The sequence below is a fragment of the Sabethes cyaneus genome, chromosome 2 (genome assembly GCF_943734655.1).
Source record: "Sabethes cyaneus chromosome 2, idSabCyanKW18_F2, whole genome shotgun sequence".
Classification (NCBI taxonomy): Eukaryota; Metazoa; Arthropoda; class Insecta; order Diptera; family Culicidae; genus Sabethes; species Sabethes cyaneus.
The window spans coordinates 241,479,869-241,768,226 of NC_071354.1; the positions used below are offsets into that span (position 1 = coordinate 241,479,869).

A 288,358-nucleotide genomic window follows, 5' to 3' on the forward strand; every position below is an offset into this window, starting at 1 on the left:
GTTCTCGAACTATGAGGAAATTTGTATTTCATTTGTGTAGAAGCACCCCCTCTTAAAGTTGGGAGGAGTCCTAATTCACCATAGAAAATATTTTTGCCTCCAGAAACCTCCACATGCCAAATTTGGTTCTATTTGCTTGATTAGTTCTCGAGTTATGAGGAAATTTGAGTTTCATTTGTATAGGAGCCCCCCCTCCTAAAGTGGGTAGGGGTCCCAATTCATCATAGAAAAAATTTTTGTCTCCAAACACACCCACGTGCCAAATTTGGTTCCATTTGCTTGATTAGTTCTCGAGTTATGAGGAAGTTTGTATTTCGTTTGTATAGGAGCCCCCCCTCTTAAAGTGGGGAGGGGTTCTAATTCACCATAGAAAATATTCATGCCCTAGAAAACTTTCACATGCCAAATTTGGTCCCATTTGCTTGATTAATTCTCGAGTTATGAGGAAATTTGCATTTCATTTGTATAGAAGCCCCCCTTCCTAAAGTGGGGAGGGGTCCCAATTCATCATAGAAAAAATTTTTGTCTCCAAAAACACCCCCATGCCAAATTTTGTTCCATTTGCTTGATTAGTTCTCGAGTTATGAGGAAATTTGTATTTCGTTTGTATAGGAGCCCCCCCCTCTTAAAGTGGGGAGGGATCCTTATTCACCATAGAAAATATTCTTGCCCTAGAAAACTTTCACATGCCAAATTTTGTTCCATTTGCTTGATTAGTTCTTCAGTTATGAGGAAATTTGTATTTCATGTGTATAGGATCCCCCCCTCCTAAAACGGGGAGGGGTCCCAATTCATCATAGAAAAAATTTTTGTTTCCAAAAACACCCACATGCTAAATGTGGTTCCATTTGCTTAATTACTTCTCGAGTTATGAGGAAAATTGTGTTTCTTTGGTACAGGAGCCCCCCCTCTTAAAGTGGGGAGGGGTCCCAATTTACTATAGAAAATATTCTTGCCCTCTAAAACCTTCACATGCCAAATTTGGTTCCATTTGCTTGATTAGTTCTCGAGTTATGAGGAAATTTGTATGGAAGCCCCCCCTTTTAAAGAGGAGAGGAGTTATAATTCCCCTTATAAAGAGGGGAGGGGTCTCAATTTACCATAGAATAAATTCTTGTCACCGAAAGCACCCACATGCCAAATTTTGTTCTATTTGCTTGATTAGTTGTCGAGTTATACAGAAATTTGTGTTTCATTTGTATGGGAGCCCCCCCTCTTAGTGGGGGGAGGGGTTTCTAACCATCACTAAAACCTTTCCTGGCCCCAAAAAACCTCTACATGCATATTTTCATGCCGATTGGTTCAGTAGTTTTCGATTCTATAAGGAACATACGGACAGACAGACAGAAAGCCTTCTTTATAGGTATGGAATCTATCTTGCATTTTAAACAGCGGTTTTTATAACACGCAACTTAGTACCCTTGAATATATGATTGAGATATAACTTAATATTGTAATCAAGTATACTGCTTTATAACACAGAGAATTTATAACTCACAGTCATGAGTTGTATATGAGGACACGTCAAGAACACGCACGACTGCAAAGCAATTTATTGTTCACTTTTGTTCCAATGTAAAATTGACATGCTGCATACGATTTAATGTGAACTTTCTATTACGATGTTATGTTATCTGGGTACCGGCGCGCCATACGAACCATTATTAAAGAGCTAGATCGAAAAAACTGTTTTGAAAAGTGTCCCTAACGGTACCGCCAGAGGAAACGCGACGTTTAAATACGCAGCACTTTTTCGCCGGAAGCAGGACTACGTATTTAAACGAATGTGAGCGAAGTCGTGTCGCGTCGCTGTCGCGTTTACTCTGTACGGGGCCTTAAGGTTTCGATGCTATTACTTATGTCTCACTATTTTTGAAACCGTCCCACTGTGCGGCGGGCACGGCGGCGGGTTTGTTGGTCTTCAGCATTTCGATTTCTCGTTTGACTTCTTGGAGATTACATGCTGGGACATTACTATTTTCCATGATGGGCACTCCTGTTAACTTGATTTCCATCTCCTTCTACAACTTTACCAACGAGGTGTTCGTCGCTCACGTTTGTGATCGTCATATTTCTTCCTGGGTGCCTCACGTAAGGAAGAGAATAATAAAAATGATTCTCCTTGATGGGCTTGGCTTGATGGCGCTCAGCTCGAATGATCCGCTCAATATTTTGTTCATGTCGGGCAGTCAAACATGTTCCTGCGAGTACGCCAGACTTTTCTTTGAGTATTTATATCGGCGATCGAAACATCGAAAATCGTTCTCGTTGTTTGTTTTATCGATTTATCGATGTGTCATCAACGTCGGCATTGTTTATAAACAAAAATTAAGTTTTTTGGCTGCGTCGAGCAGAGCATTTACCACAAAAGTTGCAAAGGTTTATGAATTCTGCTTAAAAATTATAATCGAATACGATGAGTAATATCTATATCCAGGAGCCTCCGACATCCGGAAAGGTATTAGATGGAATGTTAAAACTTTAAACCATCGAAAGTATTCAACTTATGTGTTTTTTTTTTCAGGTTCTTCTGAGGACCACCGTCGGCGATATCGACATTGAACTGTGGTCGCGCGAATGTCCATTAGCTTGCCGGAATTTCGTGCAGCTCTGCATGGAGGGTTACTACAATGGAACGCTATTCCACCGTATGGTGCGTGGTTTTATAGTGCAAGGTGGTGATCCTAATGGCGATGGTACTGGTGGAGAGTCCGTATACGGACATCCGTTCAAAGATGAATTCCATTCGCGCTTGCGGTTCGTGCGTCGTGGCCTGGTGGCAATGGCCAATTCCGGAAAAAACGATAATGGTTCGCAGTTCTTTTTCACACTTGGAGCCACGCCGGAATTGCAGAATATGCATACGTTGTTTGGAAAGGTGGGTGGGGATACAATCTACAATATGCTGAAACTTGAGGACGGGGAAGTATACGAAAATGAGCGACCGCATTTTCCGCATAAGATCCTGAAGACCGAAATTCTGCTTAATCCATTTCCGGATATCGTTCCGAGAGTGCTGAAAGAAAAGAAATCCGAACAAAAGGTAGAGAAGCGAAAGAAAGAAAAGGGTGTTAAGAATTATGGACTGCTTTCGTTCGGTGATGAGGCCGAAGAGGAGGAGCAGGAAACTAACGATTTTGTTCAGAAAAATATGGCTGGAAAAGGAAAAAGCTCTCACGACGTTTTGGACGATTCCACTCTAAGCAAGCAGGCTGCCTCCGATGAGCAGTTGAAAAGTAGTAAAACCAGCCGACGGGATTCAGGCGACTCTGCTTCTGATTCCGCTTCGGAAAAAGACCGTAAATCTGCAAGCGTTCGTGACCAAAACCGGGTAGAAGATGAAGCCAAAAATGTTAGGGAAAAATTAAAGCAAAGTTGGTTACAAATTTTCAGTTTAAGGCAGTCAAAATATTTTGTTCATTATTTTCAGAAAAGCGAGAAGTAGCAAAAGATTCATCCTCAGATTCGGATTCCGATTTTGGGTTGGAAAGCGAGCGTAAAAAAGCCAAAATGCAGGAAGCTGCAAAAATTCGAGAAGAAATTAGCAAGCTTAAGAAAGACTACCAATCGGACAAACGAAAGGATCGTGACAAGGCCCAGAAGGAAGAAACCAGCAAGAAGAAAAAGGAAGCAACTAGCGAAGTTATGAAAGAATTCCTCTCTGTTCAAGAGCAGTATTCGGAGAAAAAGCAACAACTGCCGAAGAAGGGTGCCTCGAGGGAGAACTTTACCCTTCAACTTTTGGCAAAGTTCAAGAATAAGTTGCAAAATGTGCAAGAGCAAACCGGCGATGATGAGTCGGCGGCTGGAGGAAGCCGCGAGGAGCCTGATGAAGAGGAAGACATTCGGACTGATAACTGGCTTGCGCATCGGTTACAGTTCGAAAAGACAGATCCAATATTGGCCAAGGACGCGGTCACCAAGGATGACGATTGGTACGACGTGTATGATCCAAGAAATCCTCTAAACAAACGTAAACGTGGCGAAAAGGTGCAGACGAAGGACAAACCGCGAAAATAAGGTACGCTTTATGTTTGGTTTGGGACAGGAAATTTTATTGTGAGTTTAATGTAAGTTTATGTGTAAATTTCTTCCTCTGTCATTAAAAGAAACATCATCACCTTCCAGTGAAGTTGGCTAAAGCTAACCTAATCTTAGTTTATCTGCAAGCAATAGTTTGTACAACTAAAAGCACTATCAATTCTTAATTTACATATTAAAATGGTCGCTAGTTTTCGACTGGAATATATTTAAAGACCAGTGATATGGAAACAAGTATCTAGGTATTAAAATTATCGTTAAATTGCGCGCTTTAGAATGTTGAAAACGATTAAAACCTTAATTTCCTCTATCTGTACTGCATTCTACACTCAAACGGATAGCTTCTGCAGCGTCGAAAGCAACGAATTCACATCGCCATCGATCTCACTCTTTAGGTTTAAATTCTCCACCTGATCTACAATGGCATCGAAATCGATCGGTTTGTTCCGAATCTTATCCAAGACTCCACTAAACTCCTCCAGCATTTCCTCCAGTTCACGTTGCTGCCTATGACCGGCCTCGCTCGGATCCAGATAGAGAAGGCTCCCGTTGCGGACTTGCGATTTGAAAACTCGGAAAATCATCTCGCAAACCCGTACCACGTTGCTCCTGTGGTTGTGGATGTCGCTCTTGGTGAGTCGTTGCATTTTCGAGATGATGCGATCGGACAGCCGCAGCTTGCCAATTGCTATTTCGAGCGCAATTAGCCCATTGGAGTCGCGAGCCGTTACGTCCGTTCCATATTTAAGCAGCAGATCGATTATGGCAATGTTTTCCGTGCAGGCCGCCAGGTGAAGTGGGGTATTTCGATTGAGATCTCTAATGTTAGGGTTTGCCCCATTTTCCAAAAGTAACCGGACGGCGTCAGTGAAACCTCGACTGCATGCGATGTGCAGGGCGGATCTGTTGAACGTAAATTCTCGATTGTTGGGGTTGAATCCTTTGTTGATCATGTTCTGCATGTGTTCCGTATTATTGACCATCGTCGCATTCAGGAACATGGTAGTGTGAACTGCTTGTAGGCGTGATTTACAGTATGGAGCATAGGATCTTCGTGCATCTCGACGGGATCTCACCCTCAGGCTTCTCTCAAACTCTGGGTGACGGAGTGTTTCTTCTACCCTCTGGCCTACGCAAATTGCTGCTTTCCATAGTTCCCCTTCGGGTGATGGTGGAGAAGGACTCGCCTCGGGCACCGGTTCGGTACTCGCTTCGGTCTGAACCAGTACAGCAGCTTCCTGTTCTTGCATTATCGAAGAAGACAAATTCGAAGAAAAAACCTTACAAACATCTAAAGCCACAATTTAACTAGTGAAAAAACAAATTTTGTTAGCTCTTTGTTTACGCAACGAAAAAGCGAAAGCGAATGACAATCGAGCAGAGATGCCAGAAACTTCAAAGTCTTAGTTGCTGAATATAATTTATTATTTATCAGTCTACAGGTAAAGGTTGGTTTACACTATTCACTGATTTGTGCTTGTATCAAGCTAGGCGAAAAAATCGAGAAAACCTTTTCAGCAGATAAAATATTAGGGTTGCCGACAATTGCAAAAAAAAAGTCGTTAGCCAAGAAACGAACCAAGCTGAAAGCGACATCTGTTAGCAGCTATACCTAAGTAAATAGGTTAAACGAGAAAAAACCGGTTCAAAAAGAAAATGAACGTAAGTTTAAACAATACGATGCTGCCAAAATTACTTAATTTATTTGTTTTATTTGTTACCAGAGAAAGAGTTTGTATATAAAGGTAAACCTGGGTAAACCAAGCATAGGTACTCTGTAACAGAATAACGTATACTGTAAAAACAATGAATCATGTTTCTTTCATACCTCATTTCGTGCGCAATAAAATAATAATGTTTTGACATACAACGCTTTAAATCTAAATTTTATTACTGCTACCCCTGGCTAAGACAACCAACATGTGCAGTGCCGCCTTCAACGAAAGGGGAGGGAAGCCGAGTTAATTAACTTTTTCCGAGAAAATTGTTAGCCGATCCGTATACTTGAAAAAGTTATCTGAAAATTTTTATATGAAACATGAAAAAACACATTAATGGGACCCTGCCGGATTTGTTGCATATACCCTGGGCCTCCACCATGTGCAATGCCGCCTTCAACGAAAGGGGAGGAGCCGAGTTAATTAACTTTTTCCGAGAAAATTGTTAGCCGATCCGTATACTTGAAAAAGTTATCTGAAAATTTTTATATAAAACATGAAAAAACACATTAATGGGACCTTGCCGGATTCGTTGCATATACCCTGGGCCTCCACCATGTGCAATGCCGCTTTCAACGAAAGGGGAGGAGCCGAGTTAATTAACTTTTTCCGAGAAAATTGTTAGCCGATCCGTATACTTGAAAAAGTTATCTGAAAATTTTTATATGAAACATGAAAAAACACATTAATGGGACCCTGCCGGATTTGTTGCATATACCCTGGGCCTCCACCATGTGCAATGCCGTGTTTACGTTTTTTGCACTATTTATAATTGTTTGAGCTATTAAAATTGTAAAAAACTTTTAGGATTATTTTGAAATATTGAACATCTTTATGGTGCCGCTTTTGGAATGGAAAATTAGCTCTGGTGTCGTTACCAACTATGTCAAAGGAATTTGTCTTATATCGAGGGAAAAATTGTCTTATATCGAATTGTCTAATATCGAGGTTGTTTAATAACGAGGTTGCCTTATATCGAGATATCCCTGTAATCTATAATGGTCAACGAGAATCTTCAACTAGGTATCGACCGTAACAGTGATGTCCAATCAACCAATTAAACCTGTAGTATAGGCCTACGATTCTGTTCAACGTAGATTTGCTACCGAGTGCGTAGATTATCGATTAAAACGTACTGTTAACCAAAATGCAAGTTATATAAAAGCATATTTTAAGTTGAAAAATCAATCTTTTTCGGTCCAATATAGTTCTATTTAGTGCAAGACGTTGTCTAACGGTGCTGATGTCCCTGAACCCACCCAACAAAATAACTCATCGAAGCGAAGAAAAAGTTGTCGCGCTCCGGTGCCAGTCGATCGGTTGGAACGTTGATGGAACACCAGCTTAGTAGTCATTGTCTCAATGGATATTCACCCTGGAAGTAATACTGAGCAATTCTGTATTGGTGTGACCAATTCATATGATGTAAAAAAGCCTCAACTTTTTAGCAGAATTACACATGTAAAAAGAACCAAATGTGAAAAAATGTAACTTAATATCATTTAGCAAAATCACACAACAGATCTCAAGCAAATCAATCAATAGAAAAATCTGAAACTTAGGGATTTAGGAATTATCTTAGACTCCAAACTTTCATCTATTATCTATTATTAATCTTATTCAACTATTATTAGTACAATGCAATGCACAACCAAACAACACGCTGGGTTTTACTAAACGCTTTAGCTTTTAAGACCTGGTGTATAGGCCTAAGACATTATATTATCGTCAGCACAAAACTTGACTTCCGAAAAAACGGCAAACGATTTTTCTTCCGTACCGTACATTAAACCTAGTGTCGGAAGTAGTTTGCTGTATAGCAAATGCCGTCTTTTCGAAAGTCCAATTTTTTGCTGGAAGCTGGATACACAATATATTGCCTATATATGAACTGACAAACAAGATATTTTTAATCGCGCGAGAAATATTCGAATAGCAGCACTTACCTTAAAAAATTACACGTTCTTTTCAAGCACAAAAATTATAATTTTTCAAAAAAATTTACTGCGCAATAACGAAAAACGTCCATCCGAGATCGTGTTTAGGGAAATACCCTACCGGATCTAGCAATCAGTGTTGCTAGGTGTACGGTAAGGTGAATATAGAGACTATACTATACTACATCTTGGTACAAGGGGTTTCCAACAACAATGATTACTACGAAGCTTTGAAAAAAGTTACTTTTGATTACTTTAAATATTGCCCGTTTCATTGGTAACAAAACGCGCTGCTCACTTTTTTGATAGCTTGAAATCGTCGCAGAAAGAATCTGCTTGACTGTATGTAAGTTATAAGTACATATTACGCTTGTCTAGCACGTAAGCTATTGACACAGAGAACAGACTACCAGGTAATTGACAAAAAGTGTGTAAAAGGTTTTTATGTAATCTACGAGTAATCCTTCAATAGAGCACCCCTCGAGCAGTAAATGGCAAACTAAATTTTGATGTCGCTGCCATCGCTGCCATGTATCCTCAGTTGCAACTTGCAAGGAAAATTGTACCATCCAAAGTGCGATATCGCTCATAGTGCTATTTTGCATTAAATCGTTTCGGTATCTTCGGCGCTCTTTTTCGTTATCTTCCAAGCAATAGGTGCGCCGAAGATACTGAAACGATTTAATGCAAAATAGCACTTTTATGAGCGATATCGCACTTTGGATGGTACAATTTTCCTTGCAATTGACAATAACTCCACCACAAAGAAATATTGGTAAAGGTATTGCCCGTTTCTTTGGTAACAAAACGCGCTGCTCACTTCTTTGATAGATTGAAATCGTCGCAGAAAGAATCTGCTTGGCTGTATATAAGTTATAAGCATATATTATGCTTGGCTATCACGTAAGCTATTGATTTACTTGACAAAATAAACGATATTTGCCCCCGCGACGATTCTGGCGACGGTTATAATTCATCGCGTACGAAAGGGTGGGAAATTGATAATATTGCAGATTGCAGGAAAAATCCTAACATTGCGGTTATCTTGTCAGCTGAACCAAACCACCAAAAGATAACCGCATGATTTATTATAGTAATTTAATATATGAAAATTGACCAAATCAATTATGTTCCACCACAAACACGCTACAAAACTGATATTTTGTCGAACCACAAACCAGAAAAACTAAATTGTAATTTTGCGGTTGTATCGCGGACATCTCCTGTCATTATCTCCTGAGCGCGTTACCACCGCCGCAGCAGGAGGATTTATTATAAGCGCCGCAATACATGGATATTTTTTCATGCGTTTGGCAAACTATTTCTGGAGGGCGCTAACGACAGATTTTACACACAGAAAATCGATTACTTCCTTCGATCCTGTTAATCTGTTCTCTGTGGTTTGGCACCATAAACAATTTTACCAAACGGTCGGCTGTTGAGATTACGGCAAAATTTTGCCGAGCTCGGTGCTTTTATTTAAGTGTGTAAGTTCTGAGTCAGACTAAGATTTTTTTTTCCTGTATGGACTCATCACTGCGGCCAGTATCGTTGATTTACTATGATTTACGCCCGGGTGTTTGCTGTATAACATGCACACTTAAAAAAAGTACCGAATTCGGTAAAATTTTGCCGAAATTTCAACAGTCGAGCGTTCGGCAAAAATGTCGATGACGCCAATCGACGTTTACGAATCTTTAGTAACGTTTGGTACGTTGTGGGACGTCCCGTACGTTATGGGACCTGAAAAAACCGTTCGCGTCTGGTCTGTATAGTTTGTGGAACAACGGAATCGAAAGTGGTAGTCTGCTGATCCGGAATCCCTTTCACTGGACACGACACTCGTGAGTCGAGCAGTACCATTAGATCGATAAATCATTGAATTTGTCCAGTTTTGCTACGCGATTTGATGATTCAGTTTGTCAAACCAACAGAGAGGTCCGTACAGATGACGTCTGTCTGAGAGGGGTCAACAAAGCAATCCATCACGTAGGAGGAGAGTGTTAGTAGATTAGTAGATGTTGACGTTGATATAATTAAAAGAGAACGCATAAATCGGCTCGAACTACGAAATTTTCGTAATAAATTTGCAATGAGAACACAAAATAAATCGACAAGCTGCTGCGTTACGTAATGGTTCACTGTGCCCTGTATTTACCCGTAAACACGTGACCATTCATTGTACGTCGATTGATACTGAACTTGCAGATGTCGCTTGCACGTTGATTTTTTTTAACTAAGAGTTATACCGAACAAACTTAACCGTTTCGGTTTAGCATAATTTGGCAAAAGTCTCATAGATGTCGCCACAAAACTGGTAGGTTTCTTAGCTAACGAACTGACAGAAAACTGCAATGTTTAAAAGTGAATCAATTTTTGGAGGCTGGAAGAAGCCTTTTCTTAACCGAAGCCATTTAACAGGTGTGTCGGGTAACAATTTTCTCGGAAACAAAAAATCAGAGGGGTTGTGTACAAGACACGACCGCATATATAGGTGACGCAGGACTACGTAAGTCTCTTTGTAGTGATAGTAGTATGTATTCATGCTTGTAATCATTCGATTCTTCATGTATACATGCTTTATGCAACATATATACATGCTACATGCGTTGTATGAGTAGAATCAATATATATAGAAAGCCAGTGTCGCTGCAGTGCTCGTGGTAAACATCACACATTTGAAAATTATGTATTTACATTGTATGCGCATATGTGTGAGTGATCGATTCGAAACGGGAATCTGATTGTCAAACTAAAAAGGCAACCCAATAAAAAATCTTTCTGCTTTTTCGTAAATCACGTAGGATAAATCACCCGATTTGGTCGTTTTAAGGTATTTCGTCGGCAGGAAAATTTTCTATTGGGCAATTTGACAATGTAGTTCCCGTATCCAAGACACGAACCAGCAACATGTTTGCCACCAAAATATCCATGAAACACCAGCGACACTGGCATTCTATATATATTGATTATACTGTTGTATGTAACATTTATCAAAGTAGTAACATTGCATACGTTCAATTCTCAAAGGATTGTGCATTTGAAAACAATTTAACAAAATCAAGAACAGAAACTATTACTTCCCTGCTACCTTACTGAAATCAAAGATTGTTTTTATTATCCATGGTTTCCCACGTTCAAAGGATTTTACCAATTCAATCCTATTTTATCAACAGCACATCTTTTCACTACACTTCTAATGAAACGGCAAGCATGCGTATTCATACAGAGCCGTATTATAACCGAACACAACAGCTGTAGCACATTTTTCCAACACAGATATCAAATTCGCCGAGGTTTAATCGTCACGCAGTAAAGAATTTGCGATCTGTTGGGACAACGAACTAGTGTCATTTTTTCTGGCACACTGCCCTAACACAGACATCAGATTGGACTAGATTTAATCGCGTTCGTAAGAAATCTGTTGGCACGAGGGGGCTTTGTCACTCTCTCTGGCGTACTTCCCAAGCAAAGACATCAAAATGGTCTAGGTTGAACCGCGGTGTTAAGAAATCTTGTTGAAATGAAACTTTGTCACTTGTTTTGGCTTACTTCCCAAGCACAGATATCAAATTGGTATAGGTTTAGATCATCGTAAAGAATCTTCCAACCAATCACGAAGCGAGAATTCTGGTAAAACATAGCTTCATTATTTTCAATTTTTCAATAGTTCAACATCAAGAATCCATACTTTTCTTCATTTGGGTCAATTCTTAGAAGATTTTCTGATCGATTGGTGTAAGAATATTGAAAATCGATCGGAAAACCGCTGAGCTATTAGCGCTCAAAACCTTTCATTTTTCGTGACGTTCGCATTTTTCGATTTTTTGGAACGACACCCTATCTCAAAACTTGCCGTAAGACGTAGTCCTACGTCAAAAGTTAATTACCTCGGCTCCTCCCCTTTCGTTGAAGGCGGCATTGCACATGGTGGAGGCCCAGGGTATATGCAACGAATCCGGCAGGGTCCCATTAATGTGTTTTTTCATGTTTCATATAAAAATTTTCAGATAACTTTTTCAAGTATGTATATCGGCTAACAATTTTCTCGGAAAAAGTTAATTAACTCGGCTCCTCCCCTTTCGTTGAAGGCGGCATTGCACATGGTGGAGGCCCAGGGTATATTCAACAAATCCGGCAGGGTCCCATTAATGTGTTTTTTCATGTTTCATACAAAAATTTTCAGATAACTTTTTCAAGTATACGGATCGGCTAACAATTTTCTCGGAAAAAGTTAATTACCTCGGCTCCTCCCCTTTCGTTGAAGGCGGCATTGCACATGGTGGAGGCCCAGGGTATATGCAACGAATCCGGCAGGGTCCATCATTAATGTGTTTTTTCATGTTTCATATAAAAATTTTCAGATAACTTTTTCAAGTATGTGCATTTCTTCGAAGAAGCAATGGCTGGCAAATTTTATTTAATAAGGTGCTTACAGATGTCACTTTAGCACTGATATATTTTCCGGTTGTGATTTTTAAACAAACATCTTTTCAGTGTTTTCTAGGTGAATCGATGCTGAGCTTACAGGTGTCGCTTTCGTGTTGGTTCGTATCTTGCCTAATGGATTGCTCATAAGGGAATATCCAACGTCTGACGTAACGATCTGTTGTATAGTTGAAGATAGAACTAACAAAAGGGCGAATGTCGCAAGCGTAAGCAAACCGAGTGAGAGTTGATTTTCCTATGCTGGCCCAGCAGAAACTAACTCTCACTCGTTTTGTTTACATTTGCGACTTCGCCCTTTTGTTAATTCTATCTAGAGTTGTGCGCTGCTTTACGTAGTTTGTTCATGGTTCCCAAGAATCTTTGTCGTTTCGGCAGTACAACTTGACGCTAGTTTTATAGATGTCGCTTTCAGGTTTGTAACTTTCTCGCTAAGGTATTGCTGGCAGACGGCAATAAAACCGAACCGGTTTTTTAAATATTCGAAAAGGCTTTCGGAACTGAGATTCTCACAGGTGGCGCTTTCTAGTTGGTAAATTTACTTGCTAGTGATTTTTCGGCAACCCTATACATTTTTCTGCTGATAGGCTTTTTCGCCTAGCTTGACGCCGGTCTGATTTGTTGGGTTTGATCTAAAGCCCTATAAAGGTCAAGTTTGATTGTTTTTAGAGTTTTTGGATGACAGAAGGGTTCCATAAAATACGCCACCTCACGGGTTCAGGGTGAGGAACATTTTACCATTTTACTACTATTTTACCTGGGGTGACATTGCGATTTTCGTTTCGAGTGATTTTGGTTCGAGACGCCTATTTGTTTAACGTGGTTGAAACGAACCAAAATCACTCGAAACGAGATGCGCAATGTCACTTCCACTTATGATTTTTTTCCTGCGTGTACTTTACTAACTTCGAAGTACACTTGTTTAGTGATGTCCGATTTTTTCAGTTAATCGATTAGTTAATAATCAATTAATTTTTAGGCGGCCAATAATCGACATCGATTAATCGGCGCTGCATAATCGATTGGTTATAACCTTTACGTCCTGTAACGGGCCGGGATGGGCTTTGGGGCAGGGAGCAGTGACAACCTTCACTTAAGCGCCAGGCAAGGATTAACTTGCCGTGAAGGAGCGTGTTTAGCGATACAATCCCGGTCCGGTTAGAATACCTCAGGGCAGGTTCATCAAACGCTCAACTATAAACTTACGAACGAAATGCCGACAAACTTAACATCGGTTGAATCCGTTCGGCCGACTCAACAGGGGTACAACAGCAACCATCGGCTAGTGCAGTGTCCCCTAGGCGTCCTACACTAACCTACCAGGGGCTAACTCGCGAACCGATTTGGGGGGGGGGGGGGGGGGGGTGAGAACATTCGGGGACTCACACTTTCCGAGGACACATATCGTAGCAAACACCATTTCAAGGGTTAACAGATCTTCATTTACACGTTTGGCTTAATCTAGTGGTTAGTTTTCTTCAGTTTTTCTTACGGCCTGTTGCTTCTTGTCGACGAAGGGTCTCTAATGTTCCGATGAACAAGTGACTGTGCTCGACTAGCGGTTTCGTAGACCGCTTACAGATAGTCCGTACCAGATACGGGGTGGGTGGCAAATAGTAAATCGAATATTTTAGTTCGACCGGGTCCGACATCCGGTAGCCGGTACAAACGGTGGTGAATCCACGGACAGTAACGATTGCTTATGTGGTGGGTATAGCATACGGTTGGCTTTTTGGCGAATCGGTTCCTACGATCGATGGTGTATAGGGCCACGGATGGTAGCAACTGCCTGCTCACTCGGTGTGTGTTGCTCGGAGAATCGGATCACGCACTCATGGTCGACACGTGTTGAGGCCGACTGACGACGGTCGTGCTCACAAGCCATAAGGGAAGACCTCCGTTTGATGGAGGGTGCTGGTGGTCTTTTCCTTCCTTCCACTACTGTGTTACCTGACTCACTACGCATAGCGTTGTATTCGCGGTATCGTGTTGGTTCGAAAGGTTTCGAAAAATATCGCCCTTGTATCGAAAATATCGTTGATTTTGATCTCTAAAAATAACGTACTTAAACATTATATTGCAAGTGCTAGTAGTACGCAATAATTGTATTGTGAAACTGAATTGTTATTTATGCAGCTTTTTACAAGTTAAATGCAATAACAAAAGCACAACTTATAAAAAATCGGTTGTTATCGATATTAGCTGCATATGCGTTATAAACGAATAAAACGCATGGTGACGTTTTATTTCAATAACACGCATATTCGCAGTGAGTCAGGTAAAACAGTAGGTAATCTAACCTCGCTTTAGCGCCTATGTTTTCTACGCGTGTTTTTTACTTTACTTCTACTTATTGTATCTTTTCCGAATAGACTAGTTTACTTCACTTTTCGTCTTCTCATGTATCACTTTGCGTCTTTTAACTTCTAGCTCTTTCCAATCTTGCGTGTCATCTCTTAGGTGGTTGCGGGCATTAGCAGGGTTTGTTTACTGTCGCGGTACCCTAACCTTTTTTCGGGGATAACGGCAGGTAACGCGAACAGGCTGACAAAAAACAAAACAAAACAAACAAAAAATAGCTTTGCGTCTTGTAGTACTGTCCACGAGTGTTTTGGAATGTGCAGTCAGACTTAGGCTAGTTACATAGAAATCGAGGAGACCGCGTTTTGTATAGAAAAAGACGAAGGGTATTACCCAGTTTTCTAAAAATTCCTTAGAAAATTCCGTGGCTAACAGACTGACAAATTTCGAATTATCTTTTGACGGTGGCACGGTTAATATCTAGATTAAACTTAGTTTGGTTTTTAGGCTTCAGCGTGGTATTTAAATCGGCCTACTGCGTGCAAACTGGATGATTAAAAGCAAAGCCTTGGGGTTAAACATCCTTTCTAAGATGTGACCCATTTTTATCGACAGACTTCACAGTCAGCTATTAGAGTACAAGACAGTTACGAGGCTATTGCAACAATCCTACAGACTCTATCTAGGAGCACCGCCTAGCTGAGATTTGAACATACGACTACTGGTTTCTTAGGTCAGCATCGTACCTTGAAACCAATAAACTGACTGATTGCGTGTGGTTAATTTAGAAGGTAAGCGTCTGCCACTGTAACAATTAAATTTGTTAGAAATTGTCAAACAATAAAATTTTAAATAATCCGGCATAATCGATTGGCCAGTTAATCGATTATCTAATAATCGGAACATTAAGTAATCGATTAAAAATTAATAGATTATTTTAGCGGATAATCGATTTGTTCGATTAATCGACAAGTAATCGGACATCACTACACTACTTGTTCACGCCTGTTTCAAATCTGATCTCAGTTCCAGCTTTTCTAGCATTTTTGCATTGTTGTCGTTGATGGCCTCAGGCCTAAGATAGAAACAGAGATTCAGAAACATAAGTGAAGGAGGATCTGACATATTTTGAAAAGAGCGAACGAAATCGGGAGGAAGACACTCAAAAGCAGAACAGACGAAGCATATCTAGAGGCTACGGACGGCGTGGTCTTGCCAGAACCTGTATTCAGATTACTATTGGAACCTCTCCTGGCGACAGGTAAATCCCATCATGACACATGACCATCGACAGTTGAGAAATCAGATTTCATCCCTTCGTTCTGCCGAACCACAACTCAAAGGACATGGATACATCAGTAATTAAGTTATCTGCAAGGAGACAAAAACGGGGAATACTACAATATTCAACATATTGGACGCAGTGGTCAACAAGCCAACTGGAAGGCTGTACCCTCACCACAATTATGAAAAATCTGAAACAGAGAGCGTCATACACTCCCAGTTGCACACGGTTTCAAGTTCGTCTTTGCAGGTGGTGGAAATTCCTGGTACGAAGATTTCGTTCATTATTTTTAATTCATTTGTCTCAGAATGGCAGGGTCAACATGTCTCTCAGATTCTAACAAGGAATACAACTTGAACATCTGCACGTAAATTCGCAAATTCCCGATTTATTACAATGTTTACCGAATTCCCGACTTTTTCCCGAATTTCCCGAGTCTGTGGCCACCCTGCTACTCCACCACCAGAATTATGAATACTATCAAACCTATGAACTATGTAGTTTGGGGTCATATTTTAGTTTGATACCAGGCTTTGAAAAGGTTTCGGTAATAACTGCATAACTTTATTAACCGTTAAAAAATTGTGAAACTCGTCTTCGCTCGCTCTTAATGAGCGTGCGTTCCAATTTAGAAATTTAATTGAATTATTTAAAATCATTGTTGAACTTTAACTTCATTACAATTTAGTATGTATAATTAGCTCCAATTTGAATAGCTTCGGTCATAGAACTTGCTTGCAACAAAGCAGTCATTAGAGTAGACATTGCTTGTTGCTCCACAAATCGATAATTTGTGCTAGAACCTTGATTGAACGCAAAATGGACCATCATACTTTTCGTTCTCTCCGTAGTTGCAAAAGATTTTTACCTACTTGTCCGTCAGAATTCAGCAGCGGCACTTGCAATTCATCCGAATCGAACAGAAATGTCCATTGAATCGGCTTTGATTTTCAAATCGAAATTAAAATTATTATTGGGATATATTGGGCAATTTTCTTTGAAAATGTGTAAATAGTTTCTTTCTAAAGGTACATGGGTACCAGTGAGCCACATGCCCTGGCGGGTGTTGCGGGTTCGAATCAAATTATAATCTCAGATTATAGCTTGGTTCGATCCATGCACCTTCCAGCATTGGACAAAAGGTAGGAGTCAAAACGGCTACGTGTTAAGTGTAGCTACCAACCAACCGGCACTAAATTTGCGACTTTTACTTTCTGACCTAAAACGAACAATCTGACAAATATTGGTTCAAATCCGAGAGGATCCGATAACACGATTTTCGAACGCTTCGTGTGGAAAGGCGCATGTAAAAGAATATAGTTGTAGTTAAAGCTGCGTATTATAAGACCGCTACATTTTTTGTGTAAACGCGACATCATTTATGGAATCAATCTTATTTTATTTTATTTTGGGCGCTTATCACCTGTTGAGTAGAGATAAGAAATGATAACTCAACAGAAGCAGCTGATGTTTTGAAATAATAATCGTAGTCCTACAGTGATCTTGAAGCAATGAAGAAATTTCTATTCAAGGGTTTTATGGTACCAGTTTTTACGCCGTATCGTGATGATAAGTAAGTGTTAAATCGAGTTGCAAAATTCAAATTTCTCAATGAAGAATTATCGTTCTTTTAGAGACAAAACCATCAACTATGAGATCATTCCTGTTTACGCAAAATATTTAAAGACGAAAGGGATAGATGCTGTTTTGGTGAATGGAACCTCAGGCGAAGGAACGTTGCTGACGGTAGAAGAACGAATAAAGGTAACCGATGTTTGGAGGAAAACCTGTACTGAGAACGACATGATTATAATGGTACAAATCGGGGGCGCTCCATTCCCCGATGTTGTTACACTAGCTAGACATGCTGAACAAGCAGCGGTTGATGCGGTGTTGTGCTTGCCTGAATTGTACTTCAAGCCAAAATCACCGGAAAAATTAACTGAATACCTTAGAAACATTGCACTACACTGTCCGGCGACCCCGTTCTTCTATTATCACATTCCAATGTTTACAGACGTGAACGGTAAGCCGCTCTCTAGTGATAAAAAAGTTATATTCACCAAACAAACTAGATAACGTTATTTGAGTTACAGTTCACATGCCAACGTTCTTAAATCTGGCTCAAAAGGCTATTCCCAATTTTGGTGGCATCAAATATACCAGTGCCGAGTTGGATCAAGGCTCCAGTTGTCTGAAACCAGGGAGAACAATTTTCCTAGGCGCAGATTCCATACTTTGCCCTGCAGTGGCAGCTGGTTTCGATTCTTTCATTATGACTACCTTAAATATATTCCCTGAGCTTTCGATGCAAATCATCGATTGTATGCGAAACAACAACATGGAGGAAGCTCGGCAGGTGCAGCAGGAATTGAATGAGAAGATTTCGGAAATTTTGCAACATGGTTGAAAAAACTAAGCGTTTCATTAATTAGATAATTGGTTTAAACATTCGATTATTGCAGGTGACTGGGTGACTTCTATGAAGAATGCTTTCAATGAAAGATGCAATCTGAATCTCGGCAAGACTCGCGCTCCACTAAGTTATAACTAAACTGTGTTTGTGCGTATTTAATTTCTTACATTTATGGTAGAGAAACTATATTACTCGAAATAGGACGAGAACGGAGGAGAAATAATAATTAAAATAAAAGCGGCGGCAAACCTTATTGTATCATCACGGTATCGATCCCAGATGCTTGATATAAGCAGCAGGCAATCATACTTATAGCTACAGTTCATGAAATCGCCCAAATAAACTCGAAAAAATATTGTTAGAAATTTTTCGAACATATGATAATCAAAATAAATTTATATTTACGATATCTTATTTTTAAAGACAGTGTACCCTCGCTGGAATGACCTTCCTTAATCTGAACATTTTTAATTTGAACCCCGTTGGTATGAATGCATTCAGATTAAAAACTGATCAAGCGTTATACACAATTGACGGTTAAGTTGACCGGGAAAATTGAAAAAACTACAAGGTATACAGCCCTAAGGGTTGTACGAAAGGGTGACGTAGGACTGTGTCATATAATACTCATTACATTGATAACATGTTTTAATCGATGAAGTATAACCACAGACTAACAGACGTAACACTGAAGTCTCATTCCATCGTCAATAAAAACGATCATTTCAAATTTTCGCCTAAGCCAAGACTCAAACAACAGTCGCTGCGCGAGAACGCCGCACGCCTGCACTGGCGCTGTTGTCAGATAATATGCAAGTAAAATTATAGCATTGCTACATTTATTGCAACTTACTCTGCGTAGCGCGAAGACTGCACCAGATGATGCTAGTGTTTTTTCCAAGTTTTAGGGGCGTCATTGAAACGTTGTTTTTTTTAGAAAATTTGTTCGAGGTGTTACGTCTGTTAGTCTGTGGTATAACTTTATGTCTGATCATTAGATCAAAGACTAATGCAAACTGCATTTATGGCATATGCATATTTGAGTATCTGTGAGTATCATTGTTCGAGTGTTTATTTGTAAAATAAGAGCGCAATATTCTGATTTAATTCTTCATTGAATTAATGGTGGTTTTGAAAAAAAACCGTTTGAAATTGTTTGGTGGCCCTGAAAAGAACGATGTTTGAGCTGATAGCACTTCTTAAAAATCAGTACTATAATTACACACTTAATTCCAAAATAAAGTCTCGGTAAAGTAAAATACCGAACTACACAAAAATAGGTCTGTTTTCCCGTGATATCGGTAAACATTTCTCGTTTTACCGTAACTTGGAATATTATTTTTCTGAGATATCGGAAATGAAGCTTATTTACCGAGATATTGCAATCTTCTTTGCCGAGAAGATCAGTAAAACAGTAAATCCCCGAGCTCAGTAAAATAAAGTGCCGAATCTAGGTACTTCAATATCGTTTTAACGAAATTTCGTTAAATGCTACTGAAAGAAGCCACAAACTGTTTTACCGCGATTTCAGAAAGCAATGTCAAAAATTAACTGTGCGCGATCGATAGCAGTTTCATTACCGGTGAAGTTGAAATTGTGAAAATTCAAAACGCGTATCGGCATCTCTTCAAAGAAATTTCGGATGGTAAATGGAATGTTTATAAATGTGTGAATGTTTTAACTTAACGCATAAATTCTTGCAGATTTTTTTCGATCCCTAACTATCATTCGGTTTAAGTAAGCGCACGCGTGGTGCAGCCGCAATACAGGAAAATCCTTTGAACGGGTTGGTGCAATGGATTGGAGTAAGCTTTTTTAATTACTGTACTGAATTTTAGAAGATAAAATATGAAAAACATTTCTCTAGGTTGACGATTCCCTCCCAACCCATAACGTGAATACAGTGCTCATAATTCGGGGTGAGATGTTGTAGTGTGGAAGCCAATGCGTCATCTCATGGAAAGAATACAACATTCCCGTTGGCTGCCATGCAGTAGTAGGCTTTCTTAGACTATGCGAATGCTCCGATGTATTTGCCACCAACTGCATGCCCAACGACAAGCAATTCGTTGTGTTTATCAGAGCAACAATTTTTTCAGTAGGTAAATCAACCACTACAGGTGAAAAATTTGCTCGTTCTATCTATTAACTTTGCCATTATATTTCAATAGTTTATACTATTAACTATACTATTACACTGTTAAACTGTTAAACAATAATTCTTTAAAATAAAAAAAATGCGCATATTGGTTAATTATGATAGTTTTATGGTTTTATTCAAAATTTTATTGATTTTCATAAACTTATTAAAAATACCGAGTTTTCAGCATATTAATACCGTAGTTCGGCATTTTCGACTAGTGTTTTACAGAAAATCTCGTTAAAATTTGACAGTTTGGGTCGCTTACGCTTTACGAATATTCGGCAATTTTAGCCGAGTTTCAGCATTGATTACCGGATATCTTGGAAAAATAATACCGAGATTGTCGGTAAAGTTTGACAGTTGTTTGATGTTTTGGATTTCCAAGATCTCGGTGTTTCAATGTTTTACCGAGATTTTCACCGAGATCTCAGCTGTTGGGATCTCGGCAATTTATTTTACCGTGCTCGGTGAAAAAATCTAAGTGTGTACTGTTGCCAATATATAGATGGATGTCGCTATTCCTTTAGACTCTAGGATGATGGTTGGCCGCTAATACAGGAGTGATAGGAAATACCAAATCACTGTAAAGTAGAAATGGATTAGTTTTATCAAAATACTGACCGTCCGTCAGTGCGATCGTGCGATAAATGAGCAGACGGCGAACCAAGTGTGCTATTTTATAGTCACTGGCACTGCCGCTGCTACTTGCAAGCTAGTGTAGGAGAAACCAGATCGGCTGCTGCTGCTATTCAAATAATTATCCGAATGGAACGTTAACTATTTAGAAAGTGTAGAAAAATCTTTCCATTATTCAATTACTATAGCTCTTATAAGAACTGTTTAAGACCACAACGGCCTGCTGCTGAATTTACTGGCAGTCAGTCGTTCCGTTTTCGTTTGCCATCAGTGTCGGTTTACGATAATTGCGATCGAAGTTGCCGCCAAAATGCCATCGGTTTTGCCTCCAATTGCCATTAATGTTACCACTAACAGCCGGTGTTGCTGCGAAATGTCCTTGGTCTTGCCACCAATTGCCATCCCGAGCCGTTGGTTTGTTTCCAATTGCCGGTGTTTCCGCCGAAATTCCATTGTTTTTGCCTCCATTTGCCATCGGCGTTGCCGCCAATTACTGGTGTTGCCCCACCAATAGCCGTCGACGGTAAATACTGACCGTCCGTCAGTGCAATCGTGCGATAAATGAGCAGACGGCGAACCAAGTGTGCTATTTTATAATCACTGGCACTGCCGCTTCTACTTGTAAGCTAGTGTAGGTGTTGGGGGAAACCAGATCGACTGCTGCTGCTGCTCAAATGATTATCCGACGCTGATTGAGCAAGCACTTCCCATGTTTACCATGGTACAACGCAAAATGGAACGTTAACCATTTAGATAGTGTAGAAAAATCTTTCCATTCTTCAATTACTATAGTTCTTATAAGAACTGTTTAAGACCACAATGGCCTGCTGCTGAATTTGCTGCCCGTCAGTCGATCCGTTTCCATTTGCCTTCAGTGTTGGTTTGCGATAATTGCCATTGAAACTGCCGCCAAAATGCCATCGGGTATGCCTCGAATTGCCGCAAAAGTCCTTGAATTTGCATCCAATAGCCGGTGTTGCCGCCAAAATGCAATCGTTTTTACCTCCAATTGGTGTCGGTGTTGCCAATTGGATTGGAAAAGGGGTGTGGCTTACAAAGTCGTCTCAAAGGTTATCATTTGGATCCAAATCCTTTGGTGTATCTAATTGTCGTCCGTGCCTGTGAAGCTAGGCGATCACAAGGGAAATGTATGGAAAAATTCGACCTTAAAACTTTACACACATTTTCACTATTTAGCGTATAAAAAATTATTAATATGTTACTATAAGATTGCTGGACATTTTATCTATCCAACGACATATTAACTGTTATGTTTCGTTCAGTAGTATAGTAGCTATTAGCGTTTGAAATATTTCATTCAAACGTTACACTTCTATTTTTCGTTTTTACAAAGTGCTACCCAGTCCCAGTATAGTAAACAAAGACGTAGTCCTACGTCAAAAAGCAAAAAATTTAATACGTTTCCTCTTGCTCAGCAGCTCTGGCAATATAGCTCACATGCGACTTATTTCTCTCCAGCACTCAAAATAGACTATTTTAGTTGATACTGTCGAGTCAATTTCCTCTTCTACAATCTGGATGTTCAGAATTCGAGCATATTCGACATGTTTTCAAAACGTTTGTTTTCGTCAAATCAAAACAACAAGGTCATAGGGTGCGCGCCTTGTGCTTGTGCGTATGTGAAAGTGAATAGAGTTACCAAATATTCAGATTAAAAATGAATTCGCCTGATCTGAACGAGGTGTTTCTCATATTAGCGTTGGTTGAGTGTATTGTGCTTTGCAGCTGTACCTGGATTAATCCAGATTATTTTCTCTAATGCCAATGTATATGACAAAACAAAACAGCAACATTGCAGTTTTCTCTCTCTCTCTCACTCACAGCATTCGCATTGTCGCACTTTTTGTGCCAGTCGCACTTTTAGACTGCGGTGTCCAGTAAGGTGCAAAATGCGGGATATATCATGGATAATGTGATCGTCTTCAATTTGTTTTTGACGTAGGACTAGGTCTTACGGCAAGTTTTGAGATAGGGTGTCATTCCAAAAAATCGAAAAATGCGAGCATCACGAAAAATGATTTCAATATTCGATTTTCAATATTCTTACACCAATCGATCGGAAAATCTTCTAAGAATTGACCCAAATGAAGACAAGTATGGATTATTGATGTTGAACTATTGAGAAATTGAAAATAATGAGCCTATGTTTTACCAGAATTCTCGCATCGTGATTGGTTATTGGAAATGACGTCATCAAAGTAGAAACGCATTTTCACGCTTCGGCTTATAATATAGTCAATTTTCAATAGATTTCCAAGATATTTACACCAATTGATCGGAAAATCGATTTGAAAAATATTGAAAATACAGAAAACTATTGATTTTCAATGCGCGTCATTGAAAAATTGAATTATTTTCATATTTTTACCTTCCCTCGTTAGTGCTTCCCTAGCACGGATGACAGAAATAAATATGATATAAGCTATAGGTTAAGCTTCCTTATGATTGTATTCAATTTACGCCCTATAGAATCCGATCGAAAATTGTTGAGCAGATGCTGAGCGTGTGTTAGAGCTGGAGCACTCGTTTCGCTGCCGTGAAGGAATATATGGCTGCTGAAGTTCCGGAAGGAATTGGCAGGAAATATGCTGCTCGCGACAACGAAACGATCAGAATGCTCGTCACTTGCAGCTGGCCATCCGCAACAACGAAGAGTTGAACAAATTGCTGTCCGGTGTCACGGTGTTCCGGAAGGAATTGGCAGGAAATATGCTGCTCGCGACAACGAAACGATCAGAATGATCGGCACTTGCAGCTGGCCATCCGCAACAACGAAGAGTTGAACAAATTGCTGTCCGGTGTCACCACTGCTCAGAGAAGTGTCTTTCCGAACATCCAAGCTGTTTTGTTGCTGCCCAAAAAGATGGAAAAGAAGGCTTGGATTTCCAACATATCACGTCGATAAAATGTTCTTTTAAGGACAAAACATAATGTTCATGAAGATTTGAGGAATTTTCGCTCACTGATTTTAATTCTATTTAATTTAGACTGATTCTAATTTTCGCTTCTTATCAAATAATTTTAACCGATCACCTCTCGCGCTTCTGTTCGCTTGTTGCTGCTGGTTGTGTTGGCCGTCTCGGAAGGTAAGAAGCAGCCAACAAATATACCAGCTCAATGTATTCGGTCAAGCGTCAAAATGCATAAAACTATGGGTTTAATAAAATGAAAGTTTTAGTAACATCTTTTGCATCTTTATATAAGAATTTGTTAGTTCTTCAAAGAACGGTTTTCGGTAATTGATGAAACCTAGGAAAGTTGGAACTTAGGGCTTTTCACTCGGTTTTCTTTAGCAACACAAATTTATCCATCACCAATGCTATACCACAGACAATTGGGTATTTTAATTTCCCCAAAAAGGTGAGTTTTTTCACCTCATTTGATAGCCCGTCGTTCCCTGAATCTAAAGGTTCTTTTTTATTTCAATTAAGTCAATATTTAATGAAAAAATTAATAAAAATCAAAAATAGAATGATTTGCTGTTTGACAGATATCAACCAAGCTGATTGATTGAAATGATGTCAGAAGTTCTCTCCCTCTCTTCTATCTTTCTGATAGAGGTCTTCATTTTGACCGAGCTTTTGACAGCTCCTATATGAAACCTGTATCGTCCGATGACCATAGTTTATCTATTCACTGTGTTGTCTGAGGTGAGCTGAGAAGAAAAGTGGTTTACTTTTAAGCTATCGTCTTATCCCAAAAAATTCTTTAAATTAAAAAAATGCTTTTTTTATTACTTTCACTCGTCATATTTGAAAAAGTCTACATGTGACGATACAGTGACATCATATGTTACCAAAATATATAAAAATGTATAGGGTAGTTGATCCAATAGTTGTGGTAGTACCAATAGTTACGCTACTATTCATTATTAATGCATATTTTCGTCGCCGTAGCATTTTAGATAAAACAATTGAATTCATTATATAAAACAGGTTTTTAGAAGTATTGGTAGTTAGACTACACCATTTAAAATTAAAGCATTATTTGCTAAAATGCCAATTTTCCAAAATCTAACGCGCAGTTGGAGCGCACAACTATAGGCGCTCATCTATAGTTTTGCTACGATGTTTTTTCACTTAGCAACCTAGCAATGTATATGGAATAACACAATTAAAGGACCACCAAACTTAATTAAGAAAACATTAGCGCAACTGTTGGTACAATATAATTGAATCGGGAAATTCATTTTTTCTTTATAAAGCTTCTCGTACAACGAAAGCAATTGTCTTGCCTTGTGACAAATACCTTGTATTTGATAAATTTATATCCCACAAGCATTAATTGAAGCATATACCTCAATAAACAAGTAAAATGAAGTAATATTGTGCTTAGTGGCGCAACTAATGGATCATCTACCCTATACCGCTAAAATACCCAATTCCCAATTCATTCATTCTCATTCTCAATATGACATTATTTGCTAATGCGGACAATGCACATAAACACGATTTGTTTGTACTGATCTAGCGTGTTTAATCTGTTTCACATTGCGTTTCCCAACGGTTATGGTAGACATCCGATCGGAAAATGAAATATTCGCTGCTTGCAACTGCCACCTGAATCAAACCACCAAAACAATAACAAAGAGCAGGGCAGCCAGTTCACACAAACTTCAGCATATTTAGGGTTACTAGTTGTTCAAATTAAAAACTAACCCCGTTAGTTTGCATGAGGAATCGTTCAAACGAACGGGGGTTCACTTTATACACAAGAAATTAATAAATATTTGTACGTCAAAGATAGGTTATAACTAGGTAAAAGATAGGTAGGTTAAAAATCAAGTTCGCTAAAGGTACATTAGAGTCTAGGTACTCTATTGCTTAGGTTAGGTACTCTATTGGATACATAACGGCACTTCAGAATACTTTTTCACAATCGTGCGCATTGAACATTCGAAACATTACACATTAATGCAAACATTAACTTCATGTTGGTCGAGCCGTTGTTAAGTTTGCTCTCGAACAGCGTCTCGACTTGATAAGAAACTTTCCGTTGCGTATTTGGATATTCTCCCTGAAATTTGCGAAAACTGCAAAGCCACAATCCATAAAACTTATCCGTTCAATTATGTTCCTCTTTAGCTGATCTGCAAAATTGAACAACTGCAAAATTGAACAATGTTTACATTTTTACATTCGAACAACAAACAATCATGAATGTATCCATAGTAACTTCGTCAGGGCGAACTCGACGCTCCTCCAATGCATGTCAAAAGATTGTGCCCACTTGTGCTCAATATCCGCCATTATCGCTCGTGGAAAGCTGGATAGGCCTAGGTATCCAGCTTTCCACGAGCGACAATGTAAACAACAGAGTTTACCTTATTGGAACCTAGGACAGGACGTGCCAACTGGCTTCTTACTCTTCTTCTTATTATTACCGCCATCCCGATTGAATATTCTTTGTTACACTCTGCACCACTGTTGCCTGCACATATTATTTTAAGAATAACTTCGTTTGCCGAACAACAGCTCCCGAATACGCCACAGTTTATGCTACCAAAATCATGTTTTGCATTTCATTTTGAAAATTAAAATTCGTGTACAAACAAAACTAATGTAGAACCAAGCATAGAACTACAGAATACAAAAGAAATCAAAATTTGGAAAAAATAATTTATTGTCGTATTCCCACTTATGAGTTTTAGCAACACTGAAAGCGATACCGCGTTATATTTTCCAGTCAACGGTTGCTCGTCGCTTTCAGCCAATCAGAAATTGGGGCAATTTTGGGTCAACGCCGCGGTTGACACTTGACACGTCCTGTCTTAGATTGGAACTGGTAACGCAAACAAACGGTACGTTCCTCCACACCTCTATACTGCTTCACATTGGTTCGTAACGCAAACAAACGGTACGTTCCTCCACACCTCTATACTGCTTCACATTGGTTCGGATCGCTTGCTCGCAGAACATTACAATTGCGTTGCTCTTTCGGTTACCATCGTTACCATCCAAGAAGGTTAAAAGAAAAACCTGGCATCCCTGAATTTGTGTTTGATGCTTCGTTTGTTTACCTATTGCTTAGAGTGACTGTATACAGAGTGGCGACAATGTCAAAATTGGAATGATAATTATCTGTCAGTGTCATTCCAATCGAGCAGACGACCTATCCAACGCGTATGCAGGAAAGAGAAAGAAAAACCTTGGAAAAACCGCATTGCATACATTTGGGATGACTTGTCGCCACTCTGTATATAGTCACTCTACTATTGCTGTGAAAGCAATTGTCAAAATAGGTAAACAATAATTCTTGAGTGGTCGATCCTGCTATTAGTCACGCTGTTTCTAAGTTAAATTCAAAATACTTTTGCGTTCTCAACAAAACAGACGTTTTTGAAGCAATTTTCCATAATTCGTAAGTGTCGATTGAAAGTGCTAAAGATGACGGAGGAAACCGACGGGCTACGTACGGAGTACAAATTAGAGACGGATTCGGAACTGCGTTTCGAGATAGAAAACAAGAACGATGTGACCGTTCAGTTAATTAGCGGCTACGCTGAACTTTTCGGCACGGAAATGGTAATGAAGAAACCGTACGCGTTCGGAGTGGGTGCGAAGGTCGCAATATTCACCTATCACGGCTGCACGCTGGAGTTGCGCGGTAAACCCGATGTTGCCTATGTTGCACGCGAAACACCGATGGTTCAGTACCTAAATTGTAATTGTGCTCTGGAACAGCTTCGAGTCAAAGCCGAACAGGATGACGTTCAGGGACCGGTGGCAATGGTAGTTGGTCCGATGGACGTGGGAAAGACGACGTTGTGCAGAATATTTTTGAACTACGCAGTTCGGCTGGGACGAAGACCAGTTTACGTTGATTTAGATGTAGGTCAGGGTGCTATTGCGATCCCTGGAACAATCGGAGCATTGTTGGTGGAGCGACCGGCGCCGGTAGCAGAAGGCTTTGCTCAGCAGGCACCGTTGGTTTACCATTTCGGACATATGTCGCCATCGGACAATGATGTTTTTTACAACGTGCTGATTTCAAAGCTGGCAGAAACGACGTTGGAACGTCTAGAAGCCAACAAGAAGGCCAAATATTCTGGAATGATCATCAACACTTGCGGTTGGGTTAAGGGCGGTGGCTATAAGAATATCCTGCACGCAGTGAAAGAATTTGAAGTAAACGCAGTGTTTGTGTTGGATCAGGAGCGATTGTATAACGAGCTGTTGCGTGATGTGGATCGAACTGTACAGGTAGTTTTTCTGCCCAAAAGCGGCGGTGTTGTGGAACGTCCTCGTTCGCAGCGGACCGAGTCTCGCGATAACCGCGTGCGAGAGTATTTTTACGGTTCCAAGATGCCCCTATACCCGCACTCGTTCGACGTTAAATTTAGCGACGTGAAACTGTTCAAAGTCGGTTCGCCAGCTTTGCCCGATTCCTGCCTGCCGCTGGGCATGAAGAAGGAGGATAATTTCACCAAGCTGGTTCCGGTGCAGCCGGGACCGCACCTGCTGCATCACGTGTTAGCTGTCAGCTTTGCCGAAAGCACCGAGGAGAACGTAATTCAAACCAATATGGCTGGCTTTATCTGCGTTACCAATGTGAACATGGAAAAGGAAGTGCTTACGATTTTGTCACCGCAGCCAAGACCTCTGCCTCAGACGATTTTGCTAGTTTCGGATCTACAATTTATGGATAGTCATTAAGCGAAAGAGCTGTTTACAATAAAATTTTAACTGATAAAATGAATATTAGTTGTTTTTTTTTCCAATAGGGAAACTCAAGTTTTTCGGAAACATATTTTAACTTTGTATTTTCAATATTCAGGAAAAAATAAAAGGACAGTATTATACTATAATAGTTGAATGAAAAAGTTTACTCTATTTTTTAAAAGTGAATAAATGCTGTGATTATTGAATTACCCGATTATTGGCGGCCTCCGACACCACACGCACAGTTGAGCCCTGACCTTAGACTTGAAATTGGAATTAAACATTCATTAGAAATTTCAATTTTATTTGGACTTCAATTGGGCCTAAAATTGGATTTGGAATTTGACTTGTAGGCACGCTAGCCTAGACATAGACAAATGGTGGAGCATCCGACCTTTCGGAAGAATGTTTTGGACTGGAAAACGGAGTAATCGTATGGTAGCAAATCTATTATAATGAATTTATTATATATAATATCACAAAAACACAGGCTGATTTGGTTAAAAGCGCTGGACTTTCGGGCGTAATTGGATTTAAAATGAAGGATTAACTGGACTAAGAATTAACCTGACATATGATATTAAATTGTACTTGAATAGAGGTTTTCCGTCAGATCATACCCCTCCTTTTCTTATTTTTTCTCAAAAGTACTCCCAATACGAGTGACAATGGTGCAAAAATATATTTTTTTCGTTGACTCTAGAATTTACTACGATTTTTTAAACAATGCAAATTGCAAGAATGTTGAGTTTCTTTTCACCAAATCACGAATGTTGAGTTTTAAAAAATTCGTTTCGGCTGCACTGTTTATCAAAATTTTCAGATTTTCTGGCAGCATTGCATAATAGTTTTTGACATATGTGTATCAGCGGTAGAGTGAAAAGGATAAAACGAATGAAAAGCTAATGATTACCTTCTTTTTCATTTCGTTTGTTGCTTGCCACAAGAGTAAAGAGTGGCACAAATGGTTTCGAAGTGGTGAAAATAGAGGACACTGGTACAAAAAGGCATGTAAGACATCCGAGAAGTGACCGGTTGAAATATACGTATTTTAGTTTTTCATTTTTACAGTAGTTAGAGGCTTTAATAAAGAAAGTTTTATATGGGTATCATTTCTAAGAGTCAAAACCGAACATTTAGTGAAAAAAGAATTTTTGACGGAAAACCTCTATTTGGAGTAATTTGAACTTGAAGTTTTACTTTAAACCAGACATATGGTTACGAAATTGAAAATAAAATTGAGATTTTTATTCGCGTTTTTTCACTTTTTGTTTCGTTTTTTTCTCATTTTCTGGACCGTATTTTCTGTTTCATTTTCCTGTCCTATTTTTTATTATCGCTGTCCTGTTTTTAGTACGCGTTATGGTTAATTTCTTTCACATTTCTTGTCTTCTCTTTTTCCTTTTATTATTGCTAAATTTATTAACATTTTTTAATATCCTTTCCTACCTGTTTTCCGTCTTTCTCTATTCGATTGTTTTTGATGCTCCGTTTTTCCGTCTTTTATGTCACGTTTATTCTGTTTTTGTCTCTCTTTCCCCTTTCCTCTCCGGTTTTCCTTTTACGTATTGCAGTATCCCAGTTTTTTTGTTTTTCCTTTCCGGTTTTTCCTTTTCTATTTCGTTTAACCTCTTTTTACCGTTTCCTCGTTACTTCTATCGACATTCTTTTTTCTCTATTTTTCTTCTCCGTTTTGATTTCTCTTGTTTTGTGTTTCGTGTTCTCCTTCTTTTTTCCTTTTTCTGCCTGACGTTTCCTCTCTGTTCCTTTTTTAAAATATTTTCTGAAGTACACTGAAGTCGCTTTTTACGCGGTTTTTTTACGCGACTATTTTTACGCGGTTTTCGGAATTTACGCGGTTTGTTTTTACGCGGTTTTCGAAACTTACGCGGATGTGCTCAAAACGTTATTTTTTCGCGTAGTGTTGAATTTGGTTGAATTTTGGTTTTTTTACGCGGTTTTCGGAATTTACGCGGTTTTGATTTACGCGGGACGTATCCTGCGCGTAAAAAGTGACTTGAGTGTATTTGGATTGAAATATTGTTTGTTCCATTTTTCGCCCTTTTCCTTCGTTTCCTTCGTTTTCCCCTTCGTTTTTTGTCATATTCTGTCTGGTTTTCGTCTTTTTTCGCTTTAACTCCTTTTCTGTTCTGTTTCTCGTTTTCACCGGTTCCGTTCTTCCTCTTGTTATTGCTTATTCCTTTTCTGTCACGTTATGTTTTGTCCTATTTGTCTTCTTTTTGTATTTTTGCCTTTCATTTTTTTCCTGCTCCTGTATTTCTGTATTCTATCTATCTATCTATCTATCTATCTATCTATCTATCTATCTATCTATCTATCTATCTATCTATCTATCTATCTATCTATCTATCTATCTATCTATCTATCTATCTATCTATCTATCTATCTATCTATCTATCTATCTATCTATCTATCTATCTATCTATCTATCTATCTATCTATCTATCTATCTATCTATCTATCTATCTATCTATCTATCTATCTATCTATCTATCTATCTATCTATCTATCTATCTATCTATCTATCTATCTATCTATCTATCTATCTATCTATCTATCTATCTATCTATCTATCTATCTATCTATCTATCTATCTATCTATCTATCTATCTATCTATCTATCTATCTATCTATCTATCTATCTATCTATCTATCTATCTATCTATCTATCTATCTATCTATCTATCTATCTATCTATCTATCTATCTATCTATCTATCTATCTATCTATCTATCTATCTATCTATCTATCTATCTATCTATCTATCTATCTATCTATCTATCTATCTATCTATCTATCTATCTATCTATCTATCTATCTATCTATCTATCTATCTATCTATCTATCTATCTATCTATCTATCTATCTATCTATCTATCTATCTATCTATCTATCTATCTATCTATCTATCTATCTATCTATCTATCTATCTATCTATCTATCTATCTATCTATCTATCTATCTATCTATCTATCTATCTATCTATCTATCTATCTATCTATCTATCTATCTATCTATCTATCTATCTATCTATCTATCTATCTATCTATCTATCTATCTATCTATCTATCTATCTATCTATCTATCTATCTATCTATCTATCTATCTATCTATCTATCTATCTATCTATCTATCTATCTATCTATCTATCTATCTATCTATCTATCTATCTATCTATCTATCTATCTATCTATCTATCTATCTATCTATCTATCTATCTATCTATCTATCTATCTATCTATCTATCTATCTATCTATCTATCTATCTATCTATCTATCTATCTATCTATCTATCTATCTATCTATCTATCTATCTATCTATCTATCTATCTATCTATCTATCTATCTATCTATCTATCTATCTATCTATCTATCTATCTATCTATCTATCTATCTATCTATCTATCTATCTATCTATCTATCTATCTATCTATCTATCTATCTATCTATCTATCTATCTATCTATCTATCTATCTATCTATCTATCTATCTATCTATCTATCTATCTATCTATCTATCTATCTATCTATCTATCTATCTATCTATCTATCTATCTATCTATCTATCTATCTATCTATCTATCTATCTATCTATCTATCTATCTATCTATCTATCTATCTATCTATCTATCTATCTATCTATCTATCTATCTATCTATCTATCTATCTATCTATCTATCTATCTATCTATCTATCTATCTATCTATCTATCTATCTATCTATCTATCTATCTATCTATCTATCTATCTATCTATCTATCTATCTATCTATCTATCTATCTATCTATCTATCTATCTATCTATCTATCTATCTATCTATCTATCTATCTATCTATCTATCTATCTATCTATCTATCTATCTATCTATCTATCTATCTATCTATCTATCTATCTATCTATCTATCTATCTATCTATCTATCTATATTTCGAACAAATTCTTTCACTTGTATTGTGTGTCATTTAGTACCCTTCCTTCAATGCTTTTCTCTACTTTACCCACCTCATTCCACATGACAGCGCTGTCCCCAATTATAGCCATGTCTGGCGCAGATAACCAGTGCATTTATTTAACTATAAGGGTCTCATTTTTGCACTGTCAATAGGCAATGTCGGGATAACATAGAATTCAGCATGAAGCAAGGGTGGTGAGGGCCTGACTTTGCCATTGAATGGCCTAATTATACTAAGATACGAATCTATGACCATTCGCTTGTCAAAGCAGACTCGGTAATTTTGCGGCTACAGAGCCCACCCCCCGTTAGGCACTTACTGTTGTGTATCTCCGAATTCTTATCCGTCACAAAATACTGGTTTACACATTAATGCCAAAAGAACAGATCCCTTGCCAAATCATGCCTTTTTCTCACGAATTTATCTCCAAAACCAATTTCGAATCTGTTGCGAACCTTACTGCGAGCCAGAGCATTTAAAATTTAACCCCTGAGTTTGGTTGAAATCGGTTTTCTCTGAAACTTATTCATCATCGAGTCAGACAAATGCATCGCATTTCGTCAACACTCGACCGTACAGCTTACGAGACCGGATTCTAGCCATTGTTTGTTGTTGGGCTCCCTACTTGCTCGATAACGCTTGTAACCATTCCGAGAATGATTCAACGTATACGGTATTGAGTTTTTTCGCTAAGCATAATCCGTGATATTGAGATTAGCTTTGACTTCCCGAATGACCTTCGACCGCAGTTGACGATCAAGAGTTCAAATCCAACGTTTGATTTGCGCTTTGTGGGCAACCTTGAGAGTTTCTTTGCACTTTTTAATCACTCACACCACAGCTCTTTCAGCATATAATCTGTCAGTTTTTCCAGCTTTTTATTTTTCCTCCTATATGATGAATATCTCGAAACCTCATTACCTTTAAACTGTGAAAAAAATATATTTACCGAGCAAAATTGCTTACAAATAACATAACGCTATTGAAAGTTTGTATTCACGCCCACTGGTAGCGCTACTATCGCCAAAATGAAGTGTCCCATTTCTAAGATTTAGCAAATAAGCCATTTAATATGCCCCGCAATCATAAAAAAATCAGCCCCTTTAGTAACTTGAAATTGGACTTAAAATTGGTTTCGAATTCAATTTGAAATTAATTGGAATTAAACTGTACTTGAAATTGAACTTAAAGTGGACTTGTTGTTAAACTTGAAATCGGATTTAGGTCGGAATTAATTTGGTCTTGAAGCTTTAATTCAAATTAAACTGAAAATTGAACTTAACCTTGAAAGTGACGTTGCGTTGGGCTTGAATTTGGAACTTGAAGTTTTACTTGAACTTGAATTGTTATTTGAAATTAGACTTGAAATTATGCATGAAATGGAACTTGAGACTGACTGTATTTTTAAGCTTTTTAAGCATTTTCAATTTTTAAGCAGATTAATTATTTTGTTAATTTAATTGACTGTCTGTACTGAGCCACAGCCCGGGCTGTCGTCCGCTTCGCACTCGTCACTCCGAAATTCCGAGCACTCTCATCAGGTCCTCTTTAAACATTGTCGACGTTTCACCAGTGGAGGACAACTTAGCTAAAGAGCATTGACCGCAATTGCTTGTGGAGTTCGAATCGGAAACTTTTCCAAAGGGCCAATCTGCAAAATTTATACAAACGGAGTGGGTTTTTTTGCTGGACTAGCATGTAGAGAAAGAAAGTTGTCGAATTTAAATTGAAGAATGGAATTCGTGTTAATATGATTTGTCACAATTACCGCGGAATCCATTTGGCGACCTTTTCCGAGTATATTTCAAGTATTGATTAGCTTGTTTTACTGGGCTTTAATGATAGGGCAGTAAATAGGGCTCTGGTAAATCTATAATGTTTAAATGTGGCAGATCTTTTCAGTGTATGTTATATTTATAAAGGCTGATTAATATTTATTCACCTTGTGCAAGATATCTTGGCGTGTCATTCACCATCACGACTATCTGACAGTCGCGTCCGCGCTGTCACCTTTTCACAGTGTAAAATTTGCGACTGTATGCGACACTCACTCTCGCGTTTTGGAAGCGCCTCGCTGCAGATATACGGTGTATGTGTTGCATTTAGCAACTTTCATGCCCATTCGCAGTTTGACGCCCTTGCGAGTAGGACGTGTGGTGTTGTGTTCGGTGTCTCTTCAGTGTCGTACGTGGTGGTGGTACGCCCCGGATTTTCTGGTGGTCACCAGTTCCGAACGCATTCGCGGTAACCACTTTGTGCGGTCCGGAGTTCCGCTTCCAGGTGTGCTATAGTTGGAACTACCTAACTCGTGGTAGCTAGCAATGAAACATTGTTTTAATTTGGGCAGTAGTGATTCCTGGAAGAAAATCGTGAAAAATCAATAATTTCTCGCATTTTTTTTCCTGTACACTCACGCAAACAGTGACGGTTGCCTGACAGAGAAAAGAGAGAACCAAACCCAAAATTGAACGTACTGTCAAAACAAGAGAAAAGTTTCGTTAATAAATTGCATGTGTGTGTGCTTGTGGTCGGTGGGGTGAGAGTCAGTGCTGCCAGCAGTGGAACTGTCAAACCCATGCAAGAGGTGTTGGGTTGGGAATGTTTTTCTTGTTTTTCTGGAACGCGCCTTCGTGTGTATTGCTGCTGCTATGAATGAAAGTTAACTGTACGCAAGTCCATTGTGTGGCCGTGTGTAGAGACGAGAGATTGCGAGAGATCACAGCCGTCGTCTCCTGTATCATCGAGCGTATACTACACACAGTGCTGCATAACGACGTCGCGTGAAGATATCGATTTTCACACACTCTATTCACTTCATCCAGTCGCTACTAGAGAGTCGCTCAAGGAAAAGAACTGGGAATCATTTATTTTTAATTCCCTAGTTTAGATTCGATCGTACTGTTGCAGTTCGGAAAGTGATCTGGCCAGTTTATTAATGGTCTGTATCGAAGACCGATTGCCTAAAACAGGAAGCAGCTGGAAGTCGGCCGGAACAGTGCGAGTGTCGGTGATAATTTTTTCCTGTTTTTGACAGATGAAAAAGTGGAGCCTTTAGAACGATCAATTCTTAGTGGAAGTTATCTTTAGAGGAAACAGAAGCAGAACTCCGCGCTTTTACTGCAGACCAAGTGTTTTCTGCCAGTCAAAAAATAATTACTTGTCGAGAGTGCTAATTGGATATCGTTAACGAGCCAATCTAGTTAGATGGGAAGCTTGGATTGAATGGGTCACTGGATTTCGATAACGCAGGAAAGTGAGCCCGGTTCCTGAGAGGCAGTGTAGCTGCCTGCCGCGAAACTGCTGGCAGTGTCGAGGTGCAACCGAGTGCCGGAAGTGTACAAAGTGTTTGTAATAATCCAGCCCGAGGAAAGCTAGTGCTAGTCCAGCCCTCCGGTCTGTAATTCGGCTTTCTCCGTTCGTTTTCCGCAAGGGCAGCTCGCTCGTTCGGGAGGAGCAGGAGTAGAAAAAAAAGAAGAAAACGAAGAAAAGAAACAAAAATTCAAATTGTGTGATCTGTCCGCTGCCGCTGGAGTAGTAGTGCCCCCCGGGAGACCGAGCCAACTATAAGCCTCCAAGATGACGAAGGATAGATTAGCAGCCTTACAGGCGGTACGTATCATCCAGACATGCACTCGGTCCAGGAAATGAGATTTCCTGGCCGCCGAGAGTGCTGATTTAATTTCTTGTTTTTTGGTTTCGTACTGATATCATTAGTGTCCAATACTTTCCTTCTCCCAGCGCGACCGTTTCCGTTTCATGTTTTCGGTTTGTTCGTTGTTTGGTGTTTTCCCCCTTTGCTCAGTGTGATATTATTTTTTTCGGTTTCTGTTTTAGTTTGATACCATGTTACTTGTGATACTGGCTGGGTAATTGAATGTCAAATCGTACTTCAGACGATACATTTTTACTGGTACGGATTTCTAAATTAGATCTCATGTCTTAGTATAATTGGATTATCAATGGGTAGTTTGACGTTTTTTTTGCAAAATATTAGTTAAAAATACTGATAAGCCAACGAAGAGCATGTTCTGGAGAAATCAGGAACGAATATGTACAAAGATCGTTTATATTACCCCTTGTTTTAGATGTCTTACAGTTACAGAAAACCAGACGGATTTGTTCGAAATTTTCACAAAGTAATTGGTTTGTTTCACTTCACAATATATTTTAAATCTGCTTGTGCAACAAATTCGGGTTCTGCAACTTAACTCCTTCTTACTGTGGTTTACAAACTTATCAGGTCTTCCTCAGGGTAGTAACAAGGAATCTCTTCTATTCGTGAAAGCACGAAAATCGTATCGGAGATATAAGTGTAATCCTGGATACAAAGTAAACATTCAGACAGCATATCTACATCCTACATCATCAACAAATCTTTCAAAATCTTGGGATTCAGCGTCAGGTTTGCCAAAACATTCACGCATGTCTACTGCTTATAAGCTTTAAACTACTCTTTGGTCCGATCGACTCCGGAGTACTGTTCTGCGGTCTGAAATCCAAACTACCACAACGGCTGTGACAGCTTCAGTTGCCATTTGAAGCCCGCACCCAGCTATTTGGGCAAATTCCTTACCACTTATCGAGCTACGAGAAACCGTTGTCAGCTGATCCACCTGGATACTCTTTCCACAAGGAGGGATACATCTAAAGCACTATCAGTCGCCGAAAATCGGCCGGAAAAATGGGCTGCCCGCAAATTTTTAAGCGAATGCTGCCCAGATCTACGGAAAAAGGAGCTCAAGTTAATGCCTTGTATATGCCTAGATATGAAATGCGCGCTTATGAACAACAATGTTTCAAAAACTTCTGGGGAATATCACAAAGGAGTAATCTGGGATTCAAATGTTGTTTACCCATACGTACAGAACGCAACAAACAATCATTGCTCGCCATGAATCGCCTTTTGCCTAGATAACACGCTACAAACGCTTTTGGAAGTCGTTACATGCGGTACGCACTACTTCTATCGAAATGTCATCCCATATCTTGTTGATAACTAACTTAAATGCATCCAAATTATGATATTTATAATCTTTGAGCTTCTGCCGCATGTACTCCCATAAACAAAAATCCAGAGGTTCAAATCAGGAGAACCTGGAGGCCATTCCTTAGTCGATATGAAATCCGTCAGATTGGCTTTGCACCACGCCTGCACAAGATTTGCAAGCGGTGTTTGAAGAACAAAGATCTTCTCATCAGAAAAGATCACTTCGGAATCACCGTGCTGACGGAGCAGCATCTGCATTTGCATCTTTCCTGCCGTTTTTGTTTTGTTGCTTCTGTTATACGATTTTTGAAGGCTTTCACATCCAGATCCATTTTCAAAATTCGACGAAGAGATTCCCTGTTGATATTCAGCTCAACTGCCATTTTCCGTGCGGACCGGTCGTATCTCTGACGAATTCGCACTCGAAAAACCTTTGTGACCTCTGGCGTTCTAACGCTTCGTTTTCCTCTGGATTTTTTACGGTTTTCAACAAATCTTTTTTTTTTTCTCGACAAATCTTTTTACTGTATAGTATGCAAATCCTCTTTTTATGCCGAGTTGTTTGAGGTCACGAAAAATAGTGCTGCATGCAGCACCGCTTCAGAATTTATTTATTATCAACGACCGTAACTCGAACATTGATACGTGTACACTGAACGAGACACAATACGAAAATGAAACTTCGCCAAGTAAGACTTAAGTCATGATGACACACACACATGGTATTAGTTTGATTATATTAATTGTATATGCCGTTGCAAGCATAAAATGATTTTTGTTCGAATATATACGTGTCACACTGTATGTGTACTTCTGAATGATCAAATGTCCTTCAGAACAGGAATCACTATTCCTAAGACGTTGCAAGGGTGTATAAATATTGCGGGTTTATTATAAGGCTTGCAAAAGCATTCACTGATCCATGCTGTTTGCGAGCATTTTTTTTGTATGCCAGAAGGGCATTGGGTTAAACGGTCATTGCGACAGTCCTAATGATCGTCTTTTGTGGCAGGCCCCGATTGCTGTACACAGTTTACGGACCGCTCATGCCCATTGGTGGAGTTGAGCGGAATAGTTGTAATCCTGTGCCCCAATTCGGTACTAGATGGTTTATAAAGCCAATGACCGTTTTGAGAGGCTCCATACCTAATATGAATTAAAAAGGAAACTTCCTAAAAAGTTGTGCCTTGATAATGCAAGAGCTCCGCAACAGCAGAGCAGTTGCACTGAACTTTCAGGTTCAGAGTTACAAAAGCGGCAGGTGTCGGATGATACCTTGCCGATATTCTTTAAATGATAAAGAGCGGGGCTGTGCCCTGTTAGGAGTCCCGTGATTGTGCGTAGTTCACTATGAGTTGAATGGAGTAGTTTTTTAGCTACTGCAGGGTTTGGGTAGATAAACTGTTTGGCTTGTCTACAACCCTGTGTTTGATTCCAACGGGATGCTATTTCTTGCTTTTCCCATGTCATCAGTTCGCCTTTCACGGCGGATGTAGAGGTGCCCAGAAACGGTTCAGGACCAATAAATTGCTGAGCTGATCCTTGTCTTGCTAGGTTGTCAGCAAATTCATTGCCCCCGATTCCGCAGTGACCGGGCAGCCAAAGTAATAAAATTTTGTTTTGACGGGAGAGCTCCTCAATGCTGTGCTGCATCCCAAACTAATTTGGACACGCATTTGGCGGACTTGAGTGCCAGTAGTGCTGCTTGGCTGTCCGTGAAGATACCGATTTTCGCATGCCTGTACTTTCGTTTCAAGCATATTGTTGCACAGATGTATATTCCATATACTTCTGCTTGAAAAACGGTGGGCTGCTTTCCTAATGAAATAGTTTCCCTGATGCCGGGTCCGTAGACTCCGGAGCCTGTGCAGGCCCCCATTTTTGAACTATCTGTAAAAAAGCAGATAGTTCCAGATGGAAGATCGGGTCCTCCATTATTCCACATTGAGGGATCTGTTTGAATCACCTCATATGGAACGTCCATATTGGGCCTGGCTTCCATGCAGTCAGAGACTGAAGTTACTTTGGGTGCCAGATTGAACTCCCGAAGTATGCGAAGATGGCCGATTTGGTAACCTTCGAGAATAGTTTTACTCTTTTGCAACCGTAGTGCGCCGAGCTCTGCTCCCTTCTTCACATGGAGATGCAAAGGCAGTAAGCATAGCATTGCCTCCATGGTTGCAGTAGGTGTTGTACGCATGGCACTGGTAACTGTAAGACAGGCCAGGCGCTGAACTTTGTTTAGTTTGGCTTGGGATGTCACCTCATTCACCTTTGGCCACCATACGACTGCAGCATAGGTTATCCTAGGCCGTGCAATAGTAGTATATGACCAAAAGGCTAGTTGAGGTTTCAATCCTCAGGTTTTGCCAAACAGTGACCTGCATGCCCAGATAGCCGAAGTTGCTTTCTTAACAGCATAATCTAGGTGGGCAGCCCAGTTCAGTTTTTTATCGAGAATTATTCCGAGGTGTTTGACTTCATTACTGAAGTCCAGTCTGACACCATTCAGTATAGGGGGAGTAATGGTATGTTTCCTTCGCCTAGTGAATGGTATAACGACTGTTTTGGTGGGGATAACATTAAGTCCCTCTTGTGAGCACCGTAACATGGTGGTGTTTAGAGCTCCTTGCAAGCGACTTGACAATACTGCGTCAAACTTTCCTCTGACGATAAGTACAACGTCGTCGGCGTAAGCAATGGTCTCATAACCAAACTGTGACAGCTTGTGAAGGAGTGCGTCAGCCACCAGTGACCAGAGCAGGGGAGAGAGAACTCCTCCCTGTGGACATCCTTTGATCACCGAAATCGTATCTCCCAATGATGCTGTAATTTGTCTGCTCGAGAGCATTGCTGGAATCCAGTTCATTGTAGTGTGGTCGATTCTCTTTTGACAGAGAGCCGTATTAATTGACGCGAAGGACGTGTTATCGAAAGCGCCTTCAATATCAAGAAAAGTACAAAGTGCTGTCTCTTGATATTTGAGCGATTTCTCAATTAACGTCGCGTAGATTTACCGTGTTGGTATGCATGTTGATTTACATGTAACGGAGAGTTTTTTAAAACTCATTGCGGATATAGTTATCCGTGATTTTCTCCATCAGCTTAAGAAGCGTTGAAGTCAGACTTATCAGTCTGAAAGCCTTAGGCATGGTTTTGTCTTTTTTGCTAGCCTTAGGTATGAACACCACCCTTACTTTCCGTAATTCTCCGGGATATACCCCATAGTGAAACTGGCTCGAAAGAGGTTGATGAGCTCGGACATTATAACGCCGTAGAATACCATCCGGACCTGGAGATTTCATTGCTTCAAAAGAGCTGAGTGCCCAATTGATCGAAGCCTCCGTAAACAATCGGCGTGCAAATAGAACTGAATCATTTGGCACATTGTGTGATGGCCCATTCCACTGTTGCCCGCCCATGTTTTGTCCAGTGGTCACTGTCGAACCAGGGAAGTGCGGGAAATTAGTAAAACTAGAATTCACAGGAACTGAAATAATTGGTGGGTCCCAAATTTTTGCATGCTCAGATGTCTGGAAGGTTGACATCGCTGGCTGGACGGTACCGCTAGGTTGAATCAAAAGTATCGTTGCACTAGCCCCGTAATTGTCCCGTACTTTAACAATCGGCTGCGCAGTCTGTGCGAGCGGTAAAAAGGGTCAAGTCGTAAAAAGACGGATTCTTTCTTGGGCGATCCGTGGTAACAAATTTGGTAAATTTTGCGTGAAAAGTACAAGCGCCAAAGCTCAAGTTGATATAGTTTATACTGACTTGAATACCGCCATCGACACCGACCTGCTTTTCTTTTGAGCAAGCTGGAGAAACTTAAGTCTTATGTTGTAAATTTTGTAGATGATACCTTAAGGACAGACAAATTTTGCGTACGTCTTGATAACTACCGGTCTGCGGCGTCTGCAAATAGTCCTGGTGTACCACAGGGTAGCAATTTGGGGCCACTACTAATCGGTATCTACCTAACTCCGCCAGTGACGGACCTTCGCTGATGAACCGCTACGTGTGGCTCCCAAAAAAGAGTGAACAAGTGATGGGGAAATTGGATCGGGACCCGAGCTGTCTGTCGCAAGCCAGGATACAGGAGGACTGTTAAGATTTGTCGCTCGGCGTGCAGCACCGGATGGCTCTATGGTAAATTTATGGTGGATCCATCCGAAACTGCACATCGAGTCTCTTCCGCGGCAAATCTCGTAAAAATCTTTTGCTCTCAATGTAGCAAGTAGTCAAGGAGCATCTCGACAGCATGTCGCTGGAAGGAGGACTCTCGGCTTCATCCCTGATTGTGAATTCACCAACAGGAAAAGCGGAGAGCGACGCGGATAACCTTCACGATCCGGCGACGCTACCTGAAGTCAAGCGGCAACCTGAGACTTCCAGAGTTGTGGCCAAGCGTCTCTCCAACGCGCAACGGCGACGGCAGAAATGGTATCGTAGCAAGGGCTACTCAAAGGAGGAAGCGGAGGAACTTGCCCTTCTGCCGGCCGGCCAGCCTAGCCAGCGGGACTTGGTCGTTACCAAAAGGCAACAATCCGCTGATACGGCGTCGCCGAACATTAGCAACAAAGGTCCCATTAAAAAGAGACCACGCAGTCGAGCCTGCGCGGGTTCTTCGGCACCAAAACCACCCTCGGGATGCACTTACAGGGAAATGGTGGATACTTTCAGCGTAGGCATAACTACGGCTGATTATCCCGTTTCCCTGCTCACTACGGATCAGCTCCAGACTGTCCGCGCCGTTCTTCTGGATCATATAGCTGACCAGGAGACTCCAGACATTAGACCCAAGTTCAGGAGCTGCCAGTTCAAGAACGGCTACTTGATACTGGCTTGCTCTGACCAGAACACGGTCAAATGGCTGGAGCAAACGGCATCTACACGTCCCGTGGGAAGGAGTACAACTACGGGCCTACGACACGAAAGATCTGCCGAAGGCTCACACCTTCATAGGGTACTTCCAGGACAGTGTCGGCACCATGGACGAGAAAATCTTGAGATTCCTCCAGAATCAAAACGACGGCTTTCCTTTCCGCGTAGCAGTGATACATTTCTCAGCACCCGAAGAAGCCTTAGCGTAGTTGATGGACTTAGTCGAAGGAAGACCGTTTTCTTTCATCTTGGTGTTAATAAAGCTCCAGAACTCATTCGGATTCCGGATGTTTCCGGAGTGCGACGAATAGTTAGTTTCACACACAGGGCGGAATGCAATGGAGCCGGAACAACGGTAGTTTTCGGTGCTTCAGAAACTTGGCAAGTAGAGCAGCAATCCTCATTCTTAAACAAACAAGATCCTTGGCAGCGCAACTGATGATTGTAAATAGCGTTTATAATGCCAAAAACGTAGAAATAAACGACGATTTAACTGAGTCAGTAACACTCGCGTGGACGTTTTCCGTGCTGGGCCACGGAAATCGCCTAAACCTAATCAAGTATCGCTCATTCTCATTGTGGTGGCAGAAGCAGACTCGAACACATTGAATTGATCCTGTATGACGCTGTCATCGAAACGTTTTTCAGGTGGGTCATAATAATCCGCAAGCAATATATTGTTGGTTCCTGCAACTATTTTGACCAGAATCGTTTCGAGTTCTATCGGAACTAAAGCGACGATTTGTTAACTCGCAAAAGACGTCGAAGGTATGCTATTCCTTGAGTTCAGATCGTTGCGAAAGACGATGTACTCATCGCCGAATAGTTGCAGCCAATTAAAAAGACTAAAAAGACGTCAACACGTGTATATCGTAGCCGTTTTCCAAAACACCCATAAAAGACATTTTATCCCGGAGTCCTCGCGTTCTGATAGAAAACTGGAAGCTTACCCAGCTAGCACCAACTCGTATATCAATTTACGAAAACTATCGTAAATATCTCCTAACAAACTCGAAATCGTAACTAAAGCTGGATAAAGTGGGATCAAGTTGATTTTTTGTCGAATATTATGATAATGATTGGCATTCATACGATTTTCAGCACAGAATCGTAGAGTAGTACTGAGCGACTCGCGCTTAATCGGATATTATCGTATATAAATACTTATATAGTCGTAACGCTCAAAATTATTCGTAATCACGTATATCGCCTCCAAAACAATAGAGATATGCCAATTTTGCGCATGAAATACGATTTATTTATATCTGTAGCATGTATATCTGTACGTAATGCTGAATTTTACCTTTTTTATACATACGAAAATGCTAGCTGGGTATTTTATCTGCAAAAAGCAAAGTCGTTCAGACGTTTACGAGCATCAACGGCACATAGAAGATCTAAGGAAAGTGTCAGCAGAATACTATTACGTCCGCGTCGCCAGAAAATGACTTATTGGAACTCGTCGTATACACCAGTCGAAGTAAGCACCTTAAAAGTAGTGTATAGGATCAACAAAGGACCCTATCGAGAAACTCGGAGATACCTGTAATCATTTGCTCACACTGTAAAAACTGTACATCGACCGGACAAGTGCTGCCTAAGATACGACACTGGTCTAACAGTGCTGGCCCGTTCGAATTTCAGTTCAGAAAAGACTGTTAGAGTCAATCGGGTCGTTGCACTAGCCTTGCAATTGTCCTGTACACGAACAGCTGACTGTGAAATCTGTCGAACAAAAATGCCGGATGCTCCCATTGATTTGGGAAACCATCACAAAAAAACTTTTTCGTCGTCGATCTTTCATTAATTTTTTCCGGCCGTTCCATTCGTCACATCACTCGCGAAACTTAACTTGAGGCACAGAAACCTTTAATTTACCACCCGAACAGTTATTTAGTAAGATATTATAATGATTTTGCCCAAACTGTTCACTTGAATTGATGGGATAAACTTCACTTCGTTTCGATTGCAATTGATTCCGAATCCGCGACCGTCGTAGATGTACGTTGCCAAGGGAACGGACGTTTATATGGAGTGATGCCAACCTAAACATAAGAACATGAAATTGACCAATTATTTTCGCTATTAAATGAAAGGTCGTAGAGTGTCGATAATATACTTATAAAATTCACTGATAATAAAATTTACCGTAAGCAACATTTTATGTGATAGAATTACTGTCCGATCTAGTTCAACAGCAAAAATAGATACGCGATGCTACGTTCATTAATTGTTCCTATTACTTACTACTAGCAACTCTATTCTCAAATAAACGTTAGTGGCAACAAGTACTGAAATCCGTAAAAAAGCAGCTGGACTCTGACGACCTTCACCACTTTCACTAGTAAGAATAAGGTTTATCGAATACAAAACTTCTTCAAAATGGTTGTGAAACACTCTGAGTTATGAATTCCCTAAGTAATTAAATTTTTCGATCAGGTTAAAAAAAAATCTGACGGTCGTTTCTTAGTCCATAGGTATTGAGATTTGAAACTTTAATATTCTCTAATTTTATGGATTAGTTAACTGTTTTACAATTATCGCAACCAATTCAGAAAATTCGTTTTCATTCCGAAGCGAAAACATTCAACTGGACTGGCACCCGAAAAAACGAGCAGTTTTACACCGTTCCGCACCGAAAAGCCGCTAATCAAATGCACAACCTTGGAAAATAGAGCTCTCGGAACTGACCCCGCCCGAACTTATTTTCATGCGAATATTCAACCGTACTGTACTGCCGTCGTTGTCGTCGTCGTCGTCGTCGTACCGTTCGTTTTCCATTGAAGGTTATCAATTTCATCTAGTTGGGATTTGATGATAAACCCCTTCGGACGGGCAGACGACTGTCGGGGTGTCGGATCATGTAGCAAAAGTGATTGCTTTTCTTGCTGTAGTCTGATGGCTATCGAGTTTTTTTTTCGTTCTTTCTGGCGATGTCACGCGGCCACACCGTATCCTGGAATAGAAACAGGAAAAACTTCAATTTCACTATCTAAAAATGCACGGAAAAAGGAAAACCAACTGATCCTGCCTGCCGGATGGTTGTATGTGTGAGGCACACGGTCCTTCTGCGGTCACACTCACCAACACCGGGAACCGTGCTGAAAGCACTCTCTCTTCTGCTCTCGCAGGCACCCATCACGCTACTACTGGGTGGGAAATGAGCTTGAGCTACCCGCCTGGCTGCTGCTGTGCCATGCTGGGAGGCTGGGAACTTTCATTTCGGGAAAAACTCGTGACGCAATGGCGTGTTTCATGTTTCGTCGGTACTTCACACTCCGAACAGGGATTCCACTCGGAACTTCGAAGCGGGAAAGGGATCTCATCATCATCATCATCGTCGTCGTATCGTTGCTGGGTGGTGTGCTCTCTGCCAGTTGTGCTTGCTTTGCTGACCAACCATGTCTATGCAGTAGTGTTTTTCATGAATGAAAAATGGCCTCGCCTTCAGGTCGGTCCGAAGGCGGTTGGCAATGCGTGTTCGATCATGACTCCGATTGGGTTTGGGGTGCGTTCGGGTCCATCAGTGTGCTGCGCTTTGTTGCTGTTGTTGTTAATCAATGTTCAATTGCTGTATTTTTATTGGTTATTGGAATATGTAACCGCAGTCGTTCAATGCCGATCGATTTCCGATGTTGATGCGTGAATGCATTTTTAAAGGGTGTGAGTATGACAGTTCGAATGCTGTGCATACAGTACGGCGACAACAGAATAGACATTTCGAATTTCGTATACACAAACGTGCAGGAAGTTTAAGAAAGAGAATGTTAACATCGACTGAGTCGAAGCTAGGACTAGGGAAAATTGACTGGAGTCAGTGGAACTAGGAAAGCGATCAAACCTAGACAGAAATGAGCTTTGCATTGCACAGTGGTTCGCAAGGACGGAAAGTTGAACATTTTTCCTAGCGTCTTGTTCGTATAAATACCCCCGATAATCTGAGATTATCTGAGTTTTTTGTGTTAGTAAAGACAGTTACAGTTAGTAAAGTAAAGACATGATTTCTTTAGCAAAGTTGTAGAAAATGTAAAAACAAGTATATTTGATGAAGAAAAAATATTTCTATTTCTATCCAGTGCAGAATTATCGAGCATTTTCTTAAAATATTCTTTAAATATTAGTTTTTTATACTTAACTTTTGTTGGTTGAACCGTATATGCTATACGCATTAAGCGATGTTTTAGAATTTACAATGACACATGACAAAGACCAGACTTTTCCCAAAAACATGACCAACCAACATTCCACAGATGGTACGAACCACAATTCCCACGAACATAACTCATACCAAACCCACTCTAAATCCTTACAAGAAACCCATATCAGATTCATAGAATAACCCGACACCTTACAACGAAACCAGAACCAAAACACCGTTAAAACAAGATTCCTTAGAAAACATCAAGTACAAATCTCATAAACAACCTACAAGACAAAGCTCAGCCTCAAACCACCCATATACAATCACACCTCATCAAAATACACGAAACAGACACGATATTTTTCCTCTATACAAATAACAAGCTCAAGTGCATCGTGCGATCTTGAACTACTTTACACACGTCATGCACCCAAGAGAACTCACGCTATATTCACCACCGACGCGCTATCACAAACTCTCTCTCTCGACACTCATTCAATTCTCCCGCTCAACACTCATTCAAACTCGCTCATTCTAACTTACGTTCTATCTCACGTATCCGACTTAACACGACATTCTCGACCAATCATATTGACGCAACTTAGACTTTGCATCATGGTTGAATAGATTAAGCCACACCTCCAACAATACCCTGTAAACTTACTAACACTAGGAAATAAGTTAATTAGATAAAACTAACCTGTTGGAGCAGCAATAAAGTCAGTTTTATGATGTTCAGGAAAAGCAACGGATTTGTTTCAACCAAGAAAAGAAAACCTTTTTAGCCTAATAGGAAATGGCGACCGTAGACTTCGAGCGCGCAATGCTCGGATGCGAACAAAAATAGTAAAAGCACAGTGCAGTGTCTAAACGTTGGTAGTTGTCTGAAGTGCAAAAATTGTGTCTTGTGTGAACCAGAAAAATGATTAGTTCTTAAACCGAATGAAGTAACCCCAAAGTGTGAACCCGAAAAATGATTAGTTCTTAAACCGAATGAAGTAACTCCAAAGTGCGAACCCGAAAAATGATTAGTTCTTAAACCGAATGAAGGAACTCCAAAGTGTGAACCCGAAAAAAGATTAGTTCTTAAACCGAATGAAGTAACTCCCAAGTGTGAACCCGAAAAAAGATTAGTTCTTTAAACCGAAGGAAGTAAACCAAATGATGGACTGAAGTCAAAAAAAAAAAAAAAAAAAAAACTATGGGAAACCGAAGTGCACGTATAAATGGAAATAACGACGTGACGGTAGTACAAACCCAAACCGTACATACGTCGATACTAGAAGAAAATAACATCAAATTAAACATCATTCTGGTGTTAACAGTGATCCAACTAACTGTAACACTGGCGAAACTAGTAACGAGCCACCTAAGGCGACAAGCCCTAAAGGCAGCAAAAACGCTAGCAGCATTAAGCCCAGCGTAAAACGGACAAAGAACGACGAGAAGCAAGGGAAATTAGAATACAGCGATCTACAGCGGAAGCAGCAGCGGAAAATTGAATAAATCGACCAGCATCGAACGACGACGGCAGCAAAGCGGAAGCAGCAGCGGAAATTTGAATAAATCGACCGGCATCGAACGACGACGGCAGCAAAGGCAAGTGAAAAAAAAAAAAAAAAAAAAAAAAAAAAAAACATTTTAATTTTACCTTTATAAATTTATAAGTCAAAAAAAAAAAAGAAGAGATGAAAATATTTATAACGATAGAAGACATACCACCAGAAATGTGGATAGAAAGAGACGAAATTATTAAAAATAAATAGACATTTGTAATTTAAATTTGAAATTCTTGTGCTTTGTGCGAATTTTAACCCTTCCGTAACACCAACCATGTCCGAATGGACAGACTACAAATAATTGAAACGTTCATAAGACGAGAACACTTGAACCTTGAAAAAAGTAAACTTCGAACACGAACTTTACAAGGGACAGAAACCAAGAAACTTCAGTTACAAGATAGCTTCTCTGAATACAAAACAATTATAAGGTCTTACGAATACAGGTTGTCCACCTCGAACTGGAATAAAGCGGTCGAATCTTATAACGCACTAAAAACAATTTACGAAAAGTGCATTAAAATATTAAATAATACCGTTATATCCCAAAGAGCATACGACAGCGATCCCGAGACCACGCAACATAGACCCAAACCGCAAACTTTAAGACGAAGACTTCTAACCGAAGACTCCCTACTGAGAGCTGATAGTTCCATCAACCTCAGACAAAGGAAGTTAAAATTGAAAACTATTACAAAAATCATTATCTGGTGTCAAAGAAAAAGCAATATGGCCCTAAACATAAAAACAGCTTCCGAGTTAGCAGGTTTATTACCGGCTTACAACGGAAATAGTGAAAACTTAAATTCATTTACGGATGCATTGGTGTTAGTAAAAACAATAATACCAGCCGAGAACAAAGTTTCCGCAATCCAACTGATAATGACTAAGCTAAGTGGGAAAGCCAGAAACCTTTTCGCAGGCCCCCCACAGGAAATCGATGATATAATAAACAAACTCAAACTACATTGTGCAGACAAATGCACCTCAGACCTGGCGCTGACCAGTCTGAAGGGAATTAAATGCAAAACAGCTGACGATTTCAAACAAATAGAAATCCTCACAGAAAAACTTCAACAAACTTACGTTCGAGAACAAATCCCGAACGAAGTAGCCCAAAAGATGGCAAGAAAAGCAGCCATCTCTGCAATGATCGACAATACCAGCAACAGTACCACCGAGATGATGCTTAGAATTGGAAAATTTGAGACTATAGAAGAAGCCATCAACGTAGCGATGGAAAACGAACAGAAAAAACGCGAAAGCCACTCATCATCAGTTTTACAAATTAACAGACGATATAACAACCAGCAAGTCTCAGGACAAGGACAAGGAAGAGGATATTATCATCAACAAACAAATTTCAGACGTCCCTTCGAAATGAATAACAGGAATTTCAGAGGTCAAGAACCTCGACGATTCCAAAACAACAATTACCAAAATCAAAGATCTAATTACCAACAACGCGGACGCGGATATCAACACAGTAACGCACGCGGATACCAAAATAACGGACAACGATTTACACAACCACAAAATAATGGACAAAGATTCGCTCGAGCGTACTTAGCAAACCAACAGCAAGTAACGCAAGTTGAACCAAATGTACAACAACCAACACTTAATCAAGGCGTAGACATGCTACCCTTCAATCAACAAGTGGAACAAATCCACCGACCATCATTATCACCACCTGACCAAAACTATTTTTTCGCCCAACAGTAACAATTGATCAGAGAAGTCGACACTCTGGTTACTTGTTACCGACAGGCACACCCATATTAACAATAAATTTAAATACATCAAATTTTATTCGAGTCAAGGTGCACATGACTGGAAATAAGATTTGCAATTTAATTATCGATACAGGAGCAGATATTTCACTATTTAAAGCACAAAATATACGCCCTGACCAATCTGTAAATAAAGCAAATAAAATTAAATTAACCGGAATAACGGAGAATACAATAGAAACTTTAGGAATAGTTAATACAATACTATGCTTTAATGATAGTTTAACATTAAATCACCAATTTCATTTAGTTACACCTAATTTACCAATTAAAGCAGACGGCATTTTAGGTCGCGATTTTTTAGCAAATTACAAATGCGTAATAGATTACGAATATTGGCTACTTACATTTAATATACAAAATGTACAGATAGCAATACCAATAGAAGACAATTTGCAAGAAGGCTTCATGTTACCAAGCCGAAGCGAAGTTATCAGAAGAATACCTTACTTGGGCATCTCAGAGGATATGGTAGTCCATTCCGAAGAGATCTACCCAGGAATTTTTTGTGGAAATACCATAGTTTCCCCACAAAAACCTTATGTAAAATTTGTAAATACGAACGACAACCCATCATTTATAGCATATACGCAATTTAAGCCGACATTAAGTAAATTAAAAGATTATATTATACCAATAAAAAATAAGACAAATGAGAATAGCAGATACGAGCAAATTCTCAAAAATATAAATACTGAACAAATTCCAAAATATGCTGTAGAGAAATTCAAAAACTTAATCAGTCAATATCAAGACATATTTTGTCTTCCAGAAGAGGAAGTCAGCCAAAACAACTTCTATACGCAAAATATAACGGCTAGTGACAACGTCCCAGTATATATTCCTAACTACAAAACGATTCATTCACAATATGACGAAATTGACCGTCAAGTAAACAAAATGCTAGAAGGAAACATAATTGAACCTTCAGTATCCCCTTATAACTCACCAATCCTACTAGTACCGAAAAAATCACTTGATAATACAAAAAAATGGCGTTTAGTTGTGGACTTCCGACAACTAAACAAAAGGATACTAGCAGACCGATTTCCACTACCCCGGATAGATGATATACTTGACCAATTAGGAAGAGCCAAATTCTTCACCACATTAGATTTGATGTCTGGATTCCACCAAATCCCACTTGATATGGAATCCAGAAAATTTACAACATTTTCAACCAAAAACGGTCATTATCAATTTACTCGATTACCGTTTGGATTAAACATCAGCCCAAACAGTTTTCAACGAATGATGACTATAGCAATGGCAGGTTTAACGCCAGAATTAGCCTTCATTTACATTGACGACATCGTAGTAATAGGATGCTCAGTCAATCACCACTTATCAAATCTAACACAAGTGTTTGAACGTTTGAGATTTTATAACCTAAAACTCAACGCCCAAAAGTGCAAATTCTTCAGCACACAAGTGACTTATCTCGGTCATAAAATTACCGACCAAGGTATGTTACCCGATGATTCAAAATTTAATGCAATTTTAAAATACCCAATTCCAACAAACGCTGACGAAGTCAGACGATTTGTAGCATTTTGCAACTATTATAGAAAATTTGTACCAAATTTCGCAATAATAGCACACCCCCTAAATCAATTACTAAAGAAAAACACAAATTTCATTTGGACAGCTAACTGTCAAAGAGCTTTCGATACCTTAAGAAATGCTCTAATTTCCCCGAAACTACTCCAATACCCAGATTTTGCAAAAGACTTCATAGTTACAACTGATGCATCAGATATTGGATGTGGAGCAGTTCTGTCTCAAGAGACCCAAAATGGAAACTTACCAATCGCATTCGCAAGCAAGTCATTTACACCAGGTGAGAAAAACAAACCTACAATTTTGAAAGAGTTAACGGCAATCCATTGGGCCATTAACTACTTTAAACCATATCTGTATGGAAGAAAATTTGTTGTTAAAACAGATCACAGACCTTTAGTGTATCTGTTCGGCATGAAAAACCCCACTTCAAAACTAACGAGAATACGGTTAGATTTGGAAGAATACGATTTTACAGTAGAATTTATACCAGGCAAAGGAAACGTAGGAGCTGACGCATTGTCACGAATAATTACAACGTCAGACGAACTAAAACAATTAAATATTTTAAGAGTAAATACAAGGTCCATGACCAGAAATTTGCAGAATAACGTGAAGGAAACTACAAACAAAATTCAGAATAGTGTACCTAGAGAAATTGATCACCTCTCGACGTACATGACTAACAACCCTTCTGAAACAAACAAATTACTAAAACTCGAGACAAAAATTTATAAAGGAAACGAATTGAAGTTTATCATAAAGAAGAATAACAAAATTGTTGCACAAGTGCATCAAAATATAAATGGAAGTCAAGCTTTAGAGTCTGCTCTTCTAAAATTAGAGGAAGAAGCAAGAAAAATTTATCAAAGCAAATTAGCATTGTCAATAAAAGACGAATTATTCAACATGATATCACTCGAGAACTTTAAAGCAATCGCAAATGCACAAGTGCATTCAATACAAATTATTATATACAAACCACCAACAACGGTGACGCAAAAGGAAATTATACAGAAAATATTACACGATTTCCACAACACACCAACAGGAGGACATGTTGGACAACATAGACTATACCTACAAATTAGAGAATTATACAATTGGAACAACATGAAACGATCAATAGCAGAATATATCCAAGCATGTGAATCTTGTAAGCGAAACAAGGTCATAAAACACACAAAGGAAAAACAAATAGTAACTACAACACCATCATACCCATTTGAAATTATATCCATAGACACTATCGGACCATTACCGAAAAGCAATAATAACAATCGATACGCAGTCAGTATTCAATGCGATTTAACAAAATATATCGTATTGATACCAGTACCCACAAAAGAGGCCAACGTCATTGCTAAAGCATTAGTCAATGATTTTCTTCTCACATACGGTTCATTTTTAATTTTACGTTCAGACCAAGGAACAGAATACAACAATGAAATCTTCGAACAAATATGCAAAACCCTACAAGTAAAACAGAAATTTAGCACCGCCTATCATCCACAGACAATTGGCTCATTGGAGAGAAATCACAGATGCCTAAACGAGTATCTGAGATCTTTCGTCAATGAACATCAATCTGACTGGGATGATTGGTTAAAATTTTATGCATTCAATTACAACACAACACCACACTCAGACCACGGATTTACACCACATGAATTAGTTTTCGGAACCAAAGCAAAGTTACCCCAGGAAATTTTCGAACACGGAACAGAACCAATTTATAATTTTGACCAATACAGCAAAGAATTAAAATTTAAATTACAAAAATCAAACGAGATAGCTAGAAATAGACTAATCACGCAAAAAATCAAAAGAACAGAGTCAGCAGAAAACGATATTAATCCTATACAACTCAATATCAACGAAACAGTTTATTTAAAAATAGAAAATAGACGAAAATTAGACCCATGGTATGAAGGACCATATGTAGTCGAAGAATTACTAGATCCAAATTGTAAAATCAAATGTATTAGAACCAACAAATCGACAATAGTACACAAAAATAGATTGATAAAAACGCAACAAAACAACAATCACATATTATGTAACAGTTTACAATTACCATTACAATAAGTATCCAACACCCAACGGCTAATCAACAACCTTTTTCAAATTTATCAAAAAAAAAACTTATATGACAACAATATATGTTACGAAAAAACCCCGTCCTTTTTTTTTTTACTACCCCGTACCTTACTCTTCAAAGGGAAGGTATGCTATACGCATTAAGCGATGTTTTAGAATTTACAATGACACATGACAAAGACCAGACTTTTCCCAAAAACATGACCAACCAACATTCCACAGATGGTACGAACCACAATTCCCACGAACATAACTCATACCAAACCCACTCTAAATCCTTACAAGAAACCCATATCAGATTCATAGAATAACCCGACACCTTACAACGAAACCAGAACCAAAACACCGTTAAAACAAGATTCCTTAGAAAACATCAAGTACAAATCTCATAAACAACCTACAAGACAAAGCTCAGCCTCAAACCACCCATATACAATCACACCTCATCAAAATACACGAAACAGACACGATATTTTTCCTCTATACAAATAACAAGCTCAAGTGCATCGTGCGATCTTGAACTACTTTACACACGTCATGCACCCAAGAGAACTCACGCTATATTCACCACCGACGCGCTATCACAAACTCTCTCTCTCGACACTCATTCAATTCTCCCGCTCAACACTCATTCAAACTCGCTCATTCTAACTTACGTTCTATCTCACGTATCCGACTTAACACGACATTCTCGACCAATCATATTGACGCAACTTAGACTTTGCATCATGGTTGAATAGATTAAGCCACACCTCCAACAATACCCTGTAAACTTACTAACACTAGGAAATAAGTTAATTAGATAAAACTAACCTGTTGGAGCAGCAATAAAGTCAGTTTTATGATGTTCAGGAAAAGCAACGGATTTGTTTCAACCAAGAAAAGAAAACCTTTTTAGCCTAATAGGAAACGTACAAGATCACATTGTTTTAGACAATTATTGAAGCACCCGAAACACACGTTTTTGCAGAAGACCGCAAATTTCTATGACTTTTCCTTACAGTTGTTGCTTATTTAAGCTTTATTTTTCCTTACCATAGATTACCAAAATTCCACATAAGAGTTAATGATTCAACTACAGATGATCCTCTAGTGGTAGCTAAAACACTGGCTGACTATTACATGAGTCTTTCCAGTACAACTTCCACCAATTTAGAAGAATCAATCTCAGAGAATAGCACCTGTCAGATAGAAAACGAAGTACAATCGACCGACCCTACTGAGTACAACAAAGATGTCGCCTCTCGTGAGTTGGTTTGGGCGCTAGGAAAATGCATTAATAAAGGAACGGGTTTGGACGGAATTGGTTATCCGATTCTCAAAAATTTGCCTTTGTATATTTTGCGGAATTAGAACAATTTTCCCGATGAACCTTTGAAGGAAGGGAAGCATTGCGAAATGCTTTCGTTAGACATTTCCAGAGCGTATTCTCTTGGTTGCTCATGGAACCTACAGGAAGTGTTTACGGGCTAAAATCCAACATGCTGCAGAGGGCGCATTAGAATGGTTGTCGTCAGTCGATTTTAAAGTTTCCGTTCCGAAATGCCAATTACTTGTATTTAACAATCGCCGTCACCGGGGAGCCATTCCAACTATTAAATTAGATAATTCAACCATTCCTATAGTGAAACAAATGAAATTACTGGGAGTATACTTGAATCACAGGTTAACATTTCCGAAGCATGCTGGAGTCAGAAAATCCGCGGCGTCCGGAACTTTAAACGTAGAGCGTACTAAAAATGATAGCTGGAAAAGTTCGAGGTTCTCGAGAGATACTAATCAGACTAGTACACAGTTTAATTGTACCTCGTCTGTTGTATGGATTTACAATAGCCTATGTGTGAAGCCGGCCAACTTTCCCTCGAACACCTTGCTAGTCTATTTGAAGTTAAAACGAAGCGTTTTATGGAAATGAGTAGAATTTCTTCAGAACTTGCTTTTATAAAGAGGGTGAACCGATCATTTTACGCTGTGACCGATTCGGAACTCCCAAAACTTACTTATCTTTGGCATATCGGACCTCAACGATGGAATAATCAAGCTGTTAAGGGTCGATTGTTCTATTCAACATATGGTTAAAGCAGGTGACAGCTCAGCCAAAGCATTGGGATGTGCCCAGTGGAACTTAGTTTTTTTGAAGGGGATCTCTAGTGATTAAAAAGTACAATTTAACGATACTAAGAAATTTGGGTGTATATTTACTTTTTTTTGTTGATGTTAGAATTTATATTAAAAGCTCGCTGACGAATGATTTGTAATGTTGGTTTAGCCTGGTTTTGAAAAGTGATCGATTGTTTGAGATTTTCAAACGTTCAGGAAGTGCATTATATACAGACGGACCATAAAAGGTGATGCGAAGTTGACCCAGATTTGTTGAAGCTCTAGACCGCAGAAGTTGCCGTTGACAGGAGAACCGAAAAACGTTGGGGAATGCTAGCCACATGCTTGACTGTTCGGGCAGCACATATTGAAGTGGTCTACTCATTGACCACTAGTTCTTGTATCATCGCAATTCGAAGCTTTATAGCTCGTCGTGGACAACCTCGACAGTTTTATAGTGATCGGAGAACTAAATTTATCGGAGCGCAGCAGGAGTTGAAGAGACTTGAAGACGTAATCGATTATGACGAGATCATGAAGGAGTTTACCAGCGAAGAGACCGAATGGGTATTTAATCCTCCACAAGCCCCACACATGGGAGGAAGCTGGGAACGGCTAGTTTGCACAGTGAAGAGAAACCTGATGGCCGTCTGCACAACAAAGAAACCGTCCGATGAAGTGCTCCGCAATACTCTAATTGAGATAGAAAGCGTGGTGAACTCTCGGCCACTCACGTTCGTGCCAACAGATGCCGACTCTGCCCCGGCTCTCACCCCAAATCATTTCCTCCTTGGGTCGTCTTACGACGTAAAGCCGCTTGTCATAAGCTGCGATAGCGGACTCGCTCTCAAGCAAAACTGGTGTACCTCTCAGATTCTCACCAATATATTCTGGAAACGGTGGACTATCTACCGGAAATCATTCGTCGGTCGAAATGATTTCATCCTGCGAACCCAATCGTTGTTGGAGACGTCGTGATCATCGTGGACCACAAGGCACCGCGCAACTGCTGGCCGAAGGGACGGGTCATTGGGTCATTAATCGGGATAACCAAGTCCGCGTTGCAACCATACGGACGAATTTTGGAGTTTACCAACGGCCAGTCACACAGCTGGCGATTATGGATGTTCAGCGCTTTGAACCGTAAGTCAGCAGGAGGTTGCCGTACTCTAGGGGGAGTGTTGGCCTACTACATTTGGCCGACTCGCTAGCTTACCTTACCATAGCTGTCCGATTGCTCGTAGCCCTGCGCCGACAGAAAAGACGTCAAGGAATGATAGATTGAGAAAACAAATGTTTGGTAAAGATCAATAGATGTCTAGTTCGATTCCTGATAAAACGCAAAACTTAAAGCTGAAGAAAACTTTACTTAAAAACTTATCTAGTGCTAATATCTAAATTAAATTAATACTTATTATCTATACTTATCTAGTGAACAATCTGTATCAAAGTAAGGATACTGTTTTAGTTTCCAGGCCATGCAGGGATCCCTAGTAATGAAGCAGCCGACTCATTAGCAAACGATGGTATACTCTCAGACCAGGTGTACGAAAAAATGCATAGATTTGATGCTATCAGATATAATAAATTTTGACTGTAAGGAATTTGAAAAACCTAGGAAAATACTACAAAGATAAACTACTTATTCAAATTCTCAAAAATGACAAAAAAGAGGAAGACAGATTAATGAAATTTATAAAAAAGATAGGATTAATCAATATTCTGTAATTAATGTAAAATGCGTAGGTTAACGCGTCTCTTAAAAAAACAAAAGAAATTGTAAAATGTTCTCTAACAGTGTTGCCAGCTTTTCAGTTCAAATTTTGGAATTTGGCAACACTGTTAAGAAATTTTTTACCATATACTGTGTACTTGCTTTCACAATAGTGCAAAGTATTTTTACATTGAATAGACTCACTGCTTCATGAAAAAGTAATTTTGCTCTTGGTTTTACATGAGAAATTGGGGATTACTTACTTCAAAACGCTATATCTCTGGATCGGCAAGGAATACCTCGTGACGTGAAGTGATTCTTATGTACAAACATCTGGGGAATACGATAGAGTTGGAATTTTTGATATCAAATTGTCTTCATTGAGAGAAAAATAAAAATTTAGTTTTCAAATCAAATTTAAAAATATTTGGCAGCACTGCTGTTAAAAATTACTATTTTTTCGAATTCCTTGAGCAATTTTCTTTGAAAATGTGAAAATAGTGTCTTTCTAGACTTAATATTTCCGGAGATATAAGCAAAAGAAAATATGCGGATTTGACGAAAACAAGGCTTTTGCCTGTAATAGTCCAATCGGCACCAAACTTGGCATATTTGCTTTTTGACCCAAAACGTACAATATGATCGAATTTGGTAAAAATCCGAAAAGGTCGATTACAAGTTTGTACTTTTACTCGGTCACTTGGCTCGGACCATGGAATGGGAATGACCCATAAAGTTATCTATAATTTAATAAACAAAGCTATAGAAAACCGGGGCAAAACTGGAGGAATCTACTTTAACGACAAACTAGAATTTGCCCTCAAGGGCGAGTTTTATCTCCCATGCTTTGGGCTCTCGTAGTTGACGATCCTGTAAATAATTTGGCTGACAAAGGCTATGAAATCTGCCCTGAGCTACACACTTAAATGGCCAGTTTTAATCCCATTTACGAAAAACAAGAAGCCTAAGGGGAGCCCAATTGGAGCTACCCAAGCATACTAAATATTTGGATATTATGCTTAACCACAAGTAATTAATTAGAACGATCATCTGGAGATGAAATTTTATTGCAAACAATGCTCTTTGGGCCTATTTGAGAAATTCTTTTGGTTAAAAGTTGGGATTTAAGCCGAGAATGATTCGCTGGATCTATTGGGCAATGATGAGATCCAGATTAACAGCGAATTAATAGCGAACCGTAGCTAGCGTGCTAAATATTTTAAGATCGAAATCTCAATGGACACCAACGAATCTTCCGAGATTTTCAACTGAACACTATGGTAATCATGAATGAAGACGGGATGGAAACTAGGACAAACTTCGCTGTACCTTTTAAAGTAATCGAAACCGATCACTGTTGTTTTACACTGATGGTTCTAAAATTAGCGAATCTGCAGGAGCTGGGACTACTGGACCAGGAAACGGCACATCATATTCAAAAGGACAGTGGCCCGCCGGCTTCCCGGCAGAAATATATGCAATACAATGTTATAACAGCTCTGCATGAAGACGAATATAAAACGAATTCAGCATCTACAGTTTTTCCCGTGGTAGTATTCTTTTATTGGTCAGCTCATGGATATAACTACTGAATTGCTGACAGTGTTTGTCTTTGACTAACAACCGCCGCACCGTGGGATGAAACCCAAATCTAGGCTGACAAAAGTAATTACGCTAAAACCGTTAGTCTTAGGTATATAATATGTTCGGAGTAAATTTGTTACTTCCGCATTTTTTGGTGTATGTGACTTTAGGGTGACCATCATAGTAAACGAGTGCAAAACATAAACTTTTTTATGGCTTAAGTAAACTGAATAAAATGTTCAGCAAAGTTAAAGAACATTGAATTTTAAGTAACTTTGCCAAGGAAATTAAAACTCTATCTCTTATGGCTGATGGGCTGGAGCTATTTAAAGGTTTTTGGTCGGAGCGACCTAAAAAATCCGTTTTTTCTTTATATCTTCCTTCGTGTTTATTTCTCACGAATCATGCCTTTTGAGCACTTTCACAAGCATGGAAAACGCACATTTTGTTTGAAGGAATCAAATTGCTATCTCCTTTGGTTCCGAAGCTATTGGCATTTTTTCTAAAAAAATATGGTTTTTTCAAATGTCAATTACGTAAAAACTGCTCAAAAACAGCAAATCAAATTTTGTATAAATGTTTAGTAATATATTGGCCTCCGAAATTGAGATTACATCGGTCAAAGTCGGCACTTTTTTGCTAGAGCGTATTGAATAATGAAGTAAAAATTACCGTTTACCAACATCACACTTTTTACGTAAAAAGAATGAATTAAAAAACGAAAATGCGCCGTCAGCAAAATGGTTGGTTTTGCAACGGGCGAGGCATGAAAGCAAACAATGCTGAACTGCCATATGAAACTACACACAATATGTTATATAAGACCATATACCGTGGACCCCCGTTCGTTTGACCGTTTTTAATCTGAACACTTTTTAATTTGAACCCCGTTGGTTTGCACGACGTGCAAATTAAAAATAGTTCAAACGTCATACTCAATATGACATCATTTACATCATGTAGACAATGCACATAAACACGATTTGTTTATGCTGATCTAGCGTGTTTAATCTGTTTCACATTGCGTTTTCCCAACGATTATGGTAGAAATCCGATCGGTGAATGAATATTCGCTGCTTGCAACTGCCAACTGAATCAAACCACCAAAACAATAACAAAGAGCAGGGCAGCCTGTTCACACAAGTTCCAGCATATTTAGGGTTACCAGTTGCTCAAATTAAAAACTAACCCCGTTAGTTTGGTTGGTATCTGAATAATCGAAAAATTCCTTTTAAGGCAACTAATAACGAAAACTAATATCAAAATTTACCTATTTTTTAAAATGTTATATAACGGTACTACATAAACAATCCCACTCTGTTAATTTATACCGGAAAATATAATTTCTCTAATATACACACGTAAAATTCAAGGCGGCTCGGAAACTATGTGATTAGCTCGAGTATATTACACTGAAACATAAAAATCAGGCACAACGAAACGGAAGCTTCTGATTTGATTAGCATTTCCTCTTACCAACGCTAATATGCAGATATATAGTACCCCACAGGCTTTCCGCTTTTATTGCAACTTTAAATGGCGAAAAATAAACTTGATATCAGAGACAAAACTTACTATGATGAAGGAATTCTTCAAACAATTAGCGATCCATACAGGAAATGGGAAACCACAACCCGTAGCCGCCATTATGAAACGTATGGATAAAATAAAACGATAAATTGCATCTCCGTTATCGGAGGTGCATGGACCTTTGTTATTTAATCCCTGCACTTCCACGCACAAAGGGTGTCCCGAAAATTCGCGAGCCTTGGAGTCCGATGAAGAAAATTGTTTCGGCATAATGTTTCAGGAAAGAGTTTCAAGCTTTGCTAAGGAAATTTTTTAGTTAGTCAGTTAACGAAGAAATCCAAATCTAAATTTTATGAAAAAGACGAAAGGGTGCCCATGGGAAGTCCCTTTTACTGATACTTTTACTGGAAAATAACATTCAAAATCTAATCTTAATTCTAATCTAATCCATGTCCATAAATTCTCCATGAAAAAAAAAAATAGTGCTTATTCTTTGAAAACTCACGGATTTTATTTTACAATTTTTCCAAAACCCGCATTCATATTCGTGGAGACTTTTTCGAAATTCGAATTATCGAAATTACTGTATGTTTGGATTTTTAATTTGTATACACCTTTTCTGAGATTCCAACTAATTTTTAAATAATCAATTTTTAACCGGTTTCGAAAATAACAGATTCGAAAAGTTTGCCATTTGCCCTGGCACTTCTCATACGTGTGAAGTGATACATAGAAAAATTTGTTCAAAGATGGGTCGCATTAGCTCTGATTGACCTCATAACATTTTTTGTTATCGGTCTTTCTTTTATCCGCCTCCAGTTGGGATTTAAACCAAGCGGGGAAGAATATGGTACAGTGAGCTACAGAGGTTGCCATCGAGAGGACGTGAAATGACTTCCAACGAAGGATAGATACGGACTACGTGCGGAAACTGTTGCATCAGGCATAAAAATGGTTGTCCTTGCGCGTACTGGGCTCGACGCCGGGGGGCTGCTCCCTACTATATACAGAGCCGTCATTGCCAGCGTTCATCGTTTTAACTGCTTTCTTCCTGCGTGGGTTCGTAATATTGTGCGGTTTCCCGTTGCTTCTACGTGGCAACAATAATCAGTGGTGTGCTCTTTTCCGGTTCGGCCAGTTTGTGGGATGTTAGCCGTATTATTCACTCGTTGAATGTTCCGTGTAGGTGGCAGGCAGGACATTCCCGCTTAGGACGTCATCATAAACACACAGACAGGAACAATTGATCGGTTGCTTGGTGGTAGGCAGGGCAGGCGGCGGTATATGCCCCGTGTGGGTGGGCGGCAGTTTGGCTGGGAAGAAGCCTAGCGTGATTTGCAAACCAGTCGCCATACGCAGGCCTTCATCCGCAGCAGGAGATGCTGACTCTGGTGGTGGAGCATCTGCGCGGTTCGTTCGCGGTCGGCCATCGTACGCACATCATCGTTATAATGCAACTTCATGCTGAATAAGCTTCCATGATTTATGATTCGGGTCGAATGTATTTTTGGCCATGACAAAGGATAATGCGTAAGCAGGGCTGTTATCTTCTGGACTGTTGTTGTGGGAGCAAAGGAAAGATGAAGGGGGGGGGGGGGGGACTTTTGTGGGCATCGTATGCTATTTTGGGTTTCGTTTCAATATCGGAACGATAATAGAAGTGATAGGAAGTCACGTTAGAGACGGTTGCAAATTTTACACGTTAACAGAATATTGTCGTTGTATTCTAATATTATCCCCCCGTTCTTATTTGAACGAAATAGCAAAGAATTCCTTTAGTTATCTAACAACTACGTACTTAAAATTAATTTATTTCAACTCCTATCGGTTCTGCTGACTTTTATTACCGAAAGCCGAGCACGTGACTCGATGAATGTGTGAACTGTAGAAAATGCCGACTGACTCGCTACTGAGGCCACTTTGTGTTGAAATCGCACTTATAAAAACAAACAATCTCGCACAAGTGGTTAATCCGATATAAATCCTGCTCGTGATGATGTGTACCATACATCTCTTTGCGTTGTGAACAATTCAGTTTACAGCCTCGTTCCATAACACAGTTCCATAGCAGCGCTAACAGTAATTGGTGATACCCTGGAGCAGTTTGTGCACTGTTTGCTACTCGTAATAAGACCGAATCTGAAAGTTGACACTTGTTGAGCTGGTCAACTACTCTAGTAACGGTTGCGGAAATTAACCAGTGCAATTGTACTCTCGATTATTGCTGCAAGGGAAAACAATCTAATGTTATTAAATCATTAGCGATAGATGTTGAAGGATAATCGGATTCGTAAATTCCAAATCATCCTATGTAACAATGAGCACTCATCTGCTGTTATAGCTATAGCTATAGGTAGATTTAATGGAACCGAGCGAAGCGGATGAATAGCCTGAATGCGTTGAGTTTCGTTCTGGTAATAAAGAGACCAGCCGATGGATGCATATTCTAGGACAGGTCGCACAGCCGAGCAATATAGAGTTTTCAAACAGTAGACAACTTTAAACTTCTTTGCAAAGCGAAATGAAAAGCCAAGTTGCAAAGAGGCTTTCAACACGTAAAGTGCGAAGTGGTCCTTGAAGGTTAATTTACCCAGATAGCAATTTGAGTTTTATTGTGCTCTTATTATGGATTTTATGACCAATTTTGGTCACCAGAACCGCCATAAATACGTAATAAAACCAGCATAGTTACTTGGGTTAGTGTCGATTAGAATCCCTAAATCCTTGACTACCGGTTCACGCTTTAACTGTTTTGAAAAAATCAGATTATCGAGCATTTAGGGACATACCATAAAACAGAAAGCTAAACAACACGACGATCAGAAATGTGTCACTTTTGATTTCGTTTTTGTTTTGGAAAATTTTCGCATAGAAAGAAATAAGTGCAATACGGTCAGATCGTTCGCTTCCTTTCGGTGATATGTGCTGTTTGATGGATTCTATTTTCCACTTCTGCCCTGTGACAGCAAGAATAAAAATAACCCAAGCTGGCTACCTCGTGGAACGCCAAACCAAACTGAAAATGAAGACGAAATATGATCACCTATTTTAATAGACAATTTTCACCTATTTTACACACACCAATTTTAACAAGCAATTGTTTATTCATGCCTAGTTTATTAAATTTAGCTATCGCACTTTAAGCAGCTGATTTAAGCATGCCAACGGAGACAACATTGCCAGCGAGGCAGGTGTCAATTAGGGATAACTTAGTTCATAAAACTATTTACCCTAATAGGCGATCCAAACCAGATCTTCCGAGATTCTGAAGTCTACGTCCTTTTAGTTCTCCACAATTTTAAAGCAAATGTTTCGAGATTTCACTTCATTTTTTTACGAAGTAAACACCTTATTTTACCAGCTGTCCTGTATTTGAATCTCTCCGAGCAGCGACTGTTTCGGCATGCGACACTATTGTGGTGTCTGTGGGGTTTGAATTTCCAGCAGGCCCAACGCGCCTATTATGGTACAAACCATAACAGTTATATTTCAAGCAATCCCGCGAATACCTCAATGGGTAGTACTGCACTGAATGGTGGAATTGAATAAAAATTGATTTATATTTTCATATTAAAGGCGGTTTTTTTTGTTCGGCGGATTTACTGATTGAGTTCTTCAGTGATAACGGGATAAATTTTCAAGGTCTCGCAAGAGACCATCGAGATTTTCGGTTTTTACAAGTTCATGGAATTCAATATCCCACTGTAGCAAACAGGTTATACTACTAAAACGCCAGCGGGCTTTTCGTCGTCACACTCTGGGCCATGATCGCGCGAAGCTAATATTACTATCGGCCTTAGAACTCCTCCTTCCGCACGTATACGTATTGATTGATTATTATTACATCCACTAAAAATACCAAATCTTCTTTCTTAATATCCTTCACATTTTCGAACCATTTCGACCACCGTGAAATCAACTGGAGGTATTCCTTCAAACATTTCTATCTCTATCGAGTGCAGAGCTGTAGAGCCTTTTCTTTGGAAATTCTTTAAAATAGGTTTTTCATATTTAGCGTGTATTTTGAGTCCTTCAGTAATCGCCTAGAACCACAAATTTCTGTAAAATGCAACCAACATAAGCTAAGTATGAAAAACTAGTTTTTAAGATATTAACAAGAAAAATGCTCTATAGCTCTGCACTCGATAGGAATAGAAATGTAATTTCTTTAACAAAGTTGTTTACCTATATATTTGCTATAACTTTGCCGAAGAAATCATGTGTCTATCTAACACATCTAACACAAAAAATGGGCGTGAATCGAGCCTTTCGCGAACGCGAAACCCATAAAACGTATGCTTGCCGTACGCTCATTTGGGTGGTTGGGAACAAGCGGAACCCATACAAGTTTATAGTAGTCAACTTAAGCTTTAAGACTCCGCTGCTGTCGCACTGTAAACATTACTTGAGTGACGACCAACATGGATTCATCGCAGGTAGATCAACCACTACAAACCTCCTTTGTCTTACAACATATGTTGCCGAAAGTCTAGCGGATCGTGCTCAAACGGATGTCATTTATGCTGATTTGTCTGCGGCGTTTGACAAAATCAATCATGCTATTGCGATTGCTAAATTGGAAAGACTCGGTATCAGCGGCAGTATGAAAAATGCGTTTCTGGTCTCATCTGGAATCCCACAAGGTAGTCATTTGGGACCGTTAATATTCCTATTGTACTTCAATGATGTCAACTATGTACTCAGAGGCAGAGGTCCTCGTTTATCCTTCGCCGACGATTTGAAGATGTACTTGAAGATACGTTCCAAGGACGATGCAACTTGTCTTCAACAAGGGCTTGAGACTTTTACGAATTGGTGCAATCTGAACTGTATGCTCGTCAATCCTGAGTCAATTATGGACAAGGCATCCAGAACATTAGGATTCGTCTTGCGCATCGTTAAGAGCTTCACTGACGTCTATTGCCTCAAGGCATTATACTGTGCACTCGTTCGTTCAACTCTTGAGTACGGTTCCGCTGTCTGGCATCCATATTATCAAAACGGGATGCAAAGGATTGAATCAGTTCAACGCCGCTTCTTACGCTTTGCTCTCCGTCGTCTACCATGGCGAAATCCGTTCCAGTTGCCGAGTTATGAAAGTCGATGCCGATTAATACACTTGGAGACACTACAGACACGAAGGAACATCGCAAGAGTTCTGTTTGCTGTCGACACGTTGCAGGGAAGAATTGATTGTCCTGCGGCACTGCGGAACAATTCAATGCTGAGGGTACCTTTTCAACGCACCAACTACGGACGAAACAGCTCATTGACTGGTATACAGTTAGTTTTCAATCGGGCTTTTCTATGTTTTTTTTCAACAAATTGTTAGTGTTTGTAATTGTAATTTCTTGACTGTGATTGTTATTAGATTAAGCTACTTATCCATCATTGGGACTATAGTCTGTTGATGTCGACTTAATAAATAAATAAAGATGAAGCGCTGATTTCATAAATCCGCTTGCCCCATTTTACCCCGTGGGCTCGTGAAGCTATGGATATTTAAAGCTTGAATATGCGATAACTCAGCAAGTAAAGGCCCAAAAGATTTGCGGTCTTCTGCAAAAACGTGTATTTTGAGAGCTTCGATAATTGCCTAGAACATTGTATGCTTGTAAAATGCAACTAACAAAAGCTAAGTATGAAAAACCAATTTTTAAATAAGTTTTAAAGAATATGGCCTACAGTTCAGCACACGATAAAAATAGAAATTTTATTTCTTCAGCAAAGTTGCTTGTTTTTACAATGTTCACAACTTTGCCGAAGAAACTATGTCTATATTTTCTAACACAAAAAAGTATTTTTTTTTATTTTCATTATAGTAAGCGATGACTAACTTTTGACAGTTTTAGCTTAAGGGGGATATTTATACGAACAAAAGTGCTTTGCTTTGCTTTGCATCTAAATGCTTTCTAAAAAGTGCTCAAAAAAGTCAATTTTTGATTTCATTAAGTCATTTTCTGAGCAGGAAAAAAATAGTAAAAATCTGATTTGTTCCAGGTCGAGCGAAAATTCGATTCGTATGGTTTCTTTAAGAGATGGATTTTTTTGGGGTGATTCAACATTAACTTATACTTTTATAAGCAAGCTGAAGAGTGATGGCATTCATAGCCAGATCGATGGCGACACTAATGATGGTTCTAATGATGATGCCGCTGACGATGGTGGGTGACGTTGATGGCACGCGGTGACGCGGAGTTTTTTTTCTCTATCATAACGCTTACGTCCTTCACAGGATGGTTCATTATCTGACTGGTAGGGAGGGTTGTGCTGGGGGTCAGGCAAGTAGAGCGCTCGATAGTGTTGACTTTGGTGCCCCGCTGTCCTCCCCTCACACCCCCGGCACACTTGGTGGGTCGTTATCGAATTTCCCATCGTATATCGAGATGGTTGATATTGACTCCTAGGCGACTACAAAATGATTGGTTGATGCTGCGACAAGAGCAAGCAGTTTTTATTTTGGAGGTCATTCTCTGAGGGCATGTGAAGTTGTTTACAATTCGGTGGCCTAAAATGGGCACTGAAATGGTTGACTAATTGCGCAGGAGTTATAAAAAAAATATGAATACTAAAATCTGTACGAAACGAAACGGAAAATTGCACATAAACGTTAGTCGTTCGCAATTCTAGGCTCGAGCATTCTAGGCGATGTTTTCACATGCAATGCAAATTAATGCTAATTCACTGTTGCATCACATGTTTTTCCTGAGCACTATCACTTGTTATCGCCGACGGAGGCATTCCCGCTGGATCGTGTAGCTTCCCGTTCTTCCGAGTTCCCTTCCTCCGGTGCCACTCAACTCTGACAAGGCAATATTACGTTGTCAGTATGCTGCTCCTCCGGTTGTCTACCGTCGTCGTCGTCGTTGTCGTCGTCGTAACTGTACCTGACATTTCGTCGAGTCGAACAGTGTTTTGTGCTCACGTCCCAGTGAGGTTTTGCTAATGGTTAGTGTACTGTGACGAAACTGAAACTGCACTAATCCGCTGTGTGTTTGCAAAGATTCGACTGGAAAGTATGAGTCGAGCTCGGTTTGGTTGTGACAGGTAGCTTTTTTGTGCTGTCTGTTGCACATTTGCAGAGACGTCATTTAGGAACGGTTATCTCTAGGAAGTAGCGAATCTAGGGTACAGCGGAAAAGTTGATTGTCGGAATGCTCATTCGGAGTTTATACGATATACCAGGCATATGGGAATGGAGGGGCGGAATGAGACGGTGAGAAATATTCATACTCCATTGTAACGATTGTACTTGCATTATTCGATGTTGTTATAAGTTTGATGTAAAACCGTGTATCTGGTTGTGACCCTTGAGTACCATGTTTGTGTCTTCTCTGTCATTGCAGTGTATTTAAATAAAAAACTTTTCCGTTAAGTTTTTTGGTGTTTCCTCAGTTCATATTTCATGTATTTGTTGGTATTATAATTGATGGTCGTTGTGTAATGTTTTGTGTCGTTTGCTTGTAATAAGTATTTAAAACTTATCAATTGTTTCATAATTTTATGTTTAAAATTAATATCCTTACCTGTTATACCAAAAGCCTTGTGATCTGATATATTGCTAAAAGGTTCCGCCAAGTGAATTTTATGTATTACTAAAGTTATCAGTCAAACCGCATGTTCGAGTTTGGAGCTAGAGTTTCGGCAAATTTTCAAGGACACGCCAACTTCCTTTTCCCAAGGACCGAATCCGATGTTAAATCAGTCCAGACTAAGGAGGGACGTTGTCTCTCTCCCTCTCGCTTGGTCTAGGTCTGTGCATGTCGTACCGAATTTAGGCCCGTGTCATTTTATATTTATTGAACCTATTCCAACGGAAAATCGTTTATTGCATTCACACTTCCTCAGGCCTGGCGGGCGTTTCGCCCGTTTCTCTTTGGGAGCAGGAGCACTCGTGTGACTTTGCCTTATTGAAGTTGTCTTTCGGCGCACGAAATTTTCAAATATCATGTCTCGGAAGCGGAATTCCGCGTGAAGCGGTTGCTGTGAAGTAGTATGAGTGTGTGGGTGTGTGCGTCTGTGACTCGCACAGACCTATCGATCCCTGACGACACTTCGTGAGAAAAACTTCTGGAGAAAAGATGAACCCGAAAACCGCGCTGCGGGCGGCACGCGGAATGAAAAGCAAGCAGAACCCGATATTTTCCCGTTTGGTGCGCGCCCTTTGCCGAAAATGCCAGTAGCATCGATCCGGCAAAAGATTTCGCCTGGCTGTGTGAGCTTGAATGCTTGTTGACTGCTTGCCATTGCGCTACCCAGTCTGCCCCGTGTTATGCTGTTGAGGCGTTTTCATATTCAGGTTTGCTTCCGTTGTGGAATGGGTGGGTGGGAGGTTCGTCGTTTCTCAACTGCTTTTCTCGTGTCCGTGAGCCCATCATTTTCCAGAGGAGAAAAAAAAAGACGACTGTGTAGGTTGTGGCGGCCGATTGTGTGTGCGGTGTGTGTGCAAGGACACCTTTCGCTCTTATCACGCATCCTCCTTGTTGACACACTTGCCTTTTTTCTTTCAGTTTGTCTCACTAAGTACGGTGGAGCCGCACGATCATTTCGATGCTTGGCAGCATGAGAGGAGGAGAAAACGGTAACACAATGACATCTCACTCCTCTTGGGTGTTTAGAGCGTAATGTGCTGGGCGGCTGCTTGCGGATTCCGTTTCATCTGCGTATGAAATGTGGCTTTCCAGTTCCGTAGCGGCTACGATGTTGGCCGATATGATGGCTGGCTGTGATGATTTATTGGAGGTTGTTAAATAAATCTGGAACGACAAAAAGTGGCTAAGCTTCTTCACGAGACGGGGGCAGGTCTATTGCTGGAGGCAATCTTTGTCCTGGTCATGGCAGAAAGGTTATTGTTCATTTATTTGTGAGAGAACCAACGAGATTGGATGCTCTGCTGAAGCGATGTCCTTGACGGGTTTTCACCAGCGACTGTTGACAATTTACATTGAAACTATTTCGGTTGACGTCATTCCGATTTTCTGACCTGAATAACGAAAATGTCACTGTGGTACAGGCTATCGGTCATTAGTTCTGTTTATTCCTCATAACGATAGCGCGGCGGTAAAAAAAGAAGTTTCTGAAAGTTTCTGATGATGAGAAATTCTTTACATCATTTATATACATCTGTATTTCCTAGACTAGTTACGCTCATGTTAGTGTATGAATTCTATTAGGACGACAGGGTGTATGTAAAATTTTCGCTGCTTAGATAAATGCCTCTGCAAAAAGTAACTAAACTGAATACCATTTAGTGGGTATCACTACAAGATTATTCCAGAAATTTTTTTATATGCGTTTGAAAAATCTGCACGGAAAGAAATCCGATCACACTATCATGAACAAAATCAAGAAATCATAAAGTTTGAATTGCTGTCAAATCATGACTGAACTTCCATATCAGGCAGCACAAAATCATGAATAATGGTTCATGATTTTGCGTTGTGTTGTACTGCAAGAAGTTCGTGATATCAGGATTATTATTCATGGTGTATTTTCATAAAACATAAGCTGGAAACCTGAAATCATGAGTCGTTTTGCGCATTTTGGAGATTAAATTTCTGCCCGTGCGCAATGGATGTCAAGTGTTTTAAGAACTTGTTCATTTCCTGTATTTATTTACTTTTTTTGGAAAGTTTCGGAGCTTTTGCAGGAAATAATTTCAAGATAGAATGTGCTTGTTTCTTAGCAATGTACAAAAACGCTACAAATTTCGACGAAAAACATGGTTAAATTTTAACACAACGTCACATTTTGAGGTTTTATGAATGTTTGGGCCATTGTTGTTTAGATTATTGTGGTGGCTGTGTAGTTTGAATTTCCAGCAGGCCCAACGCGATTATTATGGTACAAACCATAACAGTTATATTTCAAGCAATCCCGCGAATACCTCAATGGGTGGTACTGCACTGAATGGTGAAACTGAATAAAAATTGATTTATATTTTGATATCAAAGGCGGATTTTTTTATTCCTCCTTGATAAAAAGAAGTAGAATCACTTTACTGGTTGAGTTCTTATGTGATAAGCGGACAAATGAAGGTTGAAGGTTTATATAAGTTCATGAAATTCAATATCCCACTGTAGCAAACATGTTATACTACCAGAACGTCAGTGGGCTTTTTGTCGTCACACTCTGGACCACGATCCACTGCAATTTCGTTGCCTTAGATCACCATTTTTCATAATGTCGCACGAAGCCAATATAACTCTCGTCCTTAGAACAGCCTGTTCCAAAGAATTGTATGTTCAATGGTTCAAGCTGTTCACAGCTTCAGCCTGGATGTTCAACGTATCCAGTGTATTATCGTCCGATTCACGTAGTGTCTCGACAATCGTCCCGATCGACACTTTAACAGAGCCTACTATCCGCTCCCATAGACCGCCCGTATGGCGAGCCCTGGATGGATTGAATGTCCACCCGTTATTGGCATTAGTAAACACTGATTCATTTCGATAATTTGCCGCTACAAAATCTTACTGGCAGCATAGAAATTTAAAAAAAAACTGGATTTGTTAGCATAAAATTAATAGTGTAAACTATAAATAGCGATGAATTTCGCTAGTGTAAAATTGAATTGAAAATTCCTAGCATAGTTGCAACATAGCTAATAAAAATATTACCTGTAACGCAGAACCAAGTGGCTTAGAATCGACGTGGCAAGTGCTGTATCAAGTACTTAACTCCATTGTACTTGATCCTGGGGTACTCGTCGCGTCACCAATTCGTTGATCGTCTCGACACTCGTGAGTTTTAGATGCTGGTAGGATTTCTCAACAGAGCATATTTCGTTGCATGGTCGTCCGGCAGTCCACGTGAAGGCCGGTAGTCGTCTGATTAGCGATTTGTACATCGGCAGCTTTGTGAAGAGGGCGTATGTTAAATATTTAAGCGAAACATCTTGCAGGGAGTCCAGACATCCAGCATGAATGAGTCGTTGAATCTCCTTACTCGTGTTATTACGGTTGCCATAGATCCCAAATATATGAACTCGACATCCATTTCTAGTTCATCGCCGTCAATAATCTCCGTTCATGGGAGGCAAACGCTGCTTTCTCTATAGCCTCTTCCTATCATATTTGGTTTTCGTCGCACTGATTTTTAGCCTAATCCTGCTAGCCTCCGTTTTTGCTCCGTAGCTTGGATTGTGTCCGCTGTCCCAAAGTTTCTAATAATGGTGTCACATTCACACATTCAATGGCGATGTTAAATAACGTACATCATCGCCTTGCCGCAACCCTCTGCGCGATTCGAAGGGCCTCGAGAGTGTCTCCGAAATCAGCAAGTAGCACTTTACTCGCTCCAGGATAACTTTGATCAGGCGCGTCACTCGGTCCGGAAAACCGTTCTCGACCAGCATCTGCCATACTTATTCGCGCTCAACTGTATCGTATGCTGCTTTGAAATCCACAACAATATGATGCATGGACACGTTGTACTCCCGACACTCCTGGAGGATTTGTCGGAGAGTAAAAATTTGGTCCGCAGTATCATGAATTCTCTTGCTATTGGGGACAGACGACGCAAGAAAATCTGGGAGAGCACCTTGTAGGCGGCGTTGCCCAGCGTAATGCCGCGGTAGTTACAGCAATCTAGCCGATCGCCCTTTTTGTAGATGGGGCAGAATACACCTTCCAGCCACTGCTGCGGTAGTTTCTCCTCTTCTCAAATCCTTGAATTTATCCAGTGAAGTGCTATTGCTTGCGGTTCTTGGCCATTTTCTCGCCGGATCTCTTCGAGACGGGGAGTCAGCACGCTGTTGTCGTTTGTAGGCACTCCTAGGTTAAGTTGCGTTGCGTCTCCTGTTACAGCGCCGTTGAGATGCTCATCGAAGATGAACTGCTTCCACCTGTCGATCACCTCGCGCTCATTTGTGATTAGATCATCTCCCTCGTCCCTACACATGTCGGGTTAAGGTATGTAGCCCTTACGTGTTTGATGGTTCATCTTCTCGTAAAACTTGCGCGTAGCATTAGCCCGGAATAGTTTATCCAGCTCCCCGCAATCTCTATCCTTCTGGCGCTTTTTCCTTCTCAGAATCGTGGTCAACTCATTCCGCGCTCGTCGATACTTGGGCAAATTCTCTCTCGTGGATATTGGACTTAAAATGGGACATTAAATTGGATAGACCCAACTAGCCTTGAGATCGGAGGAGAAAACGGTATTAAATTAGTCTCCAAATTGAACTCAAAATGGGGCATTAAATTGGATATGAAGTCAGACCTAGATAGCAGCGTTCTAAGACTAGAAGCGTTCTACGCTAGGCTGAAGGCAACGTACGACAGCTGCTCGTCAGCAGTTCTTCGATGTTGCACAGCAATTCTTCGATGAACACCTCAATGACGAAGTCGCAGAAGGAGGCGGAACGGAAATTAACCTAGGAGCGCCCGTGGAAGATAGTAATGTCCTAGCACCTGATCTCCAAAAAGTCAAACAACAAATCGGGCTGCTAAAGACCAATAAAGCTGCTGGGAAGGACTACCTACCGGCAGAGTTTTATAAACGTGGCAGAGAAACGCTAGCAAAGGCTCACTGGGTTATTTCGAGGATTTGGGAGGAGAAAAAGCTACCGGAGAAATGGATGGAAGGAGTGGTTTGTCCCATCTACAAAAAGGGTGATCGGCTAGACTGCTGCAACTATCGTGGTATTACGCTGGTAAACGCCACCTACAAGGTACTCTCCCAGATCCTGTTGCGCCGGTTGTCACCGATAGCACAAGGTTTCGTAGAGAATTATCAGGCGGGTTTCATGGGGGCTCGCGCAACTACGGACCAAATTTTTACTATCCGACAGATCTTGCAGAAATGTCGGGAGTACAACGTGCCCACGCATCACATTTCTTTTGATTTCAAAGCAGCATACGATACAGTCGATCGAGACAAGTTATGGCAGATAATGCGCGAACACGGTTTTCCGGACAAGCTGACGCGACTGATCAGAGCTACATTGGATCGAGTGATGTGTTTCGTACGCATCTCTGGGACACTCTCGAGTCTCTTCGAGACGCGACGAGGGTTGAGACAAGGTGATGGTTTATCCTGCATGCTGTTCAACATCGCTCTTGAGGGGGTGATCCGACGAGCGGGCATCGAAACGAGAGGCACGATTTTTACCAAGGGTAGCCAACTTCTAAGCTTTGCAGATGACTTCGGTATCATAGCCAGGAACTTTGCGACGGCGGAGCCAATCTACGCCAGATTGAAAGCGGAGTCTAGGAGAATTGGGCTAAAAATAAATGCGTCGAAGATCAAATACATGAAAGGAAGAGGCTCAAAGGAAACAAACGCACGAACAGTAACCGCTGACGGCGACGAACTAGAAGTGGTAGAGGAGTTCGTGTATTTCGGATCGCTGGTGACCGCGGACAACAACACTAGTAAGGAACGGCGCATCCAAGCGGCAAATCGGGCCTACTTTACCATTCGTAAAACTAACTAACAATGTACAAAACCCTTATTAGACCGGTAGTTCTTTATGGACTTGAAGCCGTGACGATGCTCACGGAGGACTTACGCGCTCTTACCCTGTTCGAGCGGAAAGTGCTGCGGACGATATTTGGTGGAGTACAAACTGAAAGCGGAGAGTGGCGGAGGCGTATGAATCACGAGCTACAGGCACTGCTTGGGGAGACTCCCATCGTACATCTAGCGAAAGTTAGCAGACTACGGTGGGCCGAACACGTCGTAAGGATGCCGGACGACAGTGCGACGAAAATAGTCCTCTTCAACAACCCCACCGGCACCAGCAATAGGGGGACCCAACGTGCACGATGGATCGATCAGGTCGAAAGCGATTTGCGACTTCTGAGACCGAGTTTAATGGAGACGAGTGCTTGAAACAGCATGAGCCACCCCGGCTCTATGCTAAAGAAGAAGAAGAATTAGACTAGAAATTGGCTTTAAGATGAGACATTGAAATTTAGCCTTTAAATTAATTTTGTGATTAGACTTCAAAATTGACTTGAATTTAAACTCCAAACTGCACTAGAAAAATTTACTTAAACTGGACTCGAGATTAATATTATTTTAACGCAATTAATTTCCTTATCACTTATTATTCAATACCGGTCTATTAAATAGACATAAAAGGGGGGGGGGGGGGTGCAAGTGCCCCAGTGCACCCTAGCCTGGGCGCGCCAGAGTCCAATTGAAGTATATCTTACTTAGCAAAGCAAAGCAAAGCAAATGGGATAAAAGTGGTCAAACTTGAGGACCAGGATATCGCCCAGGTGTTTTTCTATATTCCGCACTACATTCTTTTTGAATTTACTGATGAATGCAGAATTCAGTAGGAAGGAATATTAAATCCTTAACATTTTTATTGGCAATGTCTAAAAAAATATTTAGGGGGAATTTTCAAGAGTTGACAAGTTTATGTATGACGTCTGGTAGAAATTAATGTGCATTGGCTTATACGATAAGTACCGGCTAATTACAAGCTTCAGGCTTGAGCAAAAGATTTGACATTTGATTCCACCTGCGGTCAAGTGATTTAGTTTTCTCATATATTCCCAAGGATACAACAACGCGCACTTCGTTGCTGTGTTCGTCTGCGATTCATTTCGTTCCCATGTTTTTTCATTTCCTGGTAAATCGCCACATCTCGCAATTGACGGAATACAAAGCAAGTCAAGTTGATACTATACGATTGTACACAGAAAAAAACTAATCATTTATTTTATAATTTCATTTTTTTTTCAAATGTCTACAAAACACTTAAAACCTCAGAAGATTTGATTGAGAAATCCAAAAAAAGTACTGATGTTTTATTTCGCCTTAATGATTTTTTACCGTGTACGGGCCCCAACCCCTTATTAGCGCAAATATGTTTCCACTCATAAATATTTACATTCTGAATAGTCTACCGACTTGTTCTCGTCTTGTGTTTCTCATTGCATTTCCTTCGGCGTTAAACGTTACTGCTGTTTCGCTGTAAACACCGAAGCACAGAACCTGCGCGAAATGTGTATACAATTTAGCAGTAAACCCATTATTATCGTTCCCACTCCCGTTTCGGTTCCCCCTTCCCCAAACAGCTGAGCATAAAACAGTATCGTTTCATTAACAAATATGTCGTTACTAAATATTACTTGTATAACTGTTGTAAATAAATGTAAAATATATGTTTTTTGATTTTCTATTTTCATAACTGTCTCTGTCTACTGTACTACTACTGTAACTACTACTACTGTACCACCATCACCACTTCTGCTACTACTACTGTTAAAAAAAACTACTACTACTGTACTACCACCAACCATCATCTCCTGCTACCAAAATAACAAATGTCTACCGCATCATCTGAATGTGTAAAACGTGTTTGGTTTTGGATGTGTTTTTTACGTTGTGCAATGTAAAACTGTGAATACTCGCCCAAACATACAAATGAACGCAGGATATAGCGGTTAGTATATCACTCTTCTATTGTTACCCTATTTTACTCGAACCAAGAGAATAGCCTAAAGTTTTGCTTCTGTTGTAACCAACTAGCCAATGTTGTTTTTTATGTCGTAGATTTTCCTGTTTTTTTTTTCGTTTCGTTACCTCATTTTTTTGTCGCTTTTTACTCGTAGCCACTAAAGCCCGCACCCGCAGCTCCAACAACTGCTACCAGCTTTAGTCGTCTATTTAGGAAAAACGAAAAAGAAAATCTGAAACTAGCCAAACGTACATTCGTTCTGTGACAGGCTCGCTCATTTGCGCGCGGTCGTCCATCCCGTCCACGGAACAACATTATGCTAAACGTTTTCTGCTTTGCTTTCGTTTGATGCTCCTTTTTATAGGTACCTACTTATCGCTGAAGCTGAAGATAGTATCAGTTCTTTTTATCTTCGCTGTTAGCTTTGACTTTTTTTTGCTTTTTAAGTTATGCCCCCTCTCTGTGCTCCCCTAAGCTAGGTAGTAGTACCTAGCAAGTATTATCTGTTTCTATCAGATAATGCCCATTTCTTGGTTTTTTTTTGGTTTTCCGCGAGAGAGTGAAAGTTTCTGCTGTCGCTTTTCTTTGGTGCTTTTCATATGTATAAACTTTGCAGCCATAGCGCTAGTTGCTCGGCTTACGGGTGAGTTCAGTTGGTCTTTGTTCGTTTCAGCAGCTTTAATTTATTTGCTTTTTTTATTCGTTTAAAACTTTTCTCTTATACGAACATACCGTTTAAATGATTGGGTTCAAATTGAAAAACTAAGTTTTATAGCAGAAAGTCGGGATTTGAACAATCGTTGATATGTTTATAATGCAGAGATATCACAAGAACGTCGAATAAAATTACTTCAATAAGACATCGGATGCTGCAAATAAATAACAATCCCCTTTGACTGCAGTAGTAGGTCAAGAGATGCCAACATTATAGTTTTTCTAGGTTATTTTTTTGAGAGTAACAACATCATTATAGTGATATGAAAGAAACTGCAAAAAAAAAAAGAAGTTTCGACTAACGCGGTCTGGCAATCGTTCAGAATAGTGTACAGAAAAAAATCGATTCGAACAATTTTTATCATTGCAGTAAATGCAGCTCGTGTGCTTTTCATGGTGACCCAACCGAGACCGGTCGGTGATATCTATCATATATAATTGCAGTTAATATTTTCTTTGAAAACAAAGACCAGTGTTCAGCAGCAAGCAGCATTGTAATGTAATTCTTAACCACCTCTGAGAGAGAGAGCGCCTGCTTCTCGTCACGCGCCAATCGCACGCCTCTCGTTGAAACGTGCGGAATCATGATTCGTCACACGACGGTTGACATCAATTCCGTGAGGGGTCAATTACGTCGTCATGTGCCCCCGCGACGGTATACCCCTGTGTCCCCCCACATTACGTAACCGAACAATAATGGGTTATGACGACCGACGGAGTCGGTCTTTCCCAGCTGTTTAGTTTTATGCTAAATTGTAGTAATACTAATAATTATCGGTCTATCCATTAGAAGTATACCAAAATTCATTACCATTCGAGCTCTTACCGCCTGGTTCTAGTTGGGACCGTTTTCCGCCGCTGTGCGGTGATGGTGACCCTGCCGACGAAACGTTGTGGAAGGGAAAATTGATTGTAATTTTATTCTACCTAAAGTGAGCTCGTCTAGGAAAGCATTTTCTTTTTGTTTTTTTTTGTGATCCAGTTCAGTCTAATTTTAGTTTTTCCGTGACCCGCTCGTCGACTCAGACTCGTAACTCGGAGGCCCACGTTTTGCGGATGGCACAAAGACTCTCGAATGAACCGCGTTTTGAGGTTAACTGGAGACGGACGACCGGCGATTGTAGCAATAATTTTTGTCGACTTTATTTATTTCCCGTCGCTGCTTTTTTTTTTAATACTCGTTCCCGAGAGCTTGTCGAGTAACGTCGAGCAAATGTTGATTATTACATGTTTGCATTGCTTTTCTGTTGGAAGAAGCGCCAAGCCAAGGTCCAATAAGGACGGTTGGATCAATCTTTTCAATAGCTTTGAACAATACCTGCACCTCTCTAACACCAGTGCCAACCTAGATAGTCACCTAGATAGAGAACAGAAATGATATATGGGTTCACTCGGAAGCGCTGGAGCACCGATTCCGCTGATTCACAGTGTGCGCTGCAGCAACCAGAACCGGTTTCAAAGAGATGAACAAATTCATTAACGGAACTGACGATTGCGATGACATCATTACCGTTAGCTGTCGGCTTGATTGTTATAGCCAAGAGCGGGTGTTCCATGTATGTAAGTCCGTCTATATGACTAGGCGCCGCCAAGAAGTGCAAAAATGGAATCACCGCAGTTCGAGCGAATATGACTCTGACTGACTGACTGCCGCTGACACACTGCAGATGATCTTTTGCAGAGTCAAGTGATGGGGTGCAATTTGTTCGTCTGTCATCATACCCTACAATGTTGAATTGCTCGAAAGAATTGATGAACGGTTTACATTGTTTTCGTTCGAAGATAGACTAAGCAGAATTGTTCGAAAAAGTTCACGAACGAGTTGGTGAAAACGTTACAAGGTAATACAATCGGTCGTGAAAAATACTATTTGTTAGCGGTGACCACTATTCTAAGAATGTGGCAAACTATTTTTTCACAATCATAGAACCATTGTCAGAACTACTGAGCAATTCTCGCTGAAACGAGGACACTACTGACACGAGGTCTTCGAATATTGGAACTTTTTTTTCTCAGCTTTTCGATAGTGGTTAGGGATGCTATACCGGTTTTACCGAAACCGGTTTTACCGGTATTACCGGGCTATTTTCCAATACCGAATTACCGGTTTTTCCACGATCAAAAACCGGTATTTTCGGTATTTTTTTGCACTCCATGGGCTACTCGTCGCCAATTTCCCATTTGTCTCAGAAGTCATGAATTTGATCGAGCCATCTTGCACGTTGAGCCCCTCTGTTCCTGGTGCCGATGAGGTCGTTGAAGAGAACTGTCTTCCGGCGTCTTCGACGTGACCACCCCACCGTAGCCTACCGATTTTCGTCAGCTGTACGATGAATCTCCCCGAGCAATGCCTTTAGTTCGTGATTTATACGCCTCTGCCACTCTCTGCTTCCAGTTTGTACTCCACCAAATATCATCCGCAGCATCTTTCGGTCAAACACGACAAGGGCGCGTATTTCCACCGTGAGCGATGTCACAGCTTCAAGTCCGTAAAGAACTACCGGTTAAATAAGGGTTTGGTACATTGTCTGCTTGGTACGGCGGCGTATGCTTCTTGATCGTAGCGTTTTGCGAAGAGCAAAGTAGGTCCGATTTCTTGCTTGTATACGCCAAATAATTAAGAATATGGCGAAATAGAAGAAATATCAGTGAAGCTGTTCAGAAAATCTTCAGTTAACAGAGTACTGTTAACTCTAGAGAAATGTCAGAACACAACAGGGAAAATAAATTCTTTCGGATGCTAGAACAAACTGGAGTAGAAATAACTTTATGTTTAGTAAGAATAACCTATTGGCAGGGCTGAGACAATTCTGCGGGCTTCAATCATCGCTTCGATCGTTTCAGTCCGATCTGAGAAGCAACGATACGCTTTACTTAAGCGATGAGGAATTCGTGAAGAAAGAAGATTTTGTCGCAGTGCTAGAACCAGCCTGCTGCTGTCGAATTGCTGTACCGGAAAAATTGCAAACTTTACGAACTACGAACTCTAAAACTACTCTCGGAACACCTTTCAGGTACCGCACAACTGCTGTTCGGGTTACTGTATCGGTAGAATTTCAGAGAGAGCTCGTAGATTTAAATTTATTCGTTTTATAATTAACCGCACTATTTGTGATGACTTTATAATATTTTTCAAGGCTTCAAGGATATTTTGATAACAAAATATTGCAAGGTTTTATTATTTTAAAAGTCAATGGAATAAATTCAGAGGCAGAGGAACCAAAACAACTGAACTTTCAGTTATAATTTATCATAAATGTCAGTATTCAGTAAACTCTTGAACAAGGGTTTTCCTAGCCACATTTCTAATTCACCACTAGGAATTGTTCTTTCTTTCTCTGTGGACACCGAATGAAGATTCTCTGCCTCTGGAAGATTTTCATTAAAATTTGTTCTCGTTTAAAAGATGACACGGTAAATTTTCTTCGCATTGTTAAATATTATTATTTTGATGAACTAGTTCAATTAGTTATGCCAAAAAGAATTGACTACCATTGACTATGGAAAGATTCTCTTCAAATCATATAATTTTTAAATGCAGTTTTCAAATGTTAACTTTTACCGGTTTTTTACCGGTTTTACCGGTATTGCATTTATCAATACCGAAAAACCGGTTTTCAAAATACCCCCCGGTATTGGCATCTCTAATAGTGGTCTTGAAATTAAAATCGGTTGGGGTGATAATGGCGAAAACGGCGATTTTTTGATAAAATCCAACATGGCGGCCAAATCCAAGATGGCCGGCAATTTTTTTCACTTTGTTCATAAGCCCTATCTCTTCTCTTAACATAATCGTGTCGTTTGTAGTTTGTTTAATAGCAAATTTTGGAAATATCACAATAATTATATGATAATTGTGAACCTTGCTACAAATAACTGGTTGTTTCATTCAGTTAATGCCACTGGACACCTAATTTTATGACTGTTTCTTGTAGCATTTTTCCTCAGCTTTCCAATGGTGGTCTTAAAATTAAAATCGGTTGGGGGGCTCACGGTGAAAACGGCGATTGTTTAATAAAATCTAATATGGCGACCAAATCCAAGATGGCCGCCAACAAATTTTTACTCCATTTGAAAGCCCTGTTCTTCTTCTTTACAGAACCGGGCCATTTGTTAGTTGTTTCCGAGGGGTAAGACACTTCATAATATTATAATATTAATATATTAGCCCCTGTTAAAGCCCTTCAAATGTATACCTTTATAGGGCTTTAGGTTATATTACGGTGGGAACGGTAAATATATTAAGGTTGAAAAAATATTTCCATAGGGAAACGTAATATATTTTCAACAGTCTTACCCCTTGGTTGTTTCATGGCAATTTTAAGAAACATCACATGATATAGAGTTATGGACATTAGCGGCACCAACATCAACAACACGTGGGCTCTTCCCTGTTTCAACATGGAACAGCCGACAAAGACGCCAACACACGCTTAGCAGCGAATATTGCCGACTTCAACATCAGACATCCGGCACCAATATCGATTGACATCAGCGTGCTGGAGTTCGCCCAGAACTTTCGCACGCCCGGATTCCTGACACAGCAGAATGCTGCCTTCGATGCAGCCTGGATACACCTGGAGCATGTTCGGACACGAAAATCCTGACAACGCAGAATGTGCCAACAGCTTAGGTTCAGAAGTAGACTTTAGCGGTAGCAGTAGTCAGTTCTTGTTAGACCTCAAGGTAGTGAAAACGTGTAAACTCTGTATTAGATTAAGTGATGGTGAATAAAAGTTTATTTTTTTTATCAGAATAAATGAACCCCTAACGTAACTATAGATCTCAAGGTTTACTAAAAATTAAACTTTTTTGAACCTGTTAGACCCCTTGGCGCACGCGGGGTCCACTATTTCGAGGTTTCAAGAGTGTAATTCTTATTTTTTAACCATTTTCAAAAGTTCCAATATTTGAAGACCTCGTGTCAGTAGTGGCCCCGTTTCAGCGAGAATTACTCACTACTAAACTGCTTGATGTTATTTGCTGGCTTTTTATGCAAACTTTTTCTTCAAAGACTTCAGTCGATCGCATTTTACAAGAACTTGTCATCTACAAAAATGTAGTTTTTTTAGCTGACCTATTTTAAATTGTTCAATATTGCATTCGAATTCTACCGGTCTGATAGCACCGATAGTCTAAGTATAAGTCATCAATATGACGTGTTAAACTACAGTAGTGTGAGATGAAACTATCGTCATTGTCATAGTACGTGCAATATATGACTCACAAAGAGGGCAGGTTTGTCACGGCGTAGAATTGTTAGGACGAAAATTGTCTGAGCTTCAATGCATTTTAATCATATTATTTAGAATCATAGCTTCAATGCATTTTAATCATATTATTTAGAATCACTGAACTGAATGAGCTGATTCAGGACAATGATATTTTTATGGCAGCTCTTGGTATCACTTACTTTTTCGATGTGTTATCTTGGCAACAAAGAAAGAATGCTGGCGCATCGTCGTACTGAGGAAAAAATGCAAAGGAAAAGCATCACAATTAGAGTGCTGGGTGCATTTGTTTACGTTCCCGTGATGCAGACGAAAGAACAGTATTAGAACCAACTGTGATTCGAATTGCATTCAAACTGATGCTATTAAGGAGCATCAATATTATTATAAAAATTCTTCGACACCCTGCCAGGTGACTTTACAGCGGTTCGCCGGAACCTTCGCTATGGCCGATTAAAACAAAGAGGTCAGCATATTATTCAACTCTTTCGTGGCTTTGACGAGCAGCTCCTTCTCCGTTTTGGCCAAAAGATTATTGAAGTAAATGCTTCGTTTAAGCTTCCCCCAAAAATTTTCTATTAGTCGTAGTTGGGCCACAGTTTTTACCGATCGTCAGTCACAGAAGGATCTTTTTCGGAACTTGGCGCGGAAGGCTTGACGTCATCGCTTACCTGGAGCTGGCAATACGAACAAAGCATCGAGCGTAGTTGTTTGACTATTTTCGCCATGGCTGCTGCACGCAAATCGACTGATAACATGGCGAAATCGCTAAAATCAGTTCAATTTTTTTAATGCATATATTTTCGCTAATGCTTTATGGGAATGCAGGCCCTTTTCGTGTGCCAAAAGCTAGCACCTTTAGCGTGGGCCAGTCTGGCTAAACGTACGCTACGGCGCTGAAAATGACAACGGGCCAAGCTTTCTACCGTGGGGAACTCTAGTCTCATTGACGAAAGTATTAGACGGTGATGATCCGATTTTAACTTGTAGCTTCCGGTTCTTGAAATATGACTCCAACCAGCGATAAAAGCGTTGAGCAAATTTGTATCTATTAATCTTCTTGATGTGCTCATGCTGGCCAGGAGAAATACAGCATAGGGTGAGCCAGTCGTTGTAGGTTCGAATCTCGGCTAGCCGGTACTGCTAGGTAGAGTCAGTAGGATTGTGATGTGGTGTAATTGTCCTGTACTCTAACAGTCGGTTGCGAAGTCTGTCGGTAAAGAACGGTCAAGTTGTAGAAACACGTTTAAGCCCAAGGCTCTGCTTTTTTATATCCATAACATTTGTCTTAAATTAGTCCAATTAAAATCTTTCTCCCTGTGCTTTAAATATCAGTCGCAATCGTTGAAAAGCGTTACAGCTGGCACGCGCGATATGCTGACGCATTTCATTCCAAATCTTCTCCAAACGTTACTTGCATGTATCCACAGTCAATCCTAAGGTGGTCCATAGTATGCTTAGCTTGTAGTTCCATGCATAAAAGTCAAGAGAAATGAAGTCAGGCAAAGGGGCAGGCCAACCTTTCTAAGATGTAAAATCCAGAAAATTGTCCTCACATCAAGTCTGTGTTGCTTTCGCCTGGTGAGACGGTGCAGACTCTTGTTGGAAGCAATATGGTGCATACTTGAGGTATTTTTTGATGATGAGGAGTAAATGGTTCTTCCAAACGTTATCGATGTAACAACAATGAAACCTTCAAATTTTCGGAGAAACATTCCCATACCATTACCATTTGGTAACATTCTGGAATCTTCCAAACAGCCTGTTTGTCCCGAGGAATATCAGAAAGAGGGGCAGCATATATCCGATCGTTTTGTTGGTTATGGTGATCCTGTAGCAGTAACATTTTTTTGTCCGGAAACAGTATTTGCCGTACACTGTCCTTACAGTGTGTTTACGGCCTGGTGTGGGGAGTATTATTCAAGAACCGGTTTCCTTGTATCGCTTGATGGTACGAAAGATCGTTTACTTCGAATGACTTCAGCTTCTTTAAAATATCACGTAGTCGAAAATTTTCCGAAAACAGCAAATCGCAAGTTCCCTTTTTGCGTCCATGTTTACCATAACTCTAAAACGAATGAAATTTCAAAACAAACTTGCAAGTTGTGCTGACATGTGAATCTATATATATAAAAATGAAATGCTGTTCGTGTGTCCGGTATAGACTCGCAAACCGCTCGACGGATTTTGTTGAAACTTGGCATACGCATTACGTCTGATGTGAGGAATGTTGTTAGCATGGCTTGAGACCCCTCCCCCTCTAGAAGGAGGGGCTCCCATACAAATGAAACATAAATTTCTGCATATCTCGGGAACTAATCAAGTAAATGGCCAAATTGGGTCTTCACATGTTTTTGGAGGCAGAAATTTTTTCTATGGTAGATTGAGACCCCTCTGTCCTTTAAGAGGGGGGCTCCCATACAAATGAAACACAAATTTCTGCATAACTCGACTGTTAATCAAGCAAACGGCACTAAATTTGGCATGTGCGGGTTTCTATAGACAGGATTTCTTTCTATGGTGGTTTGAGACCCCTCCCCTTTTAGAAGGGGGGCTCCCATAAAAATTAAAGAAAAATTTCCTTATAACTCGACTGTTAATCAAGCAAATGGCACCAGATTTAACATGTGAGGGTTTCTAGAGACAGTATTTTTTTCTAAGGCGGATTAAAACCCCTCTCCCCCTGGAAGGGGGGGCTCATACAAATGAAACACAAATTTCTGCATAACTCGACTGTTAATCAAGCAAATGGAACCGTATGTGGCATGAACTGCACTGATATTTATTGCGAATTTGACAACATCACTATTTTAAGGGTTAGTAATAAAACCCAAATTACTACGAGGTCTTAGAAATTTGCGGTATGATTTAGGAATATCTTGGTTTGTCAAAAGGTAAGCTGTTGGTTGCAAGATTACAATGACCTTTTAAGAAATTTGCAGATAGCAAACCGTCTAAAATACTAAATATGTGGGTAATCATTACGCATCGTTGTTAAAAACTGAGAAACTTAAAAATACTAATCCAAACACGCTATCTGTGAAGAGTTCTGTGAAGTTGAAGTAATGAAATGTTCGCCTGAACTTTTCTCGTTGATAGTTTTGTTTTGTTCTGAAGAAGATGCCTCATTTCGGCGGCCTCTGGGAAGCAGTCATTCACTTTATTTACATTGGTGTTAACTTTATTGGTGACGGTCCGTCATCGATCCTGCGCCGAACAAATTATGGTCCCTTCTTGCAGTACTGTCGGCCCTCGACTGCAGCCTACCGCACTGCCTGCTACTTAATACAGATCGTGGTCCGTGCACCTGCGCCACACTCTGTTTTCCATTTTTCCACCAAGTATTGATCGCAAAAATCTCAAGCAATCGTTGGTCAGCTTCCTTTAGCGTCCGTGATTCATGTCCGTACATGACACTAGAGGATTAGTGTTCTGTAGAACGAACGCCTGTTTTGTACGAATTCGCAAACTACGCTTCACTACGGCTCCAGCTGCCTCTGGCTACGTAATCCGTAGAAAGCCCGATTCGCAGCTGCAATTCGTCGTTTTACTTCGCGGTTTACTTCGTCGTTACGTGTCTCGAGCGTTTCAATCGTTTGTAATCCTTCACTACTTTATATCGTTCTCCATCCAGCTCCACCTCGGCACCAAAACCGTTTGGACTTCCACAATCACTGACCTCTTTCGCTGCTCTTCGTTTGGTAGCTTCGAAAGCCTTTTTTCCACGTTTGCTCGTCGTATTGCACCTTTCAAGGCAATATTGAATAGTAGGTTAGAGAGTGTATCCCTTTGCTCCAATCCGTTTAACATAACGAAAGCGGCTGAGGTCTCACCCGTTTTTCTTACCCATCCAGTCTCACACAAATCAGCGTAATTAGTTTCGTCGGAAAACCATGCTCTAGCATTATCTGCCACAGCTCATCTCGTTTGACTGAATCGTACGCCGTCTTAATGTCCACAAACAGATGATGAGTCTGCAAGTTGTATTACCGGAACTGATTTAGGGTAGCTCGTCGACGACCGGACACTGCTAACGGTCCCAGTCTGCAAAACAGGGTACGGGAGAGCACCTGATAGGCAGAATTAAGCTTTTCGCTGTCCTCAGTGTCACACTGAGAAAGGTTATAAATACTAAGCGAAATTCGCGTATTCGTGAAGATCGCTTCACTCTGCAGCAGGATGAAATGAAATTTTCTTCAAACTTTACTCGTTGATTGCTTCCGTTTGTTCTAGGGAGGACAGCTCATTTCGGCGGCCTCTGGGAAGCAGTCGTTAAAGTAGCCAAAAAACGTTGAGAATATGTGTACCATTTTAACACAAATCGAGGCAATTGTTAGCCATGTCTTGGACGAATTTCATGAAATTTTGTACACCAGTATAGTAAAGGGACTCATATCAGTTTTAATTCTCGGACCATGACAAAGATGATAAGAATTAGCAAAAGTCAATGGATGGCAAACCAAACCGGCATTCCTCTACCCTTTTAGAACTAATATGAATACGAATAGTTCAAATAACTATATTTACTTCAAAGATAAGACCATTATTAAAACGCAATTTGAAAAATAAAACAACGCCCTCAAATGGTGAGTTCAAAGTCATTTCAGAAACGAACTTACCCGGAACGGGCTGTTGCTGTTGTCTGCTTAAATCAACAACCTTGAACTTATTTTTTTCGCTCATTTTTTTATGCGTAAACTCGTTCGAGCAATAAATATATGCCTCGCTATCTGTTATGCGCACTGCAAATTTGTTAGCCATATAAGTAATCTGATCTCCCCCCCCCCCTCCCAAAAACCCAACCACGGAACGCAGCGGAAGGCCGTTCGTTGCTGTCTGTGTATTAACGAACGAACTCATCGAGTAGAATTGTTCACCCGCGTTCAACCGATTTTCATAAACCTTCAGCTTGATAGACAATGCGGTTCCCTTAAAGAGTCACACACTTGAGGGTGTTTTGGCAACGATATCACAGGCAGGTGAGTCAAATCGTGAGGATGGAAGATCATATCAGGTGGTACTTCGGCTATAAAAACGCGCCCTGCTATCTACGATAAACGATTGTGTGTTATTCAACTTGCTTATCTACAAGTTCATGAATGCGAGGTGGTGGTGTTGTTGATAGGGCGATGTTCATTTTTTCGTTGGGAGTTATCGAAATCGGCTGCCACCTTTTGTTTTTTTTTTGCGGTGTACGAATGTCGACGACGAAAGTGGTTGGCATTCATTCGAATGTCTTCTGGTGTCGAATGTTGCCCGCGTTTGGGGAACCCGCGACCGACCGCGTAATTGACGTGAGTCATCCTACCCACGGTCGTGCACTTGCTGCAATGAACAAGAAAAAAATACACCGATTGTATAGGTACAATTGAAAAGACTTTGCGCTGGTATTGGATGAGTGATTCATTTACCATGTATCAGCGAAATATTTCAGTGGGGAGTTTGGCATTTTTGTCCTACTATCTGAAGATAAGATTACTGTTGACTTTAAGATATTTTTAACTAACGGCCTTACAACGGTTGAGTAGACTAGAACTTGGTGAGACGAAAACATTTTCATGATCCGCCTAATGATGCTTCATTCTAAGAAATATCCTTGCGTGCTACTGCGAAAGCACTGCTTGAAATTTGACCACCGGGCTTTCATTTGCTTCCACGGAAAAACACCCAGTTCTCCAGCTGCATGTATCGCATGAAGAGTGTCGGAATAAAGCCAAAGGCGGCACTGGCACCGATGCCATATTAGGAAAATTATTTTTAGCTTTCCCATCCACAAACACGCTGCCTGCCTGCCTGCCTGCCTGCCCGCCCTGTGGGTGACGACCGCCGCTAGAACAAAGACTGCGCGCCGGAAGGGGGAGTGTATGCGTCGTGAGACGGATGGGTGGGTCCCGCTCGTTTTAATCCGCACCACCCATCCCGTGGGTGGGTGGGTGAACGGTGGGATGGCGTATTGGCGGATACGGCGAAGGTCGACACGATGATGCGACGCATCAGGTATCCAAATAATCCTTTCCGCACACCAATATAGACCGTCGTAAGGCCTGTCATGTTTCTTGGCTTCTTTCGTTCCGAAAAGGACCTACCGTGTATCTATTCGTCTTTCACCTACCGCAGAGGCAGACAATTTTTTGAAAATTTGTCTGCATCTTTGGCAGGGCTCATGCGCACTCGGAATCTACCTCATCGTTTCGCATGATGCTATTGCTGCTGAAATCCGTTAGTCAGACTGTAGAGGATTGTGGCACACTCTTATCACCACCAGCGTAACTTTTTCCTTTCCTTTCCCCGGTTCCTTAATTCCTTACTTCGATTTTCAACCAACAGCCAACTTCCGGGTGGGTAACGGAGGGTGTTGGGTTGGGTTGGATACTGGTTGGGTGGGCAGTACTCATCTGTCAGAAAGAACTCAAATCGCACGCAATCGTACGATTCTCTGCCAGCGATAAAACCGCTTCAGGTATTGTTTTTATTGCTTGCTTACAATGTGCGAGAGAGCAAGGTTCGCACGTCACATGTGGCCTTCACTGTATGGGTGCCGCATACCGATACTGAACTCATATTGCACGCCAGTCATCTGTGGACGCGCTATCAATGGAATCAGCACCATCAAAGAGGTGAGAAAGGAAGAGAGAGCGAGAGAAAGAGAGCGGCTCTCAACATCGCCGCTCTGATATGCAACAGCATTCGTTCTCTTGCCCTCTGACTGTGAAGCCTAATATGCGGCGGAACTGGTTGGCGGAAAAACGGCAAGAATTTGCGATTACTCATAAAAAGCCTCGAAAATTATTAAATCGTGGAAATTTAATTAAACGCAAGAAAATCGCTTCCCCCGTTTTGTCTCGACGCGCAGAGTCTAGTAGTAGAAGGATATGGACAAAACTCTCCAGCTGCAGCAATAGTCAACGTCCTTATACGGTAGACGTTTTCGTCGTCGCCGCAATTTTCTTTTGTTTCCGTTTCGCCCAGCACCAGCACCAGCCTGGTCTGCCTGGTGGGTGTGACGAGGTAGTCTCCTAACCCTCCCCGGCTAGTATCAGTGAAAGAAAATAGATTCTTGCAATGTATTTGCCTAATCGAAGGAAAAGAAAATCGATTTAATTAAACCAAAATCGGTTCCGACTAGATGTCGTTTATCCAGCCTAATATTATTCCGGTTTATCGCAGACCATTGGGTTTTGGTTCGCTTCGTTTTTGCTGCCATATTCTACTGCATGAAAGGAAAGCTGTGTTGTATGGAGAAAAAAATCGATGTCGGACAGTTATTCTATAAAACTAGAGCTTTGAGAATGGTATTCTTTTATTGTCGTCAACATCAAGTTGGATTTGCAAATAAACCTGATCCGATTAAATCGGCCAGAAATTTGATGATTTTTAAGCCCTCTTTATTGATTATTCGGTTTTAAGATTTCATTCAAAAGTAGAGCAAATCGGTAAAAAATGTTACGCTTTCCCGTTTGCAGGCGCAATCCGTTTGCTACTGTGCTCAGTTACATCTAGAACGGCTATGGGTAAATCGTCACAACACAATCGATTTACGTTTTTCTTCGAGCTCTTTCATTATTGCAGAGACAACTGCCAAAAAATGTCAAAGTCTTTTTCGCACAACGATTTAAAGCTGTATGCAATACTAAACGTTACGGTCCTTGCCCTCCATTTGCTGCCAAAATCAGTAAATTTCAACTGATCAACATGACTTTTTTCTGGCCACTCGTTCAGCATAAATCTAGTGGATTGCAGATAATTTTGTCTACAACATGTGGAAGATAGAGCACAAGTAGCGTTCCACTGCGATGACCACATTATACTGCTAGCCAAATTAGAGCATCTAGGTGTTGTTTTTGTCCAGTAGTGTCCTATCCTGAAAACCGCTGTCTGTCTGTGAAACCGGGGAACACTGAGTTTTGCGACTTCCGGAGAACCTCCGGCGTTTCTCAGGGTAGCAACGTCGGACCTTTGCTATTCTCGTTGTATACTTTCTCCAGAATGGTACACTGATGACCTTAAAATCTATCTTGTAGTTCTTTCAGTTGCTGATTGTATCGAAATTGAAAAGCGCATTAGTGTGTCTAAGACCGACTCAGCATCAGCGTTGCGATGTGCTCCGTCCATCAGTTACAGCCGAAGGAATGCCCCAATTCACAGTCGCAGTTTGCTCCCTTCACGCTATATCGTATCGTTATCTGTAAAGTTTATCTGCGAGATCTACATATATAACTGGATATTAACTGTGTGTTTGCTCCCAGTTTCACAGTGAGCAAACCACCACCAGCAACAACAAATCGCGTGTGCGCAAGGGGTCTCCTGTAATGTACCAGCATATGATCTGCAAAAGTCAAACGAGAAATTAGGTTACCTACAAAGCCGCTAGTTAGAACTGTCCACCAGCAGAACTCTATAAACGTGGTCGAGAAACGCTAGCAACGGCTCTATACTGAGTTATTTCCAATATTTAGAAGGATGATAAACTACCGGAGGAATGAATAGAAGAAGTCATTTGTTCCATCTACCGTAAAAGGTGACCGGCTCGGTTGCTGCAACTACGTTGCCTTCAGGTTCGCTGTCCCGTTCTGTTACGTGACCTCGCTCGAGTTACGCTGGGTGTCACCGATAGGAAATTATCCGGAGGGCTTTGTTGTGGCCCGCGCAGTTTCGGACCAAATCTTTACCATCCGACATCTTGCAGAAATGTCGGCAGTACAATGTGCATCACAACTTTATTAACTTTAAAGCAGCATACGATACAGTCGATCGAGACCACGGTTTCCCGGACAAACTAACTCGACGGATGTGAACTACCTTGGATCGAGTGATCTGTTTCGTGCGAATCTCGGGGACACCTTCTCGGGGAGTGCCTTTGAGGCGCTTGAGAGGGTTGAGGTTTCCAGCAATACTTTCGGAATAATTCTGATTGGGTCGTCCTATAGTCTCCACAATTCTTTCAACTCCACTTCACTGCGCAGTGGGGATTTTTTCGAAAAAAGGCCTTTATCTCTATATCTCACAATGCCGCTGAACTAGGATTGATCTTTTGATGTCACAAGAAAGACATTTTATAAGGATTCCAATGGTGTGATGCTTGTTTACGGCACGCATCTATTATTCTATCAGTTTATCAAAAGAAGGGCATTTTATTCTACCTTTTTCGGGGAACTCTGAAGAGATGTAAAAGTCCATATCTCCTGATTCCGCTGCGATAAAATTAATCCTTTTTCGCCATAAATAAGCTATCTTCAAGAGGAATCCGACGACATGGTATTTGTTCATGGCACATGGTTGTTTCATGGTTGTCAGTGAACGATATTTAACAATTTTGTCGCCGTATGTTAACTCCAAGTTACGGCTCAGCAGAATGGCGACATCAATAATGCTTGCTATTCCTCTAATAATGTCCGGTCGGTTAGGATGAATGTAAAGGTCCGTCAGAATGAGGCGAGGCTTCCCAGTATAACTCGAAATTGCCATTTTGAAAGACGGGATCTGGTTTGTAGCTGTAATTTGGTACATATTTCACAACGCCTGGTGCAATACATTTGCAATGCACCGTTGTTGTGGCGTTCTGTGATGAGCTGCATTTGCTTGTACTAAGTCAAGGGTTTCTTGACTCTGACTTCTCCAGTTTTCTCACCGTCCTGTGTCATGAATATGAATATGAATATATGGTACTACCACCTGCCCTAGCAGAACATCCGTTCATAGCAATGAGCCTATCATGTCAAAAAGAGTTGAACATATTCAACGATTGGTCATGCTTCCCAACACTTGTATGAAGGGCCAAAAGCGAATTGGTCGATAAGCAACATCACTTACACGTACCAGGGATTTAGAGAATCTCCGTCCAAGGGCTAAGTCACCTGAATCAATCGTTGAATAAACCGTCTTAATGCAGAACGACTCCAGCAGGTGGGGAGAAGAGTCAAAATTAACCCTAGAAAGTTGACTGTTTCACTCTCCCTAGGTCCACCGCTTCGAACAAGTGCTCTGATGGTCCCTCCCTCTTCCCGATTCTAGTGTATTTATGAAATGTGGTATATATGGGTGAAAATAGAACAATCTCACCAGCAGTCCTTCGAATGGAATAGAGTTGCGTCCTTTTAGTTTCCATAAGTGCTTCTAATAATTAATTTAATTTTTTCTTCTGGTATCCAATATCCATGATACTGCCAAAGTATTGGTCAAAGTTTTCACTATATAGCAGGAAATGCTTCATAAGCTAAAACGAAAAAAATAATTACTTATTAGGCTTACCTATTAGCTAGGCCTTGTGGCTCCGTCGTCTGCCCAAAACCGCGGTTTTGAGACCAGGCAGCCGGGAACCACCCAGCATCGCACCTCCTAGCTTGGCTACTCATTAGAGGATTACCGGGTATGGCCACGTGGAGGCACTAGGTAGAGGCTTGTGATAGCTAGAGCTATATTGGACGCTCCTCATTTGCCTTCCCCATTTCATACCCATCCACCGTCCTGTGTCATGCTACAGAAACCTCATGACTACAGGATTCATTTCGTACATCTTCAACACCTTGATCGTGTGAGGTATAAAGTTGTATTAAGGGTGGGGGTATGGGGACCTTGGGAATCTCATCCTATACTAAGGCGCTACCGGTTTATCCTTCTGGAAAATTATAACTAATCTCGACACTTCCTGGCTCTAGAGAGTGAGATTGGTTGAAAAGTAATAAAGAACGAGGAGAAAATGGGTGAAAAACACCGACACTCAATAAGCAGTTCACTCAATTCATAGTGATACTGCACAAAAAAACGAAGTGCGGAATACAGAAAAATACACCTGAATGGTATCGTCATCGTAGATCAACATGTACTGGTCGTAGTGTAATAGCGTTAGCTGATGAACTCCCAGTTGATGAACCTAAGTGTAGACTGCACGATCGCAGCTACATGGCGGCACAATCTGGCATCTCACCTCTGGGGGTTGTGTGCAATCCTAAACTACTGACAGCCAGCGGATCTGCACAAATTGCTATCAATTGCAAATTTTCTAGGTACTGGGCAGCAGCTAAATGCAATGCGAACAAGTTTCTAAAGCTTTCTAAGCTTTGATATCTTTACGCACTGTTTACTTTACTGCAGCGCTCCTAGTGGTCTAGTCTGAAATATTTTGACTATAGTTTGTTTTGAAACATTTCAGTACTGAAAAGTTCGGTAACCCCAAAGCTATAACTGCCGGATTATAATCAGGGCTTGAAAAGGGATCGCAAGTTGAATGTGACTGCCGTGAATGCGAACTTTCCGCATTCAAACTCCGCTTTTTGAACGATCATTTGACTGTTTTTTCAATCCAGTCAATCTCCCGCTTGCGCTGCTGCCGTCTTACAATTCATGCGGCATCTCTGTAGAAGCAGACAGTCAATCTCCCGTTTTGCTTTGCGCTTTGAGAATATAAACTGCAAACTGACTGGAAGCATACGGTGACGTATTTTTTCGTTTCTCTTTTTGTCTCCAAATCGGCTGCTCACATTAATAGTTTGTCACCCGGACGTCGGTCCGACGCAAGCAAAATATTCGTTTGTATTGGACGGAGTCCGACCGACTTCTTCCATGCACATGTAGTGGTTGTTTTTTTGTAGTATTGAATCATACGATTGTGCGGTTGCTTTTCGTTAGCGTGGTGATTGCCAATCATTTGACTGTTTTGCAGTCATTCGCTGCTCCAAACGGTAAAGGCAACTTGATCGAAACAAAAATGTCAACAAATTTTAGAGCGCGTTCGTTCTGCTGCTTGAGATCGGCGTTTGACTGAGCAAACTGCCAGTTGTGTTATGCATTGCGTTCGTATACCACCTCTAAACGGACGGTGTGAACTTGAATGCGCGTTGGTGTGACTGCGGTAGAAAAAAAGGATCGGTCGAAGTCCTGATTATAATACCGCCAAGAAGTTCAATCGAAATTTTCGGGACAGGACATTGAAGCAGAATCTAGTGGCCTAAAGGGGTGCGCAGAAGTTGTACAATAAGGTTGTTCTTATGGAATACGAAGGATGCATTCTCATGGACGACGAAACGTACGTGAAGATAGCTTAGGGGCAGCTTCCTGAACAAAAGTTCTATAATGTTACTGGTTGCAGCGATGTCTCTAAGAAATTCAAACCAATGTAGTCGATAAATTCGCAAGATTTTTTTTTATAACGCTAGTTTTTTACAACCGACACGGTAGGGGACGGTAGAAGAAAATAATGAAACAAAGCTGTTGATAGTATCCAAGGATGGAAGAAGTCATTCACTCAAGTGAGCAGCTGATTTACGATCATAAGTTATCCAAGGCAAAAAGATTATTACCGCTAACGCTCAGTAGTGATCCAGAACTGTACTGGTTCGCTCTCGCTGTTAGTTGTGCACGAACCAGTCTCGAAAGAGAAATGATTCAAAAGGGATATGAAAAAATAGTGATTGGATTAGAACCAACACAATAACAAGACGAACGTAAGCGATGGCAATCGGTTTGAACTTGGTTCACTTACGCTTACTGATCGTTTAGTTTTAACCAGTGGTTGGAGAATTCGCGAAAAAGTGATCGTTGAACATCCCTCATGAACACATACTATTCGCCTGCCTCGCCGATAATGCACGCATCAGCTTTGAATTTTATCACGAACAGAACCTCAATGTGAACATCAGAATTCGTTCAAAAATTGAATATTGAACATTGAGTGTGTTCGATTTATCGGATATAGAATGCCCGGGGACGCCGGAAAGTATTCAAAATAATATTACCATGAAAAGGGAATAGTTTAAAGTAGTGTTAGTGGCTTTACAAGCAGCAGAAAGCAGTAATTTGCACTTTTGCAGTGCTCACGATATTCGTATATTCAGCGATGCTATGAAGCGTGAGTGTATGTTGCTCATTGTTATAGGCGAATTGAACCACTCGCGTAGCTGTTTTATCATGATAAAAACCATTTGCCGATGCTCGTCGTATCTATTGATTTTGCGAGTTTTCCAATCTCTGGTTTTAACTCAACCATATTCAATTTGGTTCGTTGCAACAAATGATGCAAACTGCTATGAGAGCACGCTTGGTTTGTCTGAGTGAGCATATAAAAGGTGATGGCTGTGTGAGTTGAATCGGTGATTGAGTATCGATGACAACATTTTGATGCGATTTTTGACCATGCCTGATAGTATCCAAACAGAACGGGACAAGGCGTGAAGAGAAAAGAGCGGAAAATTAGGTAAGGGTTGGTCATTGAAGCAACACTTAAGAAGATTCGGAGCCAATTATACCCGGATTCAGACCCACTGGACTACTGTTCTCCAATTCCCTCGTACACCAGCTGAACGCACATCGTCCTCGACTTTTCGTCGGGCATTCTGACCACGTGCCCAGCCTACCGCAGCAGCCTGCCCCATTGACCGTTAATCAAATAAGACAAAATTCACTTGACTGGTTCTCGTGTTGAGAATCCAACAGAGTTTGCAATGCTCTGACAAAATGACAAATGACTTTGGTTATGTAGCTCTAGGGCTAGGCATTTAATACAATAATAATTCACAATGAAACTTAAAAAATTAAGATACCTTAATGCAGTAGGTTTCTTGTGGATTTTCGGGTGGAAATTTACGTTTGCGACTATTAGCTTACTGTTAACTGACAATACTGTTTACTGTTATCTGACAATGTTAATTGCAGTTTTTCACCATTGACTTCACTATGTTTAAGGCACAATTGCACTTTTTTTAAAATTATTTTGGTCAGATTCACTAAACGTTAATTTTACATTCTTAATCAAATTGAATACTCAAGTAGGCTCAAGTTCTGCATTTTACAATCTTCACTGTGACTATTTACCCAGAACAATGAAGGCAATTAACAAATTCCACGGGAAAATAGTTCAACTAAACGGCTAGCTGTTGTGGCTCATCGTTCGCTCGAAGTTTCGAATTACTTAGTTGCTGTACAACTGGCAAGCATATCGCCGAACGTCGGAAAATATATCGGGCGGTTAATGTGAGGCCGTATCGTACACACGTTACAATCCTCGAACGTATAGCCAGCCAGCTGGCTGGCTAGATGGATGGATGGATGGATGGATGGGAATGCATAATCGATCGTATCATTGCGGCTAATGCTGCTGTTACCACGCTGCCACTGCCACTGCCATTACCAGGCCGCTTCAATCTACTGCATGCAATCCGTCAACGTCCTGGAACAAGCGATCGAATCAGAATCTAAATGATTCAATCAGCGCCGTTTAGTACTTCTAGCACTGCTCCGGTTCCCATCGGCTTCCCGGCGGTGGCGCGCTGGCGCTGCGGTGCTCCGCCAACAACGGCTCTCAAATACAAATTTGATTTACACTGCGACACAGAAGAAGATGCGCACGGTTTTGGTTTCCACCAGTAGTCGGTTGGCAGCGGCAGTTGTTTAAAGTAGTATATCAAATTAACTCAAAACCTTCCGTTTCAATCAGGCAGCGCGAGTTTTGTTTTAAATTGATTACGTTTGTTCAAGCTGCTGCTGGTCGTGCAGTTTTCGAGAGCGCTCAAGTATATTTGAATGAATTTGATTGACCCATCAGAGAGAACGAGCAGGAGGTCTGTATTTCCCCGTTGACCAACTGCAGATTGCGATGAGTTGGCACAACCAGAAAATCATTTCAAATACAAGTCGACACTTTTACGATGAATCATGAAAATTTTATGTTGTTGCCTAAACCTATTACTCATCAGTTATTCAGTATTCTACGACTACTGGTCCAATGCTGCAAAGGTAACATTCGTGTTTTATCGTCTTTGTCTTAGTATGGAATGCAGGCCTAGCAGTAGTATCTAGGTATATTACGATGATGGCGCCACTACTGACGGACGCTTGTTGCAACAATGTGTACCGGATAGGATAGGAAGGAAAACTCAGAACTCGGCCACCCGTCCGCCCACATAGTGATGGCGAAAAAATACTACCGGCCGATTAAATTTTAACTGCATAGACAAGGAAAACTGATAAGTACACTCTCTTCACTACACGCGACAACGTTCGTGTCCGAGTGAAATTGAACAGCAAAAAAAAGCGAAAATTCTGATTCTCCATTGGATCAAACAGACCAACGTTCAGCCGCACTGTGCACCAACATCGGCACGTTCTTCGGCACTACATGTTCAATATCGATTAGCTAATATAATACGGCGGGGAAAAGCCCGAAGCAAAATTTTCCTTGCGAAGAAGGCCCACAGCTGGTTAACCAGTTTGAATGAGGATAAATAGCCTCCCAAGTAGATGGGGGGGACACGCATGTTGCACCCTCGAGACCGCAAATCCTAACAGCTAATGTAAAAGTCTGGTTTTCGTCTACCGCTGTTTGTGAAACATTACATCAGCGCCGCTGCCTTCAACAACGTTCGGACGAGATTATATCCCCGGTCATATAGTTACAGTACATAAAATCCATATCTTGCCGCAGTGTTAAGCATGTCCTTTACGGCAGGCAGGCAGTACCTCGTGATGTCGAAGGATGATGCCATTTCTTTTCTTCCACCGCGCGCCGTATCGTCCTTCTCGGGAGGATGCTTTCTCACGGTCGACACGGTTTGGAGCAAAAATAAAAAAAAATCTAGAATACCTACAAGCAAGCAACGTCTTCTTATTCGATGCCATGCCATAGTTCCTTCATTGTCGGAACAACATCTCAGAAAACTGGTACTGATTCAGCTGATTGCATGATTCAGTCAAACAATGTACCGCCACTGTCAATTGTTTAAGATATTTCCTCAGCCAGATGAAGCTAAAATTGGATTTTCCTATTTATTTGCACACATATAATTTGGACGTAAGTCTATTTCGAAAGCAAAAAGCATGCCACATTCATTTAATATTCCGCTCGAGAAGATAAACTGTCAGATCGCTGCCGGAGGACCATGGACGGACGGGGTAGTATGCATACTACCGTCTCAATATCATTGAAGCCCTCGATTTTTTTTCTAATGACGTCAGCTCGCAAAATGATGCAATCTCACTTGAACCATTATCTGTGTTGTGTAGCATCCTCGGCCGGCGACCGGCTGGCATTTCAGCTGTTGTACATGGATATATGTGCTGTTTCCAACCAACCAGATGAGGCGTGCCGAACGAACGAGCGAGCGAGGGAATCACCACAGGACTCGACTGGTTACGACGTACGCCTCGTGCTTCCATAGTTCTAGTGAATTGACGGACTTGGATGGCTATCGATAAGCTGCCTAACAACAATGGTTATGCAGATGACTTTCGGTACGGAACGGAATGGAAATATTTTTCGTACCAAGCGGAGCAGCTGATTACGGTGGGGGTTTTACATTGGTAGTTTTATGTTCACAATGAAATAAATAAAATTGGAAGTAACAAATGATAAATGGGAGCAATGCAAGAAAATTTCGTCATACTTGGTTATACTTGTTATTTGTGTCAAACTCAAGCGTGCCCAACCGGGACCTCATTGGACTACGTGTTCTATTTTCTGTTTAATATTTATTTCGAAATAAAAAAAAACCTCAAAGGGCAACCCGAAAAATCGAGAAATTCATTTCATTCGTCCCGTATTTTTGCGGTTAGTAAAAAAATATTTCCGTAAAAATAGGTTCAGCTTGAAGTCCAATTCTAGATTCAATTACATATTCAACTTCAAGTGAAATTTCAAGATTATTTTTAGGCTTATTTTAAACTCCAATTGTAAGTCCACTTTCGAGTTGGGCCCAGTTTAAAGACTTTTAAGCCCAATTCAGAGTAAAATTTCAAGTAAAATTTAATCTTTTTTAACGTTTAATTTCATATCTAATTTCAAGTGAATTTGCGTGTTTAAATTCATGCCCTATTCCAAGTCTGTTTACATGTATAATCTACTACCATAAGTGCCTTATTTCGTCTGTAATTAAAACCAGGCCCCTGACAGGACGCCATAATTTCGTGATAAGAATCGCATTAAATGAAGGCTCAAACCGATGATTGCAATCAAGACAAGCATCAGTAATGTAGTTGCATCTCATTGAGTGTTATAGCGTTAGAGTTACATTTAGGCGTTTTTGTCATACATTCCGGTTACTTCCGTTATAGTGAAGCAAAAAAGTGTTTGACCTTTAAGCCTATCTATATCCAGATCCACTTTCATGTCGGATATCAAGTTCAATTTTAAATACACCTCGAAGTTCAATTTCATTTTTTCATAACGGTAGTTTTTCCTAATCGACGAAAGGGACGGTAGAAGAAAGTAATGAAACAAAGAGATTGATAGTGTTCCAAAAAGAACGGGAACAAGGCGTGAAGTGGAAAGAGCGGAAAATTAGGAAACAGAGAGTTACTGAAGGAACACTTAAGAAGTTATTTATTCTTCCTTTTTCGAAGTAGACCCTGAGAACCGCTCCGCAGATGGATAAGATTGTACCTGAAACCGGTTAGCGAGAAAGGTATTTTTAATTTTTAGTAAGGGCTATAGGCGTTGTGTCTTGTTTTTCCGTGTTAAACATTCTTACGTAAACCAAAAGAAATCAATTTATAAGTTGATATGAAGGATTTATTGGGATTTAACATGCCCTAGTCCGCCGAGGGGTGGCAATAGGCACCATGGGTTTAAGGGAACATTCGTTAATGATTTTTAACACCCCCGCACACATACGTGACGTTATTTTCTACAGCGGGTCTCCTTCGTGTAACACATCGATAGATACTACTGCTCTTCCCAAGCGTGCTACGTAATTTATGAATGGATCGAATTTATCATCTGCATTCACAAACGAATCTGGTGTACCGCAGGGTAGCATTCTTGGCCCACTTCTTTTTATTATATTTTTCATGCCATAGACAATGGATGTCGACTTGTTTGTTTACGGCGATGACTTCAAAATCTACTTGACGATTCGTTGTTATCGACGATTGATATCATCTGCAGCTTTTATTAGATAAATTTACGACGTAGTCTAAACTGAATTCCTTGCTTATAGGCACTGCTAAATGTGATGTAATTACTTTTCACCGAACTCAAACGCCGTTTCTCCTCGAGTATGCTATTATTGGGCAAGTGCTAAAGAGAGTGGATCACGTTAATGACCTTGGCATTATTTTTGGCAGAAAACTGAGATTCGACAGGCACCGCACGGCGATCGTGTCTAAAGCGAGTAAACAATTGGTGTTCATTGCCAGAATAGGGCGGGACTTCAAGGATCCTCATTGCCTGAAAGCCTTGTACTGCAAATTACAACAGGACTCGTGGCGAAAATGCTTAACGGTGCAATAGACTCCCCAAAACTGTCTGTCTATGATATATCTATCTGTCTGTCTATGATATGTCTATCCTCGATGCTTGTAAACCAGTTTAACCGGACGAACTTCGGTTATTTTGAACCAACAGCGTTTTGTATGAGAATTTTTAAAAGCGTCTCTTCGAATTTGACGAACCCAGAAAATAGATTAGCTAGAAGTAATTCATTTTAGTCGCTTCATTAAGACTTTTATGTCAAATGATGTACAATAAATAAACAAATAAACAAATAATGGATGATAGGCATAATGGACGGTAGGTATAATATACAAAACTGTTTTCCTAAGAATTTAAGCCAATCATTGCTTCGTTACAATACAATGAGAACCGTGGCCGCCCATTTAGCATTAAGTTATTTGGCATAAGGCTGTTTGGCATAACGGTGTTTTGTCGTAAAACCATTGGCATTAATACATTTAGCATAACGGCCATTTGGCATAAAACATTTTATGACCTCTCATAGGCGATTTAGGGCCTGCCCAGTTATCTTAGAGGTACGTCGTATGTTCGACTAAGCGGCGCTGCTAGAGTCAGCAGGATCGACGCACTAGCTCCGTAATTGTTATGTACTTCAGTATCCCCCGCAAAGAAGATTCCCCGTCACTACCGGTGATCCATAGAGCCAGGGAGCGCGAGTGGGTTCGAATCCGGTTTTAATTGGCTGCAATCATAGCTTGATTCGATCCACAGATCCCCCAGCTTGGATAAAAAGAAGCGGTACACAATTTCTTATGCATTTTCATGCACCTATCATGATAATATCTACGATAAAATTTAGTGCGCATAAGCCGCACAACTACGGGGGAGACTGCTGAAATTTTATTAGTTATTCTATGGGATATTTTGGATGTATTTCGGATCACAGATGTATTTTAAAGTTAACGAAGCTGGCTAAATGATTTAGTTTTTTATCAGAGTAAGCTGTACGCTTTGTAGCTTTGTAGTAAAAAGCTCTATTAAATTATGGCGGCAGCTGTCAAGCAGCATAATAATTATTGCTGCTTTCTGTAGAGTTTGATGAGACTACTTGAGTTTATAACCTGATACTTAAAGAGGTTATAAAAATCTGCTGAAGTTTGGACCCTTTGGCCGGAGTGCAGTTTTATAGCGGTCGTCACGAAGTTCTGGTGGAGCTCATAGTTTTATTAGCGGTTTCTTGAAATTGGTCATGAAAACCACTAGAAAAATGTAATAAAACTTAAAACTGTTACTTAAGACCTGTCTAGTAGAGATGGTCGGGTATGAAAATTTGAATACCCGAACCCTACCCGTACCCGATTAAGAAAAAAATTAAAAACCCGTACCCGACCCGAACCCGCAAGTTTATTATTTTTGATACCCGAACCCGACCGCAACCAGTCGGGTACGGGACGGGCCCGGGTACCCGACCATCTTTAGTGTTAAATGTGGTCAATAGAGATACCCGACCCGACCCGTACCCGCTTTCAAAAACAAAAATTAAGAACCCGTACCCGACCCGAACCCGCAAATTATTTTTTTCCAATACCCGAACCCGATCCGAACCCGGCGGGTACGGGTCGGGTGCGGGTTTCGGGCAAATTTTCCGCTACCCGACCATCTCTACTGTCTAGGTTTATTCCTTTTCCTAGGTCTTCCGATCCTAATTAGTTTTCCCTAGCTTTCGCATCGACTGGCCTGGTACCGAATGGCCGAAACACAAGTGGGCGAATAACAAATAGCTGATATCCAAATGCGCGAATTTCAACAATCGACGGAGAATTCTAAAATTGTACTTGGTCGAACCCTTACTTGAATCCAAAATCTATTTTCACTACTAATTTTGATGAAATATTTTAGTTATCATTGAAAAGTAAAGTCAAAACAATTTAAAGATGTTTATATGTAATTTTTAAATAATTGCAAATTGTTTTTAAAGTTTTAAAGTGCCATTGCAAATTGTTTTTAAAGTTTTTGTCAAAATTGGCCTGAAAAATCGGGGGACAAAAAAATAATTTGTATGATATACAACAAATTTTTTTTATAAAATCAATTGCCGGTGGGCTCTGCTGCCTAAAAAACTCGCAAAATGAGTGTACGAGTAGTGCTAACGCTTCTAACACGAAACAGAAATGGAAATTCGAACAACGGAATTTCCGAAAATCGGCAGAAATTTTTTTCTATCATTTTTGTCTTTCTTTTCGAAGGATTTTGCATGGAAAATAATACCGTGTATGTGAAAATAAAGAATTGATTTGGTTTTCACGTTTAAACTTTTAGTAAAAATGCGTAAAACGCATATTTTTTTGCTAGTTTATTTTTCGCCCCTCCCCCCCTCATTGGTCCAATACTGGAAGGACCAAAACTTTATAAAGCATTCGTAATGGCCTAATTAAAAGATATCAAATAATGACGGAACCTAGCTAGCACCAAATCGTACATCAAAAACCAAAAATTATCGTAAATACAAATTTGAAATCGTTACTAAAGCTGAATAAAGTCCGTCCAAGTTGATTTTCAGTCGTATATAATCATAATAGCTGACATACATACGATATTCAACACAGAATCGTACAGCAGTACGGAGCGGGTCGGGCTTAATCGGATATTGTGGTATATAATTACTTATATCGATGGAACGCGTATGTTTATTCCTCATCACGTATATCGCCTCCAAAATACCGCGGATATGCCAATTTTGCGCATCAAATACGATTTATTAGCATGTATATACAGGCCGATCAGGAGGCCATAACAAGATTATATCTGTTTTATAACACATTTTGAAATTTTTAACATATGTTACAAATCGAAAATAAACTAATTAGGAGGCAAATTCAAGTTTGTAACAGATTCAGATACAAGACGCACATTGAGTTATGAATGAGCTATACAGATTCTACTACTAAGAATGACATATTTTACTTTAATAACAAAATATGTTACTTGCAAATTACTTTTATAACAAAATATGTTACTTGCAAAATTTATTTTAATTACCATCATCATTTTAAAAGTATATTAAATACGTCACTTCACAGTTACTAATACTTGCTGATATATCCTTATTAGCTGTAGTATCTTTGGAATATCTTGAAAATGTTGACAATTAACCTTTAACACAATGTGTTACAATTAAGATAAAATCATTACATGGTGTGTTATGATTCAGGTATTATTTAGAGGCCGTTTAGTTATAATTTTTGATATTTTAACCACTTACAGAGGCTAATTTATACCAACGGTTGTTATAATATGGTCAAATATATAATATTAATAACAACTGTTGTTAGAAAATTTGATAACAAAATAACAAGATCTGTTATAATTTTGCTAGGTCCTCCTGATCGGATAGGGTATGGGAGGGTATTTTCAGCAGGTTTCCAAATGCAGCCTATTTGCCTTTTCTTTCGCCAATAAATATTCTTTACCGACATTCAATTTTAATATGTTATAACCATTTTCTCAAGACTGTAAGTAATCTACTATTTTTTATTCAAAGAACGTCAAAACTACCTGTTCTTTCACTAGAACTAGGCTATAGGCCGGAAAAATAGATGCCATCGCTCAATGGGCTGAAAATACCCTTCCGTACCCTATGTACGTAATGATTGATTTTTAACTTTTATAAACACATAAAAATGCTAGCTGGGAATGACTTTAACCCTAAATTGACTGACTGAAAATTCGACAAAATTCGAGCAGCCGGAGCGTCTAGTTGTAAGCGGTTATTGGCGGCAGCCCCTCTGCAGAAATCACCTGCTGGTGCATGCATTTTCGTAGGTTTAGTTATTAGCAGAATTTATCTCTCAGTTGAGTTCAAACGAGCGGCAACGCGTAAAGACGGTATATATCCAACATTTGTGTGTTTCGGCCATTTGTGATTCGGCCATCAGATTTATTATGCCATTTGTTATTTCGGCTATTTGCGTTTCGGCCATAATTCGTAGGTATCCCGACTCACCCTATTCGCAATGCTTTTTTCTTAGTTTTCTAAAAACAATTTAATTTGCGCGGGAAATATGGTGGGATTAGTCACTAGAGGGTTAAAATAAGTCGATCGAAGCTCTGGAAAGCTAATGGCAGCTTACCTAAGACCCATTATGTCTGCCGTAGAGATTGTCAACGTAAACGAAATGGTGTTCATTGCATCCGACGTACATTTTTATTGTTCTGTAAACATGATTAAGACGAATTTTTTAAACAACTATAACTTTTGAGGATACAATCGGATACAGACAATTGACACTTAATTTTACAGATTTTTTGTTGTACTTTTAAACAGGAGTTGTTTGATCTGCCACCATTTGCCACCTTGGGAAATATTGAAACTCAAAGAAGTACTATTTTTCACCAAAAAAGGTCAAAATCTCTGAAACTTCAGAAAATAACATATAATAATGTTTTACAAAAATGTTGGTTTTAGCAAAATAAACAACTTTCTAGAACACTATGAACACGTAAAAATTGGCCAGAATCAGTCAGGGTTTAAAAACTGTTTTAAAGGGTTTTTCCACGTATAACACTTTATAGACAGTTTCCATGTAGAGATACAAGTATGGTGTCTTTGACAAAGTTGTTTGTATTGAAATTTACTACAACTTAGCTGAAAGCACCAAACCTCCATCTCGAACACACGAGAAAATAAATTTCGTATCTCACTTTTAAGGAAATTAATTACCCAAAGATTTCTCTCACAAGAAGGAGCTTATTATGCCAAGAAATGTTCCTAAAGACACTGCATGCGAAAAACTTTACGTTTCGGCGCAATATCACACGATCACGCGATCACGTATTTCGCTGTTTGGACCACTGTGCAGTGATGTGACTAAGTTTTAAGTTCTAATCATGTGACTAAGACAGTGAAATTATTGCCAATTGGTTGGAATAAGCATTGAACTGCAATAAATTAAATTGTTACATTCTACCAGCCTCTTTCATCCGTGACTAATTCTTTTCCTACTAAAACTAATGCGGGACAGAAGGAACGCTACTCAAGAATAGTGCACATTATTTTTCCACGATTTCGTACGATTTCATTACCGGTAGCTCTTCACATAAAACAAAGATCAATAAATCCCGGTCATACACTGGTTCGTAAATATTACAGCAAATTTCTTACCACTGTGTGTATAACTCATTTACCCATCACACACTCTCCGTTGGCTGCTCGCCTGCAACCACCACTTCAGTGAGTCTCAGCCGGAGCGCGGTTTCAACGCCCGCCAGGGCTCGGCTCGATCATCATTAATCTTCCACCGAACAAGGGGCTATCGGATGCGCGTAATTCCGACTGCTAATGGGTACTCGCATTATGCTCGGTTTGTCCTGCAGCGGGTAACTCAATTAGCGAGGGTGGCAAACAAACTTTGGAACAGATTTCCCTGGCGGGTCCACACCGTTCGGTGGTGAGTACGTCAGGTGGGCCCGCGTATGAATATACAACATTACAAGGCACTTAGGCAGGCCAGGCAGGAGGCTCTTATTGATTGGTGAGCAATTTCCATTTCAAAATCAGCCGGCCCCGAAGGAAGGCGCCACGGCACATGGTCATTAACACAATCCGGCCGTTTTGAGCGGTGGCGGCATGCATGCAATTGTTGAAAGAGAAACCGGCAATTCGTTTTGCATGCATATTTTTTTCGTATTCAATTTTCACTACTTAAAGCTCGTGCGCTGTTGCATATGGATGTAGCCGGCTTACCGAAGTGTCAATGGTAATGTTTCTTTCTGCCTCATGACTGTTACACAAACGAACAAATCATTAGCTAATGAACTCGACAGCAAAACTGGTTCTGGTTTGCGCTAGAATAAAAAATGAAAATGAACGAGACAAAAAAGGCAAAAAAAGTGGCAATCTGCAAATTGTTTATTTCGCTTCACCACAGCACTACTTTACGTGCACAGTTATATGAACGTAAATTCGCACCAAAACCGACCAAATCAATTATATCACTCTGGCACCGGCAGTGTTTGTTGATTTACGCATTTTTATTAACTCAGATCGATAACCACACCACGTTTGATTTGTAGACTGGAAAAAATGATAGCTCGCCGGAGCACGTAGGTTTTGAGCAGCCGGTTCCGGCGCGTTCGATTCGATCCACTCGTTTCTGATAACCCAGCTGGATGGTTCAGCATTGATTACGTACTTACTACCTACTACCGTTAATATAAGTCTAATTGCCTGTTCGACAGTCTGCTTCCTGTAGGTATTTACCACCGACCGGCAGGCAGGCAGGTGTGGGAGGTTCGATAATACGTGACAATATGGCAACTCCGAACTGCGAGACGTACGTACTTCGCACACTTCACCGATCGGGTGCGGGTGCGGTTACGGTTATTAGCCCCTGCACCGAACGAACGAAGGGGAAGGTCGCTGCAATCGCACCATGAAAGCTAATTATACGCTGATTCACTTGGATGTTGTAATGCACTGCTCTGAGTTGCTACCTTTCAGTCGCTTTTTTTTCGGCCAAACTGCTCACCCATCGCCGTTTGATGCTAGGTTAGGCGTGGTAGTTTGGAACGATGGTAGTGAACTGTGAAATGTCAAAACCGAAGTGCACTGGTGGTCGATGCAACTTCTCCGGCCGGCCTAATGGGATTTGTATTTCCATTAGTGTGCCACTGCTAAGCTAAGTACCGTTTAATTGGACAGTAGTTGGGTTTTCCTGTGTATCAACAAATCAGTACCCCAACGCGGGCGTAATCAGCAGGCTATCCACGTAGGAAAGCAATAATTGGATAAGAAGCTTCGCTGGCTTTTTGGCTCGGCTAACCGCGGAGAGTCGGTGGAGAGTGACTTTTTTCACATAATTTTTGAATAGTAAGTGTGTATCAATAGATGCAATAGAAACTCTGGAATCTGATCTAAAAGCATGCACAAGTGAGGCACACATTTTGTAGCACACGATGATGCTAATTGATCGCTATACCCATACTAATCGATATGCTAATGAGTAGATTTGTTGATATCACGTACCCGTGAGTGGTTGAGGCTCAAATGTAGCGCATAAACAGGTTAACTGTAATTGCGGCTAAGTTTGTTAGCTTGCTTGCCCATGGTAATGCAATCGAGAATGAATTCCATTCAAGTCTAGGGCCTAGGACCGAGGTTGAAGTTTGCATGTTATCATGATGTACAACGGGCCCGTAGATCGGAATTTGATTCGATAAGTAGTTACAGTAATGTTTCGATTTTGTCAGCCCCATGTTGAATTTTGGACTGACAAAATCGGGATTTTTTTTTTAAATTCAAGACTTAAGACCTTGCAATATCGAAGACTTTTATTAAAAATTAAATTTTAACCCTCAATTGGTCAACCGAAAGTTCAATGAACCGGGCACAGCACACTGGCTCAGAACCTTTTTTGATGCGCATTTGCTTTGAGCGGGAAAACTTGGTTTTAGGTTGATCGAACCTTTAAAAGCTGTATCGTCCAGCGGAACTCAAGTTTTGTTTAATCCCCCTAAAAGTGAAATAAAAAATTTATTTTTCTTCAGTTTCAATATAACACATTGATGTGTTCTGCACTGTTTTACAGCATATTATTACAAGAAATTTTACTGAAGACTGTAACCTTCTATCTCTTCACCAAGATAGAAAAATCCTATTTCTCTTAAATGAAATCTCGTCAAAATCGGTTTTTCTATTTTATCTGTTTTTGTAGTTGTTGTATGACTTTTTCCTGTTTTACAAAATTATACAAATAGTAAAAATACACAACATTGCTGAATATAGTATACCTCTATCTTTGCTTGTTTAGGAACTATAGAACTTTTACTATAAAAATGCCCTAATTTTGACCCCGAATTACTCGCAAGAAGGCATCATTTTATTCAAAAACTCTCCCCAGAGAATCAGAATAGTTTCTAGCAGGTTGAAAAGTTTTATAAATTATGTTTAAAAGCACAAAAGTTAAACAAAATTTATAGGCTGACAAAATCGGGATAAAAAGCTGATAAAATCGGGGGTAGACAAAATCGGAACATTACTGCATTAAGTTGTAAGTGACGTAGAGGTTGTATGGAATTTGAAATTCCTTCAATCTTCAAACCTTTCCAATCGTAGCTTAGATTTGGCCACTTTGTCGTAATTTTAACTTGAATCTCCCAACATAGCTGTTGGAATCATAATTTATATAGCTTCAGGCTACTATCACTCTTAGAAGTAGAAGCAGTAGAATCAAGTCCGGTTTGAGGCTGTCATTATTAACAAATTAGATGAACTAAATCCGATTTATTGATTTATTGCTGTCTTCAGATAATTCAGACAACAAATCAGATGGTATGAATTAGTCTCGACCAAGAGTCTTGCAGCTAATGAATACGTATCAAACTAAACAAGTAACACAGGAAAAATCAACAAGTCGCCACAGGTTTTTTTTGTTATTACTAACTCCGGGTTTACCCTGCACTTTTTGGTGCCTTATCTTGCGATTTTTTCAAACAAATAAACTTATAAAATGTAATCTTTAACGTGATAAAAAACACATCAGCCGGTTATCAGTCTATTTATTGCGGATTAGACGTTGATTAGTGCCTAAAATGATGCATTATAGAACTGATTTGAAAGCCAATGATGTCAATGAAGTTGCTGCTGGCTTTAAAATTATGAGCAGGATTGCCAGCAGACACAATAAACTTTAGGCCATATTATGGAAAACCTATAATCTTCCCATGATTTCTACTTTGAAATTTCTTTCAGTGACCGCTGAGAAGATACTTGATGTTACCTTAACATAGGTTGAAGTAATTTGTTGCCCTGTTATTACGAAAATATATACAAAACGTTCAAAATATGTAAACAGATTCTAATGATCATAAAGTTTCTAACAAAATAAAAATCCGAAATCTAACAAAATAAAAAACAAAATAAGTATCCATGCATATGTAATCATTCGATTTTTCATGTATACATACTATCTGCAGCATATATACGTGCTACATTCGTTGTATGTAACATTTATTAAAGTAGTAATATTGTACACGTCCGATCTTCAATCTGTTCTAGTGTTATTTCTATGTGCATTTGAAAACAATTTAACAAAATCAAGAACACAAACTATTCCTTTCCTGCTACCTTACAGAAATTAAAGATTGTTTATATTTCCAATCATTCCACCACGTTGAAGGGATTTTACCAGTTCAATCCCATGTTATCAACAGCACATCTTTTCACTACACTTCCAATGCAACGCAAACTTGCGCATCCATACAGAATTAAATTGTATCCGAACACTACAGCTGTAGCGCACTTTTCCAACACAGATATCAAATTCGCCAAGAGTTAAACGTCTCGCCGTAAAGAATTTGCAATCTGTTGAGACTTTAGTCATTTTTTCTGGCTCACTTCCCTAACACATCCTAGACATCCAATTGGACTAGATATGATCGCGTTCGAAAGAAATTTGTTGGCACGAGGGGGCTTTGTCACTCTTTCTGGTGTATTTCTCAAGCAAGGACATCAAAATGGTCTATGTTTAATCGCGGTATTAAGGGGACATAAACGACTAAAACTTTCGAAAATAGCTTCATTTTTTTATTTCGGATTTTGTTTCTGCAGTATTTTTCGCTTATTTTGATACTAAGTTTGTAATAATCCGACCACGGGAAGTGGCCGAAACACGATCATACGCATAAGAGTTCCAGTGCGGCGTGGAACAACCTCGACGGAATAAAACGCCTCTCCTGAAAACCCACGATTTTCAAACTTTATGTACCTTTTTCTCAGAAACTACACAACGTATTAAAACAAACTTTTTTTTTGTTTTGTTGACAGTAGCTTGACAAAGAAAGAAAAAGAAGACAAAATTTGATTTTTCCAGTCATCTTTTCTTCTTCTTTTTTGTTTTTCTCAAGCTGTATTTCGTTTACAAAGCTCAAAAGTTATAAAAATCTTTGCCAAGCTACTACTAACAAAACAAAACAAACAAAAGTTTGTTCCAATACGTGGTGTAGTTTCTGAGAAAAAGGTACATAAAGTTTGAAAATCGTGGTTTTCCAGGAGCGGCGTTTTATTCCGCCGAAGTTGTTCCACGCCGTACTGGAATGCTTATGTGTATGATCGTTTTTCGGCCACTTTCTGTGGTCGGATCATTACCAATTTAGTATCAAAATAAGCGAAAAAGACTGCAGAATCAAAATCTGAAATAAAAAAATAATGATTTTTTCAAAATTTTTAGTCGTTTATGTCCCCTTAAGCATACTTTTGGAAGTGAAATATCTTGTGTTGCCAAACACGAATACTTTTGTTGCGAAAATCGAGCCATGCCAAAATCGAACCATGCCAAATTCGAAATCCAACTGTATTTCTAATTGATGTAATTAAAAATTTACGGGAAATAACTTTTACAACTTACTTATGCACATTGTTTCTCATACCTACACAATTGTGTAGGTTCGGCCTTATTGTATACCTACTTCAACCTTTACGTTCCCGCCGGGACTTCAAGGATTAGTGTACTTGTCGTCACACTCATGGCTCTACCTTTACTATTTTTTGCTCGATTTTTATACAACTTGTCTTCAAAGAACCACCTTAGATTGACCTTCAATGAAAAAATGTATTAGCAAATTCTGGATCCATTTCCCGGAGATATTCCAGATCGCAGTGGGATTATTTTTTCACGTCATAAGTAACAGGTGAAATAACGAAATCTGCTGCTGCCATCTCATTTTGGGTCAGTAAGAATGAATACATTATACTGTAGAGCACTCGTTCATGCTTCACACTACGGAACGTTTAGAGTACTACCGGAGCCTAAAACTGGTCATTTATAAATTGTACAATAATAAAGAAGTGTGGCAAATGATGTATTCAACTACGGAATTTTCTAAGACAAAATCTTGGATCAACATTTGAATGAAGCCAATCTGGACATTCCGGTATATCTGTTGTTTTAAGGTTGTAATAACTTAACTTGCAAGAAGTTGCGTGTATTTCCATAGCTACGTAACGACCGTTCCGCTGCTTCAGAAACTGAAGTCTATGAGCCTCGAAGCGATGATCTCGCTCTAAACTGAACGGGGTCAATCCTATTCAATTTTGTGGACTTCTTTACATAAAATAATTAGGTTTTCATGTTTTGTTTTTTTCAAAGCTTGGCTTGGTATAGTCCAAAAAGGGTAAAAAATGTTGAAAATAGGCAAAATGGGCCACGTTCCGATGACAAAAAGGAAAGCGGTGGGCACCATGCGATTCTCCGGAAGATTTTACATAAGTTCACCTACATTTTATCAGCCATATCTTAAGTGCGTCCGTTTTTTCGGCTCGTTTTTGCCCATAGTGCAATGCTATAAGATAAGGCCGAACCTACACAATTGTGTAGGTTGCTAAATTTAGCAAACATTTATTGCAATGTGTAGAATACACTGGTTTTGGTATTTATATTGACACAAAAACAAAAAATATCGTAACTAAAAGCCTCAGTGCTTAAAGGGTTAAACGTCTCGCCGTAAAGAATTTGCAATCTGTTGAGACAATGGACTTTAGTCAATTTTTCTGGCTCACTTCCCTAACACAGACATCCAATTGGACTAGATATGATCGCATTCGAAAGAAATTTGTTGGCACGAGGGGGCTTTGTCACTCTTTCTGGCGTATTTCCCAAGCAAGGACATCAAAATGGTCCAGGGTTAATCGCGCTGTTAAGAAATCTTGTCGAGATAAGGCAACTTTGTCACTTGTTTTGGCTTAGTTCCCAAGCACAGATATCAAATCGGTATAGGTTTAGATCATCGTAAAGGATCTTCCAAGCAGTTACGAAGCGAGGATTTCCAGTTGGACAATGCTTCATTATTTTAAATGTTTCAATAGTACGTGCTTTAGAATGAATAGGTTTAACTACTGGTGTGGATGCGTAGAAGATTTTCCGATCGATTGGCGTAATAATATTTAAAATCGATATGGAAACCGCTAAACTGTTAGCGCTCAAAATCTGTCATTTTTCGTGACGCTCGCCTTTTTCGATTTTTTGGAATGACACCCTATGCTAAACCTTGCCGTAAGAAGTAGTCCTATGTCAAAAAAAAGAAACAATTTACTTTCATATAGAGCAGTTCGCTAAGATGAAGAAAAAGGTCGGCTTTGATTATCCGCAGTCTTCACTCTTTTTTACTGTTTTCACAGTCAGACCGTATACAGTTAGTTTACCCTTCATCAAACGCACGTTTGCCTACAGCTGCCCTGACTATGATCAAATCGAAAAACATCTCGGCCTTTTGATGAAAAAAAGACATGAGCTCCCAAGTAACAATTTTAAAGTCACTTGGTTTTATTTGAATTTTATAAAGGTTTTATTGGGGTATTATTCGTTACTTGCACGATAAACTTTTATGCGCATGTGCTCCACAACTACGGAAACTGCTGAAATTTTATTATTTATTCCATCGGATGGAAACCAAATCGATCAGGATGTTCTGGCGTTAAACCTCAACTTTTCTTCTCACGGCAATATATTTTCAAGTTAACGAGCCTGACTGGCTGATTTAGTTTCTTTGCCAAGCAACAAGCCTTTAACTATAACTTTATTGAATAAAGCGAAAAGCTTCATTTGCTTCAGCGAAAAGCCTAATCGGTTGTATGGCTGCTTTCAGCAGAGTGTGATGAGACTACTTGTGCTTATAAACTGATTCTTAAAGAGGTGTTGGTCGGAAGGTAGTTTTATCGCGGCATCAGAAAGTTCTGGTGGAGCTCATAGTTTTATTAGCGGTTTTATGAAATTAGTCATGAAAATCACTAGTGGGATGTAATAAAGCTTAAATTATATATTATATTATTAGGGATAAAACTTAGTAATTTTTCAACAACATAAAAAAAAACTTAGATAAAATAATACTTAGTAATTGTTAATAAAACTTAAGTAATTGTTGCAACAACATTGAAAGTCGATTACGAAATCGTTGAGTTACTAGCGCCCAAAATCTAACCTTTTTTTTTCGACGCGCCAGTTTTAAAAATATTTTTGATCTACCCAGATTGTGGCGGCCGAATCACAAGCAACAGGCTACAGGTACGGTTAAAGTAGCGCTTAGTAACCTGCGTGCAGATCTCGCCAAGATCAGCTTCAATCGGCCGAGATCCTTGGAACCTAGCCAGCTGGTCGGCGTCTGAAAACATAATCAGCGATCTGTCCATGTTGCGAATCAATTGATCAACGACGGTGTCAACATCATGAGAAAATAGCAAGGATTGCCAGTCGACCTGCGCAATTCCTGCTCCCAAGCCATTAACCCTCTAACGGGCAACATCGTAAAAACGATGCTGCGATCAAGATAATGACTGTTTTATCATGAGAGTACGCTCAAAAAGAGGAGCGTCAGGTTAGAAAAAGTCCAATTTCTCTTTTTCGTTTTTCATGTCTAACGCTCTACTCAGATATTTTTTCAATTCAAATACATTACAAAATCGATATAAAGCATGAAATTTACTCATAGAAAAATTTTAAGGTCAATCATTTTCTTCTAGATGTGCTTTTTCAAAAGTAAAAAAAAGGAAATATTCGCGCATTAATTATTTTCGAAATTTTTCGGAATTTTTGTTTTTGAAAAATGATAACTTTCGAATGCATAGTCAGAATGTTGTGATATTAATATCAAAATGTCAAGAAATCTGTTCTGAAGACATTTTGCATATTGTCAACTCAAAACAAATTTCGTATGCGGCTCTGGTGCTCCAAAAGCGAAGGCCGTCTACAGACGGCCTTACCCGTTAGAGGGTTAAACCCCACCGGCACCAGGAATAGAGGGGTCCAACGTGCTAGATGGCTCGACCAGGTTGAAACCGACTTGCGTATGTCGATACGCGCAACGATTTGACGACGAGTAGCCCAGGACCGAGTACAATGGAGAGGAAATCAGAGTCATCCCGGATTTCGGCTGCTAAAAGGTAAAAGGAAATCTAATCAGCAAGTATCAGATTTGGTAATCGGTTTTTTTCTGCTTAAAACTGGACATTTTGTACCTGGTTGTAAAAGCAGCAACCGTTTAAAAGCGCGGTACGAGCCGCGGTGAGCACTGCTGGACGATGCTAGGCCAGCCGTTTACAGAAACATTCCAAATTATACTATGTAGGTTACAGGCTTAATAAACATATTATACAAGGGAAATTGGCTGCATTGAATTATGTTTTATAGTTTTTTATTATCGTCATCCAAACTAAAAGTTACTAAAAATTACTAAAAGTCAATGGCACCAGCTGGAGAAAAAATTAAGGAATTTTTGCTGTTCAATGGCAGTCCGTCAAATGTCGAACGACAAGATTTTAGATTGTAATCGGTAAAGCTGAGTGTACAGCTAGGCGAGATAATGGAGCACACTTCATTGAACAATAAGTAAAGTAAAGCAGCGGTCCCAGGTTACTCCCATGTGGAACATCAAAAAAAAAAGTAACGAAACCGCGCTTACTGACTAATTATTGCGTAATACGACACAGAGTAAGCAATTTACGAAATGAGGCAGGATTGTAGTCACTCAATTTTTAGAAACAATCTGTAGGGTGTATAGGTCAGTAAATTATACAATAAACTGTTGTGAATCTACCAACATACACTGGAATGACCTTGAACTGACGGTATCCGTGCTGACGTGTTTAGGCAAGGCTTCAAAAGCCTAATATCCCCCCATCTACGTTGTTGGGTTATAAAATGTCGATAAATGAAAAATGCAAAATCGTTAAAATATTGTATGTTTAACTATTGTTCTCGACGTTCCAGTCAACTTAGACCCGGTTTAGAAACAGCTAACTCAGCTGCAGTAAAACACACTTTAACGTTAGTCGAAAAAATCATAACAAATCCTAGCTAAACTAACCCAGAAACAAATTTCTGCCAGTATACAGAGGCACATCACATGCTCTCGTTGCTGCTGGATTATCGATCTCGTCGACTCGGTCGACGGGGCAGTGTACCGGATAAACTACCATCCGTCCCCGCCAGTGCCAGCGGCAGAGTGAGTTCGCTAGGGGTGCGTTCGTTCAATATTAAAATCTCTAGCCAACATAAAACAACTGCTGACGCAGGAATTCTCTTTGCTAACAGCCTGCCTGCCTGCCTGACTGCCTGCGCTGCTTTCATTGAGGGTTTTCGCTTCGCCGTTTTCCTCCCGACCGCCGACCACCGTCCGGCTCGACTGAAACGCCCGTAGAGAGGGCGTTGGTCCGAGTACGAGGTTTTCCATTCAAATATTTATCAGGCAAACAGCGTCCGCGGTGCCTGCAAAACGGATAGTGGAACAGGATGAAAGGATGGTTCGGACGACGGGCTATACACGGGGTTGCTTTTCGCTTCTTCACTGATACTTCTTCGGTTTGAATGGTTCAATTTCTTTACATTTTTAATTTCAAATATTTGCGAAAAAATACCTACCTATGCCGGGTAATGGAGTGCAACATAAAATTGCGTTTTTTTAATGGAAAATACAGCTTATAATCTCGAAGTTGGTTGGGGGTTTTGCTTTTACCTTGTGCATAATCGACATACTCTGGCGCAGCAATGAATATTGTACCATTCTTCAGCGATTGTAGACGACGTGTCCACGTCGGGAAGAAGGATAAAAAATTTAATTCGTCTTCGTTCCACCTGTTCTATGCACTTGTCCGTATTGTACTCTTCTTCGCACAAGTGCTAGAGCTGCTGCACAATTTACGACGTTTCACTAGAAGTGATACATTTCTTGTCACCTTGCTGCTAATCGATTCGTACAACAGCACTGCAGGCGGACGGAAATGTTCGGGCAAGATTGCTGCATTTGTATTCGTTTGATTTAGTGATCAGATTGTTTTCAGTACGTGATTCCCGGAACATCCAACCAATGTAAACTTTTGATTTCTACAGGTTGTGTTTTCTGGCAGAATATTGTTGAACGTTGTCTTCATTCTAATATTATAGGTTTTTTCTTCTTCTGTAATCTCTTCTAGTTCAGCCGAGTTATTCGATCCACTTTATGTCGTATTGCTTCATACGTTGCTGAACTTAATAAAATGCCTTTCCACTGTCGTCTTGTTGGTAGTCTCGTAGTTGGGTGCATGCATCATGTTTTACCGTCGTTAGTGTTATGTATTGTATGTACCTATGCAATTGTATTGCATTGGATAACCAACTTGGATAGGTCAGAATAAAATAGATGACTTGGCACCTTGTGCAACGAAGAGCATCGTTTACGATGCTTAAATCCGCTGACGCTTGTCGTGTGAGTCACGCCCGCAATGCATTCCAAGTGTCAATTAAATTGTGTTATAGCCAATACATCACCATTCAAGCAGTATCCTTGTAGAAGATCCATTCGAAATGGGGAGTTAGCAGAGCACCTCATAAGGGGCAAAATTCGTAATTTTTAGTATTTATTTCAAAGGCTTTAAATTATTATATAGATGTAGTTCTTGTTCATGTTAGGAAGTTAGTCCTAAAGCATGTGATGCACAGTAATCCGTTTATGTCTAAAGAATAACTCACGAAAGGCTCTGCCGGCGGCGGCGGCAGCAGTATGTCGCAATACAAAACGACTCAGACGTGCAGTAGTGTCAAAAACAATAACCGTACATGCTGGGCGGGACTACACACTACCCGCAGCTAGACATCTGCCGCAGCAGTGCAGTGGTTTTGTTTCGAGAGGAAAGGGGCGAGCAATGAAATAGAAGCTATTTTCCTGACAGTGGCGGTACTGTCCCGTTAACGTCTAGTGCAATCATTGCACGCTGAGGCGGATTTAGCGTCGATTCGGTCGAGGCAATAGTGCATGGGCGAAGATTCGATTGTGGATGACGTAAAAAAACAAAATTGATCGTGGGTTTGAAACTTTTCCGGTTAACGCCATTCTTCAAGCGATTCTGAAGTTTATAGACTACAATCGTAGGTGATTGGCATAGTAAATGACAAGTAGGTATGGACGGTAAATACTCTTTAAACATCTGATAATAAAAACTAAACAATTGAAACTACAATCCGCGATTGTTACTTTTGACCTCTCTTCATGGCAGCACAATGCCGAATGCAGGAAGCAATTTTCATGTTTTCTAATTGTTTCCGAGCAGTACGAAACTGAGCTCCTAAAATTCCAAAGAATAGGCAAATGCGACTACTCCTATAGCAATTCTTCCGAGGACGCAGTCCCCGTGTCCAGCTTTGTGCCGCACCCGCGGCTGAAATCCTCTAATCCTCCGTTGATTTACTGTCAGAACGTGCGTGGACTTTAAACCAAAATCGTTGAATTTTATTGCTTTAACCGAGTCGTTAAAATAGTTTTAACGAAAACTTAGGAAGGTTCACTAGCAACAGGTATTCGAAGGAGCTTTTTCCGTCTTTAGACGAGATCGTAAACAACAGAATATCGGTGGCAGAGTTGCTCGATCGAACCATCCTCGATTTATGAAAATCGTAGTGGCCAATCGTTCTCTGAACATCGATAAATACCTTTACCCCTCCGTGGAAGTATCATCGAACAGATCGACTCAACTGGAAATGCCTATTCTTATCTAGAATCGAAAGATTTAGCGCCGCTGTCCAGTGATTACAACCACTTTGGCTTTGGTCGATACCGAAATCATGGAAATTAAAAATGTCTCCTTTATCAATGTACAGAACGAAATACACATATTCATATGGTGTAGAAAAGCTTATTAAAACTTAATGCACAACATTACCCCGATGAAGCCTCTTAACAGTGCGAAAGTCACTCTTATAGTTAAGTGTCCTGGTCGGATTATGATATCGCCTAGAAATTCAATACTAATTAAAGCATCGTCAGAAGGATTTGTCTGCGAGAAAAATTTCGATACTTTCGGGTCAGTAGGCAACCAAACAGGCCACTGAAACGGAATCTAGTGGTTAAAAGACGTTCTCGGATTTCGTACAATACGGTTTTCGTTCTTACAAAGTACTATGGATAAACCCTCATGGACCACAAATCGTGCGTGAAAATTATAGGCAGCTTTCCAAAAACAAACGATTAGAAACAATGACCGTGCATCAAATGCGTTCTGGTGCAAAATGTGCTACGAATGTGTTCTAGTACCAAATACAAATCATTTGTAATAACATCATTTGCGGTAGAAAACAAGCGTACGAATGTTTTTAAATGGCATGAAAGTTTTTATCAGCTCCGAATACAGTTTTACGAATATTTTTTCTAAAAAAAAATAAGAAATTATGTTCTCATTGCATAAAAGTACTGGTCGAGGTGATATTCTTCGTTTTTGACGATTAATTCGCAAAAAAGCCCAATATTTGAAAAGCGAATATGTTGCGGCTTCGACTGTTGACCATAGCCTAAGATGCCCAACAGCTATTCGCCAGGAAGGTAGTGGTAGACCAGCCAAAATTATGGACTAAATCAAGATTTTGTTGCTAACACGTAAATAGTCTAAAATCAACGACTACTGAGTAAACAATTTATTCCACCTAATTTGGCTTTCTGGACCACAGTACACTGGCCAGGAGCATACAGGACGGGATTTTTCTATGGTCTTCGTATGAAATACAATACACTTGAAACAGTTTTAACATTCATCTTGATAATAGCTCTTTATGAATCATTTCTTAAGAACAAGTTCACTGCGTCTGCAAAACGTTTTTGTAAGGTTTGTTTACCAAATTCAGTACGCGTGTTCGTCGTGAGTTCGAATCTTAGTAGAATCAGGCCATTCGATGTCAAATGCTTTTAGCATGGGTTTATTCTTAGGCCCCTCATTACCCCTTTTTTCATGCTGAATTCTATATTCCGCGATAAAGCCTCTTGCTGCATTGCAAAAGTCACTATTATAGTTTATGTGTACTGGTCAAAGGGATGCAATGAGTCCTCGATCCAGGGACAGCTATAATGTGGGATATTATTGGCAGTGGGTAAAGTGGAGAAAGCTTTGAAGGAAGGGTAAATCTAACACATACAAGCACGCATAAAATTATCGCTCACTCAATAACGACTTATAGCAAAAAGAAATGCAATATAGGTTATAGGCCCTATTATGTAAGTCATGTCGAGCCACACGACTCGACTCAATCACTGTCGAGTGTCGAGTGCGGAGAGAACTGACAGCAAAGCGACTCAATATTCAACCAAACAAGGCAAGTTCAGCCGTTATTTTCTGACAGTTGAGTCACTACCCGTTTAGCGGTCGACTCAGCTGAGGTAGTCGACAAAATCGTTTCACGTGTCACGACTTACATAGTGCCAAGAATTGGACCAGTCGAGCAAAGTGATACTTCTAGGAAAATCTTCACAATTGTCAGGAAAAAAGGCTGTCCCACCGCTCTCCATTCCTCTAAGTACAACATTAAAAAAATCAATCTATGGGAAACAATTTCCGACACACTATACCATCCGGGACAAGTCATCTAAATCCGGGAGGAAAGCATGGCTGGAATGGCTGGTCAGCTTAATCTAGGTGTATTACTGGACTGACTGAAATTGTGACAGCGCATATATTACATTATCGAATTATAAAAAATTACTACATGGAATATAGCAGGTAGTAAGCCAGTCGTCGTATGTTTGAATCTCGACTGGGAGAGGCTGTTAGAGTCAATTAGGTCGTAGCAACTGCTCCTGCAATTGTCCTGTGCTCTCACAACTGTAGCACCTAGGCTTCGCTTTGCTTTGCTGTTTTCGCAGGTAGTAAAACCATGGCAGAAGTGGTAAATCACTAGAATTGCCGCAGCGACTGTCGGCAACGCACTGCCTGTTTCTACCACGCTGACCGAGTTGATAACAGTGTATCTTCTCTGCGGCAGAAACAAAGAGCAGTCACACAAAAACAATATCGTCGCTAACTAAGCGTGTGATGCTTGTGTGAAATGGTAAAATTGGAAGAGTGAAACAAAACTAGGTGTTGACTACCTAGCCAAAAAGGGATTAAAACCAAACCAAGAGATCATAAGTATTCACATAGCAGTACAGAGAGGACGTCATTTGCTAATTAAATGGACGATCATAGAGTAAATTCACACGCACACAGGATAACAAAACGTACAGCCTCTGTAGGTTAAAAAGAGAAAAACGAATTAGATTACAATATATTTTAGTTGCCTTCAAGAAGATGAAATCAAGTCACCGAAACGTCGAGTTTAGAGGCAAAAAATCGTTTTTGGTTGCCAACTACAGAGCCTGCAGAGCGGAAAAACTATTCCCAAACATAATCGAAAAAATTTGTTAAAGTTTTTTTTTCACTAAGCAGTTCACCCACTGTGCGTGTTGGCACACTCGTTACGTTAGTTGCCGAAAACCTGAAAACACGAACCACACGCGTTTGCTTGCACCACACGGAATGAAAGACACCGGCAGCATCAGCAGATGATGCTTCCCATCCGGTTGTCGGGTCCTGTTTGAACCTTTCTGGTTTGGGCCCAAACCCATACGTTATCAATAGGGATATATAAGAGACGGTGTACGCGGTACATAGCCAGCTTCCGATTCACCTGCTGTTGCTGCTGCTGCTGCTGCGGTAGCAGGGGAAGAAGCGCCAGTGGAAGTGGAACGCAGCAGCAGCAGATTTTTCCTTTCTTTTCTTAAAATTTTCATTAGCTTTCCCGAGCGAGTAGAAAGAAAAAAAATGAAGAGGAAACTGCTTTTCCGGTTCCCATACTAGCAGTAGAAGGGAGTACGTGATGAAGTCCTTTACCGACATTCAGGTCGAACCGGTTTCTTTTTCTCGCTCTCTCTCTATCTACTTTGGTGATGGGTTTTCCGGGTTGTGTATTATGGTGATGGGTAGGATGGTAGAATACGGTTAGGAACGTCGAAAGGAAACTGAAACTGGGATCACGTCCATAAAAGCTGGGTCTTTCGGAATATTGTATTGATCGTTTCCGGCTTTCCTGGCATCTAGAGTGGTGTTTTCGGCGACAGTGCTTTTGCTCCACATTTTTATAGGTTGTCGAATAGTTTTTGTGGTGGTGGCTTTCGGGGTGTTGAAAACCGAAAAATAATTACTATTCCAAGTTCCCGAAGTCTTTTCATCAATTTATTTTAAACTTTATCACTAAACCAGGAGAAGTATAATCATAACTTCTAAAACAACTAATGAAGCCGTTACCGTATGTATTTGCATCTGGCCGTAAAATTCAATGTATTACATTGCACCCTGACAAAATATTCCGATTCTTTGGCATGAATAATTCGGTCGAACCGTAACATAAATATTTGAACAAACAGGTCGTAAATTCCAGACGAAAAAAAAACCAACCGACAAAAGTTATGCTGGAAAATCTGTTCTGGTGAATTCAATTTGGTTTTCTATCCCTTGTATAGCCTGAACGATAAGCAGCCGCAGTGGGATGTAGCGGGCTTACGAAGGCTGCTTTATTCCTCCTGGCTTAAAGCAAAGAAAAAAAAACGGTTCTGGAAAAAGAACAGGCAGCAGACTAGCAGATTGCGTGTTGTTTCCGTTGTTTCTTTTCCCCGAAGTGTAAACTATAAAATATATCGTGCGATGATAGTAGCGAATTTATTGATTTTATTTTTAGCGATTGAATCAAAGGGAACCAAACCCCTCTGACAATAGTTGTTGTTGCTATTTTATAGTGCTGCTTTAACATATATGTTCGGGAAAATAAGTGGCGTTTAATTGCTTCACAAAGGATACGCCTGGTAGTTTGTAATGATCCGTTTCTCTTATTTTCCGAGCATCACTACGTGACTTGTTTGGCTAGTTTTCAAATTGCTTTCCTCTTGAATTTATTTTTCTTTGTCCAAACCCCAAATTGGCTTTTGTTCTCTTTCGGCACATTAATTTTTTGTTTTCAAATTATTCCTGCATGTGTTCCGCTTTTTATGAAGTGACCTCATCTGACGAAAATAAACTAACAATCTTTATATTCTCTTTTTCTTTCGTCGCACCCCCGTTTTCCGCCTGACTCCTGTAGGCACAAAGCGACGATGAGGACATGCCGGAAGATGTGGCCGTGCCGGTGGAGGGACCCGGCGGCTTCATGGAGGATTTCTTCAACGAGGTGGAGGAAATCCGGGAGATGATTGACAAAATCCAGGCGAACGTGGAGGAGGTGAAGAAGAAGCACAGTGCCATCCTGTCGGCCCCACAGTCAGATGAGAGTAAGTGTTCGTGCGTTCAATGTATTATAGAGTTTCCTGCTTTGACCCTGTTTTTTCCCTGATCGTTCGCTTTCACAGAAACCAAACAAGAACTCGAAGACCTAATGGCCGATATTAAAAAAACTGCCAACAGAGTAAGAGGGAAACTTAAGGTGAGTTCCGATTATATTAATTGTGGAAAGACAAAAGGTTAACTAATCGACACCCCCTTCCAGGGTATCGAGCAAAACATTGAGCAGGAGGAGCAGACGAACAAGTCCAATGCCGATCTTAGGATACGGAAGACACAGCACTCGGCGCTGTCCCGCAAATTCGTCGAGGTGATGACCGAGTACAATCGGACCCAGACTGACTACCGAGAGCGGTGCAAAGGAAGAATACAACGACAATTGGAAATTAGTAAGTTTCGCCGACGCACGAAAGACTGACCTGAACGAGGATGATCGGTACTAACATTTCGCTTTTTTTTTCATCAACACCAACAGCGGGTAGAGCGACTACAAACGAAGAGCTGGAGGAGATGCTGGAGCAAGGCAATTCCGCTGTATTCACGCAAGGGGTAATTACGGCGGTTCCTCGTAGAAACGTCTTTCAATGATGACAGTTCGTAACTAATTTGAGCAACATTTTAACTGTTCTTCTCTCCCTGTCACTTCAGATCATTATGGAAACCCAACAAGCTAAACAAACGCTTGCCGATATCGAGGCACGGCATGCAGATATTATAAAATTGGAGAATTCAATTAGGGAACTACATGACATGTTCATGGACATGGCAATGCTCGTCGAGAGTCAGGTAACGTGGAATTTAATTATTGCTTTCCAATTTCTACCAGCCGTTCTCTGCTGATGGTGTGAACGGTACGGCCACACCGAACCTAGAGATGGTCTGACGACCAAACCAAACGGGTTACCAATTACTATAACCACAAACTATTTACAACAAAATGACAGACCAGGAGACATTTCAAGCAGCCAATCGGCAATGTGTGTCGATTACGTCCCTTCCTAGCCGCACAAATGTGAGTTTGTGCTAAATGTAGCACCCAGCCGAGTGTAAATGAACCTCCCAAATGACTGGATTATGTTTGGTTTGCTTTCCCCCCTACCTACCCAGTTCTATCGATTTCCTGACCTTTACCTTGGGATAAAAGTAATTGTTTCGGGATAAATATAGCCCTTGGTTACTTGTCGTGTGGGGAAAGGGATTTTTTAGCATAAAATCTGCATGATTTCGTTGCTTCGCATGTGCAGAACTCAGTCCCAGCATTCATAATTTATTTTTCCGTTTTAACTCGGTTCGGTTGTCGATGTTTTGATTCGCGTGACATAAACGGTGAATTATGTACGCGATTGCTCTTCCGGGACGTCAATAACGAGCAATTAGCGGACACGCGGCGAAATTAGTCATCCCACACTGTGGGATGGACCTCCGTAAGTTATTAGGGACAAAGTTTTCATCTTTGTTTCCGCGACCAAAAATTTTTGCTTTTGACGTGTTCGACGATACGATGAGACCACGTTCGGTACATTTAATTTGTGCGTTTCTGTTGGCGATTCGTTTTCCCCGCGAAACCATCATTCGTATCCCAGTTTAATTTAATTTACTCGTTATTTATCATTGCCGCCCGTTTGCCGCCTGCGGCGGCGTTCTCCTCTAGCGACCGTTTAGTTTCGCCAAATATAACCAAATACCTACCACCCGTTGCATTCGGTTTTCCCCTTTTCATTTCTCATTTCCACGTTATTGTGGACCTGGCTGAAATATGATATGACGTTTGTTTTTTCATCGAATCAGCTACGTGAACAATTATAATAGCTTTTTTTCATATAGCCTCCTTGCTTCGCATTTTTAAACATAAATTCGTCGATTTGAATTGTTCAATAATGGGAGAAACGGGAATTAAATGCTACTCATAAATTTGCCTGAATAATTTCAATATAAAATGAAAGTTTCAATTTGTTTTTTTCTCTTACTTAGATTTACTCTAGCTATTCCATCCTTCGCTATCCTATAATTTCCACGCAACAGTCCTGTTTTAAGCTTTAAAACTTTTCGAATTTCTAGTGTTTCTAGTTTTTCCCCCTTTTAGACAATTAGCTTAGCTGTTTGTAATCCAATCGAATAAAGAAGGCTGTTCCAATACCATCGAGTCAGCTAATCCCTCCCTCGATGGTGTTGTTCGATACAGCTAGCCTCTCTACCCCTGAAGTCCTGGTTTGTTGTTTGCATAATGAAAAAAAAAACAGGGTAGACAGGTACCAAAACGAGGCATTCCAAACCCGTGGAGTGCAGCACTGCAATGCAAGACGCGACGCGCACAGGCCGACCTGCTCGAGCCTGCTGCCGTCCAGGACTTTGCGTTGATCCTCAAGCGCTACTTTGGAGGCTTTGAAACGACGACGATGTAAAACGGAATTCGGACACAGCCGGAGCCGGAGGTCCGCCGACACAAAGCTAACGCCCGAGCAGAATCGACGTAATGTTCTCGATCTGTGTCTTTTAAAACTATGTGTACTGTAAAAACCGACGATCGAATTATGCGTCCTTCCATCGATATTTTTTTTTGGAAAGAGTTAAACAATCAAACAAAGTAGAATTCGTATTCCATTATTGTCTTCTCCTGTTGTGTAACCACCGTTTATCTTTGTCTCTGTCTTCCTTTCTAATTGTGCCCTATCAATTCTAAGCAAATACTACAGTATCAGTATCCTCCTATCCGATTCTATCATATCTCTATCAACTACTTGATGTTGGAAGTGTTTAAGTGTATGTTGTAGGATCCTTCGGAAATCCTTGGGAATCCTGTAAAATTTCAGTGTTGGAAGTGTGATGGCCATAGTCAATGTGGTGTTTTGTGAAGCTTTATTTTTACAAATTTTTCTCCTACGATTTTAACACAACGTTTCACTTAATTTGTGCAAGTTTGCCTTAACTAAAACATTGCTGATGCGTTTCGGATTAGTTTTCGGATTAGATTTGATTTTCATAGCATAACAAAATTATAATTTGTCTGGATAATTGGGGGAGAATGTTGTGTCCTGTCTGCTTTCTTATTTCCGAACTGGAACCTTTGAGGCACGAAAATTAATTCTTAGTAGTCTATCCACATATGCATATGCAATCCCTGTTTCGGAAGTTCAGAAATAACTCTAAACGCAGTTTCAAGTAATTCTCGAAAAAGAATTTCAAGGAAAGCTTTTGAAGAAAATTTAAGTAATTCTTCCAAACCAAGCTCATCATCCTGATGCTATCCAATACAGTTCCGTCCGGTTTTCACCTGTTACCTCCAGTCTGGAATTGTAACTGCAACTGCGACCATCAAGACCACCGGAAATGAGTGCCTTTTTGAGTTCTACTTCACGTACGACTGCAAGTCGCCCGTCGTTGTTCGTTGTAATCCTGTTGTATCGCGCCTCCGTACTTGTTTGCTGACCTTGTATTGTATTGTATTCCATGAAGGTTGTTCAACTGAAACTAGTCCATATAATGCATGTGTCATCAGTGTTTGGGAAGTTGAGAAATCGTAGAGAAATTATGTGGAGAATTTACAGCTTCTCACTTAACACAAATTTGCACAATTGAACCATTGAAATACAGATGATAGAGAAATTTTTCAAAAAATACGTTAAAACGAAACAAAAATCATACAAGAAGGATGCGAATGATACACGACAATAAAGTGATACAAAGATGGCAAAAGCAATGGCAGAAAATGCCATAAAAATAAGGCAAAGATAATACAAAAAGGGCATAAAAATAACACAAAAATGATAAATATAATGACACAAAAACGACTCAAAAAGCTTCCTAACTTAACTGGTATTCGAGATTCTGCTAAGACGCTCAACTTAATAACTTTTTATTAGTTAACACAAAAATGTTACACAATACAATACAATACAATACAAAACAACACAACAAAAAAACAATACAAAACTAATACAGTAATGCAATAAAAACGGCACAATATTAACACCACAATTGTATAAATATGATACAAAAGTTACAACAATGATACAAATTATGACACAAAATGTACACAAAACTGATACAAAGATGATACAAAAAAGGTGAAAAAGTGGCGTCAAAGTCTTACAGAAATGGTACGATGACTGTGTAATGAATGATAGAAAATTAGAACAAGAGAGATGTCAAAAATGACCCAAACAATATACAAAAATGTTACAAATAATTTTGAGTTTTACAAAAAAATGCAAATGATACATGACACCAAAACGATATAAAGATGACAAAAAGAATAATAGTAAAATGACCCAAAACTAGTACAAATTATTATACAACAATGGCACAAAAATTTACAAAAACGCCGCAAAAATAACCCGAAAATTATACAAGCAATGATACAAAGACTTCACAAAAATGATTCAAAAATAAAATAAAAACTATGCAATAAATAATAGAAAATTAAAATAAAAGTATCACAAAAATGAACAACAAAAGATACTAAATTAACATTTAAACTTATAAAAATACCGGCACAAAAATGACATGAAATTTAACTCAAAAATGGTACAAAAACGATTTAAAAATGGCTTACAAATAAAACACAAAAATAATATAAATAATGACCCAAAGCTGATATAAAAATGGTTCAAAACTATCACAAAAATAACATAAAAATGATACAATAATATAAAACTGACACAGAAATGTTGTAAAAAAAGCGCAAAACTACCTGAATAAACAAACATCAATTGATACAAATGAAAAAAAACGGCACAAAAATGATTAAAAAACAGAAAGCTGAGCAAAAACGAGATGCACAAAGAGATGCAAATGATGCATGGCACCAAATCACTTTGCAAAGGTAAATATGATGCTTTGCAAATATGACACAAACAATGATAGTAAAATGACTCAAATATGGCATAAAAATGATACGAAAAAAAGAACAAAAAATAAAAAAATTCTAGAATTAGTGATACGAAAATAAAGCAGACATGACTCAAAAATTTTACAAACAATTAATAAACATGACAAAAAATTATTCAAATAATGATACAAAAATTTACGAAAATGATGCAAAAATGATATAAATGTAGTACAAAAGTTAAACAAAAAGCAATATTAAATAAAATCCACAATAGTGAAACTAAAATATACAAAATTTCTGCAAAATGGCGCTAAAGATATACCAAAACTATGCAATACATTTTAGAAAAATACAACAAAAGACAAGAATGATACAAATAATATACAAATGTTTTGTTATATAGTATAACATAACAAAGGTAAAAACGGTATAGAGATGCGTATAATACATGACCCAAAAATGTAACGAGGATGACACAAATGATGATATAAAATGACTCAAAAAGAGCAGAAAAAAGATACAAAAAATGGTACACAAATAGCACAAAAACCACAAAAATAACAAGACAAAATTAGGACTTGAAACTGATATACAAATGATTCAAAACTGATGCACATATGATGTAAAACGACACAAAACTTTCACAAAAAAGATGAAAAAAACAAAGGATACAAATACACAAACGGCACAAAAATATACAAAAGTGGCCCAAAAATAATACAAAATTGGCACACGACTGATGCAAAACGTTACGAAAATTATGCAAACACTAATACAACAATGAGATAAATAATGAACAAAAATGATACAAAAGTGTTACGAAAATTATGCAATAAATATTAGAAAATTAAAACAGAACCGTTACAAAAGTGATACAAATCTTATATATAAAAATGGATTTCTGTCTGTCTGTCTGTCGGGATGTTCCTTATAGAATCAAAAACTACTGAACCAATCGGCGTGAAAATTTGCATGTAGTGGTTTTTGGGGCCACTGAAAGGTTTTAGTGATGGTTAGAGACCCCTCCCCCACTAAGAGGGGGGGGGGGGGGCTCCCATACAAATGAAACACAAACTTCCTCATAACTCGAGAACTAAACAAGCAAATGGAACAAAATTTGGCATGTGGGTGTTTTTGGAGACAAACATTTTTTCTATGATGAATTGGGACCCCTCCCCACTTTAGGAGGGGGGGATTCTGTACAAATGAAATACAAATTTCCTCATAACTCGAGAACTAATCAAGCAAATGGAACAAAATTAGGCATGTGGAAGTTTTCGAGGGCAAGAATATTTTGTATGGTGAATTGGGACCCCTCCCCACTTTAAGGGGGGGTGCTCCTATACAAACAAGATGCAAATTTCCTCATAACTCGAGAACTTATCATGCAAATGGAACCAAATTTGGCATATAGGTGTTATTAGAGGCAAGAATTTTTTCTATTATGAATTAGGACCCCTCCACATTTTAGGAGTGGGGGGGCTCCTATACAAATGAAATACAAATTTCCTCATTTGAGACTCTTCCATAAAATATTAGTCAATAATAAGACCACAAAAACTATCTATAGTAACACTAGATCATTCAAAACGAGACGGCCGCGAGTGTTGCCGGTGACCCGCCGTCGGAAGCATCGCCCACTGGGGGGCTTGCAAAACTCGAGATTGTGACAAAGATCATCCGAGATTCATGATTTATGTACAACACAAGTTAATTTGTGGCAATACGAAGTTTGTCGGGTCACGTAGTAATATATAAACATGACTTAAAAATAATACAAATAATTACACTAAAATTTACCATGACCCCAAAATGCTACAAAGATGACACAAACAATGATAGAAATGACTCGGAAAGGGTAGAAAAAATTTACAAAAATAACACGAAAACCAAATATGAAGACACAATACTAAAACGATACAAAAATATACAAACGTAACTCAAAATAATACAAAATTGGCACACAACTGATGCAAAACACTACGCGTATTATGTAATAAACGATAGAAAAATGAGAAAGTGTTTCAAAAATGATATAAATAATGTACAAAACTTACTTATGATATAAATAAACTCAAACTTACAAACTTACACAAAAAAGAATGAGAAAAAAAAACAAAACACTGCTTATCACAACTGACTTACGAAAATGAGACAAATAGATGCAAATCTGATTAAAAAATGATACGAAAATGGTGTATTTGTACCAACGACAAATAAAAGTATAAAATAAGGATTCGAATATAAGACAAAAATGATGCAAACAATTTGTATGTTAGCAAATTTTCGTTAAAAGAATAGAAATAGGTCACGAAATAACGCAAAAATAAAAAGTTTGAATCACTGAAAAGTGACATAAATTACAGAAATGACACGAAAATCACGTTCAAATGACACAAGAATATAAAATTGACACTAAATTAAAAGAAAAATTGCTCAGAATAACGCAAAAGCGATAATGACAAAAGGTGACACAGAAGACAAACAAATGTTAAATGGATATAAAAATAATTCATAGAGAATATGAAAGTTACTACAAAATGACTGATATGAAATTAAGACAAAAACTACGAAAGTACTGCTGAAATAATAACAAAAGGACACCAAAACGAGTTATTAATGGTCTAAAACCAATACAGTTTTCCGGCCGTAATGCTATTGTGAAAATGACAAAAGAGAAAAAAATCTTTTAAAAATATTCCAAGAATTGGAACACAATTTTTCCGATTTTTCCTTAGAGCAAATTTTTTTTGACCGGCGTTACTAATTTTGGTTTTAATGATGGTTCGTTTCTTTAGAGTTTTTAACCACCAACTAGGGAAAATTTTGTAGTAAACTTTTTTTCGGGTATTATTTTTTATGGAATAATAAATAATTTTATAGAATTTTTTGAAATAATCGATGCCCGGTAAATTCGGAAAACTTACCTTAGAGTTTTTTGTGTAGTGAACAGTGTACAAAATTTTATAGATTCTTCGGTTGAAACTTGTACGACAGTCCAAAGTTTAAAATTACTATCCTCTAACCATGATTCCCCAGTTTTGCAGCCATAAAAATGTGTGCTTCTTATATGCACTTTCAGCTACAATTTGGATCATTATTCCTGGCAACCTCCTGGTTTCCAGGCAAAGTGTTATATTGGGACAGCCTTATAAACATGAATCAAATTTGGTGGCAAAATTCAAATAAAATTTAGAGAAAAAAATGCAGTGACTGCCAACAAATAAAGGATCTTTGCACTGATAACCATGCGTCTCCACCGTTTTGATTCTAGTCGTAATGCAGAGTATTTGAAGCTTAACAAAACACCACATTGACACTTCTTGCCTTACGAGCTAATTGAACAATATTCCGTTAATCTCCACGTGTTTTTATGTACTCCAAAATAACCTTCAACCAGCAAATTTCTGTAAATATATCGTGCTGCATAAGTGTTTTGTAAACTATCTCTCTCCTCCCCTGGTGTTGTGAAGACAACTTCGTTGTTCGATGTTTCGTAGCTGTGCTGGGCTGGGAAAGCCCAATTCGATGCAACCATAAATCAACCGCCTGCTGCCGGTCCGTCCCGTATTCTCGTACTGTCTGTCCTTTTCGGCCAAACTCCGTACCGAAGGAAAGGTTCCATCGCATCGAACAAAATTCGGCAAAACCGAACGTGTTGCGCATTCCAAAACGCATTTTCACACCGGACAAACGACTGACGACGACCACAATTAGACGATGGGAAGTCATGGGTCACAACGAAAAAAAAACATTAAAATAAATCTACCCCCCAAAAAAAAAATTAAGAACCATTCAATAGCAAAACAGCCTTCTTCTCTACGTTGCTTCTTCCTCTTCCTCTCTCGCACACAGGGCGAAATGATTGATCGTATAGAATATCATGTTGAACACGCAATGGATTATGTCCAAACAGCGACACAAGACACAAAGAAAGCGCTTAAATATCAAAGCAAAGCCCGCCGGGTGAGTAAACATGACGACTTCTTAACTAATGTGTGTTTTTTTTCTTTCTCTTTTTTCGTTTCATTATCCGTTTTTTGTTTTGGATCCGATTTTTCCCCCCAAACAACAACAACGTTGATTATTATCCTGTGAACTGTGTGTACCGATCCGGAAACTATCCTTGCTCCACATTTCCCCCCCTTCTGCCCTTTTTTCCCCCGACCGACCGTAATCGCTCGCTTTCGCGATTTCGTGTTTTTTTCCTCCCTTCATGGTGTTTTGTTTGTGTGAAAATTTTGCGTTCTCTTTTCTAAATGGCTTATGAATATTGATTACTATTGTATGTTATTTATGTACTACAAATGTTACTGCATGATGATTGGAATGGCTAATGTTGAACTATAAACCATCGCACGTGTGTTTTATTCGATGTAATTTGCATGCTTGCTTGCTACAATTATTATTGCTTTTACTCTTGCTGCTGTGACCATTATGAATGTGTGATTGATTATGTGACGGAATGTTTTATACGCTAACAATAATAATAAAAAATGGCTACCCGTGACAAATCTGGTGCTCGGTAAAAATAATCCACGGTATATGCGTGATTTTTCACGACGCTTTTAACTGGGTTTCATTTTTACATGCGACTAAATATACTAATTTTATGTCGGGTTACGGTAATTAACAATTTTACACCTATCAACGGTAATTAAAAATCGGATGTACGCGTGTTCTACCGTGCGTAATACTGTAATAAACAAACACGTGTTAATTTTCGCTCCGTGCACTAAACTAAATCCTCTGACTAACTGGATGCTGCACAAAAAATAAATGGTGTTTGAATCGTACCAAACGAACCTCTGCTACAACTTTCTTTCTGTATCTATTTCTCCTACGGGTCCTTGCGAGTATTTCTTCCCCTGAAAACCGGCATTGTCACGTGACGCCCTCTGGTTCGGCTGTCGGTGTTTCGGCTGCTTCTCGCTGCTGTAAATATCCTTCGCCCGTTGCTACGAATCGAGCTGGCGTTCACGCTATCCGTTCGCTCCAAAAACAACAACAACAACAACAACCCTCCCACCACTTCCGCTCCCTGGAAACTCTGACCGGGCATCCGTACCCGTCCTCCTCACAATCCTCCTCACAAACCCCCGAAATTCGGCTTCGTAAAATGAACCTCATCGCTGCTGCCGGGGACGGCGGTGCTGCTGCGGATTATTGGCGAAAATCCCGCTCGACGTCGAATCTGCCATCCGACATCAACGCGTGTCCTCCTGTGCCGTTGCCGCAATCCCGTACGAAAACATCCCACGAAAGGGCGAACTGGTGGACCGAATTGAGTACCACGTTGAGCAAAGTAGGGACTATGTGGCACAAGGTCAACAGGAACTGGTTCAGGCGAACAAGTACATGTCCAAAGCAAGAAAGGTATTTATGAGTTTTTCGCGTATGACTAAAACAAACACACAACCAGAGAGCCAGGGACGACCCGTCGCGCCAGTATGCTGCTGGATCCTTCCGATCCGATATGGCGTGGCGTGGCGTGGTTCTAAGCTGGTTGTTTACTCATTCCTTTCTGTCTCTCTCCTATTGGTGCGAGAATCTTCTACCAACTAGTAGTGCTGTGTTAACCAGAACTAACATTATAACCTTGAGTGCCTGCTTCTTCTGGTGTGCGGAGCCATAACATTTGCTGAAAGTTGAATCGTTCGTTTTATTTTCTTTTTATGGATTTGATTTTTGCAACGTTTGGATGTCTGGTTTCAAGACGGTCGTTAAACATGAAAGTGCACAAGTGCACGATTAGAAGTTTTATTCAATTTTTGCCATGAGGTAAAAACAATTTTCTTAAAGCTGTTTTTTTTTCTTTTTAAACAATTTATGCTTTTTTGTGGTTCACAGTTATTGCAATGAAAATGTTTGTGGAAGAGATTTTATTCTTTGAGCAAAATGTATTTTTATCGATAATATTTTACCTTAAGGGTGTTTTCTAAATATTAGATATTTTCCAGAGTAGTTATGTTTATCTCAGCTCTACTTTACTTCAAATTTATTACAACACGGTAAGAACTGTCTATGTAACAGAATCTGTTGCTGGTTTTTCAGTCCGACATTGGATGGATAATTTTCGGTGGGAAGTTATCGAACTTCGGTTGGATAATTTACTGGGGTATTTCATGCGAAAAAACTAGTTTTTCGAGCATTTCGGTAGGTGTATCACCAATGACCCATGTCATATTGTCTTCCAAAGCTTCAATCAGTTGCTAGTTTATCCATATAGACAACAGAATTTAAGCAACCTTACTAAAAGTAGTAGTCTAGGGGTCGGACTAGGCAGCCAATTTACTGATCCGAAATGAGAGATTCAATTAACTCAGATTTAATTAACTGGAGTGGAGACCATTGCTTTGCGTGCCGTGCAGCATGTTGCGCCGTCTTGTTGAGATTACATATCGGCTAGATTCAATACTTACGTTTGAAGTAACTATAATAGTGGACACCACTGACATGCCACTACTGTATGTTTTGAATTAGCAATAAACTTCGTCGCTGAATGCATTTTTGTGTAAATCTATCCCACAAATATTCTTTAAAGTGATCTAACTTGATCCAAGGAAAGTAAAATTTATTGCGAAATTTGTTCGTTGTGGTTCGAATGGTTCGCTCAGTAGGCTTATTGGTGTGAAATGGTCTATTCAAGAAATAAATTCAAGAAATTACGAAGGTTTCTCGAGTTTAGTTCTTTCCATAACGAAATCAAAATACAAAGGCACACTCAAGGTCCTTATACATCTTTGCGTAGCCTTTAATTTATCTGAAACCCAAGCTTGTCAAGCCGAGGAGCTTGCCTAGGATGTGGCAAAATCGGACAGTGAAACCTGTCGAATTTCTGTCGGAAATACACCGGTTTCCGGAAGCTGCTTCGTTAAAGCGTGTAGTACCGCTTTAAGCACAGTCCACCTCCCTCCTTCATACTGAATTCTGCATATACTAACAATGATGCCTCTTACCAGGACATGTTTGTAAGAATGGTACTGGCTCGAAGTGCATAATTAAACCTCTTGTCCATGAGCAAATCATAATTAGTCTCCGAACTTTCTAGCTCTAGAGTGAGAAGATTGGTTGAAATGTAATAAAAACGTGGAGAAGAATAAGGGTGGAAAACACGAGTACTGAAGTACCGATAATTAGCAGTTCGCTCTTTCCATAGCGATACCTGAAAAAAAAACGAAGTGCGGAATACAGAAAAATACATCTGGACGATGTCACAATAGATCCTGGTCGCAGTGATAATGTCCATACAAAACTAAGCGTGCATGAAAAAGAGAGCTGAAAAAATTCATGCTCCGTTGTAGACAGAGCAAAGCAGTAAAGCAAAACAATGCTCTTCGCTTACCGGAGAGGATAACCCCAGAGACAGCAAGAGCAAATCGACTTGTGCACTTTGCAGTAAAATAGTTGGAAAATTGTTGGAGTTGGAGAATTTTGGTAGGAGTATGGATGAAGTCTTCTTAATATAATTTCCTTCGACAAGTCGCTCATCATTCGATCAACATGAGTTTATTCGAATGAGTCATTATGTCGAATGAACAATCGCGCGATCAATGGGACAACCTCTATTTTTAGAAAAAAAAAAAAATTACAACTAACTGTGCAAAGCCTGAATTACAGCCACAAAGAATTGCTCTAGTTTTGCGTTAACCAACTGCAGACGATCGGCTGTGATCAGCAGTTAGGACGTTGAACGTATTCGCAACCTAGACGATACCGATGATTACCGACACGATAACGCAATTTCCTACGAACGAGGGGAAGGGGGGGCTAAAAATTTTAAAAATAGTTTGCAATGAATAAACGAAGCAAATTTTTCAGAAATCTCCTTCGATTCTATTACTTAATGTGACCTTCACAGATACCTGTATTTCGGTTACGACTTATATCTTTCATCCATTTGCAATGGCCACTCATTGAAAGAAATCAAATTTATTTGTGAAAATCGAAAAAAATTACAGAATTTTAATAATAAAGATAATATTTTTTGGACTCGTTAGACAACTTTGTTGAAAAATGTAGAAAATGTTTCTGGACCGATCAATAATTCCGGAATATGTACAATCAAAACATAAAAGGAAGAATTGTTAAAAAGAGGCTAGTCCTATTAATCGAGGAGAGGTTTAGTCGGCAAAACAGCCGTGATATTAGAATTGAAAGCGGCCTTTGGCCGTGTTGCCATACAATTTTAGGCCAAGTGATTGAGTACAACGCTAAACTTTGTGAAGACTAGGCAATACACATTCGAACCAATTGTGTAATTGATCTGATATTCCAGAAGGGAGCAATCGTGGACCATTTCTTTTTTCGTTATTCTTTCTCATTGCCAAGTCCACTGAAAACTGCCAAGAGCTCTAAAGTCTGCTTAATTTCCGGGTAAACGGGTGCTGAAAGAACGAGCGTACACATGCTCAGTCATCTCATTCAACCACAAAATTTTATGGAACTACAATATGGATAAAGTTCATCCTTCATCCTTATTCAAAGATTTCAACGTACGTCTACTTTTTCACGTACCGTTACCATAAGGTCATCGGCAAAGCTTACAACTTTTTTGGCCTCTTAGCTACTGATAAAATCATCAATCACAAAATCATCCAGTGACCAAGATAGAGCACTGTTAGTACCCGTCCTTGTGAGCAACCTTTAGTGGTCTTTGTGACCACTGACGACTTTCCCAACTTCGAGGTTATTCACCTTTCTCTGAGCATAACGTGCATTCATTCAACTACGGTCTCTAAGGCGAATTTGCCTATTTGAAACAAGCGGGTTTGCGAGTTGATTGTAAACTCGCCTAGTGTCATCACGTGAAGGTAGCACTCTAGGACTTTTACTGTTCTCATTATATTTACACTAAAATGTACATGATCATTCGTCATTAGTCACGAAATGGACTGTTTGGGTCTGCAACAGCTGATCAATGTTACGGTATTTCGCAAATTACCGTGGAGAAATTTTAAAAACTTAGCTTCTTGTGAGAATTCGTGTACATTAATCGGTGTTACTTCGATCGAACAATGATGGAAGCACAATAAAGCGCCTAGGGCCCATTATAAGTAAAAATATTGAAATAAGTGTTTCTTAATGTTGCAAGTTAATTTTAAACGTATCGTGTGGGGGGTTGAATTAGTGCCTGAAATCTGCACGAATTCTGCACCACGCATAGCACACTAGATCACCGCATGCGACGGACACGGTCTGACGCGTATGAAAAACAACTATGACTACCCAGCTGTTCTAACTGCAAAAATATTATCCATTTCGATCTCAGCGGCACCAACAGCTCTTACAACTATGTCTTACATTAACCGACCCGGCATTTGGCTGTCCTACACAATCGACGATATGACTCTGTGATTCCGAGCCACTTGGTGTTGTTTTTATTTGAATTTCGTGCAGTGCGTGCGTTGTATTGTAATAAAAATCATTGCAAAAAAGAGCAAGTCATAACTTGTTTGAAAACCCCAATAACACCTATTAATTACTGCGTAATTGTTTGGTGGTGATTACTGCATGGTGGTGATCTCATAAAGCCATTTAAAATTTTATGTTTTCGTGAAGAATAACTGCTGAATACCGCACCAACCAAGTAGATAACTATCTAGCTTCTGTTCAGCACAAACAAGAGCAGCCACACACAAAAAAAACTGTGGCCGAGTAAGTGTGTGAAGAATGGTAATTGGAAGAGCGCAACAAAACTAGTTGTTAGGCTATTGAAACACTTTTTTTTGTACGGACATTATCACTGCGACCGCTCTGCTCGTGTGGAGTATCGCTGTTGAGTAAGTGAGCTGCTCTTATTATCCGTGTTAATTTACCTTTGAACAGGGTCCGAAACGGTACATTTTTTTATACATTTGCAATACACAGTGCTATGTCAGAATCTCAACCCATGTTCGCTCCGTATTGTTTCTGTATCGAGAGTGCCTATCTCTTTTGTATGCGTCGAAACTAACTCAAATACGTACATGATAATAAGCAAACATTCTCTTCTGTACGATGATCAGTCACGCAAAATGTCACAGTGTAGAAATGACAGACAGTCGCCGCTTTTTGCTTACAGTTCTAGTTGGAATAGGATGGACAAGTGATAGAGAATTAGGTACAATTATTGATGCGGTTTTCACCTAACATTTATGTAATGAAAATTGTTACATTTTTGCACGATTTTGTGGTTGATCACTACTTATAGGATCTGGTAAAAAGCAGATGCAGTAGAGTTTTAATTTTGGGAAAGTTCTTGTTTGAAAGCGCATTTTTTGGGAAAAAGCTGTAGGCTTACGAATGCAGCAGCAAACGAGAATATCAAAAACCACTGCATCCTTTGTCATGCATGGTGTTAGAATGTTGAAGCGTGTCTATACCGCAAGCGATGTTATCGTTATTTTGGCATTTCTTCTCGGTACGTGTGTACTAGAAATCTGCCCCATGATCAAGTATCTTCAGACTTTTGTCACCAACCAGTACATTTTACGTCCCTGCCCTTGAACAAGCGGTTTCATTACGCTCATCGAGCCAGTACCATTCGTATAACTAACCCTGAGTTTAAGAGCAGTGCTTAGCACAGCGTTTTTTTCTTCTGCATTTCGCAAAAAAGTTTAATACGCTTGTAACTTGTCCTGGAAAGAGGCTTTATTGTTGGTGCTTAATGCAGAATTTAGTACGAAGGAAGGACGTAGAGACACCTGAGAATAAACCTATGCTTTCTATTATTTCACTTTTATCACGGTAGATTCGGTAATCTTGTGTTCACAGAGCCCCCTTTGTTGGGCTTTATCGTTGATCGCTTTCCGGATAAATTGAATATACTGGGGTCCTTTTACGCGTGGATATGTTCCGAAGCTAAGCTCTGGCATTTTGTGGACTCCACGGCAAAAGAAAATTTCCTGTTTAGAAGCAAACCATTCATCCTTCAAGCCATTTGCTTACATATCGTAAGAACCGAAGCGCTCACCAGCAAGGGCGCGTCTCGTCAATCAGGTCTGGTAAGAACTTCCGAACTAAATGATTTAATACCTTTTTTGACCTGATTTTGCAGTATGTGACGGAGCATTTTCATGCAACAAAATCATTTTGTGTTGTCTTTGTGGAATTCTAGCCGTTTTTACCAAATCTCGGCTTAAATTGAACATTTGTTGTTGGTAGCCTTTGTATTAACGGTTTTGCCAGATTTGAGTAGCTGATAGTATTGTCCTTTTGTCCTTTCGTCCATAGCGATTGGGCCGTGCAGTAAAGTTTGTTATGTTTTGAGTTGAAATCCTTTACTAGATGTCAAAGCTACGATGAAGATTTCATTGACAATTAGAGGCATCTGTTGGCAAATTCTGTTATCATATTAATATACCGTTTTATTTACGAGGTTTTATTTCGCGTTCTCACTAAAATTTTTCATCGACCAAAGTCGTTCGATGTTCGGCAAAGGTGTGGCATTAAAGCCATTGTAAAGTTTTGCTTGAGTACCTAGTTTCAATCGCAAAAATCTTAAATACGATACTCATAAATTTTTAATGAGCTCGCTTCTCGAACTTGACCGATAAAACTTGTTGTTCTGGAAGATAGGGCGTACGATACGAGAAGTGTATCGATAGCGGTGTTAAAGTTTTAATTTTGCTTTTGAGGTGACAGAAAATAAATTGGTTGAGCCATAAAATTATTCGCGACTTTGATGTTGATGATAGATGACAAAAATATGAAGATATAAAAATATGTGGAAGTAAATTATTGCGTTGTGGTTGGGTTTGAAGCTCAACTATTAAGAATGTAATTATATTGACAAATTTAAATTGGTTGAGTTTATTGTACAGCAACCATCCTGGCACGACTTTAAACTGAGGTGGTACTAAGACGAATCAATTTCAGCCAATAAAACATCTTAAAATTCTGTAATCTTAATTAATTAACCCAAACGAAAGAGAACAAATAGCACTGGTTTATTATTAGGCTTTTCCACAAACTTCCTTTAACTTAAGTTGCACTCAGCTTTGATGACGATGAAACTTCTTGCCAAAGCTAGTTATAAGAATTGTATTGAGACTGCTCAATCCTGCTTGTCCAAGGGCAAACTATAACTATAATTCCACATTTCCTGGTTCCAAGAGCGAGGTAGTTAATCAATAGCGATACTGTGAAAAATGAAGTGCGGAATACTTAAAAATACCCGGACGTTAATTCTGCAACTCGCAAAACAGTGATGTTTCATTTCAATTTGCCGCAAATTTTTCAAAAGTGAAACCACAGCTCGAAACACTTTCGTGTACCCGAAAATCATTTAATCGACGAAATCGTAATTTTTAATAATCCTGTTAGCTAAATATCTTCCAATGAAAGGAGCAAAAGTTTACCGTTTTCATTACTGCTGCAGCAGCTTTGGCGGTTTACTGGTTAACCTTTTGAAAACCCCGGCCAGCCTTCTGCCTCCAGTCCAAAACAGTTGCAACAGGCTGTGCGGAGCTTTCATCTCAAATCCGTGCGAAAAAGCTGTATACATTACACAAATCCGGTCGGGCCGGGCCGGGCCCTTCCAGGAACGAGAAAGAACCTCGGAAAAGTAGAGCCTCAGTGAAAATAATTACCACCCAGAGGGTCGTTTTTACTGCCAACGCCACATTTTCATTGCACTCGCTTGTTGTCACACCGCACCGAACCGGAGCGTTGCTACCTGTGCCATGTGTATGATGGAGAAGGAAAAACGTGTAGCGAAGCGATGTGTGGCTCGACGATGTTCGTTCTGCAGAGAATTTATTTCCAATTTTCGAAGTGAACAGGAAGGACACAACCGGAAGGACCTGCCGGGGATGTAACCTCAAGGTTGCGGTGAAGATAAAAAAATAACATTTATCCGAGATAAACCTTCATATTCGACGTCGAACTAGTCATACCTGTATTGATCCTGGTTTGAAATCACAAAATCTGCCTTAAATACCTATATATGGTTATGATTGAGAAACCCACCGGGATCGAGAGTTCCATCTGGTTTAGTGAAACATGAACCTAATTGGTGTAGGTACATTTACGTTGCTCCATATTCAAGCCCAATGCCTAAAGAAATGAGCAGCACGTGGATCATATTAGTACTCCCACGGCTGGTTGGCTGGGCGGCGCATGCCGGAACCGCAAAATTCTGTAGCAGGAGAGATGCAACCGTTCGCAGTTCAGCACAGCCAGTGACCGCCCACATCATATGCGGCCAGACTGCCAACAACGGGTGTCGGTCCTGGCGTGGTCGTATATATGAAAAGGTCAAAGTTCCACCAATTACTTGTTTGACAGAAAAGGCGAAAGCAGTCATCTGCAACGCTGTTGAATTTAATGAAAAACTTAAATCGTATTCTAAATACTTCAGATCGGTCGGTTTTGCGGTCGGCTTTAGACGCTTCGTTTTTATCTGCATTTAATCAAGAGCACTAAATAAAAGTGGATGATGATATTGGAGGAGCAACACAAAAAAAAAAAGTCCCGGAAATGAGATTCCCGATTCCCGGTTGTATCAAACGATTCGACTCCGTTTGGGGGCAGACGCTTCGAATTCGAACCAGCCGAGTATGAAAGATCCCTATTATTATCAACATCAGCTGCCAATGAAAAGACGGGAAACTTTAGTCGGCTCTCGGAAGAAAGCAACGTCGAAAAGCGGCCCGGTTAGCAAAGTAAACCCTTCGGGCACTGACACCGATGATGATATCATGTTGCTCCTCTTCGTTCGTTCTTCCGAAGCTTGGGTTCACGGGAGAAAAAAGGTGAGATAAAGCCGTATAGAGCAAGGGAAATGATGTGAATAAGTGTGATTATACTCTCTAGAAGGACGCAATCCTTTCAGGTTCGAAGGTTGCCGTACTAAGTTACACCCCGATCGATCATCCTAGGAAGTAAAATCTCTCGAAGCCGTCGTCGTCGTCGTCGTCATCGTTCGATGGTTCATATAAAGCACCCCGTTAAGCACTTGTAGTAGAGGCTCGTTCCATTCCACAGGTCCATCGATTTTCGAATCAATGCAAAAGAGGCAAACTGCAACGATGTGGCTGACCTATTTCAAGGCACTGTAAAACGAAAAATTCTTGTGTGCCAAACTAGTTAGATTTTTACTTGCAACATTGCCTTAATAATGTTTTACATTGTCATTTTGTGTTAACCAGGTAGAGAAGAGTAACCATTAAAATAAAAAGAATCCAAGTCGATTAAGTTAAGCAATTATCACTTGATGGTTGGTTTTATCAAATGCAGCCTGAATGTCCGTGTAAAGGAAGGAAGCCATCAAACCGAACACGCTGCTGTTGCATTGTTCGACGAATCCCGGCTAGGTGCAGTTAAAAAATACTGCACAGATTCAACGGTAATTACAGCAGTTAATTTTATTTCCTGTTTTATATGCCAAACATCCCGTGGTGGTTATACGGCAAATAGCGTATAATTATTTTTCATAGAAGAAAAAGTTGCTAGAAAAAGATTCTTGCTGTGATTTTTCAAAATTTGCCGATGGAATGTCGAGCAATGGTGTGAATGCAATGCTTAGAAGCTCTTTCTAAAGCAGCTTTAGTTTAGCTGCTTGATCGTTTAATTATCGGTGAATCAATTTGTTTAGCCCTGGCTTGTTTGGTTCCTTGAGTTTGGACTCAGATAAGAACTAATTTTGACGAGTCTGGCCGTCATTTTATCCAAAAAAAAAAAGGTGGCACATTCGAAGACATGTTTTACAAAACCTAACGCAAACAAAAGTAAAAACAGTTCGAAAACCGGTTGAAAATTTATCCTAAAATGGTACTTTTACAAAGTCAACTTTAGCATGATCTTGTATGCAGATCATGCATGATCTTGTACAAACACTGATTCGCAAAAGCCAAATTTGAATTTGGTGTATTTGTTCCTTTCCGATAAATTTTAGACCCATATTTCTTTATTTGGAAGGCCACAATAATTGTCATGTTTTTCGACATTTCTTTCTTCAATAATTCATACCTTTTACCACTAAACCGATTGTAATGATTTTGGTTTTATGCGTTAGGTTGATGAAAATTGTGTTCAAATGTGTCAATTTTTTTTGTGAGAGTTTAAACTCAGAGAAATTTGGTTTTGGTTCCGTTGGACTCATCAAAATAATATAAAAAGAAGTCCGAAGAAAAATTAAAAATTGAAAAATTGGTTTTAAAAACCGAGCATAAAACTGGTTATTCTACAAAAATACGACAAAGCATCCGATTTTGAAGTCGCTTTCAGGATGAGCTGCGTCTAAAGATAATATTACTGATGGCGTTTTGAGAATTCTTTTCTATTCAAATAATCATTAGACAAACGTGTCTATGGGAAAACCCTTTTCACGTTCCTATCGTCCATTATGTCTAATGTCCGGATCGTGTCGACCGGATCGGACCGGATGTAGAAGTCGTGCCAACCTTTTGAACTACTGAACCTAGGCAAATGATTTTGAAAGCAAATAAATGGATTTCGTAGTGCAATGGAGACGCATGGTGCACTGTCACTAAACTGTAAGGCTCAAAGCTGATGATTTTTGAAACCGGTTTAACTCAGGAGAAGGCTCCTTAATAAGCACCAAATTAAAAAAACTGCTGGGTTGAAATTTTTAGAAAAGGAACACCATTTGAGCAAAGTTTATCTTGCGCGAGGCATGTTCTGATGCTGGATATTCAACCACCACATCTCTCCTCTTCTCACAATGATTAAAAAAACTACTTAATATAAAAGCATAGAGAAGTGTCTTACACGCTTCAAAACAATTTGCCACCAATTGCCATTTATTATATTTATTAGGCGAACGAAATCCTGAAACTCTTCCAACGAAACTGAGACAGAGTTTGTGGCGGTGGTTGATCCCTTAGAGCCGATCGACCAGAAGGTACAGCAGTCTGGCGCAATTACCAGCACGTACGTACCGAAACGTTTCATTTGTCTAAGGTCGAACAATTCTATGTCATAGAGAATCATTTTATCCACCAATGGTCGTACCGAACCGTTTCATACACCTATGGTCGTACCGAACCATATACTTCACTAAAAAATGTTCGTACCGAACCATTTTGATTAAATGCCATGTTAGAGTCATTTTACTCACCAATGGTCGTACCAAACCATTTCATCCGTCTATGGTCGTACCGAACCATATACTTAATTGAATAATGATCATTCCGTGAACATCGATCGCCGTTCGGATCGTCCAAATTCGAGCACGGAGTATCTTATCCATACTTGGAAAATAAAACATGGATAAAATAATTTTCCTATAATGTACCGAACAAATAACCCTTCGAAACAAGTAATAATATTTTATTGTATAAGCGACTAATATTTTTAGTAAAATTTACGGATCGTAGATGAAAATATTCCGCTTACGGAGTTTATTTAGTTTCAATCCACTAAAAAATCTATTAGTCAAATTTTGTTTCGTTTCTCCCACATGTATGGCTTGAACGGACAATTTTGTTATAAAGGAAACAAATGTGATATCTCACTATATTTATAAAGCAGTATGTACGTTCAGCACCGTAGCGTGCCATTGGCCACACTGGCCCTTGCCAAGCGTGCTAACTCTAAGGGGCGTCACTCTCGAGTGTTGCGAAGTACTGGACACAGGAAGTTTTACGAACCATGTATTACGGTTTAATTCCAAAAAAAAAAATTCGAGGAAACATTCATTTAAGGCGGGACCTTACTCTGGAAGACCGAAAAATAATAGATTTTCGTAATTTTTAGAAAATAGTTCCTTGCTGGCGGTACGTGCCGCGAACCAACAGAGTATCGTAGAACGGATTTCAAGGATGATTTTGAAGCTTTATGTTAATATCTAAATTGTTACGTAGCGGTTTTTGAAAATTCGAAAAATTACCAAAATGGCGGCAATTTTTCTGTTTTTTCATCAAAAATCGCCAATTAAAAGCTTATAAAATATTGAAAAATTGCGATATCAAAAAACGGCTACGTAATAATTTAGATAATTCATTTTTACATGCTGAAAAAAAATTTCAGCCAAATCGGTCCCCTAGATTCTGAGATACACGTACCGCCAGCTAAAGCAACATGGTTTTGGGGAAAACGCGTTCAAAGTTTCGTACATCAATGGACTTCGCTTGAGGTGACTCCACAATATTTGCCGTAAATTTTCAACGAGATCAGATATTAAAAAATCCATTTGGCATGACATTTCTGAAGGTGTGCGTATCGAAAATGCTAAAAACAAAATTCGATTTTTTCGACTTTCCAGAGTAGGGTCCCCCTTAAGAAATGAGGGTGGAGCGAGGCGGGTCTTTGCCTAGGCCGTCACAAAGTTACGCTGCGATGCTGTGGAACCAGGTCTAGAAGCTGATCCAAAACCTGATAAAAAATGTGGTCCATAATCTGTTCCAAATTCTGTAGGTCCAAAATATGGTTCAGAATCTGGTTTAACATCCGATTCAAAATCTGGTTGCTGGTTTAAAATCTGATCAAAAGTGTGGTGCAAAATCTGGTTAATAATCTGGTCCACAATTTGACCCAAAAGCTGATAAAAAATGTGCTTCAGAATCTGGTCCAGGTTCAAATCTGGTCTTGGTTTAAAATATGGTCCCATATTTGATCCAAAATCTGATCGACAATGTGGTCCTGGTCCTGGTCCAAATGTATTAAAACGTATTCCAAAATCTAGTCCAAAGTCCGATGAAGGTCAATTATCTGGTTCAGGTCCAGAATCTGGTACAAGATATGGCCAACATCGAATTACAAAAATAGTCCAAAATCTAGCTCAAATCTGTTCCGAAATTTTTTACAAAATCTGGAACAAAAATGGATAAAACTTAGGGTAAAAACGTGATTCGCAATCTAGTCCAGGTCCAAAATACGGTCCAGCTCCGGAATCTGGTTCAAAACCTGATCCAAAAGCTGGTTGTTGGTTTAAAATCTGATCATAACTGTGGCCCAAAATCTGGTTTATATTGGTTTATATTAATTTGAACCCAAATTTGATGCAAAATGAGATAAAAAAAAGAAGTCCAGAATTCAGGCAAGGTCCACAATCTGATCCAGCTCTAGAAACTAGTTCAAAATTTGATAAGAAATGTGGTCTCAAATATTATTTAAAATGTGGTTCAAAATCTGATCTAGAATCTGATGCAGCTCCAAGATCTTGTTCAGGTTCAGAATCTGATCAAAAGGGAGGTCCAAAATATGATCAAAAATGTGGTTCAAAATCTTGTTTAAAATCTAGTCCAAATCTGGTTGCTGGTTTGAAATCTGATCAAAAATGTGGTCCAAAATCTAGCTCATAATCTGACCCAGAATCTGGTCCACAATTTGAACCAATATCTGATAAAAAATATGCTTCAGAATCTGGTCCAAAGTCTGATGTAGATCCAATATCTGGTTCAGGTCCAGAATCTGGTCTAAAATATGGCTAAAATCTAATTAAAAATGTAGTCCAAAATCTAGTTCAAATCTGTTTCAAAATTTGTTGCAAAATCTGGAACAAAAATTGATAATAAAAAAAGTTATCCATAGTCCAGGTCCAATATACGACCCAGGTCCAGAGTCTGGTTCAAAATCTGATCCAAAAGCTGGTTGGTGCTTTAAAATCTGATCATAAATGCGGCCTAAAATCTGGTTATTATTCCGGTTCAGTTCCAGAATTTAGACCCAAATTTGATGCAAAATCTGGTACACAATCTGATAACAAATGTGGTCCAGAGTCGGGGCAAGGTCCAAAATCTGGTCCAGGTCTAGAAACTGGTCCAAAATTTGATAAAAATTGTGGTCCGAAATATTATCCTGAATCTAGCCCTAGTTCGATAGAAATGTGGTCCAAAATCTGATCTAGAATCTGATGCTACTCCAAGATCTTGTTCAGGTCCAGAATCTGATCAAAAGGGAGGTCCAAATGGTGATCAAAAATGTGGTTAAAATCTTGTTTTAAATCTGGTCTAAATCTGACGCAGACCTAGCCCGGTCTTGAATCTGGGTCTAAAATTTTATCCAAAGTCTGATTCAAAATCTGGTCAAAAGTATGGTACAAAATCATGTGGTCCAGAATCTTGTCCAAATCTGTTCCAAAATCTAAAACCAAAATTGATAAAAAATGTGTCAACATCTAAAATATGGTCCAGGTCTGTAATCTGGTTCAAAAGCTGGTGGCTGCTGTGGCTCAAAATCTGCTCTGCTCCAGTTCCAAAATCTGGCCAAAAATCTGATAAAAGATATGGTTCAGAATCTAGTCCAAACCTGTTCCATAATTTGTTACAAAATTTGGAACAAAATCTGATAAAAAATGTGGTTCAGCATTTAACGCTGGTCCAGAATCTGGTTGGTGGTTTAAAATCTAAACAAACATAATAAATTTAGAAGGAGCAAACGAGCCTTCGGCCTTCGCCAAGGACGCCACAATGTCCCGTTACGGTTCTATGTAAGTTTGTTTTGGACAAAATATTTTGGTTATTTGCGCTCGTCAGCTCGTATACCTATAGACGTATAGACAGATAAAACGACACACTCTATTCAATGGCGATGGTCACGCTGACGAAGGTCAGTGACCGATTTCCGTTTTTCTTCAATTTTTATTTCATTGTGGTTTTAACCAGTCGGTCATTAACTACGCTCGATTTCCATTGTTCTAACTAAAAAGGATCTTCTTATCAAAGTAACACCTTTTCACCCGCGGTTTTCTTGGGCAATTCTTTCACATAACCAGAAACAACGAACCTGATTAATTCTGGTAAAACAGACTAAACTATCCTGTCACGACCACCATTTGTGTGAAGTCTATTTTACAGCCATTTAGAATCACCCAAGTCTTACTAGTTAACCAACTGCAAACGACTGACTGTGGTCAGCAGTCAGACCGATGAATGCGGTCGCATTCTAGACGATACCAAAAGAAAAGTTTATTTTTGAAGCTATTTACGTTGAGATCAAAAAAAGTTATTACGCAAATGTGTAGGAAAGCGTTTAGGGAAACAATTTGGATCAAATCCGTTGTTGTTTGCTGGAAAAAAAATCAAAAGATTGTAGAATTAGTGTATTGTTGTAATAAGGCGCGCAGAATGAGGCCACAGAATATCTGTGGAATAAAAAATAATAAAATTAGAAGGATTTTTTTACACTACATGCACCGCAAGTCCAGGTCACTAGTACCTAGAGTTAGTTATTATCTACAATATTGCTGAAGTAAGCAGACTTTTATCTTAAAAGCGTTCTTTTTGCTACCTACGAGATAGCGCCTCGTATCAAGGTTAATACAAAAGCAGTAGCCATGCTTTCTTCAACAATGTTGTAAATAATAACTAAGTCTTCAAGATTTCCTATACATCAGTTTTTGAAATTCTGCTTGGCTGAGTCGGTATCGTCAACTCAATTGAGCAGTATCGAAGCTAAAAGAGCGTGCTAAGCCCCAGTTTCAAATGTTTTAATAATTCATAAACATGATTTAAGAAGGATAAACTATCAACATTTTGGGGAAAAATGCAGATTTTTCAGAGCTTTTCATTTCAAATATAAAGTTCTTTTGTTAAGCATCTTAAGAGTTGGAGTTGAAGCGGAAAAGCTCTACTTTTCTCTGATTTCAAATCTATTTTAACCAAACGAGCAAAAGTTTTCATTAAAATGTTCAACACATTTGCATCAGCATTGTAAATAGTTTTCAAAATAACACGTAAATGAAGTTACGACCTAGTTTTTTCTGAATGCAGTACAAACTACCATGCGTTCCCTTTTTCAATAAAATTTCCGGAGTCCGGTGGAGATGCACTGTATCGTACAATTTAACAACAGTGATTGTCCCAATCGAAAAGCTATAAATCTATCAGTCGCTCATCTTAATCGCTTTAATAAAAAGGGGTAAATGGGTTCGACGCTCTTGTTTTCATGAAATCAATTAAAAACCTGCCAAAATACTTGCTCGCAAAATAACCATTACTTGCTTTCTTGCTCACCTGTAATAATGTAAGGTAGAAGTATATTTCCATGTTTGCCATCAACCTGGACAATGTTTCGCTTCCTGGTGAATGATAAAAATAATAAATTATGCTTGACCTTTTTTTTCCTATCTATTAAACGCAAATCATACGGAAGAATACGGGCGACAAAAAGAAATCGCCTACAATGCAATTCGAATGAATCCGATAGGATATGGTAGGACGAGTTGCTTCTGCAAGGCGGGGGTTTGCTGGCTAGCTGGCGCTATTCAAACAGGCTTGGGTGGCTGTTTCTGTTTGCTGAAATGAAAGGAATCGGGGAATCGCGAAATAGACAGGCGACGGCGGCTTGAATTCATTCTCTCTTTGCGTGGTGTGGAAATGACTCGCGATAAGCGGAGTTTTTTTTTCGCCCGATATCGTGCGACTGTGTAAATCAAGTCCTTCCTTTCTGTTCTATCCCCTTCTGTGTCTCTGTTTCCCTGTCCACCCTCTGTCTCTGTGTGTGTGTATCTGTGTATGCACGTGTCTGTGTGCTCATTTATGTGTGCTCGTTCTCGCATCCCTTCTTGGTTGGTGTGCACAAATTGTTCTTTTTTCCCACCGGTCGGTGGTACTCTATTTCTGTGCGGCTAATAACTTTCACGCCAAACCCGCCCTGCCACTCTGGAGTAAATAGACCTCTTCTCACTCACCACATTTCGGACCCATCTTACTTACTTCGGCTGGAGTTTAGTCTCTACTGAAGAATGCCAGCGCGCGGTTGTTGTAAATGAAGCTTTTGTACGCCTCCTTGCCGTGTCTTTCTGATTCCGTGTTTCTCCGTTTTGGCGTAGCTAGGATTTCGTGGCGAGGGTAAGGAAACGAAACGAAATTGTAAAAATGTGAAAAGTAAAACATAAATTAAAACTTTAGTTTAGAGAATTTCGAATTTGTTGTTTTCCCATTTGAAACTTATAATTAGGGTCTTAAACTTAGTTACGCCAATGTTTTCTTCATAAGTGTTAAACGTTGTCGTCCTAACCGGTACTGTCGCTGTAATCATCATAATCATCCTCACCATTATCGTCACTGTGGTCATCAGTTATCCACTCATACTGTCTCTTTCATTCTCCTCACCTCACCATGGACGTCTGTAATCCCACAAGAAGTGTGCTTGTGTGTGTGCGTGTGTCGGCGTTGTAGCACTTGTCGAGTCATTAATTGAATTTTCCTTTTTTTTCCTCTTTTATCTTTTTTATTCTTCATTTTCTCTCTTTTCCTTTACAGAAAAAAATCTTGATAGCCGTGTGCGTTGCAATAACACTGATCGTTTTGATAGTCTTACTAGCAGTTTACTTAAGCTAAATCATCGGACGAAAACAGTTTCCTGTCGATCGCCATTTTGTCCCCCCTCCCTCTGGCGTCTGTGCGACAGGGTGGTCGAGGTCATACGCACAAACATACACTTCAGTTTATTCTTTTTTTTAGTTTCAACTGTTTTTTCCCCTACCGGTCGCCACATGAGACATTTTAAATCTCTCCCTAGTTGTACTGTAAAAACGATGGCGATAAATTACCAATTGATGGATGAACTGATGTAACGTTAGAGACCAATAGGAGTTTCAATTAAATCTACAGTTATAACTAATCGTCGATGTTCCAGTAACTTTAGACCAAGTTCCGCTATTCTTGATATTTGTGTAAATATCGGTACTGTGCGTACCGAATTAGGGACGTTAAGATATGTATGCAAAGGATCAAAATTTATAGACATTCCCCCGTACTAGTCAGCCAAGCCACAAATGAGACAGAAAGTGAAAGTTTAATGAGAAAATGTGAACAAACAAACCAAAAAAAAAAGAAAGACCTGTGGCATTAAGAACATGATGTGTTCAATAGTTTTCCTCTGATCAACTTCTAGTCGGTGTTGTGCAACTGATTACTATATCAGCACTTCCTCGATCGGAATGCTCTAGTTGTTAAGCGTCGAAAAAATCTATACGTCTATAAATAATAGATGTGTATTGTCCAAGTAGATAATTTAAGTACTACTTACTACTACTTACTGAATGTATTAATTGTATTATAAAGTGGGCTTGAAATTTGAAATTAATTAAACCTTCTGTTTTACCTTGTTAAAAACGTCGCTCGGCGAGTATTGTATTGTATTTCTTTTTTTCATCACACCATCGAAATGCCTATTCTACTGAGCTTCTGAGTTGGTGCAGGTTCTCTAAATTCCGCAACGCCGTTTAGATTCTGCTTCGATCAATTAGAGAACTTCAATGATTGGATTTCACGTATCATTAATAACACACCAGAATTTCTGCTTTCAGAATTGCGAGGATTTTTATTTCATAGTAAGGGCGATTCCTTTGTCGAATTATAGGTATTTCGGAGATTCCAACTGTTGGATTCTTATATAAGAACACTGGTCCTGGAATTTTGTACGAATGTTCTGCGGAATTCTTCCACACGATTTTTATGCGAGGAATTTCGGAGACTAGCGATGGACAGCCACTAGTTTAATTAGTGATTTGTTCGACGGTTATTGCTTGGGAACTCCGTGAAATGCATAACTGTCGCAAATTTTAAGAATCGTTTTCTAAACTCAGGTTAGAGCGGCAGAGAATCTGTTGCGTTTGTTGAATAGAAGTTGGGACAAGAACAGAGTGGGACAAGTTTTGGAGGGGAAAGAGCGGATGATTAGGTATAAAACACTTATTAAGTATGTGTATCGTTCCTCAAATCAAATCAAATTAGAATAGGACCCACCAGTGTTGATGGAGTTTGAAATAAGTCGCACGCTTAATAAGGGGATTGTGGAGTCTCCTTTTCATCCAATGCGCTGTGATTCACCAATATCTGCACAACAGAAGGCCGCAAATCTTGGACTTTTTCTTGCAAAATTCGGAGTCAGAGCTTAAGTTTAAACTTTATTTTTCTGATCTTTACGTACCTATAGGGTAATATAGGCCAAGTGGAAACGTGAAGTCAGTATTTCAGTTTAAAACTTAGGTCAAATACTACTTTACTTACTTTACTTTATTGCCGACGGTCCGTCATCGATCCTGTGCCGAACGAATTATGGTTCACCAGTATTGTCGGCTCTGGGTTGCAATCCTCCAATTATCCTCCAATAATCCGCTTAATAAGGGGTTGTGGAGTCTCCTTTTCATCCAATTCGCTGTGATTCACCTATATCTGCGGTCCACAGGGCCTGGAAGAAGGAAGTATTTTTACCCATTCTAGCTTGGTTTGATCGGCGGATCCTCCAGCTTAGATCAAAAGAAACGGTACTCATATTTGTTGCTTCAATGCCCCTCCCTTACCCACTCTGTTTGGATACTATAAACAACTTTGTTTCATTATTTTCTTCTACATTCCACTCTGTCGACTGAAAAAACTATCGTTATAAGCATTACCTGACCTCATTATAAAGATTAAGTCAGAACATGTGTTTGGTCTGCTTCTGATAGAGGCAAGTCTGCGTCTGATTCTGGTGTTTGGTCTGCTTCTGATTGATAGAAAACTACAAATGAGACGTTGAAAGTGAGCGTAGAGCGTCATGATGAATTGAAACCGCTTCATTGACACTGCTTTGAAGCGAAACGAAGTTGCTACAGTTAAAGCCAAAGCTGTATTTCTTCTCCGGACGATTTGCTTTGACGTGTCCCTGCTCTGAAGAGTCGGTTTCGTGTACGATTTTCCACAGATTTTGCCGGTTGATTTTATTATACGCAGCTTTAAAATCAATAATAGATGCTACGTTACTACTTCGCTGAAATGTGTAGTATTTCCGGGGGGATCTGTAGCATTATAAAAAGTTGGTTGATCGTAAAGTAACTTTCCCTACAGTCGACCATGAAGTGGGAACGCTCTTCTAAATGTAAATGGTTCAAACCCATTCTTTGCCTTTCTCGACTCTTTTGGATGTGATTGTCTTTGAAGGAGTTTTTTGAAATATTATTTTTCACCTTTTAACGCATTCAGAAAATTTTATATTAAATATTTGAAACCAAACTTTTCATAGGAACTGGTTAGTAGGTTCATGTCTTTGGCAAAGCTGTCGAACTACAAAATTCATTGAATTTGGCTCAAAACACCTTTTATTATCTAAACTTATCGGTCGAGACCTCCTCAAAAAGTTTGCTTGACTGGTTTGGCATGTTCTGACAATTTTTCCAATTTTATTGAAATATACGTAACTGTATTTTGCCTCCCAGTTGGCCTAAAATAAGCCAGTCGTATATTAAAATTTTGGCTGGGAGAGGCTGTTAGAGTCAATAGAATCAGAGCACTAGCCCCACAATTATCCGGCATTCTTACAGCTGGCTGCGAAGTCTGTCGTAAAATCCAGTAATATAATGAAAACGAACAAAACCTAACAGTTTTATACCACCAAAATACATAAAACTCATCGCGAATTTTGGGATTTACGTCATTTTTTACAGAAAATTTGGAATTGGCGCGGTTTTATACGCGTATTTCGAATTTGACGCCGTTTTGATGTTATTATGTGGCAATTCAAGCGGTTACTTTAGCTGATACAGCACTCGTGCGCTAATTGCACGTCCTCTAACTGCACCGTCTTTTAATTGCACGTTCGCTAGTTGCACCATCGTGCAACTAAAAAACAGTTATCTGTCAAACTACACGTGGTTTTCCAGGTGGTTGCTATAAACAAAAATGCAGCGTTGCCGAATGCAAACTCTCTATCTCTGCATTGCGTAGATACATTACAAACAAATTCATGCAAATTTGGCTAAACTTTGACTAATTGAACACATATTCATTAGGCTTTTAGTTCGTTTGTAAAAATTTAGATGTTCTTCCCAAAATTTAGCGTACGTGTGAATGCATGTGAAGAGTTCTTTACAGTGATAACGCATCACGTTTTACAATAAATATTGGCAACTATCGTGCAATTAAAAAACGAAATTCGCTAATCGCATCGCCTCATTCGTGCAATTAGCGAACGAGTGCTGTATAAAGTGCCAATTTTAGAAAAATTTTATAGCAAAAATAGTAAAATGTTGGTTCAAAATCAGTTGGTAGAACATGCCAAACCATGTTGGTTTATATCGAAATTTTCCAGTTCATCCAATTCATCATTCTTCTCATCAGACACAAATAAATAAAAAAGAAAAAAACGCACTCGGTAGTGGATTTTATCCGAGACTTGCCGTGGCGAATGTCGGCAACGCACTGCTTTGCTTCTATCACATTGACAATGAGCAGTCATACTAATACTATCGTCGTATGGGGAAGTGCGTGATGCATACACGGGAGTGATAGTCTTGGATGAATAAAACGAAATTAGATGTTTGACTACCTAAAATGGCGGGTGGCGGTAGTTTAGTTAGTATAACGCTCCGGTACCAACCGGAGAGAGCCTGGGTGGTAACCCCACCGGCCATTTCCCCGATATAGTTTTGGTCTATATTGAAATTTTCCAGTTTATCCAATTAATCAATTTTGTTTCCTTTCTAAAATGTCATGCTATTAAGTCCAATTTAGGAAGCTTTTAAATTATAGGTCGCAAACCATAAGACGTAGATGCTGGTGTCTTCGGTAAAATTTCAAGAATTGTGTATTGCCAAACTTGAACCTATTATACAGTTCCTAAAGCATGTAAATGTTAGAAGTATAATACCAACAAAATTCGGCCAATGAGGCTAAAATATGCAGAGTTGGTCTGAAAAGTACTGTCAATGATTGTATTGTGAAGAGTTTCGGTAGGGGAAAATCTGCTTTTGAACGAGTGCACTATGGTTCAAAAGGGTGAAAAAAGTTTTTTCCTAGCAACCCTTGCTTTCATTTCAGCAATATAGTATCTTGGGGATTTTTGTTCGTTTAGCGTGAATATACCCCATATTCAGAAAATGATGATAAAAATCATAAACATAACTTTTGTGTGTCAGGAGATAAAGACTTCTTTTCTTTGGAAAAATTGTAGAAAATGTAAAAGCAAGCAACTTTGTTAAAGAAACGACATTTCTGTCTCTATCGTAAAGAAAGTTATAGAGCATTTTCTTTGGAAGTAGCTTTAAAATTAGTTTTGTATTCTTTATTTTCGTTAATTTCATATTTCAAGAATACATTTTTCTAGGCACACACAATATTACAGAAGGCCGCAAATCTTGGGCTTTTCCTTGCAAAATTATCGGAGTTTAAGTTTAAACTTTATTTTTCTGACCTTTACGAACCTATAGGGTAAAATAGGCCAAGTGGAAACGTGAAGTCAGTATTTCAGTTTAAAGCTTAGCTCAAATACTACTTTACTTACTTTACTTTATTGGCGACGGTCTGTCATCGTTTCTGTGCCGAACGAATTATGGTTCACCGGTATTGTCGGCTCTGGGTTGCCGTCCTCCAATCCCCTCGAACACCAGCTGATTGTGCGTCGTCCTCCACAGCGCATATTCATCGGGTGCGGGGTCTGCCCCGAAGTCTGCGGCCGCCTCATTCTGGTACTCATTTGAAAATAGTTTTGACTACTTTTTCGTTGGACATTTTGGTCACGTGCCCAGCCTACCACAGCTTGCACATTGTACTATCTTCACTGTATCAGGTCGTCTTCCTTTAGCGCCCATGGTTCATGTCCGCTCAGGGCCACCGGATTATTGTTCTGTAGAGCGCCAGTTTTGTACGTATTTGCAAATTACGGGACTTCAGCTGGCTACGTAATCCGTAGAAAGACCGATTCTCGGCTGCAATTAGACGTTTTACTTCGTGGCTTACAATCAAATACAGAGTGCCAATCTCACTGCTTTCCGTTTGAAAGGCCTAAAGGCCTCATCCACTACTCTTCGCTTGATTCCGATAATATTGACGTAATAACCAAGAAGCATGTGAGATTTCGTGATGATAGTCCTGTTCCTTTCCACGTTTGCTCTTCATGTTACACCTTCCAAGGCAAGGTTAAGGAATGCATCCTCTTGCTTCAGTCCGTCTAACATCACGGAAGCGGCTCAGATCTCACCCGCTATTTTGATCCATTCAGCGTCGCACGAATCAGCGTAGTTAGTTTCGTCGGAAAACAATGTTCAAGCATTATCTGCCTCAGCTCATTTCGTTTGACTGAATCATACGCCGCCTTAAAGTCCATAAACAGATGATGAGTCTGCAAGTTGTACTCCCGGAACTTGTCTAGTAACTTACGTAAGGTAAACATCTGACCTGCGGCGACCCTCTTGAAAACCAGCTTGGTACTCGCTGACCAAGGACTACGCTAACGGGCTCAGTCTGAAGGCTGAATTGAGCAATGTAATGCCTCGATAGGTTTTACACTCGAGTCGATGTCGTTTTTTGAAAAAAGGCTAAATGAGGACAAAGTACTGCAAACTTATAATGGTGCCGCCCGTCCTTATACACCTATATCCACCCGCAAGGAAAGGTCCTAGAGATTTGTCGTCTTCTACAAAACCGTACGCTTCGATAATTTCCTGGAATGATCAGTTTTTGTAAAAGGCAACTATAAAAAGTTAAGTATAAAAAACTCATTTGTTGGGAGCCCGCAAAGAAAGTGGTGAATAACTTTGCTCCCGATGGAGATACATCGATTCGATTTCTTCAGCAAAGTTGCTTGCTTTCACGTTTTCTACAACTTTGCTGAAGAGACCATGTGTCTGTCTTCTAACATGAAACAGTTGGTTTTTTTTTATTTTTGAAATAGTAAGTAATAGTAATGGTTGTCATTAGGTATTGTGTACCCGTAAAACTTGGCTAGTTGGAAAATTTTGCTATGATAAATGAAGCCTGTGATGATGGTTATTTATCAGAGCGTCCAGGAGTTTTACAAATAATGTTTTGCGGTGACATCGTTACTCGCAATAGAATCATCTGAGAAAGAATTCAAAATGTATTGATCAAGTAGATGAGTCTTAAGGTATCCTTGAGAGAATGTAGTGGACCAAATTTCAAAAACGATGGTCCAGCAGATTTCGAGTTATGGCGAACACGGACGGACTTTAAAAATTCGGTACTTTAAAAAAATACTTTCAAGAGAAGGAAGTGTAGAAACTTGGCCAGGAGCGAACGAATGCTTAAATATTCTCATAACTTCGTCAATTTTGCCCTGATTGAGTCGAAATTTCGACGCGATATTCATGGGATTAAAAATTAAAAATTTAAACACCTTCCCCTCTTTTATAAATGATGAAGCGAGACTTGATAATCTAAACAAACGAACTAAACTTTTTGCTGTACAGTCTCATGTCATGATATATAAATTTGATTTTTGTTTGCATCATTCACATTTTTCCTATTTATTACGATTAAATTCTATTTTTTCTCAAAATTTTGCTTTTGAAAAATTTGAAAAATAGTTTTTTGCTGATGGTTTGCACGTCAATTGATTGAGAAAGACTCTATCAATTTTTGCACCCAACGTCGCTAGCTTTGGTGACCAAACCAAACGGTGTGTACAACCCGTGCCATAAAATTTGCTTTTTAATCGTCCGTGGCTTTATCGTCATTGCTCGAGTTTCTCTCGACTTGATGAGTTGGAAATCGCAAGCATCCTACCAGTACTCTATTATTACGTTTGCTAATAGAGCTTATCCTTCAGTACTCAGTGGCACATTTTAGAAATGTTTGAGTTTTTTTTGTTCAAGGTTGTGTCATACGAAAATGTTAAGAATTTCTAGTGAATAATTACAATCCTTAATGTATTATACGTAAAAAATTCATATGGGATATGACTGTGTGAGATCTCGTGAAATTTCGTCTTTACCGAAATCGAGTGAAACTGGGTGAATCTTACCGTAGCGTTAACTGTAGTTCAATGGTGCTCTACCATAACATTTAAGGTACGGTTTGGATCAATTTCGGTAAACACGAAAAACTTTAAAGCTTTAATATGGGATAATGTTGAAAATTCTATTTTGAGTTTCGATTACATGAATACGTTCTGTCGACTGTAAAGTTGAATATTGATCGTCTGTCAGTTTATTAAAAATCAAATCGGATTTTATACTTTCTCCGACGTTTCGACTATATTTTATTCACTTTCAAGGATTGAATAACACGTGTATATATTTTCTCTGAAACTAATAGATTTGGCAAAGACCTGTCATTGTTTAACTCACTCAAAGAACTAAAAGATATAGTTGAAACTACGAACATGTGTATGCAATTCTGAGAATTTCTACAGAGAATTTTATCAACGGTGGAGAGGGTGCTGTCGGGTATGTTTACATTTCAGGTACGATTTGAGTGGGAAAGATTTTCAGCTGATTTTGACCGGACAAATGCAAATGAAATAACCGAGCCTGAATTTGTCACTTTGTTTTTGCTGACATGGAAATGAGAATGTGTGATTCAACAAAAACTTCGAAGCGGTCTTATGAATGTGTATTAGTAAATAACCCAGTTAGCAATAGCTAATAGCGCAGTGCATGTTTAGATTTAAGTAGTTTATTAGATTTATTAATTCAAACATAACAAGTGCATGTATTTAACTTTCACGGATCGGTAGAAATTGATTTAAAAAAAAACTAAGTGTATCATCGAACTTCGCTTATTGGCACTCATTCATCTCATCCACAATATCACAACCAATAAACCAGAATGTTCAAAACATAGTTCAAACCTCAAACCGTTGCCAAACATTAAAACACTCACAGCGAAAAAAATTAAACAAAACCATAACAAACAAAACAACGTCTAGGGCCGAATTGATATCGTAGGTTGTTAGCTTCGTTTGTATTCTCTTTCACCCTGTTCCAGAGTGTCAACGTTTTTGATCAACTTTACCTCCTAGATAGGTTTCTATCTCCCTTTACTATTTCCTTCGTTTAATTCTTCTCAAGGGCACGCCAGCGTTCCACTTTTTATAAATCACCTTTTTATTAACAACTTTTGCATGATTTTGTTCCTTTTTGGTAATCTTTTGAAGCAGTAATAACATTCATGATTTTTTTTCTACTCAGTCTTAACATTAAATTTCCACTAATTTGTTTTGTTATTAAATAATTGCACGTTGAGACATTTATTTGACAATTCTGCTCTTACTTTTCCTAGGGCAGAATATAGATCCCACACTAACTATATTTTGCTATTAATTCTTTGTACTGTATTGTATTTTGATGACTTCCCACGTCGTGGGTCGTTCGTCCTTTTTCACGTATAGTAAAAAATTTCAACACATGTTTTTCTCTTTGTTTCATTCTTTTCTTTCCCTTGGTTCGAAACACTATTTCAAACTTCAACGTGCGTTCTCTCCCTTTTCTCGTTGCACACCCTGCAGAAGAAGATCATGATCCTGATATGTCTAACTGTACTCGGTCTAATTGTGGCCTCGTACGTCAGTAGCTACTTTATGTAAAAGGTGTGTGTGCAAGCAGCAGCGACAACTGTAACTACTAGCACGCCGACTTAAAACGACCCGATCGGAAACAAAAACAAACAAACAAAAAATGCAAAACGGCAGAAAGGTGTTACTTAGACGAGAAATCAAACTGAAAGAGCACAAGGAACAACACGCAAACCCATTCCCCGGAATGGATCCATAGTGAATAACACCATTTGGAAGTAATTTCCAAACATGTATCAATTTCTGAACAACATAAAAATGAAATCAAAGAAAAACAAAATAACCTATCGTCATCAGTGCTACCAATTGAAACAATTTCAATCACAACAACTTAGACGGATTTCTTACGTAGGATATCTTCTGTTTAGATTGTATGCCTAACTTATTACAATGATTGTTGGAAAAGTTGTTCCAGACAGCAGTTTTCGTTAGATGCGCGTTTTAGGTACTCAGTTTTCTATCCTTTTTTCCGGATTACTTCGGTCCCCTATCAGACGGACCGACGATCATAAAAAAAAAACCACGGAATCAAAATTTCTCGAACATTGTTATTCACACATACCTGCATACGAATAACTTTCGCTGCCACGATGACATACCAGCCCAGCAAAGAATACGGAGCCACAACACAATGTCTGTGATGGAGTAGTATTACGCGATACTTAAGTGAAATCAGAAAATCTCTCCCTATGTCTCTCACCATCACCTATACTTGTGCACCAATCACCAATCTCTACTGACTCTGAAATGTTTCTACAAGCTACTTACTACCAAAATCACCTGCTGCTGAGAAATAAAAACAGAAACCAAAAACAAGTGCAACTCTGAACCCAAAAGCAACCAGTGTAGTTCATCACCGCCACAACCACAGCCATTTTCACAACCACCACCTCCAAACGAAGGACACCATATGTATAATAGCACTAAACCCCTCATAGGCCCATAGTGTATATCTCTCTGTGTGTCTGTCCGGCAACTATATATCGAAAAGCAAAAGAAGTAACACTATGCAAGAACTGCAAAAAAAAGTCACCACGCAACAGTAACAACAACAAAGACAACAGCAACTACAACAGCAACAAAAATTACAAATCCCAAAAAAAAACAAAACAATCCAGAGTATGCCAGCTATCTGAATACAAAAGTAGCGAACCTTCCCTTCTTCACTTTGAGCAAGCCCCGTGTAAATTAATCAGGTACATATATATTTAAACTGAATACCTCACCTTCTTCTACAACATACTATTTTTCGTTGTTCTCGTAATCGTTAGTTCGTTAGAAGTGATAGTGAATACGTACATTAAAAAAGAATTTGCCGCGAAACAAAAAAAACGTGCCGTGTGTGAGTTGTTCTGTGACATTGACGGTAACCGCTGTTGAGTGATCCTTCCTTAGCTTTTGAACATACATTTTAACAGTACAAAAATCTACGCAAATGTTAAACAATGCCTGTGCTTTCTGTTTTTGTACGTAAACGATTGAAGCAGGTATCTAACTAACAACGCTGGAGAAGACACCTGCACAAGGTATCGAAACGTTGAAAAATAAAAAAGGTGATTTTTTTATTAACTATTTGTCTGAAAGTTTTCTCGGATCGCGTTCTTCCAATTTAAAGTGAAACTTGATTTATCGGTAAAACTATTGGAGATAGCCTTGCAGCTAGGACCATTTTCTCAACAATCGCAAAACCAAATTTGCTTTTGTTTTAAAAGCCTGCGGCTTGATTTTTTTCGGAAAAATGGTCCATTTTATTACAAATAACTTTGTTAAAGACGGCAATTTTCTGCTAGAGCAGCGCTACAGGTTTGATTACTTGGGCTAAATCAGGTAGCTTTCTAAGTTCTAATAGCGTTCTAAAGACAGATTCAGGAAAAAACAAAATTGAAAAAGTTATGTTGCAAAAACTGGCGGATACGAAACGGCATTTAAATGTATTGTATCACAAAAAGTATCCAAGGTAGCGCATTTTTGTCTTCAACAAAGTGGTTTATAATATATTTTATATAATCGGACTTAAGTTAGCAAATCACTATATCTTCATCTAAAAAGTTTCACAATTTTTTCTAAAAATGAAGACTGCTCAGCCAACTAAACCAAATCACTTATGAAACTTAAAAAACCGTGTTATTTTGGAATGTAAATGTTTAGAATGTTTAGTGAAATGAAAAATACAAGATACATATAGTACTGTTCGATATCCGACGCCATTTTCGAATGTTTGCCATATTTAAAAATTAAGAAAAGTCTAAAGGTGCAAGTATTTTTGGAATAAGGACGCCTTGTAGACAATGTTTGTTGTTTCACGCGAGTATGAGAAGCATAGCATTCAACACTTGCGCCACACGCAAGCGTAGGACAACCACTACACACTCGCGAATGCACAGTCTCGTAGCGTCTTTCTGCATAGCCCACTCGCGAGCAACCCGCTACCCGAGAGGGCTAGTAGCGCACTGGGATACAGATTTTGCATTACTTTTTCTTTTCTTCTTCGTCTTTGCCCTCCATTCTACTCACGGGCGGCAGTGCGAGCCTTTGCGAGTGATCGGTATCAGCAACTCAGGCTCCAATGACTAGCGAAAACGACGACGACGTTGCTAAATACACACTCGCAAAAGCTCGTCACAGTGCATGAAAAAGTAAGAGCGAGAGTCCGCAAGGGGTGCTTATGCAGGCGCGTCCGTTAGAAAAGTATTTGAAAAAGTATGCATACAAAATAGGTGCAAGAAAAGTACGATGAAAGAGAGAAAGAAAAAACATCAAAAGTAAAACGTAAATAAATTGATAAAAAAATAAAAAACAGTATCCGGAGAAAAATTAATAAAGAAGGAAGAGAAAATAGAAAGGACAGAAACGAGTGGTAGTAAAACTTGGAATTAAAAGGCAAAATAAAGAACGAAAGCCAAACGAACATATTGAATACAAGAGTAATTTTGGCGCATTCTGTTCATTCATCTTCTTCCATTGGGGGCTTTAAAATGATGTTTGTACATCAACATTTGACTTTCACAAGTCATCCCCGCTCCAAATTTCCTTTCAAAAAGGTAACAGATTTTGGCTTTTATCCTCGTTTAAAATTTATTCTTCTACTTATACTTCGCGCGAACTGATAATATTAAGAAAAAGAGGAATAAAGAAAGCAAAAGAAGGGAAACTTGAGAAAGAGAAAGAAAAATTAAAATTAAACTGGACAAATAAAACAGCAAAAATAAAAAATAAAGGAAGGACAGAATTTCAAATAAAAGAACAAAACACATACATTGAAGTGTTTGTGAAAGTATGAAAAGAATTAAAGAGAAAAAAGTACTATAAATGAAGGAAAGAAAAATAGTAAATAAAAAGAGAAAATGAAAAAAACTCAACTCTACTATAACTCAGAAACGGAAAAAATCCTATCCTGATTTTTTTAAAACTTTTCATGAGGTACAAAATAGTTCTTCCGAAATTTCTTTAGTATCTTCCACCAGTGTAGACAACCTTGTGGAAATTTTTTCCTGATAATATTTTTTCTGGATTCCCAAGAAAATTTGATTGCGTTTGGGCAGTGTACTGCCCAGTTAGCTTCGAGATACGATGCAGGCCTAACAGGCTAGTCGTCGTAAGTTCGCCGTAGGCCTTTCCTAAGTAACTTGATTATTTAGAATTATTCACACATTCTGTCCAACCACCTTCCGGCATTTTGACAAAATGATGTCTGTACGTCAACATTAGGCTTCCACAAATCATCCCCGTTCCAAAAATTATCACATAAAACTTCGTATTAATTGATTTCGTCGACATATTGCATCTTCTACTTATACTTCGTACGAATTTATAATATTCGCCCCAAATTAAAAGAGGAATTACGAAAGTAGAAGAAAAAACATTTGATTACGAGAATGAAAATTTTAAATTAGCAAGTAAAGCAAAAAAAGAATTGAAAGAAAAATGATAAACAAAGAGCGGAACAGGAAACGAGAAAAAAAGCGTCCCAAAAAGTTGCATCAGAAAAAATATAAGAGAAATATTAGCATCATTTATTTATTTATTTATTTGCAGTCAATCGTGTGTAGACCGTGATCAAGAAAAATAAAATACGATAGAAGAAAGATAAAATAAAAAAGACAATATAAAAAAGGGGAGAATACCAAACTCAAGCCGGGAAAAAGAAAAAAATATTAAGAAAGAAATGGCAAACAGAAAATTAAAAGAGAGAATGGAAAAGGATGAATGAATACGGAAGAAAAAGGAAGGAAGAACAAAGAAACTATAATAAAATTAAAAAGAAAAAAAAAGAGAGACAATAAGGTGAAGCAGTTGGAGTACAAAAAAGTGAAAATATAAGAGAAAGACAAGAGTAGAAAGGGAATGACAAAAAAAGAGAAATAACAAAAGTGAGAGAGAAAAATTGGAGTAAAATTAAAGAGTAAACCGAAACAAGATTAAGAGAAAAACGAAACAAAATAACTTCAAACAAGCAATGGATATAGCAGAAACATGAAACAGGACGAAAGGAAACGAAAAGCAAAAAATATAAAATATAAACCAAAAAGCAACAAAAGAGAGTTTGAATGCGTAAAGCACTCGAGTACTAATCGAGAAACTGTTGGTTGGAGTCCCACTGCCACAAACTAACCCAATACTTTTAGCCGCAGATCGAAATTTTCCCAGTATTCAGTCTAACATTTTTCGCACCAAACGCTCCTCTGCTTTAATCAAAATAGAGTTTACGCTTGACCGCGAAAAAGTCAGTAATAGTAAAATGAAAAATTAAAAAGAGGAAAGGAACATTTTGTTTTAATGATTTAGCACATATATTAATTTTTGGCTTCTGGGTCTTTACAAAATTATCGTACAAAAATTGTTGTCACTAAGGAATTATAAGTTGACAAATAAGAAAAAAGAATCTTAATCCTATTTTTCTTTAACATTTCTCATAGCTGAGGAAATTTTCGTGAGCAAAATTTTCCGACTGGTATTTTTCCTAAATTGTCGAGAAAATTTTCTTGCATGATCATGAACCTTGGGTGATTGGTGTATGAATCATGAACTTTTTGAAAAAAGGGATGTTCGAGTAAATTGAAAAATTTCGGTTGCTAGGAAGATAGGAAATCTCCAATGTTTCTAATCTTGTTTTCATTATTAATTTCATTGATAAGTACAGTCTATGCCCAAGGGTTCAAAATAATGGACGCAGTGTTAAGAGTGCCATACAGAAGAGATCTCCGGATATAAAATATGATGAAATTCGCAATTCCTTCGACCCAAATCTTAAGAACATATTTAAAAATTCCCAACGTCAAAAGAGATAAAGAAATGGAAGTAAATAAGAAGGTTATGAAAGCATGGTGGAGAAGCGAAAACTAAGAATGGAAATAGAAAATACGGAACAGAATTGATTACAGAAAAATTAAAAATAGAAAAATATACCGAGAAAAACGTGAAAGAGATCAATAAAAGGGAGAAAGGTGAATGATAAGGAAGAGAGATAAAATGTTAAAATAAAAGTAGAACGAAAAGATAAAGCCATGGTAAATTAATCGAAAGAAACGAAGCAAAGGAAAAATATTGCAGAGTAAAATGAGTGAACTAAGAGGAATATAAGTAAGACAGAAAAATAAAGAAAGAAAGGAAAAAATATAGAAAAGTCACAATGTCAAAAAATGCAAGGTAAGGAAATAATGAACAAAAAGAGAAGAAAAAAAAATAAATAGGAATAGGCAAAACTTTGGAAAGAGCAGTGAAAAAGTAGAAACATAAAAGAGGACTAATGGCAAAGTGCTAAGAGACTACAAAAAAAGACAATCACATAAAAGAAACATACGAAAGGAACAAAACAGAGAAGCACGAGTAAATGGCGTCGAATTTCAATTTTTGGCTTCAAGTCATGCTTGTACTCACATAGCATAGTATAGCACGTGTTTTCTTGCCCTTCTATGGAATTGGAAACTTCCATGGAAAAAACGTCCCTTCGTAAAAAAATAAGAATTAAGAAAATCGTTCTAAAGAGTCATCCAAAATGAATAGTGTTTATCAGTGAACATATTACCTGATCATTTCAGTTGAAGGTGCTTCAACTTCAACAAAATTACCGTCAATGTCACAAAACCGTAAAATAGAACTCCGACTATTTGCAGTTATTAATCTAATAAACCGGTACGCTGTTCACGACTAGTGGTACTAGTAGGAGAGAGCATAGTTAATAATCGTATTCACAATAATGATGATAATGTAACAACATAAAACGTGAACCGCTCACCGCACTACCGCGCGCTGTTCAAAACCATGTAATAGCATTTCTCATTTAGACTCGAAACAAAAAAAAACAAAGCGTTTTCAGCCTCTATAAATAATTCATACGTATATCCTTGTGTTGCACCACCATCACCAGTTTCGAAGTACTTTTTTGTTCGAATTTTTTCGTTTAAATTATTATCATTTAGTTTATTCGTGATTTAGATAAAACGTATGCCAACCAGTTCGGTGAATTTTGCGAAATCCAGCCTGTGCTTGCAGAAAGGCCTTTCTTATTTTCGTTACTATATTCGAATAATAATAATTGAACGAACGGATATTTATTTTGTATGTAAAAAGCAGTCTTTTATTTATGAGCCAATAAACAAAACAAACCTGCAAAACTTAACCTCTTATACTACTCTAGTTTGCACCATTTACCCAGGGGTGCAGTCGGAACTTTAGCCTGTACATTGTAAAACCATTGTTACCGTACGTTTATTATAGTTATATCGTGTAAAAATGAATGGTCGTGTAAGTAACGTGTTGTACGAATGACCGATGGATGCTACATTTTCCTTTTTTTTTTTTGAATAACGACTTTAGACATCACGAATAAGCAGGAAAGCTGAGCTGCGCTAGATGGTATTATCCATTGAAACTAGAATGGCCTACCGATGTTGTAGTGAAGCATTTTATTACCGTATTATTTAAGTTTTTATGTTCTTGTTTAGTTCGGCCTCTGTTATCAGCGATATTGTTTTAGACTGCTAAGTTCTATGATAATATAGAGAGAAAACGTAACAGTTTCCAACGAAACACAAGCGTAACTGTTGCGTTGTGAAAATGTAAAATATCAAACTGAATTCAACGAAAAATGCTAATAAAACAGAATGATTGATTGATTGATATCTGCTTTAATTATGTTTTTGTTTCCTTTTCCGTTGTGTCTGTTTAAACTTTAACTTTTTCTTTTCTATCTATCAGTACGTCTCGAGTGTTTTCTCCACCACACTGTAAGCTCTCTTCTGCAACAGAAGCAACATCCGTAGTGACAAAAATTGTTTTGTATTTTCCCTTTTTAGCAGCTCGTTATATTAACAGTATTACTAATTCACATTATTTTTCTCTTTTCCACTCTGTATCGTTTTTTCCCATCTGGTCTAAATACTAATAATTGCTACCGGTTAAAAATAAAATGCCGCGAGCAGAAGAAGATCATTATCCTGATATGCGTCAGCATCCTTTTAATAGTGGTTGCATCAACAATTGCCGGATATTTCGGTTTTTAATCATCGATCGATTGCCAGCGAATGTAAACACAAAAAAATATTCAGGAACATACCCCCCCCTCTATATACCAGAAAGAAAATACCGCCATGTTCACAGTCAAGCAAGCCAAAACGGATGCCCGCAAAGACAACGACCGTGGCAAACGCGTGTTCCGAGCGGCAAACCGATTTTTATGAATCGTTTGGTTTCGTTTATCACAATCTTTTCATCACGATCACCATTCTCACACTCAATCGCTCATCACCATCTCATCATTATCATCATCATCATTATCGTCAACATTGTTTCCGGCAACTCGTCATTTGTCACGTGATTTTTCGTTTCGTTCGACTCAACGCTCCACACACGATTCACGCGTAATCACGACATCACATTATGCCCAAGGCAAGCAAGCGTCAAGCAACAACCAGCAAGCAGATTATAGATTGAAAGAAGTGTATCTAAGCTACCAGAACCTGCTACTTAGATGGAAACGAAAAAATTAAGTCTTCGCGCCTATCTTCCGAGCATCACACCACAGCATGCTTGTTTGTGAGTGTGATGCACGCGGGGGGAAGTCTACGACACGCAATCATACACAATTCAGGAGTGCTCGCGAAATTTTGTAACCGCATTATCCTTCCCTAGAAGAAGAGTTAGCAGCAACAGCAAATACAGCATATTATTACTACAACACTACAACGATAACGGGGGCGGTGGTGACAACGGCAGCGGAGAAGAACTAAGATGAACGACGTACTTTTCCACTTATACCAATGTACGTCCCGCGGTGGAAAGTGCAGCTTTTTGTCTGGCTGAAGAGGATGCGGTACGTCATGTCTTTTCGTAAGTATTTTTTTACATATATTTGGTTACTTTTAAAATTAGTACGGTTAGTGTAGCTAAATCAATGAATCGATTTTTGAAACTTTGTTGTTTAAGTTGTCTCTGGGCATTCGGCCACCATGAGCTAGAGTAGTGATTCCCAACCTTATTCCGGTTCGCAACTCTAGCGAAATTTCTGATTTGGGAAACGCTGAACTGGACCATGGTATTTTTGTCGACTGCTTTTAGTATGTTCGCCAAACCCAACAGTGTGAGTTAGCATAAAAAAATGCACAACTAATTGTTTTTGTAGTAGGGGAACTGTGGGTAAGACGAACAGGTTAAGAAGAACATCTAATATAATACAGAGAGCTTATTATTTATAAAACCTAAATACAGTTTACTTCAGCTCAATATATTGTTTTCAAAAGCAGCTATTGAAATATTTAACAAAAACTGTTTTTAATGTGTATTTTGAGTATTAAAAATGGTCCGAAAAAATGAACTTTTTTAGTGCTGCGGGTGAAACGGACAATGTGTGGGGGTAAGATGGACAAGTATTCTAAGTCGCCCCAACTGAGAGTATAATATTATTTTTGGCCATTAACAAATTGAATACGTAAAATATGGTGGTGTAGTGTGCAAAAAATGAAGGGGCAGTCTCCCCCCTACCGCCCAATGGCAGCCAATCGAAAATTGTTTGACAGCGGCAATATGAATAAGCATTCTATAATCTATTTCATGCCTGGCTGCTGCTAATTTGTTTGAAGTCCACATTTGCCGGTTAAATTTTCATTTATATGCATGAGATATTACTAAGAAGCAAAATCAACAATTTTATTATAATATGTTCACTGACCATCTTACACACACTAACAGTTGTCCATTTTACCCCATCATTATACATTTTTTTAGAGCGTTCACAATTTTTCATTTGATAATAAAATTACCTATTATTTCTATGCAGACGTTACTTGAAAAGGTATTAAATCGAAATACTTCATGTTATGGGTAAGATTTTAGAAATAAGCCACTCAAAAAACTTAATTTTGATGGCAAAAAAGTTACATCCAAACGCAGGATGACTTACAATTTTCAGTTTTTCTGTACTTTATCAAAATTTGAATGATGATGGGAACGTTCAGACATCATGATATAGCAAGATGGTTGGATGCCCATCAAAATATTTACGAATTTTAATGCTTAACTGATAGAATCAACCATCTGTTCGTCTTACCCACCCTGTTCGTCTTACCTACAGTTCCCCTAGGTATTCTTTTTGGGTCTCAGAAATTTCGTCAATTTTATATACAACGTGAAAACATTTTATATGAAATGTTATAGGTAGTGAGACAGACATGCGTCCATTTATTTCAGTGGGACAAATTGTCTTCAATTTTTTTAGATTTTTTCTAGTATAAACACCATGTTCTCAATTCATGTTTTAAAAATACATATCGAAATATAACGTTGATGATTTTTCGATTTCGAATTATAACGAAATGATTTTTCTTAATCGTAAATATGAAAAATATGCTCAGAACAGTTTGTTTGATATTTGTTATACCAACATAACCATATTCTGACCATGCATTCACGAGTTCAAACATTTTACGGTTTGTTTTTAGCTAAAAAATCAAACAGATCGTGTGGTAAATTGATCCATGCATTTTAATTTCAATTTCATTTTCATGCCTTGTTTAATTTTTGTATTATTTGAGTATTAATTATTTAAATGTAAAGCAAAAAAATTAAAATAAAATAAAAAATTTGAAAAAAGAGGAAAAAAGAATAACAATAGAGAAACAATGAAAAACAAAACAATAAGAATAAAAAAAAGAACATGAAAAAATAAACGAAAAACAACAAAAAAATGAATGGTGAGGATTTAAATAATAATAAAGGAAATTAGCTTGAAAAATCGGCGGACAGAAAAATAGTTTGTAGGATATGAGTCAAATTTTTTTTATAAAATCAATTGTCTGTGGGCTCTACAATCTGAACAACTCTAAAAATGAGTGTACAAGTTGAGTTAACGCTTCTAGCACGAAACAGAAATGGAAATTCGAGCAATGGAATTTCCGAAAATCGTCCAAAAAAATTTTGCTTCGTTTTTGTCTTTTTTCGTAGATTTTTGCATAGAAAATAAACGTATCGTCATAAATATAAGAGGCTTATGTTTGTCGCCAAAACGAGGGGCGCGATATGTATTATCGTGGTAATAATCGCCCACATTAAGCAAAGAGTCAAACCAATCATACCAGATTACATTCAAGACGAGCAAAAGTAACGTAGTTGCACTTCATAGAGTTACATAGCGTTAGCGTTACATAGCGTACCTCCAATTTGCTCTCAATTAGACGCGAGGCGACGCGCGGAAGTTACAGCTAGTATATTATAAGCAAAAATAGATTCGGTTTACACGTTTAAACTTTAAATAAAAATGCTTAAGCCCAAGTTTTTTTTGCTCGATTAAAAAATTCACTTGGTTTTTTTGCCCTCCCCCTCCTTCTGTGGCCGAACACCGGAAGGACAAAAACTTTATAAAATATTTGTAATGGCCTAACACAAAAAAAAAAAGATTTTCAAAAAGAGAGCGGAAAGAAATCAGCAAATAGGATGTATAGAAAGAAAAGGAAAAGAAAGGAACAACGAACAGAAAAAGAGAAAAAAAAGAGAAAATGACGAAGAACAAAGGAAACAAAATGGAAAAAAAAGAAAAAATAAAGCTCAGAAAGTGAAAAGAAAATTTAAACCGGGAACAGAAGCGGAAAAAAGATTAAAAAAGAAAAAGAAAGAGAAAAAGAGCAAAACAGAAAACAATATGTAATAAAAAATGTCAACATACAGCGACAAAACAAGGAAGATTGTGAAAAACCTGTAAGACTAAGAAAAGAAAAAATAAAGGGAAGATAGAGAGAGAGAGAGCAAGAGAAAGAGGAGAAATAAAGATAATAAAAAGAAAAGAAATGCAGTCAATAGAGTTAATAGAGAAAAGAAGAGGAGAGATAGGATAGAAAAATGAATGTGAAAAATGAGAACAAGAAATCAGCATTAAATAAGGAAGGAAAAAAATAGAGAGAGCAAAGTTTACAATAGAAAAGATAAACATAGAAAAGGAAGAGCTTGAATAATGGAAAAGAATGGAAACTAAAAGGCAACTGAAAGTAGAGAGAATAACGAAAAAGGAGGAAAATAGTGTAAAACATGTAGAGTAAATTAAAAAATAAGGGACAAGAAGGAAAAAGCAAAACAGCTGACAAATTGAAAGAACTCGAATAGAGACCAAGAGAAGAGAAATAGTGAGAATTATTCTCCGCAAGGAGAAGGAAAAGAGATAATAGAAAGAAAGATAGAGAAATGAGCATGAGAAATCAATAATCAATTAAGAAGGGAAACGAAACAGTAAAAATTAATTTAGAAGGACTGAAAATATCGATTAAGCGAGGGTAAGAGTCGAACTCATAGCTCTCAATTCGAGTTTGATTCTCCCCGTCGCTAAGTCGATATTTTTAGTCTAAGATCAAGATTTTCGGTCCATCTTATTTTTGATCACATGACACATTTACTCTTCTCGTAAAGAAAAAAATAAAGTGACTTATTGTCAACTTATAAGAAAAAAAGAGAAAAATCTGAAAAATAAGTAGAGGGAAACAGAGAAAGAAAAATGGTAAAATGGAGAAAGAAAAGGATTTAACCGAAAGAAGAGAAAATAAAAGAACAGAAAAGGGAAAGACTAATAAAAACCTCTAAATAGTACAATAGTGAATCGTAAGGGAAAGTAATTGCTCTGATAACGGCAGAGCAGGGCTTATTCGTTCACTTTGACTCAATGTTGATTCATTTGATATACCGTCTCAGTCGAGCAAAATTTGACAAAGTTAAGTATGAGACATTTGTAGAACCAGTTATTATCTACAATTTTGCTGAACAAAGTTTTACTATATCTTTTGTATTTACCGTGTTACAATGTTAGTACCTTATTAGTGACTAAATGAATGCTCATTTAGTTACTAGTGACATACTAGCATTGTAGCATCATAACACAACAGATACACCAAAACTTTATTCAGCAAAGTTGAAGATGATAACTAGTTCTACAAATGTTCCATATACAACTTTGTCAAATTTTGCTCGGGTGAGACGGTACTGTCAAATGAATCAAAATTGAGTCAAAGTGAACGGACAAGCCCTGCGGCAGAGCAATGCTGCCTTTTGTGCACTAAGTTTGCTAATTTGACAGCACCATCTTAAAATGCTGAATTAAAAAAAAGTATTAGGAGAGAGTAGTCAACAGTGAGACAACAGGAACAGTGAGTCAACGGGAATAGCTACGTCATAAAACATTCAAAATACATGATATTTTCATGCAAAGTCAAGTTTGTGAACCTACATTGCATAATGTAGTTTCAGAAAAATTTGCTGATTATTTAACATATTTTTCAACAAAAATTAGTTTTGGGGGGGTCAAAGTAAATTTTGTTGCAATCAATTTCAAGTGATTTTCAACAACAAAATACATATTAAATTAAAATTAAAATTACTGCATGGCATCACATACTAATAAGAGTAAATGTTTGAATAAAATATGACAATCGAATTGTTTGCTAACTCCGCTAGTTCACTATCTTTCATAAAATATTTCTATTGGCAACGGTGAGACACAGAGTCGTGGGTGATACTGAGACATAGTTTTTGCCATGCAAATTTGTTTGAAATTTTTTTTTGTGTTCAGTTGCAAATCAATCCATAGGAATTGAATGTAAATGAATTCTGATGTGTAAGTTAAAAGTCAGATGACCAGGATTTGTCCTTTGTATGTGCATAAATGTATGTGTGAAAATAATCGGTGTTTTCAATCATACCCATAATAATGTATGCTTTATAGACACAATAAACAACACGACACAATAAACATGTTCTTTATTGCCCAAAAATATGGTTTAAATCGATTTCAAATTGGTGTTTCAGTATTCAATACTCGTTGTCTCACTCTTCGCACCTATTGGTTAACAGTGAGACAAAAATACACCTCCACGTTTGTGGTTGTAACTAATTTAGCTTATAACCAAAACGAGAAACTTTTTTTCAGGTAACTAGAAGGATACGCCGTTCAAATAGATTGAAGAGCGCGTTGGTAGCTATCATAAAAAAAAATTAAAATTTTTGGAAAAAAAGTGTCTCACTGTAGACGTCTGTCCCCTATATAGGTAATGTTTATAGAGCTAAAGCTAATTATTATCTTTATCTTTTAGTTGGTGAACAGAATATCGCTTCATCCTATGTATTTACGGCGCACTCGATTTACACCCGGGGAATAGTGTAGAGGCAAGAGGGAAATAATGTAGAGAGCAGAGTGAAAATGTAGCGAAAAAAGAGGGGAGGATGTAGTGGGATATAAAGAGAGGTAAAATGAAGAAAAGAGGGGGAAATGTAGAAAGAAAAAGGCAGAAAACATATAGAGAAGAGAGAAAAAACGTTGACGAGGGAAGAAATGTAAACTGAAGAGAGGAAAATGTAGATAAAAAATAAAAAAAAAGTACAGTGAAGAGGGGTGGAAATTAGAGAGAAGGAGAAGAGAAGAGAGGGAAAAATATACAGCGAAGAGGGGTGTAGAAAGAAGAAGGGGATAATCTAGTGGGATGAGGGAAAAATGGAAAAGAGAAAAGGTAAGATAACATGAACAGAAGAGGACGTGTGATGTAGACAGAATTGGGGACAAATGCAGAGAAACAAGGAGCAAATGTAGTGAGAAAAGACAAAAATGTAGAGCGAAGAGGGGGAAAATGTAGAGCAAAGAGGGGGGAAATGTAGAACATAGTGGGAGGAATATGTAGAGAGAAGAACGGGGTAGAGTAGAGAGAAGAGAGGACAATGTACAGGGAAGTGGGGAAAATATAGAGAGTGGAGGGGAGAAAATCAGGGAGGCAACTACCTGGAAAAACCTGGAATTGTCAGGAAATTTGAAAAGACCTGTAAAAAACCTGGAATAATCAGAGAATTTTCAACAAAATCAAAGAATTTTTCAAACAACCGCAATGATCGGTTCATTGAGTAGTCAAGCACACTTCGAAATAGATAAAGAAGTACGGCACACAAGCGATAGATTAGGTTATCGATACTTGGCTCAGTGATTTGCAAAGAGCCTTATTCTGCGAGGCAAGTGACGTGGTTAGGCAAATTTTGTTTTGCACTCACTGCCCAAGCAACAATTTGGGTTTTATTACTCTTATGATGGCATTTAAGACCAAAATTAGTCTTGAAGACCAGCATAAGAGTACAATAAAACTTACATTGTTGCTTGGGTGGTGTTTCGGTTAGCGTTAATCAAGTCGAATCAAATGACGTTGGAGTTTCAAAACGGATCTTTTGCGGCATGTAACTCAATTCGCAAAACTTCGAAGTGAATGCCAGTGGCAGCGCAGAGAAATTTGGTTTTCTAGAAAAATGTTGGAGAAATTCCACTGACTCCCGGCAGTGCATAAACTTGCCATACTGTTGAATGTTACAAGTTGTAACCGAAATACGGGTGTAGCGACCTTCCACGTTACGAATTTTTGGATCTAGCTTGGATCCGAAAGAGTAAATCCCGATCAATCCATGTAAAGTAAAATAAGATTAAATTGCTTTTTCTACATGGCTTATGGCTCGGAGAACGAAAATCAAACATATAAACATTTCCGCGTGGCTTGCAGAAAAAGCACCACGGCTGGTTTTGGAGTTAGCTATAATGGGCACTAAGAGTTTGGTGCTGCGAGCAGATGAGATTGCGATCGACGCTCTCCGCCTAGCCAACATTTTTTTAAATCAATATTTCACCCTCCGCTTGCGCATGAGTTTGCGAATAAACTTGCGCGGGAAAAAGAACGGATAAAAAATAGGAGAAAGTGATTGAAGAACTTGCCTAGGGAAATATACTAGGCGGGGAAATTTTTCTCATTACCTCGTAGATTGATAAATAATTCAAGTATGAATGAGCGAAACACATTTTCAGTAAAAATTATATCGTAATATGAAACCTAGAATTTTATTAAACACCGAGAAAAATCTGGAAAAATCAGGGAATTTTGTTTTTCGTATCCAGTTGCCACCCTGTGGATAGAGAAGAAGAAAAAAAGTATAAGGAAAAAATGATGAGTGGAAAATGTATAGGGAAGAGAGTACGGAAATGTGACAGAGCGAGGGAAAGAGAGATAGAAAAGGGTAGAGATAGAGTCTGGAGAATGTAGAAGAGAGAAAAACAAAATGTAGTGAGAAAGGTCAAAATGTAAGAAGAAAAGAGAAGTGATAGAGAGATAAAAAGGTTGCGATAAAGAGTAGAGAGAAGTTAAGTGAAAAAAAGTACTCTTTATAAGGGCGGGGGAAAAAGTTTGAATCTTAGTGAAGATAGGGGGAAAAATGTACAGAGAAGAGGGGAGAAATGTAGAGTGAAGAGAGGGAAAAATGTAGCGAGAAGGGGAAGGAAATGTGGAGTGAACGGAGGTAGAGGAAGGAGAGAGAAAAAGTAGAGGAAAGAGAGCAAACGCGGGAGAATGTAGAAGAGCGAGGAAAATGTAGAGAAAAGAGAAAGCAAACTGTAGGGAAGAGAAGAGAAGAGAAGGGAATAAAAATATAAGGAATATAGAGAAAAATGTACATGAAAAAGAAGAAAATATAGTGTCAAGAGGGGGAGGAATGTAGAGATAAGAGAGAGAAAAACGTACAGAGAAGAAGATAGAAATATCGAAAGAAGAGTGGCAAAATGTAGAAAGAAGAGGGGGAAAATCTAGAAACAATAAGAGAGAAAGTGTAGAGAAGACGGAGAAAAACGTATAAAAAAATGTAAACGAGAAAATGTAGCGTAAAGACGTAGAAAATGTGGAGAGAATATGAGTATGGAGAGAGGAAGAAGAAAATTGAGAGAAGAGAAGGAGAAAATACCGAGACAGAAAAGAAAAAAATATTGAGAGAAGAGGGAGGAAAATGTAGAGCCAAAAATGGGGAATATAAGAGAGAATAGGCGGAAATGTATAGGGAGCAGGGGTGTATGGATAAGATGGACGAAATTCAGAAAGAAAAGTGGAGTAATGCAAAGGGAAGGGAGAATGATGATGAAAGAAAAGCGAGAAAATGTAGAGATAAGAGAGGAAAAATGAAGAGAAGAGGGGAAAATGTAAAATGAAGTGTGGGAAAGTCTGGGTAGAAGAGGGATGATCTTCCGTTTATCACGATGATGCAAACGTACTTTACCACATCAGCTTTGCATGAATCGGTTGCTGGTATCACTATCTATTAGAGTCAGCAGGATCGTTACTCTAGCCCCGTAATTGTCCTGTAGCACTAGCTGGCTGTGAAGACCTTAATCCCAAGGCTTTTGATTGAAATAAATAAAAAATGATCGGATTAAAGGACATGCGACATCCGACTTCACTTATGAAAACTTTTGTCAGCGAATCCTATGATGGCATTTCATAGATTTTTTTTCATGTAATTTACCCTTAAGTTCATTAAGCTGAACTCATCTTATTTTAAATTAAAAATAAATCTCATGTCAAAATTTTGATATTTTCAGCAACTGTCCATCACATTTGTCGACTTGTTTGTTTGAACGACTCAGAGCAGCAGGGAAAAGATGAGCGGGATGAGATCGACAGTTGAAAGACATAATCAACCACAACAGTATATAATATAGAATAGAAGAACGGCCAATAACAGCCGGTGTGTGGATCACCACCAACTTCGAAACCATCAGCCAGAAGCCAGAATTCATTCGGAAGTAAAATTGTGGGCAAAAAGTGTACGCGCAGCAGTGGAAAGTGTAGATTCCCGGTTAATTACGCTTGTTGATTATTCATTAAGTTTATCCTAGATTAGATAGTTGGAACCCCCCATAAACGCGCGGGTTCAGCAATGTTATGATAGGTTCGATCGTTTCGTTCGTTGATTCTAGTCAAATTGCTAGTGATTACGTATTGATATGGCACTCATACATAGAAAGACATACACATATACAAGCCTAGGTTCACTTTGTGTAAATATACTCTCAGCCAACAATTTCACTATTTAAGAATAAAACAAATAGCTTTTGTTAACATTAAAAGAAAACCTTTCGGGCAAAGCCAGAAACGGGCATGTAAAGTGCAGTGTGTGCAACCAAACGAATGCCGCTAAGAAACTAATGTTTGTATAGGAAAGCTGTAGCTATATGAATTCAAAAGCGCTCTATTTAACCAATGCATAAACAAAAGCGTGCCAGTTTTTTGCTTGCAAAGTCGAACTCATTCTAGGCTACAAGTTTGGTTAGAAAATCCTAGCAATAAACTTACAAGGAAAGGGTTGTTTCTTTTTTGTGTTCCACCATTAATCAGTCAGATAAGAGAAAAAACAACTAGGACTTGAATCTTGGAGGCTTAAACTAAAACAAAAAAAAAATACACAGTCACACAAAGACGTGCGTGCGTGCGTGTGTGCGCACGCATTACGCACAAGTCGATGCGAAAACATCCTTTCTATCTTTCTACACCTGGAACAGTGTATAACGAAGGCAACAGCAGCAAAAAATAGCAGCAGCAACAGCAGCAGCAGCAGCAGTGGACAAATAGTGACAAGAACACTAAGAGAAAAAAAATAAAAATGTTCAAGAAAATGTGTGATAATATTTAAAAAAAATCTCTAACATTACTTCGAGGGAAAATGAAAATATACAAAAGCCTATAGATATATTACTACTATTATTCGTAAAAAAAATCTTAACAGAGTGTCGTATTTATATCTCCTACATACGAAAACAAAAAAATAGGGAAGAACAGTGAAGCGAGTAACAAATCGAGTGACATCAATCATAAAAATTCGAAGCAGAGCAAAAAACTGTGTAATCTGTTTGCGCAACAGAGATTCTCTCGACACTCTCTCCCTCTCCCGCGATCGATCTCTATTGGAATAGGGTAGGGTACTATATTTAACACACTAACAAACACATACACGTCGGAACACAAGAACACGACGTGCTTCCGTGGGTGGTGGAACGACAACAACGACGATGACGACGACGGTGCTGCCAACATTTGCCACATTTGCTCAAGCTCCCTTGATGGCGACCACACTTGTCACGGTGGGTGCGTTACTTTTGCTAAGTACTAGAGGTTCAGTATTAAGTGACGTCCATCTGTAATTATCAGAAGACTGCGTAAGTAGTCCTCTGTCAAACACGAATTTAAAGTGGTTCTCTGATTTTGAACAGATAACAGCACCAGCGACATCCCAAGTAACAATTTCAGTTTTATTGTGCTCTTGCGATGGTTTTATGGTCAACTTATAAGTTATAGAAACCGTTATAAGAGTGCAATAAAACGCGCATTGTTGCTAAGGATTTGGTTTTATATTCGATGAAGAGTCAACTAACTACGAGTATTGGAAATTTATCTTCTTGAAGCATCCCATCTGGCAGCACTGGCTGGGAATAAACGCACACATTCATGTCCATGCGAATCATCCACCCACTCACTGAGGCGCTCACTGTAAATCACGCTAATAACCCACTGACTTGACGAGAACTTACACGGAAACATGAATCGTACTATACTGCCCAGACATTAAACTTACGAAAGTGAGATATAAGAATTTTACAATTCACGATAAGATTCTTCATTAGTAGGAAAACAATGAGAAAAAAAACAAAGCAAAAAGTACACGACAACTCAAAAGTTGAAGTCACGTTTAATTTTTGCTAGTTTATGTACCATAAGCGTTACATCTATTTTTAAATTGTCGCATTTCTCTTGTTAGTAATTGTAAGAGAGCATACCCAAAGCAACGGCAAAACTGTTGAGTCAATTGTTTTTAGAATGATTAGTTTTTCTACTAGCGGGGAAGTAAAACTTAGTGCAGGACCAGTTCCGTTTGCATTCATGTATGTACGTGTAAATTGGTTTCGAAAAGCTTCGTTGAATGCGTGGATACTAGCGAAAAAAAATCAACACAGAAACGAACAACCAAACAAGTGTAATTGGAAATATAAGTGAATTAACTGATAAATAAAAAATTAGTTAAAACTGTACTGTATTTAAACGACCGCAAAAAAAAAACAATGGCAAACCAGCATAGTGTAATCAAAACTTTTTAACGTATTATCACTTTAAGTATCACATCTTTTGCATTATTCATTGATTAATTGATTGATTGATTGAGCTAGAAGTGAAAAATGTTATCATCATGCAAACATAAGTGACATCTCTATATGTAGCGTTCCAAAACAGTAATAGTTGATCGGAAAAATCACAGAAACAGCTAGCCTATTAATTTGGAAATTTACTTCGACAGAAGAAAAAGAATTAAAAAGAGCGAAACAATTGAAGAAAAAAACAGTTTTAGCCGCAAACTAACTAGAACGTTAGAAATTTCATCTAGATCATCGCGATATACATAGAAAAAAAAAAACATTTGAGAAAGTGAATATTTGAAATTCAAACTTCTTCCTTTCGTGGACAGCGAAAAAAATACAGTACATTGCGAATAAGGTAAAAAGAAATCTTAGGAAAGAATTACACACAAACACATACACACGCAAACAAAAATATCACAACATCTAGGAAAAAGACAAATACCAAATAAAGACGAAGGCGCTCTGTTGTACAGTACATATTTTTTCTCTATATTTCTCTATATCAGTTAATAAGCGGTAAGAAATAATATAAGAACAAATATATTTAACTTAAAAAGCTATTTGAAACGCGATGAGAATGTGCGGGCAACAACAACAACATCAACAACAACAAAAAATAAAAAAAAAACAGAAGGAAGCCTGTAGATTTTGGGAGCAAAGGCTGCGCGTGAAATCAAAGTAAGCTGTGAACGAGGTGTTTGAAAAAAAAAACAACAAAAAAAAACAAACGCCGTTCTTCGTTGACGACCAAACCTAAACAAAACAAAACACAAGCAATGAACTCGGACTTGCTTTACTTACACGTATGTAAACAAACAAACAAAAAATCTCTCGAATAAGAAAATCGTCTTTTCGTCTGCTTCTACGTTACGTTTGACATTTCGAAACGCTTGGCAGCTGTGCTTCCAGAACCGACGGCGTCCGCGGGCATGCGAAAGGACCGTAAAAGCAGCAAAAATATATAATAAGCGCAGCAGCAGCAGCAGCAGCATCATTATGAGATATATATAAAACAAAACAAACAAACAAAAGATCGACACGTGTTAATTTTAATTTTTCCTCCTAACCCTTTCTCTTGTATTAGATAAGGCATTTATTTTTTCTTGAAATCTTGATGTTAATAACAAAAAGAATATTATAAATCGAAAGCAAAGCATCGTCGCTATTGGCAGGAAACGGGAAAGCGTTTGACAAAAGCATAAAGAAATAAACAAAATGTTTAGAGAAGGATCGTGTATATTGTTACATTTAATCGTAAGTCCATTTTGAAGTTACTGACAAGTTAATGAAGAATCTCTCTCAAAATAGTGTTGAAGAAAACCGTAGGCAAATCATTCATTTCTCTTTACACAGTGGGGAAAAAAATACAGCCGATAACCAGAATCTATCCTTCCCCCAGTTGACAACTGAAACCGCATACACATATGTATTGGAACAACACAAAACAAACACACATACACGAAGAGAAAAATCAAACTCACACAGGTCACACAAATATCACAGCATGTGCAGAGAAACCGAAAGATATACACAAACACTTGTACACTGACACACCCATACAGCAACAACAACAACAACAACAAGAGATGATGTATTAACAATAACCTATAACAGTGGAAACAAAATAGTGACTAACAAAGAAATCAAGATGAAAAAAATGGACAAATGAACATTGGTTTTCATGTTATTTAATAAAGAAAAAACAAGTTAATAAGATTAAAGAGAAATCAAGTGATGGCTTTCAAAATTATATAAAAAAGAAAAGTAAAAAAATAAAGTTATTAATAGCTAACAATTTTTCGCCTTTTGCATTAAAACACACAAACACAAGGAGAAAGTGACACGCTAGCCAACCAGCAGTGATTAGGAAGCATACAATACTTAACTCTTCTCTCTGTTTCTCTGAAGGTTAAAGGCGGAACGAAATAAAACTAAAAATAAAAACAAAAGGAAAACGGAAAGACTTTGGCAACTATACTGTGCACACACGTAGGAAACCACAAAAACACACACATACAGAGAATCACAGTTTTTACTCTTCCTGGTAGAAAAAATTTCCGTGTCCAAGGCAACATACACACACCAAATAGCTCGCCTACTTCGAGTGACCCCACCAGCCCTTGGAACAAACTTCTTTTCCCTTCCTGTTCGTCTTAGGCTCAACCATCCAGGAAACTTCATTCCTTTTTCCCCCCGAAAGGAACACACTCTTCATAAGAGAATATATAACAGAAGTAAAAGAAAAATGCAAAAAAAAAATTGAAGCAGAACAACATCATCAACAAAAAGACAAAGTGAGAGCAACCGTGTGTAAACTTGTCAATTTTCGCAAAAAATAACATCTACTTAAAACCAAAACCAATACCAATTAGAAACTGCTACCATAATCAATAACAGCAGCAACAACAACAAGAACAGCTGTAACATTGAAGAAACTTTCCTCTTGGTTCGGGATAAAGTTTCTCGCAGAGACAGAAACAAAAGAAAACACAATTATTAAACATCAACAGCATTACAGCAGTATCTACAGATTGAAATCAAACGAAAATGAAAAACAAACAAACAACAACAAAAAAAACTCTCTTCGGCATATATGATAATAGCAATAGAACGAGCTGAGTTTCAGAAATTCCATGAAAATAAATGAAATGGATCGAAAATTTAATCGAAAGTCAAAACAAAACAACCCAAAAAAAATAAAGAAGTCACATTCAACACACACTCTGACATTCGAGCAAAAACAAAATGAAAAAAAAACGAAGCCGGACATACCATTCACATCCCCACACAGACACACAGACACAAAAAATGGAAAACCCAAAAAACGAGGAGATGAAAAGTAATCAGCTGTAATCTACTTCAAGTAAAAGAGAAGAAGAAAAAAAAACCAAAAATAAAAATAATGAAAAAGAACAACAAAAATGCTATTATAGTATGTAATAAAATTCCACACACACAGAACCACAGAGAAAAACAAAATCGTTGCAATAAAGATGAAAATATTAACGATGAAATGTGGGCTGTGTTTCGCTTGCGCCAGTCGGTAATCTCACCTTCCAGTTTGTTTTACGAGAAAGTAAAGTATGTAACCTAAGTTATTCTTTTCCGTTGATTAATGTTATTTTCTTTTACAGATTTTTGCTGTTCTATTTTTAAGGTTATGTTTGAACACAAAAGTTGTTCACAAAATTGCCTGATCTGCACACTCTGAAGGGATGAGATCGCAGCAAACCATGACCTGACTGACCACACCAGTTGGAGATATTTTTTGCGTTAAAATGACGTGTTGAAGAGTGCTCAAGTTTCTAATGATTTGTGATTGGTGTGGGGTTTTCTTTTGGTTGCCCAATACAGATTCGGAGGGACTCTCTACGGATTGATAATTCACCTTGTTCGAATCGGTGCGTGGTGAGGTTCTGACAGACGAATTGTGTAGGTCGCAGTGTGTCGGAAGCGCCTTACTGGAAAGGGGAACATCAACGAAAAGTCAAGATAGAAATAATCCCATTTTGAGGTTATGAGTTTTATGGTTTATCGGTACAAAACAAAAAAAAAGTCCACGTCCATGCAGTATAAAAAGATCCAGAGTAGCAATCTCACGACAGCAAATTCAGCGAATGTTGGTAAGTTCATTTCCAAATTTATTTGTTCGTTTTATACAATCAACCAAAAAAATATTCGGACAGCAGCACATAAATTTTTCTTTAGGTAATTTGGCGCAGTATTTTTGCAAAGAATGGTAACACATATTTTTTAAAACAATGTTATCGGTTCTTACGTTGGCATAAAAAAAGTATTTGTAGTGAAATCATATTTAGATGCACAACAAAAATTAGGGGTAAAGCTTTCCGTTTTGAAGATAGAGTACATATAGTTTGAATTGCCTTAAAATGCAGCCAAAAAATTATTCGGACAGTTAACTATTAGTTGAAATAAATGTCCTTTCTCGCTCAACTACTGCCTTGTAGGACCATTTACCTGTTATCCCTCTATGAATTGCTGACTATTTTTTACAAGAGCTCGGTTTTAGTCATTTTGATAAGAAATCGAATAATTTTCCATTATAGAAATGAAATTATCTAAAAAGATGTTCAAAAGGGTTCAAATATAGACTGAATACTGATGTTTTGATAGCGCTAGGGCAATTGTATTGCGCCTACCGCTTACAATTATCGACAGTATACTTAAATTCATCATCCCGGTACAATATGTATTTACCACACAATTACAAACTTTAATTTCGCTTAAATTTGTTCAGATAATTGAGTTTACACTTAGTTCTATCCAAAAATATATATAGCTACCTCGGAGCTTTCCATGCACCCCAATAAGGTATGACACCGATAACCATTATGCAGGACTAACTACCAGAGAAGCGCTACAAGACGAAAATCACTCGTCAGCAAGTAAACAGCAGATGCACATTCAAGTTCAGAGCAATAAAAGCGGCAGGTATCGGTATTATCCGATATTTTTTAAATGATAAAGAGCGGGACAGTGTCTAGTCGGGAGTCCTATGATTGTGCTCCTATGATACACTACCAGTTGAGTATTGTAGTTGTTGAGTTGTTGAGTTGAGCCTTCTTTTAGCTACTGTAGGGTTTGGGTAGATAAACTGTTTGGTCTACAGTCCAGTATTTGATTCCAATGGGATGCTTTCTTAACTGCATAATCTAGGCGGGCAGCCCAGTTAAGATTTTTAACCAGAATTATCCTGAAAAGTTTGGCTCTTATACTGAAGCACAACCTGGCACCAATCAGTATAAGGAAACGTTTTCTTCACCTAGTGAATAATATAACAACTGTTTTTGTGAGGCTTGTATTAAGGTGAAACGGTACGGAAGCCAAGATGGCCGAATCGGTAGCACCCATATGCTCACATAGACGCCATTTTTTCGGCCATGCTGGGATTCAGTACCGTATCACCTTAAGCTCGTCTTGTAAGCTTCATAACATGGTGGTGCTTAGAGCTCCTAACAAACAACTTGACAGTACTGCGCTAAACTTTCCTCTGACGACAAGTAACGTCGACGACCTAAGCAATAGTCTCATAACCAAGATGCGATATCTTGCAAAGGAGTGCATCGGCATCATTAGTGTACAGAACGAGAAGGAGAGTACTCCTTGTGGATATCCTTTGATCACCAAAATCATGACCGACGTATTTCCCAATGCTGCTGTGATTTCGCTGCTCAAAAGCATTGCTTGAATCTACTTCATTTGTAGAGTGGTGAATTCCATTTTGAAAGTCAGCCATAATAATTGAAACGAAGAGCGTGTAATCAAAAGCTCCTTCAATATCAAGGAAAGCATAAAGTGCCGTCTCCTGATATTTGAGTGATTTCTCAATTAACGTCACTATACAGTGCAGTGGGTTTTTTGTAGATTTTCCGTGTTTGTGTGTACCGTTCTGATTCAAACTTAAAGCAGTCTCAAACTTCGAACTCGCAGAATAAAATGTTCGTTAGTATCGCTAATATGACAAAATATTATGCTTATTGTATAACACGTGTTCGTTAGAATGTCCTCTATCCGCTGGTATACAATAACTTACTTATTTAATCAGCTCCAGGTCGTGGTTTCCTCTGCTGTACGAAGAAGTCATCTCCATTCGACTCCACTTGATCGATCTATCTTGCTCGCTGCGCGCCCCGCCGTCTCGTTCGAGTCGGATCATTATTGAGAACTTTTTTACCCGGGCTGTCATCCGACATCCTCACGACGTGCCCAGCCCATCGCAGGCGACCGAGTTTTGCGGTGTGAGCGATGGGTGGTTTCATAAGCAGCTGATGCAATTCATGGTTCGTTCGCCTCCTCCACGTTCCGTCTTCCATCTGCACTCCATTGTAGATGGTGCGCAACACCTTCCGTTCGAAAACACTAAGGGCGCGTTGGTTCTCCACGAGCATAGTCCATGCCTCATGGCCGTAAAGGACTACTGGTCTAATCAAGCTCTTGTAGATTGTTAACTTCGTGCGGTGGCGAATTTTGTTCAATCGCAGCGTCCTACGGAGTCCAAAGTAGGCACGATTTTCTGCCATAATGCGTCCTAGTATTTCTCTGCTGGTGTCGTTGTCTGCGGTAACCAGTGAGCCCAGATACACGAACTCTTCTACCACCTTGATTTCATCACCGTCTAAATGAAGCCGGGGAGGGAGATCAGCATTAACTTCTCTAGAACCTCTTCCTTTAATGTATTTTGTTTTCGATACATTAATGACAAGTCCAATTCGTTTGGCTTCAGCTTTCAGTCCGATGTCCGTTTCCGCCATCCTCTCAAAGGTACGTGTAATGATGTCAACGTCGTCAGCGAAACCAAGAAGCTGGACGGACTTCGTGAATATCGTGCCACTCATGTCTATACCCGCTCTTCCTATCACACCCTCGAAAGCGATGTTGAACAGCAAACATGAAAACCCATCACCTTGCCGTAACCCTCTTCGAGATCCAAAAGGACTCGAGACTGCCCCTGATACTCGAACAACACACATTACTCGATCCATTGTCACCTTGACCAATCGCGTTAGTTTATCCGGAAATCCGTAGTAGTGCATAATCTGCCATAGCTGATCTCGATCGATCGTGTCGTACGCCGATTTAAAGTCGATGATGCGTGGGCACGTTGTATTCGCGACATTTCTGCAACACTTGCCGAATCGCGAAAATCTGATCCGTGGTGGCTCGGGCACCCTTGAATCCCGCTTGATATTGCCCCACGAACTCCTCTGCAAATGGTGATAACCCTAGTAACAATTTGGATTTTATTACATTCTTATTATGTATTACTAGGGTTTCGGTATGCGGACGTAAAAGAACCACCAGGTTTCGAGGTATCAAATTATAAACTAACTCTTGCGAGTCCCGCACAGCGGGTTTTATTCTTACATCTTTACATGTATTGATCTTCGAAAGATCATAAGAAGAGAGAATATAGGGCTCTGCTTTTACTGAGCCATTAAGTACACCACAATTCTCATCCTTTTAAAAAAATATATAAACTCCTAATCGATAAGATTTGTTTGAAATCTATTAAAATCTCCTATGTTGTAATTTTTCCAAAATTCACTGAATGCGCTCCTAAACGCTCTTAATTTTTATAGAAATTTAATAATTTTCGATTGCATGTATATATGCTACTTCACTAATTAACTTCGACAGCATAAAACCAAAATACGTAAATAATATCTTAATTTTTTATTTGTTTTCTCCGCTCCAACAATCTCTTAGAACGCCTAGGCGACAAACTCGCCTGATCTCTACCACCATCATTGCGTAACTTTTTTGCAGAATTCTCATTAGGAATCCTAATGAATTCCTCCTCCGAATCCAGCCTTTTGCGTTTGCAGACTTCTCTGCACGGAGCCATAATATTTAGACGCACTCTAGGGGTCTTTGGGACCCTCAATTGCGCGCGATGCGCCCTTGTCGTCACGTTTCCAATACATATCTGAATCGTCGTCCGATGAAACATCCGAACCAGTAGGCTTTAGCCTATTGAACAGCTGTTCAAAACTTGCGCTTGCGCTAGTGCATGGCTGAAGCTCGTCCGCAAATCTAACCGTTGGTTTTCTTTGGCTGTTAATATATTTAAAACATTTTTTAACAATATGGCCAGATTTGCCGCAATAGTAACAGGTTAAAGTCTTGTTATGTTCAAACCGTCTTTGCCATGCACCGCTTCTATCCTTGCTGCCGCTGCTGTTCCGCATATCATAGCGCATACCAGATTTGCTTCTGCTCCTACTTCTACTCCTACTTCTACTTCGATTTCTATCGTGCATACCACGAACGAATCGGTCACGTCTGCCCAACCTTGCTTTTATCGATGAAATCATATCCGATTTCCCACCGATCATTTTAGCCCTTGAGCCAGCCAGCTCCCAATTTATAATCATTCTTTCGGCAGATGCCAGCGTTAAATTCTCTTCGCCCAACATTTTTTGTTGTAAATCTTTATCGTAGACTCCCATCAGGAGTTTATCCCTGATGGCAGTCTCCTTAAACTCGCCAAATTCACAATATTCAGCTTGTAATTTCACCGCAAGAACGAAATTTTCAGCTGACTCATCTATGCCCTGAGCCCTGTTATAAAATTTGAACCGTTGGATCAGGTCCGACTCCTTTTTGTCGAAACGTTCCTTAAGTTTTTTAACAATTTCGCTGTAAGTCAAAGTAGCCAAATCCCTAGCCGGATACAGCAGTTTGATCTCCTCAAACACTGCCGACCCGCTGAGGGTAATAAATAAAGCTTTCTGTGAATTCTCTGGGACATTGTTGTACTGAAACATGAATCCCAATCGTTCAATATAATTGGCAAAACATGTTCCTGGAACATAGGGCTCAATAGTGCCCACTATGTTCGAAGCCATCTCTGCACAGAAATACAAAACGAAATGTAAAAAAAATAGGAGCAAAAATAGTCCGCTTACCCGAATCAAAACGAATACTTCCCGTAGATACTACCACGAAAGATGCCAAATGCGCCAGGCAGTGCCAGCTGATCTGCAACAAATCCAGCAGCACCGAACAAGCCACTCAGCGCCGTTCGCTTACGTCCAAGCGGTCACTCAACGTCGTCTGCCGACGTCGACTTTTCACCGATAAGCAATCGGTCACTCAGCGTTGGCAGCACCAACACCAAACTCCGAAATGCAAGGAAAAGAACCTCTCCAACGATGGCACGTATACGATGAATTTAGCAAGCAGCAGGCACACAGGCAAAATAAAATAAACCAGCGCCACGATCAAAAAGCAAAACTCACTATTTCTCCCGTTGGAGCACAATTTATCTGCAATTTAGGAGGAAAAAATAACCAGCACAATCACTTAAATTTTTCCAATATGCACAATTTTCCCCCCGCTTTTCACTATTTTTCAACAATGCACTAATAAAAAACCCTTTTTCATAAAACCTTTCTTTATTCCGCCCGCAAAAGAAACAAAAAAAACCACTTTCAATGCAATTTCTTCACTTTTCCTTTGAATTTCCTTGTTTCGAATTTCCTTTTAATCCTTTGTCAAAAGCACTAAAAACCCTTTGGTATCAATAGTGCCACAAAAGCACCGTTGTGCCGCAATACAAAGGAAAAACAATGGAAAACAAAGGAAATTTTCACTAACCTTTTCAATTTTCCAGCCTTTAAATTTAGACCTTTGTCTAACTAACAATTGCTGAAAGGCTTTTCAAATAATCACTGAATAATCACTATTTATCACTACTTTTTTAAACACGCGAACCGAAGAAAAGAATTTACCGCCGTCGCCACTATTATGTATTACTAGGGTTTCGGTATGCGGACGTAAAAGAACCACCAGGTTTCGAGGTATCAAATTATAAACTAACTCTTGCGAGTCCCGCACAGCGGGTTTTATTCTTACATCTTTACATGTATTGATCTTCGAAAGATCATAAGAAGAGAGAATATAGGGCTCTGCTTTTACTGAGCCATTAAGTACACCACAATTCTTATGATGGTATTTAAGACCAAAATAGGTCTTGAAGACCAACATAAGAGTACAATAAAACTCACATTGTTACTTGGGAATCGACGACAAAAAGTTGGGAGAGTACCTTGTAGGCGGCGTTCAACAGTGTGATTGCGCGGTAATTACAACAATACAACTTGTCGCTTTTTGTAGATCGGACACACGATGCCTTCCGTCCACTCCTTCGGTAGTAGCTCCTCCTCCCAAATCTTGACAATGACGTAATGCAGCGCTCTAGCCAGTGCGTCACCACCGTATTTCAGCAGCTCGCCGGGTAGCTGATCAGCCCCAGCCGCTTTATTGTTCTTCAACCGACCGATCTCTTCTGCTACCTCATGGAGGTCGGGGGCTGGTATTCGAAACGAAAGGCACGATTTTCACCAAGCGAATCCTACATCTTGGCTATGTAAAGGGCTAGTATCATAGCCAGGAGCTTTCCGGGGACAGAGGCAAGCTACGCCAGACTGAAGGCGGAATCTAGGAGGATTGAATATATGAATATATAGTACTACCACCTGTCTTGGCAGAACATCCGTTCATAGCAATGAGCCTATCATGTCAAAAAGAGTTGAACATATTCAACGATTGGTCATGCTTCCCAACTCTTGTATGAAGGGCCAAAAGGGAATTGGTCGATAAGCAACATCACTTACACGTACCAGGGATTTAGAGAATCTCCTTCCAAGGGCTAAGTCACCTGAGTCAATCGTTGAATAAACCGTCTTAATGCAGAATGACTCCAGCAGGTGGAGAGAAGAGCCCGCTCATTATCCACGATGTGTTATTAATCGGGCCAAGATTAACCCTAGAAAGTTGACTGTTTCACTCTCCCTAGGTCCACCGCTTCGAACAAGTGCTCTGATGGTCCCTCCCTCTTCCCGATTCTAGTTTATTTATGAAATGTGGTATATATGGGTAAAAATAGAACAATCTCACCAGCAGTCCTTCGAATGGAATAGAGTTGCGTCCTTTTAGTTTCCAAGTGCTTCTAATAATTAATTTAATTTTTCTTCTGGTATCCAATATCCATGTGCAGTATTAACACTCGTATTGGCCAAAGTTTTCACTATAAAGCAGTAAATGCTTCATAAGCTAAAACAAATAAAATAATTAAAATAACTTATATTATGCTTACCAGATCGTGTGGCCCAAAACCTCGATTATGAGATCAGACAGCCGGGAACCACACAGTATCGCAGCTCCTAGCTTGGCTACTCAATAGAGCATTACCGGGTATAGCCACGTGGAGGCACTAGGTAGGGGCTTGGGATAGCTAGAGCTATATTGGACGCTCCTCATTTGCCTTCCCCATTTCATACCCCTGAAGGCGGAATCTAGGAGGATTGGGCTAAAAATAAATGCGTCGAAGACCTAATACGTGAAAGGTCGATTTGATACGTATACGTAAGAAAAATGTGTGCTATTGAGCATAATTGATTTTTAAGTACTCGTTTGTTACACATCATTATATTTCGTAACCGGTAAGAGACAGATGGTTGCTATATTCAGCAAAGTTGCTTATTTTAGTATGTTCTGCAACTTTTTGGAGGAATTTTTTTTTGAAATTAGGTCATTGCAAATCATTTTCAAAGTTTTTGTCACCCCCCCACCCCCCTTGGAAATTAGCTTGAAAAATCGGAGGGCAAAAAAATAAATTGTAAGATATGAGTGATTTTTTTTATAAAATCAATTGTCTGTGGGCTCTACAACCTGAAAAACTCGAAAAATGAGTGTACGAGTTGAGTTAACGCTTCTAGCACGAAATAGAAATGGAAGTTCAAACAGTGGAATTTCCGAACCTCGGCCAAAAAAACTTTCTTCCGCTTTTGTCTTTTTGTTCGTAGATTTTTGCATGGAAAATAACAACGTATTTATTAAAAGCAAGAATAAATTTGGTTTTCACGTTTAAACTATAAAATGCCTAAAATCCATATTTTTTTGCTCGATTAAAAAATTCTCTTTGTTTTTTTCCGCCCCGCCCCCACCCCATTCACCGGCCTAACACCGGAGGGACAAAAACTTTTTCAAATATTTGTAATGGCCTTATTTAGAAAAAAAACAAAAGTTTGTATCGTCCTAATAGGTGAATTCACAGTCACCCTAATAGTGCAGAAAGATGCGCCATATTTTATTAAACTTCTCCGACTCCACCCATGAAAAATTACACATTTTTTACCCAATTGCTAATGTCCGCTCTTTTTCGATTCTGGACCACTGTGCCGTGGAGTCTGGGACGGCTTTGACTCATTACGAGTCTGCCCTGGCGAGACCAGGAGAATTTACCTCGATCGCTGTCGCCTTGTCGTCAGGCTTTAAACTCTAGTGCGACGCAGTTTGAACAATCAATGTTTATTGCTAAAATTATGAATGGTGAGATAGACTGACCCCGAATATATTGTCCCAGCAGAACTTCCGTGAGCATTCGTTCCGATAAACTGGTTTACTGTAACAGAGCTTTCATCGCACGACGTTTGGTTTTACGTACTTTCTGACTACCGCGGGACGTCACATAAGTTTTTTCACAAGTGATTGTCGTATGGATTATTGTGAATTGACTACTAATAATTTGTGTAGACATATAGTCAGATAAATTTTATACATATAAACAATAAACAACAAACATTGAGAACTTTACAGACAAACTTACATGACACTCTTCGCCTTCATTCTTTTCACGCTTTCACAAACTTTCTTTGGCAACACTGTTTTGTGATAAAGTTGTTATACTTATCGCTCTTAAAGTTTCTGCTAAAATCAAAGTTATTCGTATCCCATATCGTTTTTACGTGTGCATAAAGTGTTTTATACGTTTGATATTATTGTGTAATCGCGCAAGTGTCTATATTTTCGTTGTGTCTAGCTAATAACTTGAGTGAAATAAACCACGCATTGAGAATAGACCGGAACCTTTGTTTGTGTTTACTGATAGTTCATAGTGCAGTGGTGTTGGTCTGGTGTATCACCAACATTTCTGTCGTGACTGCACCATCTCGTTTTAAAAAGTTCTTCTCGACTCGGTCTCCACCTGTGCGTCGTTGAGCTAAACCGGCGTATCAGTGCTAGTACGGGAAAATAGAACGATTCTTGTGCGAAGGAAATTCGCGATATTGAGCCTGTTCAATTGAATTTTTGCGAGGATTTCCTCTAACATCATATGTGATGTTCGCCTGCCCAAGTTTTGGTTATTTTTTTTCCATGTGTGGACTCATTACTGCGACCAGTATAGTTGATCTATTGTAATATCGTCCGGGTGTTTGCTGTATGACCTGCACTGCATTTCTTTTTGCTATAATCGCTATTGAGTGAGTGATATGCTTATTAAATTTTATGCGTGCTTGCGTGTATTGGGGTTTACCCTTCCTTCAAAGCTTGATCTACTTTACCCACTTATTCCTCGCTGCCAGCACTATCCCATATTATAGCCGTCCCTGGCGAGGACTCATTCGTACCTCTGACCAGTACACTTAACTATAGGAGGGACATTTGCACTGTCAAGAGGCTTCAGAGGGTAAATATAGAATTCAGCACGAAGGAAGGGTAAATGGAGGGGCCTGAGAATAAACCCATGCTAAAGTCACTTGACATCGAATGGCTTGATTCTACTAAGATTCGAACCCACGACCACTCGCTTGTCAAAGCAGACTCGGTAACCTTGCGGCTACGAAGCCCCCCAAGTTTTGGTTATACATTGCCGGATTGAATCCGAAAACTACATCCGAGGATGTTAAGCAGCTTGTACGCCATTGCTTGGAAATTGGTGACGAAATCGAAGCTGTTAAACTGGTACCTAAAGATGCAGATATATCCACATATTCTAATGTATCCCTGGCCGACAAATTCACAATTCCGGGAGTTCACTGACTATGGTCGTAGGAGGTCTATTCCTTCGTGAAACCGGGATGCACTTCAGAAAAGCAATACGGGGGATCTCCGTCGCTTTGTCCCACCCTTTGATGTCTCCACCGCTGTTAGCCAGTGATTGAAAGCGGATGAGAGATCTCCCATCTTGCTTGTTCAGGCAAGTACCCTAACAATACAGAACATGCGCCTCCCGTTGATCAACCCCTACGTTCTAGCTGCCGCACATCTCTATTTACATTATACCAAAATCAGTCGACTTTTCTTCAGTGCATGGGACGCCAACAAGAAAGCATTATGGAAGTCCTCGATCCGCTCGTATCTGGATTCGAGATCCTTCACCGCGACTTCTGCGGCAAGTATGATGATTCTCATAGCCAACTGTCTTCTGATGCTCGCACAATTTCTAGTACCAATGCCACGAACCGGAGTTACATCTACTACCAAAATGTATGCGGTTTGAAAACAAAGCTTAATGATTTCCTGTTGGCGTCTTCGACTTCCCACTATGATTTCACCATCCTTGTAGAGACCTCCTGGTTAGATGACTCGGTCAACTCTCTACAGCTTGTTGGTCCAGGGTACGATGTCTATCGGTGCGACCGAAATCTATCGAACAGTTCGAAACGGCATGGTGGCGGTGTCCTTATAGCAGTTAAGCGGAAATTCAGTTCCGACATGCTGTTTTCAGGAGAATACACCTGCATTGAGCAAGTTTGGGTATGCATCGGTGCAGGTAACAGTAACATTCACTTGTGCGGATTTTACTTACCACCTGACCTCAAGGTCAATCAGTCCATTGTTAACCAGCACATTACCTCCATACGAAATGTCAGGTCCAAAGCTGCTGGCGCAAACAAAATAATAATATGCGGTGACTATAACTACTCCAATCTTATCTGGGAAAGTAGTGCCCACGGTCATCTTTACATCGATGTTGTTGCTTCTCAACTTACACCAATTAGCACAATGGTAACCAATAGTATTGCGTGTGAAAATTTGGTGCAAATTAATAACTTACGCAATCGCCAAGGAAAAACGTTAGACTTAGTCTTTGTTGATGCTACTGATACTTTATCTAGTGTTGTGAAAAACGCCGATTGTGTTCTGTGCTAGTAGACAATCTACATCCACCTCTTGAGATCGAATTATCTTTTGAACACACTTCACAAAGTACGCCATTAAATGATCAAGAGAGCATTGATTTCAGAAAAATCAATTTTGACGATCTTCGCGCATTTTTGCGCACCACTGATTGGTCAGTCGTCACGAATGCAGCTGACGTTAACAGTTCCGTCGAACAATTTACTTCGGTGATCAGAAATTGGCTTACGGAAAACGTACCTAAACGTAGTGCTCCTGCCAGACCTCTATGGGGAAATTCAAGACTGAAATTACTGAAAACTCAGTTTTACGCAAATATCGGCGCACTCAAAATTGTAGTAGCCAATGTAGCGTTGTTGATGCTAGTAGGAGATATCAACAATATAACAAAGTTTGATATCATAGATACGTGGCACGGATGGAAGAAAACCTACGGAAAAGCCCAAAATCGTTCTGGAATTCCGTGAACTCAAGACGTAAAAGCTACGGTTACCCTTTATCCATGTATTTGCGTGATAATGTTGCGTCCACTCCGGTGGACATAGTCAATCTCTTCGCCACTCATTTCGAAAGTGTGTTTGATTCAGCTGCACCTCCCTCTCAACTGGAAATTGCAATAGCAACGACGCTTGTACCGGAAGGCTAGGTGGATTTAGGAATTTTTACTATAACAGAGGACATTGTCGTGGCATCAATGAAGAAGCTTAAATCGTCGTTTGCAGCAGGCCCAGTTTGCATACCATCTGTAATCTTGAAAAAGTGTTGTTTCGAGTTGTCAAAACCGCTCTCCGTGGTTTTCAACAAGTCGGTGTCCAGTGGAGTTTTTCCAACTCTTTGGACATGTTCCCTGTTTTCAAAAAAGGCAAAAAGCGAAACATAGCAAATTATCGAGGAATTACGTCACTATGTGGTGTTTCCAAATTGTTAGAGCTGATTGTCTATGACTACCGGTTCTTTAAGTGTAAGCGATATATCTTGGTCGATCAGCGCGGTTTCTGCGCTAGCCGCTCGGTTAACACCAATCTACTACAGTTTACCTCAAAATGCCTTAACGCCATGGAAAACCACCAACAAATTGACACTACCTACATGGATTTAAAAGCAGCATTCGATAGAACCGACCGCGATCTGTTCTTGGCCAAAATCTCTGAGTTCGGAGTCGACACATGTCTCACACAATGACTGTGATCTTACCTGTTTGATCGAACGCTTCGAGTTTAGCTCGATGGTGTTGAATCCCGGGCCTTCCCGAACTTATCTGGAGTTCCGCAAGGCAGTAACCTAGGTCCTTTGATATTTTTGTTATATGTGAATGATGTTTGTTTTCTGCTTCCCGATGGATGCCGCTCGCTGTATGCTGACGACCTGAAAATTTTCTTGGTTGTTAGAAACACTGGCGTGCCGTGAACTTCAGAAAATTCTTCATCGTTTTGTTGAGTGGTGCAAGTGGAACCGTATTATCGAGTGTCGAGAAATGCTGTGTTGTATCATTCACGCGTTGTAAAAATCCAATACTTCACGACTATTACATCGAAGGAAGTTGTTTGGCAAGTGTTCATGAAGTAAAAGACCTAGGCGTTACATTGGATAGTAAATTGACTTTTGATACGCATCGATCGATCATCATACAGAAAGCAAACAGCCAGGTTAAGTTTATCAAAAAAGTTTGTAACGAGTTCAGTGATCGATTGTGCTTTCGATCGTTGTACTGCGCTTTGGTAAGACCTCTCCTAGAAACTGCTTGCATTATTTGGGACCCATATCTAGAGTACTGGAACGCTCTACAACGATTACCTTGGAGAGATGCCAATAACCTGGCCTCATATCCAGATCGGTGTCAACTGATCAATTTAAGCAAACTGCTTACACGTCGGAAAATTGCCCAGGTCACATTTGTCGCCAAAATTCTAAAAGGCGAAGTTGACTGCCTCGCCCTGCTGTCACGTTTCCAGTTCAACACGCCCGAACGGCCGTTACGTCAACGTAGCCATAGCCTGTACCATTCCACAGTAGCCAATACGGCAGTAACTAACCAATAACCAGGCTCCAACGAACATTTGCTGAGGTCGTCGAACTATTCGACTTTCATGAAACTACTGCTTCCTTCAAAAACAAGCTGAAGACGACAAGAATTTTTAACTAGTGGTGTATTATGTCTAGGACGTTTTATTTTAATTGTTTATGACTACTATATTATTTGAAATTTTTCATTGTTTCATGTATGTATGTGCCTAAAAGATGGGGTTAATGCCTCTTGAGGATATCGAGACGGCTTTTCCTCACCCCAAGATCATTAAGATCAATTAGATCGGATGATTATATTTAATAAACATAAACAAACTGTAATTTTAAATTTGATATTCCATTTGAAAATCCTTGCGTACTTACAATGATAGAAGTTTTTGACGAAACAGGGGAAAACCGCTGACTGTAAATTTCGGTTATAGAAAGTGTGCATTCAAAACGTATTATAAAAATTTAAATTTAATTATAAATATATAATAGAAGAAAACCTACATTATATAATTGCTTTTACACTAAAATTAAATTACTTTTTAAGGCCTTCCCGTTCCACATTGTCATGGTTTTCAAAATTTCCCACCGAACTGAAACAACAGACTGCGCGCGGTGAACGCGCTTGCTTGAACATATTTTCCTACCCAGGCGCGGGCCGCAAGGCAATGATCGGAAGTTCGCTTTATACCTATATGTAAGTGTAATTTATCAGCCCAAGCCCACCATCAGCCAGCCAGCAGGGCTGACTTGCTTTCAATGGGCAGCAACAACCAACCAACCCATCGCATCGCGAGTGGCGAGATCCAACTTTGCATACATTATTGCGATCAACTCGCTTCGTCAGTTCGTTCGTTTCCGGTCTGCAAGCCCAGTTTGGGTTCCTACCGGCAATCATGGTCGGCATAGTTAACTTACAGGGTGTTTTGTTGCGCAGTTTTCGTTCGAAAAGTACACGGGAAAAGATTTTCACCCTGTATGGTAGCAGTATGTTATGGGCACACAGATAGGAGATGCAATCGTAGCCAGCCGTATATTGGAGTGGTAATGATTTCTCTGTGCCCCCGACGGAAGTTGTACAACACAATGACTCAACTCCCGCTCTTGGCTGGCCATGTTACGCTTGGACAATGAGCACAAGGTTTGTTTATATACCGACCAACCATACAACGGTGACATTCTGATATGAACGGTTTCACACACTCCGGTGTCATTACACTAGTCATTATCAGCGTGGAGCAAATTTCCACTTAAATTAAAACCAGACGTTGAGTCAGTTCAGTGATTCATTGTACCCGACCGAGCTAGGTATAGGGAAATACTATTATGTATAATCAAACATACTCCAGTTGACTCGGAATGGTGCATAGTTACTGGCAATGTACCATGACCAAGCGGCAGTCAGCGTTTTGCCAGCAATACTTGATTTTATTTTTTTTTTGCTTATGTCGGTAAGTCGAGGAACGTGAGTCTGCATTTAATCAAATTGAGCGGACGTGAGTCGATCCCGGCCAGGAGGCCAAGAACCTCTGCGCTCGAGCATTTGCCGTACTGGGTTGAGCTTGGTGAGTTGTGCGAAAACAAAAACCCGCCAGCCACCAGCAGCGAATCGTATCAAACAAGCAGCTCCACTCCAGTATTATGCGTTTCAGTTCAATATCTGGAGAGATTTGCAATTACTTTAATGTATGCACATAATTTAACTCATCAAATAGGATTGCTCGATAGGGGAAAAAATCACGGTTCACGGCCACCACCGCACCGGTACTAACCTGAATAAACCTTTGCATGCACGCAAACTAGGTTTAACTCCTATTTGCTCTACTAACATTAGATGTAGGTGAAAACAAGATTAGGAAATTATGTAAATTTAATGGTTGGAAAGTATCATCACAAGCTAATAGCCTGGAACTCCACAATTAAATGACAAGACAAAAAAATAGAACCAACAATGATGAGTTACTGATAGAGAGATTTCATTGATTGGAAATAGTAAGCTGACCCAAATGAACTGAATGGCAAACAATGCAATCGGTATTGTATAGAGGTAATAAAAGGTAATCTTTGTGACCGAATCACGTTTATATTGCGATGAAACCATATTTTATATGTACGATTAGCTAACATTGGTTTAAGAGCCTGAATCTATTTGAGACGCTAATCCACTTTTCATTTCAAACCTTAAAAATTCAGCATTGTTACAGTACCGAACCGAACCGATCTAAGCCTCATGTAGGCTACTGTGCATATCGGTGGTCGATAATTTTCCTTCTATTCCAGTTCAAGTGCACTTGTGACCGCTTTAAACTATTTCCTCTTTTTGTCTCTCCTCACGTTTGCCGTCGCGTCGGACGCGGATTCGCACTCACGTTGCTGTCGACCTAATTAGCATATACGAGCTGAACGTAGCACCGCACGCACACGCGGGAAAAGCCTCGGCCATTCGTGCCGCATAGCCGCGTAGGATGATTCATCTACGCACCAGTCGAACAATATTTATGTTATCACAACCATTCAGTATCGTTGTTTGGTCACGACAGATATTCAAATGAATGCATGCTCAGTGAATGCATCATAACAAGCGTAAAAAAAATCAACAACGCTGAATCGGCCTAAATCGGTCTGATCAGTTTGCAACTTTCCAAAACAAACGACTTCTGAGGACGCACGCACTGGGCAAGCTGATAGACTACTGGGGCAACTGTTTATTTCTTTCGATCAAATATTTGCTCTCCAATCCAAGCTAATTGTTTATCATTGCTGTGTGTGGTTAAAGACGTCCTAAAGCAATGGTGGCCAAGCAGAGCGTACCTAAGCGTACGGGTCTTGGAGCAGCTTTTTACATCATCATCATGATCATCGTGCGACCGCCGCCGATAATGTGGTTGTAAAATATTTAGATTGCCGTGGCTAAATAAAACCATAGCACAAATCATAGAAAGATGCAAAATACTGTCGAGCTCTAGGAATATTACCGTTTTCGTCTGATTTTCCTTTAATTTTCGATTACTTTTTCATTACTTTTTTTGTTCAACGATGCTCGATTCGAGTGTTCGCTTTACTGTGATTGAAGGGTTTGAAATAAGCAATGCTCGAGAACATCCAGAACAATTTTTTAATCGGCATATGTCATAGTCAAACTTAATGATGCTACTGACTAACTGAAACATTACTAACGAATGCAAAACTGTATAGCTATGCCGTTTGTGTAGAGCAATGGCACTCTAAAGTCAGTTGGCCGCGATGCCAAGAAATTAATGACAGCATTTTGAACTGGAAAGATGTTTTACTTCATCAGCATTGATATGTACACGGGTTGAAAAGTTATCGAAAACGGAACGTGAGAGACTTGTAAAACCTTTGCACTTACATTGACTTACGTTGAAAACCCAACGTGATCAACAGAAAAGATCGTCAAGGCTCGCAACTTTTCAAAAACGGACTGTGAAGTTTAATAAAAAGAACCTACAAAAATATATTTAAAAAAAAATTTGTACTTTAATGCCTCACGGAGAATTTGGAAATTTTGTGCGGCCCAATTCTTAATGTAACAGACCTTATGCAAACTGCTTATTAATGACCACATTGCTCAACTATACGCTCACTTACTTGCGTGTATTTCTTTGTTTGGCTTGAATGCAGCATTATTCAAAAAACCTATACTGGAAAGTTACAAAACTACGATTAAGTATTGCTTTTTGATTATTTACGCTGCAATGAGACTGTAACTTTTTTTAATTGCAAACGAGTAATCATTTGTTTCTAACAAAACTTACAGACTGTTAGCGGTGTAAGTGAAAATATATTTAGTAATCAAATCAGAAAGCTTGTAGATTACATTCAGCTCTACAAAAGTTATATAGTATACTTTCAGACGTTTTGTTTCTGTTAGGCGATACAATCAAATGAGCATAGATGAGCGCAACTCTGAACTCTGAATGTGACCATTAATCAGCAGCTTGAGTAGAGTGGTTGGGAAAGAAATGCTGATTACTTTAAAATAACCAAAACTATTCAGCAAGCATTTTTATAAGTATATTGAGGTTACAAATAAGTATTACGTACCGAGGAGTATTACGTACTGAGGCTATCTATAAGGCTTTATTTACGATTCCGTATTTGTCAAGAGTGGTCATCGATTTGATAACGGAATACTACAGGATTCGTAGGGCGGTGAAAAATCATAATGTGATTATACTAGCTATGCTAACGAGTAACCAATTTCTACGGCCATTAAAAAAAGGGCAAAAAACGAAGGCCCTATTTTACTGCTTTGGGGCACACCACAGTTATTTGTAAACTGATGAGAATGGCAGGAATTGAGATTCACACACAGACTTCTGCCAAGCAGATACGAACTCAGCAATAGAGAGCACCTCTTTAAAGCTCCAAGTCGTGAGATTTTCTTTAGCAGTATGCTATGATCTATACGATCGAACGCCGCTTTCAAATCTATTAACTTGAGCCTTTTGTTCTATGTGCAATCGCCCATGCATACATCCGTGTTCACCAGCTCGTCGTCAATTTCCCGTCACAGCTTCAAATGCATAAAGAACTACCTATTTAATAAGTATTTTGTGCATTGTATGCTTCGTATGACGGCATATGCTTGATCGTAGCGTTTTGCGAAGGGCAAAGTGGGGCCGCTTTCCCGCTTGAATGCGCCATCGGATCTCGTTACTAGTGTTGTTGTCCGCGGTCATCAGCGATCCTAAATACATGAACTCATTTACCACTTCAAGTTCGTCGCCGTCAACAGTTACCGTCCGTGGGAGGCACACGTTCGAGCCTCTTGCTTTCATGTATTTGGTCTTCAACGCATTTATATTTAGCCCAATTCTCCAAGACTCGGTTTTCATTCTGGCGTAGATTACCTCCATCGCCCCAAATTTCCTGGCTATGATATTAAAGTCATCTGCAAAGCCTAGGAGTTGACTACCTTTGGTGAAAATCGTGCCTCGTTTCGATGTCCACTCGTCGGATCGCCGCTTCAATACCATGTTGAACAGCATGCGGGATAAGCCGTCATCTTAGCTCAACCCTCGCCGACTCTCGAAATACATCACTCTATTCAATGTATCCGGAAAACCGTGTTCGTGCATTATCTGGCAGTACCTCATTCAGTATTCGCTCGTACTTCTCGGTAGATTGCGGGTTATCTATCTGCCTAAGAGGATAACTTTGACGTGCCTGGATGGGTGACAGATTTGAAGGCAAGTTAATATCAGCACTCCGTAGGGATCGTATGTTTGTGATGTTAATGAAGAACCGGCCATCTGTGAGAAGGTGTCAAGCTGTTTTATTGTACGTTGGTCAGGTGATCTTTGTGGATATATTTGCGTGGGAAAAAGATGCTTGGGATCACCAAGCCTCGAGAAGCTACGAAGTTTATGGACCATTGGTCGTTATCGTTTGTATCGATGTGCAGGCTATCGGGTCCGATCACATACATTTCTTCTCTGCCGGCCTAGGCGTTCATGTTTCCGATGACGATCTTGATGTCCCGTGGCGAACAGTTATCTAATGACAATGAATGACCAATCTAATGACAGTGAAAGGGAAGCCAAACAGGTGCGATACAATACCGAGAGATACGACCGCATTTATCATCAAGACACATATCAATCCAAAAAGACAAAACCAAGCAGTCTATGTAGGGACGACCATCGATACGAAGATAAGCTGCTGCAACGCTGACGATGTCACGATGCTCTGATGACATAGAAAAATCTGTGCTGATCCGACGCATTCAAAACTTTTACCATTTTCCTCCTCAAAAACCTCTGAAAGAACACATATAGAAGTTATGGTCGCGAACACTGGAGAATTTACCGAAATGTTCATACTTTGGGACTGAAACTAACGGAATTTCGCCATAAACTTTGACATAACGAAAATATACGAAGAAAATTTAATTATAGATTTATGCTAGCATGGCCATACGCGCAAAGCCACTTATTGAACGTAAGAACAGAACGTAGTGTGTCATATTTTATTAAAAATTTACGATGATATTTTAATAAAGGGTTACGATGACAAGTTTTCTCAAATAAGAACAGTTAGTAATAAAGGCTTGTGATTCGTAATTTGCAATGTTGAAATATTTATACTCGAAATAATGAAGTTTAATGAAATATATTAACATCACAAAAATTTATAAAAAAGCCTTTTAACCCAATGCATAAAAAAATATATCAGTAGAGAGCAAATACTGCTGCGGTGGTTCGTTATTATTCCTACGATAGCAGCTGCCCGCAATCTCCTTTTGAAATGACTTGTAACTCTGTAGGGGGAGGAGATGTAGCAACCCTGTCCCATGCATCCTATTTTAACATACTCTGAACCCAAATTTTATATTGACCGACAGCTGGACAGCTGGATGGTAAAACATCCGCACAGCATTGTCCTAGTTTGTCATTCTGCTTAAAGTCACCAAAACGCTTCTAGCCGCGCGTAGAGCGTTTTTTCGAATCGTCGGATCTACTTTCGTACGGGCAGTGAACGTTGCTGGTGCTATAAATTGAAAAAACGATCATTTATTTATCCTAGTATCTATTCGTCATCCTTGTATAGTTACCTGGGTCAATCCCGAATATTCCGATTCCGTGTTTGCTTGAATATTCGAGGTAATCATGGTTGAGACTCATAATGTGACTACCATCTTAGCTTTAGTACCGAGACAGCACGTTTCTTGATTCAGTCGCTAGCTCCGGATCAGACACTGTCGCGATCCGCTCCTACCCTGGACAGCAGGTGATCACTAGATCAGCATTCGCATGAGTGCCTTCTTCCCTGTCCGTATACGATCTTAGTTTCTCTCCGATCTCTACTAAAGTTGCTGGTATTGCTGAAAAATCGATACCTGAATTTGGACTTGGGCTTGAAACTTTATTTCAAATTGAATTGGAAATAGAACTTAAATTGAATTTGAAATTGAACTTAAATTTGACGTAACTTGGACTGCAAGTTTTAAAAGGAATTAGACATGAACTTTAAAGACTTCAAAGAAAATTTGAAATTGGACTTGAAATTTTTCTTGAAATTGGAATTGAAATAGGATTGGTAATTGGACATAAACTGGATTTAATTTGGACTTGAGATTAGACCTGGAATTTGAAATTAGTCTTGAAATTAGAATTCGAATTTTAGTTTAAAACAGAGCATAAATTTGACTTAAAATTGCAATTAAATCAGACATGAAGTTGGCAGACATCCAATTGGACTTGAAATTAAACCTATCATTGGACATTATCGCAGGCTTGAATTTGGACGTAAACGCGCAATTAGATACAAAGTTTTACTTGAAACTAAGATTGTCACATTGTCTTTCTCACATATTTCACCTTTCATTTGTTCCACTTTTCTAGTTCCATTTTTTCTTGTTATCTGTAGCGTTTTGCTGGTTGGATCTCACTTTTCTCCTTTTTCCTTCTATTTTCCTCTCTTTTATCTCGTTTTTCTTTTATGCTGTTCCGTCTTTTCGGTCTCATTGTTCCGTTTTTCGTCGTTTCCTGTCTAATTTTTATTATTTTTTTCCCGTTTTTCCTCTTGTTTTTTATTATTTTTTTTTGTGATTTTTTGTGTTTTTTGTGGGAACGTAACCGTTTTCCGTCTTTTCTCTTCTCTTTTTCATTTTCATTTCCTGTTTTCATCTTTTTACCTCTTTATATTTTCTTTCCTTCTCGGTTTTCGTTTCCGTTTGTTCCGGTTTTCCGCTTTTAAACTTTGGTTGGTTTTGGCTCGCATTTAGGCTTCCCATATTGTTCCATTTTTCTCAATTCATATCGTTTAACCTCGTTTTCCCTTTATCCTCGTTTCCTTTATCGATTTTCTTTTTTCTTTTCTTCTCACTATTCTTTGTTTTTTGCTCTGTTGTCCTGTTCTTATTTTTTTCATCTTTTCTGTCACGTTTTTTCCTATTCTGTCCGCTTTTCTTCTATTTGCATCGTTTTCTCTCTTCGTTTTATGCGCCCACTGTTTTCATTTTTCTTCTTTTCCTGTCTTTTATCTCTTTCGAGTCCTGATTTTCGCTTAACTCCTTTTCTTTTTTTTTAATTTTCGTCTGTTCCGTTCTTTCTTTTATTATGTCCCACTTTTCCTCGTTTCCTGTCGTTATGTTTTTCGTTTTATTCCATTTGTCTTCCATTTTCATATTTTTTCCATTTTCGTTTATTTCAGTTCTCATTTCTCAATTTTCCTGCGCCCGTATTTTCGCCTTTACTTTTGTACCTCTCCTGTATCCTTTTTCTATTTTTTTGTTTCGTTTTTCTTCTTTTCTGTCCAGTTTGTTTTTATTTTCTTTTTCATTCCTCTCTTTTTTGTTGTTTTTCCTTCTTTTCTTTAGTTTTTCTTCTTTTCTTTTGTGTTTTGTGCGTTTCCAAGCCAGTCTCACAATGTGCAGGTTGCTCGATAACCGTGGTCAGTAAAAAAGAGAAAAGTCAAAACAAAATGGAGAAGAATAAATCGCGACTGAGCAAAGTGTGAATTTTTCTCTTCTCTTTATCAATTCTGAGGAGGAATCATCTCTGGCTTAGTGCTCTTCTTCGCTTTTTCTTCAGATGCAGCAAGAGACAGACTAGCTCTAGATCCATCGGTAACCCACCTGTAAATATACCAAGTAGGGTACGGGTGGGTATTTCCAGCCCATTAAGCGGTAGCCTGAACAATATTCAGGAACTACGTTGAAACTATATTTATTCGAGACAAGATTTTTATACCAGTTGATAGAATAATATTTACTGAATATTGGCGTGTATTTTGGTCTTAATAAAACGCTACTGAATTTGAGTTATATTCGTGAGAAATGATGAAGTCGCTGCGGCTAAATTGAGCCCATTTTCTATAGTGGTGTCTGTGTTTTTTAAATCCGACTGGCCGAAATAGCTAGCACAGCGATAAAATGCTTTTCAAAAACAGATCAAAAGAGACAAGAAAAGAGAGACCGATGGATAACTTTCGAACTAATTAGTTTTGCAGTGACAACAGCTTGTGTGTTTTCCAAACCATCATCAAAAGCGGATACGCGTAAGCGATGGCTGCTGATTTTTTCAGCCTGGTTACGTGCTAGTGGAAAAACTGTGGTTTTGATGTTTATTGAATAAAATCAAGCAAACTACTTACATTTTTATGAAAATAGTTATAACACATTAAAGCCTAGGGGTGCTATATTCGTTTCAGTATTGTTATATAGCGGCAACGTTTTTATTTGGGAAAGTGTAGCCAAAAAAGGTAATGTATGCCGAAATTAGTAGCGTGATGGGAATACCCTCCCGTACCCTGTGTTATGCTAAAAATATACTAAAATGTCAAGAAATCGGTACATTTTTTATATGATTAGTTCAAAACAAATTTCGTATGTGGCTCTGAAGCTCCGAAAGTGAGGCCGTAAAAGGGTTAAAGCTGCTTCTGAAATCCAAAAATGCGCTGATGACTATTGTAATCTTGAGCTTATTTTGGTGTGGAAAATGGTGTTCAAAATAATATCTAATTAACATCTAATTCGAATGGCTGGCTTAACACTAAATCTAATAGGCAATATTAAGAATGCATACGGCAATCTTCTGATGAAACTGTTGATTGATTTGCCATTAGCTAGGTTATACAATTAATATTAGGTTTTTTACCTAAAAATAAAAAATAAGAAAACTTATCCAATTTAATTCTACTATGTGTATTTTATTCAATGACAGATACGTATTTCGCCTACGACTTGCAGGCTTCCTCAGTGTCTGTTTTCGAACTCCTGGAAGCCTGCAAGTCGTAGGCGAAATACGTATCTGTCATTGAATAAAATACACATAGTAGAATTAAATTGGATAAGTTTTCTTATTTTTTATTTTTAGGTTTCGTATTCTACTAAGACGCTCCAAAAACTTCAGTCAATTAGGTTTTTGTCACCCCCCCCCCCTTGGAAATTAGCTTGAAAAATCGGGGGGCAAAAAAATAATTTGTAGGATATGAGTCAAATTTCTTTTTATAGAATCAATTGTCTGTGGGCTCTACAGTCTGAAAAACTCGAAAAATGAGTCTCCGAGTTGAATTAACGCTTCTAGCACGAAACAGAAATGGAAATTCGAACAATGGAATTTCCGAAAATCGTCCAAAAAAATTTTCCTTCGTTTTTGTCTTTTTTCGTATATTTTTGCATAGAAAATAATAACGTATATATTATAAGCAAGAATAAATTCGGTTTTCACGTTTAAACCTTAAATAAAAATTCTTAAAATCCATGTTTTTTTGCTCGATTAAAAAATTCACTTTGTTTTTTTTTCGCCCCCCCCCCTTCAGTGGCCGAACACCGTGAGGACAAAAACTTTATAAAATAATTGCAAGGGCCTTATTTTAGTGCAGAACTTTCCTACCTTTGAGAAAATTGTAAATGGCAAGTATCTAACAGTAGACCGCCACAATTCCCCCGTTTTTGCTCATACTTCTTATGCCATCATTGAAGTTTTCCGGAAATTCCGAGGCTTCACTGTTTTAGCTCTCTTTTTTTTGCACTGCGCCATAAATAAAAGTCATTTCTGGAATTTCTTCTCATCCATCTTATCTAACAAGTTATTGTTACTTACTGTACCTGTGTAATTCACAGTGGTATAAAACGCTGCGCGGAAAAAAATAAAAAAGAATCAGTATGTATTAATTGTACATATCTACTTCTAAGTATGAAGTACAGAAACTATGCTCTCTCACTCTCTGGCCCTCGAATCAGTCTACTTTAATAAAGTTGACTTTTGCTATTCCGTTGTGCTTCGGCTAGCTTGCATAGAAAGCGAGACCTAGCAATCGCGGAATAGCCACACTATAATCATGGCTGGATGGATAGTGGCCGGAATGCACCGCTAAAATAGAGAATATACGAGCGAGAACTCGCGTTCCGAAGGGGAACTAAAGAGATGTCCGATGTTGGAAGGCGAATTGAGAGAGTAAAAGCGCCAGCGCGAGCTCGTACAGGTGTCTATAACCAACCGACCGACCAACATCAGCCAGCCACCTCACCTCGTCGACAGGGGCGCTTATTTTTCCAGCTTTTTCTACTGCTGGCAAACATAACGGTCTCAAGCGCCGAACAACTCACAAGTCTGTGCTGTGTGTGTTGTGTGCCGATTGGAGGCTCATTTTCTCCGCCGGTTGGAACTTTCTCGCGTCACAATTGTCTGTGGAGGGCTCTCCGCCGAACCCGCTCCGGATTGAATTTCCTTGCTTTACTACCCAGCCCAGAGTTCAAGTGCAAGAAGATTGGTGCGGATCGCCAATCGGAACGACCGACGGTACGGAATCCATTGAACTTTCTCGCATCAATCAGCCAACAGTTCCAGAGAGGGGCCCAATAGAAGAAGGCAGTATAGGAAGCGCACTGATCTGAGCGAAAGCGGCCCAAAGCAGCGCAACAGTGCGTTCCCGTTGTTCCGGGAATTGAAATTGTAATTGATCAAAACCCTAATTCACAGAAGAGTGGTTTTTGGAGTGATTTTTCCGTCGTTGTGTGACCCTCTTTTTTGTGTGATTTAAATTAATTATTTTCCAGCGCGACAGAAAGCATCCAAGTGTGCAGTGAATTTATATCTGATTGGTGGTGAAGGGAATTTGCTTAGTGTACATAAGATGTGACGTTGCTCTTTTGTTCTGCCAAAATCGAATAGTTTTTCTTATCATTCAAGGTCTTATCGGGCGGTATTTGAAGTGTATATAAAATTCCAGTTGGTTAAACAGTTTTGATACGACTTTCAGTCGCTATAATGTGTTGACACACGATTCTGTTATCAGCAAGATTGTCGGGCAGTGTTGGTGAAAGATAAAAATACATGCTTGTAATTATCAGCTCGTTTTTTCACCGTAATTATTCTGGATGAAAAAGGGGTCTCGGATTCATAGGTAGTGTGTGGCTAGCCGCAGATGTAATTGATGAGGTGTTCGGTCTCGTTATCTGAATTTTTAAAGCAAGTGCCAGTGCATTAGATTGTACCGTTTTTCACCTAAAAAGAGGAATCGAGTCGAGAAGGAAGAAAAACCCCGAAAAGCAAAACCTATACAAGGTGTGCATGTGAGTGTGTGTGCTTGTGCTGTGGTTACCAACAACACCAACCAACCAACCAGCGGGAAGAAAACTCCGAAAGTTTTCTCTGGATTAATTTGGAATTCGGTTTGATTACTCTCTTCGTTCGTTCAGCACGGTTTCGGTTCGATTAATTTCCGACCTCACACCCTCCTCCTCTCCTTTCGATACAATCGTAGGCGCGAGTGCAGCCGAAACAAAAACCCATCAAATGCCTTTGTTCAATAAGAAGACTGCAAAAATCTCTAACCCATCCCCTCCCATGACGAAAGATCCCCATCACCTGCATCACCATCTGGGTCACAACAACAACAACAACATCAACAGCAGCGGCTACGACAACAACAACAGCAACTACAAGAATCCACCGACCGCGATGCCCACGGCGCCCCACATCGACGACCTGAATGGCAGCCACGAGAGCAACGTTACCAAGCCGCAGCTCGTCTTCAATTGCCAACTGGCCCACGGCAGTCCGACCGGATTCATCACCGGATTTGCCAGCGTTAAGGAACTGTACCAGAAGATTGCCGAATGTTACGACTTTTCCATGGACGAGGTAAGCCACTAGAAAGCATTTCATCCGCTAACACACTTTGCTAGTATAGCTAACAGCAGTCTCCATATAATAATAAACACGCGGCTGGCTGCCATTAGTGTTTTAGTCTTATCGCGATTGCAGCCTATCGGCGAACCGTTCGAAACCTCTTGTTTCAAGTGTTTAAAGTGTAACTATATGATAAAGTTTAATGGCACTCGTGAACGAATTGAATGATAGTATATTTGTGAAAATTTCACGCAAGGAATGGGTATGTTTGTGCCTCAGGTGTACATTTCAAACTAAAAGCATCAATTATCAGTGTAATGTGCGTTCTTAAGTGTTCGTTTTTCAAAAACAATCAAACCAAGCTGATTACTCCGGCAAATTCCGCAAGTCTAGTTCATCAATTACTGCAATTTGGTTCTAAAAGAATATCATTGAATTGGGATTGTTTTCTAACCTAGATATCGCGGTCGAAAAAGTTGTTACTAAAATGTGGCAAAGCACATTAACTACCTATTGGGAATAACGTGAAAGTTAAGTTGTTTTTATCTATTCTATTGTGAGTTAACGATAAACATATGTGAAACATTGGGGATAACTAATTTTGCATTGTGTGTCATAAGGAACGCGGATATATTCAATATTTTTTGAAACGGTGGTTCTACAATTGATGAAGGAACGGTAGGGGAAAGTAATGAAAATTTCTCCGAAAACCCGCCCTGCGAATCGCGGCTAACACGCTGACAGACGAACAACGTCACGCGCACTACCTTGCAAGTCGTAAGGGTGCCGTCGTCCTGAAAGTAAAAACAAGTTAGATTAAAACTTCTCGGTCGGTGGTTTCTACAGTTGACGGAGGAAGAGGCACAATTTGTGTGTCTAAAAATAACCCAAAACCAGATACGTCGCTACATTAATAAGGGGGGTTGCGCAGTCTCCTTTTGCCCAGCGCCTCTATGGTTCAAAGGTACAAGTACCAGCGAGCCACACGTCCTGGCGGGTGTTGTGGGTTCGAATCCGGCTATAATCTCTGATTATAGCATTGGTTCGACCCATGCACCTTCCAGCATTGGACAAAAGGTAGGAGTCACAACGACAACTTGACCTTTTTTGTATTCATAAACGAAAGAACGAAAAGAATAATTGTAACAGAACAGAATTTAAATAATAGAAGCATTTTAACTTACTAGTGATCCAGTTAGTAGACTGCCAGTGCATCGGTCAACTCAATCCTAGGATAAAAGCGTTAGTAAAGTTCATGTGTGATTCCTTATAAATTATTTCGTGATGAAAAATTAAAACTTGAGCAGTAATACAGAGGAAATTGTATATTCCGTGACTCACGTTTTGGCACGAGACATCAGTTTTGATTTGATTCTAATAGAATATCGAACCAAATTGTCGAACGTAATGAATGGCTGCACGCTTTACGAACGCATTTTACGTTCAGAACATCAATTTCGTTTAGGTTGACATAAAGAAAAATACGGCTAGGTCCTGTCACTGGTTTTCAGTAATAGAAACGAATGAAATCGCACGTATATAATGGTTATCGCTCCAGGCTCGGGAAGCAAAATGTTGCTGGCACGTGATTGATTGATTCATCAGTTATGACAACGCTGAACGTTTATGCATTTATCCAGAGTAAATATTTGAAATCTATTAGTTTTCACTATATCGTTCAATTCGTAGAAAGATTTCTAATCGACTGATATAAATATCTCTCGAATTGGTTGAGAAATGACCGAGTTATTAGTGATCCAAATTTTTCGGAATGACCCGCTATTTTCGCTACCTTCCAGTAATACGTGGTCCTACGCAAAAAATCATTGGGGTTGTGTAGAAAGACTAGACAATCGTCATCTTGCACCGAAAATGCCAATCGAGCAGAAACAGTTGTCAAAAATTAATCCAATCGAACAGGAGACTTGTTAAAAACCGATTAGAGAGCCTATACTATCGATTAGAGAGCCTGTCATAGATAGAGGGACGCCATCTTAAACAGATGTTTGGGGATATATTCTTAAATTTTGGCAGCTTTTTATTAATTATACTTCATAAAAGCTCCTGAGAAAGATTCATTGAGTGCGTTATATGAGCATAGTGAAATTTAAATTAAAATCACAGAGTCTCAAAAAGGATTAGCTAGAAATCAACAACTATAGCTACATATGTATAGCTAACTATTTAGACTATGACCGTAAACTGCAGTAAACCAAGAAAAAAAATTATATATCTAGTTGCTGGGTTATTTGTTTTAGTTGTCTAGACAGTCTCTCTTGGGTTATGTACAAGACATGACCGCATGGTTGACGTAGCAACAGCTAACATTCGACCATCCTACGCCCGTCCAACGCTCCTATAAAACTATTTTGATTAAACAATGCCTAATATTTCATTTCTGATAAACATTTTTATAGCTCATTATATATACATCTTCGTGAAAAACAGTCTTCAGAGAAAATATGTATTTTAGCATACTAAATAACTTTGTAGAATATTTGAAAGCAATAAAAAAGTTGTGATTTTGATGGTTTCATTAGGGTGATACAAATTTTCGATTATTTAATTGCGTTCAAAAAGGTATGGTGTCTTCTGAAAAGTTGTAGAACACATTAAAATAAGCAAGTTTGGTAAATACAGTAACTTTCTATCTCTTTTCCTTAACGAGCTATTATAAATTCTATTAAAAAATAACATATATTTTTTTGAGATTCCTTCAGAGTGGAAATATTTTTTTTATAGATAAAATATAGTACTTTCACCTAATGGATGTCTGGTTTGTGCGAAGCTGCCCGAAATTGTCAAAAAAAATTTGAATATTGCTATTTTTTTTTTCTTTTATTTTATAACTTATTAAATATGCGTCCTAGCGACAAACAGTCTTCAGTGAAAATATGTATTTTAACATACTAAATAACTTTGTAGAACACTCGAAAATAGTAAAAAATCGTGTGCAAAGTTATTGAACATAATTGATTTTTAAGCGCTCCTTTTTAACACATAATTATATTTCGCAACCGGTAAGAGATAGATAGTTACTATATTTAGCAAAATTATTTTAGTATGTTCTGTAACTTTTTGAAGAAAAACATTTTTTTGAGATTATTCAAAAAAACAAAAGTTCGTATCACCCTAACGGTGAATTCATGGTCACCCTAATAGTGCAGAAAGATGTGCTATATTTTATTATTAAACTTCTCCGAAGACATCACCTTTGAAAAATTACGCAATTCGGTGTTTTTTCAAAATTTGACCACTGTGCATTGCCCAGGAAGGTGTTTTGCTGAACATTCATTCTATTGTTCTTTTGCTCAAGAATAGTGAGAAGAATATCTACTTTCTTAAAAGTGCCATGAGTTGCCACACACCATCTTTTTAAAAACGAACACAATCTTATATGAGGATACAAAAGATTTTTTTTCTTTTGCTGATCATAATTGAATTGTATGGACAAGAAGTTTTTGTTATAAGATGACTTACGTTGTTATTAAAACAATTGTATTTGGTCATAGTCTTCAATGCATTTTTCTGTGGAGTCGCCTAAAATATCCCACTCACCTGTTTTTTTAAGCATAGCGATTATTTCATCTATTTGTATCAAATCACGTTAATTAGCAATGTTGGTTTCAACTTGAACAATGTCAAGAATTATTCTAACAAATCCATTATTAGACAATGCATTAATATTTTTTCAGACATCAACACGTACGAGAGTATTGAAAACATTTTTGTTTTTCAGCACAAATTTGTTGCAATTTGTGCGTCAGCAATCTAGTTTGAAAAGAGCCGGTTACTTTAAAGCGTCAAGTAAGTGTTGGTTGCGTGCCGCCAACCATCCATCGTCGGGTATCGTCGTAAAACAACTAGGCCTAATGCTGCGTGTTCATTACCTGTTGGCATGCTGCTGGCAGGCGTTTTATTACCGTTCATGCTATCTTCTACTGCTAGCAGCTAAGCAGCAGTAAATTGCCTATTTAAAATTTGGCGTACTTTCGATTTCGGTTTGTCCATGGTTTACTGAAATTCGTGCAGTCGGTTAACACGCGTAATGAATTTATGGATTTGCCTTATATTAGTCTGTGCGAAGGGAAGTAAATTGTTTTATCTTTTGAAATATTTACATGCCGGTGCGTTGTTTTCAATATAGAACTGAGTAAACTATAATTTAGATAAGTTTTATAAGTCCATAAAAAATTTATAGTCCAAAGGGCGCCATGATTGGGATTTTGTCATAGTTCCATAGATATAAGCAAAAGAAAAAAAGTGGTTCAAATCAGATAATTCATGTGACCCACACATCAGCGCCCGAAAAAAAAAAAATTGTCAGCCCTGCATGATGGCGAAAATAAAGCGCATTCAGCGCATACAGTTTTACCTCTGGTAATATTCTTTCAACTACCTGCCAGCCCATGGACATGACTACTGAACTGCTGACAGTGTTTGTCTTTCTTAGTATTCTACCCTTCAGAACAATTCATTCATGAATTGCAGTGCTGAATGATTGTTCGACTAACTTGTTAGACAACTTTCGTGCTCTTGACTGATATTTTATATCTCAAAGTTTAGTTTTTTAAACTGCTTGCTTTTTAAAATCAACCAAAACCAAAGCTTCGGAGCAACGTTTATGTTTATTGCAATTTTGTTTGCCGTTATAGGCAGTTTAAAATGGAATGTAACCCATAGTTAAGTTTTTGAGGTTAAAAAAACAAAACGTGAAATTTTTGTCACTAAAAGACAATTCTTCACTAATTGAAAAGGAAAGAGGTATTTTTAAAAATGTTTGAAAATTTTAGAAAAACGAGTTTTCCGGTCATAACTCTATTAATGTTGGTTACTAAAAGGTAATGAACTTTTATTTATTTTTATTTTTAATGTGGTTTTAGCCAGTTGGTCATTCACCAAAAAAGGTAATGAACTGACAAAAAATAAAAAAATATTTTAAAATTATTCTTAGAATAAGAACATAGTGTTACCGAAGTTCTTTAGAATTTTTTCTAGAGCGTTGAGCAATTTTTAATGCATTTCCTTACAAAAAATTATTTTAAGATTATATGAATTACTATCAATTACATCTCGTAATGGACACACCCCGAAGCCTGATATGTGTAGGGACGAGGAGGGAAACCTGGTCACAGACGAGCACGAGGTGGTCGACAGGTGGAAGCAGTTCTTCGATGGGCGTCTCAATGGTGACATAATACATAATAGAAGGAGAAGGGACAGAAATTAACGCAAGGGTGTTTGCAAACGATAACAGAGTGCCGGCTCTCGATCTCGAAGAGATCTGGCGAGAAATCGGTCAGTTGAAAAATAATAGAGTCCCCGGAAAGTACCGATTGCTGGTAGAACTCAACAAAAATGGCAAAAAAAGCATCAAGGATTTGGGAGGAAAAAAACTACCCGAAAAATGATTACGCCTCCTACAAGGCTCCCCAGATTTTATTACGTCGTCAATTCCCATTAGTAACAGAATTCGTAGGGCAGTATCTAGCGGGCTTTATGGGACCCCTTGCTACTGTGGGCCAAATTTTTACTCTGCGACAAATATTCCAGACATGTCGGGACTCGGGAGTACAACCTGCCCATGTATCATATTTTCGATGGATTTCAAGGCAGCATACGATACAGTCGAGCGCGAATATCTATGGTAGATAATGAAAGGTTTCCCGCGTAGTATTTTACACTCAAGTCCCTTCGAATCGCGCAGAGGGTTGAGGCAAGAGGATGCACAGAAATTAAGGCAAGGGTGCTTACAAATCTTCCAGATATGTCGGGAGTACAACCTGCTCATGTATCACATTTTCGATGGATTTCAAGGCAGCTACAGTGGAGAGGAATTCTTAATACAGCAAGAGCCGCCCCGGTTTATGCTGTTAGAGTTAAGAAGTTTGTCCATGTAGTATTTCAAGCTCAACTTCAAGTAAAATTTTATGTTTAATTTAAAATTCGGTTTTTAAGATCAATTTAATTCCAATTTCAAATCCAATATCAAACTTTTTATTTCAAGTCCAAAAGTTTAAAGGTTGGTTCCCATTTCTGTATGTGCCTTAGTACGCCAGTGGATGTAATTTATACTCAAGATAAAAGAAAATTGTACCACAATTAACGATTTTATGTTATTTCATTTAAGTCTCAGTTATTTCCTTGTAACTTGAAGTCAGTCACTAAATTTGTTTTATAAATTTTTAATAGAGGCTGCCGGATGCGAAGCGAAAAAAACTGATTTTTCTCGAAACACCATACACGTACACATTTGGTGCAGGCTATCATAATATAGCAGAAGAAAACAAACAAACATCAAACGGCATGATATGACGAAAGTGAATGAAGCAATGCCGTCCGTTCGCGTTGTTGGGGGCAAACCTAATACGGCCGTTAGCAAACAGGTTCATCAACATCTGGTCGCTGGTGGCTGAGCCGGGGTCCGTTTTATGGCAAACCTGTCGAACGGATCAGTTCAGTTCAGTTATCTTCCTAATCGGGAAAGCTCCCAGAGCGCTACGGAAGCCCGACAGCGACAACCGCTAACATGGTCTGGCGGCTGATTATTCAGTAAATTTAATTGAAACCGATTATCATGTGAGGCAGATCTTTAAGGTGAGACACACCGAACAAGTGGTACCTGCTCCAAGCTCAAAGCTACTCTACATTGTTGTAGACCAACCAAAACCAACGATCCAAACAACCAGCAGCCACCGTCAGCCACTTTCTATTGGTCTCTGTCTATTTGATGATGCATTTATAGCCTTCCATCAGCGAGGCTCTCCCCGAATCGCGTACGTATTTACGTTCGTCGCCTGATGTGTGTTGTGAAGTTATATTGACCCAAGGCCCAAGGGCCATTACCCGAGGGTGACAAATGGACGACGGTTGACAGATGTCGTACGAGAGAGCCAGCCCACTAATTAGGTGCGACGGCGCAGTTATTCGATAGAAAGTGAAAATTTTGTGCCTGTTTTAGGCTTCTGACCGCCGCGCCGTGGATGATCGACTTCGGGGCAACACCTGCCGAACCGAGTCATAAATCAGCATCGTATGATAATGAAATGACACCGCGTTTCGAGCGAAAGTGGAATACTTTAGCCGAGCTCAGAGATCAGTTTCAACGATACCGATGCGATGCTGTTGTGTTCGTTCGAACTGTTATTAAGATACGAACCCACTGATTAGGAGGTTTTATACGACTCTTCATCATAGTGGAAAGATTATATTTCTCCTATTTAGCTATTCTCGTTAAGAGGACAGATATTTAAACTAATTACCTTACTCAATAACTCTATTTGATGAATGGTCGGCACGCTTTCACACACAGGAACCCTGTCGTAATTTTGTTTTTATTACAGAGTGAAACGCTGTACTTATGCTTTTGCTTTCATGACTTTGGCAGTTGACATAAGTGATTAACGCAGGCTGCTCGATTCTCTCGCGGCACGATGCGACAAGTGCAAGTGATGTTTACTACAGCAAAAACCCCCAATGAAGAAATGTAGGTCATCACGTTCAACAGCCGGCGAAAAAAAATGCACCAAGTGCTATAGTATGAATTATCACGTCGCGTCGGTGTCTTTGCAGCGACAAGTTTGTGATTCGACAGAAGTAATTCAAACTAAACACATTGCAGTTGCTATAAAGTTCTCGAATGGACTACGTTTACAGCAGAGGGTAATGCGGGGGCATTAAAAAACCATTGTCGGGTAAGGTTAGCAATACGCCGCACTTCGTGGGAAAGAGTCACCATAATTGATATAATTCGCAATAAATGATTGAGTTGTTAAGGTCTGTCCCATGTAGATCAGTTTCCCATAGTGATAGATACCAATCCCGGAGGGGTATAGAAAATCGAGAAAAAAATGAAATGAAGCAAAAAATATGGTGTAGAAGGTACTATGCCCCATAAATAAAGTATATGGTCGGTACAGCCATTCATAAAAAAATTGTTCGGTACGGTTCGGTACGACCATAGATGAACTAAATGATGCGGTACGATCATTGTTGAATGAAATATATCGTTCGGTACGATAATAGATTATTAAAATTGTTCGGTACAACCATTTGAAAGTGAATTGATTCGGTGCCAACATTATTGAATGAAGTGTTTTGTTCGGTACGACCATATTTGAACGAAAGGATATGTATCGGAAAGACCATAGACAAATGAAATAGCTTGATTGGACTGGTTTCGCCGGTTATCGTGTTAGCAAAACCTCTCACGAAGAAACTGCGACAGCTTAATCAATCGGCGTGATCCGGTGGATGAAAATATTACCCAACAGTGGCAAAACTTTAAACTTGAGTATGTTGTAAATGATCACAAAAGTAATCTCTGATTATTACCCACTTTTAGACCTTACTGAAAACCCTTTGTCCACACGTGATTTGTTGTTGCTGTTGGAGCACAGTGGTCCAGCAGCGAAAATTAAGTGGAAAGTTTTTTGTGGCTCAAAATAGCTCCCTACAATGTTCAGCAAAGTTGTACAACTCTAAAAGACAAAAAATGTGAAATCAACGGCTAGTTGAAGTAGAAGTTTTCAAAAAGGTTCTAGCCAGTGTTGCCACATATTCATCTGTACTGGAAGGTAAAAAAATCTTTTTCATCTGTACTTTTGCTCTCAAAAATCTGTACCAAAATCTGTACCACAAAGTTGGTTTATTACATAGGGAAACCTGGTTTGTTTGCTTTAAAAAATACAAAAATCGCAAATTACTGATTTCTTTGATGATATTGGTACATAACCTTATAGACAAACACGTTTTGTTTTGTTTGCATTCATGTCAAGAGGTGCTCCTCTATTGTTTTCAAGTAACAAAACTGAAAGAAAAAAATTAGTTTTTGACACCCAAAAAAATCTGCACCCATCTGTACTTTATGACAAAAATCTGTAATCTGTACCGTACAGAATCTGTACCAAAAAAATCGGAAAAATCTGTACTTTTCCAGATAAATCTGTACATGTGGCAACACTGGTTCTAGCTTTATTTTCTCTATTGCCTTTCTAGACATACCTACTTGTGATTGAAAAATGACATAAACAACTGAAATAATGATTTGCAATATTACGTGTGGAATAACCAACAACAACTTGTTTTGTTTTTATTATTGATTGAAAATTTTCTCAACAAGACATTATTGATGGTAGATGTGGTTAATCATTTGCAAAGTAAAGAAAATTGAAAGATTGATATTTATCCGAAACAGCTGGTGCAGATATAAAACTGATGTTATATCTAAAATTCGAAGACTATTTTACTTGCCAATCAGAAGAAATTATGTCGTTTGCCCCTTTTTGAGATATTCTGTTCTGAAAAATACTAAAAAAACACAGGAAAAACGTTAGAACTCGTTATACGTATGAGTTTTCAACATACAATGTTCTACAAAAATATGTCTTTCGATAAGAGAAATAACTTTGTAAAACATTACGCTGCAATAAAACCATTAAATTTGAAGTAATTAGCGAAAAAGTGATTTTTGAGAGGTCTTTGTATAAAACGCCCTGTGAGATAGAAACTATAAAAAATACGCCTACTATGTCTTTAGCAAAGTTACTCATACAATCTTTAGTTGCAACTTTGTCGAAGCAATTATCCTTCTATCTCTTTTCTACAAAAAGTTATTATGTGTTTACAAGCCAAACTGGAACTTAGTCGTTGGTTTCACAGTAATTGTCTTTTAGAGTTGAACAACTTTGCTGAACATTGCAGGGAGCTATTATGAATCGCTTAGCCGCAAAAGTAAATTTCTACTTAGCTTTCGTTTCTGGACCACTGTGCATTGTGCTGTTGTAGAGTTTTTGAAACTAGGGGAAAACAAACCACCAGTACATTCACGTATTAGCAATCACCCCCAATGAGATACAAAAAGGTTTATTTTGTTGTTAGGTTTTATCTACAGGTAAAGTAGGTTTAATGTTATTTATTGTTTCTAATAATTTTCCAAAGCATTGCGTTCTTTGGTATATTCTCTGTTTACAATGAAAATCTGGCATAAAAAGTGCCAAGTGATTTCCCATGCTCCATTGATTTGTTTATAAAAGTTATCTCTAAATGTAAAATAATTTTCCCCTATAGAAAATTGAGTTGTTGGAAAAGTAATAAGACTCCTAGAAGAATGAAAGTTCCATTTACCAAAACGTAGAGAAAAAGCCACCTCGTCAGAAGCTAACATTCCGCCAAACTACCAAGCTTCAACATAGCCCTAAGATATTGAAATTTCAATTATATCTCCTGTGTTGCTAACTAAATGTTAGCGTTGCTAACAGATTCATTCGAAAACATCCCCGACATATATTGGAACTGAATTATTAGCCATTGTTCAGGTACTGGCAAAAAAAATTATCCCAATTTATTGTATCCTAAGGTTTTTGCCTTTCGCAACAATCTATATTCTTCTTAGAACACGATTTGAAATGTCATAATTATTTTATTCCTAACAAATGATTTGACATCCTTTATAGTAGTTTCATAGCAGCTTTATAATAGCTTTATAGGCAAGCTCCTATTTTTGTGCTTCACAAATCTTAAACTTCACAATTCATCACCGTAAAACAAATGGCAAGATCTTGTAAAAGCTTTTCCCCAGAATATATAACTCAGCAGAGGGTAAGCACGAAGAAATCGTATAGTATTGAAGCCTATATTCTGTTGTTGTTATTAATCTAAACGTAAATGTTAATCTAAAAACTCATGCGATGACCGATGGATTACAGAATATTTTTCTCTAACTAATTATGCTTCTATTATGGCAGTGTTGAACTAATTTCGTTTGAAAATCGCTAAAATTAATATCAGTTTTCAACGAGTTTACGAAGTTTACATCAATGTATGAGGATGTAGTTGCAGTCGAATTTAATTTGAGGTGACCCTTTCCTAGATAATACCATTCGATTAAAGGGTCCATATATTCTATTATAGAAAAGTTACATAATTCGTGACTTCCGAATAAAGGTGCGTCTATACAAGCTCTAAATGTTGTCTGAGGACAGTTTTTATTAGAATTTTTAAGAAAAAAATTAAATCAAAAACCTTCTAATAACATAAGAGGCCTATTCGGTCTATTACGAAACCCCCAGCGTCGCAGCGTGGCAACTGGCAAATGAACTGTAGGTTCAGCGATTAGTCACCGGGTGCAACTCAATATTATGTGCAAGTTTGGTTCAGTCAAAGATTTGAACAAATTGCACTATGAAGGCACTGAAGAAGAGTTATAATTTTCCATTAATTTAAACACTTGACTACCTCGTTTAGAAATAAATTGAAAAAATTCGCAATAGTAGTTGCCGATCAATGAGGTATAAAACAGGTTTGTGATTAGTGCAAATCCCGAAAAACGAAATCTTTGAAACGAAGTTTTTGAAGATAAAAATAAACTAGCGACTAAGTAGTGTAGTAGTACAATTTGCCTTCTACTGGTTGGTTTAAAATTATCATAGACAATCAGGAAACGCTGATAATTGCCATTACTCAATCGGTCACCAGTTTTTTTTCTTCTCATTGTTGCCCGTTCGCAGCAGCAGCAGCAGCTGTTGCGAAACCGTCAAAAACTGCAGGCAAAGAAACTAATAAATCTCCTTTACATCACTCGAAACCCCCAAAAGAGGCGTTGCATTCGTGAGCAGAAAAACACAGAAAAAAGTGGGTTCTCCAGCTGCAGCTCTGCAAATCAGATGAGATCCATACGGCTGTAAACGTATGCACATATGTTGGAAAGTGTGCTTCGTTCGTGTACCTACAACATAAACCGTCAGGCGAGCCGATGCTCGAGTAGTCAGCAGTAATTATTTTTCATCCAAAGAAGTCCTTCATTCATCTACTTTAATGTAATGTGAAAATAAAAGCTTTATTTCATTGTTATTTTCAATGCATAAATTAACATTATCTCTTTTCAGAGAGATGCTGATTGATGCATACAAAAACCAATTTTAGAAACAGATAAATGAAACATGTCATTTGCATGAAATAATTTCCTGTTTGAAGCTCACACTCCATTGGACAGTCTACTTTCTACCCGAGCAGGAGCGAATACCAAAATAATATCAAAATGTGTTATTGGAAATCGAATAACTCATATCAAAATTTGGTCTTGTTTTGGCTGACATAGTTGATAAAATAACAAAAAATAATATCAAAATTTTACTCCTTTAAGGCTAAAAGAATAACTACTTGTGTTATTTTAATAACAAAGTAATAACAAGACCGTATTCAGAGTTTAGAATAACATATTTTAGTATTATTAAGGTATTGAATAACAAATGCAGTAGTATATGAGATATTAAAAAATCCTTTTATAAAATATTTATAATCTAAAATTTCTTTAATCAATAAAAAAATTGTATGAAATATGTCGAACGTCATTTTAAGGCCAAAATAAGATATGATAACAAAATCAGTTATTATACTCGTCTTACAACCGCTGTTTTAAATATCTACTTAATAACAAAATGTGTTATCAATGTATCTCCATATCTACTCAATAACAAAATATACCATTAGAACACAGTTTGACATTGTTTATGTATTATTTTGCTCTTCGCTCCTGCTCGGGTAGTAGTTTCATTTACGAGAACTCGCTCATCGGCTTCTGCAATAATCAGATGTGCTAAAAAGCATTTGAATGTACAGATCTGCTAACACGTTTGAAAAATATTGTGTCTCAGCTTTGACTGAGGCCAGGGCATACTACCGTACATTAAAGATTTGCTCCGCAATTTCAGTTAAATAATTAACGCACACTGACGTATCTTGGCAGTAAACTTTAATCTAAAACAAAATAATTTATGTAATCCAGAAATAAGTGGGATATTAATTTATCAAATACAAGGTGTTTGTCACTAGACAAAACAATTGCATTCGTTGTACGAGAAGCTTTATAAAGAAAAAACTAAATTTTCCGATTCAATTATAGGGTAGTACATATAGTGGTGGAAACTCAAAATATTCCGTTATTTTTGCAGATTTTGGTGCAAGTTTGACAAATATCCAACTACCAGTACCACTATCATTTGGTAAGTGTCAAACTTGTACCGAAATCTGCAGAAATAACGGAATATTTCCAGTTTCCTCCACTACAGGTACTACCACAACCACTGGAGCATCTACCCTATTGTACCAATAGTTGCGCTAATGTTCCTTTAATTGATTTTGGCGTTCCTTTAATTGCGTTATTCCATGTACGTTACCTGGTTTGTAGGTGAAAAAACATTGTAGCGCAACTATAGACATGAGCGTCTTACAGTTGCGCCTATAGTTGTGTTAGATTGTAGAAAATTGGTATTTTAGCAAATAATGGTCTGATTTTAAATGGCGTAGTCCAACTACCAATACTCCCAAGTACTTGTTCCATCTAATGAACGTGATTGTTTTATTTAAAATGCTACGATGACGAGAATATGCATTTATAATGAATAGTAGCGCAACTATTGGGGCTACCACAACTATTGGATCAACTACCCTAATCATAAAACTTTTTTTGATAAAACTTTTCATGATAATGATAACATTTTTTGCTCATTCATAGCTCACGAACCAAACGAGGTTCTTTTGAAAATTTTAGCTGATTTTTTTCAATTATCTCCTGCTACTCTTCAGAAAATAAGCAAAGGAGGAAAAATGAGATTGAAGGCAAAAAAATGAAGAATAGCCCAAAGGAAAATTTGACAAACACTGGACAAACGGGATAGAAAAAGAAGAAAAACGCAAAAGGAAAAAAGAATGAAAATGGCGTTGAAAAAAGAAAAACGAAAAAAGAAAAGAAAGGATAGAAAGCGGGAAACAAAAAAATTGGAATAGAAAAAAAGAGTATGGTAGAGAAAACAAGGGTTAACGAGTCAAAAACGAGGAGACTAGATAGAAAAAGATGAATAACAGAAAAAAGAGGAAAAGTGAGATAAAAAAACAAGAAAAATCATAAAAAACGAGAAAAAAATGAGGATACTGAGGATACTAAAAGAAGGACCTTGATAGAAAAGGAGAATAAACATGATAGAAAAGAAGGGGAAGAAAAAGTGAAAGCACGGGAGCAGGAAAATAGAGAAACGAGAATAGTAATAGAATTTTCTCAGAAAAAGAGAAAATTGAAGAGAAAACTATTAGACCGGAAGACAAAAGAGACAAAACGAAAAAGGAATTAAAAGGTGAAAAAAGACGAAAATTAGGACCGAAAAAAAAGAAAAAAGGAAAAACGAAAGAAAAAAGACGAAAAACGAAATAGAAGAAAATCACGACTGAGGAAAGGGCGAAAATGAGACAGGAAAAGAAGCGAAAAGAAACGATGAAAAAAAGAAGCTGGCAGTAAACAGTAACAACGAGTGAGAAAAAGAGGGAAAACAAGACAGGGTAGGGAATAGAAAACCGCAATGAAAAAGAATTGCGAGAGAAGAAATGAAAACCGACAGAGGAAAATAGGAAAACGGGAAAAGAGGTCAAACGGGATATGAAAGTGGTAAGATGGGATAAAAAACGGGAAAATGGGACAGAAAAGGAAAAAACAGGAAAAACAAATTAAAGGAAAAGTATAACGGAAGAGAAAATGACGAAAGCACTAGATAGAAAAGGACCGGAACAAACGCGATTGAAAAGATGGGGCATCAAAAATAGGAAAAACGTAACAAACAAAGATGAAAAACGAGAAGCAAAAGACGAACATTTGAAATGAAAAAGGAGGATAAAGAGAATGTAAAAACGGAAACCGGGAAATAAAATAACAAAAACGAGTGAAATACATAAGGAAAAACAGGGCAGATAATAAGAAAATATGGTGCAGGAAACGAAGAAAAACGGAACAATGTAATAGGAAACACGGGGCAGAAAAATGAGAAAAATGAGAGAATAAAAAGAAAAACGAAGGAAAATTAGAGCAAAAATTAAAAAAAATCGTACAGAAATGGTGAAAAAACGGAACAAAGTGAAACACGAGACTAAAAAGGGAAAAAGGCTGTAGAAAAAAGATAAAACATGTGAGAGAATGAGACAAAAAATGTCAATTTCAAGTAAAACTACGTGTCATGTCTGGTTTGAAGTAAAACTTCAAATTAATCTAATTCAATGTCCAATGTTATGTTCAAGTTCAATTGCATGTCCGATTTAATTTAATCCCAATTTAATTAGGTTCAGTCTTAAGTCTTAACTCTGATTTCAAGACAAATTTCAAATAGAATTTGAATTATAATTTTATATCTAACTAGAAGACCCGGCAAACTTCGTACTGCCACAAATTGGGCTAAATATACGATATGTAAACTTCAGATGAACTCCTGCTGTTTTAGAAAAGGGATATTTTCTAGGTATAAGTCAAGTTTTTCGTTGTCTAAGGAGTTGTACGTTTGGTTTATTAAACGCTGGGATTTCAGAGAATGTCTAAATTTAACAACTGTATTAAGTCATTAGTAAGAAATGCATATCGGTGTAAAAGTTGTTTTGCCAATCTCCGCAATATCAACAGTCATGTTTGTGGTACTTGCGTTGAGTCTTGTTTTATAAACTCTGCTGGTTAAAAATAGTTAATACTGGATGTTAATATATTTGTTGTAAAATTTGGTACGACCGCTAATATCGTCTGCTGCAACTTTGGAATTTCTCGATAATTTAAGGGCCGATTATTCCACAAAATCAATTGATCGCTGTATTGTTCCTTTGGTAATTCACGCACTAAAACAATTTAACATAAAAGCGTCATTTTATAAACCTTTTTACACTTCTAAAGAGTCTAATACGAAATGAAATCGACTGAAAGTTAAATACGATTGTTTTTTGTTTTGATTATAGTCACTTGAACCAGCTTGGGTCATTCGTGACTTCTGCGGGGTTGGGATTTGAACCCGGGTCCTCGGCGTGAAAGGCGTGAATGCTAACCACTACGCCGGGACTGATCCCTTAAATACGATGTATAATAGTTGCTTCGTTCACTTTTTTTTTTAAATTCTAAATCATATGCTCTTACTGTTGATTTATTAGCTTTATATTCAGTTAAACCGAATATGCTCATAATCCGTTAACATATGCAAAATGTATTCTTCATTTGACGATTGGGAAGTGGCAATTGAGTGAATTTAGTGCTTAAACCTTTTATTAACCTGCATCTTCTGGCTACGCATCCGATGTAAAAAGGAATAAAAATGATTCGTGTTTGTTTCATAAATTTGATAAATGAATGATCGAATGAATGAAATTAACGAATTTTATAGCTGACACCTTAGGCTTGAGTTTAGGTTGATTAATAAGTTAGACCTATTGATTGGTTATTTTCTGAAATATTTAATAGCATTGTTAGATGTGGCGATTCCAATGAGGGTAACCACGTGTTTGCTTGAATACGACAACGGTGCTGCAAAAAATCGTACGATGATCATAGCAGCCAACAACATGGCGCATACAATGCGTTGCGGGTTTTATATGGAAAACTAATTTTTCGAGTTTTCCTATCTTCCGAGTAAATTTTTCAACTTTTCTCGCCGTAAAAACATAGCGGTGGTGGAAACGAACACAATAAAGAAAAGACGGCTCAAATCGGACGCTCCGTTCTCAAGTGATGCGCGGTCGAACTTTTTCACTTCCATTTTTATATATTAGATTTTAAATGTAATTCCAAATCTAATCTAAAGTCGAATTTAAATCCCATTTCAATACTAATTTTAAGCTCAATTTCGAGCTTAATTTCAAATCCAATTTGAAGACAAATTTTAATTTTATTTTCAAACCCAATTCCAAGTGATAATTTAATTCCAATCTATACCTATAAAAATGGATTTCTGTCTGTCTGTCTGTCTGTCTGTCCCTATTTCCTTATAGAATCGAAAACTACTGAACCGATCGGCGTGAAAATTTGCTTGTAGGGGTTTTTGAGGCTAAGGAAGGTTCTCTCGATGGCAAAAGACCCCTCCCCCCACTAAGAGGGGGGGGGGGGGGGGGGCTACCATACAAATCTATGACTGTAGATATGGATTTCTGTCTGCTCTATGTTCCTTATAGAATCGAAAATTACTGAACCGATCGGCGTGAAAATTTACATATAGGCGTTATAGGGGCCAGGGAAGGTTCTTATGATGGTTAGAGAACACTCCCCCCACTAAGAGGGGGAGCTCCCATACAAATGAAACACAAATTTCTGCATAACTCGAGAACTAATTAATCAAATGGAACCATATTTGGCATGTGGGTGTTTTTGTAGACAAGATTTTTTTCTATGGTGAATTGAAACCTCTCCCTACTTTAGGAGAGGGGGGGCTCCTATATACATGAAATACAAATTTCCTCATAACTCGAGAATTAATTAATCAAATGGAACCATATTTGGCATGTGGGGGGTTTTGGAGGCAGGATTTTTTAAATGATGGTTTGAGAGCCCTCATCCCTGTGGTAGGGGGATAAGGACTCTCATACAAATAAAAGAGAAATTTTTGCGTAACTCAAAAACTAATTGAACTCGAGAAATTTTAGACTCTTTCAAAACATTAATCAATAAAACATTAATCAATAAGAAGACCAACCAAAACTATTTATAGTAACATTAGATAATTCAGCGCGAGACGGCCACAGGCCGCGAGTGTTGCCGGCGACCTGCCCTCGGAGGCGCCGGCCACTGCGGGGTGCAGCCCCCCGTAGAGATCACTTCTATCTAGGTTTATTTATTTTCCTAGATCTACTGACCTCTATTACTTTCTTTCAGTTGGGTCACCTCTGCGAAATGGTACTTTTTACGAAAAGATTTTCCGTGAAATGGTACATCCCGCATAAGGTTTTTCGCGAAATGGTATTCTGCGAAACTCTATATTCCGTGTTATGGTCAACCGAGAATTGGTGTTCCGCAAAATGGTATTCGGCGAAATGGTTTGTAATGATGGCGAATATTTAAATGCTATCCGCTTTATTTTATCAGGCCAAGCAACGGGGGGAGTTGTTTTCTACTTTACTTTACTTAAGGAAAATTTGTATATTAAAACACCCATGAACTCCCCAGAAACTTGCAAAACTCAAGATTGTGAGAAAGGTCATCCGAGATTCACGATTTATATACAACACAGTTTAATTTGTGGCAATACGAAGTTTGTCGGGTCAGCTAGTTTCAAATGAAATAAATTCCAATTCCAAATAAAAATCCGAAATGCTCTAAATTTAAACCCTATTAGCAGTCTTGTTTATTGTCCGATTTCAATTTTGATTTTAAATCCAATTGTACCCGAACGTTTTTTTTTTTAATTAGTGTCATAGAATTTGTGACATGTGTGTTTATATTTATTTATTACTTTTTAATTTTTTCTTTTTGTGGAGCAGGGAAAAGCCCGTTGGAGTAAACCCCTTTCAGTTTACTTCTCCAACAGGCATAAAACCTCCTCATCTTTTTATAACCATTTTACACTTTTTCACAAATAACCTCCAGTGAGCAGTAACGGTAGACGGTAACATTCGAAGCCCTGTGGAGGTTTAATTGCGAGATTTTCAGGATTTACTGTCGGCAACGCACTGCTCGATTTTATCGCACTGCCCGAGTAGCTAACAGTCTATCTTCTCGGCGGTGGAAATAATATCATTGCATAGCAGTGTGTGGTGCGTATACAGCAATTATAGTTTTAGGAGAACAAAACCTAAACTAAGCATTAGACTATTTAATATAACGGGTAGCAGTAGCTTAGTGAGTAAAACATTCGGGTACCAATCGAAAGAGCGGGTCATTGCTCGAACCAACATATCTTTGGTCTGTGTCGAAATTTTCCACTTTATCCAATCAATCATTCTCCACATCAGACATTTCCTCCCTTTCCAAAATAGTCCATAGTATACGTCCAAAATAGTATATGGCATAACTGCGTATAGAGTCAGATACGAGGAAATAAAAAGAAAAAGAAAACTCTAGAAATCTATATAGCAGTCCCCCAAATAAGGCGGTTTTGATTAAGAACGTTTCCAATAAGGATGGTCTCGAGTTATTCCATTAAGGCGGTCGAATGTCCTTATTGGAGTCTACACAGAATATGGGAATTGACTTAATTGGTTCCAACATGGAATAACTCGTGATCCTGACCGCATAGAACGTTGCGGTCTTCGGGAAGGTTATTCACATGACTGCCATCTTCAAGAAGAGGTGGAAAAAAGTGCAGAATTGTCTCACTACATGGCGCTAGCGTATATGTAATCCTCTTATGCAGCCTGTATCTGGCGCTGCTGACTATTTACCAAGTTGCGGTCTTCGGGAAGGTTTTTCATATGACTTTCACTTTCAAGAAGGGATGGAAAAAAGTGCAGAATTGACTCACTACGTGGCGCTAGCGTAATTCTATAAAAACAGCACCATCGAAGTGCAAAAATTTACTAGCGATTATACGTACAGTTGAGCCTATCATCCAACACCTCCACGGGTTCCGGGGAAGGAAAATGTTACCCAATAAATAAGCCGATTTCTAGGTAACTGTTAAGGCGGTCAAGTGCACGTGCATGTAAAACAATCCCACAGTCAGTCAGTTGAACAACAACGTGCGGAATTATGGAACTTGGGATTACTTTGGCAGGAACATGGAAACAAAGCAGGATTTACATTCCGTTTACGTTTGCAGTACGCTTCTATTTACATAACAAAAATAACATCTTTTGCTAAGAAGTTTGGGAGAAAATAAGTTAAATTCTAGTAAATGTTAGTTATTCGTTTCTTTGAAAGGCTTAATGAATAAAATTAAATAACGTGATTATTCGGTTATCATCATTTTGCATTGAAAGCTATAATTAATAATCAATTAGCTGTGTGTCAAGAAGATCTACAATTTCACTCTCGAGTTTAGAAGAAAGTTCGGCGACTATGAAAATCTCATCATCATCGCTTGGTATGGAACTGCAACAAACTAAAACGCGAATCTGTTACGCTTAGGCAATATTAGTATCAATAATTATTTCGCAAGATATAAATCGCAACATTAGAGAGCAAATCATTTCCAGCTGTGCTGGCGGGGCGGTGTGAAATTTAGGAAACCATTTCAACATTTTCCTGTTCCACCACTGGCACTGGGCTGACTGATTGGGGTGAGGTGAAACTATGCCTCGAAACAACACCGCCGCAGCGAATTGGATTCGTTTTGTTACTTGGCAATTGCAATCGGACAGTCTGCCAATCAGAAATCGTGTAATTAATTGTCTGTTTTTTTTTGTGCCTCTAATAGTGATGGGCACCGAGATAAACCGCCGTTCACCATTCGCCAGACACCCGAAGCTCAAGGCGACGACGACAGCTAACGGATGTTTGTGTCACAAATCACCCACCGACGGACGAAAAACACGGTGTTAGCGGCCAATGACATGACATTGATAACAACATCACCACCGGTGGTTAACTAATTTTTTTTAGTTGTTCATAGAGGGAAATTGCTCAGGTTATGTTCTAGTTTTAATTGGAATCGTAATGGTACAAAGCTGTGTGGACTTTGGTTCGCTTGTAAATGTGAACAAGTTTGAACCTCGTAACAATGATCTGCGCCAGTGACACGGCGTGGCGGGCCGGCAACTTGAAGCAATAATGCAAGCGCATGATTGAGACTGTAACCGCATAAAAGACTTTCCTGTTTCGCATTGTTTAAGGTTTCTCCTTTTCTGTCTAATAGATGACTGCAATTCAAGTAACTATCTATAGAGAGCAGTAAGTTTCAGATGCTGTAAGTGCTTTTCTGCGTAATCACAGTCTTTTACCTAAGGTGAAACCATTCATTAGAAAGGTACACTGCAAACCAACTGCTCTAATTTTTCTAAAATAAGAAGAAAAATAAACACAGTTTGATTTACCGAACTTTGTTAATCAGCTGAATTGTTGCAATGTAAGAAAACAGCATTATATTCTAGAGGGTAGAAGATAAAGATTGACAGAACCGTACTAACTAGTAAAAAAACGTGAGCCTTGCATTGTTAGCACGAAAAGTCTTAACCATGCGAGTTTTCGTGCGTGCATCTGCGTGCCACAATTTGCAATACCTACACCGGGCATGCTCAAGCGGCCATCAAACGGTAACATGTTTCCATTAACAATCATTTGCAGCATCTTGGGTGGTACAGTTTGTGAGCATTTCAAATTGTACGGCCTTTTAGCGTGCATCACCCTTATTATGCTGTACACTAGCGATTATGTGACCACGAGTTTGCAACCGCAGCGGCATACAATCAAAATGCATTTTATATACGGCGTTTTCGAAAGTCATGCGTACCTTGAAGGGGGGTATGACTTCCCGTGTATGTTTCAAAGATTGTTAATTATTACCAGCCGTGTGTTGTGTTAGACGTCGGCGCCGTGGTATCGTGGTGTGACTGATTAAAAAATAGGATTGGAAATAAACAATAGTTTTTTTGGCGGTCACTATTTTCTCAGTTGCGTACTATTAAACCGAAAATTATTATTTTATCTCATGCAATTTTACACTGCATGCATTTTTTGATTTTGTTAATAGTTAGCACTTACTACGCTTTGTCTTAAAAATATTTCGTTTTACACAATCGAAGGGGAATGGTGTTTTTAAATGTCGTTTACATTAAAAGTTAATTGTGAGAAAAACACCTTCCAAACGCTGTGTGATTTGCACAACACCGAGTGTGACCAAGTATATGTTGAATATAACTTGGGGCTTAGGCATTACATTTTTTTACTTGCTTTAGTGGCGACGGTCTGTTATCGATCCTACTCCGCACCAATTCTGGTCCTTCATTACTGTCCAGTACTGGGCTGCCATTCTCCAATCCCTTCAAACACTAACCTCCTCGACAACGCACATCCAACCAGATACGGGGTATGCCCCGGAGTCTACGGCCTCTTCTTGGTTGTCTAGTCGACGGGCATTCTGGCCACGTGCCCAGCCCCGTTCCTTTCCACGATTACCCAGCGTGTTGCACCTTTCAAAGCAACGTTGAATGGCAGGTGAGCGAAAGCATACTCTTTTTTCAGTGCGACCAATGTCATGAAAGCAGAACTCGTCCAGCTTCGTACAAATCAATTCAACTAGTTTGAGAGAAAACCAGGTTCTTGCAATATTTTCCACGACCCATACCGTTTAACTGAATCGTTCGCCACCTTAAAGTCAACAAATAGATAGTGATTCTGCAAGCCGCACTCCCAGAGTTGGTACCAGTAATACTTTCCTCGACTACAAGCAGGTAGCAAAGTTTATGACGATGGGATTTTGTTGTAACAATGGAGGAATTGTGTGCTTTTGGTAGATAGGCAGGAGAACATTTTTGATGCATTCCTTCCTGGAGTCCTCACCGTTGATCGTGCCCGTTGTGAAATACGAAGAACATTTCAATCTACACGAGCGTAGTTCAATTACTGAGTGGGACTCTAACCGACACTCTCTCGGTTTGCACCCAAGTGTTTTGATAATTAAACTATCAGTACACGATACCCTATATCAGATAATCTCATATCTAGTTTCGATCATTCCAGTCTAATCATTCGGGGTGGAGCGCATGGAGTGTGCGTGCGAACTTTCAGACATTTCGTTGTCCATCATAGCGCATCGATTGGTCTTTTCCAGGAGAAGGTTATACAAGATCCGTGACCTTTTCTTTGATGAGATTTGCTGCGCAAAAATGGTGCTCGTTATTTCTTGGAGGTTCGGATGTTATGTTTTGATATTTTGCACAGCTCATGGGAGTTTTATTCCTTGATCTCAAAAAAGCATTCGATACTATCGATCACCAAATTCTGCTTCGTAAGCTCGACTATTATGGAATCCGAGGTGTCGCCAATCAGCTTTTGGAAAGTTACCTCCGTGGCCGAATTAAAAATGTCGAGATCAACGGAATAAAGAGTAGTCTCTGCAATTTGATAGTCGGTGTACCGCAAGGAAGCAATCTAGGTCCACTGTTATTCCTAGTCTACATAAACGATATTACCAACCTGAATCTACACGGGAAACCACACTTGTTTGCTGACGATACCTCTGTTTCGTATCCTGGTTCTAATGCTGACGAAATAATGTTCGAAGTTCTTCAGGAAACAAAAAAATATGAGTACCTTGGGCTTATATTTGACTCTTCGTTGAAATGGAAGCATCACATTGAAGCAGTGTCGTCTAGTCTAGGTTCAGTCTGTGTTTTTTTGTGGAAAACATCCAAATTACTTCCACGTAAATAGCTACTAGTACTGTATCATGCATTCTTTCAGTCCAAGTTGCAGTACCTTATTTCGATATGGGGAGCTGCAAGCAAATCACAGATGATGTCGCTTCAACGTCTACAAAACCGTTGTTTAAAGGCTATATACCAAAAAACTCGTTTATACCCGACAATCCACTTCTACAGCGAATCTGATAGATCTGTACTGCCGGTATCAGCGTTACGGGAGTTACAATGCGTAGTACAAATACATAGTATGTTGTAAATACGCCCCACGCGGATCGATATCTCAAGTCACAATTGACTCCAACACCCTCTCCCAGCCAAAATTCGAACATACGACGACTGGCTTATTAGGCCAGCGTCATACTTCGAAGCCAACTAGGAGGCTTTTCAGCTGGCAGGTTCAGCTACTAGCTAGCATCATATTTAGTGAAACGAAGGGCGATTGGACGAGGAATCATTCCAGCCGTGTAAATATCCAGAGATAGACGGAATTGTGTCAATCATATTTCAAGAGAGTAAACACCTTGTTATTCCGTTCATCCTCCCTCTTTGTCGGGCAAACCCTATTTCTAACAGCTCTATTCCAGAAGAAGCAAGAAAATAAATGAGAGTGAAGGAGAAAAAACCGAAACCAGCACTAGGGAAATCGTGACAAAAACTGAACGAACGAGATAGAAAAACAGGAAAAGTGCGAAAGGGAAAGAAAAAAATTGGCATGAAAAAACCGAGATAGAATGGAAGGGAATAAGGGACAAAACTAAGATAAATTGGGGAAAATGAGAACACTGAACAGAAAGAGATAAAGAAAGAAAAAGAAAAGTAGAAAAATGAAAGAAAAGAAGAAGAATCCATAAAGGACATCAGGATAAACTGGACAGAAAAGAAGAAAAAATAGGATAGAAAACTAAGAAAAGAAAATGTGTTAATATGGGAGCAAGAAAATGGAGCAACAAGAACAGCAAAAGAGGAAAGTGAAGAATAGCGAGAAAAAAATGAATATGGAAGACAAGAGGGCTAAAACGGAAAACAAAAACAGATGAAAATGGGATAAAAAGTGAAACAAGACGAAAACCGGGAACTAAAAGAAGTCGAAATGTGACAGAAAATGACTAACGAGATAGAAAAAGAGGAAAGGCGAAAAAAAAGACGTGGAAAACGGAGGACTCAGGAAAAAGGCAAAACATGGGGTAGGCAAGAACAGAGAAGGAACGGAGAAAGCGGGCAGAAAAAGGAAAGACTAAAAGGAAAACGAGCTAAGAAAGGAAATACGAAACAGAAAACAATAGAAACCAAAAAGAGAAAAGAGCAATAGTGAGAGAGATAAAAGCAAGCTGATAAAGGAAATAAAAAAACGGGAAAAATCAACCTGGATATAGAAGGAGAAAAAGGGGACAAAAAAAACGGGAAAATGAGACAGAAAAATTAATGAAAAACGGACTAAAGAAGAGGTAAAATGGAAGAGAAAAAGACGAAAACGGTTCATAAAAAAGAGAAATCGGAGAGGAAAGTAAAAAAAGGGAGCCAAAAACAGAAAAAACGAGGCATAGAAAAGAAGAGAAAAACGGAACGGACGAAGACGTAAAATGAGAAGTAAAGAAGAAGAGTTGGAAAAAGATTAAAATTGGAAACAAAAAAAGAAACAATTAGGAAAAAAATCGAAATGAGAAAAAAACAAAAATCAAGTAAAAATATGAGGAAAAACACAACTGAAAATAAGAGAAAAAAGCACAAAAAGGGAAAAACGGAACGAAAGCGAAATCAAACACTAAGTGAACGGTACTGAAAAGGAGAAAAAATGGAAGGAAAAGTGTAAATACGAACTGGAAAGAGAAAAAATGGAACAGAATGAAGGTAAAGTGTGTGAGAAAATAAGACGATAAATGTCAATTGTAACTTCAAGTAAAACTTCGTGTCTATGTTCGGTTTGAAGTAAAAAATGAAATTCATATTATTCCAAATTCAAGTCTAATTTTTTCCAATTTCAGTTTCAATTTTAAGTTTAATTTCAAATATAATTCTGAGCCTAATTTCTAGTCTAACTTAAATTCAATTTATGTCGAATATCATGTCAAATTTTAATTACAAGTTTAAGTTCAATGTCGAGTTTAATTTCAAATCCAATTTCAAGGTTAATTAAATGTCTCATGTCAATATCATGTGATTTCAAGTCCAATTCAACTTTAGTTTTTAGTCCAGTTCCAAGTCTAATTTCTAGTCCAATTTCAACTTTAATTCTAAATCCAATTGCGAAACAAAAGGCAGTAGTTTTCAACCAAACCGGCCTGAAATTTCTGAATTTATGAAAGGTCGAGTGCCTCACGTTTTGTTTATGTCTGGGCACGCTAGTGGACATGAAATTAGACCTGAATTTGAACTAAGTTTTACTTATTTTACTTTGAATTAAATTTGAAATAGTATTTGGAATTGGACTTGACATTTTATTTGAAAATCATTTCACATTTGGAATTTTTGTTTTACATTAAATTTAATAGAGAACGTGTGGCACGTGCCCCAGTATGCCCCAGCCTGGGCACGCCAATGATTGCCAATCCACTGATTTCGAACGTAAGCTTACCTATTCATCACCATCGTTCAACGTTATTGCACTGTGCGCTTTCAATAGCTACATTCCATTGACTGACTCGTGTGCTGGCAGGTTGAACTGTGCCTAAAAGTTCGCATCATCATCATCATCAGCGAAAAGCAGCAAACAATTTTTTTTATCTTACCAAACAGGTGTTTCAAATGTTTCACCCAAGTTGAGCTCTTTATTTTTTTTTGCTCGAGCCAATGAATGGTTGCAATATGTTGAATTAGTTGATCTTGTATATCTACTACAACACTATTCGATGTGGAAGCCACACCAAATCGAGAGAAAATAAAATAATCCAGTTATGTATGGTAAACCCCTTCGTAAAACCGTCCGTTTTATCGACCTTTCGGCGTACGTACTATCCGGAAAGCGAACGTGTATGTTGTTTTACTAGTTACTCTGCTTGAGCTGCCACTCTACTAATCACCTTAAACCGACTTTTGCTGGAATTATGCAAATAAACCGCTTCTGTGGCTTCTCTGGAAAAGCCAACCTACTGATATGTAAATGTTGTATACATTTTTTACGATGAGAACCCGTGGCTACTGTAGTTCTAACGGAATTTGAGAAAATTTTAGTGCAGCAATTTATTGCTTCGTAAATTGGTCAAATGTCGGACGGTAACTGTAACCTTGACTTCTGCTGTCACTTTGACGCTTTGACTTGGTTCAAACGCTGGCAATTAGCAACGCATTAGTTGCTGCTGGTAGATGGACAGTGAGGCGTCCTTTGCAGCATTTTGTTGTGCACTATCGTTTGTCATGGGGTGGCATCGGTGTGTACTAGGGTGGCACTATTACTAAACAATGGAAGGGATCAGTAACCAAACGTTCAAATAATCAGTTTTAAACCTTTTATGAGGAGGTTTTTATGGCTTAACTAAAGGTTGCTTTCTCGGTTTTCCCACCCTGATGAAGGCCGGTGTTAAGCAGAGCGTGGTTCCCCTGCTACGGTCACCAATAGCGCACCGTGCAGGTCGTTGCGCTTTCCGGTCGTAATCATTTCTGATGGATTCAGGTACCACCTACCAGGCTAAATATGACGTGTGCTGATAGGCAGAAATTTTTGCGGTCAACAAGGTGAGGGTTCGCTATGCTTAATGAAAGTGGTTTTGTTTTGAAAACTGTGTTAAAGCGTTGGACACAAATGAGATTGCGTAGGGGATACTCCATTATTTAGTTTTTCCATTATTTGTAGAATTTATTCGGCATTTAAATGAACTCGTTTATTATTTATGATATATAATATTAAACATAATGAGCTACTTCAACTCAAAAGGTAAAAAGCCTAAAGTAGCACCCAATATGAGCGTGCGGGAGAAAATGTTTGTATGTATAAATATTATGAAATTTTAATAGCAAACCTGTAAACAATTTTTGTTAACTAAGACGAAATTTTGAATGTAGCTAAAATCACAAAGCATCTGGTTCGAACCTGGGAAAGTTAACTAATCAAATATTACTATTCGCTGCCTAATGGTTTGAAGATATTGAGGCGTGCTAATCCAAACTAGCTGCTTGAAGACAAATATTTGTGTTCCAGTCAAGGTCCAGCTAAAACATTAAGCAAAAGTCATTATTGCTGGCTACAACTATCTTTGCGATGAGGTTGTGCTTGCTTTATGTGGACAAACCACAAATCTTTAGGTAATCGATACATCATAAAATGAATACCTTTATAAAATTTCATAAACCCAATATTTATTACTTATTATAGTATTTAATGGTCTAGTCAAGTGTTTGCAAGGATAGCTACTTTACATCGCACCGTGGGATGATACCCAAATCTAGGTGGACAAAAGTAATTACGCTAAAACCGTTAGTCTAGGTATACAATACGTTCGGAGTAAATTTGTCATTTAAATTTTCGCATTTTTTGGTGTATATAATATTAGGGTGCCCATCATAGTAAGCGAGTGCAAAATATAAACTTTTTTATGGCTTAAGTTAATTGAATAAAATGTTCAGCAAAGTTAAAGAACATTAAGTTTTAAGTAACTTTACTTAAGAAATGAAAGCTGTATCTCTTGTGGTTGATGGGCTGGAGATATTTAAAATTTTTTGGTCGGGGTGGACCTAAAAAATACGTTTTTTCTTTATATCTACTTTAGTGTTTATTTCTCACAAATCATGCCTTCTAAGCACTTTCACATGCATAGAAAATATACATTTTGTTTGAAGGAATCAAGTCGCTATCTCTTTCGGTTCTCAAGTTACAGGCATTTTTTTTCCAAAAAAATGTTTTTTTCAAATGTCAAAAGCCCAAAAGCAGCTAATCAAATTTTGTATAAATGTTTAGTAATATATTGGTCTCTAAAATTAATTGAGATTACATCGATACAGATCGGCCCTTTTTTGCTACTCCGTATTGAATATTGAAGTAAAAATTACCGTTTTACTTACCACAATTTTTACGTAAATAGAATGGATTAAAAAGGCAGTGAATGCAGTGGCCTTTTAACCCAATGCCCTTCTGGCAAAAAAAAAATGGATTAAAAAAGCGAAAAAGCTGATAAAACATTGAACTTAAACTTGCTAAATGCCATCGGACGAAACAAGTAATGATTAACGCAATATGGCGGGTAAGGAAGAGTTCCACATTTGAATGTTTCCAACTAAGTTTTAACGTATTTGGCAACGTGATGTCGCGTGTTGTCATGCTGTACAATCACTATTTCGTGTCTCTGCTCGTATTGTAACCATTGTGTGCGCAGCGCTCGGCTCAATCGCATCAATTGATTTCGATACCATTCCTCAGCGATGATTTCGTCGAGCTTTAAGAGCTCATAATGCACCAAATGCAAAACCTGATCATCGAAGCGTGAATATTTGATCGGAAACTACCTGAGACGACTACAACGCATTACTGAGCAGTCCCAAAACTTTCTTATCCTTGAGTTACTGAAATTAATTCATTTTTCATCGCTCATCCCGAAGCGAGGAAAAAATTCTTCCTCTTTTAGCGCTGGAACAGTTGTTCACAGACGAAAACGTCCTTTGGTTGCAAATCATAAGGAACCCAAAGTACTTGCTTTTGAATGAATCCAGCCACATGCTGGAAAAGTGCTAGCGCGTAAGTCCTACAGCAGAAGCAAGCTGTTCTTGCGTTCGGCGCGGATCTTCATAGAGCAATGCCTCCATTAAGGACATCTAACAAGATCGTCTTCGAAACGCTTTGGTCTTCTTTCACACGGATGGACGTCAAAATCGAAATCATCGTCTCTGAAGCGACGCAACCAACGTTCTAAGCCGTTTAGAGCACTATTTGTGCTACAGTACAAATGATTCTAACAAAAATATAATATAATTGTGGTGCCAGTTGATGTTACTATCAAAGTTTGTTATATAAATATGTTAGAAGAATTTGTGACACATAAAATGTTTTACAAAGTTTCTGTCTCGCTCTTTTACTTTGCTATAAGTGCTTTGTTACATTTTGGTTATGAAGCAGAACAGAGGGCTGATTTTTGTATCTATTTTTTGTTTAATTATAGACACTTTAACAGCTTGGATCTTTCATGACTTTTGTGGGGTTGAGATTTGAACCCAGGTCCTCGGCATATAAGGCGTGAATGCTAACCACGAAAAAAGAAATTTATATCTCATATTTTTGTATACAGTGGGATTTCGATTTTGGCATGCCTCGATTTTGGCAACAAGTATCCGTTTTTGGCAAAATACTTTACTTCCAAAAATATGCTAAAATATCAGTCAATTTCCGCATACATAGTTTAAACAAGGATGGTTCGATCACTTTGACTCAATTTTGATTCATTTGACAGTACCGTCTCAGCTGAGCAAAATTTGACAATGTGATGTATGGGACATTTGTAGAACTTGTTTTTACTTACATTTTTACTGAATCAATTTTTGCCGTAAAAGAACGTTCATTTAGTCACTAAAGAGTTACTAGCATTGTAGCGTCGTAACTACAAAAGATACAGCAACACTTTATTCAGCAAAATTGTAGATAATAACTTGTTCTATAAATGTCTCATACATATCTTTGTCAAATTTTGCTCGGCTGAGACGGTACTCTCAAATGAATTAAAATTAAGTCAAAGTGATCGAACCATCCCTGGTTTAAATGACGAAAAAATATTGCCCTAAGTGTGTTCATAAAAAATTGTTTGCGGTCATAGAATGTTTCGAACAATAATATTTCTATTGCCGTAGGTTTACGTCTTACCTCAGGTCGCCACAAACTTATTTCCACCGGACGGATAGCTCTTGGCAGATTTTGTGAACAAAAAGAGGTTGCAATCGTTGATTAATAATATTGTTCAATTTTTTTCATATCAAGAAAGGGTCTCGATTTTGGCACGGTTTCGATTTTGGCAACATAGATGAAACGCATTTGTTGCCAAATTCGAAATCCAACTGTATTACTTTCGAACCTATATGCTATACCTGTGTGTTATCGACCAAACCGATTATTTGAGAACAATATTTGAAGAATCTATTACAGGAGCTTTATTTTTACATTGCGTTGCAAGTCTTTTGCCGGTTCCTCGAGGTATTGCACCAATTTAACAAGCTCAGTTTGGTCGTCATTCGCTTATCAAGTGAAAATCACAGGGACTTATTAGTTACTTGCGGGAGTTCGAGCAGGCTTGAAATTTCTGCGTGAATGCGAATACTGTTCAAGTTAAGATAAAGAACTTATTTTTTGTAGAAACATAGAACTTGATCTCATTCGGAAAGCAATTCGTTCTAATTTTTATTTGAATATGTTTTCCGGCTACCTCGGCTTCCTCACAGGAAGTGAATTGTTCAAGTACTTTTCGCAGAAATAGAGACCGTTGTCTTGCAAGGTATCAATCGGATGCGGTTTTGTGGCGTAAACTAGATACAAAAAATAGTCCAGCGACGTTAAATCGCATTATCTTGAAAGCCAACTTACGGGTGCATTGTATGCCACGTTGAGCCGTCTTGTTGAAACTACAGCTACTCACATTAACGGCACTTGATTGTGGTATATACAAGTCGGTGAACGGTCACCATTAACTGTTACTTGGGTTGTGCGATTGCAAGTCCACGCCCTTTCGGTTGTCGTTCGAATATTTATATTGCTCTCAACTACTGCCGCACCCTTATATTAAGTAGTCTAATATCTAATTTTGTTTTATTATCCCAATTGTCATTCCCATATGCACCACACACTCACCTCCGGTGAGTGACGGTGGTGACAATGCATAAATTTGCCGGTACGACGTCGGCAACAAGACTGTCTGTTTCTATCGCACTGATAGAGTAGTCATTCTATATTCTTCTATCTTCTCAGCGGCAGAAACAAAGATCAATCATTCAAAAAATAATATCGTCGCCCAGGCAAGTCTGTGGTGCGTACCGTGACCGCTCCTAATTCTGCGCAGCTCCTAATTCTGCGCATTTTTCTTTATATAAGTATTTTTTAACATTGTGCATAACTATGATCATTGCGTTATTTTTTTATAAATGTCTGTTGAATATTACGCTATTATTCACAAATGGGTCATAATATTTGAGAGCGAAATAATTTAACGTGAAACTGAAAGTATTTTACATGACAGAAAACATCGTCGTTAGCACCAACGCTAAGATTGTCCTTCTAGAAAATTAACAAATTTATGATCTAAATTCTTTGCAATGATCAAATTACCCAGCATAATTAGAAAGAATAATTAGTTTTAGTCATGTTTTAGACAAAAAGAGTGATTGCATGCATTGCTTTCCTTAGAAAGATGCGATTCAATAATGCGCAGATTTAGGCACAGATTTTTTATTCATGTTCCAAATTCTGCGCAGTAATGTATCCTACGAAGAAATCGCGAAAGAATACGCAACCTCACCCAAATGGCTGATGTATAGAGGCATGAAAATTCAAGTAGAATCTTTAACTTGCATTGATTGGCATTCTGTGCTGTGTCGCGGGGTCCGAACCTACGAGCGCCAATTCATGAAACCATGTCTTCTATTTTTTTTAATGTCCAACCTCATGGGGCTGTGGGGAAGTGGTTTCTACATGAACACACATTTTTTAGTATTAGTTTACAGTGTAATGTTCAGTATGCAGAAAACCCGAATCAGTTCGCCCTTCCCGTTTTCGAGAATAAAATATTTAAAATGATAACAATATTCCTTTGCCACCCGCACAGCACAAGAAGGCCGGATCATGGATTTAATTATGGTAATGACTAATGTCGGATTTTTTGGTGTGCTTTCAGCGTATAAAGACATAAACAGCACGGCAGGAGTATTTATTTTCGTTTTTTGGGTGCGCAGAATTAGGAGCAAACGTGCGCAAAATTAGGAACATGGGCAAGAAAGTGCGCAGAATTAGGCACCGTGGATAAGTTTTCAAAACGAAAAATATACTCAATTGTTGGTCGACTTATAATTCCCATATTTTTTACCAGATATTATAGACCGTAGCACTACACGTTGAGGCTATCCACGTTGTTAATTTAAATCTAGAATACATAGAATAGCGGAAGAATCATAAAAATGTCTTAACTGCGCAGAATATGGTACGTTCACGGTACATGGAATAACAGAATTGGGAAAATAAACTGTTAGTGTTTTTGGACATATTAAATTATAAATGGGTTAATCGCAGATGTGCCTGCATACAACTTGCAAGTTTATTTTGAACTTTCATTCGTTTAAAAGTCATGGTAATCATGAATACAGAGAATAGCACATCTTTCTGATACTCCTCGGGACAAACTGGCTGTTCAAAGGTTTCTGAATATTTCTAAAGCGATAATATGGGGATGTTTCTCCAAAAATTTCAAGGTTCCATTGCTGTTTATTGAATCTGGTATTAAAATCAACCCTAAAAATTACATCGATAATGTTTTGCAGAACCATCTGGTTAACCGCAAATATTTTTGTCCCGAAATTTTAATTTCTGGCCCATAGTGCGTTGTTTGGGGTGTATACTATCATGTGTTATTATGGTCTCAATGATCAGCTCTTTTATTCGGAATACACTGCAGAGTTTCTCGTTTGGCAAGCTATCTTAACCTGCATTTTGAACAGTGATCCTTTCGTAACTTCTGGATCTTTGGACCAGGCAATGTGCTAATATGTAAATGTTATGTTTCAAATTTTTGCAAGTGTATACCTAATTTTATTCTACTCAAAATGAATTTAAAATAAAATTTTAGCAAAGGAAATATCTTTTTCTCTGTGTGAAAGATAAAAACACTCCTGAGCTTCCGCTTACAGTATGTAAAGCGCTCCGCTCGCAATGATTGCGGTATGATACAGTAGGTTTATCTATTTGCTACCGAAGCACTACACCGGTGGTGGTGTCAACAAAGGGGAGAGTTTTGCATGTTTTCTTGTTGACTGAAGAGTCACTCATGCTGATAGCGGAGCTATTCAGTTTCACGAAATATTCACACCGTCACACTTATTCGCACACCAACGTGACGGTTATCGCGGTTGACTGGCTGTGAAAAGGTTTCCTGAGACGAGCTCGCAGCATGCCCATACGTACGTACTTACATAGTTGCAAACATATGCGCCGTTCGCGTGACTAATAGAGTCACCCTACGAGGCGCGTGTTGCGCTTGGCTGGAGACGGCAGGAGCAGAGCAGCTTTGCGCGGAATGCGGCGGAGGGTTGTAATTTGCGCACCACGCCACACCTATTGTTTCTGATTCAATTAACTGAAGCATAACGATTTTCCCATCAACTTTTCGATACACAGTAGCATCACTCGATGAGGCTCGATCGTCGCTGTCGATTCCTGCACAGCACAGTCACACCGACCGGGTCGGTTGCACAGCCGTCTTTGCAAGACGATCGCTGAGCCGATGCGCTGAGCAAGGTTGAGAACTGACCTGGTTTTCCGTCGGTATGTATGTACGTGGCGTGCAACCGGTGACGATGATGTACCGACGAGATTCAAACAGTTATTCAATTTTCCGAAAAAAAAAATAAAAATAAAATGCAAAATCGCCGAAAAGAAATTACTTCATTGCTCCTCCAGTAGTGCCTGGTGCAATTGCTATTTCTCTAGTGCAATAGTGTGCGAATAACCGCTGTAGTGAAAGCTGGGAACATTCTGAAACTTGATCGATAAAGTGCAAAGATGGAAGAATTCTGCAATCGTTCAAGATCCAAATTATGTTTTTAGGATAGTTGTTAAGTTTGATATTTTTGGTAAGAAGTTAAAAATGTGAGAATCTGAAAAATTATCAACTTGATTTTTACCTGATGATAGAAGTCACTTAACTTGTGGCCCAATCCCAGCAGCAAACTAATCACCGGTTCCTCGAAGGAAATGATTTTTTCTTTTTCTATTTTACTACAAGAAAGGTTAAGTTCATGATATTTTCACTTTATCTCTATCTCTATCCATCTATCTTGTTCAACTGAATGTAAGAGCATGCATGTGGCTCAAAATATCACAACAGCATCAGTGAACCATCGCAAACAACCTTGCAGGCTTCTTCATTATTAGGAAACGGAGTGTAGAGCGAAAGTTTAATCAACTCACCGCGCCGACAAATTGGGCTCTTCGCCCGATATGTGATGATGAATAATAAAATAACCTCAGTCGATCCGCTTAGGAGTGCGGTGCAGTCTTTCTAACATCGTGGTCCATCCCAGGGATTTGAAAAATTAAATTTTCCAAGAAAGATTTACATCTCGTTGGACAGGCTGTTGACTTTCGGAACGAATCAGTAGCCTTTTCATTGGCTTCGTTGAAACGGTTGCAATAACACACATCTGAAAAAAAAAGCGCAACCACTTTTTAGGTAGCAATATTTATCGCAAATAAAGCCAATATATAGCCAAATGGATACGGCTTCGATTGGTAGTGATACCAAGAAGAGCGAGAGATCGATGGTTGATGGATGGATGATGATGATGATTATGCATGCTATGCATATAGTTGGCGATAATCGGGGGCAACACCATCGCATCGGCGGTATCGAATAGTATCGTAACTTCAGCCAGCCAGCGGGGAGGTGATCTTTTTTCGCGTAAAGTAAAGTTCGGTTTAGTTGCTGCTCTCGGAACTGCCGTTAGTACGTTGCTGGATCCGTGCGACGGTCGGTCGCGTTTTCCATTTCCTTTCGCTCGAGACAGTTGAAGGGCTTTTGAGTGTTGTTTTTTTGTAATGACTAACCGGTGGCAGTTCGATGCACAGCTGATGGTGGATTATTTATGAAAACTATAGTTTTGTGTCAACAGTTGGAAACCTGAAGCTGAAGTTTCTCTGCAGTCGTGATTGATATCGAAATTTCGAAGCAGCGTGAAAGTTTTGCCGATAATGAACGGGTGGACCCAGCTAATAAGTACTCATTTTGAACAAGAGCAATAGTGGTATATCCTTTGATTGACATCGTGAGGCGTCGTGAAAGCACGAGTCGCGTAACACGTCGGGTTATTAACCTTCTCAATACTAGGTATGGACTATGTGTTTCGATTTTTACATATTTTTTTCTTCAATTTAAAGAATTTTTTTAGAGACTTTAAACTTTATTTTTTTTTACACAGAAAACGTGAAATAATTTCTTTGACATTATTTTCCGAATAACTCTTTAAAATATTTTGCGAAGGAAAGCTAAACCGTTTTTCTCAGCAGTCTCTAAGACAGCAAACCTTCCTATATTGCATAGCAATAATTATAGCATAGTCTTCATAGTGATATTGGATGGCGTTACTTTAATTGAGGATAGAAATGCCAGCGTTTGTATCTTTGCAGCAACATCCCCCCACCCGTAAAGATAAGTTTTAGACTCAGTTTTACTTACGTCTAATACCGTCAGCTTCGAAGTGGGTCGACGGTACAAACCTCCAGCCATCTGCACCACGGTCTGTGGTATGCGTTAATCTCGTCCGATAACTATCTGTAAAATCATTCCAGTAAATCCAGCCGTTCGTGCTGCCAAGTCACCGGGCTCAATCGTCTTGGTCTCTCCAAACTACTTGTTTCGTCTTGTGAGGGTCGGAAAATATTCTTGCACCCAACGAGACCAGAAGTGATTGAGATTTTGCTGAATTAGATCCCAGGAGTTTTGTGAGCCATTCTTACAGAATCCGACGCGTACACGGGTGGCTGTTAGCTGCCACTATTACTGACGAGTAGGAACTGGTTCGGTGTTAACGCTTCCTGCTGTACTGAATCTAACGGCAGGTGATTCAGCGTCCGGTCGAACCAAAAAGATTCGCATAGAATTCCTCGCATTGGTATCGTGAAGAAGGAATTCTGCATAACATTGGTACAGAATAGAACCAGAATTCTTGCATGAGGAACTTAATGTTTTACCAACACGGCAGGCTAAGAACAATTATTGTCTGTACTTCCGGTGCTTCGAATGTATCTACGCCATATTGTGTTCGAATGTTTATGTTTGAGACTTGTCATTTCCTAGGAGTTCCCGGAGTCCCCCAAACATGTCCAGATATGACCAAACCTGACCATAGATAGCAGGTTTGGCTTCCGTTGATCTAGCTATTGATTCTAATGTGTTTTAAGGTGTCGCAAAATAAGTTTTTGTTCATGGACGAAACTAGTCACTTGTCTGGGTGTTCCCGGAATGACCTATTTTATTTTTTAATAACGGTATTTTGAGCACCGTGACAGGAATACCCTCCACAGCCGCTATTAATTTTAACCGAGGGATGGAAACGTATTTCAGCAACGCCACGTTTGCCTTAGCCGAAACCAATGCGCACTGCGGGGTCTCAACAGGACCGATAACATGGAAATAAATTATTGCTGAATAAGCTAGTTTTCGATGGATGGATCACACGTTTACCCTGCATCAGTTACTAGACAATTTCCGGCAGTACAGCTTGCAGACGCATCATCTGTTTGTGGACTTTAAGGCGGCGTACGATTCAGTCAAACGAAATGAGCTGTTGCAGATAATACTAGAACATGATTTTCCGACGAAACTAATAAATTACGCTGATTCGTGCGACGCTGAACATGTCAAAATCATGCGTCAGAATAGTGAATGAGACCTCAGCCGCTTTCGTGACGTTGGATGGACTGAAGCAAGGGGGTACACTGTCTAATGTGCTATTCAACATCGCCCTGAAACCTCACATGCTTCTCGTTTTACGGGTATCTACCGTCGAGCAGTGGAAGAGACTTTGATCCCTTCTAAACGGGTAGCAGCGAAATTAGGACTTCACACCGTTAAAAAGAAGTACATGGTTGCTGGCATGGAACATGGAAGTCCAAATGGTGTTGGTGTCGAGGTGGAGCTGGATGGAGAACGATATGAAGTAGTGGAGCAATGCATTTACGCTCGTGACATTAGACAACGATGTAAGCCGCAAAGTTAAACGACGAATTTCAGCCACGAATCGGACTTTCTACGGATTATGTGGTCGGTGTTAAATCAGACCGAACCAAGTCGCAAAATTTAAAAAAATTAGTTAATAACAGCAAACGATTAAGAATTTTCTAAGCTACATTTTACTCTAATCAGACTACAGAAATGTTGCAAAAAGCCAGAGTTATGAGATGATTTAGAACGATTGATATGTATAAACCATACAGAACAGCAAAATTTGAACGCGGTTTTCTCGAAATCAGAGTTGTCACTTGGTTCGGTCTGACTTAACACCGACCATGTAGTCAGCTGGAATTCCGTAGTTTGCAAATTCGCACAAAATTGGTGCTCCACAAAACACTAATCCTCCCGGTGGCCCCGTACGGACATAAATCATGGACGCTAAAGGAAGCTGATCGATGAGTGCTTGAGGTTTCTGAGCGTAAAGTATTGCGATCAAAACTTGGTACAAAATGGAAAATGGAGTGTGGCGCAGATGCGTTAACAACGAGCTGTACCAAACGTACAAATATATGCTGATATAATGAAGGTAGTGTGGCGTGACAGGCTGCAGGGCGCTTGGAACCTTTCCAGAATGCCCTACGAGTGAACCAGGAAGAGGCCGTAGACTTAGGGTCAAATCCTGCACTCGATAGATGTGCGCTGTCGAGGGCGACACATGGTCAGTTGGTCACCGCTATTCTATATTTCGAACGACTTGGTATTTCGAACGAAAGTTCTTTCGAACGAAATTTCAAATGGGTAAAATCAAAATCAAATGGGTAAAACATCTCGTTCGTAGCAAGTCGAACGAAATAAAGACTCGTTCGAAATACAGAATAGGGGTGGGTGTTCAAGGGGATTGGAGAACGGTCGGCCTATCTCGAAAAATACTGGCGAACCATAATTCGTTCGGCGCGGGATCGATAATGAACCGTCGCCAATAAAGTAAAGTAAAAGCAAAGTGAGCCTCTTCGCTCGCATCGCAGAAAGTGTGTACCTCTAGGGAATCGAGATTGGTTCGCTTCTGAAGGTAGCATCTTGGGATCTGGATGCCGTCCAAATTATCAAACAAGTTCGTCCAGCTTTTCCGTGGATTAGAAAGTTGGTCGGCTGTGCCAGCGCCAGCGGGTTAAAAAGCGACATGATTTTTCCAAGATTTGCCTCTTTGTTGGCCGTGCCCCCAAAGCATTTGCTTTAAGGGATTGTTGTAATCGTGCCTGTGGCTTTGTCTCTGCAAGCGACTGTCGAATTCTCATAGCTGCTAAAGAAGAAAGGCCGATCCTCTGGGTCACCAAAAAAGTCTAGCAGATCGCGGGGTATGATTTGCCTCGCAGCTAGTTGTTCGTGGGTTGGGAGAAATAACCGGTGGCCGGTATGGGAAGGTTGCTCCCCAGGGTGACGATTTTCAGGAACAATCTGTGATTTTGGTTGCCCTTGGTTTGTAGATTTAAATTAATCGGAGGTCTATATAAAGGGTGTCCCACATCAAATTGCACCACGGAAGAAACGCTATAGAAAATTACCTAGTTGATCGACCATTTTCAAACTTTCAGGCGTTAAAATATAACCCATTGGTAAGCTTTTGACATATTTATTTCATTCAACTTCAATACCATAACCGTATGCTCGCAACTCACGCTTAACTCCACTCATAAGGTTCTGTACAACATCTAGCTGCATCTTCTTTTATACGGAAACCCACTTTTCCTTCATATCTTCCTCAGATTTGACCTTCTTTGGATGCTTCCGTAGTCATTCCGTAGTCTGCTTCATATTAGCCCAGTATTTTTCGATTAGCCTTAGTTTCGGGACGTTAGGGGGGTTCATGTCCTTGGGTACGAAAGTGACCTCGTTGGCTTCGTACCACTCCAGGAAATCTTTTGAATAGTGGCACGAAGCTAGATCCAGCCAGAAGATTGTAGGGCCCTCGTGTTGGTTCTACAGAGGAAGCAGACGCTTCTGTAGACACTTCTTGAGGTAGATCGTTTACACGCCCGGTAGTTACGGACGGCGCACTCCGTTTGCGACACGAGCATATCGCTTGCCAAACCATATAACCATGAAAAACTTTGAAAGTTTCTGCATCCCTGCTTCCTCTGGAACATCAAACTTGTGTTGAGCAGTGAAGTACAGTAGCCCCGGAAGCTGCCGGAAGTCCGCCTTGACGTAAGTCTCATCATCCATGATGAGACAATAAGGTTTCGTCAGCATCTCGGTGTACAGTTTCCGGGCCCATGACTTTCCCACCGTATTTTGCCGTTCGTCACGATTTAGAGCCTTCTGCACTTTGTACGTATGAGTCTCTTCCGGTCCTGAAATCTCTGAACGAAAAACAGATTCAACTCTTTGGCCACATCCCTAACCGAAGTATTGAGACTCCGCCTAAACGCTTCCACGTAATGCTTATGATCCTGATCACTAATAGAACATCTATTCTGACCGCATTTCTGATAGAGAATTCGATGCTCAGAGATTCGTAGTAACGTTTAATCAGACGACACACTGCTTTTCGGGTGACGCCATTTTTTCCAATTTTTGAAAAGCTGACTGCGATGAAAATGCAGTGTAAACAATACAGTCTAAACTACTTCTATCCAAATTTTCAAGAGAAAATACCCAATGGGTAATTTCCTACAGCGTTTCTTCGGTGGTGCAATTTGATTTGGAACACCCTTTACCCTTTCTTTCCACTCTTTCCCCACCATTCCCAAAAATTTTCATTACTTTCCCCTACCGTCCCTCCATTAATTGTAGAACCATCGTTCCAAAAGAACCTTTTCATGCTGAGATTTTGTGTTGAAAATATTATGTATGAATTAACCAGAGAAAATTAATTTGCTGACCTTTCTTCTGGTGAGTTTATCCATCAGGATAATCCCAAGTTTTTCAAAACATTTTTTACTATCCATAGTGAATTTTTAATAGCTACTTTATTTTTAATAAATAGCTCTATTGGAAGTAGTGAAATTCCATCGTTTCCAGATTCTATACCATGCAAAATTTAAAACCGTAACTAACACCAAATTCACTTTTTCTTGCTTTCGTGCCATCGTAAGAGAACCACAATAATAAAATTGGTGGACAAGACACAAACACGTATCACTCTTACAACATTTAAGGATAAAAACAATATTAACAGAAATTATTTCTACCTACGCGTCGACCGGTTTCAGGCATTCTAAGCCTATCATCAGGACGATGCCGATGTCCAACTGATTACGTATTGTTTATCTGGTTGTATCCACGTCGAAGAGCGGGAGAAATTGTTAACTTGATCTCACTTTTTTGCCAATCCAAAGAGAGGGGAAATTATTGGTGGATCATCTCCATTCATAAGAGGTTTCTCTGCATTGGCGATACACATTGATTCCCATGCATTGAGCAGTGAAACCTTCTTAATGGTTCTGATTAATTTCGCACTCTCCCAATTTATTTTATGCCATAATTCTTCACTGTGCGCTGCTACACTAGAGTCACATGATCGACTGTGCTCCACGGCCTTCCTATGTTCCCTCAGTCTAATTTTGAATTTGCGACGTGTTTGTCCAATGTAGATAGCGGGGCAATCTTGGCATGGAATTTGATATTTTCCAGATTGTTCCTCAAGCGGGTTTTTATCTTTAAGGTTGCACAACATTTCTCGTATAGTGCAGCTGCTTTTGAAGGCTGTCGCAAATCCATGTTGGTGAAGGATGTTTTTGATCGAGTTTGTAATAGTTGGATAAAACTGTAGGCTGATCCTAACTTTCTCATCGCTGTCTGGTTGAAGAGTTGTTGCATTCTGTCGGTGTCTTTTCCGTTCATGTTTCCGCAGGATTTTGTTCACAAAGTTGCTGTCATATCCATTCTGTTCGGCGATTTTGTGTATTTTCTCCCTTTCCGCATCAAACTCTTCTTTTTCCAACGGTATATTGAAAAGGCTTCTTTTTCAACCGTAAGTCTGATCGAGTCTTGTTTCGAGTTCAGTAGGTTGAGCGTTTGTGACAAATAGCGTTCCTTCACCAATGCAAACACATCGTCGACGTACCGCTTCCAAACCCGGGGGAACATTTTGTCTTTTTGTACCTCGGTCTCAAAATCGCTCATGCTTCCCATGCTAAGGCCAAAGTTTTGTTTGTAAAACTTCCCGCGAAACATGAACAAGTTCTGCTTCATACACAACTGTGCCACAGTTGCAATGCAATGTGCAATGTGGTTCGAAGGGACTTGTTTTCGTTCTAAATGTGCACGTAAGCTTTTTAAGGCGTCTTCAACGGGTACACTGGGGAACAGAGAAGCAACATCGAACGACACCATGATCTCACTGCGTCGTATTTCGAGGTCTTTAATCTGATCTACAAGTTCTAACGAGTTTTTTACACTCTTGCCGTGAGTCACAGGATATCGTTTGATCTCATCTACCAGCCAAGCCGCCATTTTCTCGGTTGGTGTACAGATGTTTGACGAAATTGGACGCATAGACAGTGGATTCTTATGGATTTTGGGTAGGCAGTATAGTGAGGCGACCTTCGGGTTTGGTACATAAAGACGTCGCTCAAGCTTTTCATCCCCCATTAGCCGTGCCACTTTTTGTCGAACAACGTTAGCCTCGTCTATCATAGTGTTGAGAGGATCTTTGGGTTTTCCATTTTTGAATTTACACTCTTCGTACGGACCTTCATTTATCATGTCGAGTACGCGCGAGTCGTAATCGTTTTTATCCATGATCACAATTGCATTACCTTTATCAGCGCGGGAATAAATCACGTTACGTTCTTTAAGCTGTTTGATAATATTGGCGGTATCAGCTTTGACACGGTTAGTTTTCACCTGCTTATTTTTGGCACGCACAACACACTCTGCGATATCGTGACGGATAGCTGATTTAGACGGAAGATCCTGGTATTGGACCACACTTTCAACACTATTTATTTTAACACCAAATTATATGATTCGAGAAAACTAATTTTCGGTCTGCAATTTCTCGGAAAACTGACTCGGAAGAGACCAAAATCTCTCGACTTGGGAAGATGCTCATTATTTCTGTATTCATCAAACTTCTTAGTTTTCCAGAAGAACAGTGGTTTCAAAGTTTGGTTTAAAAATAGATCCTCATGATATCATCTGCGCCTATTATACTTTGAAAATTATTCCGTTTAAATAGAAACCTTTCTAAACCCGTTGAAAATGAACGTGGTGTTAAAGCATTTTGTGGAGTTTTTCTCGTTGCACAGAATATTAGCTGACCCGACAAACTTCGTATTGGCACAAATTATACTGTGTTGCACATAAATCGCGAATCTCAGATGACCTTTGTCACAATCTCGAGTTTTGCAAGTTTCTAAGGAGTTCAACCTTAGATGATTCATTTTGGCAGTTACGTAACTATGAAAGCATGGGTAGTTTAATATATAAATTTTCAATTTTTCTTCGCAGTAAGTAGAAAACAACTTCCCCAGCCAGATAAAATAAAGCGGATAGCATTTAAATATTCGCCGTGATTGTATAACATTTCCCGAATACCATTTTGCGGAAAACCAATTCTTGGTTGACCATAATGCGGAATATAGTGTTTCGCGGCATACCATTTCCATACCATTAAGGTTTCCCTAATCCAGCAACTGAATTTACTAATGGCGAGTTCGTTAAAAAATACTGTTGACTGTTATCAAAGAACAAACAAACAAAACTAATCGTTTTTCCTTTTGCAATCTGCCCATCTCTACATTGCAGATATTGTTCTGCACGCTGAACTCGCACAAGGTCGACATGAGCAACCTGCTGGGCGGTCAGATCGGTCTGAACGATTTCATCTTCGCACACAAAAAGGGCCGACCGAAGGAGGTGGAGATTGTGAAGTCCGAGGACGCCCTCGGTCTGACCATCACTGACAATGGAGCAGGGTATGCGTTTATCAAACGAATCAAAACCGGAAGCGTTATCGATCGAATTCAACATATTCAGGTGAGTGCTGTTGTGTTTATTGTTTCATCATTTATTTTACAATTTTTCCTGTAAATTTTAGGTCGGTGATCACATCGAGAAGCTGGATGGAGTGAATGTGGTGGGCAAGCGACACTACGAGGTAGCTCGTATGCTGAAGGATATCCCAACCGGGTCGACCTTCACGATCCGGTTGGTTGAATCGATGAAAAGCGGTTTCCAGGGAATTGCACCACGCAAAGGAGGCGCCAAACAAACGAAGCAAGGCTACGGAAGCGGCAAGGAGACGCTTAGGTTTAAGTCGAACGGTAATGCAGCCATCGAAGACGAGGTACGAGACTTTATTCACTTTTTGTGTTGTAAACAATTGAAACTAACTGCATTTTTTCTCTCGATAGCACGACGACGTCACACAGTGTGGAATAGATGCCATCAATTCCCTGCTAGATTCGTTTATGGGAATCAACGACACCGAACTAGCGACACAAGTGCGTTTGTGTTAAAGTATGGTAAAAAAAACAGTAAATTTACATCAACTTTTTAATCTACACAGATCTGGGACCTAGGGAGCAATAAAACCAACTCGATGGACTTTGCCGAAGCGATCGACGCTTCCGATCTGGAAGCGTTCGGTTTCACCGACGACTTCATCATCGAGCTGTGGGGTGCTGTCACCGACGCCCGGCAAGGGCGTCACAAAAGATAAGCCCCTTTCGAGCAGGGGGAATAACAACACCAATTGCCTGTGTATACTTGAAAACCGCCACGTATCCTACTTACTATTATACACTTACCTATTTGTAAACGATAACTTAAAAATCACCGTGCTGCTGCTGCTGCTGGTAGGTTAGAACTTAGAAGAGATGCTCGGTTCGGAAATTTAAACTTCGCTTGCTTGCGCTGCGGAAACCGATGGCTGCAGGTGACTTGACCTGGTTAATAGCATTTAAATACATTCGTTTATGATGAGAAACAAGATCAAACAATAGCTGTTTATTTCGATGTAGTGAAAAACATTCTAATTCAAAGCAAGACTTGAGTGTCGATAATGGTGATTATTATCCATACGGAATGTGAAGCAAGTGATATGAGTAATTTTAAATGATTTAATCGATTCACGTTCAAAGGTGTATTTACAGACAAAAAATAATAAGATGGACGATTGAACCATCCCGCATACGCAGAACCTGAGTCAAGTTGAGAAATTGAAAAAAAAAGTGGTGTTATTTTAGCAAAAGAAAAACTGTACTGTTAAGCTTTGTGGTTAAGCAATGATTAAGACTATTGTATAATTAGAAATTTATCAATCAATAAAATTGAGATTTTGTTTCCGAGACAAGCTCTGCGAAGAATTTAGTCGCTCCAAGAAACGTGAAAAATTTAGTTATTCACGAGATGAATTATGGTTAGGAATCCCAAGAAGGTTATTGGTTTTATTAACCATGTAGTACCTAATTGGGGCACAGTCTTACAACCTAGCTCAACTCCATCAATGGGTATGAGTAATTTGTAAACTGTGAACAGCAATCGGGGCCAGCTACAAAAGACAGTCTTCATGCCTGTCGCAAAGGCATTTTTGAACCCCTTGAGGCATACAAAAAAATGTCTGCGCTGACAAATTTTGGCCAGGATTCAAAGAGCAAAGTGCCTATATATTTTACACCAATAGTCTATTGAAGTCAGTATACAAATAATTTATTTAATCTAATAAGAAAGGGTTTTGATTTGGCGTAAATGGGATGTATGACTATGGTGAAGGAGCTTTCAAGCCAGATTAGAGTATTTTATCTGCAATAGAGAGTATAAACTGGAGGTCATGATGAACACACAATCGGGAACGAAAAGTAACACCATAGAGAAATTTTTATCATCAAAAGGTTAGAAATTTGTGAACAGGAAAAGGAAATATTTTAGCGTTACGGAGCAACATCAACATTGCAGCTACGTGAATCAGTTTCTATTTCTCCAAATGCCTGGCAGTCCACTGAAAAGTTGCGTCACTTTTATTAACCTAATTTCAATTTATTTGTCAAAAATTTTCTGAAACGGTAATCACAGCAAAAATGATTTCTCATTGTGGCCTCTAATGCTACAATGTGTCAGAATATCTTTAAAAAAATTGCCATGGGGCAGTTTATAATTTTTTTGACTTTTTCTTCTTTGACTTTTTTGAGTTTTCCATCACCGGGAAATTTTTGATGAAAAATTGTTTCTAGATCGTATTTTTAACAAAATTACTGAAAAAATTTCTATGAAAAAATAGTTGTTTTGCGATGTTTGGTTAAAAAGTTATGAATTTATTAAAATGAGCAATGTCAGAATAACGAAATATTTTTGCAAAAATTTTCAATATTTTTAAGAATTTTGTTTTGTGCACACTAGCATGAATTATGTAAAAATTTCGTAGAACTGTGGCGCCCTTCGGCCGCGGCAATTTTGAGAAATAGCATTAAGACACTAGAAGAATAGTAGGCCTGCTGTGTGTCTGAAAAATTTTCGCCTGTCATTCACTCAATGTTTAGTGAAAGAACTGAAAATTCCGAAAATTCACACAAAATAAAACAAACAAAGACAATTTCTCGACAAAATAAAGAGAAGATGCAGTTTTTTTTGTATACCAGAAGAGCATTGCACAGTGGTCCAAACAGTGAAATACGTGATTGTGTGATATTGCGCCGAAACGTGAAAGTAGTGTAGTGTCTTTAGGAACGTTTCTTGGTATAACAAGCCCCTTTTTGTGCGAGAAATCTTTGGGTGATTACCTCCCTTAAAAGTAAGATACGAAATTTATTTTCTCGTATATTCGTGATACAGGTTTGGTACTTTCGGCAAAGTTGTAGTAAATATCAAACAACTTTGTCAAAGACATCATACTTGTATCTCTTCATAGAAATTATCTATGAAGCGTTAATCGTGGACAAACTCTTTAAAACAGTTTTTAAACCCTGACTTAAACCCTGGTCAATTTTTACGTGTTTATAGTTTCTAGAAAGTTGTTAATCTGGCTAAAATCAGCGTTTCTGTAGAACATTATTATATGTTATTTTCTAAAGTTTCGGAGATTTTGAGCTTTTTCGGTGAAATATAGTACTTTTTTGAGCTTAAATATTTCCCAAGGTGACAAATGGTGGCACATCAAACAACTCCTACCTAAAAGTACAGCAACAATCCTGTAAAAGCAAGTATCAATTGACTGTATCTGTTTGTATCCTCAAAAGTTATAGTTGTTTTAAAAATCCTTCTCAGTCATGTTTACAGAACAATTAAACTGTCTTCGGATGCAACAAACGCCATTTTGTTTACGTTGACAATCTCTTTCTAACAAGTTAAGTTACTAGTAATTTTTTCGCCTATTTTCGAGTCGAAAATGAATGTAGACTTGAAATTATTTGACGCAATTAATAAGAGAAAAGCTTCCAAATAACTAACTTATGCCTATTATGCCTACTTATGAGTTAAAAGACCACTGCGGTAATCCGAATGGTCATCTTTTGTGGCAGATTCTGACTGTCGGACTGCTCGTACCCATTGATTCGGTATTACATGGTTAGGCTCCAATGGCAGTTTTGGAATGCAAACTCCATACTTGATATGGAGTAAGAAGGAAACTTCCGAAGAAGTTGTGCCTTGATAATGCAAGAGCCCCCGAAATTGCAGAACAGATGCACTGAGCTTTCTGATTCAGAATTACAAAAGCCGCAGGTTTCGAATGATACCTTGCCTATATATTTTTTTTAAATGATAAAGAGCGGGACAGTTTTCAGTTAGGAGTCCTGTGATTATACGTAGGATACGATCGAAGTAAGCCGTGACGGTAAACGGACGTCGAAAATTTTTAACGTCCGATTTTTTAAATTTATTTTTCGAGTAAAATAACATTTCGCGTTGAAAACTAGTGTTTAGTTTTGGATAAAAAAAAGTGATTGTGCACGTAGAATGTTATTCAGTATTTCGGCGGAGTCGAACCGTCCTGCTGGTCGGTTTTGATGATGGATTCGGCGACACATCAAACGAAACGAGTGCAAAAAGTTACTTTTACCGATACTTGACATAGGGTACTGGAGGGTATTTCCAGCACGCTACTAAATTTGGCTTACATTACCATTTTTTGCTGCGCTTTCCCAAATAAAAACTTTGCCGCTATATAACAATACTGAAACGAATGTAGCACTAATAGGCTTTAATGTGTTATAACTATTTTCATAAAAATGTAAGTAATTTGCTAAATTTTATTCAATAAACATCAAAACCACTGTTTTTCCACTGGCACGTAATCAGGCTGAGAAAACCAGCAGCAATCGCTTACGCGTATCCGCTCTTGATACTGGTTTGGAAAACACACAATTATAATCATTGATCACGTTTACTTATTCTAGAAACTGAACAGCTGTGAATATGCTATCACAGAACAATTCTACTTCTTTTTATCAGGGAAGAACACGAAAATTCCCCTCTGATATGAAAATATAAATCAATTTTCATTCACTAACCATTAGCAGCATTTTGTTTTTAATTTCAGCATATGGTGCCTTTTTTACACTACTACCAAGATGTACGTTTGACAGGACCGATCAGGAAGCCTTCTGTTACTGTACCATCGTGATGCGCAGGGGCGGACTGGGAGCCAAAGGGCCCACCGGGCCTTTGAGATCAGGGGCCCCAGTTTGCAATATTCTCATGATAGTAAATTAACAAAAAAACGACATCTACTCAAAAGACATCAGCGTTACAAGGACAGTAAATGAATATGGGCTCTATTTTGTAAGTCATGTGTGCGTCATATTAGCGGTTCACGGTACTTTAGTTTGGACGCATTTTTCTTCAACCCAATCTTCGCTACTTTGAGTTTTAGTTTGTTCAGCCACCACCACAGATGTTGTTCTGTCGACAATATCCATCTCATTGGGAAAGCAGACGAACTAACTAGATTTGCTGAAGATTGTGTCTGTGTGTTGCTCCTTTCATAACATCCTGTAATGGCATGTTGAACGGCCCACATGAGGGATCATCACGTTGGTAAAGTCCCCTGCGAGGTTAGAATGGCCGTGATTTTACGGTCGATGGTATCATACGCAACTTTGAAATCAATGAAATAATTGTGCGTTGAATTATGTATTCATGGACATTTTGGAGGATCTGCCACAGCGTGAATATTTGATTTGATTTGCGTGATAAATGATAGGATGTCAATAATTCAATATATATGAGTAGCTTACTTCGTCTACACGTCAGAACAGAACAGTTCATAGTGCAGACGGTTCCCGTGCCGAGTTATAGCTATCCCTGGGATTAAACTCTTGGATTCTCCTATAAGAATAAGGTATTCTGTGCGAATCCTCTGTAGAATTTCTTCACACGATTCCAATGTGAGAAATACTCGAGACTCTGCGCGCATGGTCCAGGTAGAGCTGCGGAAAAAAGAACCCACCGTCTAAAAACGCCAGTACGAAGAGCACGTGCTCGCCAGTCCAGAGGAGAGGTTCGTCAGCAACGACACACGGAGTTTCTACAAAACGGCCAGGAGCAAGAATTTGGCCATGCCTGTGATGTGCAATGATAGTGCTGGCAATCTGCTTACCGACAACACGATGGTAGCAGCCAGGTGGAAGAGTATTTCCAGACGCTGTTGAATAGAGAAGTAAACAGGAAGATCAGCAGGTACAGGATAAGAATTTTGAGCGACGGCCAAACTGTGGAGTCATTAACACAGGAGGAGGTCAAAAGAGCAATCAGTGAGCTGAAAAACGGTAAGGTTGCTGTAACGGATGGTATCCTGGCTGAACTTCTAAAAACGGGGAGCGAACAGTTGTACGAAACAATTCGCCACCTCATTGTCAGGAACAGAATATGGGAGGAAGATAAATATCGGAGGAGTGGTTGATTGGCCTCATTTCCCACAATTTTAAAAACGGACATCGACTTGAGAGTAAAAACTACCGAGGCATTACGTTGCTCAATTTATAACCTATAAGGTGCTCTCCCTATTCTGTGTTTTAGACTGAGTCCGTTAGCTGAGTTCTAACTACATGGCGTGGAAATCCAAATGGTGTTGATGTCGAAGAGGAACTGAATATATTTTGGTATGCTCGTGACATGTGACAACGATGTAAGTCGCAAAATAAAACGACTGCGAATTGGCCTTTACGCAGGCATTACATTTTGTAGCTGAAGTCCCGTAGCTTGCAAATTCGCATACAACTAACGCTCTAGAAAAGACTAATCTTCTCGGTGGCCCTTTACGGACATGAATCATGGACGCTAAAAGAAGCTGATCCCATTTGAAGCTGAATTTTCAATTATCAAATCGGTTGATTTCATGAATCATGGGGCCCCAGCAATCGAACATTCGTGAGTCATAGCAAAAGTTTAATTGAAAGAGAAATTTTGGAAAATCTCATTTTGTGTAACAACGAAACTGTTACTGGGGCCCACCGAGCATTTGCCCGGTGGACCAGTCCGTCCCTGGTGACGTGTCTTCCTTACTGTAAGCGCCCTCAGACTCATAACTTTGGCAAGGAGACAAGACCAATAAGGAAGCATTCTGTTACCCTAACGCCTAGGTAATAGGAGCATAGGGGAAGAACATCTAGCCCTGTTCCTCGTCTATCCTCAATACGCCGACTCGTAGTGAGTCGAAAGACGAGATGGCTCCAACTCTGAAGGGTGAGCTGAAACTATGGGAGAGACGAAAAGTCATGGCAAATTGGATTTCTGTGGACCGGAATCCCGCATCGAGTTCGATATGAACAAATTATTAAACCCAAAATTAGTGGAGGACTTGGGCTACACTGTCCGATACGTAAAAGCAAATCACTATTTATAAACCGCTTTCAGAAAGCCAGAGGAATACTTTCTTACCAGAATGATTATGCTCTTCAAACTAGGAGTCGAAAAGATATTCAAAATATACCTGACGAAATGCCGCACTTCAAGGACATATCATAAAGAAAATATCAGCATTCTGATAGAAGTCCTTTCGGAATCGACTGCACAAAAGATATATAAGCAATTCCTTCATAGGCTTCCAGAAAACCGCGTAGAACGTGACGTCATTAGGAATTGGTTAAAGTGTGGAAAAATATAAACAGTAAAGGATTATCATCTGATGAGAAATCTGTATTTTACCTACTGTACAATGAGAAATTAGACCACCATCACCTGAGCTACAGAGAAAATCGCAGAGACACACCTAACTGTGAAAATTGTGGCGCTTTGGAAACCCTAGAGCATAAATATTCGGTCTGTTCTCAAATTCTACCACTGTGGCGCTACATACCCGCGGAATTGTCTATCCTAACCAGAACTCCATCATTTAAGCACAAACTATACAGACACCACGCGTAGAACAAAAAGTTAAAAATCTAAGGGACCAGTTTCATTTGCAGTGAGTGAATTTCGTCCCTTGTATATCTCACCAATTCATGCGGAGCTCAGCACCCAATATTCGCATATCAATCTCAGCAGCCCATAAACCTATCTAAGTTTGCCTGACAGTTGTAAGAATTTGTAAGAACTTGTAAGAATTGGTGCAGCTGTATATGAAAAGTATGAATAGTATGTATTCGAAGTATGATGAAAAATTTGCTGCCTATTTATTATACAATACGATTACCTTCAGATCGACACAGCATTCTTCAGCAGTGACATCATGCGATTACCGCAATGCCGGAAGTGAAGCAAGCACTCCAGTAGCTTCCCTTAAGGAACTTTGTTTCGTCTCTCTGCAGCAATCGAATGATTTGGTTGTTTGCATCACATTTTACTCGATCCGCAGATCATCGAATTCGAAGACCAGGAGTTCGTGGATATTTCCGACACCATTGCCGCTACAGTCCAGAAGGAGAAGATCCAGCCGGGAAAGGATTCGTTCGAAGGGACAATCGTGCTGCCAAAGGCTGGGCAGAAGAATAATCTTGTCACTTCAGCTTTGCCGTACGTGAACAACTTCCGCACTTGGGAAACATCATCGGTTGCGTCCTATCGGCGGACATTTTTGTGAAACGGATGAGTATGGAACGCCAACGGACACGAAGTCTTTATTTATCACCAAAACAGATTTGTGATAAGTATTTCGAAAGTCACAACTCAATTTATCATTAGTGTTCGATTACATCGCAAGAACTACAACGGACGAGCATGCAGCAGTTTACAGATTTGTATAATGGAGGATTCATTGTCAAAAATGTGAACTATATCTGGCTGATCAGTTCGTTGAGGGAACCTGTGCTCCTCATTGTGGTTATGAGGATGTTCGTAGCGATAAGCACGATGCTTGCGAGATGGCTGGTTAACGCTATCGATTTGATTCCTCCGCGATGAAAGGTTTGCAATACTTTTCCAATCATCTGCCAGCCCAGTCATTTTTTGCTGGATTTGTGAATTATCTTCAAATTAATTAAATGAATAGTACTGAATAAATAAAATAAATTATAAAAAAGGCTGTAACTATCCAATTTTATTCAAAATAATGACGGTTTTAATTTGGGGGCATGCTATAAGACAAAACGTATTTTTCATCAACTCCTCAATAATAGACAGTTGGGGCATGAAATGGGGAAGACGATGAACATGCGTCTAGCATAGCTCTAGTCATCCCAGTTCCCACCTAGCGCGTGCTCGTGGGCATATCCGGTAATGCTCTATCCTTAAGATTGAGTACCTAAGCTAGGAGGTGCAATACTGCGTGAATCCCGGCATCTGGTGTTAGCTGTGGTTTACGCAACTGTTCATGTTCTCGATCACCTGCCTAGTTGTAATCATTTCGAACCATGCCATGCCGGTCCTACCTGGATGGCAGCAATCGTTCCGGCTTGTATCACATTTCTGCTTGCTGCGGCGGTGCTAATCGTGGTAATGAACACTTTTTAAGCAACCTGTTGAACCAGAAACGTCTGACCAACGGTTTAAGCTTGGATGATGTTTTCTATGTAGTAATATTTCAGCTCGTGAGGTTCACCTCTGTGCCTAAGGTAGGTGGTTTCCTCGGGGTCTCTCATTGCTTGTAAGAGGAACGGAAGATCTTCAGCATATCGGCAAGTAGTCGAGAAGATTCTGCTATATCCGTAGTAACCCCCATCAGCGATGCGGCTGAGCTTATTAGAGCTGCTTCACCACCCAATTTCCTGATCTATTCGTCTGCCGCCTTCTCGAGTTTGCTGGAAGCGGTCTTGCACGATTGCATTTAAAATAGGATTAACCTGGCGGCAGCGATTGATGTAGGCGGCAATGACCTGTTCACTGTTGATCTAACCGTTTCAAATTTTGGGGAGCTTTTCACTATTCCGCCAGCGATATTCCAGCATCTGGCACGGCGCATAGCTCCACGGCTGCCAATAACTTAGATCAAATTCTGTATTCAGTAAAATTTAACGTAAACGGGTGAAAAAATTCGGGACTGTTTTTGTTTTAGATGGTAACCAAAAGTGTTTGTTTTGCGTTGCTATAGAACCTGATAATGAACTAATGTCTCCATTCAAAAGTGAGACAAATGAGTGTTTGTGAAGGGACCGTGAGTGACTTTCTCACGTCCCTTCTGGTACCTGGAAAAATCGTTCGCGTGTTGTCTGTATAGTTTGTGATTTAAGTCTCTACAATATCCAGAAATTCAATTTGTAAATCAATCAAATACAGTAGGATTCCGAATTTAGCATGCCTCGATTTTGGCAACAAAAGTATCCGTTTTTGGCAACACAAAATATTTCCCTTGCAAAAATATGCATAAATATCAGTCAGTTTAGGGATGGGAACTATCATTAAAAATCGTTACTGATAACTATCAATAAATATCAGTAATTTTGGCCATCACGGCTTTGCGCAAAAAATAGGAAATTGTAATATTAAAACTGCGTTGTTCATTGTAAGGTAATCTTGTAATTTACGCGGGCTTCATGGAAGCTCGTTAAACCAAATTTTTACCATCCGATAAATCTTGCAGAAATATCGAGAGTACAACGTGCCCACGCATGTCATCTTAATTGATTTCAAAGTAGTATACGATACAGTCGATCGAGACCAGCTATGGTACATAATGTACGAAACCGGTTTTGTGGATAAACTGACATCACCAAATACATGAAAGGAAGAGGCTCAAAGCAAACAAACGCATACCTCCTAGAGACGGGAACCGTTGACGGCGACGAACGAGAAGTGGTAGATGAGTTCGTTTGTTTGAGATCGCTGGTGAGCACGGACAACAACACTAGTTAGGAGATCCAACGGCGCATTCAAGCGGGAAATCGGACCTACTTTGCCCTTTGCAAAATACTACGATCAAGAATCAAGAAGTATACGCTGCCGAACGAAACTGACGATGCACAAAACCCTTATTAAACCAGTAGTTCTTTATGGACTTGAAGCCGTGTTTGAGCGGAAGGTACTGCAGACGATATTTGGCGAAAGTCGGTAGGCTACGGTGGGCCAGGCGCGTCGTAAGGATTCTGGACGAGAGTGCGTCGAAAACAGTTCTCTTCAACAACCACGCCGGCTCCAGGAACAGAGGGCTTAAGGTGCGAGATGGCTCGACCAAGTCGAAAGTGATTTCTGTGAGGGACTTCTGAGACGACTGGGAAATTGGCGACGAGCAGCCCAAGATCGAGTTGAATGGAGGCGACTGCTTGAAACAATACGAGCCACCCCGGCTTTATGCTGCCGACAACAACGACGACACATTGTGTCCTCTTCGTCTTTCGTACGCAACTACCGACCAATAAATTTAATATAACCTAACTAATTTCTCTAACGTAACTGACGACGTAACTGTATCGGTAAATATCAGCAATAAATAACAGCAAGACCTTCCTGATACTTAGTAATATTATTACTTACTGATAACTGATTAACCATTAATCAGTAGTTAATGATAGTTTTCCCATCCCTATTCGATTTAGTAGTTTTCGAGTCTATAAGGAATATAGGGGAAAAGTGTATAATGTGCCCCCCCTAAGAATAAATGGATATATCTCCGTTATACTTCCCCAAATTAACGTTACAACTACGTGTATATGTCGGTACTTAAGCTGACAACCAATTGCAATTGTTTATTTCATTTAGTATTGTGGAATAAACATGCTAGGAATTATTTAATAAAAGCACCTAAATGTTGTGTTTCTCGTCTGCGCGGGGTAAAATGCCCCACCTGCGGTATAATATGCCCAATGCGGTAATTTGAGTATTTCTACCAGTGACAGACCAACTCTATTTTGTAGAAAGTAAAACTATTTCCTTTGTTTTGCAAAATATCGTTATTTTATGTAAAATAAACCTAGTTTCGGCCTTCTGGTGCACTTTTTCTTTTCTGCATGGGGCACATTATACGCAGCTGTGGCGTTTTGTACCGGGTAGTTGAATTACCTAGAATTTGGACGTTGGTAATAAATTATTCCCACCACGGTTACTCTACAATACTAATTGAATTAAATAATGGCAATCGACTTCAACTTAGATCTGTTTACATAGTTTTAAAGCCACATTTGTAAGGGGGGCAAATTGCACCACCGCAAGTGGGGCATTTTGGCCTGCTTTTACTTATTTGAAAAAATATTAAATGTTAAAGCTAATCAAGCGTTTCATACCGTTATTTTTAGCAGGGATGTCATTTTGAAGTTCACTTTACGCAATCGAATCGCAACAACCGGTTATTTACAGATTTTGACAAGAAAATAGCTTATGGAAATGACGCCAAAAGTTACATCGGAAGCTGCTCAAAAACAAATTTATTTTTGTTTTGTTTTTACAGCATGTGGCAACTGTCATACTTGCATAGTAGGCTAGTTCCATCAAATACTATGGTTTCTGGGTGGTTTTGCATTTTAATTTCGCTTGTTTAGCGAAAAACGAAGGGGGGGCACGTTATACATAATTCCCCTACAGACAGACAGACAGAAATTTATTTTTATATATGTAGGTAGATATATATATTTATTGAAGTAATTCATCTTGAGGTTAAAGCAATTCAAATTGTAGAAACATTTACATTTACTATTCGTGACATTTGGGCTACACTTGGAAAAATTCCGAAAAATATATGAAAACTTACACTTGAATTTTCAATCAACAAATCGGATGATTTTATAAACCATGGGGCCCCAGCAACGTCACGAATGTTCACGTGAGTCGTAAAAAGAGTATAACTGAATAAAATTTTTAGAAAATCTCATTTTGTGTGACGACACAATTGTTTACCGGGGACCCGCCGGGTACTTACTTAATTAACCTGGCTCAGGTCGATTAGCACTCAGTTTTAATCGAAGTGCTGTCAAAGCGTTCGTAAATTAACTGAGATTGCATTTCGGTTAAACTGACAGCATTCAGTTTGAAGCGCAGGTTAAAACTGTCTAGCATTACGGTTTATGTGTCGATCTGTCAAACTGCCCGTATCGTTCATAAATTTCAGGTTAATTTATGAATTCGCTATTAGATGGCTTGCTGTCCTGAGACAAAGCCTGTTGAACAAAGTTTCTCCATGTAACTCGGTTGAGGGCTACCGCTCTCCAATTCCTCGGACACCGAGTACTCTCCGCCAGATCTCGCTCCACCTGGCCTAACCATCTTGCTCGCTGTGCTCCTGGTTGTCTTGTTCCTACCGGATTTGAGGCGAACACCATCTTTGCAGGGTAGTTGTCCAGCATTCTTGCAACATGCCCTGCCCATCGTATCCGTCCAGTTCTGGATACTAGGTTCGCCATAGAGCTGTACGAGTTCAAGGTTCATCCTCCGCCTCCATACTCCGTTTTCCTGTACGCCGCCGAAGATCGTTCTTAGCACTCGTCATTCGAAAACTCCGAGCACTCGCAGGTTCTCCTCGAGCATTGTCCATGTTTCATGCCCGTAGAGAACAACCGGTCTAATAAGCGTCTTGTACAGGGTGCACTTTGTACGGGGACTTAGTCTGCTCGACCGCAATTGCTTGTGGAGCCCATAGTAAGCACGACTTCCGCTGATAATACGCCTCCGAATCTCACGACTGGTATCATTGTCCGCCGTTACCAGTGAGCCAAGGTAGACAAATTCATCGACTACCTCACACTCATCCGCCGGGTATATGCCCGATTGCCCGACCCAGTGGGTTAGTCCGCAGTCCGTCCCTGACCGCGTCGGAGAACTGATTACAAAACCCAATGCAAAATTAACGAGAAACTTTAAAATTCGATGACACCAGCCTACTGTGCAAGTTTGATAGTTGTCACTAGCTGTCAAACCAAAAGAAACATAAATGTTTTCTAACAGCTTCCGATGTAATATTTTGCGTCGTTTCTGTGTTTTTTTTGTGATTAAAAAGTGAAGTGATTAAAAGTTCTAAAACATTATTTTCAGGCGAAAGACCAGTGAATAACGTAAGTATTTTTTAGAATCACGGAACAAATTATGAATTTAACAATATTTATGGTTGTTCTGCGAACAAAAAAAGTTTTTATTTTCCAACTGGTATGTACGATTGAAACAAAATTACCGCCATCCGGGGTGAGATTGTGCCACGGGGGTGAGATTGTGCCAAAAACCAAAAATGTTTATTTGTGAAAATTTATTATATCTATAGAAACTGGTGACCTACATTCAAAATGATCATGAACATAACATATTTTAAACTAATTTGTACTTTTTCTCTGGAAATTTCAAATGCTTTGAAAAAACACTCTAATATAAGACAAATATATCATACCCTGTAAAAACTGCCTGTTTTAAGGACGGGGGAGAAGGGTGGGATAGGCCACATGTTCTGCGGCCGCAGGTTCTCGAACGAAGTAATGGTTACTTTTGTTAAATGATCAAATAGGTTTGCCCCCTTAGGATACACGCCCTCCATATATCTCCCCCTTGTTAACCCTAGAAACGCTACTGGCTATATAAAGGCTGTCCATTGACTACGAACTCATTTTTAGTTATTTCAGACCTCCCCGGGTTATTTTCGTTCATACTTTTTGTATGATGCGTTGTTTTTGGCCGACCCCCTGCCCCTAATAGTCCACTTAGTTCATGGACGGCCCCATTTGAACTACTTTATACTGGTATTTATGTGTATTGTCTATAAACATGCTAATGTTCACTGTTTAGGTATTTACCTTAACTTTATGTTTTTGGCACAATGTCACCCCCTAGAAGGGGTGAGATTGTGCCAAAATTCATGCACTTCCAGTAAAATCAGGTTTCATTGTAACTAAGCCATCTCAGCGGTAGTTGTTAATTGAACAATTTATTAAATATTGACAGGTTTGAAATGAACTTAGTTCCTAAATTGTGTGTGTACTGAGCTTTACTGAGTAAAGAGCAAAAGCACATGCTTTTTTGGCACGACTGTATGTATTTATTCCTATATCAATGTTAAATTCTAATCGAAAATACTCTACGGTTAAGTCAAACTGATTTTTTTTATTCAAATATGATTTCATTCTGAAACAACCATATTTTCTAGCTTTGAAAAATGTAGTGAAACATAAAATAACTTAACTATCATATTGTCTGCAATAAACAAGTTTTTTTCCATGGTTGCTTAGGAACATTAGTTGTAGTCAGATCCAGTTTAATTCAGAAATTTAATATTATTCACTCGAAAATATCGAAGCTAAAAATGCCTGAAGGAACTAGCCAAATACGACTGGACCTAATTCATCTAACAAAATAGTGACCAATGCTATGACATTCTATTTCGCTACAGCCCCAACCATGATTCATCTAATTACAACTAATGCTTTTAGGCGATTGCATTTTGTGTTTTCCCGCAATTGTGCATATTATCTCCACCGTCCATCGCCATCAAGCTGTGTAGAAACGTTGCCGAAGATGAAGCTAAGATGGATGTTATGATGCATGCAGCACCTATGTACGATAAGCGATCCCCAACAACAACGGTGCCAGACCGTGTCGGCAACAGCTGTGCCAAGGATGACGCTATGGGTCGAAGTAAGATAACCTATGCATGATTTTTGCTTCATCGTTGCGTTGGTTGCCTGCCTACCGTTAGCATCAAGGCCATCGGATCAGAGATGGAACCTGCGCTGGGGCCTATTGGCATGCGATGACAACGAGTTCTTGGCCCAATGGCTCGACCCACAGATTTGAATTTTCCCTCGATTCTGTTTTTTTATCGGACTACTCACTAGTCTAGTCGCATTCAGTTCTGTTACGGTTAGTAGAGTTGGAAATTGTTCCTTTCCCGGAAAACGAAAGGTATTAACCCGCTTGGTTAGCAATGCTATATAACATGCTTACAATAACCCACGCTACTGTTAGATTTGGATCATTTAGCGTTAGTACGGGAGACCGAACTGTGTCACTGAGTTGCATAAGAAAACACTAACTTCTTTCAAGCGCAGCGTTACCCGAATGCACCAACTAAACTGGACCAACCAACAGCTTAGGCTGGGTGCAGTCGAAACGAAACTGGCAAGTTTTCAATCTGATTGGTTTTCGGCTCGCACATGGAATGCACTTCCTTATTCAGTGCTGGAAGGGTAGCAAAGCAGCCGACAACTTACCTTTCAAAATGTTTTGATCGACAAATTAGTCTTTAATAGAGTATTCCATTATTTTTAAATTAAGTACCACTATCAAACTTTCTGTAGACGATTTGTTTTTAAACAAAAACATTACCTGTACTGTACCACACATATGCATAAATTGCATGCTTCATAGTCATTGTCATATACACCGTACAATGGGTCGGGCATTCAACCGAGGAAAAAAAATCTTCGATTAAGTACGTGTTTCACTAAACCATTATTGTAGGTACCTGCCTCTTGCGAAACATTTCCTCGTCCTTCTGGAAAGGTCGGCCACGGAATGTTTCTCGGTCCATAAGTCACTAGGTGGCCCAGCCCATCATGATAGTAGTTAGTAGTTGATCATAAGTTGATTTTCAAGTGCAATCGGCACGCGTGGCCTTCGAAATCGTTTGCCTATTATCGTCACATGCGTCATCCGCTTAAGTATTCGACGCCCGACGACAACTGAGGATGGCCACTTGACCGTGCAGCGTATCGAACGAAGCAGCACACGATCGGGTTCCACTTGGGTTTCGATTGATTGATAAGCCGATCACTCGTCTGCCTGTGCGGCGATTCGTCTAGAATAGTTTATCGTTGTGTGACTGGTTTGCATGGAACATTTTGGACATATGCAAAGTAAAGGCGAACTGCCCTTTCAATACCCACGAAGATAAGGCACATATCAATCGATGATGGTACCATCATGGCATTCTTGTGTACGATCGTAAGGTTGTTTAAAAGGTCTCGCATGTTGATGATCGATAAAATAATAATTGCACGATTAGGAGCGTGGACTAGTCAGTAGATTTGATAATAAACTATTGGAAAAAACTATCCTACGATCAAACGAAAGGCAAAAAATCGAAAATGTCGGCAAGGGTAAACGATCCATTGTGAAATAAGTTTCAAATTTCACCACTGTCGTTGCGTTGGAGTATTAAAGTGGAATTTTTATGGAACTAAAATCTTAAGGACAAGGTCGTCAGAGTCCATTTATGGCAGTCAGTGTGGCACCGAATATCACCCTTCCATTCCCTTCTTCAGTGTATCAACATGCTCCCATAGACTCGGGAAACCATCACAAAAAAATTAAATTAGTTCAACTAACCTGCTAGCCATAATCAGATCTTGCAACTCGAAGCACTAAACATTGCATTCTATAGGTTCTATTACTTTTTGGGGCATAACTTACACTAAATACTGAGATTTCTGCCCAATTAAAATTCGTCACTATATTTTCACTTTTTCGCCGTGGATTTTTCTTTAATGTTTTTCGGTCGTTCCATTCATCATCACATCACTCGCGAAACTTAACTTAAAACACAGAAAACTTGAATCTACCATCCGAACAGTTATCTGGTAAGATATTATAATGATTTTGCCCAAACTGTTCACTTGTATTGATATGAATAACTTCACTTCGTTTCGATTGCAATTCCGAATCCGCGACCGTCGTTGTTGATACGTTACCAAGGAAACGGGAGTGATACCATATTTACGTTAAGCATGAAATTGGCCAATAATTTTCGCTATAAAATTAACGGTCGTAAAGTGTCGAAAATATAACTTATAAATTTCTCTGATACTAAAATTCACCGGAAACAACATTTTATGTGATTGTGGAAACAAGTACTGAAATCAGTAAAAAAGCAGCTGGCCTCTGACGACTTTCACCTTTAAAGGCTTTTTTAAGCTATCGAGCATAACCCCAATTGATTGTTGAAAATCAACTGATTAAATTGAAAATTTGTAAACATGTTAATTGAAATTTAAATTGAAAAACATATTACGGGGGTATGAAAGAGGGAAAGCAACGAAAATGCGTCCAACATAGCTCTAGCCATCCCAATTTCCGACCTAGCACCTCCACGTGGTCATACCCGGTAATGCTCTTTCCTTAAGATTGAGCAGCTAAGCTAGGAGGTGCGATGCTGCGTGAATTTCGGCTGCCTGATATCAAAATTGTGGTTTTGGGCAGACGACCGATCCACTCGATCCATATACATACAATTTGTAAACATATTACGGCAACTTTCGGCTCCCAATTTTGGAAAGCACTAAGTACATCGTTAGTGCTAATTTGAATAATCGGTAGATTGTAGTCGAGTGCTTCTATATGGGCAAAACGGTGAAGATGCTGCACAGGAGCCCCTCTGCTGTATACTATTTCGAAGAAGGATGCGAACAGTTCCGCAGCGTCCCTACTTGTGCAAGCGTCAATGCCATCAGGATTAGGAATGCAGCCGCTCAGCTGCCGAATATAACCCCAAAAACATGCTGGGTTTTGTTTAACACTGGACTGGATCCTAGATAAGTAGCTATTTACGTAGTTATTAATCGCTCTTGATAAGTCGATTTAGCCTTGTGAAGGACTGCTCGATCTAATGCTAACTTGGAAAGGAAGAATGGTTTCTGAGATTTACGGAGTAAGTCGCACAGGTTACGCAATTCCGGAACGATCTGTCATGTACTACATACCCGAGAATGAAGGCTGGTTGACGGGTTACGATTACAGCGGAAAAGCGTGTAGTTGGAGAGGATTTAAAATGGCTGTGACTACAAAGCTATTCAGTAGCAGCCGTAGTAGAGCGATTTTAGTCCGCAAACCCCTCACATTCTGGTAATAAATCGAGAACAAATGACCGGATGCTAACTTTTCCTCAATGACGGGCGATTGAAGACTGCACTGGTGGAGTATCGAAATTACTACACTGCGAGTACTTGCCTGCGGTAACGGGTTGGAAGACCCCTTCTCCACGCTCAAGTTCTGGACCGGGACGACTGAAGGACGCTGGCGGGAATAACTGGGCTGTAGTGAGGAGATTAGAGGCTTCCAAAATGCTTGTCAATGTACCTCATATCACAATTCTCGACTCAGCAACTAAAAGCGAGAAAGCGATTTACGGTATTCAAAACGTTCACGTTTTGGCGGTCATGGAAACGAAGTTGGTCAAGTCGGCTAGCACTGGAGCTGGAAACATGGAACGGATTAACACCCGCCGAGGTTAAAAGATAATCATTCTTGCTATTGATTGGCATTGCAACTAAGCATGGCGATGTGCCAGGCAAGTATAAATTCGTGTCTGCTGTTTAATCCGCAAAGTAGGCCATGATCTGGCAAGGAACATGTTGTGCACTGAAGACTGAGCCTTTCATCACTTCCTCAACAATGACATCAAGTGTATACATAGAAGTAGAGTGACTATATACAGAGTGGCGACAATGTCAAAATTGGAATGATAATTTATCTGTCAGTGTCATTCCAATCGAGCAGACGACCTATCCAACGCGTATGCAGGAAAGAGGAAGAAAAACCTTGGAAAAACCGCATTGCATACATTTGGGATGACTTGTCGCCACTCTGTATATAGTCACTCTACATAGAAGAATGCTTGAAGAAACGGATTTTGCCATTCATCCGAAAACATAAAGCTAACGTCATATTCTGGCTTGATCTAGCTAGTTGTCACTAGCTAGCTAGACTGGTATGCACCTAATAATATCAATCTCGTACCAAAAGAGATGAGTCCTTCAAAGTTTCGACCCACTGAAGAATTTTGGGCAATCGTCAAACAACGACGTCAACAATGCTAAAGAAATTCATTCAAAGTGGAAGAAACATGCTGATTCAGTCGCATCTTCAACTGTGAGGGTATAATGAGTTCTTAAGGGGAAAAGAACGACTAAAAATTTGGAAAAAATCATTATTTTTTTATTTCAGATATTGATTCTGCAGTCTTTTCCGCTTATATGAATAATAAACTTGTATTGATCCGGCCACGGAAAGTGGCCGAAAAAGGATCATACACATAAGCATTCCAGTGCGGGGTGGTAAAACTTCGGCGGAATAAAACACCGCTCCTGAAAACCATGATGTTCAAACTTTATGTACCTTTTTCTCAAAAACTACACCACGTATTGGAACAAACTTTTGTTTTGTTTTGTTGGTAGTAGCTTGGAAAAGACTTTTATAACTTTTGAGGATTGTAAACGAAACGCAGCCAGAGTAAAAAGAAAAGAAAATAAAATTTTATTTTTTCAGCCATCTTTTCTTCTTCTTTTTCGTTTTTCTCCGGTTGTGGTTCGTTTACAAACCTTACAAGTTATATAAGTCGTTGCCAGGCTACTACCAACAAATGTTGCAGCAACTTATTTATGACTGAAATTAGTCGTTAATCGGTTACCACAACTAGTTATTGACTTCAAAGTAGTATACGATACAGTTGATCGAGACCAGCTATGTCAGATAATGCGCGAACACGGTTTTCCGGACAAACTGACGCGACAAATCAAAGCTACATTGGATCCAGTGATGTGTTTCTCTTATACGTACCTCGGGGACACTCTCGAGCCTCTTTGAGACACGGCGAAGGTTAAGATAAGGTGACGGCTTATCCTACATGCTGTTCCACATCGCTCTTGAAGGGGTGATCCAAGGAACGAACCTCGAAACGAGACACGATTTTCTCCGACTCCTAGGCTTTGCAGATTACTTTGATATCATAGAGAAAACCTTGCGACGGCGGAGACATGACTGAAAGCGGTGTTTTGAAGGTTAGGATTTGAAGGTGAGCGTGGACAACAACAATAGTAAGGAGATTCAAGCGGGAAATCGGGCCTACTTTGCCATTCACTAAACGATCCCGAAGGACACGTTGCCGTACGAATCTGATTGCAAAGGTACTGCGGACGATATTTGATGGTGGAGTACAAACTGAAAGCGCAGAGTGGCGGAGTCGTGTCAATCACGAGCTACTTGCACTGCTTGGAGAGATTCCCATCGTGCATCTGGGCGAAAGTCGGCAGGCTACGGCGGGTCGGGCACATCGTACGAATGCCGGATGACAGTGCGCCGAAAACAGTTTTTTTTTTTTTTTTTTTTTTTTTCTAATTAACCCTCCGCTCTCCCCCACACCAAAAGGCTCTCTTGAGCCCCCTGGTAATGGACACTCAACACTCAACCATACACTAAACAAAAAAACAAAATTTAATTGGTTGAGAGCAGATCAAAATATTAAGATTAAATTTAATATTAACTAAAAAACACAAAAAAAATTAACATAGAAATAATATATGTGGATTTAGTATCCTTTTAGAGAAGCACAGCATATTGAACTATTTACGAATTATATTTAAATGACGATTATAACAAAATTACTCAAAGCAAAAACATATTGAACAATAATACTAAAGGAAATAACAAATAGAAAGAGAAAGAAAAGAAAGAAAAAGCATTTCAACTTATTACATATATATATTTATTTTTAAATTATTAGTTGCGCCATTTGATCTTTCAAGTATTGTTTGACATTAGTTTTGAAAGATGAAGCATTAGTCATTCTTCGAAGATGCATAGGTAGCCTATTATATTTGGTAGGACCTATGAAAGAAATCCGTTTTTGACTCAAGCTGGAATGCGTATGAGATCTCGAAAGGTAATTAATTTGCCTTGTGTTGTGAATCCGAGGTGCTATATCTATTGCTAGATTGTGTAACCGCTTTGGGTCATGTAAAATGTAAACAGTTCTCTTCAACAACCCCACCGGGCCGGCATCGGGAACACCCAGCAAGCACCAAACCGTACATCAATAAAACCGAAAATTATCGTAAATAACACTTAACAAAATGAAAATTGCATGCAGGGGTTTTTGGGGCCAGGGAAGGTTCTTATGATGGTAAAAGACCCCTCCCCCCACTAAGAGGGGGGGCTCCCATACAAATCTATGCCTATGAAAATGGATTTCTGTCAGTTTTCATCGGATTATGTTTTGTAAAATGTCTTATATGACATCGTTTTAGATTTATATACAAGCAGTGATAATCATGAGATTCTAGGTGCATTAAAATAGGGTTTTACATCAAAACACGTTCAAATTTGTTGTTATTTCTTTACAACAAAAACAACAAAATATAGAGATTTCAAAGATACGTTCTTAATGCAGATTTGTCAACCAAAAAAATTAACGGTTTCTTCGTTTTTATTTTCTTCGTTCTTTTGATGAAATTGAACTTATTTTTATTGTGGCGAAATATTTTTAAACTATTATCTGGTTTGAAAAACTTTTACAATTACCTTTTTAACTATTTTAAAAATGTTAATAATTCAAATAAACCCACCTAAATATTAAGCAGCAAGCATATAATGATTAAGTCATACTGACAAGACAATAATAGATCTTTTTGGAAAAGCACTCTTTAAGGAGTTTGATTGTATTTTAGCATATTAAAACCACGTAACGTAACGTTTTAAAAATTAAAAATGTCAAAAGTAGAAACTCATAATTTTTTAGATATTTCTCTGATAGGTAAGTGAACGAACGGAAATCTTAAAATTTACCAAGGAGAGTAATTCTCGGAACTGGGCAAGTCTAGATTATACTCCATTCCGCTAATCTAAATGCCTTAATATCAGTGCATCTAATGGCTTTTCAGAAGAATTGCAAATGTTAAGAGGAATTGGAAAAAGTCAATCAGCATTAAACTGGTACAGTAAAAAAAATGTTTGATGCTTATTGTTGTAAGCAATTTTGAGCTGTCCTATAGCATCTAAATGTTCAGCATTATTTTTTAAATAACTTTTAGTTTCTTTTTAGGAGCTTCTAAAATAACAGACAACATTTTTGTACTTGAGCTTTAATAATATTATCTCCATTTAACCAAATATGAATATGCATATAACGTATTCTAATGTATATTTAGAACAATCTGTACCACGGAATGCTAACAAAGGTACTGCATATCATTCCATGAAGTCAGAATTATCATTAAAATTAACGAAATGCAAACTTATTTAGGACACTGTAATTCAGTCACAATTGACACAAACTCGTATGTCGGATGAGAATAAATCAAATCCGTACTTACATGTCCAATGCATTAGATACGATCTCATTGCTTACAAGTACGATGACTTCGGTTTAAGATGTGCAAAAATATCATTAAGATACTGATGTTCCAGTAGCTTACAGGTAATGAACAAATACTGCGGTACGGGTGGTTCTTGGTTCTAAACCAGGTTGAGTACAGCTTGTTTTAAATGATATATAGACAAAAAAGTTAAATATTGTGACAGGTCAAAAACATCTGGTGGAAGCTTATGAGAAAAAGCTTTCAGCAAAGCTTACTTTTTTGTCTCATTAACTTTTTTTTTAGTGGTTTTAACCCAAAGGGTCATTCACCATCTCATTAACTTTCAGGGCGAATATTTGGCTATAAATAGCCTGACCTATATGCTATTTTTGACACTTGCCATTTACCACATGGGGAAATCCAAAATTTTTAATAGCTCTTGTCGGTTTACACTATCATATGCGGCTTTGAAATCGACGAACAGGTGATGGCGACTCGGAATTCACCGAACTTCTGGAGGATCTGCTGCAGGGTGAAGATTCGGTTCGCTGTAGACCGACCCTTCATGAAGCCAGCCTGATAACTTCCCACAAATCTGCAGCCGGCCAACTTGTCCCATTTTAATAAGTTCCGCTCCAATGCCATCCTTTCCCGCTACTTTGTTGTTCTTCAGCCGCTGGATGGCTTCTTTAACTTCTCTTATCGATGGGGGTAACACATCTTCGTTGCTTGCTACACCAATATGGCCACTTCCTCTGCTATCATGGTCTTCCGCCTGCACGCCATTCAGGTGTTCACCGTAGTGCTGCTTCCACCTTTCGGTCACCGCACGGTCGTCAGTCAAATACCTCCATCTTTATTTCTGCACATTTCTGCCCGCGGCACAAAGCCTTCGCGAGATTTGTTGAGTCTCTGATAGAACTTCCGTGTGTAGTGAAAGCGGTATAGGTGCTCGAGTTCTTCGCACTCTTTCTCCTCCTGGTGGCGCTTCTTCTCCTGGTAGAGTCGGGCTTGCTGTCTCCGCTCTCGGGCCTATACTTTTCCCTCCGCAAGACGCGTCGATCAAGGTGCATACGCCGCCGCACAAAGCTGACGATGTAAAAACGCCAATCAGACCGGTAGTTTTCTACGGACTTGAGACAGTAACTTTGCTTACAGAAGACATACGTGGACTTGCCGTATTTGAACGAAAGGTGTTGCGGACTATTTTTGTCGGAGTACAAACGGATAGAGGAGAGTGGCGTAGGCGTATTAACCACGAGCTGCAAGCATTACTTGGAGAGATTCCAATCGTTCACTAGGCGAAAGTTGGGAGACTACGCTAGGCCGGCCACGTAGCAAGAATGCAAGGTTGGACGACTGTACAGTGAAATCTGTTCTCTTGGAGATCCCCAACGGCACCGGGAACAGGGGCATGTTGAGTTATTTTTAGACACAAATTGTGCCACTTCCCCCGTCTATTGTAGTCAGCCACCGAATTTCAATCTAACTGGTTTGCTAACGGGACGACGAAACTGTACAGGCACTTGATACTTATAAGGGACTGGAATAGACCAATGGTACAATTTGTGAGTATCAGTGGTCATTTATTTATTTTTTGAAACAACAAACTCGGTACCAGGTAAAGCTTCATTTTTCAGTGTTCACACATGCGCTCCCTTTGAAAAATCAAGCCGCTTCCTCTCGTTCAGCGCTGGCAATTGCTCCGACTTGTCTTTTTCCTTTTGGCGCTGCAATGTTTCTCTGCTCTGATGGTACCTGTAAATAAGCCATTGGAATTAGCTTCTGGAATCGCTCTGCTGGATTACTGCATTTGCGATTGATGTTACATCTCCGTTCCAAAATTTGCGATGGAGTAAATCCTTTCTGCCCCAATGACATTTTCAAGTAGATTAAAGAAATTTATTACAACTGGCTTGTTGAAAGCATGCGCTTTTGTGATCGAAGTTGCCTCTGGCTTCCGGAATGATATAACAGGATTACGCTTAAGCCAATCTTGACCAGCGTGTTTTTTCTTAACGTTGAATGGATGGAGGCATTTGATTTGTTTCTGCTAGTTCTAACGCCAATTTTCGAACGTCCATAAAATCTTGCTTTTCATCTGCAGTAGGCGTAGCGTTATTTCTTCTTTCTGCTTCGGAGAGAATACAGGACGGTTTGAGCCTAGTTTATCGATCGGCATTGGTTCGTTAAGCGAGATTAGAGACTTTTTACGGTCACGGAGTGTACTCGAAATACAATAGGCATTAAAAGTCTTTCGTATGGACATCCGATTGGTGATTGGGGTGCAGTTAACACCGAGGCCAAATAATCTTGTGACCACTGTTTTCTATTAGTTTTTCGTTTGTATTGCCGAGGCATCCACTTTTAGAAGCGGAACTAAATTGTGAAATTCCTTATCTGTGCTATGTATAACAAAACTCACCTCCTCCTGATTTCCAGGGTACGAAAGAGGACGATTCTTTACGCGGAGCATGCACGATTGCTGCGATCGATAAGAACTTTGGTTATGAACATGAACTATGATTGTAACTAAATTATTTTATGAAATTCCATAAACTGAAGTGTCCAAATTCTATACAGTTGCTGATAGGGTCCGAATAGGTTGGTTACCCTTGTTTTAACTAAGCTGAAGTAATTAATAATTGAAATTATTTAACAATATGGAACTCGATCGAGAATCTGACTTTGGACAATGGTCGAAAATTAAAAATATTTGGGAAGCACAAGCCGAGAAGTGTGAAATTTTTACAATTTAACAACTAAATTAGAATTGAACTTTGATGCTTTTTTCATTCAGTTGTTTTTAAAGTTCTACTCCACTATCTATCAGTTTAACCTGTATTTCTATACACCGGTGGCGCAAAAGGTACATATAACCTGTTAGATGGTTCAAAGTGTTTTTATCACATTACCATTGCATACACGAGTACATCGATTAAATAACACCTTCTGGGCGATCTCGTAGCGCCTTGGCACCCACCCGGGTGTTATGAGCAGCAAAGCACTAACACACGGTGCAATCAAGTCTTTTCTCTCCAAAATGTACATACTCCATCGTGACTGTACGTGGTACCACCTTCATATCGTATCACGTGGGGTTTTTGCGACGGTGCAAGCAAGCAAGCAAGTCCCCTCTTGATGCAATCTCAATCTTTTCACGGTGGTTCGAGTTCAGGTACACCGATATCACCTGTTAGATCACCCGATTCGGCACGGTCGTCGGTGCAACAACTAACTGCGAGCTCCTCAGGCGTCTAGTGGTTCTCCCGGAAAAAGTGAAAAGAGTTGCAGCTTGAATTTACCGTTCGGTGTAAAGCGTCCCCTTGGCCGGGAGATTGCTGTAATAATAATAGTCCTAGAAATAATGAGCATTATGGTAGTATATTTGTCAGCCCGAAACGGTTATGCATTTGAATTCCAAATACCGGGCTCCGATTTGTCACACAATCCATACTTTGTACATTTTGTTTCGAAATAGAACGTAATTGTGCATGATGTTTGGTGCTGATGCTAGGAATTGGTTGAATGCAAAGAAAAGAGATGGAAGAAAAAACAAGAGCACAAATGGTATGCAAAATTATGCAGTTGACCGTAGAAGCAAAGACTGGTGTGTTGCTTTGGCCCTCTTGGGGCGGCGAGACATTGATCGGTTGCACAACGAGAAATGCCTTTCTCCCGCGCGTGTGGAGGTGGTGTTGCTGTGGGGTAAGAATTATGATCACCTCGTGACAGTTTGGTGGCATGGAAATTACTGACTGAGTGACTGATATTGAGTAATGTACCTGTGGGGATTCCAGTGAGTGGCGAGGACACGTTGATCTAAATTGCTGATAGTTCTGTTTGCCAAAACAATAAAATACGATGTCTTTTCGTTCAGTATTGAAATCAGAATATATCTGTTCGAAAAAGAAACAGCAAAGCAGTACTAAAGCGATTATAATTCACTTCATGAACCGGCAAATGGCAGACGTGCATGGAACATAACCTATTTTGAGCGTTTCGATACAGTCACAGCGGCTGTTGGTCGAACTGCCAAAAGCACAACACCACGGAACCTTCTTCGGTGCAGCAGGCAACTAAGGTGCCAAACTGCTGCTATTCATTAGGACTGGTGGGATGGAAATCCTACTCACGTTCTGGCTTGTGTTGACTCAAATATCCGGACACCGCACATAACGCGTAAGAAATTGCAATGAATTAAAACGAGAAACAGAACACTTTTGAACAAAGGTTTAGTTGCTATGACTACCTACTGACTGCCATTTGAGATGCGTTTTATTGAGTAAATAATCAAAGTGGTCTTGTGCTGTGAACAGCGTAAGTTTACTTTGTAAAACTGAAAATAACATGTTGAAAATCGACTCACAAAGCATAAGTAATGAATCTTACACACCATTACTCACCATGTCAAAGCTACGAAGTGAAAAACAAATTGTTAGTGCAATTCAAGCAAATTTAGGGCACTCATGTTTCATTCTTTCTAAACTTCGAAGTTAGTCCTAACAAAAAACGACTGACTCATTTGCTTTCATCCATAAACAAATGGCCTTGCACGTATGCTCTTGCGACAATTTTAACACTAATGCACACAGGCACAACGGCTACAGACAGAATGAGATGCCATCAATTTGCCCCTTCAATCGCCGGCAATTGATGGTTTTGCTCCCCGGCGGGATAATAATAATTAATAGACGACCCGCAATATGCCGTGGCCCGTGGCATGCTGCCGATAGCCGGTGTAAATAACTGTGTGCTGGTGGGTACTTGCCGACCCAAGCATGTTGGTAAATAATACTCCCAAGCTCAAGCCCCAAGCTCCAAAAAATGCAAAAGCATTTCGCTCGCTGGCTGGCTGGCTGGGGCACGCGGTTAGCTCCGGCGGCACAATCGCGATAATTGGCATCACTAACAATACAATAGAGGTGAAAATCGGTTTGGCCCTCGAATCATTTGTGCACATTCTCCGGCGGCACCGCAGCCGGTGGAGATTTGATTCAAACCATCGTCAAGGCCACCATCACCATCAATTTCGTGTGGTTTTTTGACTGTCGGTGGGCAACCTTTCTCGAACAGCGAGCGACCGCAGATGGGGCAGAGTGCGATACTGCGAAACATAAAGCTACCTGTCATGCAAATGTCTGTTGCTCAGGTCTAGTCTAGTGTGGTGTTGCCTTTGAGGTGATAAATTGATTGTATTTATGCGCATATGCGATTAGCAAAGTTATTGTTTATCTGTGCCATCGAACCTGTCGTCGCGCGAGAAAAATGGAAGAGTTCTATGCAGCTAAGCTGGGCCTGTGAAATGGAAAACATTAGTCTTTCAAAACCGGCTACGCTTTCCTCATTTCCGTTTGAAGGTTGTCCGAATATCGACATCGTGCTTGCGCATAGATCGACTAAGCGTTGTGATATGTTTGAAACATCTGAAAGGTAGGACTACATCTTACTTTACAAGGGTGGTATGTTACGAAAGCGTGCTTCATAATGGACAAAATTACAGAGCAAGAGATCTACCATTCTATAAAATTCTTTGCCGCTCGTAAATCTCCACAAAAACACGGAATATGCTGCGAATTCTTTCTGAGGTTGTGGGGTTCACTTAAAATTAAAACTGAAAGAGGGAGAAATCATTAATGAGATGAAAGTGGTTTGTCGAAGATGGAGCAACTAGAAGCTGCCATTGCAGGTGTTCGTAAGAAAGATAGAGATAACACAATCAGCTCATACCTTAACGTAGATCAGTGGTTTTCAGCCAAGCTAGTACCTGATTAGGAAATAAATGAACGTTAACTTACACCTGTGAATCATGGTAATGGTATTAGCTAGTAGGCAAGGCTTTCCTGTCTGAGTGACCCTTCCGTCCGAAGATTTGGAGTGTTATCACCCATATAGATGACGGAATGCTTTGTCAGTAAAACCATCGCGCATAAGTAACCGCTCCGTTCGAAGACTTGGAATGTTATTACTCACACAGTTGACAGCTTCTCCGGAGCTGGTCGCTAGCAATGATGGATAGCGATCACTTCAGAGAAAACTTTCCTCTATGAGTGATCCCTTCGTCCATAGACTTTCAGGGCTATCATTTACACAGTCGGTAGCTTACTCAGAGGTGGGTTTATGGTTTCAGAATCAAGGTAATTCGAGCAGATTGAGATAATTGAGACTAAGTTGGCAAATCTAGTTTCAAATAAGATTTGTAACCAAGGGTGAATAGGATTACCTACGAATGATTGAATCACAAATGACCGAAGCACCCATGGCACCCCACCCGCAGTGGCCGGCGCTTCCGCCGTTCAACGGCCAGTGCTTTCCAGTCCCCGTTGAGCATTGTTTACGTTTCGAGCCCGACCGAATTGGGTATGAAATGGAGAGAGTTACTTGGAAGGAGCGTCAAACATAGCTCTGGCTCTCTCAAGCTCCAACCTAGCGTCTCCACGCAGATCTAAGTCAAATGATGACGATGACGATTGATGGCCTTACCTGGAAATGCTTCGTGTACATACTGGAGCACTTAAGCTAGGAGGTGCGTACTTGAGCGTCTGTACCTCAGGTAAGGGGCGGCTCACACAGCGTCTGTTGCGGAGCGAGCAGCTGATAATGGAATGCAGACCGAAACTGAAACTCTCACCTATTACAAACAACGAAGATGGAAATACAGGACGGAACAATTGGTATAGGACACGGCAAGGAACAAGGAAACAAGTAATGAATAAAGATTGGAAACTTGGTGCCTGGCAAGAGCTGGCTTGCTTACTCGAGAGCTGCATCAACTCTGAGTGGAGATTGCTGTTATACAGGAGGTTCGATGGCCAAAATCCGGAGAGAGGGAGTTCTGTGCAGTAGATCCTACTGCAGGCACTTCTTTCAACTACCACATGCACGTCTACTACAGTGACGGTAGAAAAGCAGAATATAGTGTCGGTTTCGTAGTGTTGGGAAAACAAACAGCAACGAGTTATCCGGTGGAGGCCCGTAGATGACCGTATACTATGGGTGTTGAGAATTAAGGGCAAATTTTTCAACTTAAACGCCGACAAACGATAAATCCGATGATTCTAAGGACTAGTTCTACGACAGGCTCGAGAGGACCTATGGAGAGTGTCCAAAACATGACGGGAAAATCATCATCGGAGATGCAAATGCGTAGATCGGAAGGGAGGAATTCTTCCGCTCAGTCATTGGAAGTCATAGCCTTCATGTGTCGACCAATGATAACGGTCTGAGGCTCAGAAATCTTGCCGCGCCCAGAGAAATGACCATCTGTAGCACCTACTTTCCACGTTTGAATATTTGGAAACACATCTGGAGGCGTCCAAATGAAGGCTCTAGCTGTCAGATCGATCATGTCTTGATGTACGGTCTTTTCGGGGACCAAATATCGACTTTGACCTCTATCACGTAGTGTGTAAGAATCGCGCACGGCTGTCGAACACGGCGAAGGCTCGCAATGAGAGGACGCTGCGTTTCAACATCCAGCGGTTGACGGCAGATGGCGTGACAGAGGAGTACGCTAAGAAGCTTGATCAACGAATCGCAGAACAGCAGGTAGAAAGAGAAGATATAAATGGGTTGTGGTGTGGAGGAACATCCATGGTGCCATCGAAATAGCTGCGAGAGAGGTGGTAGGCACGACGCGAGGAAGACAGCGTAACAGCTGGTTTGATGCCGAGTGCCAGAGAGTGACAGATGAAAAGAACCAGCCCAGGAGTCGCATGCTCACTGCGTCAATGCGTCAAAACAGAGAGAGGTACAGAGAGACTAGAGCTGCGGAAAAAGAATCCACCGTCTAAGAAAAACGCGAGTACGAGGAACACGGGCTCACCAGCGCAGAGGAGCGATACGCCAGCAACGATACACGCAGTTTCTATAAAACGGTGAGATGTAGGAATTTTGCTATGCCTGTGATGTGCAATGATAGTGCTGGCAACCTGCTTACTGACAAAATGGCGGCAGCAGCCAGATTGAAGGAGCACTTCCAGACACTAATGAATGGAGAGGTGAATGCGGAGATCAGCAGGGACAGGATAAGAGTTGTACGCGATGGCCATGCTGTGGAGCCACCAACCCAGAAGGAGGTTAAGAAGGCAATCAGTGAGCTGAAAACCGGAAAGGCTGCCGGGAAGGACGGTATCCCGGCTGAACTTCTAAAAGTGGGGAGCGAGCGGCTGTACGAAGCAATCCACCGTATCATTGTTAGGATCTGAGAGGAAGAACAAATGCCAGAGTAGTGGTTGGATGGCCTCATTTGCCCAATTTTTAAAAAGGGACGTCGACTCGAGTGTAAAAACTATCGAGGAATTACATTGCTAAATTCTGCCTATGAGGTCTGCAGACTGAGACCGTTAGCGGATTCCTTCGTCGGCGAGTACCAAGCTGGTTTTCGTGAGGGTCGCTCCACGACGGATCAGATATTTACCCTGCGTCAGTTACTAGACAAGTTCTGGGGGTACAGCTTGCAGACGCATTATCTGTTTGTGGACTTTAAGGCGGCGTACGATTCAGTCAAATGAAATGAGCTGTGGCCGATAATGCTAGAACATGGCTTTCCGACGAAACTTGTTACACTGATTCGTGCGACGCTGGATGGGTCCAAATCATGCGTTAGAAGAATAGCGCGTGAGACCTCAGCCGCTTTCGTGACGTTGGATGGACTGAAGCAAGGGGATGCACTCTCTAATCTGCTATTCAGCAACGCCTTGGAAGGTGAAATACGAAGGACAAACGTGGAAAGGAATGGAACTATCATCACGAAATCTCACATGCTTCTTGTGCGAGTGGTTTGAGTGCTTGAGGTATTTGAGCGTAAAATTCTGCGATCCATACTTGGTGGCAAATTGGAAGAGGGAGTGTGGCGGAGACGCATGAAACACGAGGTACCTCAAGTATACAAATATGCAGATATAGTGAAAGGAGTACAATGTGGCAGACTGCGGTGGGCTGGGCACGTGGCCAGAATGCCCGACGAAAGAATAGCCAAAACTATCGTCAGCAGAGAACCAGGAAGCGGGGCAAACGAGAATTTATCCAGCACAGCTTTTACCAGCCCAAGCTCCTACCTAGCACCTCCACGCGACCATACCCGGTAATACTCCATTGAGTAGCTAAGCGATGTTGCGTGGTTCCCGGCTGCCTGATCTCAAAACTGAGATTTTGGGCAGACGGTTGAGCCGCACGGCCGCGATAAGTTTAAATAATACACATCCCAAGCAACAATGTGAGTTTTATTATACTCTTATTGTGGTCTTCAAGACCAATTTTGGTCCTAAATGCCATCATAAGAGTGTAATAAAACCCAAATTGTTACTTGGGATGGATATCAGAAGAAAAAATTAATTCAATTATTGGATATTAGATACACTGATGGAAACTCAAATGACGCGATAAGTAAGAAAATGATATATTGACCCAATCAGCAATTTGGTAAGACCGTTTCAACTCGAATTTTTCACATGTCACTATAATTATAGGGGTCGACTCTTTTGGTAATAACATACCAAACGAGTTGAAAGTCCGAATGTAATAGTAAAATCGCTGCAAGTAGGGGAAGACGGGGTAAGACGGCCCCCCTAAGCGAATAAATTGCTAGCATAAAATGTGTACGAAAATTCACATTTTCTTGTTCCACACATGGAAAAGCATTCATTTATCTACCATTAAAAATTATATAAAGAATTAATTAGTTTATTTTTCCGTGATTTTTCATCAATTTTCGAAACGTCTAAAAATTACTCGTTCACAACCAGGCGGGGTAAGAAGGACCACCAAAGGGGTAAGACGGACCATGGCGGAGTAAGGCGGATTGTGGCAGATTTGAAGGTTTCTTTGAGTTGTAAACATAATTTCAATATTATTAACTAAGTAAGAACATGTTCTTAAGGGGTTTTTAGGTACATGCTAAAATAAGGTATAGTTTAATTTAGACACCTGCTAAAAGAAGAAACTTTACTACTAGTTCAATTTTGAAAATAAGAGTAGACGTTATTTTACTCCACTGGTTTTTATTTACTCTTTTCTTGGCGTAATTTTTGTGGATTTGTCAGCAGGACGTTTACTCTTCGAATACCATTAATTTTAGGTGAAGGTAAAGAAGGCAACGTTAAGTGAATTGGAATCATCGAATTTTGATTCCGTTAGATCCAAACTTACATTGATCGTGTTATTCGAATGGCACTTGTTGGCTTCTTTTGACGTGGGAGGCTCTGTGTTAGACAGGATGATCTCAGATTCAAGGATGATTTTTATTACAGGTGTACTTTTTTTTCGAAAAAGACACTGCTGAAGCCTGCAAGTCGTAAACGAAATGCTTATCTGTCAGAATAATAAAATAGTTAGTCAAATTTAACAGGAAAAAGGTTGTTTTTTTCATTCAATATTTTTAAAATCTATTAAGACACTAAACAGAAGAACTTTAGGCAATTATGAGCACTATGACGTATGGCCCTTTTACCCCGTGAAAAATGGCCCGTCTTACCCCTAGCTAACAATTTGCATTATTTTGCTTTTATCTCTCAATCCGTACTATTTTATATACATTTTACGCCACACGCAGAACAGGAATTGCCCAATTAAAGTCAGTGGTACGAGAAACGTCAAAATACTTAGCTTTTTTTTGCTGAAAAACCTTAAATTTGTTGCTGCTGAAATTATATCGCATGAAGACACTGCGAACGAAAAGTTTGTTTTGATACTAGTTTTGACGTTGAATACGACCGAGTGCCACAGGTTGTCTCGAAAGTGTTTAGATAGGCTAATAAACAAAACATACTGGGGCATTTGTAGAAAATTTAAGGATTTCTTGACGAAATCGATGTGGTCCCTCTTACCCCGCCGGGCCTTCTTACCCCTTGTTCCCCTACAGTTGGATTTCGAATTTGGCAACAAACGCGTGTCACCTATGTTGCCAAAATCGAGATCTTTTTCAACCTAAATAAATTATTCACATATGCAACATACATTGATTATTTATCAATATGTTTTCGCTGTTAGTCATTTTTAACCCTTAAGTGGCCATGTATTCATCCCTTTAACACCCAAGTTGTGAAGAAAACTATATGAACTGCTGGGCAAATAACGCAGTTTTACGGCGAGTTCATTGGAGACAATTTGGAAGGCTAACATGTAGATTATAAACATGACAATTATCTCCCCATTTTATAACTTTTTACAAACTTTTTTTTGTTTTGTTGGTAGTAACTTGGCAAAGACTTTTATAACTTTTGAGGTTTGTAAACGTAACACAGCCAGAGAAAAAAGAAAAGGAAGACAGAATTTTATTTTTTTAGCCATCTTTTCTTCTTCTTTTTCGTTTTTTTCAGGCTGTGTTACGTTTACAAATTTCAAAAATTATAAAAGTGTTTGCCAAGTTACTACCAACAAAACAAAAAAAAAGTTTGTTCCAATACGTTGTGTAGTTTCTGAGTAAAAGGTACATAAAGTTTGAAAATCGTGGTTTTTCAGAAGCGGCGTCAAAGGAAAATTTGTTCTCCACATTCAAGGTTGAAACTTCACAGCCAGCTATTTAGAGCACAAGAAAATTTACGGGACTGATAGGATGATCCTCCTCCTCCTTCTCGTCGTTGTCGTCGTCAGCAGCTTACAGCCGGGGTGGTTCGTGCTGTTTTGAGCTCCATTCAATTCGCTCTCGGGTTACTCGTCGCCTATTTTCCAGGTGTCTCTGAAGTTCGGCTCGTTTGAGCCTGGGTCATTTATTTATTTAATATTCAACGTGATTATTTTAGACCCTCTCCTCCTAGCCTTTGCTTTCAGCTTAGCGCAAATCGCTTCCGCCGTATCAAAGCTCCGTATCAAGTCACCAGAGTAGCCAAGAAGTTTGCTACCTTTACTGAAAATCAAACCGCGTAAACGCCCCCCCCAGGAGAAAATTTGTTATACAGTTTCAAGCTTGAAATTTCACAACCAGCTGTTGTTTAAAGCACAGGAAAATCTACGGGGCTGATTGTATGATCCCCGTCGGCATCATGAGCTTAGAGTCGGGGTGGTTCGTGCTGTTTTAAGCCCCATTTAATTCGATCTCGAGGTTACTCGTCACCCAGCATTTACTTACTTACTTATGTGTCCATGTCCGCCGGTCCGGCAGAACAAAGGGATGAAATTAGAGATCTCCACTGCTGACGGTTACCCGCCATGGCTTTTACCTGTCGCCAGGACAGGTTCTCGTCTACAGCCCGGATGTCGTTGGCTAAGCTCCGTCTCCATGAGCCTCTGGGTCTGCCTCTTCTACGCTGTCCTTGTGGATTCCAGTCGAGTGCTGCTCTGCAAACCTCGTTCGCTCCTTTCCTCAAGGTGTGTCCGATCCACTTCCACCTACGCTCACGAATTTCTGTGGCTATCGGCCGTTGATGACACCGACGATGGAGTTCCTCATTGGATATCCAATTATCAGGCCACCAGGCACGAATAATATATCGCAGGCACCGGTTAATGAATACCTGCAGTTTTTGCGTTGTCTCCGCTGAGACGCACCACGTTTCGCAGGCATACAGCAGTACGGATTTAACGTTTGAATTAAAGATTCGGGTTTTCGTACGTAGAGTGATCTGGTTTGAGCGCCAAATGTTTCGCAGACCTGCAAAGGCACCCCTGGCCTTCCTGATCCGTGTGGCTATATCAGTCTTGGTACCACCATCGGGCGTTGTTTGGCTACCAAGATATTGAAAGACGGCTACCTGCTCAACTTGTTGTCCCGCTACTGTAAAGTTGGTGGAATTGTCAGTGTTCACTACCATAGACTTAGTTTTCGCTACATTGACTGTGAGACCTGCTGCCTGGGAGCTCTCGGAGAGGTCATCTAACTTGCTCTGCATATCGTTTCGGCGTTGTGCGAGCAAGACAATGTCGTCGGCTAGGTCGAGGTCATTTAGCTGCTCCATCGTTAGAGGATTCCAAGGCAATCCTCGATTTGGTCTACTGTCAATTGCTCCAACTAATATCTCATCCATAACGATGAGAAACAGAAGCGGTGATAAAATGCAGCCCTGTCTCACGCCAGCAATAACCCTTATGGGGTCGGACAAGACGCCGTCGTGCAAAACCTTGCACGAGAACGCCTCGTACTGAGCCTCGATGAGATGGACTAGCTTATCTGGAACTCCTCTACGCCTAAGTGCGCCCCAGATGTTTTCGTGATTGAGTCGGTCGAACGCCTTTTCGAAGTCAACGAACACCAGCAGAAGAGAGTCCTGGAATTCGTTGATCTGCTCCAATATAATGCGGAGCGTTGTGATATGGTCTACACATGATCGGCCAGCACGGAATCCAGCTTGCTGCCGCCGGAGAGTAGCGTCGATCTTCTCCTGGATCCGGTTGAGGATTACCTTACAGAGTACTTTGAGAGTAATACAGAGCAACGTGATGCCACGCCAGTTACCGCATTCCGTTAGGTCTCCTTTCTTAGGGACTTTGACCAATATGCCCTGCATCCAGTCCACCGGAAAAGTTGCGGTTTCCCAAATATTGCTGAAAAGCTGATGCATCATCTGGGCTGACAAAGATGGGTCAGCTTTGAGCATTTCGGCTGAAATACGATCTATCCCTGGCGCTCTATTGGATTTCATACTCTTGATGGCTGCTACAATTTCATCCAGCGATGGCGCCTCCGAGTTCACGCGATTTATTCGACGAACTGTAGGCGTCGTACGCTGCTGGTTTTGTTGGTCTCTGACATTTGAAACTCGGAAGAGTTGTTCAAAATGTTCAGTCTATCGCTTAAGCTGTTCTGTACGGTCAGTCAATAGCTGACCAGCTCTGTCCTTTAGCGGCATCTTTGTATTCATCCTGGCACCACTAAGGCGGCGAGAAATATCGTACAACAAACGGATATCACCATTGGCGGCGGCGGTTTCTCCTTGTTCGGCTAGGGAGTTAGTCCAGGCTCTCTTGTCCCGCCTACAAGCACGTTTAACAGCCCTCTCCAGTTCGGCGTATCGTTGACGGGCAGCTGTCTTAGCCGATCTGGTCCGCGCTCGCTCAATGCCGGCTTTCGCCTCTCTCCGCTCGTCGATCTTCCTCCAAGTTTCATCCGAAATCCACTCCCTCCGCCCACTGCGCGCTTTGCCGAGGGTTTCATCACTGGTCGTGATGAAGGCGTTCTTGATGCCGGTCCATTGCTCTTCGACGGTTCCACCAGATGGCAACTCCGAGGCTCGAGATTCAAGTTGTTCAACAAAGGCCCTTTTCACCTCAGGATTCTCCAATCGGCGGACGTCGTAGCGGCACCCAACTTTCTCCTCCCGTCGTTGGACACGTGCGACGCGCAGACGTATTTCAGCGATAACAAGATGATGGTCGGATGCAATGTCAGCGCTGCGTTTGTTGCGTACATCAAGAAGGCTCCTTCTCCATTTCCGGCTGATGCAGATGTGGTCGATTTGGTTTTCTGTTCGGCCGTCGCGGGAAACCCACGTGACTTTATGTACTGGTCTATGGGGGAAGAGCGATCCACCAATGACCATGTCGTTATTACCACAGAATTCTGTAAACAACTCCCCGTTTTCGCTATCTCTCCTAGGCCATGGCGTCCCATGAGGCGTTCAAGGTCCGCGTTGTTTGAGCCAATCTTCGCGTTGAAGTCGCCCATGTGAATTTGGATGTCCCCCTTCGGGATTTTCTCAACCACGCTGTTCAGCTGGCTGTAAAAGCTCTCTTTCTCCTGCAGGTCGGCAGCATCTGTTGGCGCATAGCACTGGATTGCCGTAAGGTTCCTAACCCGTGTTCTAAATCTGGCAACGATTATTCGCTCATTTATTGGTTCCCACTTCATCAGGGCCGCACGTGTCCCTGGGCTCAGTAGGAATCCAACTCCCCTTTCTCGAGTAGCATTTTCACCTCGTATGCCAGAGTAGAGCAGGACTTGCCCGGATGATGTCCTGTGTTCGCCAGTACCCGGCCAGCGGACCTCGCTCAGCCCCAGGATTTCAAGCTTCAGACGGCTAGCTTCCCTTGCAAGTTGAGCCAGCTTACCCTGCTGGGCAAGGGTCAGTATATTCCATGTTCCGATTCGTGTCCGTGTTTTCATGCTAAAGGTCGTTGCCAATAATCCGGAGAGATTTCTTCTTTCATTTTCATTAACTTTTTGTGTGTTCTGGTACAGTAGGCTGTTAACCTAAGGTCCTTATCCCGCTGATGGGGCTGCTATCTTAATGTGGGCGGGAGCCACTGTGCCCCCTTTCCTGTTAGCATACGACAACCGAAGTTGCGTACCCCAGCCGGCACCTCGTGGAGGTAGGAATAGGAGTTAATGAACAGAGGTTATGGAATGCACATGTTCACCCTTTGCCAGCCAACCCAGCATTGTCACAGTTTTAAGTTGTTACCGTTCGAATACTTTGCCCCATAAAACCCTGTGAGAGCGTTCAGAGCCGGAGATGAGAAGAACTAATATACTGGAGATCATGATGAATGCAATTGAGATCCATGCTATGAAATACTATTGCTACAACTATTGATTTTGCTATAATTTTAGGGTATGCTATTTTTGCCACGATGTAGGATTAAAATATTGTAAATTAAATAAATAAATACTAAAGTATATAGGATACAGGATTGAAGATAAGGCAAATAGTTTAGTAATACGATGGGCGGCTAACGGTCAATTTAAACACCTTTATAATTAACACTCACAATTAGGGTTTACACAACACAAAACACTCATAAAATCTGCCGGAAAATGGGGATAATGGAAATAGGAATAAGGACCATGCAAGAAGGAAAAAGGGAAATTGGCTTAAGATAAGGGGTTATGCTGGTTAAGTTGAGATAGGCTCGGTCATTTATACTTGAACAAGTGATCACGAAGGTATGAAAAGTCGATTAAGTGACAATAAGAAAAAGAACGTGTACTATTTAACATAAATTAATTAGCCTCAGCAGGCTCTGAGTAGTTATTCGAAATCAGGTAACTCAGAAACCAATTTATCACTGTGACCGAGTCTCAGAATAACCTGCCAGCTCTAAAACCAGCTATTATTCCCTACAACAGACCCAGCAGGTTGTGGTCATAGATTGTGGCCGGAATAAGCCGCAGTTCTCGCAAAGTGCATCAACTCCATGTGGTATGATCGAATCCGATTAGCAGCAGTACCCTTTCTGGTCGACGCAGTCCCAGAATAGAGCAGCACACGGTAGATCATCAACGGCATATTCATCCGTGCAGCACACATTGCCTTCCCCGAAAGCATCATACCCGCTTCCCCGAAAGCATCATCTACCCCCGCTTCACCGTTAAACATCGCCACGTAGGGGAATCGAGAGAAGCAGCGCTCCTAGCAGGAGGAGAGATTCACCACCGTTCATCATTCCCATCGGCAGATTCCGCAGCCGGCCGGCACTTCCACACACACAAAGAGATTTTGTAAGTTAGTTTAGTCAATAAATTAATCAACCGTAGAGTGAGATCTTTTCCATAAGCCGACTTGTGTCCCTGATCGTGTCAAGGAGCCGACCTCGAGAAGGAGAGTTTCCCTCTAG

The 288,358-nt window shown here is 39.4% G+C and overlaps 6 protein-coding genes across 22 annotated transcripts; 5 read left to right on the forward strand and 1 right to left on the reverse strand.

Moving 5' to 3' along the window:
- Positions 1-2,344: 2,344 nt before the first annotated feature.
- Positions 2,345-4,343, forward strand: LOC128734467 (spliceosome-associated protein CWC27 homolog). The gene is made up of 3 exons (XM_053828687.1): positions 2,345-2,458; positions 2,525-3,374; positions 3,431-4,343. The coding sequence occupies exons 1-3, from the start codon at positions 2,417-2,419 to the stop codon at positions 4,018-4,020; spliced, it is 1,482 nt and encodes a 493-aa protein (XP_053684662.1). The 5' UTR covers positions 2,345-2,416; the 3' UTR covers positions 4,021-4,343.
- Positions 4,040-5,344, reverse strand: LOC128734469 (ankyrin repeat domain-containing protein 54-like). Its single transcript, XM_053828688.1, has one exon. The coding sequence runs from the start codon at positions 5,289-5,291 to the stop codon at positions 4,371-4,373; it is 921 nt and encodes a 306-aa protein (XP_053684663.1). The 5' UTR covers positions 5,292-5,344; the 3' UTR covers positions 4,040-4,370.
- An 11,895-nt stretch (positions 5,345-17,239) lies between these two features.
- Positions 17,240-18,437, forward strand: LOC128737714 (N-acetylneuraminate lyase-like). Its single transcript, XM_053832410.1, has 4 exons — positions 17,240-17,301; positions 17,363-17,754; positions 17,825-18,133; positions 18,194-18,437. The coding sequence occupies exons 1-4, from the start codon at positions 17,240-17,242 to the stop codon at positions 18,280-18,282; spliced, it is 852 nt and encodes a 283-aa protein (XP_053688385.1). The 3' UTR covers positions 18,283-18,437.
- An 8,784-nt stretch (positions 18,438-27,221) lies between these two features.
- LOC128737136 (protein CLP1 homolog) lies at positions 27,222-28,661 on the forward strand. The gene has a single exon (XM_053831700.1). The coding sequence runs from the start codon at positions 27,331-27,333 to the stop codon at positions 28,597-28,599; it is 1,269 nt and encodes a 422-aa protein (XP_053687675.1). The 5' UTR covers positions 27,222-27,330; the 3' UTR covers positions 28,600-28,661.
- A 6,064-nt stretch (positions 28,662-34,725) lies between these two features.
- Positions 34,726-180,639, forward strand: LOC128733574 (syntaxin-1A). 14 transcript variants are annotated; one of them, XR_008411938.1, is made up of 10 exons: positions 34,726-34,856; positions 35,399-36,185; positions 121,942-122,128; positions 122,207-122,280; positions 122,344-122,527; positions 122,614-122,687; positions 122,787-122,924; positions 132,232-132,342; positions 165,570-166,476; positions 175,007-180,639. XR_008411938.1 is itself a non-coding variant. In XM_053827255.1 (9 exons), exons 2-9 carry the CDS (start codon positions 36,153-36,155, stop codon positions 158,158-158,160), a joined length of 879 nt encoding a protein of 292 aa, XP_053683230.1. In that variant the 5' UTR covers positions 34,726-34,856; positions 35,399-36,152; the 3' UTR covers positions 158,161-165,339. The 14 variants fall into 14 exon arrangements, 13 of the variants coding, with proteins under 13 accessions (XP_053683230.1, XP_053683232.1, XP_053683233.1 ...); XM_053827255.1 differs by lacking the exons at positions 132,232-132,342; positions 165,570-166,476; positions 175,007-180,639 and adding exons at positions 130,822-130,932; positions 158,083-165,339; XM_053827257.1 differs by lacking the exons at positions 165,570-166,476; positions 175,007-180,639 and adding an exon at positions 158,083-165,339.
- A 24,462-nt stretch (positions 180,640-205,101) lies between these two features.
- LOC128734559 (PDZ domain-containing protein GIPC3) lies at positions 205,102-250,949 on the forward strand. Of its 4 annotated transcripts, none has more exons than XM_053828818.1 (6): positions 205,102-205,479; positions 205,717-206,670; positions 249,333-249,563; positions 249,625-249,873; positions 249,941-250,030; positions 250,096-250,949. In XM_053828818.1, the coding sequence occupies exons 2-6, from the start codon at positions 206,323-206,325 to the stop codon at positions 250,246-250,248; spliced, it is 1,071 nt and encodes a 356-aa protein (XP_053684793.1). In that variant the 5' UTR covers positions 205,102-205,479; positions 205,717-206,322; the 3' UTR covers positions 250,249-250,949. The 4 variants fall into 4 exon arrangements, with proteins under 4 accessions (XP_053684793.1, XP_053684794.1, XP_053684795.1 ...); XM_053828819.1 differs by having other exon boundaries at positions 205,102-205,326; positions 205,584-206,670; XM_053828820.1 differs by having other exon boundaries at positions 205,102-205,326.
- Positions 250,950-288,358: the final 37,409 nt, after the last annotated feature.

What these genes read in the sequence shown, in the direction of transcription:
- LOC128734467 (XM_053828687.1), top strand. Translation starts at nt 2,417, where the DNA reads ATGAGTAATATCTATATCCAGGAGCCTCCGACATCCGGAAAG. An exon ending in AGCCTCCGACATCCGGAAAG is followed by an intron (nt 2,459 to 2,524) that starts GTATTAGATGGA and finishes TTTTTTTTTCAG; the next exon opens with GTTCTTCTGAGGACCACCGT. An exon ending in TAGGGAAAAATTAAAGCAAA is followed by an intron (nt 3,375 to 3,430) that starts GTTGGTTACAAA and finishes CATTATTTTCAG; the next exon opens with AAAAGCGAGAAGTAGCAAAA.
- LOC128734469 (XM_053828688.1), bottom strand. Translation starts at nt 5,291, where the DNA reads ATGCAAGAACAGGAAGCTGCTGTACTGGTTCAGACCGAAGCGAGTACC.
- LOC128737714 (XM_053832410.1), top strand. Translation starts at nt 17,240, where the DNA reads ATGAAGAAATTTCTATTCAAGGGTTTTATGGTACCAGTTTTTACGCCG. An exon ending in AATGTTTACAGACGTGAACG is followed by an intron (nt 17,755 to 17,824) that starts GTAAGCCGCTCT and finishes TTTGAGTTACAG; the next exon opens with TTCACATGCCAACGTTCTTA. An exon ending in TTCGGAAATTTTGCAACATG is followed by an intron (nt 18,134 to 18,193) that starts GTTGAAAAAACT and finishes CGATTATTGCAG; the next exon opens with GTGACTGGGTGACTTCTATG.
- LOC128737136 (XM_053831700.1), top strand. Translation starts at nt 27,331, where the DNA reads ATGACGGAGGAAACCGACGGGCTACGTACGGAGTACAAATTAGAGACG.
- LOC128733574 (XM_053827245.1), top strand. Translation starts at nt 36,153, where the DNA reads ATGACGAAGGATAGATTAGCAGCCTTACAGGCG. An exon ending in GGCCCCACAGTCAGATGAGA is followed by an intron (nt 122,129 to 122,206) that starts GTAAGTGTTCGT and finishes TCGCTTTCACAG; the next exon opens with AAACCAAACAAGAACTCGAA. An exon ending in ACAACGACAATTGGAAATTA is followed by an intron (nt 122,528 to 122,613) that starts GTAAGTTTCGCC and finishes CAACACCAACAG; the next exon opens with CGGGTAGAGCGACTACAAAC.
- LOC128734559 (XM_053828817.1), top strand. Translation starts at nt 206,323, where the DNA reads ATGCCTTTGTTCAATAAGAAGACTGCAAAAATCTCTAACCCATCCCCT. An exon ending in ACGACTTTTCCATGGACGAG is followed by an intron (nt 206,671 to 249,332) that starts GTAAGCCACTAG and finishes TCTACATTGCAG; the next exon opens with ATATTGTTCTGCACGCTGAA. An exon ending in ACACCGAACTAGCGACACAA is followed by an intron (nt 250,031 to 250,095) that starts GTGCGTTTGTGT and finishes TAATCTACACAG; the next exon opens with ATCTGGGACCTAGGGAGCAA.